Raw genomic sequence first — 270395 nt, forward strand, 5'->3', positions numbered from 1 at the left:
CCCGCTGCCGCAAGAACACACTGGCACGCCGCAAGGGAAGACACATGGGAGTCGGTAAGTTGAAAGTGTCGCGTTTGCCATCTTAATGGAAAGGAATTGACCTGATATTCATGAAGCATGAAGTATTTTATAACTACTCTTGTGGACTCATTGCATTCATTTTGACATTTACTACCTGGATGATGGAGGACTCTTACTTCCTTTTCCCAGGTAAGAGAAAGGGTACAGCCAACGCCCGTATGCCCGAGAAGTTGTCCTGGATGCGCCGCATGAGGATCCTGCGTCGTCTGCTGCGTCGCTACAGGGAGTCCAAGAAGATTGACAGGCACATGTAGGTTGAGGACGTCTGCGCTGGTTGTTTGTGCTCTGACTGATGTGATGTGAGACTGTTTTCGGTGGTCCGGAGGGTTTTTAGATCGCTTTTATACCTGCTTTCTGATAGGTGTGCAGTTTTTTTTTGTACTGGTTGTAGACTTATTTTACACCAACCAAACCTCTGAAGATGTTTGTAAATCTTAACTCAAGCTCAAGACACACAGCCACACTGTAAAGATCTGGTGCCTCTGATGTATTCGGGTGTTATTTTAATGCCTCTCCTCCTCTGCCGTCCCCCAGGTACCACAGCCTCTACCTGAGGGCCAAGGGTAACGTGTTCAAGAATAAGCGCATCCTTATGGAGCACATTCACAAGCTGAAGGCAGACAAGGCTCGCAAGAAGCTCCTGGCGTAAGTCTTCAGTTCACAGAAAGGCCGAAAAAGCCTTAAATTCACATCAACAGGCGTATTTAGATCCTCTGCAGTGTTGATGTGCAGCATGTGGCGTTTGGGCTTTATTGTCAGTTTAGTCTCGAACAGTCAAACCCAGACATTAAAACCAATTCACTGCATTAGGTTTAAGCAGGTTTTCATCAGATGATGCTGAAGTGTGTATTAGAGGTTTACACACCGTGTGAACTCCTGTGTTTGTATCCGTCCTGCAGCGACCAGGCCGAGGCTCGTCGCTCCAAGACGAAGGAGGCCCGCAAGCGCAGAGAGGAGCGTCTCCAGGCCAAGAAGGAGGAGATCATCAAGAACTTGTCCAAGGAGGAGGAGACGACCAAGAAGTAATCTGGCCTCGTCAATCCTGCCTGACCGCCAGCGGTGGAGTGCTGACAATAAAAGTGTACATAAAGACACCGATGGTCTCCTGTACGTTCTTTCCTCATGAAGCAAACGCCTGATTAGCGGAGAAGGATTAGTTTGATGTTAACATCTGGAGGGCTGACACCTCGAGTGAATGAACCAGAACAGATGTTTTGGCCAAACAATGAGTTTAAAGTCACTATAAATCTCCATAACAGTCAGTCAGCTGATAAATCTTTGTATTCATCTCTACAAGTGACCACGTTCACACTATGTCATTATTTTCACCAGTGCTGGAAAGTAAACAAGTACATTTACTGAAGTATTGTACTGGAGTACAATTTTGAGATACTTTTGATACTTTATACTTTTCACTGTTTATCTGAAAGCTGGTTACTAGATTCCAACTAAAGATTTTACAAACATCAGTTTATGAAATGTGGCACTCTGCTATATGTTAACTTATGAAAGTACAGAAAGCAGTGAAGAAGTTAAAGATAACAGTCCAATAAAAGTATATAACAACTCTGAAAGGGAGCATTCTGCCTACAAAGTACTTTAATACTGAACGTGTTTTGCTGGTATATTTCTAGTAAAGTGAAATCTACTTTTAGCAGAGTATTTTTTCAAAGCAGTATTGTTACTTAAAGTACTTCTGAAGTACTTCTCCTCCCCCTGGTTTTCAGTGTCATTCGATGCATTGTTGGTGTACAATGAAAACACCTTCAGCTCTAATATAAGCATCTCTGCTTGTGTGTGGTTGGAGGGTTGTGACCACTCACTCACTCGTTGTTAAAAAAGCTCCTAAGTGGACTTTGAGTGACATTTTCACCATTAAAAAAGTGGCATTGCTGCAAATCAAGAGCAGATAAAAATGCCGATAATGAATGCACAAACACGTCATGGATTGGGAAAGATTTTTGTAATATTAGCTCCAGTCTGAATGCAGTCTTTGTATCATGGCCCTCAGGACAACATGTTTAGTCTCACATTAACGTTTCCTATCAGGCTAATTATCTTCAGATCTCTGACTTCAGTCAGGATTAACTTTATTTTGTGCCCTCAGAGGAAAATCCTTCTGCTGACACTGTGACAAAGACATTTACATGTTAAATCTAAATTGTTTGGAGGTCTGTTGCCATCCAGTGGCTGTAGCTGGTATCAGAAACCTTAAATGTCAGCCGGTGACATCCTGAGCGTTGTGCATTAATCTTAAAGCTTTTGAATGGTGGTCATGTTAAAAAAAAAAAAAAAAGTCAAATAAAGAGTCAAACATCTGGGGCTGTGGTTTCCTGGTCTTGTCTGGATCAGGTCTCGTCAGTATTTTCTTGCTGCTGCCACGTGACCTTCGAGATAGAAACTTACGAAAGAGTCATCTGCTCATCTACTGTAACTGCTGCATTTGAATATCAGACAGGCTTGTTCCGACAAAGAAACTCCCTGAGATGGAGCTGCAGGAAATGACTTTTAACTACCGGTTGCGATCAGAAAACTGTGTTTACTGTGGGTGTCTATCACACACAGTGAGCAGTAATCCACTCTGCTCAGGCCATCAAGGGCTGATGTGTAATTTGTTGGAGCAGACGGTCCCTCGTGTCCATTATAGCCGTGGCAGGATGTGTAAATTATGCATGTGCTCCTCGTGTGTTGCATGCTCAGTGTATTTTAGTGTTTGTGTACTCACATTGTTTGTCAGTTACATGTTTTGTTTGTGCGGGTGCTTATGAGACACGCGGGGGGGGTAACAGGTCAAACAGGCACGAGGGCAGCAGGCCTCACGCTAAGCAGCAGTGGAATGCACAGGGATCAGCTGTTCCTCAGCCACTTGACCCCATTACTGCCCCCCTCAGGCCCACGTCTTCCATCACACCTCCCCGTGGAGCCGCTGGCCAAGTGGAGTGGAAGGTGATGACGATTTGAGAGCCCACAGGTGGAGAAAGCTTCTAGAATGATCCCATCAGGTGACTCAGAGGTTCCGCAGCTCATGATAAGATCCACCGGGACCAGGAGCTGCTGAGAGGAGCTCGCTGCTAAAGATGCACAAACTGGTGCTTTTAAAGTCTAAAGATTTCAGGTTGAGCCACGAGCAGCGGCCATTTGAAGGATTTTTAGAGGCCTGGACAGGTGAACGTCTGCGTGCAGCAAACAATTATTTTCATCTGTCAATCATTTGTTCTAAAAAACAAACAGGCGGCCATCGTAATTACCTAAAGCCCAAAGTGACGTCACCTGAAGATTTTATTTACTGTGACGTTAAACAGAGAAACGCAGCAAACACTCACGTTTGAGAAGCTGGAACCAGAAGATGCTTCTTTCATTTATCAAAATGACTGATGATTCATTTTCAGCAGATCCACTTATCGATCGATTGGCTGATCATTTCAGCTGCATGTTTTCACTTCTCATTATTACAAGAGAAAGGCGAAAACAACAGTGGAAAAACAGAGTTTTCTTTATCTCTGTAATCATCTGGTGACCGCTCAGATGGTGTAGAGCATGTGCAGACGAAAAGATGTCGTGTTTTATATAGCAGTTCCTCATATTCTTGGTTCCAGAGCGCCATTATTTCCCCCCATGTGACCCACGTTCCTGACTCTTTGGTTATTTTGGGAAAATCTTCAAGTGCACAGAGCTGTCACCTTATTTTGCTCTTGTTCTCGCCAGCTCAAAAACATCAACATGTACACTTTGGGTCCTCTTGCGTCATCTGTTTTCGCTGCTCTTTTACAGACAGCCACATTCGTACAGAGAGAAAAGCAGCAACTACATGTTTCCTGGTTAGCAGATCTGCCTCACCTGAGTTCAGTGTGGTCTGACCACAGGTGTCGTCACTGTAGTTTCCGCTGCCAGGTCATGCAACCTGTTATACAGGTTATGAGAGGCAGAGGGTGTGAGTCAGGCCACACATGGAAACAGATATTAAATCTGCTCTGAGGTTTGTGCCAAAGTAGGAAAACAGCTGACAATGACAGGAAGTCTCCGTTCAGTTTGGCCTGTTGGTATTTGTAGCGCACCTGTCCTGTTTTACAGTGACGTTAAAAAATACAACAACGACCATAAACTGACAGGAAGCTCTCTGAGGAACCTGCCTGTTTGTTGAGATGTTGAGATATCGAGCAGCGACTGAGGCGAGCCTGGTTCACATCCTGTCTGTCACAGACGATCAGGGCGGCAGCCTCATCCCTGCTGATGGGGGGGGGGGGGGGTGCCTGAACAAGGTGGAGGTGGAGGAGAGGGAGGGCAGATTTACAGGGGGGCCTTTTTGGGTGACAATGAGACATTTGGACCTCTGCCTGCCTTGTGATAGCGTCACATGCGCCCTTTAGAGGAAGCGCCTCACTCCTCCTCCATCACTACATGCCACCTTGAATCATGCTGTGCCCAGACTTCCTGTCAAGAAGAGCAGCTGGGGGATGGTAAGCTGGGAAGCTCACATGCAAAACTATTGGCCGAGAACTATGCAAATATTATTTCAAACTATGCAAACACAGCAAGCAAAACTGTTTTAGCATTTCACATACACACACGCATCCTCTGCCAAGTCTTAATGCATGCACACACATAAAGAACTTCAAAGAAATTGCAGAATTATGCTGAAATTCTGCAGGATTTTGCGTTGATGCTTCCCTCCTCTGACTAACAGATTCATCACAAAAAAAGCTGGCTCCTAATTACAGATATTATCCATCATGGAGGTAATAATTCCGGCATGATTCATCCATGCCGAGCAAAATAAAAGACGGAGGGCTTCCCACAGGCGCACAAGAGCTGCACAATGCTGAGAAACCCCGTGTTACAAGATTATGAATGTCATCATGAAAAATCACTTCTTTGGCTTTAATGTGGTTAAATAGGTTATGGAGTCTTTGGATGGAAATGGCACTGCCTGTAATAAGCTAATGACCGACTGTTGTGTGTAGGAGGCAGCGGGATGAGAGGTCTGGATATTTGATTTAACAGACCACCAGAGAAGCAAGGTGTTTGCTGCTGTCCCTCATCTGCGATGCACTCCTCCTCTTCTTCTCCTGATGCAGAGGCTCTCTCCTGCTCCGAGCCTTGTTATGATCACAGATTTCTTTACGCCGGAGAAAAACATTTTTCTCCCCCACGTTTCTGTCCACATTCCCGCTCGTGTCTCATGATCCATGAAAGATCATGCACATGTGTATTTTCTCCCAGACCAACTCTTTGATCTAGACACATGATAAACAACTCGTATATGTGTGTACGTGCTGTCATAAATAAAGATAGGAGACATGTGTATCTGTTGTTATTGGAACTGGTGATGCCAGGCACCTGATGCAAGGGCAATAAAGAGAATGGGATTGGTTGAAAGTACCAAGGTGTTTTATGTTACATTGGTCTGATCCGGGTGAGTTCATGAAATGCTGTTCAGAGTTGTTCTAGGACATGGGGTTTTATACGCTATGGAAAGTGGCACCTGTACTATTGTTAGCACTCCATGAGAGGCCTGTAGCTGCTCACTGGAGGTCTGCACACCAGCCCAGGAACCATTACATCAATGTGTTTGAGGTAAAAAGCAGGTTAAGTGGAGATTTTAAACAACCATCTGTCTCCATTGCCACTATTAGCCTGATTTTATTAGTTGCACAACCGTCCTTATTGATCGGGCCCCAGTCCTCTGTCTGGCTGCAGCACAGCAGCCTCAAACCACCCCGGCACGTTTTCTGCAAACCTCTGCCAAAATAAAAAAAATTTCCAAGCGCTCTTTTGTTTTGGGTTCCTGTGCGTGGGGTGGTGGGGTTGCTGTGGCACAGCTCAGCTTACTCAGCATGTACTTGCTAGGCATAATTGTTTTATTGCAAGGAGCCCAGCGTGGAGTTTTCCACTGAAAAGTCAAAGCAGGACGGATAAATACAGGAGGGCTGGGTGTGGCCGTCTGTTTGTGGGTGTTTAATGTGAAATCCATCCCATATGCTCAACCTATTTCCCATAATCCTCCTCCAGCTTTTCAATCATATATTTTATTCCCTTTCCATCGCACAGCTGGCGACGCGGAGCTCCCAAATGAAAGCCAAACAAGCGATGAGTTATGCTCCTTCTGGCCGTCAACTCCTCACCTCTCGCTGCCTTTTCTGCTCCTCTCGTTGTCTTGCTGCAGAGATACTCAGTCACCCTGGTGATCCAGCCGGCGGTGCTGCCATGAGAGAAGCAGGTTCCTATCTCAGCTGAGTGGAGACTTCCCTTCCTCGGGCCCCAACCCCCCCATTTCCCTCCCACCTCTCAAACAGAGAAACACACATGTTTATTGTAAGAGGATATGAGTCGGTACAGCTGGCAAAGTTTGACACTGGAATAAAAGAAGCTTGTGTGTGTGTAGATAGGAGTTTGAGGGGTATTAGGAGTCGCTCTGATTGGATGGGAAGCCTCTGCCCCTCACTGGTTTTGTGTGTTTGCTGGCACACACGCACTCTATCAAGAGGCAAACTGTGGGCTAATTCAGTACGGGGCACTCATGTTACTGCCTCCTTTTTGTGCAAAGGGGAGAGGGGCTTAAGGGGTGTGGGCGGAGGGTGGCCGGGGGAGGGAGGGGAAAGCACAGAGGGAAGGCTGGGGCTCAGGGGTGGGGGCGGAGAGCAGAAGGAACTCCAGCTTTAGGACTACGGTGGACTGTGAGTTTGTCTGAGCACATGAGAAAGAGAGGGAGAGACAGAGGGAAGGAGATGGGTGGACTGAGGAGACATGACAAGGATTAAAGTAGGATGTGGAGCAAAGACACACCGGTTTCCTCTCAGCCGACCCGGACGCGAAGAGGAAGAGAGAAAAGACAAAGTAGAGCAGCACAGGGGACAGAGGACTTGCCTGAACAAGAGAAAGAAAAAGAAGACCTAACAGAGGAGGCGTGCTCTCGCTCACCCAAGGAGGGAGAGAAACACTGAGTCAAACCAGACAGACAGGAAGAGGGTGAGGAGGACGAGGGGGGAGGAGAGGGGGGGCTGAGGTGAAACATAAGAAAGCAGAGAGGCTAAAGATTAACACTCCTGAGAGAGAGAGAGAGTGTGCGAGAGGTTCAGCCGGGGAGAACGAGCCGAGGAGGGGGGGAGGAAACCTGAAAGCAGGAGGTGAAGACAGAAGAACACAAGGTGAAGCCGGAGAGAGGGAGGAGGTGAGGGAGCTAACGGGTGAAGTTAGCAGGAGGAGAGAGGTATGAGGGGACACCTCCTGAAGTCACTCTCCTCTTTGGTGATCACTCTCCTGTTCCTGGGGAGCCTGCTGACCACGCTCATCTGGTACACGTTCGACCACAAGTAAGTGTGTAACGACCACACACACACACACACACACACACACACACACACACACACACACACACACACACACTCTTGTCAGTACAGGTTTGTGCATTTTGGGTGCTGCGGGTGGGGGCTCAAGATGAAGAGACATGCAAGAGTCTGATAAGAAACCACCGGACAACAAAGGTCCTGCAGCCGATGCTGATACGGCAGCTCTTCATCTTTTTTCCACCTTCTTCCCCCTCTTGTTTTTCCTCGTGTGTCATCGTCTTATACCCCTGGAAGGTGTAGTTATCGTGAAATGACTGGTGCGGAGAAGAAGAGGCTGATTTAGCTTTGTTTTTTTTACTCAGATGTGTGTAAATATTTCCCATAAGGCTCCAAAAGCGCTTAAGCAGAGACACTGTGAGACGGCACCGTGAAACTTCCCCAGTTCATTACTTACATTATGACACTTATTTTTTGCTTTACAGGTTTTCTGAATTTATATGTTTAACTATGTGAATGATTCATTGTCTAGTTAAATACGCACCGATTTACATTCATTTTCATTTACACATTTTGGATTTCTCTTTTTATCACTCCATGAATCAGAAAATACTGTTAACAGCCATTAAAAAAAAATCTATTTTTGCCGTCTTTTTAAGAGTAAAACGTTGCACAGATCAGGCTATGAATGACATATGAACAGAGGCCTGAGCTGAAACCTTCAGAAAAAATATAGGAATGAAGCTGGAAAGTTTGGTGGATGTAAGTGCGGCTGAAGTGGAGATTTCTGTCTGCGAATGTGAGAAAAAACTCATTTTGAGAAAACATCCTTGAAATGTTTTAGACAAAAAAATGATTACAGGTGAACATGATAAAGACAGAAACATCTCCTGTTCATTACTTATATTAATACAACTATTTTTAAGGTTGCATCATCTACTTAGTATGCCCTAATCTGCATGTTTCCATAGCAGAAATAATAATGAAAATAAACACTTAAATGTGTATTTTGGATGTTTTCTTTCCACTCGTCTCACAAAGTCTCACAATTCGACACAGATGTTTTCACACAGCGTCTCTCCTCCCTAAGGATGCTAACAGTGAAATGCTAACTTCTTCAACACACAGTGGCAGACAGGATCATGTGCTCCACAGCTCCATTGTTCAGAGGTTGATGCTCTTTTTTAGTGGTGTTTAAACGATGTCGTGCCATCGCAAGTTTCTATTTGAGGAGAATCAAAACTAGTACTGGAGGAAACTCTCACGCTGAAAACTACAGAGTCACTGAAAGCGAAATATGAGAGTCTGCTTCAGCTCAGCAGGAGCAACCACACCAAAACCAACCTGAAATTAAAGGATATTTAGCTGACATTTAATAGCAGTCTGTCACCGGTTGTGGGTTTTTTAGACCCGCAGGTGCACACAGTGTAAGGCTGCCTGAAGACTGGGAGTCAGACTTCAACTGGACTCAATCAGAGATTTGACTTTCCGATTGGAAACTTAAAAACAAGAAAAGAAGAAGACACACGACAGTAAAAGCAACACAGCGCACACCACAGACATTACAAAACAGACACGAAAGAGGCAGAAGTCTCCTGCTGAACTGAGACCAAGTAGCAAAGGTCTCCTCTCGCGAGTTTGTACAATGGTTATTCATTTATGATGTGTGAATTTGACATTTTTATCAATGCTCTGCGGTGACCGAGCTTCACGTTGAAGCTCATAGCTGACGCATGAAAGCGGTTTAGTGGTCAGATGTAATTAAGATTGCTCTATGTACTAAGAGAAATGAGGGCTCAGCTTCTGTATTTCTCTCATCTGTCCTGCCTTCTCTCTCAGCAGCAATGTGGAACCTCGCAAAGCGCCTCCTCAGAAGAGAAGCACCCCACAGCCCTCTGTCCTCTGTAAAGGCTGCAGGTGAGAGCAAACGGCGTCTCTCCTTCAGTCACTCTTTTGGGTTTTTTTAGACCCGCAGGTGCACAGAGTGTAAGGCAGCCTGAAGACTGGGAGTCAGACTTCAACTGGACTCAATCAGAGATTTGACTTCCTGATTGGAAACTTAAAAAAAAGAAAAGAAAAGAAGGAGACACACAGCAGTAAAGGCAACACACCGCACACCACAGACATTACAAAACAGACACGAAGAGGCAGAAGTCTCCTGCTGAACTGAGACCAAGTAGCAAAGGTCTCCTCTCGCGAGTTTGTGCACTGGTTATTCATTTATGATGTGTGAATTTGACATTTTTATCAATGCTCTGCGGTGACCGAGCTTCACGCTGAAGCTCACAGCTGACGCACGACAGCAGTTTAGTGGTCAGATTTAATTAAGATTGCTTTATGTACTAAGAGAAATGAGGGCTCAGCGGCTGTTTTCTCTCATCTGTCCTGCTTCTTTCTCAGCAGCAATGCGGAACCTCGCAAAGTGCCTCCTCAGAAGAAAAGCACCCCTCAGCCCCCTGTCCTCTGTAAAGGCTGCAAGTGAGAGCAAACTTTTTGTTCACGTCTTCATCAGATCGAGTCCCGTCAGCACTGCAGGGGTTTGACTGTGTGTGTGTGTGTGTGTGTGTGTGTCACAGGGAGCTCATCGACAAAGTAACAGCGCGCTACTCTCAAACCTGGAAGAAGCAGGAGGACAAATATCAAGAATTCAGGTAAAAAAATTGTTATGTCTAGTAATCTAGATTTTTTTGTAGGACCCAAAAATGGCAGAACAAAGCTCTCGAACAAAGGGAGCCATGAACAACGAAGGGTTTATTATAATCACAAAAACAAAGATAACAAACACAACCAAACAAAATCAGCCCTAAACTAAACTATCAACTACACCGTGGCGAGCGGGTAGGAAAAACAGAGAACGCTGGGAAAAACTAACTAAGGTAGGAACCGCAAAGGGAACAATACACTAACAAACCAAATCAGAAAACCACCAACAAAGGAAACCTGCACAAGGCGACATGAGCACGAACAAGAGATCAACAGACTAGAGAAAAGATTGGAAAGTGAGGCGAAGCTGCCACGCTGCTTAAGAACAGGTGAAATTAGGGAGACGAGCCTCAGGTGCGCTGTCTGCCTGCAGCACCGCCGGGCCACGCCTCCACTGCCGACACAGGAGGAGAAATCTCAACAAATGTACACTGTGAGTCAGATGAGGAGTACATAATCTCCTCCAAATAATAACAGCACACATATCTTTGCGCCATTTCTTAGAAGAAGAAGGGGAGGTCGACTTCCCATTTCTCAGAATAACCCATGTAGCTATAAGCACACCGCTGATATCCTGCTGCGTCTCATTTGGCAGCTTTCAACCCAAAAGCACAAACACACAGTCTGAATTGATTTGTTTCCCAGGCGCTAAACCGAGTCACTAAAATATTTCCAAGCACAGAAAAAATGAGTGAGGGTCACAAATAGACGAAACTTAAGGATTCGTCGCTTCTTATATGGACATAAAAGAGGAAGTTCAGACAGAGAAGGAGAAGTAGAAATAGAAATGTGGATTAAAGCAGAGGAACTCAGACGCTCTAAATATAACACATGTTGAGGTCTTGTGAGTTATGGTCAAAGAGCGAGACTTCACCTGACTGCTTTCACCCGGTTAATAGCAATAACATGCTCAGATGAAGGAAACTTAGTGTCAGCCCTCCTCACTGTCTTGTATGTTACTTAACAAAGTCCCCGTGGTCCCCCAGATCTCAGCTGAGCAGCAAGTGTCACGGTTTTGACAAGGCCATCATCACCCAGGCCAACACGCCTGTGGGGTCAAAGCTCGTGTACGACGGGGAGAAGAAGAGGACCCTCCAGGTGACCCCGGAGATTTTCAGCACCTTTGCAAAGGTATGCCGTTCGTGGCTTTTTGCCACAAAAATCTGCTGCTTGTTTCTCGAACGTTGTGCTGCAGAGATTATTCCGCTGCTTTGCCCCCTCATGTTCTCCCATAAGTCACATGTCTGCTCACATGTTCGCTGGTTCGCGGGCAAGCCGACACGGCGCGGTTATTTTTGGTGAGGGGTTCAGACTTTAGGCTGGTGGCTGCTGCCTGGACTCTGTGTGTTATTCTGAGCGGAAAGAACGTTTATCTGCCGGGTTTGAGAAGAAAAGCAGGGGGCACCCAGAGTTGAACTGGGGACCTCTTGATCTGCAGTCAAATGCTCTACCACTGAGCTATACCCCCTCTGTAGGGCCCACACAGTGCGACCTCAGTATACATAATCCACTTCAAATGGCATAATTTCTACATTTGCATAAGCAGAATTGTAAGAAATCAGTAAGAAAAATGATTACATTCATATCATTTATTGATAATAACCCAGAATGTGAAGCAACATGTCTAAAAGTGCAATACAACATACGACATCGGCATTGGCAGCAGTATTTTTATGGTCAGTAATATTTTTAGAACCTGTACATAATGTACATATACACAGTTGATTTTTTATTCTGTGTCCTGTATACTTCATATCTTGACTAATTGAATACTTGCCGGCTGTAATGACTTAATCTCCAGGGTGTCGTGTCTTCATAAAGGCAAGCGTGCGACATGGCAGATGCAGAAAAAAAGGAACTGCGAAGCCACAGAGGATTTAACTTTTTTCTTTCTTCCTCTTCACTTCACTCCATCTCATGACCATGTGGTCTAAATTTGTAGACATTTCACTCACTTTCTTATCAATATAAACTGCACAAGTATGTGTTACTCAGAACTCTGCTAAAGTGGAAGTGAGTTGTTTTGTTTTTTTGTTTTTTTTTGCATGTTCAGTCAGAGGAAAGGCAGTACACGACACGCTCGCCGACCACAGCCTCACTGTGATGAAAGACAGTGACTGAGCTCTCGAGTTTTAAGCTGCTGGCAGCATCAGGAAGCTGGAAGAGACTGAATTTATCATAAGTCTGAGAGGATGTGTGCGAGTTTTCATATGTTATGTTCCATAAGGTAAAGGCTTCCCCAGGGGGCACCCAGAGTTGAACTGGGGACCTCTTGATCTGCAGTCAAATGCTCTACCACTGAGCTATACCCCCTCCCCTGCCTCTAGATAAGCACAGAAACTAAGATAACGCATTTAAAAAAAACATATTATCACGGTGTGCTGAGACTTGGACAGCAGATATTAGAGTGAAACACTGCACCGACCATTGAGCCACTGGGTGTTGGCTTGTGTCATAAACAGCTGGGCTAAATATCTGCAGTGTTCAGGCCACAGCTGCCATTTTCATGATCGCCGTGCAAGCTGTCTTACCACTAAAACATAAAATAAAAAAGGTTTTGGAGGTGTTTTATTCTATCTTATTTTATTTGAGGAATCTCATTTCAGCTCTGAAGTCTGCATTCATGTCTAGACCGAATGTGGCTGCAGCCTTCTTTTGCCTAAAGGGCACAGCAGGTTTATCCCGAATGACCATAGAGACAATAAAACACAACTTTATTGGCCAACATGTTCAATAAAGTTGAACTTTGAAAAGTAAAATGAATCTCAGTGTAAACTAAAGAAGCCGTGTTGTATATCAAGCCTCCATATTTGCCAACAGTCAAAAGTTTTGAGTTTTAGACTCTTTAAAACTGCAAAGGATTATAGAAAATCCAAGAATCTGAGTGAAGCAAAGGAAATGAACAAACTGGCACATGTTAGCGTATCATGTGGGTAGCGCAGGGGATCTCCCTCGGGTGAAAAGGAAATTTTTGCCAATGAGGTCTGGCTGTAGACTTCCCTCTCTTAAATGGCTCTTTGTCTTTCACTCAGTGTCATCATCAGCGGAAATGCTGTTGTTTTGTAATGCAGTAATTTTCCGGTGGTGTTGCTTCCAGGAGCGCCCTTTCCCAAATAAAACATGGGACACGTGTGCTGTTGTTGGCAACGGAGGCATCCTGACCAACAGCAGCTGTGGGACGACGATCGACTCGGCTCAGTTTGTCATCAGGTGAGAAACGTGAGGCCTGAAAGGTTTGTGACGGTTTAAACCAGCAGAATTAAACTCATCTCTCTTATCGCCTTTGTTGCCTGCTCAGGTGCAACCTACCTCCTTTGGAAAACGGCTATGAGAAACACGTGGGCATGAAGACTGACCTTGTGACAGCAAACCCGAGCATCTTCTTGGAAAAGTGAGCGGCAGGATGAATCGCACTGCACCGTCACTGTAAAACGTTCCTCTTGTCTTGCTGCTTCATAACTTGTGTTCGTCTTCAGATACGGGGCTCTGATGGCCCGTCGCCGTCCGTTCGTGGAGAGTCTGCGCAAATATGGCAACTCCCTGCTGCTCATTCCTGCCTTCTCCTACGGCCACAACACTCCTGTGTCCCTGCGGGTCTTCTACACCATCGAGGACTTTGAAAGCCCCACCCGACCCATCTTCTTCAACCCTGAGTACCTGCAGAGTCTGGCCCTCTTCTGGCGCTCCCAAGGCCTACGAGCGGTGCGGCTCAGCAGCGGGATAATCATGGCTAGCCTGGCGCTGGAGCTCTGCGCCAACGTGCATCTCTACGGGTTCTGGCCCTTCAGCAATCACCCACACAGCCTCCATGCCTTGACTAACCACTACTACGACGACAGGCAAACTAAAACGAAATTCCACGCCATGCCGGCCGAGTTTGACCTCTTGTTGCGGCTGCACAGTCAGGGGGTGCTCAGGCTTCACCTGGGAGATTGTCAACCAGGTGAACATTAGTTCTCAGACCCAGGAGCAGCTGACAGGACCGCAGCTAAGTGCCTTCTTTGTAGCCTCAGGATGAAGCCAGTCACTCTGGAAGCCTTTCACATGTTTTTAAATGAATGGAGCTAAGACATTTGCACTGAAATGCAACAATCCTAAGACTGTAAGCCCTCTGTAAACTGTCTTGTAGTGTACCCAAAACTATATTTATTACCACAAACGTTCCAGCTGGAGTCTGGAGGGAGTTATTTTGATTTAAATTCGTTGTGAGGCCTTTGTGGGGGTCTACATCGCAGTGCCTTATGTCTATAATTTAACTCAGTAACTGTCAGTTATAGTACTGACCTGAGAGATTTTAAAACAAACTGAATGTATTTTGAAGAAAATCAAATACCTCCTTTAGATGAAGAGAGACTGGATGAAACATTTTATTGAAAACAGCAGTACACTGAATGTGAAGAATCCTTTTAACCACTTTGACAATATTCTGGGAACCGCTGAGAACCAGCAGATAACCGCTGGGAAATGTATGGTACTCACACACTTCAATCAAACACACGCTATAAAAGGCTGGAGCTGGTTGTGGCGGGAGATTCCTGCACTCTTGTTCTCATTCTGCGTCACTGACTCTGCTGGATGCGATGCAGACATGAGGTAAGCCTCAGATCTCAGAGTGCAAACCGTCATGGCTGCCCTCTGTGAGCTGTGGTCATCAGAGGACCCTGTGAAGCGAGGCTCAGAGCCAAGGACTGAGCAGAGACACCGCAGAAAGAAAAGAAATGATAACACCAGTGAACACGGGGGGCTGAACCAATGCAGATTTGACTGACTCCAGTGTGAAGCTGTGTAATGATTGTGAATCGTGCACTTTCTGCACAAATTGTAAGCTTTCGTTTCTAACGTTTGCATGAAGACGTGGGCGGGCCTTATGCTACTGGGGGTATTGCCTTTCATGCTGACACTTAGAAAGTCTTAACAGTGATTTTTGACATCTGGACAAATAACTTAAAAGCTGTAGATGACCACACTTGAGAACTCTTGGTGAGCCAATTTTAAAATCATTTGAGTGTTTGTGATTTTTATTTCTGTGAACAACATGAGGTGACATGGAAAAATGCCGTGAATCAGTGAATAAATATTTATCAGGACAAGTTGTTTGTATGTAATCAGTGGCGGGAGTGGACTTCACTCTTCTGACCGGCAGAGCAGGCCAAAGCGTTTTCCCGGATGTCCCAGCTTGCGTGATTTAGTGCCTTTGAGCCTTAAAGTGCCAAAAGCTGCCAGGATTTGTCATTAGACTGCAGCATTTCTACTTACAAACAGGAGATTTGGCCTGTTTTGGGCCACAGTTTGTGCTCGGCGCTCGTATGATCCACTGATTTAGACCTGCACAGCCCTCTTATATGCATTCTTCTATGGACTCTCCTCGTTTTTTGTTACACCTCACACAGCTGTTTTCAGCCTGATTTATGCCACATGGCAGTGTAGTTTATTTGCAAACGCATGACTCCGAAGTAATATTTCTTACTCTTCTTATTTGGCCTCATGTTCAGTAAAGATGTGATATACGTAGCCTGTACATTCCTTCCATGTTCCATGCTTCTCCTGCGTGTCCTGCTGGAGGGCATCCCACAGTTACTGGCAGGACCAGACATGCAAACATCTGGATGATGCTTCAACAAACTAAAAAAAAAAAACCTAACCAGGCAAGCTTTGGAAAGCACTGGAGCAGCTTCCTGTTTACCCGTCCCCAAATTCATAATAGCGTGTGTACACTGTCTGTAAAATGTCATCTGTGTGGGGTGAGTACACCCGTCCAATTAGGCCATTAATGGGATGAAATGTTTGTTTCTTTTTGGAGAAAACAGCCCGCTGCCACAAGTTGCCATCCCAGACATAGCTCCTGGGATTCCTCTCATATCAGCAGTGACCTCGTTGTACATCCAGCTGCATTACTCTGCTCCCTCTGGCAAATCTGCAGGGAAAGTTTTTTTTTTTTTTTATGTCAGAGAATCACAAAAAACATACTTTCCATTTCCATTTTTGATGTTTATTCTCCAGGCAGTTTGGCTGTGAACTCGCTAATGACAGACACGAAGTGGAAAACTTGGGGGGGGGGAGACAATGAGGACGCTTATTCAACCCTTATGCTCGTATTTTCAGTGTCAAAGAGGCGCTGAACGGTTTCTGCCGGTTGAGTCTGGATTGATTGAAGACGTGATTGTATTATCAAGGACAAACACTGAGCTCATAATGCATTAATGTAATTTAAAGCCTCACAGACTCAGATGTTCTCTCGTCACGAGCTGAAGTTCAGCTCTCACCGAACGAGCTGCCAAAGTGACAAACAAGATGACGCGACTGACATGAGCTGAAGCGACATCACTGCGGTCTCCTGTGTTGTTCCTGCCAGTGACACGACATCAGCCCGTGTGACTGTAATTCTCCTGATAGGACCGCAGAGACCCCCCCCCTGCTCTCCACCAATCAAAATCAGAGCCAGATCTCATACTGACAACAAGAGCAGGGCAATCCTCAACGCTTCAGAAGCGGGGAGCCTTTAATTTACTGTTTTTTTTCTGCCCGAACAAAAGATGCGGAGACTCTATTCAATATGCATTTCTGATTTATTTTTGTAGGAAAATAGGTCTTTTCACATGCAAATCAAATGTCTTCATCAAAGAATATGAAAAAAAGCTTTGCCAGGGGATACCAGAATGGCACTCAAAGAAATGTACATTTTACAAAAGGCATAGAAAAACACACAAACACACAAATGCATGTATGAATCAGAGTTTGTACTGGTAATACCACTGGTTTTATTGTCACATCCCACACGGGTGACTATAAGGAACATGTAGGGAAACAACACGGCCTCACGACGGCCTTTCTTCTGAACACTGACATCGTTTCACAGAGACAGACAGATGCTGAGGGTGGACTTTTGTGGTATCCCTGATGAACAGACCCACAAAAAAACATCATCCGATTGAACTGGTCTGCGCTGACAGTAGAGAGATAAATCACAAAGGAGTAATTGAGCATTGTTCCAACACGTTAACATAATGAACAGCGATTACACCAAACCTGCTGCGATCACACCTGCGGGTTTGAAGAAACACTTCCTCTGTCACATATAATTCCTTCAGCTGCAGGTTCGACGTCTTTCACCTCCAAAGCGTCTCCGCTCTGAGGTGTGAGTGTGCACGACTGCATATTGTTGCTGTCAAGTCAAACATGTCTCAACTTCAGGTGATTTTATGTCATGTTTTTTTTTTTTTTGTGTTTTGCTACCTGGCAAAAGAAAAAAAAGTTGAATTCCTGAAAGGTGTCAGTGCTGCGTTTGTTAGGTTTTAATTGAAAATCCTTAAAGAATCAATCAGAATCAGCTCTGACATGCCTCTCAGTGTACTTACACAAAGAATCAACATCCCTGAAGGAAACCAACAAAGACCTACGAAACTGAGAAAAACCTACATTTATCCCGTAAATGCATTGTCAAAAAGCTCAAAACACGCACTGATACATTTATGTAAGACTGTCAGACTATCAGAACCGGATCAGACGGAGCACTTTAGCCTTGGTTTGCTTTTAGTGCTTCTTTTAAAAAAAGCCCTCGTGACATTTTGGAAATTCACAGCACAGCGACAACATGCAGAGGAGAATAAACCCTAAAAAAGTAGCTTCTGTTCCGTGAGCACACTTTCTTTCACCTAACTCTCTTTCTTTCTCAGCCTCTCAATGGACAAAGGGGGCCACACAAAGACAGAACTGTGCCACGGGGTAATTCTTTTGACCTGGATAGCTGCCCGAATTCCTTACTTTCCCCTAAAAACAGACTGAGCCACACAACCTAGAATAGTTTTGGAGATGTAAGGCCAAGCTGCCAGTCATGCAGACTCTGAGCAGATGGGGTCTTTGAGTACCCCCATGGCATGTCCTCAAAATGCCCCTTCCTGCCTCTCTGAAGTGCTCCCTCCTTTGACAGGAAGTCGCCCTCTAGTGGCCCCAGCTGGCTCTCACTGCTCTCACACTTCAGCTTGTTTCCTTCTCATGAAGGGAAAAAAAAGCATGTTAGTCGAGAAACTTTGCTCACTGAGGAAGACTTTAATGAGGGCTGATTGGCCTCCAGGAGGAGAGACTGACGCTGACTGGGAAACTTCAAATCACCTGTGGCTTATTGGCACCAGAGCGGCGCCAGTGGAGCCAGTGTCAGTCACAGCTCTGAGGAGCGACTGACTGGAGCACTTCTGCAGATTTATGACTGTCTGCTGGCTGAGCAGGCCGGCGGGGAAAGAGCTCTTCCTACGAGCACCCTGTTGTTTTGTACACTGCGTTTCTGCCACAGTGCTCAGCCTCACGACTTCAACACGGGTGGCGGTCTGCTCGGCAAGTTGACTATTTTCTGGGAAAGACTCTGTCATTAAATCAAGAACACGATGTGCCAGTTTTTCAGATTTGCTCCCCCTCCCTTCGCACTGTCATAAAATGAGTAAATGCACGTCTGGAAAGCTACTGTGGGGCAAAGCTCGGAATGGTTCGAATAATTTGGCACTTTACGTCCCTTCCCCGATCGATTCCGTCAGACAGTTTGTCTCCACACACAGCTGTTCAGCAGATCTCAGAACAATGCTGGAAAAGGAGGAACACAGTTTATTAAAACACAGCCCAGAGGGTTGCTACATACATTAAATACTGATACTGTAACATACAAGAAAAAGTCTGGCTTTTTTTTTTTTTTTCTTCACGTCATTAAGTCACCGTAGCCGACATATAAAAATATACTATGTCATATTTCACATTTTTTACAATTGGAAGGCAATTTAAAACACAATAACCAGAAATACCCATACAACTAATTAGGCTTGCTTTCTTTTTCTTTATTTTACAAAAAACTTTCTTGAAAAAAAGAGTGTTTTCATATAAAACACTGGCTTGAACGTAAAAACTCCATGTTCAGAGTTGGCTGTTTTAAATCCCAAAAAGCAATACGCACACCGTGATACAAAAAACAGGCGATTTTTACAAAAGGGTTGGTCTCATGTAGGCATTTTTCCACAACTGGAGTAGCATGGCCACAGTATTCCAAAGCTACAAACAACCAGGCTTCATGGCAGCCTAGTATAAATCTTGGCACTGACACTTGCATCACACAAACAGTGTTTGGTCTCACTATATTATAGTAATGGCTTTAAACCTCTTCCATTACGACGTGGTGATATTGCGGCCTTGTGCATCTAACTCTGAAGGTGTAGCGCTGGGAAGACGACTGACACAAGGCTTGTCAATAGAAAAGGAGCTCGTTAAGGTGTTGCTGGATGCAGGTAGCATTGGCAACTGTTATCTACTCCCTGTAGAAGATACCACCAGGGGGCAGTCAACTACAAGGCAGGTGGAACAGCAGTGGAGTGCTGAGCGGCCTCGCTCAATAGCCATGAAGAGCCAGAATCTGAGAGGTTGAGGAGTAAGGTATAAAAACTGGATTGTTTATGCACCTTGTTAAAAAAAAGAACATTTTCTCTCAGGTAATTTCAGATGTTGGTAAAAACCCACCTGCTGTACTGTAATGTTTTTTTTTCTTTCTTTTCTGAGCAGCAGCTGGTGCGGTAGGCTTATAAAGAAACACAGGAAACACACACAAACACACAGTCGAACGCAAAGTCACAGCGACATGACACTGTGATCGAGACCGGAGAAGCAGACAGAGCATGACTGACAGGACGCAGCCTTCAGGAAGGTGATGCTGTCACGGCATTATGAAGTCACTGCTGTAGGTGCTGCCACTGAATTATGATTCGTTTTATTGCATTTACATTGTTACGATGTTCCTTCATAAAGTCGTAGCTTTAGCTTGCCAGGGCATAGTAATTGGCATCCCTTTGCCTTTGTATTATGATGATACTTCACTTTAATGTCACTGTATTTTGATGTCCCGAGAATTAGGATGCCAATGTGTTAATGGAGACAGCGTCTTTGCAGAGGAGAGGCCAGAAAATGAGCTAAGCCAAATCTGGGATCAATCTGATTTGCGACAGAACTCATTATCATTCAGTAATTTTCCAAAGTTCAAATCCCTACGAAAGGATGAACGGGAAGACATCAGAGGTCAATAATCTGCTTCAGGACTCGAGGAGAACGAGACATGTAAACGACAGACTGAAGCCTATTACAGTTTGTTTGTGTTGGTGTGATGTTTCAAGTTAGACAGTGAGAGCCCAGACAAAACAAATTGTCAGCTGCAACATCACGTTCTTTCACACACCTTCGCACACAAACACACATCTTCTCCAGCTTGCAGGATTCTTTAAGGCACAGCGGTGTTTTAATATCCGAGGAAGATTGCAGCAGCTCGTCATCCAGTCTCTCATATGTACATGGTTTCAATGCATGTCACTGTTTCTGGGGTTAAATCCATACAGAGGGCTTGCCTTCTCCTGACTTGCTGCTGCTGCTGTTGCTGCTGCTGCCTCCTCCACTGCTGCCTCCCTTCCCGTGCTTGAATCTATGCTTGCGCTCTTTCTGAGGCTGTGGCTGCGGTTGGGCCTGGATGATGTTGCTTTGGGGCTTGTCGTCCTGGTTGTCCCCGAGCTGCCCCTCTGCCCGGTGCTGCTGACTGTAGGCCTGGATGGCCGCCTCCAGCTGCTCGTGAGCCTGCTGGATCATGTCTTTGTTCAAAGCCACGCGGGCCTCCCCTCCGGTGGGAAAGTTGTCCTCGTTGCTGCCGAACTGCTGCTGCTCCTCTTGGGCAATGTTCGCCCGGTTCTGCTTGCAGGCCATCTTAGCGTTGCTGAGGTCCGTGTAGGGCATCTGCTCTGGCTTCACCACAATGTTGTAGCCAGGAGGAGCTGACGGGGTGTTCCACGAGAAGGGGTAACCCACGTAATCGGCAGCGCCGTCTCCACCCACTCCTCCCTCAGAACCTGCCTCAGGCCCTGTCCCTGCTACTGAACCCTCCACACCCCCGTTGGTGCCCAGCAAGCCCAACTGGTACTCATCCTCCTGAGGAGGGCAGCGCCGACGGCGAAGAATGTCACAGATTGAACCAATCCCCAAATGGAGCATCTCCCAAACATTGAGCAGGAGACAAAGGACGGTGACGCCATACATGATGCGCAGGAAGATTGTCTTCTCCGTAGGCCGGGACACAAAGCAGTCAACGCTGTGGGGACAAGGTTTCCCCGAGCACACGAACACGGGAGTTACACGGAACCCATACAGCAAATACTGGCCCGCAAGGAAGCCTGCTTCTAGAACTGTGCGGGTCACCAGCTGCAGTACGTAGACCCGCATCAGACCCTCATCTTGGATACGCTTGCGCCCATCATGCCGGACTTTGGGTCTGGGTGTGGGTTGCAGCGGATCCCTTGGCCTTTTCGGAGGCTCGATCTCCGGCACCTCATAGATCATGGGATCATCCTCCTGGTCTTCCTCGGTCTCCTCGATGCCCCGGTGCTGCCGTGCCCCGAAGCAGATTTTCCTGGGCTTCCTGTGTGTGTAGCCCCCTCCTCCTGTTCTAACAGGAGCAGAAGCACCTCCTCCTTTGGCTTCATCTAATCGCGCGATCTTGTTGACTGCGTAGCCCATGTACATGAGAGAAGGCATCGCCACCAAGATAATTTGGAAGACCCAGAAGCGGACGTGAGATAGAGGGGCGAAGGCGTCGTAGCAGACATTCTCGCAGCCCGGCTGTCCCGAGTTGCAGACAAACTTGCTCTGTTCGTCGTAGTAGATGGACTCTCCCCCAACGGCGGTGAGAACGATGCGGAAGACGATGAGCACGGTGAGCCACAGCTTCCCCACGAAGGTGGAGTGGTTGTGGATCTCCTCCAGCAGCCGCGTGAGGAAGCTCCAGCTCATTGTGTCGCTGGACAGTGGGGCAGACAGTGTCCCTCTCTCACCTGCTCACAGACTCTGGAGAAAGGAAAGGAGAAGACAAGAGGGAGAAAGAGGAAGTTCACAATAAATGCAAATCCCAAATGTGATCAAAGCAAGATTTGTGCAGATTTTTCTAGTAAGACTTTCTACCCCGTGGAAACAGTTCTGCAAGTTCAGCGGCAGGATGTGAAAAGGGGTGACATAATAATTGCTTTAATTAAAATAAGTGTTCCTCTGTGAGCTCCTACAGTCAATATACCCTTAATTTGATCTGTTGCTTCTTGCAGCACAAACACACACACACACACCGAATTCGTAGCTCAGTGCCACAGCGAGGTTGCTGTCAAGTTCGGGCTTTTTGGGGAATTAGAACGACCAAACAGAGCGGAAAGAGGATATCGGTATTAAAAAATACCATCAAGCAGCACTGAGAAGGAGGCGAAATAATCCAAATAGGGAATTTGCTATCATCAAATACACACACTTTATTTAACAGCCTATCTCTTTTTGAAGAAATAAATCCTCTTAGTGAGCCTTCTTCTGTGTGAGGTGCAGTTTTCAGGATTGTATTAACTTGACTGGTTTGTTCTGGTTGAGAGGTAAATGGCATTGTGTTGCACGGTGCTTGTGTGCATGCGTGTGTGTGTGCATTTGAGTTTAGGAAGAGGGGCATGTTGCCTTATGTAGGTTAGGTCTGGGCTCCAGGCAGTCCATCCAAACCAGCAGAATCAGCAGGTGGCCGGGCACAAACCGTTGGAGCGGGGAGTCAGACAGCAGACCCACATTAGCTCAGGCAGTGGAGCTGAACCCAAACACTGCTGTCCCTCAGGGCGGCTTTGGGGGATGAGTATGACACCTCCACAGAACCCCTGATGAAGCCGCAATAGCGCATGGCTTATTGTCAGCTAGACTGGGAGGAAAATCCAACCATGAATACTAGCTTAGTTTGGGGTTTAAAGGGCTTCCAGGGACGATATCCTTACCAAGCAGGTTGAGAGCTTATGGCGGAGTGAGCTGGAGCTGCAGCGATGGGGAAAATCTCGCTGGAGGAGACGAGCAGGGGCTCCCGGCCCTCTGCTTTGTGTCTCCAGCAGGGAGCAGAGAGGGCGGGAATGTTTTGAAGAAGGCTTGTGATGAAGCATGTCTCATATCATTCTGACCATATAAGGACATGCTGGGGATACAGGAGGAAGATGTCAGGAATCCTCTGTATGTACACAGACACTCCTGGACGCATATTAGCGACATACAGTAAGAGGCCTGCACTGCATTCAATCCTGGCGTCAGACTGAGCACTGAAGTCCATGTGAGAGCGCGAACTGAGAGCGTCTGTGACCGACATGTATGAGTAAGCAGCAAATGGCCGGAGCGGAGCGAGAGGTTGCCACAAGCACGCAGAGTCATAGCGGTGTCCTTCCGTGGTCGAGCTCTGTCTGACTTTTCCCGCATTACATCATTGAATTACTTTACGTAACTCTTACTGTGCCGCCGCTGTCCTTTAGATTAGAATATCAGACTCACTCGCAGACAAACAAAAGGTTAAACTGCTTTGATTTAATATGATGCTGAAGCTTTTTCGCTGTGTAAAGTTTTGGAAGCAACAAACGGATCACTACTAGCTTCCTTTATTTTCCGTTCTTTCAACTTTTTCTGTCTACTGTATTTCGCTTTTCTGTTATATTTAAGGGGAAATGTATGTGATTTATGTACTTATTGAGTATTTTGTGTTGTTTAATGTGGTAGCAGATTCAAGTGTGTTTGCATACACAGTATATGTCTGTATATTGTCTGCTGTTAAATATATTGACTGTTATTAGATGTCAGGAAGAGCGGTATCGCAGGTCATTCCTCCCTGCAGCTGTCAGATTGTACAATAAAAACAACCCCAAGTAATCAGTGCAATAGTCTGGACAATAAGCTGTGCAATAATACATGTACATAACAATCTGTAAATACGATCTGCAATTTCTTACAATTTTTTTTACAATTTCTTTCTTTTTATTTGTATTTAAATCCTCACTCTCTTGTATATACTGTTTTGTTTCTAATCTGCATTGCACTTCTTATATTAATCTTTACTAATCTTTACTGATGCTGCTGTATTCTGAAATTTCCCCTCGCGGGACAAATAAAGGAATATTGATTGATTGATTGATTGATTAGTTTGTGAATCTTTTCTCTACTCTGACTGTATTCCATTTCGGGGAAAAATCCAGTTTTTCTTTCTTTCTTTTCTCCATTTCTTCCACTCCTTATCACACAGTTCTCTCTCTGTGTGTTCTGTCTATATGTTCCAGCTCTTGCTTGATGCTTACACTCAGTGAAATGTTGAAACCCAGACTGTCATGCTTTGGGTTTCTGCACCACTTCCTCAAATGCAAATATTTTAGATGACTTGTGCTTGATTTTATACACATTTCCTCAAAATTCACATACTTTGGGATCTCCATTAGCAGGCAGAAGCTTGTGGATTTGTGCAATGTTTTGCTGTGCAGCAGGAGTCAGCGATGACTGACCCACTGGGGGTCAGAGGTGTTTTTAATTTCATCATGTTGCTCAAGTAAAACTACTTTTGAAATCATATTTTGAGGTGATTTAACAGGGATTCTACTACACCTGTGCAGCTGAAAACAGTCCTAACACTTAACAAGGCAAAGAGGAACCTGAGCGCGTCCTTTGCTGAAGCTTTGCATTGACTTTGTAGAGCTCCTTGTTGGTTTGTGCACCAGGAACTGTCACGCTCCCACCTGACCAGGAGAGACGCTCCAGCCCAGGCGCACCGCTGCCTGAGTTTAATACTCCTCTGCTACCTCAGCCACATATAACCTGGCATTTTGCTTTCTCATCCAATTTATGTCTGCAGGAGCTAGTGGGGCAGTTAGGGGTAAGAAGCTGACTCTGTGCATTAAGTTACTGGGGTGAGTCAGCCTCCCGAATAGCACTGCACAGACACAGCAGGCAGGCTTTCTGTCCGGTTGCTCTGATATAAACGATGAACAGCAAATTGGTGGAAATCGTGTCACACGTGAAAACGTCAAAAAGCACAACAGACTTTGGTTCTTAAGTCAGAAAAGGAAACAAGACTCCCTTCAGTGTAACGCCACAGTGATTTTATATAATAGGGCACAGCTAATGAGCTCTGAAAGGGAGTAACTTTCAGGATCAATGGCTCAATAACCATCAGCTCAAAAGGTCACGACCGTGTCATCACGGGTCGTCAAACTTTCAGTCTCTCTGATACATCTGAGCCCTTGACATAGCTCACAGCCCTGCCAGAACAGCACAAGGTCAAAGGTCAACAAGATCAGTTCCTCAGGGCTGAACTCTCCACATCACGACACCACACGCCGATTCAAACGGACGCTTACAATTACAGTTAGCGTCAATGGAGGGATCCCCTCGGTCACTGGCTTTCATCCCTCGGGATCCACTCACATCCAGATATAGCACACACAGACAGACTCAGAAACAGGCAGACGCGCACACACGTGCAACAGCCTCAAAAAGCATGCAGAGCAGAGCCACAATGTCCCTGCACACAAATGCACCATGACTATGAGGAACACTGCACTGGGGTTAGCTGAGGCGCTCCTTATTCACTGTAGTGACTCATCATGTGGACACAGCGCTCCAGCTGGAGGGCCTCAGGCTTGGGAGGGACACCAGGGGAATGAGCCCACCACGGGACAAACCCCGACCCGTGCTGGGGACTACTGCAGGTGGACGAGGGTTGTAATTGTGTAACAGGGAGATGTGCTGTAACCGCATGCATCATCGAGGGGAGTTCTGTGCAGCAGCAGGTGAAGGTACATAACAGGTGTGCCAGGTCAGGGTTCCTGTACGGCATGGTGGCGTATTTAAACACATCTGTCTAAAGCAACATTTACTTAATTGGTTTTCAGGAAGAGGAAGAATCAAACTTGAAAGATTTTATGTATCATATGCTAATGCAAATGAAAGGCAGGGTGTCAAACCCAGAAAAAGAATAAGAATTAGAATAAATATAAATATTCAAATGTACAATATTACCAAACATGTGACTTAAACTCTTAAATTTGCGTACGTTTGCTCACTGTGAAGGTCGGCTGGGCAATTTTTCAGCGTATGGAAAAGTGAAACGTACATATGTCAAGGCCAGTTATGCATAAGTGTAAACATGCAGGTCAATGCAAAGGCTTAACAGAGGGCAATGTGACAAGGACAGAGGTCAGAGGACACCACCCCGATGGCCAGAGGGGGCAAAGCTTTTTCTGAGTCGCTCCGAGTCGAACTGTTTGCTGAACTGTTAATAAACTGTTAATAAACTGTAATGATCTGTGTACTCTTCCTGCCTCGAAACTGGTTGTCTACATATTAGACGTTCCCGCTTGGCTTTGATGTATGCAGATCCACACACAACAACACAAAGCATTACTCATAGAAATAAACACGGGCGGAAGGCAGTTTGGATAATGAACATAATGTAAATGGCAGAAAAAAAGCTCTAATGAGTTTATATAAGGGTAATAAATTTATGAGCCTCTGGATTACGTTTAATTAAATGGATGCTCCACTTGACTAAAGTTCCACTGATATGTAAATTTACAGACACATCAAACTGCTCTGGAGATCCTTTATTGCACATAATATCAGTGAAAGTACTGTGTGGTCACAGAGAGTGTTTCCTGGTTATTTTTCAGCATTATTTTGTCTCTTTCACCCTCATGCAGCACTCATTCATGGGCAAACATCTGTACAGATGCGGCACCCATCATTCAGCTCACAGCACAGATGTACTTCTTCGCCTGCAGAGTGTGAACGCTTCCCCAGTCTGCTCCATCATCACACTAATTATCAATTAGATCTCTTTGACTTATTTTTAAAGCGATTGTAAAAGCTCTTAAGGCAGATGCAGTAAAAAAAAAAAAAAAAGTGATCCTGCTGACGTGCTGCCTTCCCAACACTCCTCAGCTTGGCTTTTATGTGATCACGACTGCATCTTCGCTGCTGCTTTACGGGGCTCGTCTGCAACTTTCAATGACTTGGCGGTCTTGAAAATGATCGTCTCCACCATCGCGGTGGCACAAAGCATCCACTTACATGACCGCTGAATGGTATATTAAGCCCTTCAGCATTCAGAAATAACAATCAGGCAACTACAGCAGCTCTGTCCTAAGTGAGCGCGATTATATTAAACTGACTCTCATCTCTTATTCTGCACGTTTTAATTAAATTTCCAGTCGATTCATGAATTTTAAATAGATTTTTTAAACTCTGTGCGGCTGATGTGCCGGTGTTTGTTTTTGAGCAACATGTGCTGCAGAGTGATTTTTTAAAAAGCGTCTGGTTGATGAATTTCCATGCTATGATGTGTCACAACCAGTCTCGTATGCAGCTGTGCCAAACGGCCACATTTTACAACAAGTTTGTTTACGTTTCCGCTTCAGTGCAGCTAAGTTATCTCTCATAGCATCTCAAACAGTGACATGAGCGTCGCACACGAGTCTAGAGCGAGTGATTTGAAAAGCACATTGAGCACACTTTCAATGGATGAATATTAGCTGTAATTTTTGTCAAATGAGCAAAATTGAGAGATGCACGTTCTTCTGGAGCAGAGGAAAGACGTCAGATTTAATTCAGGAAAAATATAAATGTCTAATTTGGATAAACTTGCCACCTGTTAACTCAAAGGTTCTTCATTCACAGAGAAAATCAGAGTTTAGACAATAGTGAACGCATCTGCTGCAGGGTTGAATTATTTCGGCCAAAAGTGAGGCAAAATCAAAAAGTGGAGGTGGCGAGAAAAAGGGAGGAAGGTTAATTACGCTCCCTGTGTGAGGAAGCCACAGTTTTACATTTTCATATTAACTGAAATCCTCAAAGGAAAAATTTAATTGGTGAAGATCCAGACCAAAGCCGGTCCCAAACTGGTGGCGGGAGAGTTCGGAGCCGCCGACAACAAAGCGCCGCAGTGTGTACGAAGATTTAACATGCTGGCTTTGAAAAGCTTAATCACCTTTATTGTGAAAAATGGGCAATGTGTGGAATAATTACTCGGCCTGAGATGGAAAATCTGGCACGATGGGGTCTACAGTCAATCGTTTGTGAGCTTCTTTTGGAGCATAGCCATAAAAAATACATCAGTTAATTAATAGATTCTGATATCAGGGCAACCCCGAGCCCACGAGAGCTCGTTTAACAGTGGAGACAGTCATCAGAAACCCTCCTCATCCTCAGGCTTTCCTCATGCTCCTCTGAGCCTCCACCTTGTCCCAACCACACTGCACAGATCAAAGTAATCTGCCCATGCAGTCACTGGTCAGACATCTGTCCATGATAACCCCCTGGATCGTCACATGTGGGTTAAATAGTGGCTGTTTTGATGCAACAAAAAGGTCACCAGCCTCTGCCGGTGAATTCACGATACGAGCAGAGATAAGAGCGCCGTGTGGAGGGCCGACCGCCGGCATCTGCAAGCTTAAAAAGCACAGGGGGTTTCTCATATTGTGGTTCCCCTTCTCCCACTCTGAAGGCGCTGGATAAGCTCCTTTGTTAGGCAGTCAGAGATATTCAAATCACCAAAAAAAAAAAAAAAAAATCCAGCGGAGCTAAAAATGGATTTCTTATCAACACTTTCTGGTTGTCTGCAACTTTGTTCAAAAGAGTCCTTGAAGTGATTAAAAAACACGCATGCCAAGAGTGAGTTTGCACCGAGTTGAGTTTACCCACACAGAAGGTTATCGGAGCTGCTCATCACATCCATTTCATAGACTAATCTCTGCCAGATTGTGTGATGTATCATGTATTTACACAGACACACACGCAGACATAAAGCTTACTTGCAGAGTGATCAATGCATGCGGCCATGAAACACAAATAAACTATAAATTCCAAAGGGTTGAGTAGACAGTGCAGCCCAATTTGGGCCTCTGACTCATAAAACGTCCAGTGGAAGACATAAAGGCGTTCAAATCAGAAAACCTCACAACTGAGGGGCGAGAATAGGACGTTTAGTTTCGTGGTCAAACGTGAACTTCGGCCTGTGAGAGAGGACCTCCAGACGCGGAAGTCTTTGCTGGGATGGATGAATGAGCTATTCTTCCTCCTTTCGCAGGGGGGAGGTGGGCTCTGAAGGCGCTTTTCTCCCTCTGCCTTCGTGGGAAACTAAAAATTCCCTCATTAACAGTGTCCGAAGGGAAGAAACGCAACGGTAAACCAGTTCCATATGTTACAGGATGAATCTCTGAGGCGGGAGCAGCCTCTCTGTGTGCATCTGTGCCCTTTTTTCAGCTTCACGCTGGGAAAGAATCATGTAAATTATCGTTTTAGTGTGAGCGACATTAATTCTCCAAAAGAGTATGAACAAGCTCAGGAAGACTCTGCACAGCTGCCAGACCTTGTAAATATCTGTCCTTTGGCTTCCTGAGAGCCCTGATCAGTTACAAATAGAAGATAACGTCCTTTCTCGTCACTTAAAGTCACTTTCAAACGCGTAAATGCAAAAAACAAGCACATACAGACAGACAGCAAAGTAAAGTGATGAAGCAGCATACTCACTCTACTCCTCCTCTCCCAGATGCCAGGTACTGCGTCCTTTGTCTCTCAACCTGAGGCCCATCATCTCTGTCTCCTCGTCTCACTTACCCTCCTTTACATACCCCTTAACTTGGGCTGACATCAAACAGCCGTGACCTCAAATCCGCGACGGCATCCCGACAACAAAAAACTCAAAACAAAAACGCGCGTCTCGGCGGCCGCTCCCTCTGAAGAGCCTCAGTGTGTGTGCTTAACCAAGTGTGAGCTCTTCCTGAAAGGGAGAGGAATGAGGGAGGCAGAGCATCTTGCCTCTCTCCCTGTGGTACTCACAATGGTCCTCACTTACCCCCTTATCCCCTCCAAACTGGGTCATGGTTGGGGGTGGGGATGGGTGTGTTTGTATGTGCGGTGATGATGAGGGTGAGGAGGAGGTGGTGGGGTTTTAATACCCCTCGGAGGGCAGCGGGGAGGGGAAGTCTGACAGACAGTGATAGGGTGGGAGGGGAAGTACAAGGTTTTGGTGAAAGATACTCGACTCATTGACTCCGTGAGACCTCTGGGCACCGGAGAGGAGGACGGCAGGACGGGGCTTTCAGGAGAGGTATTTAAAATCTGGGCTTTGTGCTTTCATAACACTGCCGAAGTGCAACTCAGCTGACCGATTTAAAGGTGCTACGTGGAGCCTTTTGAGAGCAGGAGATCCCAAATAAACAACCTGAAGCTTTGCTAAACATTTCTTTTTGAAGTCTTTCTGACTTTGGGCAAAAAGGGAAAGAAAGATGAAGCACGCCGAGTTGACGTAAGTGAGCTCGGATGTGTTTGCAGAAGAGGATTTTAGCGGAAAGAAGCAGCACTGAGACAAATTTCAGCCTCCATTGTTCTACCTGCACAAAGGTAAAGCTTTCAAGCGTGTTTCCCCTTTGCAAGCCCTCACAAGATGAAGCAAATGGCTTTCTGGGAAATCACGTTGGAGCTTTTTGGAGATACATCAGTTTTGCTGTACGTGTCCACCAATCAGAAAAGCAAGCTTAAAAAACAAAGATACCGTGTTTGCACTAGTTTAGAAAGAGTTTGCTGATCGTGAGCATGTTAGCATACTGATGTTAGCATGTAGCCTCTGTCTGACTCTTATTCAGACATAAAATCCTGCTCAGTACACATTTAGTCACAAACTATAAACTAAATCAAAGGTATTTTTATCAGGATAAATGATGTTTTTCTGTTATGTAAAACGTTATTATTTTGCCTCAGTATTGATCAAACTGCTGGCAGTGAGCTTCACGCCGAGTCCAATGTGTCAAAGCATAACAAATAATTGATGGCCAACATGCTGCATGTTATGATGCCAGTGGGTTTCTACGAGAAGGGCAAAGAGCTGCCAGCTAAAAAAAAAAATCCAACAGCGCTCGCTCATCAAGAAAGTTGCTGGTGAAGTCATGAGAGGACGCTGTGAACTCTCTCAGATAACAGTTGGGAAGTGTTCAAATAAAGCCGGCCCTGGCCAGTGCTAAACGTTTCATGTCAACCACACATGCTGCTCGCAGATATACGGACGCTGGGTTATAATCCTCCCCGTCGCTTTCAGCCTCTGCATGCCCTTCTCACTCCATCACTCTGCCTCCTCCCTAATGCCCTCACATGGAGTCATAATCATGCAACGCTACGAACAATAAAAGATGTTGGTTTGATATTGTCCAAATCCACTCACCAGCGGTGGTTTGCTCAAATTAGGACTGCACGCTATCGCAGCCTCTTTTCTTATCTGCGTCTTCTGAGCGGCCCAATCGCTATCACCGAATTTCACAGACCGTGTGCCGAGAAATCAGAGGGCACAAATCCTCTTTGAATTCATACCATGTCGCTCAAAGCCTCTGTTGAATGTGTTTCTCTTTCACGTGCAGCTGTAGCGATTTTCTTTCTCGTAAACGCGAAGCCGACGAGTGGACGTGCCATCCCGGCGAGAACCTTGAATAATCGACGCCCTCGTCTCATTTCGACGTGAGCGGTTTCGTGAGGCACTTCTACAGACAACAGCACAAGATGTGATGACGAAAGCCATCACAGAAAACAAATCATTAACCTGTGCTAAAAGTTGTCGTCGGCCTTGTGAGCAAACAGCTGTGATTTAAGCACGAAAGAGGACTGATGGCAGTTCTTCAGTTCGTCAGAATAAAGGCTTTTCCCTTCGTGGCTGCGCCTGAGTAAAAAGTCTCCAGTGGGCACCCCCTGTGTTCCCACTCCAACCTGTGATTAATCCGCACTAAATCACTATGTAAGTCATTTTTCTTCTGTGTGTGTGTTTGTTTATGCCACAGTCGAGGTCGCCTTTGCAGACTCAGCCAGCGCAGGGCCAGAGATGATGTATTACTCTCGTTTTCTGCTGACGTAGAGAGAAACAGCTCTCTGCTACTGTCACTGCTGATTATGATGGGGGGGTATAGCTCAGTGGTAGAGCATTTGACTGCAGATCAAGAGGTCCCCAGTTCAACTCTGGGTGCCCCCTTTGGAGGAGGACCTTCAGTGCCAAATACAGTAAATTTTAATGTATGATGCCCGACATTTTGGCCACTTGGACAGAAACACTCTGACTTGCTTGAACTCGTCGAAGCAACACATTGTTCAGTTTTCAGGAGCTTGTCGGATGCAGCTCCAGACTCACTGTGTGTCATGTGTTCACACGGGAAAAGAGGCAAAATGAAGTGCACTCAAACTGGATGCATAATGTACAAATGAAATGTAGCTCACAGCTGGGAAAACAGTCAAACTGTAGGCGGCGAAGCAGCTCCAGAGAGATTCTGGAAAACAAAACAAAAAATCTGAAGACTTAAGTCTGATGGACGTCCGGCATCGCACATGTTATATAACTCTCTGTTCCAGTACAAAACAGTTAAATATATAGATTAAGCAGTATGGAATTAGTATGCTGTATGGATTCGGGACACAGATATTGATCTTGAATGCATCAATGCTAATTAGCCAGTTCCACTGCTAAAGCTCATGATTAGCTGACTAACTACTGCACACTCCTCCTGCTGTCATAGCAGTCTACGGCAACTCTTAAGAGACATTTCAGAGATTTTATGATTAGATTAGACCAGCATTTAGTCAGTAAACACCAGGACTACATGACACAGGTCCCATAAAGGCATGCATTAGTTAGATTACATACAGGAAACCAGCACAGGAGCAACAGTTTCACTGCCTGATCTCACACCTCCCGATCAACACTGAGGTCTTGTAAATCTTCCGGCTGAGAAATGTGATACTCGGAGAGCATACGAGGAAGCGTCAGAAAATAAGCACATATCAGCGTGTCATAAAACAGACCGCTCATAGATGGATTGAGGAGATTGGGGTTGCTTAACTCCCATAATCCTTCAGCCTGTCTGGATAAACCAAACTAATTTGGCTCATTTGACAGCGGATCGTCCAAGTAAACATCAAAGCACTTTTAAGAAGAGGCTTGAGTGACAGATTCGTCAGGCGCCATTTTTTTTTTTTTTTTTCTCGCAATACAGTTCCACTCAAGTCATTACAGCAATTTCTCTATTTCCGGTCCTAAACTGACGGGTTGCTGTTAAGCCCGAGGCAGCAGTGGCATTGTGAAACGGGGATTTCATGGAAAGGTTCTGGGAAATATCTAGTATGTTCGAGGGGTCCTTATCAATGAGTGAAGTCGGGAATTTCGAAGTTTGCCAAGAGAAAGTTCAGTCTGAGTGGCAGCTTCCTGGTGGCAAACTTTGAAAGAACTCCAACTACTAAAACTACAACGATTCTTTAAACTCCTCTGAGTCGCATCCCAACAACATCCTTCGAACAGAGGCGTTCGGTACATGTACGAATGGAAGTCTTTACTTTGAATGAAAGAATGAAGTGAAACTATCAGAATCAGCAAAGTGATGTCCACCTCTGGTTCACATCACGAGACTAAAAATACAGTTTAATGGGGGTCACATCTCACAACTGACCCTCTCGACCCTGTTCTGCATATTTCATACACAGTCACGGTCTCACAGACAGTTCAGGACAAACTGTGAAAACACAACAAATCAGCTTTTTGTCATTGGGCCGGCCCCCAGTGCTGAGCCTTAAACAGCTCTTTGTATCGCCGTATTCAAATTCAATACTCATTTAAAAAGCTGTTTATGAAGCCAGAGAAAGACACTTATCACACGGACCCTCTGCCAGGCTCAGAGAAGGCAGCCAGGGAGCTCCAGACTGTTTGGTGTTTGGTTTGGGCGAGCAGCTTCCACTGGAATGACTGTTTAGATATCATTTAGCCTCATTACCTCCACTGGTATAACTCATTGGCTGAGTATTTGATAGCAGGTCAGGAGGTCTCCCGTTCCACTCTGGCTGCCTCTGCTGTCTGCCGTGTTTACACAGTGGCAGCATGGATGTTTTAGTGTGAGCGCATCCATAAACCAGAGCGTGAGCAGACACAGCAGAGTCGGTGAGAAAGCACAGCGTGTTCATTCACCGACTGACGCGAAACAACTTGTATTTGCTTAAAGGTTAAGAGCTTATAATGTTTGTTCATCTCATGTTGCTTTTAGAGTCAAAAAAATTAGATATGAAGTAGTTTCAAAGTGGGCAGGGCTTCAGCATCAGTACGTGCACTTCTTTTTTTTGAAGAAAAATTGAGCCATCGTTGTGATTATCCTCCTTAAATGCTAACATTGGCACCACTTGTTCTAATTATGATAATTTGATAATGTTTTTTAATTGTTTTTAATTACCCACAGCACAGTAAATTGGTTCTTCTGCATGCCTGCGGGGCGACGGCTCGGTGATTAGAGGACGTGCAGTGATGGAGAAGTGCATCAGTAAACTGGCAGTTTAACAGTATAACAATAACTCTGTGAAGTCAAAAAGGTTGTAATGCTCCTTTAAGACTCCTCCACGCCGCTGCTGACCCACATCATTTCATGCTTCGTTTAAAAAGCTCTTACTTGTAGGCAGTCTGCGGTTATAATAAACGAGTCGGTGATATTAAGTCTATGTGAAACTCTTTTATAGATCATTAGAGGCATCTACTGTTTAATCCCACGGGTATATAAACGCACAGCGCCGCAGGTTTAGCAGCATGTTTGCGATCGCTTCCTTTAGCAGCCTGCAACTGCAGCCGCTGATCAGCGCTTCATCCACAGAGGAGGAGTGCATCATCGTTACCTGCAGAGCAGCGTCTGGCTGGGACGGAAACCTGTAGACCTTCACAAGTCCACAGTTTGACAACTGTTGCCGAGACGTTGCGTAATGGTCTGCGTTACATGCCAGCACTTCTCAATCTCAATGTCAAAACTCAGATTCCTGCTAGTTTTGATTTGCAGTGACCCCTTCATTACAGAGAGGACAGTCTATGAATAGAAACGTGTGTACATGAGCTGATCCTATATGACAGATGGATGGATATGGGGTCTAAAAATAGCGTACCATAAACAATGCACATTATAAATAGTCTTGACACTAATGAACAAACCAACCAACCAAGTCGTTTATCCGAATCCTCCTGCTGAGAATCTATTAATGCACACTGGAGGAAAAACAACAAACGATTTTGTCTGTTGACTCACATCTTTGGTAATAAATCCAATAAATCCAAGCTCACTCGTTTCAAAATGCTTAAAATGCCCTTTTTTTTTTGACAAATATTAGCTCTGATTAATTGGCAAATGAGATGTGATGTAAGTTCACTGTGAGGTCATGCGCACCAGTGTTCAAACAGCAGGGGGATGTCAAACCCTTGTTGATTTTGGTCTGTAATTAGCATAGAGCCAGCTAATTAAGACAGGGTGCACAGAGGCTACAGTATCTACAAGGACATATTCATTATCAAACCCGGTGCTGATTCAGAGGTTAATGAGCGACTCCGCAAACTCGATAAATCTGCGATTCCTCCTCGACTTTTTCTGATCTGTGGGTGAAATTAAGCCTTCAACAGAGCTAAAATGACGGCGTTCGCCATGTGTGAGGGGGTCCTGGTGGAGTGTCTGACTGCACATCAACAGACCCCCAGCTCGACTCTGGGTGCCCCTTCTGTTTACAGCTAATGTAAACAGCTCTGTGCTTCGCAGCATGTTGTAGCAGCTCGGTGAAAAAGGCTTCAGTGCAAGCAAACTTCAGCTTTAAACCTCAGAAGAGAGACGCTGCATGTCCTATATATTGATTTGACCTCTGCTTCCTTTTTCTAATGTGTCTTTTAAGTTCAATTGGCGAAAGACTCTGCAAGATAAGAACATACGGCTGCACATACGGAGTCTCTTTTTGAAGTATTAGTACCCCCTGTGTTGATAATCCACATTATATATAATCTTAGCTGTGAGTCCATATGTGGAGAAACTTTAATCTGTGGACACACTGAGCACGTTTTCCTTTACATAGCCTTACATAATTTACATATCATGTACAGACAAGCTGAGAAAACCAGCTGAAAGAGCTGATGTGGTGCACACATATCCAACAAAAGTCGCAAAAATGAGTTGGAATAAAATCACTCTACATGTAAATAGACTACTATAGTTTTATTTCTTGCATTTTTCTGCTGTATTTGTGTGTATCTTGAATTGTTTTGAGTGATTTATTTGTATATTCTTACAGGCACCTTCAGATTTCCGGTACTTTTATGCTCATAGTTGAGTTTGCTATCAGAAGGACGGGAAGTGTGCACAGTTTAAAAGGTGCTAATATGCTAAACCCATATGTCCAACCTCCCTCTGCAGCACTCATTCATGCTGCAGGAGGCATTTGTTGTGGAGCAGTGCTGTTAAAGGTGGGGGTGGGTGTAAAAAAGCAGGTGTAGCTCAGTGGCATTTGACTGCAGATCAAGAGGACTTCAGTTCAACTCTGTTTGCCCTCTCATCTGCAGTGATGGTAATTTGCTGGTGTAATCTTCTTGCTTTTGCACAGACATGATTGATGATTCTGTATAATTGTTGTTTCCTTGCTGAGCATTAGTTTGTGCGTTTCATTTATCTCCCTAACCTTTTCTTTTAAACCCCGTATAATTAGCTGCGGAGCAGAACAGATGACTACATATGTTTGTCGGACTATCAGCATCACATGTGCAGCAGCAAGACTGAGCCACACTTCATTTCATACTTTGACTCATCAGCCTTTAGATTCTCATCTCTAATTAGCAGGGAGGAGACGAGTTAACCTGAGGTGAACGCGTGCCCGGGCGTCTCCGCGAGCATGTGATGTGTACGTTATCGTCCATGATCATGCGATGCCAAGACACACGTGGAAGCACGCAGCTATCGCCTCCTCGGGCTGCGGCTCACCTGCACACTCAGAGACTCATTAGAGGAGGAAGGAGGACGAGCAGGAGGGAGGAAGGCGCTGGGGGAGGGAGGGTTGAAAGAGGAGGAGGATGAGGGTCTGTGTGTGAATGAAGGCAGTTGTTTGTGTGTGGAATGTACTGACTTAGTGAGAGTATGCAATATAGGATGAATTAGACATAAAATCTGTCCCAGTAACCAAGTTAAAGGGCATCGGTGGAGCAGGAGCTCTGGGGGGAAAAGCCGCTGTGTGTGCGTGCATGTGTGTGTGTGCGTGTGTGTGTGTGTGAGTCAGGCTCAGAGTGACTCAGAATTAGATGTTTCTTGTTGTGTCTTCAGGCGGGGTGGAGCATATTCAACGTGTGTGTGTCTACATGTGTAGGTGCATGTGCAGAGCACCTTTGCCTCTGGTGACAGGTTTAGAGGGCAGAGGGAATGTGTGTGTGTGTGTGTGTGTGTGTGTGCGTGTGTGTGTGTGTGTGTGTGTGTGTGTGTGTGTGTGTGTGTGTGTGTGTGTGTGTAATGCGTGCGCTCCCGAACTACTGTACATGTGTGTTATTCTTATTCATATTATTCACATTCTCCAGGGAAGTGGCCAGTCTTTCATTACAGTGCGTGTGTGTTCACTTGTCTGACAGACCTTTTCCTGAGGCGACCGCTGCTGCTAAATATCACACACCTGGATGCACAGCGTGTGCCGCTCCCTCTCGTCCCGTGTCTTCTAAGACCTTATTACCATGCTAATAATATCCAACAAATCATACAGCACATTCACCTTGATGAGTCTTCGTCAGAGGGGCCATATAGCACATACGGGATTAGGGATGACTTCATCTACCGCGGCGTGTCTTTAACGGCGCGGGAGCCGAAAAGCCGGGAAGATGGATGGCGGAGAGGAATGTTTCTTTAAATAGCATCCTAAATATGTATAAATACCATGGCTGTTCCCAAAATATTCATCATCTGCTCTGCTTGTGCTGTGAAATGTATGCTTTTGCCTATGTGTCAGTGTGTGCACATGGGACGTGGAAGCAGGTTTACGTACATTTTTTGGCTTTAATGACACAAACTTGATGATTAAAGAGCAAAATGCACTTAGCAGTGGTCATTTATATATATATACATCATGTATGGAGAACTATTTAACATGGCTACACTCATTAGTGGTGAAAGAGGTACTCAGATCTTTCGCTTTACTTACTTTAACCTAAATGTGGCAATAACATAAACTACTTGATTATAAATAAAAGTTCTGCACTTACAATTTTAACTTAAAGCAGATCATTTTTAACAGCAGTCAAAACGTAGACGTACGCATAAGGCAGAATAATCCATTTAAAAGTAGTGTATTATTTAGTTTATACTGTATATATGGTTAATCCCTAATTTGCCAAGTAAATATCAACAACAGCTGTGAGATAAATGTAAAAAGTACAATACTTTCCTCTGAAATGCAGAAGATTCGAAGAAAAAAGAAATCACTGCATACATGCAAACCATGACAAAATATTAAGTGATAACTGATAATTTATCATTAGTAACACACGACCCCGTCGATGCTCCGATATCAAGGTTGTGTGGGATATAAAATGTTAATCTCATAATTGATATTCTGGAAGCGAAAATGGGTGCACGCTCATTTTGAAATGCTAATTTGGAGTTTAAGCAATTTTAAGCCGCCTGAAAAAGAAAAATGCTAATTTAAGCAGCCTTCACGTAGCTGCAGATCTTTCACGTTCGGTTAATGCATCCGTTAAAGAAACGTGACGTTAGAATAAACGAAGTTGCACTCGCGGTATAGACGCTGCATTCACTGTTCTCGCCTGTGTGTCAGTAAAGGACTTTGGTAACCCACTTATGCAGCTGGATTTGCATTGAGTGAATTGAAGCGAAAGATTTAAATGGCATCAGTCTTGCTATTAAAGCAAAGCAAAACATCAGACAAACAGGGAGGAGCAGCTCTGTGTGTGTGTGTGTGTGTGTGTGTGTGTGCAGGAGCAGGGGGAGTGCTGTCCCTCGCCTCCTCTCAGTGTGTGCAGCAGCTGCAGCTTTCAGCCTGGGTCTGCACTGTAGGGGCCATTCTGCTGTCTGAAAGACTGATAGATACAAAGAGCAGAATGGTGATGAGAGATGACTCAGAGGATAGCGCTGATGGTGCGTTTCAAACACACTCATTCCAGCCTCTGCATGCTGCAATTCAACATGTGTATGATGTGAAAACAAAAACCACCCTCACGGGTCAGGGATTCGGAGCCGGCTCTAAAAACAGGGTCGCACCGTCAGGAGCTGTTTTTGGACGAGGCGATCCCGAGGGTAACGCGGTCATCAAAGCGTGTGTCGATTTCACAACTGGCCCGAGGGTGGGAAAATCTTGACTGAATTTGGAGAGAGCAGTCCACCCCTCCCTCCCCGATATGAGGTCTTATCCTTTGTTGTCCTCTCTGCCCGCAACACAGGAAGGGAAAAAAAAAAAAGAAAAAAAAAACATGGATGCAGATGTTGACCTACGCCTGATGCACACATATGTTACAGAGGCAAACCCTGCAAGCAGAGCGATCCGCTGTCACACGACAGACACACACAGGCATGCGTGGACACATAAACGCAGTCTAATGAGACAAAATCGGTGCATGAATGGAGTCCTGTTTGAGCACATGGCACCGAGCGCCGAGCTGAAACAAAGCTCTCATGCAACATCCCCATTCACAGTCTGGCACTGAGGGCAGAAAATGGAGCTCGCGCGCTAGCCAGCTCACAGAGGTATTATAATATCTACAAGGAGGAGGGGGCTCGGCACAGTAGTGTCCCCTCGGTCCTCACCATCCCCCACCGTCCTCCCTGTGGGCCCTCGCTACCCGCCCCCACAAATCCCAACACACTCTCACCCTTCCGCCAACCTCCCTCGTTCTGCTCTCGCTACTGTTCTCCGTCCCCATCCCCCCCTCTCCAAATTCACCACTTCCTCCTGCTCATCATCATCATCCGTAAGGACAGACACTCTCTCTTTACACATCACATACACCACATGCCGCGGGATGTGAATAATGGCTCATTCCAAGTGGAGCTGGAGGTCACGTACATACAGCGCGGTGCCTGTGGGCCTGGAGCCACCTATAGAAACCGAGCAGACCTCCGGGTGAAAAAGCCTGTTTTCAACGATACCTGGGTACAGATTTGACCTTGATCACGGCACATGTGAAGGGTTATTTTCATTATTGACTCAGGGTTTGAACTGTTAAAAAATAAATCACGTATCAATGCTGTATGATCTTGTAATAAGCCAATAATAAGAGCAATGTTTAAGTCCCAGTGATGCAGAAGCTCTTTGCAAGCTCTGTTCCATCAAAAGTTAAACAGAAATCAGCAACTAATTACCATTTACACTGCCAGCCTCAGGAGTGAAATAAGCTTTTAACGATGTACTAACATTCATAAAGAACTGCATGAGCCTTTATTGATGACTGGCTCACTTTCTTTTAAGCTTCCTATTTATCCTGCTATTGCTTGTGACCCATTAAAATGAAGCTACGTTGTCTTGCGAGCGACTCCTCGTCACATGCTGCTGATGTCGCTAAGAGGCGACATTTTTGGTGTTTTAAGTGCGATTGGAAACTGTAAAGTTATACATCAATGGAAGTCCTGGCTCCCAGGTTGGAAACAGCTGCTCTAGGTCAACCTTATATGAATATGTCTTTAGTCAGGTGAAAAGTTATAGCAATTCAACTGAAAATGCAAATATTATAAAATGAATTATGAATCCTATAGTAAAAGTTCCTGGGTTTTCTCACATTTTATAAGCCAGTTAAAGGTCCTGTGTGCAGGATTTTGGGGGATCATTGCCATAAACGTAATGTAATATTCATAGTTATATCTTCATTAGTGTATAATCACCTGAGAATTAGGATCATTGCGCTTTCGTGACCTTAGAATGAGCTTCAGAGAAAGCAGGTTCTCTTCCAGTCGGCCATATTGCACATCCATGTTTCTACAGTAGTCCAGGATGGATAAACCGAACGCTGGCTTTAAAGAGGAGCTTTTGTATTTTTCATGGCCACAGTCGGAGAAGGTGTGGCCCTAAATCCACACACAAAAAGCATTTTGTTACAAGCACGGAGGGGGTATAGCTCAGTGGTAGAGCATGTGACTGCAGATCAAGAGGTCCCCAGTTCAACTCTAGGTGCCCCCTGCTCCACCGCACTGACATCGACATTCCTTTTCTTCTATGCTACGAGCTGAACTTTCAAACAGTTAAAACGAGGCGTGAAGACGCATCTACCAGCAGCTCGGACGCTTTCCAGTTGGACTCCAGATCCCCCCTGAAAGTGTATACATAAAGCTGAAGTACCACGCACAGCCTCCCAGACCAGAACGTGGAGCTTTGCACTGGGGACGGTGTTTATGTACACAGCTCTGTTTTGAGTGTCCATGGCAGCCACTGGGAAGCAAACAGAGACGAGATAACGGCTGCCAAAACCAAAGACGCGGCTGCGCTGCTTTAAATATAAACCTCCTTTTCGGAAGCGACACATCGTTCAAGATTTTCCTGCACTGTGTTTGTCATCAAGGGACATCCAACACCTGACGAATAACACGATTATGGTCTCCTATTAGACGACGCTCGAAGGGGAACAAAGGCGGCACTTCCCAAAGCGAGGACAGGAAGGGGTTAACGAAGCCTTCAGCTCAGCACAGACACAGTTTAAAGGAAGCAGTAATTAATGTCTACTCGCTGTTAACTTTTCGCTGCAGACAAGTTTTAGACTTTCTTGGAACAAGCCATGGGTTTCTAATGAGGGCAAAATGATGCTGTTTAATTTAAATTCTGACAAGAAAATGGATGTGCGAAGTTTGAAAGTTTGCACGGCTGCAGCCCAGCGCGCACACACGCCATATTTCTCTTGTCCTATGGAGGATTTTGGGTGGTTTCAGTGAGATGCAGCAGTGATGTGAAACACGCTGCTAACAAGCAGTGGAAAGCTGGAATTACCCCCCACAGAGCAAAAGATTTACAGACTTCAACATAAGGGTCAATTACTGCACATACACACACACACCAAAACACACAACTCCTTCACTTATTGATGAGATTGATTGGAGCTGCTCAGAGCTACTCCGCTGCCAGCTGACGGATACAGGAGCTGATTAGAGGGGTGATTTATGACTGGCCATGAATAATGGCTCTCTGAGCTCAGCCAGATTGACCTGAGAGGAGAGACGCTGGGGATGCATGGCGAAAAGATGAATGGGTTAAGCGAGGTAAAGCGCGACGGAGGGAACGAGATGAAGGGGGACATAAGAGCATTAGCCTGCTCCTGTGAGGATGCCTGGCTTCACGGTGGAGCTCATTGTCTCGGGCCAAAGCAGACCTGAGACCTGCCAACTGCGCTCATCCCCCTCCGCCCTGTCAGGGCTGACTCTTTAAACGCTCACCTTTCAGACGACACGCAGACTTAAAGCGACGTATTAATGGAACATAAATCACAAACAGCTCCCTGAGGATGTAACACAATGCAACAACACTAATGAGTGACTGATCAACAGCTGTCCCATTAAGGTCGTCCCTTTCTTAGCACCTGACATTTCACTTTAAAGCAAGTTAATAGCGTAACTTCAAGCCCTCTAGCTAGCGTGAAATTGGCACTTAGAGCATCGTGAGTCGTGGACATCTATTTAGGCTTGTGACAATGAGTCAATCAGCGAGGAGCACGCATGACTTCCTGCTGAAATTAATTAGCATTGTGTAATGAAATGTGGCTTTCGCCCTGCGGCAGTGGGCTGTTTAAATCAGACATCTTAGAGGAGCATCCACAGACTTCAGGATCCAGCTCCGTGTTGCTGCGTCCGATGGCAGCGGCCCCACGCTCGCATGTTGCCAGGAAGGAGAGCACACAGAGGCCAAATGCCACTGTCAGCCGCAGTTGAATTTGTTTACTCCAGATAAGTAGAGACATCCTTGCCATCGCAGTGACTGAACGCTGAGAGGATGATTTTGGCTGAGCGTCTGTGGAGGAAGGGGGGGGGGGGGGGTTTCTGTGTGCTCAGGGCTCACGTTTGGCATGAATGCACGAGCGTTAACACACTCTGCACCCTTACGATGCACAGAGCGACTCCATATTCTCATTAAGGTTTTATTCGGGTTAAGCTGCTGACTTGAACCCTTGATAATCTGCGACCGAGTCTCCCCGTTGACATGGATGATTCACTCAACACCAGCATTCCTGTCCACCTGTGCTGACCGGCCTGCAGCCGGCTGACGCCCCCCCTCTTTGAGCTCCTCTTGTTCATTTTTATATAGATTATACTTTCTTGACTAAAAATACCAGAAAAACGTCAAGAATGAAAGTGCACTGATATCGAATCTGGATTTTAGTTTTGTGGGCTTGAAACATGCTCCTCTGAAATGCATGAGGATCTCACATTTTGTCCTCTAATAACAGCAGTTTGTTCTTTACCTTGAGGGGATAATTAATCCTCTGCTAGGAGCTGGTGGGGGTTAAGCATCTCGCTCAAGGATGCTTCAGTACATCCTTCCAGTAGTGGGACACCCAGTGTGCCAGCAGACACTGACCCTGACCCTGTTCCTTCTGACAAATCCACAGGACATCATTCATATTTATATCCGGCCATGGCTTGGACATGAGTGACGGCGGACAAGGAGCTCCCAAGCTATTATACTTTAATATCTGGGCAGTAAGTCAGTGCCAGTGCAGAGCATTCATCAGCCATCATCCACTTTCATCTGACTGCACCATGGACACTATCACTGCACTGCCGCTGCTCGCCTTAAGGAGCGAAGCAGGCTGACTGAGGACCCCAGCTGCAGGAAGGGCCAAGGTTTATCAAGCCACCATACCGAGAGACAGAGTTGAGACAGAGTTCAGCCTGAATTCATTAAAACGCTTCACAGGGAAACATGAAACACAGACACACGTCACTGTAAATGACAGATTCACAGGTGAGAGTCAAGATGTAAATGGATAACAGTACATAGCTGCCAGGGCATGATGCCGGCATGGGTCTAGACTGGGGTGCCCCAAAGTAGGTGACACTATGCTATAGAGTATATAGGCTACAATACATTTTAGGATTCAGTATTTACAGTATATAGTCTAGAAAAGATCCAGAAAGGCAGGACTGAGAGAACTGAATTATCGATCCATCTGCTACTTCAGCACCACAGACAGCGCCATCGATTTATCAATACACGGCACAGATAGACTACTGATGCTTCAGAGTCATGATCGGGGCCATTGATTCTAACCTGCACAAACCTCAGTCAGGCGAAGGATCAATGAGTCAGGCAGACTAAAATATACAAACCTCTGCCCCTGCACTCTGTCTGCCACCGGAGGATGGAGAGGGGTAACGGGGGGGGGGGGTGCATTTTGGTGATTCTGCTGGGGGGGATAATATTCCCCCTAAAATCACCTACTGGGTGTACGGTTGGCAAGGTCGGTTTGTCAGTCAAACACTTTGGTCTCAACAACTACTGTAAAGATTGTCTTAGCATTTACTTTAAGACATTCACGGTTCCCAGAGGAGGAACCCGAACCCCATGAAAACTGCCATGAAACTGTGATAACTTTTTAATCCGGTCAAGTTCAGTTTGTCAAATCCTCTGAAATACTTACAGAAGTACAGACACTCCCATCAGCCTCAGCGGCACTTTGTGTTTAATGCTACGTTGTTAGCATTCTAACAAGCTAAAATAAGACGTTTAGCATGGTAAACGTTAAACCTGTTAAACAGCATGTTAGCATTGTCACTGTGAGCATGTTAGCATGATGTTAGCAGTTAGCTCAAAGCTCCACTGTGCCTGAGTACAGGCTCACACAGGCTGCAGCCTCTTGTGTTTTTGCCTGATTGCTTTATATTGTATTTATCATTTTGTTCCTATTCGCTCAGAGAAACTGTTTCATGTCGTTTGCAGCAGTCCTCGGTTTTACTCAGAAACACGCCCTGCTCCTCCTGGTCTTCTCTGTGAGCTGTCTTTTGTTAAGAGTCATGGATTGGACTGGTGTTTCGTTAACTGTTCAGAGATCAGAACATACCAGAGACCACAAAAAAAACACAAAGATGAAATGGAGGCTCAAAGAAACAGAGCAGGCGAGTCAATGCAAAGCTGCCAACATTAAGAATTGATTCACAGTTACAGCCAAATTCAGCAGATGGTGAGTGAATGCAAACGGAACTGAGCAATCAAATTTCCTACAAAAACACTTAAAGGATGCAGAGAAGGGGAGGAAAGACAAGACTGAAAAGGCATCAGAGGGCTGGAGGAGCCGAGACGGAAACACACTGAATGTCTGGAGAACAAAAAGAGCCCTTTTGCAGCAATATGTTCTCGCCTACGGTTACACTTGTTCCAATGCAACTTTAATCATGCAATCATGCTTGCCATGTCAAGTGACAGGTCTGGTTGTGCAAAAATGGGATTTTACTCACACTGACATTAAATCTAAAACCCAGAAATGACAGACGCCAGGCTCACACTGTCATCAACACGGCCTGGATGCCGTCCAGCCGCGACGAGAGAAAAAGCATCGCAAAGAGAAGAAGAGGTGCAGAGAGAAAATAAAGGAGGAACAGATTTAAATAGGCACGAGAGCTATTCTGAGGCCAGACGTATAGCAACGTGACGTTTATAAAACCAGACTGCTTTAGAAACCGCACTGGAATACAACCACAGCAGCGCCGTATGAAAAGATGTCTGATTAAGAACTGCCTGAAGAAATAAACCACACGTCCTCTAAGCTGAAAGTACAGAATCCATAAATTGATTGCCGCCTGAGGCGAATCCTTCAGGCCGCCCCACAGCCGAGGCCCCCGCGAGCAAACAACAATCTGACGAAGTGTCCTGCATCACATCACAGACCACACATGTGCTTACATCCGCCTACAAGATATGGACGGAGTGAAGTCAATTTCTATTCAGGGCTTCTGTTATAAGAAGAGATTAAATGTACAGGAAAACATAATGTAAGGTGGAAAACTCATCTCCAAGCTCAGAGCCCAAGCTGCTTTGTATTCATGATACATACATGGAGGGTTTACCTGCTTTCCAGTTGGCCTGTATTATGCTTTAAGCTACAATTCTTTTCATGAAATCCTGCCCCATCTTTGATACAGTTATACATGTATTAACATTCAGTGATTATCTCTCTATATAGCAGCTTCTATCAGAGGCGGACTCCGCCATTCCTGCTATAGATTCAGATGTCTACCTAAGCTCGGTGCATGTAATCCACGGTGATCTTTATCTCAGATACGCTGTGCAAATTTCGCTCTCTTAACTGTGTGTCAGAGCTGCTAATGCTAATGCTAACACAAACGGCGCATCATGCTGCCACTGCTGCACCTTCAAGTAGCGAAACGTAGGTGGTTTTAGCTGTAAAGTAGACACGAGAACCACACCTCCAGCTCCTCAGCAGGGTCACTTCACGTCACGGCATCCTGCTCTTGTGTGGAAAACTACACGTGGAAAAAAAACACAAGTTTGTTTGGCTGCGCTGTAAACAGACACCGGTTGCTGTATTCTGACAAAGCAGCTGCTTTGCAGAGTGTTTGCTGTCGTATTAAAACACGTTGTTATCGCGGTAACTTCAAAGAGAAAGAGGATAAGAATATCTACTGAAAGGAACAAATGCACGAGACAAGTCGGCCGACCTCAGGGGGAAATGTGTGTGTGTCTGCTCTGAGGGTTGGACGGGGAGGTGGGCTGAAGCCGAGGGGTCACGGCTGCCCCTGTGCTCCCGTGCCAAACCAGAGACGTGAGCGGCGATGAGATCCGGAGACAACGGTGCTGCGCCATCCGAGGAAGCTGCTGCTGCTGCTGCTGCTGCTGCTCTCCCCTACGGCCTGCGCATACAATCACTAAGTCATTATCATTCTCAGAACAAACACGTCCTTTATGTAATCTTTATGTAAACGGCCTGTCTTCTTCAGGAGAGAGGCTCCGTTCCCTCGACTCCAAAATGCATTCAAGACGGTCCTGCGCAGCAGAGGCCCGAACCAATAATAAACAGAAAGGAAGGAAAAAACAGAAACAGCACAGAGCTATTTAAAGTGAGGCCTTAAGCGTTTCTGTCAAGTGAATCTCCCCCCCCCCCCTTTTTTTTTTTGTTTCAGACGTAGAGTCTCAAAGTGTTAGCCCGTAAGGCTATCATCAAGGCTACACTAGTAGCACGAGAGCATCTGTGCGCGCCTTTGGGCTTTTTCCTACCCATCACACCATGGTGGGCTATGGCTCAGATAATCCCGAGGCCTTGTGGCAATGGAAACCCATTCATGTATGAATGTTACTTTGTTTAAACATGACTCCAGGAGAAGAGACAGACAGGACAGGGCAGGACAGGACTGTCCTGGGAGACGCATCACGTGTCGGTGATGTAACAGGAAAGAAGCAAAGGGAGGCGCCGCTTTGCTGTTTTGTCGCCCAAAAAATGAGGAGGCAAGACGACGCTGGCAGGTCGTATGCGAGGGACTTTAAATAAAGCATCAGCGCCTGTGTGACGATCAAATCACCCTGTTCTCTGTCCAGACTGAAGCTGTTCGGTTCTTTGGGTTCTCTGTATGTATCTCTACCTTTTCCTCAAACTTTTACCTGAATCTCACACCTCCTCAGGACAAGAAACTTTGATGCTCTTCTCCGTTTCATGTCAATAATTTACACTCTGCAGTGTTTTTACTGTTGGTCAAATAAAATAGAAAATTTACAGCGCGCAGCTTTACAGCTCTGGAAACTCACGGTCTCGTGCAAAGGAATCATCACTAAATAATGTAAGAAATCCCCTTTCAGGGCCCAATGTGATCGTTTCTCATGATATGGCAGAGAAGCTGCATTTCAAAGTAATACATTTTTCAAGATAAACTCGTTTTATTTTGCTTTCTATTATTTTCTTCAGCTCATTTTGGCTATAAAATGTCAATTTTAATTTCTTATCTAACCATTAGTACAAAACCAAAAGTTTATTCTCACATTTGAGAAAGAAAAACATCACATTTGTGACACTGGAATCAGTGAATGTTTGGCTTTTTGCTAATCTGACTATCACAGAGCTGCCGATTAATGACTAATTGATGGACTTGTTGCTTAAATGTTTAAGTATTTTATCGACCAGTGACTTGTTATCCTTTGGAAAGTACCAGTTTGTCTTTCTGGGAAGTTAAAATGATAAAGAACAGCCAGACGTTCTGTTGCACTGAGCCATCTGAGCCCCGCAGCCTATTAGACTTAGGAATATGTCAGAAAATGATCCTTTATTAGAGCGGAAACACCTGTCATGGTTAAAAATCTCATCTAACCTTAATCCAGACTCTGCCTGCAGCATATCCTTAAAACCTACTTTAGTTATTTCCACGGCTCCAGCAAAGCTCCAGATAAATGGAGTCTGAGGTGCTTTCCATAGGAGACTGTATAAACACTGAGCATGACCCCAGTGCATCTCAGTACCTGGAGGAACATGGTGTACATGGAAAAGCGGCTAAAAATAGCCCCGTGCTAGCTTGTTTCTTTCCTGCTTTTTATTAGTGCGACCTCTCGTATTTGCTCAATTGAGTGAGATTATTGTCGAAGACATTTAAAGAGCCAGCGCTCTGCTGGTTCATGAGAACGGGCATGAAACACAGCAGAGCTGGTGGGTTTCAGATGCTAACGTGACTCAATATTTGTATCAGCGAGGATGGAAAATAAAAAAAAAAAAAAAATGCACAGCTGGTTCCTTGTCTCAAAAACAACTGTGAAAAAGCCTTGTGTGCATTTATCTTGAGCTAAATAATTAGCTCTGTGACCCACTAATGGAGGTCATGACTTTTTGCAGAATGGCAAGCAGAGGCAGGGAGGAGAGGGTGGAGAGGGTGGAGGGTGGAGGGTCTACAACAGCTGACACAGCACTGATGAAATGGGAGTAATGTGAGCATTTGGTTAAAAAAACACCCCCAAAAAATGCCTCCTTTCCAGAATTACATTTTCACGTGATCCTCCATGTGTCCTCGACCGCTCAGTGCTCCAGCTTTCCTCACATCCCTGCATGTGTATGTGCGTGTGTGTGTGTGTGTGCGTGTGTGTGTGTGTGTGTGTGTGTGCGTGCGTTCCTGCCTCAGTGTGTGCCGGCCGAGGCGGTGACAGGGTGTCGGCCGCGCTCTGTGAACCTGGCTGCTCCGCTCAGCTCCACCGGTGACAGAGAGCGAGGGGGACATCGCCCGACCGTGGCTGCCCCAGCTGGGCCAATCAGGCGTGAGCGCTCGTGGACGGATCAGCGCCGTGTGCAGCGCCGTGTCACGGATCCCCTTATGGATTGTAATGCGTTCTCCACAGTGTCAGAGGCGCTCTGCTGATCACTCGCGTGTGTGTGTTTTGTTCTGATAATGAAGGTGACTCTGAGTGTTTAATGAAATCCCAGCGCCCTCCGTCGCTGCACCTACGCTGATAGCGTTTCAGAGGATTACAGCGGGTCACGTGGCTCAACACGGCGGGTTTGTGAAAACTTTAAACTCTATGAGTTTCCAAAAGTCGAAACCAGCGACTGCATTTTGGGCCTGAAACTGATTTTTATAGCGCTACCTTAAAAATATCCAAAATAACAGACGCAATAAGAGCTTCTCACAGGAAGTTGTTCTTTCCAGGCTGGAAAAAGTCTGTTCAACATTATTTAAACCCTTAAAACTCAGACTAATAAAGCTTTGACGGGGTTAGCAGCTCTGGCACGTTGACCTGCTGCAAGTGCAGCTATTAAATATCTGAGGTACGTTCAAGCGTGTAAACTGAGGCTGTTAGGAGAAATTAGGTGAACCAATAGCACCTGTGAAGAAAATAAAACGCTGCTGGAGCCTTTATAGATCAGTGAGGTGAAACTAAGAACATTCACTCCTGCACTCAAAGTACAACTTAGTCTTCCAGCACTGTGTATCTTTGGTCTTGAAGGAACCGCCGTCATGAAAGAGACTGAATTTCTACATCGACTTCTTATGTTTTTAGTTTGTTCTACATGATGTAATCAAGTATTTAGTGTAACTTAAGACCCATGAGAGTTACCTCTGACACACTTTGGTGTCGTTCTGCACAGTGAGTGCTTCCTGTTTGTTTTGGACAGGGTGCTGCTACTGTGGCACGTTCAGAGCTTTAAAGTTTTAATCCAAACGTTTAGCTGCATCACATTTCACAGGATGCTAAATGTTTTGCTGCTATCAGTAAAACATGTTTCCAATAAAGCTGAAACGATCATAAGATCTGCAGAAGATTCATCAACAGCTGTCTGATAATTGGACTTTTGTTACATTTTCCAGGTTAAACTATAAAGATTTAATTCTTTTCTTTGTCCTGTATGATAGTTACTTTAAAATCTTTGGGTTTTTGACTGTAGTTTGATTCAAAGAAGATATTTAAATGTTGCTTTGCGCTCGGAGAAATGATGGTTTTTCCAGTATTCTATGACATTATACACAAAACATGAATTAATTCATCAAGGAATCAACTAAATGAGAAAACACAGAGTTGGTTACCATTAAAAAAATGGCTGGTTGCAGCGCAAATTTCCAAATTTCCACCTATAAGTGAAATGAATCAATTACGTATGTGAATATCTCTGTAAATCACATACTCAAAAAAAACCCCCACACGACTGCCAAACTGATATTTTGAAGTTATCCGAATGAGGAGTACAGTTAAGCTACCGTGACAGCAGGAGATGAAGCACGGATAAAAGTGAAACAACAGGTATGAGTCACATGATCACACAGTCAGCTGTGCGGAGCCCGAACGTCACCTCGGCGCTCAGAACGCAGGAGCGCGAGCGGACCGGCGGCGGAGAGGTCGTGTCATTGGAGAGTGACAGCTGAATGAAAGGCACTTCTCTGCCTTCGCCCCTGTCACGTTGTGACTCCGCCCCTGCGCTGACCCGAGGGAAGTGGCATAAGACCTGTCACCCCGAATCACGGCCCGGGCCCCGACAGCCAAGCTCATATGTAAATGTGTCAGCGTGCACGGATTCATGAGTCTGACATATCAGTTTGAATATGCATGCTCAACACTGACTGGAGCGTAAACATCTCTGTACGTGCAGGGCTCGCTACGTCCGTGTGTGTGTGTGTGTGTGTGTGTGTGTGTGTTTCCAGGCCCACAGTGTGTGTGTCTGAGCTGATCCTGGTATGTTATAGTGACATTCCCGGTGGGAAGGAGCATCACGACCGTTTTCATTTGCTAGACTGCCCGTATCCCTTCGTGAGTCCAGGCCGGGTGGAAGTGACATCTGATTTCATCCACGCTCGGTGGGCTCCTCTCTGTCCGTCTCCACCTCCTCCTCGTCACGTCCCTGCTGCTTACACCTCGACCCAGTGAGGATTTGCTGCTTTTATCTGTTTCGTATCATCAGAAATGATTTGTTCTTTTCAGTTTGTTTGACTGTTGGTCAGATAGAAAATGTGCAGTTGCCACTTTGGCGCTCTGATGAGACTTTGTTGTCATTATTTTGGTTAATGAAGAGAAATTATTGCTCGCTTGATAATTAAAATAATCATTAGTGGGAGTCCTTACGCGATCTTTCTACATTATCCACCAAAGTGTATGAATTCATCAAGGTAGACTGATTACTTTGAAAGAATCAATTCATTTGTGTGTTACTTTATGATTAATCTATCAGCTGTTTGATCTCTAAAATGTCTGAAAATAGTAAGAAGTGAATTAAAATGTAATTTATACTCATATAAAACAGAAAATTCTTACATTTCGGAAGCTGAAAGTGGAAAATATTTGGCATTTTTGCTTAATAAATAAGATTAAACGATTCAAACTTTGAGTCCAATTTCAATGTGTACAAACAGAGCAAAAGGAAAATGAAGTGCACGTCTCTGATGCATCATGAATACACTATTCACACGCTGCAGCAGGACGACACGGATGACGCCAGTCACGGCGGTCAGGATTCCCGCTGTCACGACAAAATCCGACATTTCCATTTATTTATTTATTTTTTCACAAACGTAAGACTCAGAGATCTGCTGTGGCGTCACGTGCGCCGGCACAACTGGAAGCACGCCTGTTTGTGAAGGGTCAGGGCCGACTGCGGGGCTCGTTTTCCCGAGGAGTCATCCTGAGTCACGGAGAGCACGACGCAGCCCTCCCCTGCTCCTCCTCAGATCCGGAGTCTCCCCTAAAATGTCAGGCGCTCTGAACACAAAGCATGACAGATCCGTCAATATCACAGACGACTGAATTAAGGGAATACATGAAGGTCCGAATCTTATCGTTCGCGGGTCACGCCATGAAGCTCATAATTCCTAAATTTAACGACAAATTAATTACAAACCAGCTTTAATCTTCGCAATTATCCAAAGACACACGGGCACATCTCAGCAGCCCCGCCAATTATTTTCATACCAATGTTACGGAACAAATTTCACTCCGTTCGCTCAATCTTCAAGATGAAGCTATTCTGCCAGAAAATCACCATTTGCTCGTTCCAGAAATAGTCCCATCACATCACCCAAGTCCATAAATCACATCCGTACTGTACATTCAAATGGCCCCATCTGCACAGCTGAAAGTTCCTCCTTCAAATGCAAGAAAAGAGACACCGAGGGAGCAAAAGTGGGGGCGTTGGATGACCTCTAACACTTCTAATCACCTGGTAATTACACAGAGAGCCGAGCACCTTCACTCTGCTCTTACTTTAATGTCGTTTACTCGAGCTGGCAACCAGGAAATGCAGAGCAGGGTACACAGCGTCAAGCAGAGTGGATCCAGACTAGTTGGCAGGCATAAAGACACAGTTTTCCCTCTGTGTGCTGCACTCTGAGGATTAAGGCTGGCAGCGAGCTCACATCTGCTAAACAAGATATACACATAATACCTTGATATTCCTTGTTGCACAAAGCCAGTTAGGAAAGGCTGCAGTGGAGAAGGATCTCTCACCATCTCTGCGTCCTTCTCAACTCAGCCAGTCGCCAATCACTCGCTTTTTTTTTTTTTTTGAGATGCCAGCAGCGTAACATGTTGACTGCGTCTGTGCTGCAAAACACCTGCTCCTCATAAACAAGTGGGTATGTTTTTGATGTAGTGGCTAAAAGCATAAAATTTACCTCTTACTGTACTGGCTCCACATCACACATTCTGAAGGAAGGAACTGGGAAAAACAGGAAGTGAATTACTCCAATTATTCAAAATAGCTGCCTATAAAGCATGTAATTGACTTAAAACACATCCCGCAGACATTTCACATGGCAATTATGATAATTGTAAACGCCTGATTTAATTGCAAGTGATTAACATAAAAAACATTTAAATAATAGCATAAAGGTAGAGGATTTGGTACACATAATATGCTGGTGATATTAGAGATTAGAGGGTTTTTTGTGATGGAAATGAGGCAATTTAGGACTCAAAATTATCACCTATGGCTGATGCTGGTGATGCTGTTTGTTACTGTACATCTGCAGCAAGTGATGGAGCTCAAGAGATTAGATAGGACAAACACTGCAGCTCGACATGACATTAAACACGTGTATAATTCTGTTTGTATGGCAATAAGAGCAACTTCATTCCCATTTATATGCACTTAAATGAGCAGCCCCGATTCCAAAAGAGACGGGCTGCTGTGCAAAACATTCATTTGCAAATGAACTGTGACACTCTCACCTGTCACCAATGAACCTGTTCACCTGTGGAATCCTCCAAACAGGTGTTTTAAATTGAGTATATGTCAAACAGCATTAGCAAAGGATCACATCCTGTTACGTTTCACACAGCGTCCCGACATTTTTGCGGAGATGAAACCACGATGGTCGAGGCGTTTTGCTCCTGAAAAGTTTCTTAAAGGCTGCAGACAAACCTCCTGCGTTTAATTCCACACACCATTATTGATCACAGCCCCCGGGAGCGTTATTATGGCTTTTAACTGTAGATTGAAAGAGGAACAGAATAATAAATTCTACAACATACGGCAATATCGATTCTCCTGGGCTCATAAGTCATTAAGAATTGAATAGCCTGGTATTTAAGCCATCACAGAGCTCTGTATTGACCGGCGCATCAGGCCTGTGACAACATTTACAGGCTTCCTTCATAATGTGAAATCATGTGATGGAATGTGAGTAAGTGCGTTTACATCTTAAAATACGGCGCACAAGAGATTAAACTATGTAACAGTAAATAAAATTGTTAAAATTAGCTCCATTTTGACAGACTACCAACACGGGGGCCCTTTTTCTGTTGATACTTTAAGTGCATCGTACTACTAATACCTGTGTATTACCTGCCGAAGAGGAGATGCCTTATAAGTGGAGTGGCTCCATTACATTTAAAATGTAAATCTCATCATGCAATTTGTAATCCAAGACACGACCTTGCCGCATAGCTTTGCATGTGTTGCTATTCTCCACTAATCCAGGGCACCTTTTCTTGGACAGACTCTTTCTGGATTACAGAGGAAACACGGCCGCAAATGTTTGTTTATACTATTGGATGTGATATCAATCAAGTGTCGGCCGGCTAACTGGCTATGTAGCATTTCTCTGGCTTTTCTAGGTCGTCCTCTGATCATTTAATAAACATCCATGCACAATTTATCGCCTATATCTGCCAAGTCATGAGTTTGTTTTTTTGGATAGCGGTGTCTCCAAGAGTGTGATAACACAGAAAAATGCTGTTTGTTGTAAATGTACAGCGGACAGGGCCACACTGGTCCTGACACTGAAGCCATGGGGCACTGCCTTGCTGCCACACAGAATCTGCTCCTCATCTCTCTCTCAGTGCTGGAGTGCACAGGGGTCGACTTCCCCTCCTCCCACATTGGTACAAGTTCCTCCTCCAATCCACAAGGAGTGAATTAATGGTCTTGGGGGGGGGGGCGCAGAGGTAACAAGGCTGCAGGGGTAGTGGACGACAGAGATGGACTGCCTCGCAGGAATAATTTCACATATAGGAAATGTTCATTACATCTACAGTATTCAAGGCTGTTAAATGCCAAAACTGCACTTACAGGATGGAAATGAAGAAGAAGGAACGGAGGGCAAATAGAGGTAGATATGCTTATGCTGGCGGCTTACCAACGAATAAAGTCTGAATAAATACATTGCATCCATATGTTATGTGGAAAGCCAGAATCATTCACTACCACTAAGCTCTTTCACTTGGCAATATCCCAATCCATCACAATGACTTTACATATAGCGAAGATTTCTGAAGCACAGGGGAGAAACTCATTACGGAGGCTCATATTTGAGCCCCTGCTGCTGTGGCGTTGACAAATGCTCCACGCAGAAACCACTGTGGCATATTTCAAAGGCACCCCAGCACAATGAAACGGTTTCTCATCACGGTGAATAATGCCGGGCGCTGGCTGCAGCCCAGGTGAAAAGCTCTGAGCGGCGGAGCGCCTCTTTTGATATATTGACTTCAGAAATGACGAGATAATCACTGAATCAGGGAATATGTGCATGGAGGCGCCGTCAGAGCAATAGTTAGCACAGTGTGTTGTCAGAGGTAAAAGGCTTTTAGAGCTAGAGCACCATGGGTAACGGCACAGGTACCATCATGGATAAATTAATCCTGAGAGTGGTTTTACATGCAGAGCTGCACAACATGAGAACATAATGAAGATTTGTTCAATATGCTCTCATGTTGTGCATATTAAAGATATTTTACGCTTTCTGGTGCATTTATTTGTACCTTCAAAGGCAGCTGTTAGAAATGTGGCTTCTTGTCTTCATTTGGCAATAATTTAGTTTCATTTATTAAACAAATAACCTCTTTTATTCTAATAATAAGCACTACTGCTGCAATTAGCACTTTTATCATGCGTGCTTAATTAATTCAGCTCCACAGCTTTTGATAATGGGAGGCTGCACGCTGCATCACAGCACTGTTCAGTACAAATCACGACAATAGCCCTAAAACTACAAACGCATTGTAGGCAAAGCTGCAAATTCTGGTGAAATATATTCACTATTAATTCATCTCACGAGCCTACCAATAAAGTCATTACAAAGTCTGCATGCACTTCCTCTCATTTGAACGGCTCCTGCAGGTTTTAACCAGAAGCCCTGCACCGCCCATCTTCACCATGCTCCTGCTCAAATGGTTTGGGAACAAAAGACTGTGAGACTCTGTGGTTCAGTCTCCAAACTTGCTTAGCGTGGCTTTGTAGGACTGAAACTGCATTTGATTTGAAACTGATGGGCAGGCATATGGACTCCAAATTAGCATCTTATGTCAATTAGACGCGCCGGCTCGCAGCTTCTTCCCAAAAGCACGTTTGTGGGCTACAAAGAAGTTGCTCTCTTGTTGCTCACAGCTTGGCCTTGACGTGTTATACATGCAAAACGTAGAGAAAACCCAGTGCCAGTTAACACATAAATGAGCTGCATAGATGCAGCCGTCGTCTGTGCGTTATGGTGCCAAACGGTGCGTCCATGAGCTCTGACATTCACTCTCACCAGGGCTTCCATTGGTTTGACATGAGCCACATTGAGTACAAAGATGGAAATAAATAGAATCACAATATTGGGAATTAAAAGACAGATTCTTACCGCTATGCGAGTCTGTGAAGATGCTTTAAGATGTAAGATGATCCTTTTTTTTGGGAGGGGAAGGTCGTTTTGGACTTGGTGAGGTCCAAACTTGAATCCCACCGTTGATGATCTGCTCCACTTCTCGGGAGGAACCAGAAGGGTGTTTCACTGATGCCGTTTTTATTCTATCTCATAGCATCACTACGAGATGTGCGAGCAGTCTTTGTCCATGCCCGCCACACGAGTCTGTCTTCGGTCGAGGAACGTCGATTAAACTATGTGGTCTGCTGCGTAAAACCGGTGCCAAAATTCCCGCGGGCCCATTCCGTTACAGCGATGCTAGACAATAGTCTGGTCATTTTGGCACGGACTGAGCCTACTCCGCTGCCAAGAACAGTTACATCGGCTGATTAAAAGCAAATCTTGGGAGCTAACTGGTTCATATCTCTGTGACTGGCTCGAGGATTTGGTAATAAATATCGCTCACATGTGCCAGCTGTCGGTATTGTCTTTCGGGTCCCTCATCTTTCTCCTCTTCGCAGGGGGAGTGGACAGTGGAGTTGCCGATCTGTTGATCACTGGAGGTCCACCTTCATCCAGCGGTGTCTTTGTCTCGTATTTATCGGGACGGCGCGCCTCATTCAGTGTGACACCGGCCGAACGGGGGTCTCGTTGAGTGACAGCTGGATCCTCTGCCTGAGAGCTCGGCGACTCCAGTCTTTGCAGGGGAGCTGGAAAGCAGGATGCTGCGCGTACACGTCTTTGACAGTGCGCGCACCCGACAGGTCACACATCCTGGGTCCACAAACATCTGCCTATAAGAAAAGGCAACGAAGGCTGTTTAAAACCAAACCTTCACTTAGTGTTTGGAGGCTGTGTCCCACGGAAGCCTCTTATGTCTGTGTTCAGAACGGCATCATCACATTTAATGGGGTTTTCAACAGCTACGGTGCCTTTTTAATATCATAATCAGTGTGTTTTTATTGATCCAAAAATGTAGGATTACAATGGGAAGACTGCTTGATGCGTTTTCCCTCAATTAAAAACGTTTCAGCTGGTTCATTTTGCAATATTCAAAAGCTGCAATCAGTAACGAGGCAGTTGTATTTCTGATGCAGCAAAGAAAACGGGGCAGAAACCAAAGAACGCTGATAGAAAAGGCATTAGACGTTACAGAACTGGCTCTGGCCTGGTTTGCTCCGGTCTGATTTGGTTTGTGGCGGCCCCCGAAGATGCAGCACGCGTTAGATGGTCCTGCTTGCACGGACCAAGTGCAGATTTGATGAGTTTAGCTCACAGGAAGGGAAACGAAGTGACACAGTTTGACGAGCCATGACAGAAATGACAGATTTCGCCACCAGGCCCCAAACCATATTCCACGCAGGAACACACAGGATTCCTTCCCTGGATGATGTCTGTGCTTCCAGACAGTCCAAAAAGATTCCTGCTGGGAAATGAGTGGGAATGATCTGGAGCTGCTTTGCCGCTGGTCCCCAGCTCACGTGTGAGGGCCCTCGTCTGGTCTCAATCTGCTTTTGTGGAAGGCCCGGAGCAGGGAAATTGAAACTAATTGAAACTAGTTGCTTTAAATGTGCAGCCTGATTGTTGCTCACAGATCCCCCCCCCCCCCTCCTCTATTCTGCAGCCCTCTCAGGCACCCGTGCATGTGCAGCCTCAATCAGTCTGTGACGGATTGACCTCTGGATCCTCGGATCTCTGCGATTAGAGAATGATTCAGTATTGTTGGTCCTTCAGGTGCCTTAGGGAGCAGGAGTCACACAGTCACGCGGTTGTGGGTTTTTGTGAGTCCGCTCGCAGCTCCGACCTTGCTGGACCTCAAATTGTCACTGACCTGCTGGGCAGTGATGGCGCCCTCCTGTGTTTCTGTAGGATAGGCTCTGTTTGACTATTCAAGAGGGAGCTGTCAGGACATATATGATGCTCTTTGGTGAATGGTGAAGCAACATGGTCACAAACTTTTGAGTGAGGGGGGCCAGACAGGGGGAGGGGAGGTGGCACATCTGCAAAGTGAGTCAAAATGTATTAAGACTCTAATTTAAAGCTCTGGTTCATTGAGTTGTTTTATGTCTCTTTGGGGTCACTTTTGTTTCTTTGTAGTTGTTTTGCATCATTTTGTGGTTAAATTGCGTCACAGTGTGAGCGTTTGGCATCTTTTTGAGGTCATTTTGCATCACTTTGTGTTCATTTTGCATCATTTTGTGTTCATTTTGCATCACTGTTATCCTTTCGTGTCTGTTTGTAGTTGTTTTGCATCATTTTGTGGATATACTGCATCACTGTGTGAGTGTTGAGGTCATTTTGCATCTCGTTGTGATCATTTCACACGTCTTTGTGGTGATTTCATGTAATAAAACAGTCTTTTTATGTCTCCTTGTGGTCTTTTTGTGTCTCCTTGTGGTTGTTTTGCATCATTGTGGTCATTTTGGTTCTTTTTGTGGTTGTTTTGTGTGTGTTTGCAGTTGTTCTGCATCATTTTGTGCTCATTTGCTTATGTTTTTGGTTATTTTATGTCTCCTTGCAATCATTTTGTGTCTATGTGTCTATGGAGGCTTTGTTCTGGTAGGCCGTTTCGGAAATCCATCTAATCCAACTACTGCCTCCTGACTCTGACAGGGGAGCAGCAGGGAGCCGCCCCTGGACACATTCCCACTTTACTTCAAGCTATTCACAACCTGCAGATACTGTTGCAATCATGACAATGTTTGGAGGCTGACTCAACCCTCCTCATCTTCACACAGCCTGTAGATCTATTAATGATTTGTATAACTGGCCACTACTTCGCTACAGACATACTGTTTATATGAAATTGCCTGACTGGTCTCTTCCCTGCCTGTAGCTTCCTACTTTAGGCTGGATGTTCTGGAGGGGAAGGTCTGTTTGTGATGCTAGCAGGAAGAGACAAGTGTGATTGAGTCACAGACACATGACGAGCCAGAGAGGTGTGTCGCTGCAGAGAGACAGGACAAGATGAAGGAGAGGTAAGAGCAGAGGACAGATTCAGGGAAAGGTGACTGATGAGGCGGTTGAGAGCAGATGGAGGTGGAGAGGAAAAAAGGCCTGACTTGCAGGAGGAGGGTGCTCCTATCCGGCCTATGCCGAGGCAGAGTCTTGCTCCCGTCTATATTTAGCACAGGGACCACAGATTGTAAAGAGTGCTCCGGGGCCTTGTGTTCAGACCGGCAAGAACTGCTGCCATCCGTCTCGGCGCCCGGGGCCAAGCACGATCCCGGCTCACGCCAGCGCAAGGGAGGAGTGACGGGACCGTGTTGTCCGAACGCACGTTTACTAAACACATGTCCTGAGCTGATGACATTCCTGTCGGAGCAGCAGATGCCTCCGAAGCAGAGGTGAGAGGACACGAGCCCTGAAAGCTTCTGCGTGTCGATACCTTGATGAGAAGAGTGTCATCGCTGCAATTAGCTCTTCCTAATGGTGCGCTCGTGTTTACAGCAGTTCCTCAGTCTCTTCACTTCTCCTTCCCTTAAGCATTTGAAAAGGGCACAGTACCCCCCCCCCCCCATCACCATCTACCCACGTCTGCTAACATAAAAAATTCTCTTGTCTCTCTGGACAGGATTGACATTCAGTCCAAATGTCAAAGCAGCTCAAGACATATTTGCAAGCCCGTTTTCACCTTCACCAATCTCCACCACCTCCAGGACTGTTCGGGGGATTGTCAGTGGTGACTGATGAAGGGCTGAGCCGTTCGGACACCACAGTCTTCTGAAGGTGTGACAGGACTCACGCGTCTTGCAGTGCAGTTACTAAACGCTGCTCTCTAGAGTGATCGTCCACTCAATATATATACGTCTGAACAATCAAAAACCTGTCACCTGAGGGCTTGAAAGGCTGGTGGTTTCATCCCTCGCAGAGAGCAGCGGCCGCGGTCAGCTTGAAACCATGTCGGTCACGATGCACGCTGATAAGTTTCACAGCAGACGGGACCTCTCGAACCGTCTCCACTGTGGATTCAGACAAAAAGACTTCAGATGAAGTAGACACTCAAACTCACTGTGCAGTTTGCATTGACGCAAACACGTATTTTCTTAAAAATATGTGTGCAACAATTATTGCCTTCACTAAAGACAACAGCTCTGAGTCTTCTTCTATGACCCACGATGAGGTGGGGTTTAGGTCAGGGGGGAGGCAAAACCTTTACTCTGCCTTTGGTGAAGCATTTAATGTAGATTTTGAGATGTGCTTTGGATCATAGTCCTGCTGGAAGGCCCATTTAAAGCTTCCTGGCAGGTTTTCTTTGAATATCTGATGTGACTGGAGTCCATGATATCACGTAACCTACCAGATGTTCAGAGCCTCTGGAAGAAAAACAGCACCAAGACATCAAAGATCCATCACTATGCTTCACCACAGGTATGAGATGTCGACTGTTTTGTGATTTTCTTCTATGTTTTTGAGGAGAATTTGGTCTGTGTCACCTCATATTTATACCCCAGGAAAATAGGAAGTCATGGTTGACCACTTAAAAATGCAAAAATGACATTTGCTTGTGTTCACTAAGGGTGAAAATAACAGTGGAGGGCGCTGTGCAAGGGTACTTTCATTCATACAAACATGACAAATGGCTAAGGTGATTAAGTATATTGGTTTGTATTTCAGCCTCATTTATTGATTGAAAGGTGCCTGATATAGGTGGATGATTAGATTAAGTATCAGACCCTCACAGCCCCATCAGGTTACAGTTTCCCTTCACCATCACCATCCATCATGCTCCCAGTGTCCATTTATCATAACTGTTGATATTATCAGTATATTTTTCATCTTCTGCTGTCAGAGTTTAGGCTCAGTGTGTTTTTGTCAGTCGGTTTCCTTTCATTCGGTCATGTGACCCTAACCTTTGGCTCCTCTCCGCCTGACTCCAACCATCCAACATGTTCATCAGTCACCGCCCTCGCAACGTCCCAAACAGGCACAACAATCACTCAAAGCATCAGCTTCACTCGACTCTCAACCCTCACAGAACTGAGTCCGCTACACTCACACTTCACAACAGACAATTACAAACAAACTCCAACTAAATATCAACTACACACACACACACACACACACCCTCAACAGGACCATCACTGTGACGATGTGGTTTCTTTCTGGTCTGAGAAAGTACGGAACAATCAAACATCTTTTCTTTTTATCACAAACACTTCTTTTATTCAGACTTACACCTGATCAATGACATCCAATTTCCTTTTTTAAAAAGCCGTCTAAATTATCTTATTCTACAAAAACAACTATAATTTGTACATATAAAAAACAAAAACACATGAAGAGAGATGAGACGCAATGAACTTCTGCCATCTTTGACAAATACAGCAGCTCTCCTGTTCCAGCTCGGCCTGTGTGTTTGGTTTCCTTCAGTCTGATGATTCATCCAGGTGATCTCCCGTTTTAAAAATTGATGGTTGGCAGTCTTAATTGGGGACGCAGTAACGGAGCCTCTGGAGATCCAGAACACCCACCGTGCAACCTGAATCTATGGAAACCTTTTGTGGATTCTGTGTTATTGTGGTCAGATCACACCCTAAACATCCTTAAAAGAAGCAGCTGTTGAGTGACTGGTGGAGGTTTTGGTGTCGGCTGCAGGTCTGGCTTGCAGTCAGTGCTGCAGTCTCACATTGGGTAGTTAAGCACCACGTCCTGTTTGGCCAGCTCCAACAACATAGGATCGTCGAAGAACTTGCTGATACTCACATCCTCGCTCAGACCCTGCAGGACAAAAACAGGGCATCGGTGAGGCAAAAAGGGAAGTTTACCAAAATCCAAGTGATTAACAGGAAACTAAAGGCTCACCTTGCGCCTTCGGGTCTTGATCATGAACTCTCTGGCCAGGTGGGGGGCAGGTTGAGGCTCAAGAGGTCTGATCACGATACTCTTGTCCAGAGGGTCACCGGGGACGATCTGGAAGGAAATATAAAACCTCGTTAACCCGGAGAACAGCAGCGGACGTCGGCTACGACCGGCCAACAGAGGAAGCCTCTCCGTTTGTACCCAGCCAAGCACAATCTGCCAACACGAAACACGCATCACAGTCTGAGCATTAACAAACTGAGTGGACACTTCTAATAGTGGCTCCGACCTTTCACCAAATATCTGATTCAGCTGCGAGTCCGTCCCATTGTTACTGAGTCAGGAGCGCGTCCATCAGCAGGACGGAGAGAGCCGTCACTCCGTCAGCTTGTGAGCGACGCAGCAGCGATGCAGCGTTAGCAGGTCGAGTGAGAAGAAGCCGCGAGCGTTCGCAGGCTTTCACAATGACTCACCGAATCCATTTTCTTAAGGAGCTTATAGTACGACCTTCACAAAGAGATCTCACTGTCATGGATATGTGATACATTCACCCTAAATGCAGAGAGAGGAGGAAGAGGAGGAGAGGACTTGCTGGGGATGCTGAATCTGAAATAAGAAGGGTTGAGTGAAGAAGATGCTTCGGGCCTCCGGGGCGGATTGAAACGGGAGGAAAAGGGAAAAAATAATCAATGGAGTGGCTGAAGATCAATCAACAGATGGACGAGAGCTGCTAATGACACCGACTCATCACTGTGCTGTTAGGATGCCAATACTGGCAGTAAATAATAACCCCAATGAGGGAGACACAATATGGCCTCTTGAGTTTAATGGGGCTAACAGCACAGTTCAGAGACGCCTGTGTTATTCGCATTTTCCAGGGCAGTTAGTCTCATTTCTGTCAGTGTTGATTGCATCAGGCGCAAACTCTGCAGCTGCCATTTAGAGAGTAATTGGAAAGATGGCCAAGGTGATTGGTGCTGGAAACCAGGGGGGTGTCTTATGGGAAAAAGGTACATTTTCTCCTTCAGGACTGAGCAATACAGAAATAAATCATCGTAATGACAGGAAGGCCACACAGAATGATCTATTTCAGCTGGATTTCAGGAATAATCCTGAGGGAAATCTGATTTAGCAGCTGCACTGCTTACTATTTAGTGCTAGTTCTACTACAAAGATGGAAAAATGATAAATCAGTGTCCAACATCACAATAAAAATGTGTTAACGCAAGCTCGACAACTGTGTGCTTCTGAAAAATCAAAAAACTGTCAACACTGGTTTTCATTTATTCAGTACGTTCCCAAAGGAAATCTGTTTTGTTTTTTTTTTTGTCCCTGTTTGGACACGCGTGTACATAAATAATTCATGTCTGGTTTCCATTTTCACCTCAGGGGATAACACGTAGGTTAGGAGGATGAAACATCACATATTCGCACTGAGGAAAACCTTTCATTCTTCTGGATGCACCACTTTGCTGTGAAGTAGTAACTGTCCCTAAGTGGAGTTAATTTTCCCTGACACAGCTCTGCAGAGTGCAGACACAATCACGCGTCACACATGGCAGGCGGAGACGGAGACGGCCACATTACGCTTAAAACTTAATGACTCAACACTCCGCTCCGCTCCGCATCAAAAGCAATTCAGCCAAAGTGGCAGACATGCGCACGAGGTCGGTCACTCCGCTGCACAAGCTGCCGCGGCTTCGTGTGCGTCGAGTAAATAAACGTGCGGCAGTATTTGTGCATGTGAGGATGAGTGAGGGTGACGGACGGACACCAAACTTACAGAGACAAGAGTCAGATCAGATCCGCTGCACCTCCAAACATCTGAATGAGCCTTTAAAGGATAACTGATCTTTTTTTTTTCATGTCTGCCTCAAAGCATTACTCCCATGCCAACACAAAAAGAGTTATTATTATTATTGTTATTATTATTATTATTATTATTGCTGTGATCATCCTGCTCCCCTCTCGATGGAAGCGGTGAGGGATGAAATCCTCTTGTTAAGTCAGCTTGAAGCCAACATGAAGCTTCAGCAGCCAGTGAGTCAAACCAAGTGGGTAATATTCTTTAAAGTTTCAGTCTTTCTGGTAAAGAATCCCCCCCGGTGTTCCTTTGCTGAGCTGCATTAGAGGGAAAGCAAAACAAAGAAGGTATTTGCACTTAAAAGACTTTGGAAAATGCCTGCTTGTTCTGTCTGATTTGGAGTCTTTAAGGCTCATTTTAGCTTCAGTTGACTTTTTTTACACAGAGCGAGGACTGTGGATTTTGTTCCTGCCTCACTTCCACTGAAGCTGCACTCGGAGGGGATCTCTTCACAGTCAGTTACAGCGACCAATAACTCTTATAATGCACATATGGTGAGTTAAAATGTGAATACTGTTTAAAGACCTGTGCACCTGTTCTTTCATGCATTTACCTCTAATACTCACATGTGGCAGTGAATGGAAATTCACATTTTATTTTGCCAATTTCCTGTAAATATGGTTGAAATTTGTGCTACATTTGGACAGAAACCTGCCCACTGTTAGGAGTGTCGCTGGCTCGTGTACCTGCCAGTGGTGGAACACGGACAGAGCGAAGGCCTGTCCCTGCGTGTGAGTGCGAAGGTCGGTCTCAAAGCCGAAGGAGTCGATGGCGGGGATGAAAGCCTTAATGGTGTAGAGAGGGGACCCCGGAATGGGTGCATCCTGGGTGACGTGACCCCTGTTAGACGACAAACGGGACCACATTTTTAAAACCTCATGTTTCAAAGACGACTGGTGCATTTGTGTTGAGTCTAAAGACATATCAGGGAATATCAGTGCATTAAATATCAGCCTGGTTTTGATACTAGATACGAGGACAAAGAGAGGACACCAACCTTCTGCGAGCCAGCACTGTGTAGACAGCAGACACACAATCAGCTGGAGCCTGAACCTCCACAAAGTAATAGGGCTCCATCAACCTCGGAGTTGCCTGCGACACATGGGAGCCCACACATCAATGAGGACAAAAGCCTGGACACACAGTGTGGCTGAGCCGTGTACAGCTGACCCACGGATTTATGAGAAGAGCAGTGACAGAGCCAAAGGAGACGAGGAAAGAAGCCAAAATTGTGATAGAGGAATGTTATCACACCACAATTAAAAAGACGGCATGTCAGCAAAATCCCAAACTGTAATCAAGGTAATGGAACATTAAAGAAAGCGAGGATGAAAGGGAAGTCTGGACGAGCTAATGGAAGACGAAGGGAACAATAGGCTTAGAGGGGGGGTCTCACCATGAGGAAAGCAGAGTACACCACTCTCCTGGCTGTCGGGATGACCTGGCCGCCTCCTCTGTGGAGGGGCTCCTGACCGATGACGGCGTCCAGGATCTTAAACTTGACGTTCCTGATGGCTGAGAGCAGCAGAAAGAGCGAGATATGCTAACACTGCTGAGGACAGCACAGCTCAGAGAACACCTGACGCCGACATGTTTGAGAGGTGAGAACTTACGCTCATCACACAGCGGCCCCTCCCTGGTGCCCCACTGGAAGCCCTGAACGATGCTGTCTTTGACCGAGCCGAGCAGCGCTTTGTCCACCTACAGAGGGAGAAGAAGACGTGGAGGGTTAGCGAAACGTTAGCATAAACCTTCCTCCAGACAAACAACCCTGCTTCGACAGAACTCACCTCAGAGGGCAGCGTGTCGTCTACCAGGATGTTCGGTCCCGTGGTGTCCGGCCCGAAGGCCCAGATAGACCTGGCAGCCAGCAGATCCCAGTCGTACTTTGTCTGGAAAAACTCTCCCAGCTTCTTCCTGCCATGACGAACAGCTACCGGTTAAAAGCAGGTCTGCACATGATGTCATGTGGAACATTAAGGAGATTGGTTGATCGGGGGTCAGAGGGGTTAATGGAAGAGGAGGAGCGGAGCGAAGGTTCGCTTTAATGGTGTGTGAAGTATGTCACTTCGCTGGAATTGCTACTGCATGCTGGCACCGCTGGGTCCAGATGGCCTAACAGATGAGCCGGGTACTGACAGGAAGTCGCTCTCGAGCAGAACACACACACACACACACACGCACAGACACACACACACACTCGTGGGGTCACAGGGACGGGAAAATTCATGCATGCTTTTAGTGCATGATTCAATTACTGAGAGTGAACTGATCAATATAGCAAGGAGGGTTTTTAATGAGCACACACACTTGTCAGAGAGTACAGAAGAGCGTCCTTTACTCTGCTGAAATATTCAAATACAGAAACGCTCCGCGGTGCATCGATTCAACAATCCCTGCCCAAAGATACACGAGTAATGAATCTTCAGGACTCCACGCTCACGGCTGCTCTGAATAAGTTCATGTGGGACGTCCAACACTGAAGCTCTGACACTTTTCAAAAGTTGCACAAAGAGGAGAGCTCAATGAAACCTGAATTAAATTAAAGACACACCAGGCGGGTTTAAAGCACCGTTATCAAACTGCAGCACACGGCCGTGACTTCCACGTCCAACCTAATAATCTAAATTGATGGTGGACATCTTGGTCCATGCACGATAACTTGAAGATGAAATAACACTCCAATGAAGCTAAGAGAAATATTACCCACAAATCCACCAGCTGCACTTTTTAATTGAGTGTTTTCAGCCCTGGACGTTTCTATACCTCTCCACCTTCTTCAATGACATCATTTAATTTAAGAACCAATCATCATTCTTCCACGCCGGCTCATTTATCTCTGCACACTGAGTGAATAATGAGAATGAATGATCGGTCAGAGTGGCGCCGAAAAACGGAGAAATTAATCAGGCTACCCCGACATCAGACTGGAAATCTACGGTATGTGTAACATGAAGGCCACATCACATCGTCTCAGTTAATCACTGAAAGTTGTGCAGTGTGACGGTAAAGTCGTCTACATCGTACCTGTTCCATGTGATCTGCACCACTTCGTTCTCGATGTCCTCAGCCAGTCCCTTCTCCAAGGGCTCAGCAATCATGGTGATCTTATTCCTGTCAATCACATCACACAGCTGTCAATCACTCACTCTGGGCTGGGGAGACACTTGACCGGAGGGAAGGACCCACAGTGACAGTGACTCCAAACAGTGCCCAAATTTAACTCCCCGACGGGAAACACAGCAGTCTTAGTAACAGCTCATGATGAGAAACTTTAAGAGAAAATCACTGCAGAGCTGCGAGTTTCCACTTAATAATCAAACAAAGTGAGCTTTCTTGTACTTGCACTCATTCAGAAAAGGTCGAAAATACCGCGTTTGATACACACTTCTTGTTGGGCGTTTCGGCAAAGCACTTGAGTGACGACGTCTCCACAACGGTTTCACAGAAGGTCACGACGGGGTCGGCGACCTGCGGACAAAGACGAGCAAAATGAGGACAAGAAACCGAAGGCTCCACCCCGACACATGAAGCAGCAGTGAGGAAAATTACTTTAATGTCGATCTCGGAGTACATCTTGCGCAGGTCGTGCATGACGCAGTCCAGGTAGAGCTCTCCTGTCCCTAAGATGACATGCTCCCCAGACTCCTCCACCTGAAAGACACACAGACAATTATTATTAACATAATAAAGAGGCAGCAAGTTGGATAGATGTAGCCTGAATCTCAGCTATAAATGGTTATTTAGTAGTTTGTTCAGCCTGTGCTTCAGGGATTTTAATTGACAAGCAAAGCAAAGCAAAGACCTTTTCTGATCTTGCTCTACTGGACCCACTGCTGTACCTTAGTGGTGAGAGACGGATAGCTCTTGTTGACCTTCCTCAGCCCGTCCAGCATCTTGGGCAGCTCTGACGGGTTGACGGGCTCCACGGCGATCTTTATAACCGATGCTGTGTTGAACTTCAGCGGCCTGAAAATCTGAGCCTCTTCGTTCCCTCTGGGCTCTGTGATTGTGGCGGTCTTGACGATCGGCTGATCACAGCCTTCGATTAGAACCCAGTTGCCAGCAGGCACGCGGTTCACTTCAATCTGGTATCTAAAAATGTGGGTGGAACAGTGAGATTTAATGCGAACAATGACCGATTTCTGACTCTACGAACTTGGGGAGCCACGCTCCTGCGGCGCACCTGGCGACTGAAATCCAGAGACGGCCCACAGTGCAGACCTGGGAGTCCTCCTCGTCTTCAAGGGTGTAGTTCTCTCCTAAAACCTTGACCGGCTGGCCTGCCTGAATGGTCCCGCTCAGCACTCTGCCAAAGGCATGGAACTGAACCCCATCCTCTGTGCTGTACATCTTAGTGGTGTGGCACATCAAAGGACCCTGAGGGCGAGAGACATGCGATGGCAGGAAAGAGAGATAAGAGACAGAAAATAGGGCAAGTCAGTCTTACCACTGGAATGTAACGTTTCTTCCTAAAGAAATGTAAGAGAGCTTATGCAAAAGGCAGCAAAGCTTTTAAATGGAACTTGGAAAACTGTGTTCAGTGTCCGGCATTGTCTTACTTTGGCTTATTGAACAGCTCGCTCATTTCAAGCCAATTAAAAGAGCCTGTTGGCTTAATTTGCGAGAGCTGCTGGAATTACACAATTGACGTCTTTGACTTGACGAGGGACAGACTGCAGCTTCTTGCAGTTAACCGGCTTCTCACCAGCCCGTAAACAGAAGACCCCCGCTTTGCCTCCATTATACTCACATCAGGGTCGCACTCTGCCATGGCCTCCCCCAGGTCTGAGTCCAGACCTCCAGTGTATGTGTGCTCTATCTTGTTCCTAGCACCCTCTTGTGGTGAGGGGATGTGTTGCACACACATGTCCACAAAGCCTGCAGGGAAGAGATTCATGCTTGACTGTATGTGTTTACCAAAGACCGATCATTCATCTTCAGATTAAAACAATAACCATCAGCAGATAAAAGGCGTAAAGCCGTAAGTGTCTGTGAGAGTCTCTGCAGGTCTGTTATTACTACTTTATTTATACTAAACCTATAAAAACAAAGTGCTTCATAAACAATGACGAAATCAAAACTAAAACAGTCACACAAACAAAAAGAAGCGGACAGATAAAAAGAAATGACGCCGTACCAGTGAACTCTCCAAAGAAGCGGTTGCAGACCAGCCTCAGCAAAGGTCTAATGTTCAGCTTCAGTTCCTCTTTAGTCAGGTGGATCCCCAGCTCATCCAGAACTCTGGGGAGAGATGTGTCCACATCCCCAACCACCTACACACAAAGAGGATTTGGGTGAGGATTACACACTGAGGTCTGCAACTCAGCCAGAGCCTGATGGGCCTGAAGGTGCTGAGCTAGCCGTGCTGCCTTGCTATACATTTAGACAACCTGTGAGAGAATCTTGTAGAGAGGCTCCAGGACAAATTCCACAAAGCTGCGCTGAGAATTGCTGCTGGGAGCTTTCTTGGTGAACTTGCGGCTGAGCAGAAGAAATTAGAGACAACGTAAGAATGAGCTGAAGGAGAAGGAGGAAATATTAGCATTCTGTTGAAATCCAAATGAGTCACTCACGTTTTGGGATTGAAATAAATGTCTCCCCAAAGCCTCTTGGCAAACTCATTATAGTTGATGTCCCCTGCAAACACAAACAGAGGAGTTAGACGATGACGTATCGACAGCGTCAGGCACGAGATGAGAAAAGGATGTGCCACTCGACTGTTTGGGAGCACGTGCTGAGGAGTCGTCTTACCGTAGGTGTCTGAGTAGATCTTTGCGAAGGACCCCAGGGTGAAACAAATACTGTACTGAGAGCTGGCGAAGCACACATTTCCAAGGAGAGGAGACACCACCAAGTTCTCATCTGTGGAGTACGTGCTGAGAAGGAAGAAAGACAACCATGAAATGTTTACTTCCCATCACATCCCATGAAGTCTTTCATTCTCTAGACACTGTGGACGTTCTGGGTTTCATGTATTACCTGAGCAAACCATTGACCTCATCCACAATGTGGCGAAGTTTATAATAAGCGTCAGTGGGAGGCAATTTGAGCTCCACAATGAGCCGGTCCACCTTGTTGATGCAGATGGTGATGGCCATGCGCTCCTGAACTGCATGTTTGATCAGACGCTCTGTGTTCAGCATCACCTGGGCAGAGATGCACAAAGGTCCGGGTTATACAGAATCCTGATGAATGTGGACACGCATGCAGAGAGAGAGCGGGAGTGGGAGAAGATCAAAAAAAACAAGTGACTCACTCCTTCTGCTGCATCTATGAAGAGGACAACACCGTCTGAGATGCGGATGCTGGATGTGACCTCATCAGAGAAGTTCACATGACCTGTGAGGAGACACGAGGTTTCACATCACGTTCTGCTTTGATACATCAAAACAAACATTCAGGAATCAAAGCATCCAGCTGCCACACAATACCTGGTGTATCCATGATGTTGAAAAGGTAAGATTTGCCTCTGGAGTCTGGCAGGACCATTGTGACGGGGGTACTCTTAATGCCAACTCCTCTCTATGAAAAAGCAGAAGATAGAATTTCACCTATTGGGCAAAACAAACTTAATTCTTTTACTTTCTATCTGCAGTGAAGTGCCATCATGATGCTACAGTTCAACCAAACCACTCACCTCCTGTTCTGTGAAGAGGATGTCTGTGTATCGGAGCTGAAAAGGTCAAAAGCAGTGTTAGTTTCTGCTGTCATATGCAGAAGTGTAATAAATGGCAAAGACATGCTGATAATTACAGCCAAAACTCACATCCACATCATCTCTCTTCCTGATTTCTGGGTGTGTTTGTTCAATCAGGCAGTCCACAAAACAGGTCTGAAGGGAATAAAAACATTCATTAGATCCCCATGAGTCACAGTTGAGACTTAAGTGCACCCATATTATTAGCATATGCTCCAAACATCCTCCATTTTTCATCTAAAGGAACATATGTCCTCTCTGGCTAAATGCCAAACAAGTGCCCTGACTAGTAACATGCAGCTAAAAGAGAAACTGAGCCAGAAGCAGCCTGAAGGCAGGCTCTAACCTTGCCGTGGTGAAGGTGACCACACAGGGTGACGTTACGGATTAGCTCAGGGCCGTCCATCAGATCTGCAAGGAATCTGCAGAGAGAGGAGATGTAAGAGTTTGAAAGACAAACTGCAAACACATGGAAGTAAAAAACATTTGAATAGAGACTGAATGGAGTGCTGTAACTGCACCAGGGGCAATGTGGATGAACGTTTGAATTTTAAGGTGTTTCAGGCAAGACACCAGGACATCATGGATATATTCATGCAGATAACTTACTCCATATCATAAACAGTAGCAGGTAACTCCTGCTCCATCAGGGTGAACTGCTTGTTCTTCACAGGCTTGATGATCGGCTCTGTGGAGAGAAACAAGTGTTTGTGTGTTTACCTTAACTCTCGTTAGCATTCATCACACACATATTCATGTATGTGAGCGCATGTGGATTAGGCAGCCAAATACTACGTGCTTTAATGTAAATCTGCAAATACAGGTTACACTCTTCTTCGTCGCTTACCTGTGAGAGGTTGTGTGTCTTCTTCTTGGACAATAGTTTCGACTTCGGGTCCGTAAACCTCCTCTGCTGTAGGATAGTACTTCTTGTCTTCGTGCAGGACCACCTCCATACCCGGGACGTCGTCATCAGCGTCAGCTGGCTCATCGTCATCATCTTCATCACCCTGCACAAAGAAATTCATTACGATCAAATGTGTGTACATACTGCATAAAGGAACTGAAGTACTACTGGGTAATAACTGTTCCACTGATTGTGAAGAGTACCTCGTCAACATCTCTGTCCTCCGCGTCCAGATCATCTTCGTCATCATCAGAGTCCAGCTCTGGACCGATGTAGTTCCCAAACTCGTCATACAGATCAGCCTCCATCTTGCAGAGAACTGAAAGAGGGATCACGTGTTAATAAATATTCATATTTCAGTGAGTTTCATTTATGGGTAAAGCCAAGATATGATCAGGATCCCACAACTGCAAACAATGTTAACATTTTAGCTGAGAGACAAATGGAGATTTAATATCAAAACAGTCTCTCTCTGAGGTGGAGAGACGATATCATATGAACAATTTCAAATTTTGATTTCAGTTTCTGCTTTGCTGGTTTTTCAGTAACTAGAATTGCTAACAGAAAGTTAACGTTAGCTAACAGCAGTTTTGTAACCAAAACGTTAAGCGTTGCTGTGTGAGTCTGTGTACACCAATAATTTCATTTAATAAAAAAAAAGAAAAAGGAAATTTGCCTTGAAATGTGAATTAGGCTTTGTTTGTTTTGAAATAAGAGTGATGACTGACTAACGTTAGCTAGCCGGTTAACAGTACCACTACAGCCAATGCTTTCCATGTAGCATAACACGCAACACCACCGTTTGGTAAGCTACCTATTTATCAAGGTCACAGGTGCTTCAGTTGGGAAAAAAGAAAATAAAACTCGGCTTAAGTTAGAACTTTTATAAGACTATAAACTCTTTTTCTTGTGGTAGCAATGGTATGAGTGAGCCAAAAACTAGCATGCTAGTCGGCTAACAAGTAAAGCAATGAATGACTCCGAGGCGACGTTTCAGTTACGTTGTTATTTAGCCGTTTAGCTAACGATAGATTACAGCACAAAAGTATAACTTACAGGCTGCAAACCTCACTCACCTGTATTCTGTTACACTGCAGTCAGCAAGTTTAATTTTCAAAGCAAGATAAAAGTGGAGTATTTGTTCAGCAAACAAATTATTTCCCAAATAGCGCCATGCGCACGAGACGCTACTTCCGGATTTCTTCTTCTACTGACGTGAGGGCGGCGAGAATTCTATATACTCACTATCGCCCCCATGGCCGGAGGCAACAATATATTATCGACCTCTCGAACAAAAATATCGCGGCAAAATATACCGGGACCTCACTTCAACACTCCAAAATAACGTTACACAAACGTTTCTCTCTTCGTAATCACAGCGTGGTTCAACACATTTAGTCAAATATGAAGTTTTATTTTTAATGCGGTCACCGGAAGTCTTAGTATACAATGACTCTGCAATTGACGTCCGTGAAGTAGAGGGTTGCCAAGTTTATTTCGAACATCTTTACCAGAAGATCCCAAATATATCACAATGCCTCTCATATAAGCAAGTGATATATGCAATCATTGTGTGAATGCGTGAAACAAATGCATCGACTCCGTTAAGTGTTAAGGCAGACTTAAAAACATACAAGAACTTCCGGTGACACAATAAAATGCTTAAATCGTTACGCACTTTGACCACTGGAGGGCATTGGTCATTCACCCATGATAGTACACCCATAACGTTCAGTTAATCACAAACGAAGCCTCTGTGTGTGTGTGTGTGTGTGTGTGTGTGTGTGTGTGTGTGTGTGTGTGTGTGTGTGTGTGTGTGTATGTATGTATGTGAGATAAGATAAGCGTCTGCCCAAACTAAGCATATATAGACCTATATAACTGATTAAACAGGCATTTGCAATTAATATTTAAGTTAGTTCAGCTAAGTGACCCCAATACGCAACTCCCTAAAACTGACGTACGTTAAATTCAATTAAGAATAACTAATCAGTGTTACATTGTTTTCGAGGCAGAAACTCAGACTTATTGGACTTGATGGCAAATACTAAAGATTTAAAGATTTAAACCCTCAGGAAACTACAGAAACTCAATATGGGGGAAACTTAATGAGCATTACTTAAGGATCATCTCATTTTTTTTATTTTCTTTTATTTTTTTTAAATCTTGTTTAATTAATGTCCCTCTCATATGACTTTAACCCATTGCTGACTTATTTTGGTAATATTTGCTTAAACTTTCAGAAAAGTGGTGCATAGCATGTGAAAAGAACTTCACTCAATTATAAAATATGGCCTTTCTGTAACACAGACACGTGGATGTTATCAGGGAGGGTGTTATCAATTATCCACGTGCATGTTGATGAGGTTTATTGATAAATTCAGACACAGGCAGAGTTTCAGTTGATGGCTTTATTCCTGCTGGTGTGAATATCTTCTTCCGTAGGCCTGGCCTACACAGTAAAGACACAACAGACTGATATACAAATCATACAAACAAACACAGTCATTGTCATATAGTTACACATTTTTGACTTGGTGATAAAAGTCGGTGGTGATAAAAATCTGTTGAAAAGCCCATTGCTATCAGATGGCAGTGTGACTGATTACATTAATTGCGACTATAATTTAATATTTCATACTTTAAAAAAAGTGCAGTTTGTAAGAAAACACACTCATAATTATTGTTCGAGAGCAACCAGTCACTTGATTGACGTAACATTTTAAAATATTGCTATTAAAGTACTCACAGATTTCTCTACTGACCCAGTTTAACACTTAAAAACAACACATGTCCCATCAGAGGATATTTATTATGCAAATGCCCTCAAACTTTAGTTATAATCTCACTTTTATACATGTATATATATTATTACACAAAGCATTGAATTTGCCATTGATTTCCTCTCTTTGGGCGACAGTGGCAGCTCTCCATAATCATTAACCTGCTGATGGTGAACTGGGCCCCTGCTTTCAGAGCGACCTCGGAGCAAAACATGACAAGCTCGACTGAGGCACGTGCTGGCTGGACGTCAGACAGACAGTTTATTTTTACTGACAGTACAAATGATTTTATTGCCTTGAACTTTAGTTTCTGGGACTATTTTACCTGAGAATGTGACTAAAAGTGTCAACTGGCCCCTTAAAACCTCCTCCCTCTCTACTCTGCCACCAGCTTCCTCAGCCGCTGCACCACTTCCTCCGCGCTGACCCACGGGACCGTGACGGCCTTGAACTCCCCGGGCATGGCTTCGTGGATCTCCGTGATCAGCCGGTGCATGGGGAATTCCCGTCGCGGGAAAGCCACGTCCCGGGGTCCGAGGGAGAGCGCCGGGCAGAAGTCGTTGGCTCCGTCCCCGACGTAGAAGACCCTCTGGTACGGGCGGCCCCTCTCCTGCGTCCTGCGGGCCACATAGTCCCTGACGACCACCTGCTTGCACATGTTATCCGGGCACCGAAGGCATTCGTGGGAGTGGAAGGGCCTCATCACCAGCCGGCCGTCTCTGTTGAAGGTGGCCGGGTTGGTGAAGATCCGGTGGAAGAGCTGGCGGGCCCCGACGCGCCGGAGCCAGGACTCGATGAAGAAGGTGTTGGCGTCGGACACGAGCACCACTTCAAAGTCCTGCTGGGGCCGGGTCCGGAGATACTGGAAGAGGGTGAGCATGCCGGGGGTGGCCGGCAGCTTCTCCATGACGTTGCGTATGTCGCTCTCGGTGACGCCCTGCTCCGCCAGGTAGTCCAGTACGCGCTGCATGTACTCGTTGTACCGACCGGGCTGGTAGGTGTCCTTCAGCCAGTCCGGGAGGTGCTGACCCGGGGCGGCCTGCACCACCATGTCGTCGCTGGTTTCATCCACGATGGTCTCATCAAAGTCAAAGAAGATGAGGAAGCGCTTGTCAGGGGAGATGTGGGCTGACTGGGAGGCCATGATCTCTGTGCGTCTGGACCTCGGGGGCTCCCCCTCGCCTGGGGGATGGGGTGGGACATAACAGCAGTTGAAGATTGAATCCCCCATGATTGACTATGCCACTCTTACTGTTGCCAAGTGGCATCAAATCTCCACTCCTGCTCTCCCACTCTGCAGCATCCCACGCAAGGCAGGCCACAGTAAGGTGACGGCTACAGAGGATGGCTTTCTGGGAAACATCAGTGCATACATAGACGAAGAATGAGGGTGAAAACAGAATCAAATATAGATGTAAAATATCATTATAATTTCAAAATCAGCTGAATAAAAACGTAAGAAAAAGACCTATAAAGAGAGCAAAGCAGCCAAGCCAGCAGCCCTGTCAAACCAGAAGCATCCACCAAATCACGGCTCTGAAAAAACATGAAGGATTTTCTACAAAGTCGTGCAGAAGAGGAGGCGGGGGGTCATCCTGCTGCAGCAGAAGTGACCATTCGGCAGGGAGTATGATTATACTCCAATCTGAATGAAAGCATGAGGCCACGTAGCCCCGGGCTCTATGCAGATCCTGCGACAAGCAAGTAAAAAAATTAGGCAACATCACACGAACAAGCGAGTCAGACCCGCGCGCACGGAGCTGCGCGCTGCATACCTTTGAACGGAGGTGATTTCAGCAGTGGATGTCCGCTGTTCTCGTGCGCTTCCCTGATCCCCGCCAGGCGCCTTCAAGCTGGCTTCGTCTGTATGCGGGGGGGAAAAAAAACACAGTGAATGCAAAAACTGCACCACGCAGCTGTGAGTTGCAGCGTCGAGCTTCACAGAGAAGCCGACCCAACACTTGAAAAATCATCATACCAAGGTCAGCTGAGAGCCCTTATAATAACTTCATTAATCCAACAAGAGCAGGCACGAGAAAGACCACTGCTCCTAACGGGAATATTTCCAAATATCAAACCAATTAGTAATTAATTTAGGCGAGAAAACAGCTCAGAGATAAACGTCCAGCACTGTTTAGCAGCAACTTGTCAGCCTGCCAACTCCTGAAACTATAGCCTACTTTCTCATAACAGCAGCAGCAGCAGCAGACAGCCCGCTTGCACCACATCACACTTGAACTCTTTCAGTTTGGATCCAGTTCTTGCAGAAAGCATTACCGTGTCACCGGCGCTGGTTCCGATCCCGGTGTCGGTCCGGTCCGATCCGATCTGACGGAGCGCACAGGCAGAGTTCGGCCGGTCGGCCGGTGGGACGCGCGCTTTTATTTGACAGTCAAAAGCAGCGGAGCCGCTGTGGACGTGACCGCGCCTACAAGTCCGCCCATTTAATAGCGGCCCACTGAGCGCGTTCACGACACTTTCAAGAGAAGAGGGGGGGAACGATGTGGGAGGAAAGGAAGGAAGTAAGAACGACAGACAGTAAAAAATCTGTTTCGTCTATATGTCCTCAGGACTGTGCACGTTGGTCTGGTGAATGTGTCTGTTCTTGCATCACTTCCACAAGTTAATGATCTGTGGCTCTCAGGGCTGATTAAGACCTGCTACAGTTTAGAGAGAATAAACACTTCTGGTTGTAGCTGCTGAGAAAAGACCAAGGTACAATCTGGTACAAACACGGCGCCTGGCAGAAAACTTCAGGCAGTCACAGCAAAGCACCTGAATAATCACCTGAATAATCCCAAATAACGTGATCCGTGCAGCTGGCCTAACGCAGACTTCCTGCTGCTGCAAACAGTCGAATACAGTGAAAAATGTGTTTTGTATGCAGTTTTAAGGGCTTATCACCATCCAGACAAACATAACTGATGGTTAAAAACACTCTCCTCATGCAGGATGTAAGGATTTGGGTCAGTGTGACGGCACAGTGGGAAAACACTCTGCTCTGAAGCTGTGCTCCACCTTTGATGGCTTCTGTAAGGGAAACACAGGTCATCAGGATGAAGCTGCAGCACATCTGAGAGGCCACAAATCTGGTATCAAAAGGAACAAATCATTTGAAATGTGAAACAATGTGGTGTTTCCATTTATTAACGAGAGGGGGAGGCTTGTTTCTCTCCAGAGACAGTGGTGTGGATAAAAGCTCGCAAACACGCAGCCATTAATGAACGGCGCAGCAACTTTCAGAGCAGCGAACGCTCGCCTGAAAAACACGGCGTGAAGCCCTCCTCTCCTTATCTGCCTGCTGACAGACGCCTCCCTCCTCTACACCACAAGGCGTAATGACTAACAGCTGGGGTGGCTGACTATTTTCAAACCCAAATGGGAATGGAGATGTACAGACGGCGTGTTATTATCTCCTCTGCTCGTGAAGTGAGCCTCGGTACCTGACCGCCCACTCACCGTCAGTGAGTCACTCACACTTTTCTCTACCCACCGGCCTGCTCAGCTACCATATAGGACTGTGACTCACTGGTGCGCCACTTAAAACCACCTATGGTGACAGAGGGCACACATTTGAGCATTTTAGGAGGCATTCTAGCAAAGCAAATGTCTTAATGTGCCCTCAGAGGAGGCGCACTCTGTTTACGGATGAATTAAGCCGGTTGAGTTGGAGAAACAGATATCCAGGACGGGAGGACATTCTTCACACAATCCTGCTTTTACTCCTGGGTCTGATATTTAGACACTTTGTCCATATGCAACTGCTCATGTTATGACAAACACAGATGGAAAAACTGAGGCTGTACGTTACCTAACCAGAGACTCCCTGCCTGAGGTCACCGACGGTCAAAGTCGCTGCCAAGTGAATACAATGGAGCCTACTGCACGGCTCTCTCAGGTCATCTGCAAAAATAAACACCAAGTCTGCTGAAGAAGACTCAAACAGAAATGTTTTTGCACCTAGCAGGCCACATGGAAAGAACAGGAAGCGGTCACGAAGAAGAGGACCTAAAACTTCCCTTTGTCAAATAAATGCTTTGAAAAGCAAAGAAGTCTGCGGCTGAACTTGCAGCATCATGTGCAGCCTGTTTGGGTCACGGGCGCTTCGCCAAGAACCCAGTGACCCTAAACTGGTAAAGTAACAGCACTCAAGCTAATAGAGTCTGTGCAGTTGCAACAGTCAGCTGGAATTTCAGCTTTTCAGCGAAGCTTAGTGTGAAAGTTGAAGTGAACCCGCTGACCTGCCATCAGGAGCAAGCCGTGCACAAATATTATTGTTCTACATTCCACGTGCAATCACCTGTCCTTGTGGAGGTAACCAGTTCACAGCGCTTGAAGATAAAAAGAGGCACACAAATATGTGATAATCATGGCTACTTGTTTTTACTTCTCAAAGTTAGCAGTCAGTTAAATGTACATTATCAAAAAAGGCCCAACTTTTTCACTTCTCCCCAATCTCCAGATAACATACAAAAAAAGGACAAACCAGGACATTATAAAGCTGCACATTTTGTACCAGATACAATAATAAAATACGCAATGCTACATTAAGTGGTTAAAAATACAAAGGGGAAAAAGTATATTGATTTTTTTTAAAACATCTTTAAAGAACATACAATGTTATTTTTTCTTAACTAGCCAAGAATTTTAGTAGAAAGTGCATTCTATATAACAAAGAAAGGAGGAGGAGAATCATTCAGCAAACTGAAAGACGGAACAGGACGTGACGGAGAGAAAAGCTCCATGAGCAGACAGAACAGAAGAATGTGTCTCAGACATAACTCGGAGGGGCTAGTGGAAAGTCGCCAAAGCAGGAGGAGCATCGCTTTCACTTTGAGGGGATGCACATATCGGAGAAAAAGTGTATTTCTTTGAAAAAATAAGAAATTAAATGTATGCACATACGAAAAGAAATGTCCTTTGCTTGCTATGGTCCCCTCCACACTACCCGCCTCCACCCGGGATTCTCCTCCTTTCCTTGCCTAAAAACATCCACTCAAAGTAATCACCTCCACCCTTTCCCATGCAGCCATAACTGCACTCTGTTCCACAATGCATTGTCAGTCCCTCCCTTCCCTGCGCCTCACCCACGCAGCAGTAAAGTGCAGAGAATACACACAAATGAAAAGGCTTTTTAAAAAAAAAAAAAAAAAAAAAAAAAAAAAACAAGACAAAGATCCATACTGCAAAATGCTGAAGCACAGCAGTGAACCCGATGGGGGGGCAGGATGATAAGCAAATAATGCAGCCGGCATTAAGACCCACAGAAATGGCAGGATAATTGCAGGTCTCAAATTAAAAAAAAAAAAAAAAAAAAAAAAGGGCATCCTAAACTACAGAGCTTAACCACGTCAGACTAAATTCTGCTTGAGCGGTAGAAAGAGGATCACGGTAAATTTACTGCTATCGTCCATCTCAGGTATCCCCAAATACACATATTGGGGCACACTGTAAAAGCAGCTTTTGGTACAAGAGCACTGGGGACAACCAGACAGACAGACTGGTAGAGACTAATGCATGCACACACACACACACTCTCTCTCTCTCTCACACACACTCACACACAGCTCAATGTTGCTCCTAAGCGCACATCTGATAGCCGCCAGCCTAGGTGAAGGGCTAACAACCAGGCAATTCAAATCCATGCCAAACACTTCCAACCATTTATGCAAATAACATTCACACCATCGGCTATTACATTAACAAATGTAATTCCTCGCGCTGACTCGCTCGCACGTATGCTTATTTATACAAGAATTCCAAGTATTAGAAGTTGTACGACCACTGCCTTTTATCCTGACGTTTCCTATCATGTGCTAACAACAGTATAGCTACACTGCAGAACCATTCATTAGCTTAAAACTGAGCAAATTATCAGAGAACATTTTAAAAAAAAAAACAAAAAAAAAAACACACACACAAATGACTCATCAGCCATCATTCTGCGTAGGCAACATTCAACAGGGTTAGACACGCGTTTGCCTGTGTGGACCAAAGTATGTCAGTACGACGAAAGTCAAAAGACAAACCTTTACATTACAACAACGCCCCACACCAAAACCGTGGAATATAGGCTGAGAGGAATATGCATAATTGCCTGTTAAGAACTGTGATGAAAAAGGTCCCAGGTGTGTATACTGTGTGTGCGCGCACGCGTGTGTGTGTGTGTCAAATGACCTTTAACATGGTGACCCGTATCATTTCGACAGCAGCGAAGGAAGGTGGGGTAAATCCTGATGGGGCCGTGTGTGTGGCCCCTCACAGTGGCAGTATTTGACAGTCGTCTGTTATCTAAAAGCATCTGTTGACCAACAGTATTGAAAGCTGAGGTTGCACTGATCACAGTAAGTACATCAGTGTCCGTATGGTCTTTTGTGTGTGTGTGTGTGTGTGCTTGAGTCAGTGTGAGGGTGTGTGTGTGTGTGTGTGTGTGTGTGTGCCCATGGCATGTCCTGCATAACTTGAGTTTCTTCATCACAAAATATCTCGTCAAACCTCAAATCCATTGTAGAAAAGCCAGGCTGGCATGTTCTATATGACACAATACATCGTTATTCTGCAATATTACACGTCTGAAAATCAAATGGAAAAATCTAAATTAAGAAATATTTTATGTACTGGAATGGAAAGCACCATTTAACCATGATGTGAATCTAGACCATGTTTAGATTCACCTAACCATTTACAAAACCTTTTTTTTTTTTTTTTCTCCAAATGTCCTTTACAAAAATTCCTCCCCGCCTTCTTTCTGTAACCTATGGCACTGCGTCTTTCACTACTGCTGTTGCCCTCCTGACAGAACGCCTCAGCCTTAGGACAAAGACAGGCTCAGTTAGAACCAGTTACAACATTCATTTAACATTTCCGTGGGGGCCAAGGCTCTGCAGTACAACAAGGAGGACAGGCTGAGTATTGCTATGGGGAGGACCCGCGCAGAAAGCAAAAGTCCTGACCGATGTGCAACCGTAAGTCGACTGGACATAAAGAGGAAAATACAATGACACTGATCTTTGAGAAGCCGTGAAGCCCAGGTAATACATATGTTGACTTCCATCAGCAGCTTTCGATGAAAAGGAGATACTTTACACCCATCAATGTACAGATAGAGAACTCACACAGAGATCATTTTCACGTGGATTTCCTAAGAAAATGTCCGAGAAAAAAGTTCTAGAGGTTGTAAAATCTTTCTGACCAGGGGATTTAAGTCGGTCTCACAACCCCGATTCCAAAAGAGCTGGGACGCTGTGTAAAACGCAAAACATAAAAACAGAACGTGATCAGCCGTTTCACCTGTTACCAATGAACCTGTTTACCTGTGGAATGTTCCAAACAGGTGTTTTTGGACCGTTCCACACGTTTCCGGTCTTTTGTTGCTCCTGTCCCAACGTGTTTGAAACGTGTCGCTGCATCAGATTCAGAATAAACAGATATTTGCAAAAACCAGTGAAGCTGATGAGGTCAGACATTAAACATATCGTCTTTGTACTGTTTTCAGTTGAGAACATGTCAGAAAAAGTTACCACATTCTGTTTCATTTGTGTTTAAACAGCGTCTCAACGTTCTTGGAATGGGGGTATTTAAACAGCATGTGTACTGAGGGTGTATCAGTCTAAATCACATACACAGGTGTGCACGCTTAGCTTGACTTATTTCAATCTGTTTGAGAGGAGCAGAGCACCCTTATATCAGGGGCCTGGCAACTGAGAGACTGAGGCAGGACTATGAGAAGAGGAGGAACAAGGCGCGGTTCGGTGTGGGCCTGCAGAGCTGGAGCACAGTTCAGTGGTGCTGTGGGGCTCCGGGGCCCTTGTCAGGGGGAGCCATGTGGTGCAGGTAGCTGCTGTCTTCATGCCCACAGTGGTTTAAGGGCTCACTCTTGAAAAGGGCCGGGGGCGGGGGCAAGTGGGAGACCGGGGGCACGGCCAGGTGGTGATGGGGGTGAGGTGGGGCGTGCTGGGGTGCGTTTGAGAGGTGCTGCTGGGTTGTCTGAGGGTGGGGATGATGGTGAGAGGGGGTCGAGTGGAGCTGCACGTGGGAGAACGTGTGTCCCACGGGGCCTCGCGGAGGCATGGGCCCTCCCGTCGGGCTGAGGCCCAGAGGTGCTGAAGTGGTGGCCGGGGTGGCGGCTGAGGGGCCGGGACCCGACGTGGAGGAAGAGGAGAAGGTGTTGGCAAAGATTCGGACAGGCACAGGCGGGCCGCTGGTCTGCAGAACCACTGGGCTGGTGACCCGGAAACACTTCTCTTTGTGTGCTTTGAGCATGTTGGAGAATCTGAAGCGCTGGCCGCACACCTCGCAGGGGTAGGGCTTCTCCCCGGTGTGGGTGCGGCGGTGGCGCTTCATGTTGGGCCGGCTGGTGAAGCTCTTCCCACAGATCTCACAGATGAAAGGCTTCTCTCCTGCACAGATTCAGGGAGGAAAGAGCCTTTATTACTTAACAAAAAGATTACGGCTTCTCAGGGAAAATATGTTTCATCAGTCGAAATCTTTGTTCTCAAATGTGATGGTGACAAAACCTAAAATAATCAATTGATTAAAGCTCTCCAAAAGGACAAAGTTTTTTTTTTCCTTTCATCATTCCTCGACAACAGCTCTCTTTTAAAAATGCTAATACGTTGCCATCTTGAATTGAGGGTCTTTGCTGTCAACCCACCCACTCCACAGGAAGCTATTACAATTCACACTTTGAGGAGACGAGATGTGAAAGTGAACAACAGCAGCTCCGTCGGAATGCCGCTCTCATTAACCTCCCTCCATGGAGCCACTGAATGTGCCTGCTACCACCCACACAGCCATCGAACAGGCTGCTGAAGGGCTCTGTAAAATGCCTTACTCTGGCATATTATGTGTGAAGCTCCTCCAAACCGACTGAATATCAAAAGGTGGCAGCTAATGTGCTTGTCTTCTATAACTGTTACATTACACTCACAAGAAACGGTCAAAAATCTGCGTGCAGTGAACCAAACTTTGGGAGTTTAACACGTGTGCTGCCTATTACAGGGCAAGGCTGGGTGTGTCTCCTCCTGCAGGATGCTAAATTGGTTGCTAGCGGCAGGGAGAGGAGAGGGTAGCGTAATTACACATCACAAATAGAACTGTGAGGGCCAACAGAGAGCGGTGTGTCCACCCACGACAGGCACGGCTGGAAAAAAACAGTGAAGGACGTGCAGGCTGCGCTGCTCAGTTTGGTCTTGGAAATAGCAATGCAGCAGGGACAGAAAATCAGAGGGGTGCAATACAGCATGTGTCTGGGTAGTCATTATAAGCCGCAATATATGCAAGGCTCTTCTTTGATGTGGAGCGTCCCTCTCATTACAAAAACAGGGCGAAGTCTACCACTATAATGTTCATCTTGGAAGCATCCCATGTCTTTCCTATTTTTGGGAGCATATGGTGACTGGCTGGCTGACTGAGCTCTGGAACATTGTTATTTAGCGAAGTTTCATCTCGAAATATTTCAGAATGTTAAAGAATCTGTATTTAGACTTGGAACAGGGAGGATAAAAACACAGCATCTGATAACGGCTTTAAAAAAAAATGCATGGCCTTCGGACACTTTTTGTATTCTTCTTCACATGTAACCGAAGAACTGAGAAGATCAAGAATAGTAAACTGATAAAAGACTGAAAAAATAAGAAACATTTTGCATGCAGCGCCATAACCACTGAGTCATCGTGTTGTGCTTTGTAATCTACTGTTACACGACTGTGTGATATTATGTGACTGCAGATGGCGGAGAGGAAATGTGCAGAGGTGGAGGAGAGGACTGATGGCAGAGAGGCGAGACGCCTGTCTGTCCCCGGCACAGCAGAGCTCAGCTGAGCGCTGTCTGCGTAGTTTTCTGTTTTGGCCGGTGGAGACCTCAAACTCTTCTTACACCCTCCTTCTCTGTCATCCTGCTCTTTTCCCATATGGAAAAGTTAGCTTCATCCTCACGAGTGATGGCCAGGGCTTACTTGTATTCTGAATCAATTCTGTATACAAGTTGTGTCTCATCTGAGGCTTGTGTTTGACCTTGACGCCCCACCCTGACAGACATGGGCCATTGTAACATACAATCTCTGGAACAGGAACGTCTCAGAGGGCAGGAACAACAGCCCGGGAACTAAATTTAAACCTAGTTGTTAGCAGGTCTTGCAGTCGCAGCATGGGTTAGTTTCCTGCAAAGCGTAGGGAAACATGCTTTAAAACAAGGAGCAGTTTCTGGGGTCAAACAGGGCCACGACTGCAGACCCATTTCTCACCTGTGTGTGTTTTCATGTGCTCATCGAAATACTGTTTCATGTTGAAGTCTTTGCCGCACCATTGGCACATGAACTGCTTGTGTCCGATGTGAATGCTCATGTGGGAGCGCAGCTGGTACTTGTATTGGAACCGCTCGTCGCAGTTCTGCAGAGACAACAGAGGCAATCAGATAACATACACACACCAGGTCAGTACACGAGCACGGACGCGGCAATGTACACGAAACCTGTCAATCATTCACATGCTCCTCTTTCTGTACAACTTGTTGAAAATGGTTTGAAAATTAAATGTTTAGCAGCTTTAAAAACGATCCCTTTGAGCCTTAGATGTTACACAATTCCGAGTTATGTGATCTTTTTCCAGATGCGCTGCTGTCATGTAATGTCTGCACACGGAAAGCTTTTACTTTCTTCATGCACACGAGAAACCAGGTCGCTGGGACAAGTCCAGTTTAGCAGAAAAGAGAGCGTTTTAGTTTCAGTCAGATTCCAATATTGCATTTAATTATTCTGTATATGGAGGGAGCCCAGCCCAGGATAATCATACACATGGAGGAGAAATCCGGTTTCTCTTAATCCTTGATAAAGAAGGAAGGTTTCTCATTTATATGTACATGAAATTAGGTTGCTGCAGCAAGCCAACAATAAACCATTTTTGGCTGCATGTAACCACACTGTGTTTGCATTATGAGGCTTTCTTGGTCGTGTATTTTCCTACAATAAAACATTTATAATCTCAATGGCTCCACCTGGTTAAATAAATATCTATGGGGGGAAAAAATCCAGCAGTTTCCATATGGTGCTATATGTTACATACATCCTTAATAAGAATAATCATATGTTACAGTGCAGGATGACTTCAAACATTTAATTAGAGCAGCTCCACCCAGAGACACATGTTCCCTGTGTGCCGTCCAAGTAGGTGGACGTCAAAAGGTCTCGGGTGGGAGGGAAGCACCCCATCTGTCAAGTCAGGAAAATATGACAATCAACTGTACCTAAGCAGATCCTGACACACACACATCCATCAGAGCCGTCAGTTAAAGCCCCAAAACACTGAACATTTAGTTCTGCACACGTCCTGTGTTCCAGTTTGTTGGTGAACGCTGTGGTCGTGAGGTTTGCTAATATTTGACATGGTCCCACTTTAGCTTCTCTGCGCAGCCCCCCCCCCCCCCCGACATCAACTGGATATAACTGACTATTTTGAGTTGCTCGCAAACCACACGGCACAGATGCCCCTCGGCTCGAACTAATGAGTGAAAACTACCTTGAGGCTGCTTTTGAGGGAAACACAAGGGCAAATTCATCTGGAGTGTAACTTTCAGTCACTCTTTCGGGGCTGAATTCAGCTCAAAACAAACACATCACAAAGGAAAAGCCAGAAAGACGATGACATTTTTGGAGGAACATGTGTTGACAAACAATATAAAACACACCCCTTTACCCCACTATGTCAACATTTTATTGATTCTGACATATTTGTGCAAGGGTGTTTTAAGCAGCCAGGAAAATGAAACCGTGACGCCTGCAGGAAAACTCTTCGTTCAACTATGGAATTTCAGCAGCTTAGAAAATGCATGATGTCTTGTTGGGAACCGTCATGGTGAGAGCTCTAATGTCTTCTATGTTACGTGACTGACTTTTCACATGGCTACACACAGCAGCAGCGGCAGCATGTGAAAGCAAAGAGTAAGAGTGGAAAAAATGACAGAAGACCAGACAAACAACCCTAACCCTGCATGCTCCCCGGCATTCCTGTTCTTCAGCTGCAGGGCCAAATACCAATATTCTGTCTACGCAGCCTGAGCTTGACTTTGAACAGCCTTCTCAATCAATCAATCAATCAATGTCACCAAAAAAGCCAAAATATGATCAGGTGAGATACATTATGATACTGTCTCAACTTGGCGTAGACCCAGCCAGAAAGCTTTATTCTTAACGATCACATAGTATGATACTATTCCTCAGTTACACTGAACGTGTGCACTGGACTGTTGAGATTTTGAGTTAAAAAACAAATAAAAAACTCACTGTTAGCATATAGCTGCTGTAAGCCAAAGGGCACAAATATTATTTCATTATTATTTTCAGCCTTTATTGCATTAGCCTGCATGTAGGCCGACATGTAGTTGACTTAATTAAAAAAATAATCTGATGAATCACTTAACGATGGGGATTTTTTATTAACTTTATCTTTTAGGGTGATGACGTCTTAAAATATGACGACAGAAATTCAAAGCTTCATTTGAGAAGCTCAAAGAAATGACATTCGGCACTTTTCGGTATGACGGATGCGATGCCTGAACGGGGACACAGCGGGTGAATCTTACCTCACACCGGAAGGGCTTCTCTCCAGAATGCTGGAGCGAGTGAACTTTTAAAGACATGCTGCGTTTAAACGACTTCCCACATGTCTCACAGGTAAATGGCATGTCCTTAGTGTGAGCTGGGTTTGAGGGAAAGAGAAGCAGAAAAGAGAGCAAATCTTATTGAACTGAGAGCTGAACGATGCTCACAACCCCAGTGTGGGACATTAGTGGTGCAGCACAACAGGAACTGTGGAAAAAAGGCCCCCACTTACCAACCATGTGCTTACGGACGTGAGCCATAGTGTAGAACTTCTTCTCACAGATCTCACATGAGAACTTCTTTTCTGCATAGCCGTGCACGATCTTAATGTGCTCATGCAGCGACCACAGCTTCTTAAAAGACTTATTGCAGGAGACGCACTAAAGGACACACACAAGCAGAAAAAAAAAGCATTATGTTTAAGGTTGTTGTTGCTGATGAATATCCTGAGTAACAAAACCTGAGGGCCATAAAATGGTTCTCTTTGCCGAACTTGTTTCATTATACTGCAGCTCCCTCTGCTGGGGAGAAATCACAATGGGTCTCGCTTCCTGAATCCCCTCAGGAGATCTTCTGATGACAGCCAACGCACAAAGCAGCTCAGATGCAATTAAAGAAGAATTAATTTCATCAACGCTAATTTGACTTGTTGATGCCATTCCTGATTAAATCATACAGACTTGGACCCGCTTGGACCCTGATCAACAGAGACAGGCTTTAATTTCAAGGTACATTTGCATGAAGTACAAAACAATCGATTCTTCAGATCCTTTCAAGCAGAAGTTAAACTACGCTTTTAAGTCTGTGTGGATCAATCAGTAGCAGCTTTGCACATTTGGGCACTGGTTTTAACAAAGTTTTCTTTGCAAAACAGCACAAGTTGTGTTCTGGTTTAGACCAACTTGGCCACTTTACTTGCCAGCTGTACAGCAGTCTTGCAGACTGCAGGGCCTTCAGCAGACAGGCTTATCCACAGCATCACGCTGCCTCAACAAATAAAACACCAAACCAAAGCATTTAATATGATGGCCAGAAAGCTTAATTTTTGCCTCTACGTGTCAAAGAGACATCCGCTTTGTTTTATGTCTCCCAAATTCCTTCTGGCAAATGTTAGCCAAGTTATCATGTGAGCTTTTTTTCTCCTTTTTTTTTTCTTCAACTGTGTCTTTCTCTTTTCAGCTACCACAAAACTGGTGAAGCAGCAGCGAGACAGCTGTGTGTGTTCACTGTCTCCCATCTCAGCCACAAAACCCGGAGCTCTGTCAGAGCTGCCACGGGCCTGATGGTAGCCTGACTACTGCTTCTATCACACAGATGATTAGTTTTTGACTTCTGCCTATTCAAGACAGGATTTACACTGTGCCATAATTTTTTAATCCTTTTTAAAAGTAACCTCACTGTGCTCTGAGGGACATTCATTTTTATATCCTACCCTTGATTGCTTCTTTTATGATTTGTTTTGGACTGAATCCATAGCTGACATGAAAGCTTTGACCGGGAAACTGACTAACCAGTCAGCAGAACTTCCAGATACAGGTGTGTGGACTCCATTCAACTTACTATGAAGATTTTAATAAAGCAGGTGAAGCACCCGGGAAACAGCTGTGTGTACAATATCTCCCATTTCAGCCACAAACCCTGGAGCTCCATCAGAGCTGCCACAGGCCTGTTGGCGGCCTACACCCGTGATGCGGTGATGGGTTTGGTGCCCCAGAGCTTAAGAGGGTGAATGCTTATGAAATTGGTCATTAAGTTACATTTGCACTACATTTAAATATATCTGATTTTCTTTTTCTACTGATCAGTGTATAAAATCCTTCTCACAGCCACTGTAATTCACTGTTAGTAATAAAATATTAATATGTCCAAGCTGATGATACATTTGAAGGACACTGTATTAATGTAACACTCAGTGTGTCAATAGTAGTTGTCAAAAGGTGAAAACGCTTTTCTCCACAGACTAAAGATGCAAATCAAGTTCAACAAAACAGGAGGCTAAATTAAGCTATTCAAAACAGCCACATGCCCCTTGGGTATAAATAAGCTGAATCACCTTATTGAGTTTTAGAGAAGTAAAACCACACCAAACCCACATATGATGCCATCAAAGACAGCAGACGACAATATATTCTTTAAATATTTTTTCAATATGTTAACAGTTTGAGACGGTCTGTGGAGGCAACGCTCCAGACCACTTTCAATCAGTTAAAACCATTATGTTTTAGGTTTTATATGTCGCCAATAATTCACAGCTGGAAACAAAGAACATTAATAATATCATTAGGTAGGATTTTTAACTTCACAAACTGAAATAAGTAGAACAGGATACAACAGCTATATGCTTGAACACCAGCTTAACTCATCAAAGAACATAACCTCAATCTCAAAGCAAATTGTGCTGTGCAGCTTCTAAAATTATCTAGGCATATAAAGATGTTATCAAACGATGCGGTGAGCCCTGGACATGAAACATTCAGAATAAAATGTAAATTTGCAAGAGCAGTTACACAGATATGACATGAGAGTGCAGAGGTGTGCTTTACCTGGATGTTCTTCTCACAGTCAGTCTGCTGGTGTAAGGCCAGCTCACTCTCCAGGACGAACTTCTTGCCACACTTGTCGCAAATCTGCATCCGCCGGTGTGTGACATTCATGTGCTTCTCCAAGTACCAGCGCGTGTTAAACACTCGGGGGCACTTTTCACACGCCAGCATCTCCTTCTCCTCCACCTCTGATTTCCCTCCTGCCGTCGTGGAGCCGGCAGACGATGGGGCTGACCTGGCTGACCTGCGCTTGCTCTTTGGGGGCTCCATGTGCTTCCGCCGGCCCCTGGTGGTCATTCCAGCGGTGGCGGCGCTCAGAGCCGTTCGGAGGCTTTTCCTCTGCGGCTGGCTGGGAGCTGCTGTGCTACTGGCGGCCCGACGGGCCCTCTTTGACCTCGTCCTTCGACTCTCAATCTCATCTTCCTCGTCGTCTTCCTCCTCTTCTTCATCGGGGCTGTCCTCTTCCTCCTCCTCCTCCTCCTCTTCCTCCTCATCGTCTTCGTCATCGTCGCTGCCTGCTCTCTCAGAGTCATCGGCTGTGGTTCCAGTTTTGTTGTCCCCCTTGGACACGTGAAGCGTCTGGTTGTTCAGATTAACCTCGACAATGATCTGCTCACGCTTGAAGCCCTCCTCCTCCCCGTCCTCCTCCTCCTCTTCCTCTTCATCATCGTCGTCATCATCTTCAGTGTCATCAGAGGTGCCGTCGTTGCCGGCCTGGGACCCCTGCGTCCCCACTTCCTGCCCGGCTCCCCCCTCTCTGAAATACTGCTGATGTTGCTGTGGAGTCACATGTTGAGTGGGCACCTGACCCATGTTCTGATCGCCCATGGATGTCTTGGCTGCCATTTTATTGTCCACTAACACAGAATAAGGCTTACCACCAACCTCCCTCTTATAAAGCTTTCCTGTCAGGTCCAGATCTGGGTTAGGAGAGTGAAAATAAGACTGGGACACCGGCGCCCTACGTCCTTCCTCCTGTGACATCCCGCCAAGGCTGGGGACGGAAACCTCTTCCTTGAGGCTCTTGCAGGATTTCATGAAGCGGGGAAGGGAATGGAGCTGGTGGGAGCACAAGGCAATGGAAAAGAGTAACTGCTATGGCTCTGGGAAGACTAGCCTACTCTACAAGGAAGGGCAGGGGATGCCACACCACTCCCCCACCCTCCTTCTACTGCAGAGACAGGAAGGAGGGGATGAGGTGACTGATAGTCAACCCGATTCAAAAAGAGCATCCATGCTGTCCAAGGTAGGAAATGCAGTTGGAAAGACATACAACCTCTTCCAAGTTTTGTTCCATACGCTTAAAAATCTGACTGCAAAATCAAAGGCTCAGTGTCTTTGATGCTGAACATTTGAAGCTAAATTCCTCTCGAGTTACTATGCGAGGTGCAGGCAGCTGCCAGATTCAGTTTCTCTGAAGGCTGCTGCCCTGCAGGGTGCCAGTGTCTTCAAACTGCAGAGCAGGTAAAGACGAGCTGAATGCCAGAGATGGAACTGCTGTAAGGATTTCTGTGAGCTGCTTGAAGAGCCATTTACAGTGCATTACCTGTGAGGTCAGACAGAGAAGAAACAGCGAGAAACACAGATGAGATTAGAAAGGGCGCTCCGCTGTCTTGTGTCACTAGAGCATCTGAACCGAAACTACAGCCATACTGTCAAGTTTTCAACAGTAAGCGGCACATTTGCCCACAAATGTTTCGGTCTTGTGTGTAGGAGTCGAAACCACAGCCTTCACAAATGAATGCGAGTTCAATTTCAGAAGTTGAGTATTCGAAATATTTCTAGGCCACAACTGACACAACACCTCACTATAAAACACAATGGAGAGACGGTTTGCTTTCTGCAGTGACACGCCATAATATATCTTGTTAATTTAAGTGCATATTTACAACAGAAATACAATAAAACTCAGTCAGATGGGTTAGGCTTGCACAGCACAATATGTATTGCAACAGACATGCAAATATAGATGCCATCACTTTACCTCAGCAGCAATCTATATCTTGAATCTGAAATCATAAATTGCTCCAGTTGAAAGCTTCACTCCATCATAGCTGTGTTTCAGATCTTTCCAGCGTAACATCTGGTACATTCAGTTAACATGATCTTTGCAAATGCACAAGCCCACACCAAACTCGATGGCAAAGCCCTGATTAAATGAAAGATTGTTTTTTAAGCACACACCTCCCATTGACTGTTAGAGAGTATAGTGTAACCACAGCTCAGGAGCTCGTATAGCAAATATAACCACAGGAAACTGTATTTCAACTTTTCACTGAAGCCTAAGCACTGTGCAGTTTACAACCTACAGTAAGATCAAGTTTTTGCAGGTTGAAAGGTGAAAAAGACCAAAAACAAATCAATCTATTTTATCCTTGCTTTTATGTGGTTTATATGTTCTTCTGTCTTGCATACATGTATGCAGGGGCGTCCCTTCCTGACAGTTGGTTGACCTCGAACAACCTTACACCCTAGTCGCCATAATGAGTGTGCACTAGGGCGGTTTGCTCACGAGAAAACCTCCAAGAGCAAGAAACAAAAACACATTTCCTTTCTTGGAGACAGCAAACATCCTCTCCTCTGTGTCTTCACAAATGTCTTAAGCTTTATTTCTTTGAACACAAGACGCTCCACCTTCTACAAAGAAAACATAAAGAGGCCAAGGGGGACTTTCATATTCAGAAACCCCTCCGCCCGACACATGAAGGCTACTTTGTTCTAGTCTTTAATTTATAGTCATGATTAACATGAAGGGTTCGCAAGAGTGCCAGAAAAAGGAGCAAGAGAGTGTGCAAAGAGGGGTGAATCATATGTGACGCAATGAGTGCAGATCGACGCAGGCACGATGGGCCTGTTTTTCTTGATACCTGTGATTGCAATTATTGATCACAATTAGCTAAAAGCATGCTTTTTCTTTCACTTTTTCCAGAGGAATATTTGTCATCTGTAATAAAACCAACTTTCCTCAAGATTTACAAGGATTTCACTGCATCATTTTAAACTTCGCTCACTGATCATTCAATCGCAGTGCTCAGGCTGAACTTAAGTTCTGGTCATATTGATTCTTAATCAATTGTGAGAATCTCTCTTGGTAAACCATGAACCGATTTCCCTGTTGCGCCCACCACTTCATCTTATTGGTCTGTTCTAAAAGGCATGATGGCAGATGTAAATGGTAAAAATGGAAAAATGATGTTTGCTAGGTTTTTATTCAAGTCAAACACAGATGAATATGTTTTACCAGTTTTGCAAGCACGAGCGAAAGCTGTTTAAGTAGAATTTGACTATCCACACGCAGACACACCTGTCTTCCTGTGCATGCTGACTCTGATCCTTTCTGAGAATCGGACAGCAGCTCTGAGAGCATTAAGACCACAGGGGGAGGGCAAGCTCTGCACTGACAGAGCAACTCAACTCACATGGCAGTCTTAGACACAAAGCCTAATAGATTATCCTGCGTCTGGATGACAGAGGAATATAAAGTGCATGAGAAACCGCTGCATGAACTTGACTTAATATGCAATCAGTGGGTTGCATGCTTTTTTTTCAGCACATGAGTGCTTCTACTACTGTATACTATACTGTTTATGGGGCTGAAAGAATATACATCTAACTTGAAGAATGTATTTAATTTGCTAGTCACAATTTAAAACTAATCAAAAATGCTAAATTCAATGCTGAAAACTGTCAAAAAATGCACATGTGCAAATAAACAAACACAGTGTGGTTATGTAACGCATCTTGAGTAAAATCCTTCCACCCGCTTATCATTATCAATGATGAGTCATTTCAGAGTTTCACTCACAGTGAAATAATGCAGTCCTTTGATGTGGGAATCAAGTGGAGCGCAGACTTCTCAATATCACTGGTAATTAGTCTACACAATCACCTTGTCAGATGGGAAGGTCAAACCTATTGGAATGATTATCGTTTGTGACTGCCTTTTTCAGTTTGGACAGCTTTCAAAGATGAACTTTGCACCCTCATGCAAAAAGAGAGAAAAGTGCATACATGAAAGTCTCTCTGACAGCCCATTTAAGTAATCCAAAGCATTGCTAATGCTCAGCGAAACTTGCCCAGAAATCAAAGTTTGTTCGACAATAACCAATTTACAGCCTTCCTCAATCATGCTACAAAGGCATGATGAGAAACCAAAACTGATTTCATATAAGGTAAGCCACAAAGCCAATCACATACCGGATAGATGCTACTGCGGCTTAAGATTTAAATGACACAGGATGGGAGTTTTACTGCAAAGGCACACAACCCTTAAAACAACAACATCAAATGATGCAAATGTTCGCAAGGGCTTGGCTTGTGACAGTAAAGAAGATGAGACCTCTGAAGCAGTCAAAATGCATTACCTCTTATTATACAGCAGTGCGTCTCAAATCCATGCTCTCTCTCTCAAGTCTAGACTTTAATGAGCTTTCCCTTTCACAGCTTGTAGAGGACCTGTGTGAGGGTTCACATTCCTCACTCGGTCCAAACTCATAAGACCTTAACCAGCTCACTGTGTGGTGCGCTGCGGGGGTGCTCCATGCCTCTGTAGGCATTTGGCCCTAAAGCTCATAATCGGGTCATAGAGCCGTACCTTGTGTTTTTGGTTGGGTGTAAATCATCTGAGGTATCATAGAAAAGTGGGAGAGTATTATCTCAGCCCATGCTCTCCCATACTAAGTTTCTTTTTTCTCTTCTCATCACTGCACGGATGGAGACGCTGTGAAGCCTGACAGCAGTCGACTGGTCTGCACTACTGTGATATCTCTGTTCTAAACAGGAAAAGATAACATGGGAACATTCAACGAGTCTCTTCTGATTAAAATCTGACTTGGCATAAACTAAAAAATAAATACTGAAACATTATAGACATACAAATGGTAGGACTGGCTCCAGCAGGCTTACCATTTCTGGCAAACGAGGTTACAAAGTGAGAAACTAATATTATATATACTAATGGGAAGTGACATTATGACGAGATATGGTGCAGCAGGTACTTTGTGCCATATAGAGCTACATCTTGATCATAGCTAGCTTCTCAGATATTTAACTTGGAGTTAACGTTGCAGTGTGTACGAAGTAAAGAAAGGGTTAAAACAAAAAGGCAACACTGTACACCGAACAGCAGTAACACTGTGAAGGCCTGGCCAACTTAGGCTACTTAGCAAGCTAGCATTACTACATAGGCACTAACCTACATACACATGACAAGCTAACTTGGCTACATTAGCTAAAGGTGCAGCCATTACACATTTTAGTGCAGTTAAGGTTACTCAACCTCAAGAACAATCATATTATTCACCACAAGCTATTCCATCTGAAGGCTAGTACCAACTGACGTGCATTAGCTAACAACAGATAGAGGACTTTCACTTTTTTTAACCCAAAACCGCCCAGATTGGGGCTAGTTAGCTTTAAGCTAGCACCAACGTCAGATATTTAGCATAAACGTTACACTTAATTTCGATACTGCACTTTGAAGGGGAAACTGTGACAGCTATCGGACCCACATGAAGCGAGATGAAAAGGCGATGTCATGCTTTGTTATGAATGTATCTTACTTGTCGCGCAGGATGAATAGCACCGCTTTCCTAACAAAACCCCGACTGCTGTACTGACAAACCCACTCAACTCGACACTGTCACAAAGTCAGCGCTAGCTCAGCTCACGGACATTTCTCACTGCAGCTCCGGCCACCGGCTACCGGCGACCTGCGTGTGCTTTCCCCGGCAGCTGCCATGCTTGTCATACGCGTAAGTGCAGAAAATTAAGTTATATAGCAACATTTTCTTATCGCTTTGCTGGCTTACCTCCGTCGAGAGCGACCTCCCTCTTGCGTTCGTGCAATCAGAGTTGCACAGATTCGGGGTTGCACGCGCACTTCTCTCGTTCGCTCCCCCTCTACATTCGCGGATGTGCATTTAGAAAAGGCATTGGCGCCGATCCCTTTGTGCAAAAAATGTGGGAGATTATATGTTGATGTGCGTTGGCTGCGGAGATACCTGCGCACCGGTGTCTTCAGCCCCGCTACGTGGCCCGGCCAAGCTCTCGCGCGTCCCTCCGCCGTCCCGCGCTCATCCCAGGCATTCAGGCCGCTGTCTGGGCAGGCGCGCGGCCGGCAGCGTGTCTGGGTCTGGATGGAGGGTGGATTCTTTTCGTCTCCCCTCCACACCAGACAGGGCACAGCGCGCGCACACGCGCTCCGCTGAAATCCTTGATTGATGAAATAATAATGAGACCCCGAGGACCGTTTAATCCTCTCGAAGGATAAATCCTAAAAGAGTAATGAATTTATCCTATTTGTACCAATAACTCTTACCATTTGAAATGATGATACCACTCCACTCTTATAAAGTTGATGTTGTGTTGTGTTTTGGTCAGGAAACAAGGAGCTCCAGTAAATAATTTTGCGTGTTTCCCAATTTTCTTTCAGTGGAGACTGGCAGAAAAGTGCCTAAATTCCATTTGTAAATGATGTATTTTCTGAAAAAAATGTATAACATCCGCGACAATGCATAGGATAAGGTTTTAAAATTGAGGAATATATATAATTCATATCTAAAATGCAATGAACGTAATCTAAACCATTCGACTTTCTGAAATCAGTTTCATTAAACTGACATTATTTCACAATTTAACAATGCATTTCACTAAGTTGCATTGGTATTTCTTCCCAATAATTCACTTAAACGCTTTCATTCTATCATCAAAGATACCCGTGACAGAGAAAGCGCTTGATCCATTTTGAACCATCATAAAAGAGCGTTTGTCAAGGAAACAAAAATAAACCGTGCAGCTGACTGCTCTTCTTCAGCATTTTTTTTTTAAAGCAATTATGACGCACCCCCCTGTGGTGACTATTATGCTTACACTCAATAGAAAACAGTGCGCCCACGTCTGAGGCCTTAAGCAACAAGCCTGACCACTCAGAGGTAGAAAGACAATTTTATTGTTTTGTTTAGCCATTTCTTAAACACTGGGCTTACAAGTTCTCCGCACAAACAAAGCACACAGCGACAACTGCAAAGAATGAAGGATCATCCTCGACTATCTGACAGGCACATTCCAAATGATTAAATCATCTCTTGTCAGTTATATCAGTGAATCCAGAGCCAAGCCTTTCATCACAGATTTGACTTGACGTAGTTCAGCAATTGGATGAAACTTTGTAGCCTAACAATGACAGAGTAATGGCATTTATCATTCACAATTTATCATCAAATCTTTTACAGGAATCACAAGTGATTTCCCCCTGATGTTAAAATCACTCTGCTGCTTTCCACACATGCAGTGCTCTGAATCACAATGGAGCAAAGACAAATCTTTAGAGAATTTACTGCATTGTCAATTATTTTGAAAAGTACTACATATAGGTTACCCTCCACTTCCTCACACACACGGGTGGACTTCATAAATGTATCTATCGCAGATCTCTCCCTTTGTCTCCCACCGCACTGCTATCAGCAGAGCACTGTCCAGAGTTGGTTAGAGAAAGAGTGGGAGGAATGTGTGAAGTTGAGAGTCCTGTATTGGATCCTCCAACCACCCCTTCAATGACCCTTGTAATGGCTGGTGACAGCGAGAGCGAGGAAGACATGAGGCGAGATGTTATCACTGTGGCAGCTGGAGCAACGTGCCCTGTCCTGAGGGCAGGTAAGTGACGTTGCGAGAACGGGAGAGCTGGAAAGCGATGTCTTCAGCTGCCTCCAGCTTACGTAGCTCTACCAGACCATCGCCAGCCTCCATCAGGGAGTTGGCGATGAGCAAGGCAGCCTGGGAATCTCCCTCTGCTGAGATGATGGCGGCCTGCTTTTGTTGCTCTGCCTAAAAAGGGTAAAAAGAAGATTTTGTGAGCTAACTTAATTCACGTCAACCTTTTCCCCCCACAGAGACTACATCCAAATGTTCTGCATGCATAAGTAGTATAAAGATGACCTGTGTGTTACAAATTATACCTTTTCTACAATGAAGCGGGCCCTCTCAGCCTCCTGCTGAGCCACCTGCTTCATCTCAACGGCCTCTGTGAATTCTTTGCCAAAGGTCAAGTGTGTCTGAAAGAGCACAATACAGTTGTTTCTCCAAGTTAAAATCCAAGTGAAAATATAACGTGGACATTGTTACAAAATTTGCCAGCAGCTTCATACCAGGGAAACGTCATCCAAGATGAGGCCGAAGGTGGCTGCTCTTTCCGTAAGGTCCTCGCTAACCTGCCGAGACACAAGCTCTCTCTGGGTGATGAGCTCACCAGCATCAAATCGAGCCTGTCAAAAAAAAGAGACAGCTTATCAGCTTAGTCATACCAAAAACCTACATCTGTTTATTTGTAATTACTCTTCTTGGCTGATACTCACCACTACAGACTTTAAAACTTCAGTGGTGATGGATGGCAGCACCCTCTCATCATAGTCCTCACCAATACTGGTGAAGATGCGCGGCAGCTGGTTGGTCACCGGCCGGAAGAGGATACGCAATGTGATGTTTACATTCTGCAGATCTGTAGGTTGGAATGATTAAAATGTAACACATTAGCCTTTAAGTGAAACAACATGTTTTGATAGTTCAAAACCTCCTGTGTACCGTACCAGTGATAGTTTCTTAGGTAATGTTTGCACAGTTTGTAGACAAAATGTTAACATATATAGTATTATTACATTTGGATGTTAGCCAAGCTTATTTTTCTCCTCATAAAAGAAACATAACATTTCCAAGAGGCTAGTTGTGTCCTCAGAGAACCCATACACCCACCCGAGTTTTAAGAGATACAGAACATGTATGAACAAAAGTCAGGACAGCATTACAGCAGTTCAGGAGATAACTGATGTACCTTTGCTGCCTGTGATGACAGGCACGTTGCGTGGACGGGAGCGGCAATCAAAGATGATGGGTTTCTGAACCCAGGGAATGAGGAAGTGGGTCCCTTCACCAACAACAGCATCTTGCACTCCTCTGAACCGGTCAAATATCACAGCCTGGTGCCCTGCATCAACTGTAGGGAGGAGGTTAGTGTATAAAGCATACAGGTTTTTAATATCAGTCACACAATCAGAATGTCAAAACTACAATCAACAGAGTTGGTTCCATTGCAAACAGCACAAATGAATGATTAAAGTCCGTTTTCAGTGTCCCCAGAAACTTGTGTTGTCTTGTTGAAGTATTTAAACACTTACAATGTATTTTGTAGAATTTTTCCAAATGCTGCCTATCTGTTGTCACAGTGGTGGAAATATTTTCTTCATTTACTTCTGCTTGTGTGAACATACATGTGTTGCATTATGTTGCAGTACACTGGCAGCTCCCTCACACACTGTATGGCATTTTAAATGTACAGTCCTGTCCTTGGAAACTGCAGTTAAATGTGATGACTTCTACATCTTCAAAACAGCTGTAATAACATAATAATCACTCACTGAGTCAGTTAGTGGTCTTATTTGACACTTCAGGATTGTAATGTCCCTCATAGAGAGTGTATGAATCACTTGTCTGTGAGGTAAAGACTAGGTTGAAATTATCACCACTTCGTGCTGTTAGGTGTCCAGCTGACCAGCACCCACCATTGAAAAGCGCAGAGTTCACAACACCTCCACCAATGGCGAGGGCCAGTCCCAACTTCCCAATAGACTCAAACAGCTTGGCCATGACAGCGATCTATTGGCAGTGAAAACAAGACAAGAGGTTGATACAATTAGTACACACCACTATTAGTCCCAGGCAATGTAAACCTTTTAAGTGTTTGTGAAGGCCCTTGGAAAGCTAGCCTAAATCCCCTTCATCCAGTAAGAGTTAGCCTTGACCTGAGAGATAGCAAGGCTGTGGGTGTTAGCTAACTTAGCTCAAGGGTTAGCATTAGCTTAGCAGCTAGCTGAGACAGCTGGCAAGCCGAGCAGACTAAACCGAACACTGCAGTTTAGAGTTTACAACATGTAAAATACAACATATACATAACTAGAAATACATTCAAATGTAAATAAAGATTGCGTCAGCCATGTCTAAGTGGCACGCCAGGTGACTGTAACGTTACGCATGATGTCTCTCCCTAATGGACATGCATAGCAGTCGCTCGTGTTCGCCTTACTCAACACTTGGGGAATAACGTCATTTACAGATAACAAATAAAAATGCCTTCCGATTACGGTGAAATTATTGCTATGCACACGATTGGCTATACAATTAAGTATTTTCAGAGTCAGGAAACGCACTACATACGATAACTCACCTCAGTTTTGTTCAGATGTCTATGACCTCCACCGGACACGACGTAAAACACATGAAATATCTGCGCCACCGCGCCTGCGCACTACACGTACGAACGTAGCCTCTGATTGGACACAAGACGGAGCTCTTCTTCTCTGGCATTCAATGTAATGACCCGCTAGTGCCACCTACTGTTGGTAGAGTCTGGCTGTACCTCAAATGACTGAAAGATTGATCAGTTAATCGATTGAATGAATAGATAAATAAAATATTGAAATCGTAATCTCCACTTCATATCACACAGTGTAGCATTTAAATTCAAAGAAAGAAAAGAAGTAGCATGTTTACAGACATTACAGAAGGCCTGGAACAGAACTGCAATACCAGATTCTGTGCTCCTCTGCCATAATACAAACATTCTGGATTTATAAGTTCAAGATGGGTCAAATCAATAGTTCTCCGTGGGTTCCTTTGCTGTTGTTATGGCTGTGTATAATCAGTAGATCTTTACTTGTGAGATGCAAAAATGTTCCAGTACAAGTAAAAATACAGCATTCAAGATCATACTTGTGTAAAAGTACACTGCTTAAAGTATCAAAAGTAAAAGTACAGCATTCAACAGAATAATTGCCTGCATTACTGATATATTTCATATGACAATATTAGATTGTTAATACTGATGCAACCATGTGCAAGCATATCCTTTTATGTTTGTAGCTGGCTGAGATGGAGCTAATTTTGGGTACTTTATGTACTATTTAATCCAGTGAGTCCCAATTTGGGGGTCTGCCCCCCCCCAAAAAAAGGGTCACAACATAGATCTGAGGGTTCATGAGATGACTACTGTTGTAGGACAGGCGGGAGAAATTAAAGGTAATTAATGTTTATGAACAACAAAGTATTTCATTTTGTATTTATCATATGTTTTTTTTTTATATAATATCTTATTCTGACAAATAACTAATTAGCTGTCGGGACACTTCTGTCAAATGCAGGCCTGCTTGTTTTGTGCAGGGGGACGGCACTTGGTCGCCCCCTCGCGGAACACGACGAATCACACAACAGATTGTAGTTTCACTTTTCTCCCATGACTTGAAAAGTATGACGGTCTGAGAAGAATAGCGTGCAATCGCCGTGAATTAAGGTCAGTAATCACTACGCCGCGTAAAGCTTTCCGTGATATTGGGTGACAGATAATAACAGCGCCGGGCGCGCACGGAAGATCCGTCGATAGGTGTTGGAGGCAGATTGTCAGTTTAGGTTTGTCCGATTTTTCACTTCCTTGACTCTCAGCTCTGCAATGTGGCTTTCCCTCTCGCGCTTGCATGTCGTTTTTGACATCCCGTACCAATAAATACCCAACATTTTGCGCATATCTTGCCGGATGGCTGCAAATGGCACTAGATGAGTTCAGATCTCAACATAGTTCATGGAAATTGTGCCATAACAATGATCTATTATGTGCGGAATAAGCACCATCGTAATAAAGAAATGCTGTTTTTACCGCATTTTATTCTTTGCCGATTAGTTGCCAACACGATAGCAACAAACTAGTAGGTGGGAAGTGGAAGAAGGGGCGTTAACTTCAACATCTGTCACATGTTATTCACCATTTTTACATTTCTATCCATATTGCACGAGGGGGATTTGAACTAAAAGAGGGCAACACGTCTTTTTAACATTACAGAAAAAAATACACAAAAACGTCATGGCATTACGGTAAGAAAATATAATTTGTCGTCTGCCATCATCTTAGCTTGTCAATAAAGAATCAGCTTTAGAGGAAGGTTTGAAGACACCTCTTTGACAATTATTTGCTCAGATTTTCAACAAAAAAAGTCTCATCTGTGATGCACCTGAAATGGAAATTTTTGAGTTATGCTGATGCAGTGTCCTAGTAACCCCCAATAGAGGGTGTTATATTATCAAATGTGTCTTCCTTCCTCTTTACGAGGGTGGGGTCTTTGAATGGTTGCCTGATAATTTCCATTAACAGCTCCACGAAGTGATGTCTCGTTTCTCATCATCCTGCTGATGTTCACGCTCTCATTTGTGCAGAGTGATGCGATCTTTGTGTTGCTGTCTCGCGGTCAGTCTCAGAAGTTTTCCCTTCACAGCAGTGATTGTGTTTCGTCCAGCAGATGGCGGAGCCGTCCAGGACTGTGAGGGTGAGCGGCCTGCCTGCTGACACTGATGATGACAGGCTGAAAGACAAGCTATATATCCACTTCCTGAGGACCAGGAATGGAGGAGGAGAAATAGATTGTGTCACCATTGTCAAGGCAACGCCTGTCTTTGCCCTCATCACCTTTGAGGACAGCAGAGGTCAGGATGTGTGCATGTCTGTGCATATGAAGTGGAAGGGATCGTTTCATTCTGTTAGAGACATTTTGCTGTGGAAATACTGTTAACTATATCATTATATTAACTGCATTAACACACAGGTCTCACAATACAAAAGCCAATGCTTCTTTAATTTTCACTCTGCAGGCTCCAAACTTTTGTTGTAATAATTTGCAAAGTATTAGTAACATACTGTATTGCACTATGTTGGCTGTCACCAGTGATTTACACTGAGCTGGAATGTTGGCATGCAAGTCAATGGAGTAGCCAATGGTAAAAGAGCTTAGTCAGGATGCTTCCCAGACTGAGATTGATTTCCCTCTGGTGACCCCTCTCACACAGTGGCACAGAGAGTTATTCAACGCAGCCAGCACATTCTGGAAGTGGATGGGAAGAAGTATAGAGTCATTGTAACTGAGCACCAGGAAAGCCTGGACGCGGACAAGGTACTGTATTTTTAGCTAGAATGTTTGGAAATATGTCAACAAATGCTGAATATACAGTAAATCCCATAAATGTCTCATCTGTCATCATAGGTCATCCCGAGTTTATCAGCAACAGTCGACCACAGCCAGCTTCCTGGAGGAGAAATAGCACTGACAAGCCTTCATACGAGCCACCCTGATATCCAGATAAACTACGACACTGTTCGGGAATTGTACATATTGCATGGAGCTTTTTCCAAAGTCCAGGCTGCCTTGGCACAACTGCTTGGCCGTCCTGCGGGTCCACAATCATCAGAAGACTCAGGTCAACCTGCCACCAGTGGCTCCAGGTCTGTTCAGATAGCACAGAAGCCTCACATCCAGGAGTCACAAGATCAGAGCGGGAAACCCAATAAGCAAAGAGAAGAAAGAGAGAAAGTTCAGGCTGCCCGGTCTTCTGATGAGTCCAAATCACGTAGAGACCTGACACCTGGTGGTCACAGCTGGGAAGACACTGGGCAGACAGAGGGCGCAGCTCTGCAGCTTCCTGGGCATCCTAGGACGTCAGAGGAGGACTTCTTAGTAATTGTGGATGCAGATATGTTCCAGTATCTGCAGAAACACTGCCAAAAGGAATACCAGGATATCCTTAGTCAGTATGGGGTTGATGTGGTGGAAATGACAAATCAGGGGTTGACTAGTCTGTTTTTGCAGGTTGCAACACCTGTGGGGGAGGACGGTCAAGATCAGGAGTGCCTGAAGTTGGCAAGAAAGGCAATAAGTAGTTTCTTCCAAGAGAATCAGACGAAGATCTGTAGAGCTCACCTCCCTAAGAGTATCCTGTACCCCAGAGGCGGACTACAAATGGCGAAGGAGAACTTGAGTGTCAGACATCCCAAGCTTCTTCTGACTGAAGATAACCAAAACCTTTACATTATCGGGAGCAGTAGTGACATATCTGAGGCCAAGCAGTTTCTCCTGGACCACAGCGAAGTGAGGGGAAAAAAAGAGGATGTAGCCAGTCTTCTTAGATTTCCTTCATATGATTCAGGTTCATCAAGTCATGCTGATGAGCAGAGAGCCCCCCTCACCACATCCTCCTATGTGGATTCTGTGGATGAGAGGATGGATCAGCTGCTGAGGTCAGAGGAGGACGAGAGGAGAGCTGAAGGGGCCAGAAAGTACAAGCTAGCTGCTCGGTTTAAAGATTCAGGCCTGGCTGCTTTAGGCAGTCGGCCAACTGACTTCAGCTTAAGAGGAGGGCTCTCACCTTCCAGTAGACAAACGCGCCTTGGACCAATGTTAGGGCATGATGTGCTGTCAGAAACAGCAGAGATTCCTGGTGAAAGAGTCTCCAGAGCGTTATTCCAAAACACTGGAGGGGACATCTTGTTTAAGAGTGGAGATGTTTGGCCTTCAACTGCTTCTATTCAAAGTAAAAACCCCTTGAACTCACATTTAAATGATACTCGACCCAAGAGTTTTACATCCCCCCTTAGTGCAACTCAGTCCAGTCTGTCAGGAGGTACTCCGCTCCCACCTGTTGGGTCAGGATCCACCTTGAAGCGAGCCAGTAGTTTCTCAGGAACGCCTCAGCAGAAGGCCCAAGTTGCAGGTCAGAAGAGTCAAGATGACACCAGCAGGTCCACGATCAGAGCCCGGCCCAGATCCTCCAGCTTCAGCAACCAAACAGGGAAGGACAGTCAGGGAGGATATACTGCAGAGGTGACAGTTTCCTTTATGATGTGGGAGCACTTAAAAGAGGCCTACGGCACCCGAGTGGACGACCTGACTTCTGATGTCCAGATGAAAGAGAGGCACTCGGAGGGAAGTCGCGATCTGACTCTCACCTTAAGAGGAGCAAACTCATCCAAAGTGAGCTCATGCCAGCTAGGTCTACAGAAGCTGATCGACTCGGTTAAAGTAGACTTCTCTGTGCAGGAGCTGCGCTTGTCAGAGCTGGGTATCACCGACACAGCAGATGAAACCCTCCAGGCTTGTTGTGCTGAGGTGCGGAGCCGGTTCAAGAAGGTTAGCATCCACATTTCAAAGAAGAGATTACTTCTTCTTGGGCCAGAACAGTTGTGTTCTCAGGTAGGCGCTTCACTGCGGGAGGTGTTTTCTGGAGACTTAGGCCAAATATCTGAGCAGCAGGACTTCTCTGCTTCCAAATGGAATACATCCACGTTCGAACAAATGGGTGAGGACAGTACTGATCTGTACTGTTACAGTAATCCTCAGGTGATGCCAGACGGCCAAATAGGCAAGGCTAATGGGAGTCGTCAGGAAAGGAGAATAAACCACAGAGGTGATGTTCAGGAGTCGGAGCTGGTGAATGGATCCATGAGCCAGCCGGTAGTGAGGAAAGACCCTGTCATTAAAGAGAAAGTGAAAGTTGTAGGTGCTGTGGACATGGATGGACAGAAGACTGACGCATTCGTCAACCGCTCTCAGACAGGAAATGATAAAAGTGCGAGACATGTAAATGGTGTCGGATCAACAACAGCCTCTACTGACAAAGACCTTCATACGAAAGAGAGAACCATGCGTTCTACTCAAAAGAACAGTTCACAGCAAAGACAAACAGAGCTCGAGGACAGCCCAGAGGGATCCAGGTCAGGTCCTGGAGGCCCGGGGTGCTTCTGTGTGTGTGGGGAGACTGAGAAGTTGATGGTAAGAACTAAGTGCGGGGCCACCTTTTGCTCAAAGTGCCTGGACAAGGTGCACATCCACTGCAGAGTTTGCCATGAGTCGACATCACGCGGCATCCAGGGCAAAATGACCTACTCCAAACTACACATCAGCATGCCGGGACACAAGAAAGACTGCGCCATCAAGATCACTTACTGCATTCCTGATGGTATCCAAGAGGTGACGGGCTTATTTTAAACATATTCAACAACAAACAACACATGATGTGGGCAAACAGTGCTTACTTTTTACTGGTTATTGTGCACCAGTTTAAATTAATCATAATGTGTTTTACTTGATAGCACTTCACAGAACATGGTATTATTCTGTGTAAGGCATTTATTGCACATTTCCGCGTTGGGGTTGCCTCCCACAGGATGTCAACAAGCAGTTAGATTAACTTAAGACTTTCCAGAAAGGCCTATTATTATTCAGAGAGCACAGGAAAATACATTGTGACATTGTAGTGTTGCGTAGGACGTTACAAGTTTCTTCTCCACCATGATTGTTTCAAGTCATCAAAACTGACTGCATTTGCAAATTCTGGTCCTCTGTGCAGGTTGTATCACATAGAGTTTAAGACTTAGCTTTTAGCCCATGAGACTTTGTTTACAAATGTGACTTTTGCTTTCTGTCTCACCAGGAGGGTCACCCTGCTCCAGGACAACCATTTCAAGGAGGGGTGTTTGAAGCCTTCCTCCCTGACTGCGAGAAGACGAGGAAGCTGCTCCCCAGGCTGCAGAGAGCCTTCAAGCAGGGACTCACCTTCACAGTGATCGAGAAAGGGGCGGAGGCCAGGGTCACCTGGGACTGCATCCCTCACAAGACCAGCCTGCATGGAGGAAAATCAGGGTGAGTGAGGAAACTCTAACGGAGCTGTGGAATTAAGGCCCGCACTCGTCCATGTAGCTGATGAACGGTCTACTTTTTGTCCTTCTCAGGAACGGTTACCCAGATTCAACTTACCTCACTCGCCTTTCAGAGGTCTTGGCCTCCCATGGGATTGAGGAGACACCAGCCAGGTCTTGAGGATAAAAGCAATCTGAGGGGGAGTTCTTATGTTGTTTATATTTTTAAGTCTTTTTTTTGGGTTAGAGCTATTTGCACTATATTTTTTTATGGTTAGTTCCAGGTTATATTGCTGTATTTGAGCAAATGTACATAGAAATGGAAGACTTTTTCAGATAACGGAGCTCTACATTGCAGCTATTTTTTTAATTCTACAATCTGCCTCACTGTTGCTTTAAGATTGATTTAAACTGTAAATAACAAGTGTGACCAACCACCATTGTCTTAAACTATTTTACATTCCTGAACATTTTCACACAGTTTCAGTTTTATTTAGTAAAAAATGCACACTGCTCTGTATTGTGTGCGTACTACTGTGTAGATAGACATGTTGTACCATCCTGCGTAGGATTTCAGAATGGGCACAGAAATAAAAAAAAACACATCTCCTGACATTTTGTTATGCTTTTTTTATTAGTCCTGGAAAACATGTAAGGCATATGGTAACATTACACACTGAAGCGTTACAAGCTCTAGAGGCCATGTGGACAACATGGCACCACGCAGTAAACCCAGAGTCAAGCACAGAAGCAGCATCAATTCAAAGGGTTTAAAAAACAAAGTCGAGACGAGAAGAGTGTTTGCAATCAGGAAAAAAAAAAAGAAAGAAAAACAACACAAGGAAGGACAGAGTGGAGGAAACTAGCTTAGAAATCAACCTGTTGGGTATGCCTTGTTGACAATTACCAGTGGAGACTGAACTCTACCGGAGGTGTGTAGTGGGATGGGTGTGAAGCGAGTTTCTGACGCATTCCCAGAGATAGGTTAAGGTGTATCAGCCGGCCGTGACGTGCCCATGCTGAAGGTGAGGACAGGAGGTCAGGTGGCACAGGGGGCAGTGGACTGGCTTCAGCTGGCAACTCGACACAACTGGAAGGGCATTCTCCTCCGACACACCACACCACTACATGACGACTAAACTATCGACAGAGAAGGTGAGCTGTACATAAACACATGCCTTATTTTCTGGTCCACTACACATGCATCCTAGTACTGTACATGACAAGCCCAGCCAGGTTGTACTTCCGTAGCAACTCTGCAATGTTTCCGCGATGTTCCTGCATTGCAATGCCTTAAAAATGAATGGAAACGATAGCTGCAGGCAGATGTGGTCGTTCGGGTTCTCAGTGTGGATGAGTGAACGCAGCGGCTCTGATTTTGGACGTAACCCACTGACAGAGCCTCTCCTTTTGACTCTGAATGCTAAAGCTTACATCAAACATGGACGTGTGAAGGAAGGTCGGCGTGACAGTTTGCGCAGTGAACTCAGTGAAACACGGTGAGACAGATCGATGTTTTGTGTGTGTGTGAGTGAGTGTGTGTGTTAGTAAATGCAAAAGTGAAGAAAACTGCTGTTTGGAATGACCTGAGAAACCATATAAAACAGAAAGAAATTCACCTCAAAGCTATACGGTGGGTGCCTGTGAGGGACTTCAGCTATACAAGACAAGACAGACAGAAGAGTAGCTATTGGAAATACTACACTCATTGTCTTAGTGCGTTTTTCAGACCTAAAACTACGAGTGTTAATTAGTAATACCAAATCTAAAACTGCAAATATTCAGACTTTTTTTTTGTTTGTTTTTACTTTGAAACACTGTTCTTCTCCTGTGCATCTCTGAGTTGCTTAGTACTCTTGCATAAGTGTCTGGAATGACTGGGAAACCATTTCAAGATGACATACGCTGCAGTTTCACCACGGTGGAAGTGCTCTCAGGCAGCAGGTCACCCGCCCAACTGATTGAGTTCATCTCAAAGGCATCTTAGCTCAAAAGAAGGAAGGGGAAAATGTTGAAAGAAAGAAAGAGATTATAATCTGTTTTCCACATGCCGATGCATGCAGGCAATTTCAAATTCCAGATGTCAAAGTAATGTTTTATTTGCTATAAATGCGTATGGGGAGAGAGAGAAAGGGGGTGATACGGAGAGGCGTTTTGGCTGGCTGCTGCTGGACTGCGACTGTTGCACCGGCCAAGAGGCTCTGCGGATGCAGCACAGGAAAAGAGGAACGTCTCTCATAATCCTTGAGTGAACTGAGATCAGTTGTAAAGCGGAAATGTTGTGTCTGGTGCAGGCCAGGGCTGAGCTATGATCAGCCAATAAGCTGGGGTTTTGCGCAGCTGTGTTACACTACTGGCATCTCTGCACAGCTGTGTGAGAACATCTGCTCCCTCACTTGCTATACAAGCCGTTTGGAAACAAACTGAAAGAAAATCCATAGAGAGGAATACCATGGAAATTTGGATTTGGAGGGATTATGCAGATTTCGGTGAATCTATATGTCTTTTGGTGTAGTTTTGAACCTTAAATGCACCACGTCCAGTTCCTTTTCACTGTGTTACGAATATTATGGTTGTAAACACTAAGGAGGAATCGACCTGTTGCTGTCGACACAACGTGAGAGCTGGTAAAACACAGTGAAAAGGATATAAATACGGAGGGAGGCGCCTCGGATTGAGGTAAAGTGTGTGCAAGGAGAGAGGCACAGTGCAGGCCTATGCTTGAGCAAGTCTACAACCAATCAAAAACTACAAATTGAGTTAAACCTTTTGTAAACCGCAGCAAAAAATCTGTCAGCACCCATGAGCGTTTGGGATACAAATCAGTCACATTGACGACTTTTCGTTTTTCTGCAAGGTTGATGGAAATGCATCCAAAAACAGAATTTTCTTCATATTTTTTATGCACTGTTAATATTCAAAGCATTGACAGAGGAATACAGTATACATACAATTTGGCACACATGGTTCGGACCAACAGAAAGACTTCATCACATTAAAAGGAGTGCAGGTTGGCAGGTCCCCACATAAAGAGTATGAGCTTTGAACTTTAAACCCTTGGATAACAAAACAAACAAACAAATGGAAATATAAAGGTAAATTAAAATAACATATTAAGTAAAACATCCTTTTTATTTCTTTTTTTTTTTTTTAACTGAAGCGTTTGTTTCTCACATGGCACTCGGAACAGAAGCACCGTCCACAGGTTCACAAAGGGAGCCCAGCAGATTAGAACAGAACACTAACCAGAGGCTGACAGGACACAGTCACTCCCCACACCAGCGTGGCCGTCGCACTCCAGCCCAGTTCACTCCACCCCGCTCCACATTTTCCTTCCCGCAGTCAAGGATGGATGAATGCTTTGATTTCAGCTGCCACCCAGGAGAAGTTGGCCAGGGCAGGGACTGGCAAGCTTAAAATGAGCGGACCTTTACATGAGTGTGTGTTTCTATGTGTGTGTGTGTGTGTGTGTGTGCCACCTGTGCTTTCACTGAGCTTCAGCAGATACACTGGGAGTGGATGATGGGAAACAGGCTGCAAACCTGGGGCAGAACCAAAGCCTGCGTGGGACTGGAGTGCGACTGCCATGCTTGTAAGTGCATTAAGATCAGCGAGCAGAGTGCAAAATACTAATACCAACTGTCCTCGTAACACAGGCCTCTTATCAGACAGGAGGGACAGATAGAGTAAGAAGGGGGGGCCGGGTGGGAGCTACATAATACTGTAGCGGAGTAGTGTGGGGGGGTGGGGGGGGGGGTGTGGCAGGGGTGGGGTGGGTGCTTTTAAAACCTGACAAACGACCTGAGGACACACACATCTTCACACACAATGGCACACCACACACAGCACATGAGGGAGGCCACTCATGCTAACACAACAACTTTTTTCTTCTTCTTCTTCTTCTTCTTTTTTTTTTTTTTTTTTTTCAAACGTTTTGTTTTCGTTTTTTACAAAGTCACTAGTCACCATCTGAGTCTCAACACTGAGGCCGGGCTCACAGACAGGCGGGCAGGCAGGTAAACGTGAGGGGTTTAGAGTCCATTCAGTGGGATTTGGGCGAAATACTGAGGATTACACTTGAATGGCGTTCGGGGGGGGGGTTTCAGCTAAAGCACACATTGTCAATACTTGAATTTCAGGCTGGTTGGAGTAAACTATTTGGTGGTGCAACACTGAAAACCTTGAAAACCGCCCCACTTCTTCTTTTTATCATCTGAAATCCGTAATACATTTTACACCTGTTGAATACTGGTTGACTGCACCGAGCGCTGGCAAATACAGAGTTAGAGAAGGGAGGCGCAGGGAGGGGGAGTCGGAGAAACAGACCACAGCGCCTCCTCTGACAAGCCTGACGCCTGTTGCTATGCCGACCATAGAGAGGGAAATGGAAAGAGGAGGGGGGGGGGAGAGAGAGAGAGAGAGAAGGAGGGGAGGCGAAGTATGGACGCCAGCTTGAACCGAATCCTCCTCTCTCAGGTCGGGGTGATCGACAGGCCAGCGGTCGCCGTGAAAGGAGCAGAATGCCATGGAATGCCTCGAGGAGGATCAGGGAGGGAAAAAGCCCGATCCCGAGGGGAGAGGAGCGGCATTCACCTCCTCAACTCGCTCATTTCAGACGCTTCACTGTCTCAGCATGACAGCGCCTCTTTCATCACATTCAGAGTGTGTATGTTTGTGTGTGCGTGTGTGTGTGTGCTCGAACAGAAACAAATTCTCTCTTAATTGGCACTGCGCGCTTCTTGCCAACAGTTGGTCAGCTAGAAAAATCTGTAACTGAGGAGAAGGAAGCTGAGCAATGATTTCTGCCTCCCTATTCAGCGCCGCACAGAAAGGCTCATTATGAGGGAAATTCATATTCAGGCAAGTGCAAAACTGCAGTCGCTAATATTAACTTCACAGAAATGCGGTGGGAGCACACGCAATACGGAGTTTCATCAGCGCAGATGAAGGCCGATGCGAGCTAAGGCCATATAAATGACGAGCACTGAGAGGCCTCGCAGCATTAACGCCACTGTCTGAGCAGTCAAACATGATCAAAACCAGGATGCAAATATCTCCAGGGAAGGTGGGGCGCATCAGCCAATCACAGGCATCTCTGACTCATCCTCAGTGACATAACTGAGCGCTGGACGCTAAGAGAGCAACGTGTGGGTGGGTGTGGTTCTCCGCGTATCTGCCTGCCTTTGTGCCTATCTGTGGGTCCGGCCCGTAGATGGGATGGAGGCGATGGTGGTGGTGGTGTGGGAGGTGGGAGGGGTGGGGTGGGGTGGGGGGGGTTGGGGGGACTCAGCACAGTGAGGGAGGGGGGGGGGGGGGGGTGGCAGGTGGAAGTCAGAGCAGAACAATTTAGCACAGTGGGAGTTGAGGTGCGGAGGGGCGTGGGGGTCGAGGGTGGGGCCGGAGTGCGAGCGGGGATTACAGTTGTCAAGGAAACAGCAATTTGGCCCAGGCCTGGACCCTACCCACAATCCTTCAGGGCTCTCTTGTCTATATCATTCCCAACAGGAATGATATAGATCGAGAGATGAGCGCGGAGTTTACGAGGTGTAGCACGTGATTGGAAATTTGATTTAGAAATGAAGGCAAAAAACGGGTGGGTGGGTGGGGGGGCAGGTGGGTGGAGTCAGGCCTGAGTAATCGCTGCCATTGAGGGTGAAGCGGAGGGGAGGTGGAAGAGGTGAAAGATCGACAGTGGTGTGATAATATTGTAATCTACCCCCCTAATTCCTTCCCATTCTTGCTTACCCTCCACCCCCACCCTCCCACCCCATCCATGTCCACCCCCCCTGTCCCCCAGCCCCTCCACCCCCCTGCTCCCAGGACACAAACTCCCTGCTGGTCTGCTTGACTATCCATCCCTCCCTCTCACTTCTCCTCCTTCTTGGGCTCTTCCTTCTTCTCCTCCTCTTTCTTCTCCTCCTTCTTGACCTCCTCTTTCTTCTTGTCGTCCTTCTTCTCCTCCTTCTTGGCATCATCCTTCTTCTTGTCGTCCTTCTTCTTGTCGTCCTTCTTCTTGTCCTCCTTCTTGTCCTCCTTCTTAGGCTCTTCCTTCTTCTCCTCCTCGGGCATGGGCTCCGTGGTGAGGATCACTTTGCCGATGTTGTTCCTCTCCTGCATCTTTCTCATGGCATCGCCCACCTGGAGGAGAGACGGAGGGAGAAGGACACTTATATGAGAGGAGATGAATGACTGAAGGGTGAGGGGAGGGCGAGGAGGATTTTAAATACACCTGTCATTGAGAAAAATCTCCTCAGGATAGGAGCCAGCTTCTCCTCCAGCAACACATATCCAACAACAGACTGGAAACGATTTTTACCACCTTGTGCTCCTCAAATATCCCTTTAATCTGCAGAATGGGAGAAACTTCTTGATCTCCACCTTAAAATGTGTACATCATCATGCACTTTAAGTACAGAAACGAGATTTCCTGCAGAGTGAGTGACGGAGAGTAACGTGGGATCGGAAACCTTGGTTCATTCCTGGTCTCGTTCAGGTGTCAAATCTAGCTGAACCCAGAGTTCAATCACGGCTCTAATGTGAATTCTTACGTCATATTTTTGGTGAAATGAAGCTGTGAAGCGGTGACAGAAATAAGGCCAGTAAAATGATTCATTTTCGTTGAATGTGCTCCTTTTCCACTGATGGAAGAGGCAGATGAAACAATCGATAAACCGCTGCTGTCAGACAGCGTTACATCTCCTCATTACAGGACGGGTTCACGCCAAGTCTGTGCTGAAGCAACAGGCCCACATGTGCAAAGACAGACTGTTCGGATGCTGTGCATGAAACTCTGAAAGATTTGTGCAAATCAAAGTGTCATCTAGCAAACAAATAGCTTTGCAGTGTACGTGTAGACATGTGAGTGTTGGAGAAACGTGAACTTTAAAGGTGCTTGTTCAAATTTTCTTTAGCGCTGAACTAAAACACGTTTTGTGAGATAAAAGCTGAATTAAATGGAGTCATCTAGCGGGAACAGACGCTCTCGTGTAATCAGCCAATCAGCCAAAGCCCCATCGAATGATTGGTCGAACAGCTTGCCTGTCAATCAAACAAGGAGAGGAGAATCACAGCCAGACCAACCCCACCCTCCTCTTGACCGCCGAGTTCTGTCCACTGTCTGTTCCTGCCTCCTCCCTCCTCCCTCCTCCCTCCGGTCCCCCTCGTCGTGCGAGGCAGGCAGACCACCTAACGACCAATGCCACGGCAACAGGGCCATCTCCTAGCAACGTAAAGCCCGGCTGAAACGTGGCCCTGACGACTCAGACGCATGGGAAAGAGGGGGAGTGTGGGAGCTCAAAGTGGAGGAGGAGGAGGAGGAGGAGGCGGAGGGAGCAACTGGTGTCCTTCAGACGAGGAACACGCCTCGCCGAAACTGAAAGGGAGGGAGGAGTGAGAATTAAAAGCATCATCTTCAATGTGAATGAAAGTCACAGTGAGAGCGTCTGAGGCTCTCGTGACGACTCCACCCACAGCCTCTCCGGCTCCCAGGCATCTCGGGCCGGCGTGCGGCTGCAGGCGTCATCCTCTCGAGCCGCGGCGCAGGTGAAGATAACCAACCAAGAGACACCGAAGGCTGATTCGCAAATACCATCCAGGAATGTTTATTGATTATTGGAGCAAAAAAAAAGGGTGACGAGTGGAGGAGGGGCTGTGATGGAGGGGGTCAGGGCGTGGCATTTGTACCCAGCTCGACATAATCGATCATTTATCTGATCATCAATCGCCCTGCAGCTTCTTGTACAAGCGTCTGGGTTTGCAGAAACGCGCCTGAAACTTTCCACGCCCGACGAGATACACCTTCCTCTCTCCTTTGTTCGTCCATGTCTCCTTCTCACACATCAGGGCCCCTCCCTAAGACAGACGCACACGCTGACTAAAGGATGTCACCATAGCAACAAGAGAGGAAAAGCAAAAAAAAAAAAAAAAAAAAAAAAAAAAGATGCACCACGAGGAGGGAGAAGGAGAGAATACAGCGAGATGGAGAGAGAGGGAGTCAATAACCTAAAGAGTCGGACATAAAGAGCGGACAGATGGAGGGGCAGAGAAAGAGCGTCAGATGGCGGAGAAAGACAGCGGGTGTCTCTCTCTGGACGCAGTCACACGGGCCAAAACGCTGACCAGCTCCGACTCTGACAACAGAAGATGTCAGCCTCTGACTCCCTCATTCTCTGTGTTTTTCACACTCTCTCTATTCATATCTGTTAGCAGTGTTAATTTTGTCAGCGACAATCTGAGCCTGTCTGGCCGAGCGAGTTACGCCGGAGGAGACACAGAGCGTCTTGTGGACAAACTTGGTCTGCTGATTGTTGAGCCTCACTGAATCCGAGCCACACCCAGCGGCTGCAGATCCAAACCCACCTGGCAGCCGCGTGAATTCTGGGTGAAGGGGCCGCGAGCACATAGCGTAAATATGGACGCCATTCAGGTGCAAATGCACCCATGTCACAGTGAATCACCTGGACATCCACACTGAGGTGCGCAGGGAGGCTTTTAGTCACACTAACAGCCACCCATGAATGGATCTGAAATCCACATACAAAGGCTGTTTAAAGGAAACGCATCTGAGCATGAATTCAACCAGAGACGACATGAAAAATCAGCAGTTTAACAGTCACATACAGATTAGAGAAATGTTTTGAATGATATGTCTGTGTGAGGTATGAGTATTTCTTTATTATGTTTTTGTGTTCTGTTAATTTTACTGGATATTCAAATCCTGAGAGAGTCACTGTTTTGAGGTGATTCTAGCTGTAAAGGTGTAAAGACACAGACCTGCTCAAGGTGCCAGGTGGAGTCGATGCGGGGCTTGACTTTGCCCTCCTTGTAAAGACCCAGGATGGTGTTCATGGCCTGGGTGATGAGCTCCATCTCCCCGTCCAGGTAGCCCAGGTGGAAGCCGCACACCGACTTGTTCCCCTGGATGAGGCTGAGCGTGTGGATGGAGAACTGATGGTACCAGTTCTTGGCCACGGCGAGCAGGTTCTTCTTCTGGCCCGCGAGCATGTTAGCCGCTCCTGGCAGAGAGGGAGGGTGACAGGACAGCGTGTTTTCTGTGTGTTCTCAGGTCTATTTCTATACCCCCCCCACTCCCACTTTGACTTCTTTTAGTGGTGAATAACTGGCAAAATTTTGCTAAGAGATTTATCTTTTAAAAAGCCAAACATGCGCTGCGCAAATTTAAGGATTTGCTACTTGAAATTTTATGGCTTTTCATTGGCCAAAACCTTCCCAGGACTTCATTTCTGGCTGTCCTCTGCATCTCCCTCCTTCACAGCCTCCTGTGCTCTCACTGTCTCTGTGTCTCTCGGGGGAAACAGGGGACACAAAGCGCGCTCTGAGAGAAGAGAGGGACCCAGCCTGCTACATTCAGACACATTCCAGGTTTTCGTGTGGATAGAACGCCCATTGTTCCGCCATGCATACTTCTGATAAGCTGGAAGAGGAGCAGCCAGCACCGAGGGACCGGGAGGGTGGGGTGGGGCTCGGGGGGGGGGGGGGGTTCTGTAGGGGTGAGAGAGGGTGAATGGGCGAGGGTGGGGGGCACCATGCTGGGTAGTGGGTTTTTATGCAGCATGCAAAGGCAAGGCCCTGTTCTCCATGGATGCCGACCCCGCCCACCGTCGCATGCATGCTGGTTCCAGATTGGCATCGTAACAGAGCGAGCGTAAAGGCCGTCCCACGGATGACACACAGCACACTGAGGACATGGACCTCTGCGGAGAGGTCACACTGCCCACCAAGAAGCAGCTTCATTCTGTGGCAAGCGTGGAAACCCACAGCTATTCCATGTTCTGTGTTAATTTGCTTCAACTCCAGCATCTGTGGAGTGGCTGGAAACGACGGTCGCTGCTGCTGCTGTGAAGCGGGGTAATATTTAAAAAGTAAGCTTGCAGATAATAATAATAATAATAATATAAAGCTGATGGGTTTCAGTAAGAGTGAAAGAGAGTTTAGAAATACCCTGCTCATGGGTATTTCTGTCAGCTGCTAGCTTGTGCAGGTAGCTAGCCATGGAGTTAACCTCTGTGCTTCCCACCATGCTGTGCAGCGCTGCCAACGAGCTTAATAAAACACGTTTGGTTTTAGGCATTACATAAGAAGATGTGGTAGATTTAAAAATGGATGATCTGGAGAAGCTTGGTTGGAGAGATTCATGCAGCCTGGGGGCAAGCGCTGCGTGATAGATCTTTTTTTTTTTTGAAGCTCTGCTTTTATTTGACTTTGGCTCAAAAAAAGTGGTTCTGAAAACTTGGTGTTTGGTGAAACCGGCGAGCATTCTGCCAAATTTGAACCGAATCTGTTTGCATTAACTCTCGCTCATTCAGGCTTTCTTGAGTCACGGAGAATTCAAATAGAGCTGCTAAAAACTTGGCTCTGTACTGAAAATAACTGATCTGCACTTGGGTCCTTTTATTACTTACCATAGGTGATAAGTTTGCCCATAGGCTTCAGCAGGTTGTAGGCCTTATGGGTGTCTGATCCTCCAAGCGGGTCCAGTATTATGTCCAGACCTGAAGCAGAGGAGAGAAAAAGGGGACAGTTTATCGCTGGTCTGAATTCAGCGAGAGCAGCCTGCCAAGTCTCCTCAGCAGCCCCCTCCGCATGCCAGAGTTCGCTAGGAGTAGCGAGTGTAGCCAAGTTGTGCCATGTTTACACGAAGAGGAACCCATACGTATGCCAAGAGAGGAGGAGGAGGAGGAGCGCGGGCTGAGCTCCTACTTGTTTTCTCATTCTTGTCGCTGATAAGAGGAATAAAATGTCTCTCTGTCATTGTCTGTTCCATTCCTAAGTGGAGAGATTAACAAACAAACCTCTGAGCAGATGGTAAAGAGCGACCTCGCTATGAAGGTTTCTCTGTGGCTTATTAACGTCTGGCCATGTGGGCTCGCCCTTAATGATGTTCCTTTATGCCGGAGGGGGGTCCTCAAATTGGGCTACCCCTCCTTGCTCCGTTAAACCCTGCTTCTATTGATTGTGGGAGGCTCACAGCGGGACTCTGCCTTGACCACGGCACACATGAATTGACGGAGAGCCGAAGACAGAGGGGAAGGTAGCGAGCAGGGCTGCACATTGATCCGGGCCTCTAATTAGACGCATTCTGTCCAAAGTGTCAGTCCTCGCTCCCTTCATATCTGTCTCTGTTATGTCTATCCGTCCAGCTCCGTGCTACAAAGAACAGAGGCGGGCTGGACAGGAGGCTAAGAAATGAGCCTCCGGCATAATAACAGTCTCCATCCTGCGAGGAGCACAGCAGTAGGCGACAGAAAGAAACAGGAAGTGGACGTGTTGCTGAAAAGCAGCGTTTCGTGCGCTTCCCCACGTAGCGAGTCCGCCTGGCGGGACGAGTTTGCCGTCAGACCAGCGAACGTGGCGGCCAGCCCTGTTGAGAATTGTGTCATGTGTGTGAGAATACATCACGTCTGCTGCTTGTTCAACAGTGGTCATTAAATGTGATCACACAGGTTTGCTTTGTGCCAGCGGCAACAATCGATCCGGCTTTATGAAAAAATCAGCACTGCAAACCTTGATTATGGACAGTTTGGATTCACTGATTTTATAATATCTCCAATCCTTACACACAAACTCCAAATTTAGAGCCGTTTGTCTGAGAGATGGTCACGTTTCTCACCTTTCGGACTGATCTTGCGGACTTCCTCCACATAGTCCTTGGTGCGATAGTCGATGGGATGCGTGACTCCGCCCTCGCTGATAGTCTCGTGCTTGCTGGCCGACGCCGTGCCGAACACAGTCACGTCCTTCACCGTCTTGCACAGCTGAGTGGCAGCGATGCCGACGCCACCTGCGGGAAGAGGAGCAGAGATTTTAGGTCGCGGCTTGTGACGGATTCCTCTGCAAAGACGACTCAGAGAGGGTCTAGCTCAGCCGAATAAGGTTGTTCAAGGCGGAAACTGAACACTGAGCGGTCACTGACGCGTCTGAGAATCCCCATTCCACACGCGTTTCTACGGCAGGTAAATGTGATTTGATTTATTGTCCAAAACAAGCCAAGTCAATAACAGCGTGGATGTTTTGCTCCAGGGTATGTAAAGAACGCATTAAACACAATCACATTAGTCCGACTGGCCTGGGGAGAACAGACACCCACACACAGATGCACACGCACACACATCCAACTGTGGAGAAAGTGGCCATTGTAGCTCAAATGACACATCAAATTTTTTGGTTCCCTTATTCAAGACAACCTGTCTGAAATTCCACAGGAGCAGAAATGCAGCTGGGGTATCTGTTTTGTTAGGAGAGCGGAGCTGGACGGCATTCTATCGCAAATGACATAAACACAGCTCCGTCGAACGGTGCCAGCTGAAAACAAAATGTGTCGCATTGTCCAAGATGGGTTTTACTGATAAAGTGCTGCGAGACCGTGTGCTTCGGTGGATGTTTCATATATCTGTGTTTGTGCTCACTGTATTTGAGAGTGTGTACATAGTTGTGGCAAATGCCTCAGCCAATGTTTGCTAAGGCAGCCAGAGGAAGAAGTAATAGGTTACTGATAAGCAGTGGCTTGTTTGAAATGGAGGCTGGCTTGAGGACCTGAACCGAAAGGCATCCATAAAGGTCATCTATGCATGACCAAGTAAAGAGCACGTCTTATCTGATAGCGCAGATTAAAGCCGCACAAAGCAACACGTGCATTTGCATCCATTTTTAATGACATAGCTGGGCTGCTGGACAGCTTTGGGTGAAGTGAAATCTTGACTTGCTTGCTTAACATGGACGACTGAACCCAAACATTTAATGTGCACGCCGAGTACGATAATCAGGCAGGGCAGGAAGCAGGCACGCTGAATTCGATTAGACTCGTGCAAAAGTAACCAAACAGGAAGATGTTTTTTTAAATCTAGTGTACTTCTTATTATCAGTACAAACCCTTCCTTGTTTATCCTTATGAACTGAGTAAACACATGCAGAAATGACCCACTGTGTCAACTTTTCACGGGCTAAGAAAAGCGGCCCTGTTTTCAGCTGTGTCACAATGCATTTTAGGAAATCCCACTGACTTTTTAAATGGTTTATTTGGCTTAAGCTGAAGGAGAATTTCCTCAGGCCATGATACACTTAATCCTTCAAAATCACCGAAAAAAGTTTTTCCTCGGGCGGCGACGTTCTTCTTCTATAGCTGATTTTGCCTTCTCAGTGTAACTGGACCAGCAGTTGTACAGTTATTTAATTAACTTCTTTTATGGTGTTTGCTCATGCAGGTGTAATAAGATGAATGTCATGTCTTTAAATCTTTAGTAGAACATCATGTCTTCGATGACACTGATGCACCTCTGGTAGCTTCATCTGAATAGGAAAATTATTCCGAGCCAGCGAACCCATTGAACAGCACAATTTCCTCAATGACAAGCTGGCAGTTAGTCTCTGAGACATCACCACATAAAAACAGCACACACTGGCCAAAAAAGATGGAACGATAAGATGAATGCCAAATCACATTAACCTCTTCATTAATTTCTGACAAGCAAACGCACAAGAAGGTTGATTTCAGAGACTTCTGCTTCTCTGGTCCCTTAATAGAAAAAGGCAAGAAAAACAATTTGAGTCACTCCCTTCCCACAATTCAAGTCTGAAGACCAAAAACATCTCTGATCTGCGGTCCTCGTCTGAGAGCTCACGAGAGACGAACAGACCGCTGTGCGTGCTGCGATCGCGCCTGCTGACGCTGAGCGGAGAACTGATGAGAAAACAAAATCCAGGCTGTTGCTGTTGGATGTGAGCGCTGTTGCGGCAGCGTTATAGCAGCACCATCTCTCCTCGTCCTCTGCGAGAAACCCAAGTTTGTGTTGCCAGGGAAACCTCGGCCAAATTGCCGGCAATGACTGAGCAAAGGGAGCCATTTTGTTTCATTGACTGCTCTTCCTTTAGGCATACAGTACGAGAGGTTCACACACCAGAGAGTTTGAGGCTTTAAGGTTTGTCATCGGTTCACATCTGACACGCTGTGCGTATGCGTCAAAGTTTCTGTGTGTTCAGGAGTCATTTACGGGCTAAGAGGCACCGGATTCATGTTATATATGTGATAACCTATCATGCAACTTCCTTACATCGTTTTACACCTTTGAGCAAATGTGCATCTGTTTGCCTTTTGGTGCACGAGCAGCTGCTTATGTGAGCTGGAAAGGAAATTAAGAAAAAAAAAGGTGAGAAAACGCTGAATGTGCATTGTCTGAGTGGGGGTAATTAGACGGCAGTGCCACATAGTAGCAACCCTCCCATACAGGTGCGAACAAGTGTCCAACAGGATGATGCATCCAATAATCCCACGTACACACAGCCAGGCAGTCACATATTAATATTTAACTAACGCTGCTGTCATAAAGGCAGTGATTTCCTCCTGTTCCTGCTTTATTCACTCAGAGAGCAGTGGGAGAAAACATATCCTCCAACTTAACCTCCTTTCCAATCACTTTCTCAAACCTCAGGTGCGTAAAAATGCACTTCCAGTCACAGAAACGCGGTGGGAGGGAGACGGTACCTGCTTCTGAATCCCATGAGAACAAACTCCTGATCTGCCGTCACAAGACCGGCGAGCTGTGCCAAGAACCCCTCGCCTCACACATCCATCCATCCATACATACACACATCACAAAGCGGAGAGCAGAGGGGCTCGAACAGTCCTGCTGGTGGCAGCTAATCTTCACAAATATGCACAGAGATTAAAATATTAATCTTTCATTGACCCAGTGCTTCGGTTCCCGTCGTGTCCTTGCTGTCCTGATTTGCAGCTTCGCCCTGTCTATCTATGTCTTTCGACTTGTTCTCGGTGGACGTTGAGTGTGATTTGAGACCATCCACAAACACTTTACCCGCCGCTCGGGGGGAAGAGAACGCAGCTCGAGCGAATTCTTGCTCCTAATTGCATTTGTTCTCCAGATTAAATTGAATTGTTCACACTTGGAAATTAGGAGACGTCGAAACGCGTCCACCTATCTGTCTCGCTTCTCTCTCTGGAGAAGCAGGATACACAGTGGGGTGTTGTCTTCCCATGAATCCTTACATACTCGCATTTTGGCACAATTCGCACTTGGCTTCCATAACATGACTGTTAGGAGCGAAGAGGAATTTTCCCCAAAACACAGTGGAATCCAGACTGACACTGAGGCCACTGTTATTGCTCCACACCCAGAGTTCAGCAGCAGGGGCGGGTGGGGACATCAGAAATGTTTTTAGGATGTAAAAAAAAATTAACTCGAAGGAGCTTGCTTCACCCTGACTGATACGTCTCTCGTCGACAGCTCCCGCGTCTCGTCTAAATAAAACGGATCTCGCGGCCTTCCTCGGCGTTGTGAGCCAGGCTGTAATCTCAGGTGTTAGTCGGGGGAAGGACGGCGGCCATATGGCTACTGTCAACGCCGCAGAGGATGACTCGCCCCTCGCCTCTGAGCTCCGTGTTGTTTTCTTGTGCCATTTCTTCTGCTTTCATTTCCACATTTCCTCAAGGACTCCGGTCTTTCTTAACCTATCATTAGCCTGCGGTGGCAGCGGCTGACAAAGAATGAAATACAAACGTGGACCCAAGCATCTCTTCTTACCCAAACTCGCTGTGGCTGCGTTACAACATCAACAAGCTGAAGCAAATAAATGAACTTTTTATTGCTGCTCTGCTACAGAGTTCACGTTTGAGTCCTGTAAGGGCGATAGGAGCTGTGGTTGGCTGTTTGTGAACGTGTACTTTTGAGGTACTACTCTGCATTATGTAACCTTGGTGTTTTTCTGGGATGACTGTGTCAATGTGTGTGTGTCTGTGTGTGTGCGCACACTGTGGGCTTGAAGAGCAGTTTAATGTGCTCTCTCTGATGGTGAATTTCTCTCTGTGCAGAGCAGAGGAAGCATATTTTTACTTACTGGGTGAGCAAATTAAAAAAAAAAAAAAAGGCAGACATCCTTTGCTTGTGCTTGAAGGTGGTCTCTGTGATTTCCTGCGTAAAGATTCTCACTCTGCTAACCAACACAAACACGGCGTGCAGACACACACACAAACACCAGCAAGCGCGGACACAAAATATATTTCTAACACAAACCACTTTCTGTCCTCCCATGAAACCAGCAAAATGAAGCACGCGCCGCTGCACGCTCATCCTGTTACGCTCGAGATTCACACGCACAAACAGGTGTCCTGACACAGGTTTCACGTGCACCTGCGACTGCGCGTGTGGTTAGGGTGGGGGTGGATGGGGTCATCTGTCAACGGCTGCAGCGACGGGAGCGCGAGCGAGCGATGCGATTGGCGGGTGAGCTTGGAGGTTGCCCTGGTTTCCCTCTCCTATCAGTGCAGCTGATCTGCCGCCGGCGATGCCAGGCCTGGGGAACACAGAGACGGTTCAACCACGCAGCCCAGACTCCCGCTTAGTGGTCAGACTGAATTAGCATTCTCTAAAGTAGGGTAAGACCTCCCGAGCAGACAGACCGGGAGCAGAGGAGAGGAGAGGAAACCATTTTCGAGGCACATCAGACTTTTATCATGGCTCCCAGGAATAATGGGTCTATAAAAGTGAGAGATGTTACTACACTTGAGCTAATGCTTAAATAGCAAAGGACTAGGGATTAGCTGGTAAAAAATGAATGAGACCAATAATCTGGGAGGGAGTCCTGGGGGAAATAAGACACATAGAAATCAATATTTCTTTCCTTATAGCTCACAGGCTTCTTGCAATCATCCAACCTCCAAAAACATTTTCACTTCTCGTTTTTCAATCCCATCTGCAATCAACGGTGCACTGGGGGCTCACATGCCTGAGGCCCTGCCTGCAGCTCTGACAGCAGTCATGAAGATCTACACCAGGATGAGGTTCTCATTCACCAAGCCCGAGAGATCCAGCCACCTGTTCCGCTGGCTTTAAGCCTTTACAGTACGCTCATAAGGACACTGATTAAGGTAGAGAGATATTTAAAGCCAGAAATTCACCTTCCCTGTCCAGAAGTTAAAGTGTTTGTGTTGGCATAGGCAATGCTTCAGGACGGACAGCCACACTTCAAACGGGTAGGCGGTTCTGCTGGTTGTATAATAGATGAGCAGCTGCATCTTGCTCTTTGATAAAAAGAAGGCTCAAGCTTGTGCACCTAAAAACTTAGAGAGGTGGCTCACCTGTGAATCCCGAGGAGCAGTTCAGTGAGAAACATCCAATCACAGAACTTAAACCTCTGTTGTCTGTGGTGGTGACAGCGAGGCGAAGCTAAAGATCAGCTAAACACAGCAGATCGAATCAATTACCTGTCAGATCATAAATGCAAAGGTGAAGCTACAAATCGACCAAAAGCAAATCATTTCTAAGACACAACATCAAAATACTTCAAACTAATGGCCACAGCTTAAACCTTTGTTGTCAGATTGTGTGGGAGACTCTCAAAGACTTGTGTAAAAATGACTTCCAGAATGAGCAGCTCAACTCGGGAGATCACCATTAACAAGGATTTCACTCAGCTGTGAGCGCTGCCGCCCGTCACCGTTGATGCAGGGTACCCACAGGCAGCTGGACGCCTCTCACATCAGGCGTTTCCACATGATCCTCAGTGCAACCTGGCGGAGCTCTGTCTGCTACTCCAGCAAGAAGCAGCTGCAAAGTGAGGAGGCCGCCATAATTGGCTGGTGGGAAAAATAAAATGTTTAATAACAGCCATCTTAAACAGAGCTGAGGATATGTGGAATCTCACACACAAACCTCAAACACACTGCTGTGGAGCTTTATGAGACGAGGTGATTGATAGCATGTGCTATTTAGTAGACCAAAGCACCTTACAGTGCGTACGCTTTCCTACAGCACGACAAGCTCCAGTTGGACTTAAACCACAGACTCTGGCAGCTTTGGCGCCAAAATGTCACAAAGTCTTGACACATGGGGGGAAGCGGCTGAAGCCAAACCATCAAATAAACTGATGACAACCAACTAATTCATATTATACATTATGCATCTGCAACACAATGTGTGACACTTGACGTTGGCCTGCAGTCACTCGAGAGCTCATAAATAAAACAGAGGTGGACGTCATCACTGGAAGCAGCGGAGCCCCATATGTATGCAGGAATGTGTAGTGTGGGTGTGGTGGCGGGGTGGCTGGCCAGGGTTCATAAACATTAGGACCAGTTCAGGGAGAGGTCAGAGGAAAGGCTGCTGGCCGGGCACAGTGGAAGACCCACGAGATACATCCAAATGTCGCTGAACTTCCCCCGCCCAAGCCCTCCGGGGAAAACAAAAGGGGAAACGTGCGCACGTTCCCCGATGACGGGCGATCGAGCACGGATGTGGAGGGGTCATGGAGAGGGAGCGGAGGTTACGGAGGGCCGGAGGGGGAGGAGGAGAGCGGAGGATGCAGATGTGCGGTACGGTGGAGAAGGGAGGCACGATGGGAGGAAACACAGCAAGCTATTGTTTGGGAGAGAGAGGACAGGAGCGGACCCACGAGAGAGGCAGCTGAGGATTATTCACCGGGGTTTACCAAAACACACACACACACACACACACACACACACACACACACACGAAGGCATGACTGGCTGATGGACTTAGCACCAGTCAGGCGTTCTGCGCTGGTCACCTGGTTGCGATGGGTAAAGGTCACCATACGTTTGAAGAGCTCTTAATGAGTTGACGTGGCATTACCTGCAACCACAGAACAATGGAGGAGCGAGAGGAGGGACGTCCATCATCCCTCTGTGAAGCCCCTCACTGCAGAGCTCAGCTGTCTGTGTTCAGGCTTTTCATCAGCGATTTTTAAGATTCATGATCAGCTGCTGCACAGTTCTGTTCTGCCCAGTCGTTTGTGCGTGGTACGTACAGTGTGTGGCTGGGGTCAGCAGCCAGCTAGCTTAGCTTAGCATAAAGACTGGAATCAGAGGGAAACAGCTAGCCTGGCTCCAGTACCTCTAAATCTTCACTAATTAACACTTCATATCTGATTTGTTTAACCTGCATAAAAACGACAGTGTAAAAAAGACAACTGGATTTTTTATGGGGGGTATGTGCCAGACTATTTCTTGGTCGGGGCCAGTAACTTCCTGGATTGTCTGCTGGTTTCCTGGCACCTGATCCTGGTCTGAGTCAGGCTAGCTGTTTATTACCTGATTATTTATTTGCTGAATATTGAAATTCTGTTTATCTGTTTGTAAATCTACAACTATGACTTCATCTACTCTGTGGATACGACACCTGTTGCACGTCTTTTCACTCCTTTTTTCCCAATTAATTTTTTTTTGTGCCGTTTTTCCTCCCCAGTCTCAGAATAATGGAGTGTTTTGACTTTAAACCGCTCGGCATGTCTTGACAGAACTTCAGTGACAGTTGGAGATGGTGATATTGTACGAATATTATTGAATTTTGTAATCATTTAGAATGAAATATCAATTTAACAGCTAGTTTCAGGGGCTATGGAGATAAAGTAATCTAAAAGTAATTGGAAAGAGGATGATTGTTTTCCCAATGTGATTAAACGAGTGGATTATGTCCTTATCATGAGACCAAACAGGTCAACCAGGACGCAGATCGACTCAGGACGAAGCCCTCAAGCATTTATGAGAAAGACTCATTGATGAAAGGATTTATAGAGTCTGTGGACGCTGTGATAAGAAGCTGCTGAGCTACTACAGCCTTCAATAAAAAAGACACCGGGTTAAATCATAATGACCAAATGTCACCGAGAGCGAAACAGCTGCTGCTCCTCGGTCCAGTTGATCTCATGTAAAAGCTCACCACTTTATCTTTGCACAACATAAACTGATCTAGCAGGAATGCAGCGCTGTGCAGGCATGTCTGGCACACAAACCCACCGCTGTTTAGACAGAAGAACGACTTTATGTGCAATCGTCCTGTGAGACAGTCTGTTGAGATGCAGCAAAGCCATTTAACCACATGCTAATACTGTGTGCGGTTAAACGGGGTGTTCACTGGAGCTGTGGGCAGGGTCGAGTAGTAGCAGAGTACTTGCTAATTACTGTTTCATAATCGAAATACAATACACGCTCTGTAGTCTAATGTGTTACTTTGAATTGATTTTGACTCCGAATCGGAAAGAAGATCAATTCTTGAAAAGATTTAAAGTGAAACGAGGAATGGTGCTCCACATTTTCATGTGACACACGGCAGCCACGCAAATGACTGGATGCATCTGAATGGATTAGCCTGAAGCAAGTAACTGAAGTATTCAGAGTACATTACTGAGGATGGATAACACCTGAGGTCAGCAGTTCCAAACCACGAGGTTTCTGGAGACGATGGGAAAAAAGAAATATGCTACTTTATGGCACATAAAACTGTTTATTCTATTTTATTTTTGTGAAATACTGGAAAGTTTTCCTTCCTCTCGTCAAATCTGTTTGATCCACTCACAGCTCAGACACATGTGGCCTGAGGATGGACTATAAAGAGGCGTCACAGGCAGACATTGCTTCATTTTAAGCCATAACTGGGAACCACATACTTAAATTGCATTACTGCAGGGCTGCAACTAACGCTCATCCTTCTTATTAATTCACTTCAGGTTAATCTGTTAATTGTTTGGGCTGTAAAATGTCAGAAAACAGTGAAGACATTTTCCCAGAGCCGAGGACGATATTGCTAAAAAAAGCCAGTTGCAGTACTGGAATACATTTAGGTGGCACATATGCTGTCCTGTCTGCAATTTCCTTCACAATATTAAAAGATATCAGGCTTCAGTAGACAGACAGATAGGCACTGACACACCCAACCACAATCTCTCTCTCTGGTCACAGCAGATACTTTTGGTCTCTCTCATCAGAGAGCATCAGGAGCAGCTTCTGACAGACTGAGGAGTGGGACCCCACACTCAGCTAGCAGCAGCATGTGAGCCCCTACAACACGAGGAGACGGACGGCGTTAAGAGAAGACGTGCACATCTCTCAACACCTTTTACTATTCACAAAGACAGTGAAAAAGTCTGAATATAGCAGCGCTGTAGAGCTGTGATAATGATCTACACATGCAAAGAATGACAGAGTGCAGTGAAGCAGACTGTTAAGCAAATGTTTTTGTCATAGCCTCAGTAATGTGCTTTTACAATCCTGATGTCCGGACAGCTGGCGAGCCAAGACTGGCAGCCTGCCTCGAGAAACCAGAGACGCCGCCTCGACCAAACCAGCGGGGAAAAGCGTCTTACACCACACTTCCACTGCATTCCTCCTATAGCAAACATACTCCTCGCAGAAAACCTCTGGCAAGACGTGTGTTCACAGGGATGAGTGACATCAGCTGGATGATATGGTGCAAACATTTGGGATTCCTCTGTAGACCACCGGTCCCACAAGTGGGTCTGTTAGCTGTCATTCAGCTCTGGGGAAGCTGCACAGTTTAATGCGAACATTACACATTCAAACATCTCCAGTGCTATTGTGTTAATGCCAAGGGACGCGTCCACCTGGGCTGGCAGTCTCCCAGAGCTCTCTGTCATCTTTTTGTCTCCCAGAGAGAAAACGGGCTCAGGTTTCACGATGCGCTCACTCCTCTTAGCGACCTACACCCACGCACTGTCCCAAATGCAGTGGGATCCCATTTTCGCTCCCTCGGCGCAGAAAGAGTGGGAACGAGAGGTAAGGCGAGAGCTGTGCAGCGTCAGACAGAGAGAGAAATGGGGAGAGAACAATTTCTTTTGGCTGATGCGCTCCCATTCTCTCCAGCTGGCCCGATTGTGTAAACACAGCAAAATCAAATGCTCTCAGGCTCGACGCATCACACCCCAAAACAGGTGCTTTTACTCCCTCAACCCCCTTCTTTCTCCCACCCACTCGCTCTGAACTCTGACCTCACAGTCCAGGTGGCAGGTGCTCCAGTGCTCGTGCAGCCCTGGATGGTGCAAAACACCGAGCCGTATCTCATGCTAATGAACAGCGGGACCTTCTCCAGCAGCCGTTATTCATATAGGAAAGGAATGCATAAACAGGAGGTGTAGAGAAGGAAGACGTCTGCTGTAAACATTCGAGGGCGTTTCCTCAAGCTTTGCATCTTTGTGTTAAGCCTCTGCAGAGGATTTCAAACTTCTTTATGGATCTGCACAAAAGGCTGGTGGTATGATACTGAATTCATTAGTGTGGTTGCTAAAGAGCAGAGTTCAGCGCGGGGCATGACACAGACTGAAATGAAACTGATTAAGTGCGGTTTTCCGTTGCAGGATTACAACATAAATTTATATTAGAACTCTGACGCTGCCATTCTTTTATAGATTCTAGTTTGTGAATGAATTATTGATGAATTTATAATGAATTCAACCATCACTGAAATTAACGACCTTTCACGGAGAGTGATGCATCCATCCATGAAAGGGTTTATGCCTCACCCGATGTGCATGTATGTGTCAGTCTCGGCCTTTTGTCTCCTTACCTGCAGCGGCGTGAATGAGGACGCTCTGGTTGGGCCGCAGGTTGCCGAAGTCAAACAGCATCATATAGGCAGTGATGTAGTTCACGGGGAGGGCCGCCGCCTCCTCAAAGCTCATGCCCTCTGGGATAAGGAAGGTGTGGCTGGCCGGCACCACCGCCACCTCCTGCCACAGCCCGAAGCGGTTCAGCACCATCACCTTGTCACCGACCTGGAACAGGTAAAGCAAAAGGTTTCATGTTTTCAATTACTGAAATCAATGTAACCTAAACTGAAGGAGTGACTCCAAGAAGAATCATGAATCAGGGTCATACTATGATCTGCAAGGACAACGTTGGAGCAATGTAGCAGCCGTTTAAACAGTTATATTAAATTAAGTGAAGTAAAAGTGAAGTTCTGGTATATTTTAATTGATTTATTAAGTTCTTGAGCTTGAACAGGATCCTTTGGCAGTTCAGTACCCCCAGAGGTTTCACTGCTGGAGCCTCAAAATGTCCTGGAGCTTCCTAACATCTGCAGCCTCACGGTTTGTTGGGGGAGAGATGCGAGCCGTGCGGCACGGATAGCGAGAGCAGAGGACTATTGTTTTGCGAACAACAATGGCAGACATGCAAACACGTCCACCAAACCTCAAAGAGTTTGCTCCTGAAGAGCGCCAGCAAACAAGGGAAGCGACAAACCTCAGCAGAGTAAGAGTAGTGACTACGTGGGGAAATAAAGAAGCGGCAAAACAAGGAAGTGGCTTTTTTCGTTTTCTTTTTAACAGGTTAGATGTTTGAGATTGGTGCCAAAGAGCGGCGGCCTTTTTTCTGACTCGTAATGCAGTGGCTGGCAGTGGTTAGCTGTTTGCATCTGGAGGTTTGTTTGATTTTTAATTCTTGAGCTGGAAGATGATGAATGTGTGGCTTCAAGAGGTCTTTCTAAAACATTTGCTCTGATTTTCCTCTTCGCTTCAGTTAATGGAAACGTCAGAACTGCTCTTTGAACGAAAGCAGCTTCTATCTCTCAGAGCTCCGCAGACGTCGTCACCATCTTGTCACTTTCTGCTCCCAAACTTTCCTTATCAAAGCAGGATCCTTCGATTCACGACAGTCCCTTTCCAGAGGGACGAGCCGCGGTGTAAACGCACCCCCGGCGCCTTCACTAACCAATCAGGAGAGCCCACTCGAGGGACACAGGAAACAGAGACGACTGTGGCATTATAACTCTCTTCCTGTTTTCTTCCTCCCTCTTATCCACCGCTCTCGACACAGCTCTCCCTCCCGCCTCGTTTCCATTCTCCTCACTTTTTCTCTTCCCTTCTTTCTCTTTCACTTCCTGACTCCTTTTCCTCTTACAACTTTAGAACATCTTCCTTCCCCTTCTCCAGCCCCTCGTCTCATCCTGTCTGCGTCTCCGTCTCGCCGCCCTCTTTGACGCTCTCTCTTTCCTCCCCGTTTCTTCATCCTTCGCTGTCTCGTTCCGTCTTCGCCGTCCTCTTTCTGCTCTCTTGTGAGGAGCGTCCCGCATCCCCTCTTCCTCATCAGCGAGACAGGACAATGGGGCCCGTCGTCTCCCCTGGCCTCTCTCCACTCATCAGAGTCCCTGCCAGATTCTTCCCCATGGCTGAGCATAAGACAAGCTCTCTCCTCCTGGGAACAAACCCTCTCCACCCGGGCCTCTCTAATGGTCTGGAGGGAGCCATGCGCCTCGCTGTCTATCCGTTCCAATTAGAGAGATCTCCCTCTCCCTTTTTCTTTTCATACCCGCATCTTTCTGTCCGAGGCCATTTGGTTTATTTTCAAACTAGACTTTCACTTTTCCACCATGGGCTACTTATTTTTCCTCCCATTTGCTGACTCTCCAGTCTCCCTTTCAGGTTTTTTTTTTTTTTTTTTTTTTGAGTCCACAAACTCATCAGCCTCGCTGGTTTAATTGGGGGTACAGTGTGGCACAAATCGATAGACGGGGGAGTTCAGGCTCTTACAGGAAACACACACAAATATGACTCATGCATCGCCTTCAAATGCATCTGCAGCTATTCTTCAGCGCCCACGTTAAGCATGTGTGAGTTACTGTCAGTCACACAGAAACTGGGTAGGAACGTTCAAGGCCGGGCGAGCGAGCCTTGTGACTGCTACAACGTCTTCACACAACACAAACACACACACGCACACTTGCATTTCCTGTCTTAGCCTACATGCCACTGCAGCGCATGGACTCACAGCTGGGGTCAAGAGTGCACGGGCGCTGAACAAAGACACTTCCAGTTAACTGTATATGAATGGACTTAATCAGATGGTGATTCAATTTTGGGGTATGCCAGCCTCAAAGTCAGCTGCTTCGCGGCTCAGAGCTTCGATGATCTCAGCAAAAAAATGATCAGAGGACAAAAAAAAACTGATGAACAAAATATCTGAGTGTTCCTGAATCAGGTTGAGTCAAAGGATGAAGGTTAAATGTTAACACCCACACAGCCTGCAAGCCTCCTGCAAATGTAATTAAAAGGAAACATAATATCTCCCTGGTGTCAGTGTAGGTGTTACTGTGCTTCAGCACGGCTGGTACGATGTTAGGATAAAGGCCACGCCCTGCTTGCATACAGCAAAATCTACATGCTGCTTTTTGCACTTGACTGCACCTCTGATTATGCAAATCAGCACATCATGCTAACAGACTAGCATTATTCTTCATCGAGTTTATGCAGCTCGATTAATATCACAAGCCTCATTGCAACTCTTTCAATCTCAGAAAATTCCTGAATTTATCAGGGAACACCACACTGGACAAGCTTGAGGAGAAAAACACAAAGCAGAGACTTTTCCTTTTTGACCCAGCAGTTTATGGCAAAGTGTCAACAGTCCATGTAGAGTATGAAGGCAAGCTGTGATCATGGTGGAACGGACATGTATGATGAAAGGGCAGGGCAGGGAGGAAGGGGTACAGATGTCCTGAAAGGAGAGGAGAGGAGAGAGGATGGCAACATAAAGGGAGGGATTCACTGACCGATCAACTGAGGAATAATCAAGAGATTACACAAAAGAAGGAGAGATAGATGGAGGGGAGGGAAGGAGGGATGGAGGAAATACCAGAATGACAATGTGGGCCAGAGGGAGGTAATTGAGAACATATGGGTCAGATCCTACCAAAACTCACCGAGGGAGAGCATAAAAAACGAAAAGGACAAAAAAAAAAAGCAAGCAGGGAAAAGTGCTGATGTTTGGCGTCAGGGGAGCTCGTGATTTGTGATATTTCCCTTCTTCCCTCGCTTACTCACTGTTACACGTTTCCCCGCACTCCCTCTTAGGTCATTTCGGGTGAGGGCACTGTAGTCTTACTTCATTCAACTCCATTGTCCCCTCGTGGGACGCTTGTTTTGCAGCAGTGATTGAAACACAATGCGAGGCATGCAGCGGATAATTCCGTAAATATGTAGAAAACAGAAGAGACAGAAAGCTGCAAAGCCAAAGACAGAGAGGAAAGAGGGGAACAATGGTGCAAGAGCTGCTTTTATCAACTCTGCACTTGAGGCAGCGAGGAATTCTGATTACATTCAGGGATAGGTGAACCTTTGGTACAATACACCAAAAATCTATACTTTTTTCAATGCTTTGACAAATATAAACCTGTTTTTCTCATTCAGCACAAACACAAATCAGGCCAAAGTTCTCATATATCACTTGTATCTGCGCAGGAGCTCACGTGAGAGAACATAAGGTGCAGCACTGCGTCGAAATGCCAAATAAGAATCAATTCCTCTTTACTTAGCCGCTGATGTTTATGTTGCATTATCTGATTAAATGGCCATGACTGTGTGCACAGCCTGCATGCACTGTATGGGGAGCAAACAATCAGACACACTCCTTATTGTGTGTCTTTGTGTGCATATGTGTGTGTGTGTGGATGTGTATTACTCATGCTGTAAGGTAAAGTTAAGGTAAGTCTCCAAGAAATGAATGTAATGTTCCCAGAAGTGATGGAAGCATGACATCTCTGTGTGTGTGTGTGTGTGTGTGTGTGTGTGTGTGTGTGTGTGTGTGCTGCCAGGCAGACAGCTAGAGCAGCACTGAGCGATGCGCCTCCCAAAAACTCGTTGCCATCAGGGTCAGCACATTCCCAGTGAGTTAGCTGCCAAAAGATCTCAGAGATCTCCATCCATTAGGAAGATTGGCTCTTAATTCTATAACCTAAGGGCCGCGAGGGGATGTGGGAGCGCGAGGCCCTGATGACAAGCCGTGCGTGTGTGTAGCGCGTGACCTTTAAATCCAATCTGCACTACTGACAACGTGGAAAGCAGCTGTAAAGTATTCTAGAAACACAAAGATCTTAACCTTCCGTGATGTCTGGCTGACCTATCGCCGGCCATATTCCCACCGCTCCGCACAGACTCCCCGTCCATGTGGGCTCACGCTTGACAGACATACGTGCCACTCCCAGCCAGACGCACATGCATTACACATGTGATCAGCGTGGTGTCATCCACAGATATTAACGGGCTGATGTGAGGAAAGTGCGGTGCCTTACAACAAAGAGCGTGACTCATCGCTGGCTGATTTGTAACATTTTGGCTTTGTAGTTTAATTGTCTTACAGAGGCGTTAATGTGGTGATGCCATGCAGCCAGGAGACATATAGGCCTGTGACTCATCATGCAATGTAAGAAAGTAAATAATAATCTTTCAATCACCACTTCATTATCCTCGTGGATGAACATTAAAGAAAAGTCTGGGGCGCTTTTATTGTCTAAATGACTTGGCTTCATTGTCTGAGAGCGCGCGGGTTTGAACTTTAATCCCGCGATATTGATGACCGTAAATTGTTCTGCACACAACAGAGGCGACGGGCTGCGAGCTGACAAAGAGGCAGAGGGATCCTGTTTCTCGCATCGCGCTGTCTGATGCGTCGCGCCTCGCCCTTTCCGCTCGGTGAGCCTGTGCGCCACCGTCGCTCCCGTTAACAAAAGGCGTCGGTGACTCTGCTCCCCGCCACCGGAGTCAAGTCAGCCGTATTAAGATGCGTGGCGCTCTGGCCATCGCCTACAAAATAAAGTCCCTCATTAATTAGCATTTTGCAAGCGAAGCAGTGGAGGAACTGGAAGCGAGGTGGCCTTTTATTGCCTCTCATCCAGATTTTTACAGCTGCATTCAGAGCAACTGAGGAGGAGGTGCAACTGCAGACCTGTAGCCTCATATATACGTTAAATAGGCGGCATTTAGTTCAGCACGTTTTACACAGTAACAATTTCTTCTTGATTCATGGTGTCGTGCATATATTAAATCTACGCTTCTTCTGCCTCCATCAAATCAGACATGGAAACTCTGGGGTGAGCGTTTACAGCTTTAATTTTGAAAGGCAGCACACTTTCATTTCCGGTCTCGTTGTGGCTATCTCTGGTTAACTCGACGCAGCTTTGCGCGCCTTGGCACACATGAAAGCGCAGTACAGCGTAGGCGCTGCAAGGGTGGAAAGCATCCCGCGGATTTGCATGTGTTTCTTTGGACTTAAGGCTCAGAACACACAAACATGTTGCGCATGAACAGAGAATCCGTCTCCAGATCAGCAGCTGCGGACTCCTGAAGTTGCTCAATCTAAGTGCGCACGCAGGCAGCGCGATTCGAGAAGCGGGGGAGACCAGAGGGGCGACGCCTGCTGCTGGCTTCATTGTGCTCAACTCGTGTCATTTACGCACTTCGGGTTTCTTCTGCTGAGATGAAATAGAACAGGAGCGCACTAACGGGCTTCTCAGCGCTGTCTCCTTATTACGCACGAGTGGATGAATGGATGAACACCCATGACAGCTCAAACATAAACTATAGGCTAATATCTATTTTAACCTATTATTGTGATAATAACCTGATCGGATAGCTTTTTAAGCATTAAATGCATCAAGTCAGAAAAGAGTTGAATCCATCGCACAGCAGTGCCACCACTCCCCGAGCAGCGAGCACAGCCTGACACGCCCATATCCAGATGTAGCTGCTCAGCACCAAAAACACGAAGCGACACCAACATTCATCACTTAAACAATAAAACACACGCGGTAAAATGAGACTTTAAGGGGGCGAGAATAAAGCTGAAAGCCATGTGTGCTTACTTTTCTGTCCGTCACTTCTTCCCCCACAGCCTCCACCACCCCAGAGCACTCCATTCCCGGGGTGACCGGCGGGGACGGCAGCCGGTCGTACAGCCCCTGCCGAGCCATCAGGTCCGCGAAGTTCAGCCCGCAAGCCTTGACCCGAACCAGGATCTCGCCAGCCTTGAGCGCCGGCTTGCCCTTCTTCACCTGCAGCTTGACTTTGTCATAGCCGCCGTAGCCGGTGAGCACCAGGGCGCGGTAGGTGAACGCCTCCTCTTCGGGGACCTTCTCGGTGGCCGCCGCGGGGGTAGCCGCTGCCTCGGCGGCGGCGGCGGGTGCAGACTCCGTCTTGGGGGGCTCGGCTTTGGGCTCCTCGGCGGGTTTGGTCTCCTGCTTCTGGTCCACGGCGTTTTGCTGCTGGGCAGGTGCGTCCTCTCCAGACATTGTGCAGGGAGCTGTGAGACAGTGATGAGTGTAGAAAATTACTTAGATGCTTCTTGTTTCCCCCACTTCTTGTGCTTCTGTTGCCGTGGACGGGCTTGCTGTTTTTGCTTGCCTTGTAAATAAAAGAAAATGCGAGAGTCAGAGCTCCTTTTTCAGCAGTCTTGGATGGAGACACAAACCCCGACAGAGTGGGCTGCTCAGTGGCCAGTGGCTGTCAGCGCCGCGCTCTGACAGAGAGTGTGAGTGGGACGAGACAGGGGCAGGCTGGAAAACCCGGAGAGCTGATAAAACCCACGGACTGGCTTGCGTGATTGGATGGGTTTGGCTGTTTGGGTAGGGCTATAAGATAAGCCTATATTGCATCAAGCAGGGAGGTGATTTGCAAAAAATGGCCATTGTAGCTAGGAGGCAAATAAAGCTAAAGCCAAACCAGCAAGACCTTCAAATTCTGTTGATTACTGCAAGTCTGCACACACACATTAAAGTTGAAATGTTGTAATGACATTAGAGGTAGCATGCTGAATAAGGAAAGACTCAGGAAGCCACAGATGAATATGATAAGGTTTAATGATACTTTGAGAGACAAACTAAGTCACTGAACTCAACACAGTTTACAGATTTTCTCCTGGCTGAGCTTTAAACATATCTCCAGAACACAGCACACCTCACACGAGATGAAAAAGAAGACATGATTAATGAATTCATCCATTCAGTCAGTTGGTTTTTGCTCCTTCTGGCTGTTTACTGCTGCTTGTTAAACACTGAGGTTTGTGGTGCTGCAGCAGGAGCCAGAGGAAACGTCTGTTTATGCTGCCTATTCTACAGCAGAATTTGCAGGAACTTTGGGCCTGCGTATGGCTCATTGTTGTAACTTCCCTGCACAGGCAGCTCAGAAAAATATGAGTTTGTGTTGAGGGCATGCCAGTTTTTGATTAAACGATACAACCTGCTTTGTGTTATTCAGCTTCAGCACAGGCAGCTGGAGCCACTGGGCAGGCGGACCTCCCTGTGAAAACCACAGGGAAGGGAAATCCTAAAATTCTGAGTATTTCTGCGCCTAATCTCAGCGGCTTGCTGCAACAGAAACAAATAGTTAAACTTTTCTGATCGTAGATGCAACTGCCAGTGTCTCGTATATTTGTCACACAAAGAAACCAGAGTCTGTTCACATTTTCCAGCTCTTCAGAGCTCAGACACCAGCCCAGGGTCCGTTCAGACCACAAGAGGAGTGGTGAGACACCTTGTGGCCGCAAAGTGCCACTCAGCACTCCTGAGGCCAAAGTCAGCAAAGTCCCAATCAATATCCCACAGGGGCTTAATGATGTAGGATGCAGGCGTTATTGATCTGCCGCTTTGACACAGGCATGGCAGTGTTACACAGCACTGTCAGTTCTTCCTCACCAACTACACTGAGCCACTCTGAATATACATCACTGGGTTGTGGGAGCTCGCAGAGTGGCTCTACTCCTCATTAGCTCAGTCAGGAAAATGACTTGGACTGCAGGTTGGAGTCTGAAGAAAAGGAGTGGAAGAGAAGCATAGTGCAAAAGCTTTCTTTTGGTGTTTCGCTGTGAAGCCGAGGAGGGAATTTCAGAACGTGTTCCAGCAGCTAAAAGGGTTTGAAAAGGTATCCATCACAGGAAATGGCTGCGGTTAAAGGAGCACAGGAACAGAGACGTGCTGCCTTGGACACCTGGTGTAGTTTTGGAGACATCCTCCATTGTCTAAGTAGGTTACCGAATGCATAATGTTGCTCAGCGGTGTAATTTGGCCTGGATAAAGTACTGTGTCACCGCTCTGCCAGGCAAATAGACTGAGTCTGCAGGGAGTCTGGACGGTCTCGGAAGATGTGTGTGTTTGAACTACGAACACACACATATTCTTACTTCCATTAGAACTGGGCAAATACTGGGATTTATAACAAATCTAGAAAAATTGAGTTGTGACAAATCATGCAAATCCTGCTGTCTGCAGGAATTATGACTGCAGATTTAAGAAATATTCATGTTCACTGGTGACTTACTTGCTGGTTACTGAAAGTGTTAAGGTGCCTTAATGTATTATTGGTTTATTCAGCCTGGTTACCTTCTTCACACACACAGGTAAATGCTGTTCTTTCATGCATTATCACAGCGTCCTTGAGCAAGATGCTGAATCACTTTCAGTGCTGCTGCTCTGCTAAACCAGCAGTTCCCAGCCGGTTCAGCTATGATCCTCATAAAGAAAGGTCTACTTCAACCTTCTTATGTCTTTGGATTCTGAAAAGTCTAAACAAATTAGATTTTAGATAGTTTTCAGAGGCTTGAAGAAGTAGAATAATGCAGTATTTAGTGCTGAAAAGCACAGAGTGAATACATGCCAGAGAAAAGTGAATATGATTTATAGCAGAAATATGATTACGCACACACTTTGGAGCAGCTGTGTTCAACCTCCGCTCAGACCTCCTCAGCATGATGCAGGAAAAAAGAAATGCTGTCTAGTTACTAAGAGGTATTTGTATGTACCTTAAAGTTCTGGAAGAAGTATCCAGATGCTCAAGTAGTTATTACATTACTCAAGCGACAGCATGTTTCATAAAGCAATTGTATGTTTTTGAATGTAAAATCTTACAGCTGCTGCTCAGCCATAGTCCGCCCACTCATCAGGTGATTCCCAGAGCTCCTCCAAACTCACACCTGAACAGAGGTCGAGTCAGCCCCAGTAACTGAAAACACCTGTGTGGGTGTGCCAAGCTTTTACTTTGATTTACATGTAGTGGAGTACAATACTAATACTATAAATCAGCAAAACATGGAAATACTTCAGTAAAGTATAAGTATCCAAATTGAGCTTAAGGATATGCGCTTTACGGCATTAGACATAAATGGCATATGGTGCAATAAAGACAATCAGTGGATGGTCTCCGAGGGTGAGAAAACATGCAGTATATGCATGCTACAGCCATTTGCAGGTGTTTAATTAAAATGCTGAGTTTGGAAAACTTCATTCATTCCACAGTTAAGTCTTTAGGATCAATCAGTTCTTGCTGGCAGGTTTACAGGAACTAACAGTTACTGCAGCGGCCTCCTGGCTGCTTCCCGATTCAACCTCTGCTCATTTATTTATTCTGATTTCTTTCATTGTTTTGAGTGATCCGGTGCTGGCTTGTCTGCTGTGCTCATGCACAGGTGTAATGTGTTTATTGGTGGAGTAACATATCCATCCAAGCATCTTTAAGCACAAAACCACGTGGCACAGTCGACCTGGCGTACAGGCAGTGGAGTGCAGAGCACTACACCCACCTGCTGGCAGATGCAGTGCTGAATCCTCACAATCAGAGCGAGTGTAATGAACCCACCGCTAACGTTCAGCACTTATGCATGCTTGCTTTTTGTAAATATGTGTAGTAAATGTGTGTGTGTATATATTAGATTTAGCCACTTGAGATTCTTGTGGTCTTTAAGTGTCATTAATTAAAAGTGAAATGGGAAATGTCAAAGAACAAAATGGTGAGTTCCAGCCGGTTCTTATGGAGATCTGTAGAGTTTTGCTCAGTTCACTTATGAAGAGATGATGAAATGTTCGTGTTCCTCAAACTCTGAGGGGTCCTGACCTAAAATACACAAAAGCCCACCTGCTCTGGGAATGAGTGCATACTGCCACCTGCTGTCCTCCTGACAGAGAGCTTGAGTCTTAAAGGGAAGTTCCCCCAAATCAACAGAGACATGCTTCTCTCAGTGGTGGGGACTAACTAAATGCATCTACCTAAGCACTGTGTAGTTTTGAGGTACATCTGCTTACATAGAGTATTTCCATTTTATACCACTTATTCTACATTTCAGGGGCAAATAATGTACATTTTGCTCAAACACAATTATCTGACATTTATAGGCATTTATAGATGTAACCTTATAATATATGATACTCTCCTAATATAATATGCATTGTTGAAGACTGTGTTGCAAAACCGTATAAAGAACCATTATACATGTATAATTGTTTAAATGAACACCACAGCCAGCTGCATTAATACATCACTTTGAACAATCTACACACAGCCATATATCAGTTTCAGGGGCTGTTTTCCTGCAGAACTAATACTTTAATTTTCGATTCTTCTTGTACATTTTGTTGATAATACTTCAGTACTGTTTGAATGTAGGACTTTTTCTTGAAACGGAGTATTTTACATCGCTGTATTAGTACTTTTACATAAGTAAAAGAGCTGAGTCCTTCTTGTTTCACTGAAGGAGGGACAACAATCCATCAATAGAGACTAATGGCTCCTTTGCCACTCTTAGATAAGAAAGGGGTGTGATACCACTTTTGTCCAGAAGGAGACAGTGTCGGTCTTCAGGGGACAAAAGATGACTCAACAGCACTACCTGTCCTGGCACGTGGTGTCGCGTCATTTAATTATCTCATTCACAAAAGCAATAACTCCACAGCAGGACCCTCCCAAGGAGAAGCAGCCGAAGGTAACAGCTCAGTCATCTCCAGCTCCTTCATGTGATGGACCGCTTCCCTGGATCTCCGTTCAGAGGCTGAGTGTTCATACTGCTGCACACATGCAGTAACACAGTAACTGGTTTCAGGATGTACGAAACTGCTCCCGTTTGTTGTTTTGTTTTTGTTGTCTGCACAAACACAAACATCACAGCACACCTACACACAGACATGAGCTTTACATGCAGTCATATTCAATGACTGCTGACCAACAAGCAGACTAATAAACTATGATAAAATAAGATAAAGTGGAATATAAGAGCCATCCATGTGGTTTCAATGGGATCTTGTAGCCTTGTACTGATTTACCTTTTGTAGTATTATTATACTGATATTATGGACCTGATGTTGATATAGGTGGTAAAATATTAAGTGTGCCAAGAAATCTTTATTATGTCACGATCTTACATTTCAAGCTCCAGGAGGCCTTTTATGATATTATTTGCAGGAAGCAGATACGAGCGGATGAAATTCGGATGTTCTCAAGTATAAAGTTTCTAAGCCAGTTTAATAGACACTCAGGAGGCAGAGTCATCTCCATAAACAGCGATTCTCTTGTTTAGTAATATCATTGAGATATTAAAAGGAAACCATCGCAGGCATAAACAAACAGGGTAATGCCCCCATAAACAATTTGTCCGACAGCGCCTTTATTTCCCATAAGAGCAGCCTATTGAGTCAGCTGAGTGATGGGATTCATACGTGAATATTGGGAAGGCGTGGCCAGGAGTCAAAGTACCAGTTTCCAGGGAGGGCTGAGCGCGTCCTTCCTCTGGTTTTGGTAGCAGACCAGTCAGACGAAGTCTGTCAGGGGGACCTGAGAGCTGCGCGCAGGACAGGAGGAGCTGGACAAAGCGCACCGGCTCAGCGCATGTATCTGCTCCTTTTTCTTTCCCGTCTGCGATTCCGCCGCGCCTCGTATCGGATGCTGGATGCAATCCATCCCCGCGTCAAGAACACACCTCAGACGGACAAACCATGGACAGTCTAGGCAGCCGCTGTAAGATTGTGGTGGTCGGGGACACGCAGTGTGGGAAAACGGCGCTCCTGCACGTTTTTGCCAAGGACTGCTATCCAGAGGTGGGTCTGCCAAAAGTCTGAACTTAGTCTTTAATTTGGGGACAAATGAGAGTGGGGAGCGCGTTAGAACGTCAGGCTGAACGGCTCAACTTCAGCACTTGTTCAGCAGGTTTCATCCACCTGCTTAAAGGCAGAAATGTTTAAAGCGCAGAGAGAGAAAGCGCCGGTGGAGAGGGAGCCGGAATGCATGCCTGTAAAATCACGAGAACACTCCCGTGATGTCTGAATGGACTTTAATTGTGTTTGCAGTGACTGCCCATAAAACTTTAAGGCGTTGTCTTCATCTGCTGTAACATGACTGCATTTCTCAGAGGAATTTCCAGTATCAGCTTTGCACTGAAATGTCTTTGTCTGCTGCATCGTTTCAGATCTGATGTTCCCATCAGTCTGAACTCTGTGGCCGTGCAAACACTGGCTCACCTTGTGCCTCCTAATTGGATAACCAAAATACATCCTTTCTTTTCAGAACTACGTTCCCACAGTGTTTGAAAACTACACGGCCAGCTTTGAGATAGACAAGCACCGGATTGAGCTGAATATGTGGGACACGTCAGGTAAGACTTTCACGTCTCTCTCTCTCTGCACCGTCTCTTAAAGGCTGACATCAATCCTCTCCCGGCCCGACCGTGGTGCCTGTCCCTGGCTGCGACCGTGGGAGGACAGCCTCCAACTCCCCTCTCCAACCTCTCGCAGTCATCTCTTTGACAAATTGCTTTGACCTTGCCCACTTCATATGGATGTCTTTTCTTTTGAGTTTTTTTTTTTTTTTTTTTTTTAGCTCAGGGCATCTGCTGTTTGTGCTTTGCTGGAAACTTCGGTGCCAGCCGTGTCTCTTGGTGCCTTGTGATTGCATTCCTCTCTGGGCTGTCCACTGTGTGTGGCTGTCTCTTCCCATGCTCTGGCCTGAGGTCAGGCGACTGTAGGGGGAGAGAGGAGTGCGGGCGTGGATAATTGAGACAGGATGTGCCTGAAGGGAGCTGTAACTGCCCTCACTGTTAAAGTGTTTTCCTCAGAGTTTGACCAGTGTTCTGCTGACATATCGACTGATACTGGGAAGGATATTTGACATGTTGCTGGTCTGACTGAGTTTCCTCCTTTGCCACATTTTCAGCTCTGATATTAAATTGCATTCGCTTTGCAAATTTCATCCAGAAATGTGTTGATGAGTCAATAACATAAAGAGTAATGTTTGCTGAGTTTGCACAGCTGGCCGCCACACCTCCCTCCCTTAACCCTGAAAGAAAATCATTCATCATCTTCATTTCAGATTCAGTCATCAGCTGAAAGTTTTAGTGACTTGCAAACATGTAAACGTTGCTTTAGGAGCGTTTCCGCCCTGAGTAAAGATCTCCAGGCGTTGAAAGTGTCACATTTAAACATGCTGATGTGCTTGCCGGTGACGTCAGCGCTGTGCCATCAGAAGGGGACTTTCTCCGACAACAAATCATCCTCAGTTTGTCTGGTCGATGGCTTTTTATGAGATTTCTTGCTGGGGAAGTCGATTTGGTCACCAGGCAGCCGGTTGCATCAGTGAGACTCCTGCATAGAAAGCCACGCTCTACTTTCATCCCAGTTGTGTCGGAATGGGGGGGATTAGCTTTCCTGAGCTACTCTGAGATCTGGTCTCATCATGGTCATCTCAGGCTCGAGGCGTCTGTCGGCTGCCTGACGAGCGACGTGGCCAGTCAGAGGACTGGACATGGGATCCTCTCGGGGGGGATTCCTTCTTTAACGTAAACATTCCCAAACCTAAAACCATCTTCTGTGAGAGATGATGAGTGTTTTTATGTTGCATGGTCAGTTAGTGAAAGAATGTTGTTTTTCCCTTGGGCCTCATGGTGACCGGGAGAGTAAATCAGCTTGAGCCTGCCAGTCAGGGGTCGGGGTCCCGTGGGGCCCGGGGCCACAACAAGAGTTTCTTATCTCTGGGCTGGAAGAGTCTAATGAGTAGTGGGAATGTTTTGCTTCTGTCCATCTTTTAAACCCTAAACCACCTTTGGCAGTGTTAGCCTTTAATCTTCAGCCAGGAGCCGCCCACCCCACAACAAACATGACGTCACCCAACCCACTGGGTGTGTGTGAGTGTGTGTGTGTGTGTGTGTAAGCATGTGTGTCTCCGTGTGCGTTCAGAGGTCCTTGTGTGGCTGTGCCATTATTCACTGATTCACAGCAAACACAGATGTTCATATTTTCTCTCAACAAGAAAAATAATTGGCTCGCACTTGGATGAAAAAGGCTTTCATCTGAAGAAAATGGCATGTCTCCTCGTTCCTTTTTTAGAATCTGACTTTTTTCGCTGCTTCACCTCTCTCCTCCTTCACCTCCCCTCTTTGAGCTCTGTATTTTTAAATTCTCTCATGAACGCTCGCAGCAGCACCGGTGTAGTGGCCGAGCTTTTTGGCGCGGTCACGCCATCGTTTCATCATTTCTAACAGAGGCATCTCAGACTGAAACCGATTCATTTCAGTGGAATCGCTGCGATCAGTGGATTTGCTGGTGGATGTGAAGGAAACGTGTGACATGCTCAGAATTGAACTTCAGCAAACTTTGACCTGTGAATTCACTCTGCAGGCCACTGGCAAGCCGTCCTGACAGTCCTGACCTTTGAGGCACCTGGAAAGTCCAAAATGGAGGACCTGATTGTGGTGTGCCAAGACAGATTTCCTCTTTGTGCCACTTTACCCTCCACAGAAACAGGCACCACCAGTGTGCGAGTGCCCCGCAGAGCTTTCAGTGCCTTCTGTTTTGGGAAAGCTTGCAAATGAATTCATTTCATTTGGACCTGACATTTGCGTCACTCACTCCTCCGCTTGCTCTTCCGAAGCCACAGCCTCCACCACCCCAAACATACAGCTGTTTTTTAGTTTTTCTTTTTTGACAACCAAGCTTTCAGCCTCTTCACATAAAGTATTGTCTGCCTTTTAATTGCTGGTGAAGTCTGCCCGCTGTGGTCTGGCTGCGTTCACAAAACATTATTGATCGCTATCCGAGGCGAGGCTATTTAAACAGCTTGCGTCTCGCCTGGTTCACGTTGCTCCGGCATGGTTAGATGTGTATTGCCATTAAAATGCTCTCAGCAGTCGTTGTAGCATACAAGTCGACCATTGATTAGTTTGGTCTCATTAATTCTGGTTCTTCCACAGGATCTAGTCCTTGCAGGATGGGTGAGAACAGGAGTGAGGTGTTTGTCTAATTGAGGTCATTACTGGGTGTAAATCTGTACGTGTGGATGTTTGGGTTGCAGCTCTAAATGAATATGGGTATTTTAAGGAGCATTAAACAAAAAAAACATGGAGGTCTGGCGGCTTCTGGCAACCAGAGGGCAACTTTCAGCTGTGCTTTGTATTCTGCCCTGCATTCAGCCCCCGACCATCTGGAGAATTAAATCAATTAGAAAGTGATTGAATGGAATTCCAATGAGGGAAAACACCGTGTCTGTGTACATATGTGTGTATTTATGTTGCGCGAGCGAGCAGCCACATGGCGATGGATGCTGGAGTCTGTTACACCATTGCATGTGTTGCATGCGCGTCTTAATTGACTTTTAAAGCAACCCGAGCTGTAAAGTAGTCAAAATGTCAATGCGGCTTGGTGATAACTTGTCTGAGGGCCATTAGTGATTACCATCAAAGCTCATGGGGCCCATTGGTCGTCAGCCAGTCTGGGTTTTCTTACCAAGCCTGAGGCCTTAATGCACTCTTCCTCTCTTCCCAATATGGCGAGGGTGCCTGGGAAAGATTCCCTCCAGCTTTGGCCTCAGACTAATACCCTACTAAGAGGAGTGCGTGCTGTTTCTTACGAGTCCAAGTCATGACAGGCCGGGTTTCCCCAAACTTCCTACAGCAGTGCACTCACGTCTCTTTCTGTTTCTCTCTCTGCTGCCTCTCTAATGCCTGACCTGATTCTCACATGAAGACTGGAACTCTTACATTCTGTTCAGTCATGCTGGAGTGTGCTTTCAAGTGGCAATCCACAGGAATCTTGTTTTTCTTTCGTCTTTTGCTGACATCTTTGCTGCTAATCGCTCATGCTGCTGCGTTTTTTTTTTCTTTTTTCCCCCACTGTACTTCCCAGAATCTCTTGTCATTCAAAGCGCGCTCTCATCCCGAGAAGTTCTGTCAATGAAAATTTCAGTTTGTGTTGAGTTTTTGGAGCCCGATCGGCGATGCTGGCTATTGCTTCTCATTGCAGCCACCCAATTCTTTCTCTATTTGTTTCCAAACAAAGTGCTGCTGCTGTTGCCGGGAACATGAAACGCATCACTTGCTGTGCAGTGGAGGATTTTTCCTGCAATAGACCTGCCTGACACTGGGTGTTCACAACAACAAATACAAAAGCTTTCATGAACCGTCTACAGTTTGAAGCGCCATTGTGCTGCACAGTCAGTGATGGAGAGCAGAAAAACACGTATTCATCCGAAAATGTCACAGATTCTTAGACCGAATATGCCCTCACGTGAGATTCAGAGCCGTTTCTCTCTAATGAGTCTCCCTCGGTTAAAGTCAGGTTTCGTGTTTACTTAATGGCTCATTTCTCATAACGAGGCCGTCACATGTTTTCACAGTCAGAGGTGTGATTGTTTTTAACTTGAAAGTCGAGACGCTGCGAGTGTGTGACGCCACTCCCAGCGTCGGCGTTCGCTCAGAGTCACAGTCTGGCTGTCTCCCTCCCCTCGCGCCGACTTTCCAACATTCCTGATGCCTTTATGCTCTTTAAACTCCGCATTCTCAGCGCACTGGACCAGTGGGGCATCCAGAGGCCTGTGAAAACACGCTGAGTTCAGTGGGCTTTCTGTTCCTCAACATTTTCCGCTTGATTAATCTTTAATAGAGAATGAGTGAACTACAACCACAACGCAGCGCGGAAATAAAACCAACAGACCCTCCCTCCGCCCTCAGACCTACAGCTCACTGAAGCCAGAGGATGCTCAGGAAGTGCTATCAGACCTGAGTAGCGAGCATGCTGATCACAGGAGATAGCGTCATCTGCTTTTGGCTGTTCTAGTCGTTCTGTTTTCCTCCTTGAATCACTGCTGTAAAGTTAGACTCAATGCTAAATGATTTAAAACAAAAAGACTCTCATGTTCCTTCTCTTTTCTCTCACAGTTCGAGAATGAGATGGAAAGGCAGCTGCGCAACCGCAGACAGCAAATATACTGTACCTTTTGTTTATTTTTGTCAGCATCCTGAAGGGAGGATGACGACATCCTTTCAACTGTTGTTCTCCAGCCCGAATGTATGCAAGGAGCCTAAGCCCTGGAAGTTGTTCCTGCTCTTTGCCTAACCAGCCCAGGGCAATAACTGCCTAAACCAAACCTGTTTTGATGATGCAGAACAGGCTGGAAGGCACTCCCCTGCACTGGGGGAGAACGCCTGCATGACAGTTTTGGGTAATGAGTAAACAGAAGATAGCGCAAGCGTGGTGAAATACTGTAACTTAAAATAACTGTTTGTGCATTCCTAATTAAGCAAACAGATACTAAACTGAAGAAGATTGGAAAGGGCCTCCTTTCCAGCTCACGCTGAAATGTAATGCAAAAGTAATGGTGCTTTCAGTTCATCGGGAAGTCTGTAAAAGGCGAGGAAATAGCGAAAATTGCCAAGCACATCTTCTCAGAGCCCAAGGTGACATCTTTAAATAGCTTTTTTCTTTTACGACCAGCAGTCCAAAACCCAAAAATAATCAGTTGACAATAATATGAAGAAGAAGAAGAAGAAAGCATTTTGGAAGATGGAAACAGACTCGCTTATCAAAAGTGAATCATTTTCTCCTTAATGAATGAATTAATTGTCCCTGCATGTTTTCCTGTGGTTCTTATTTCAGATATTACCTCACCATTATAGCACCACAGAGGACACACGGATGTTTTCCAAAGCATTTCTGTGCCTCCTGTTTCGCATAATTACATTTTTCTGATAGTGACGGAGGCGCTGCCTCTGCTGTTCTTAGCGATATGGCTCCAGAGATGGAGGATCGCTCCGCCGCTTTGAAATATCACAGCTACTGTGTGGATTGCTGTAACGTTTTGCACAGATACTCGTGAACCCTAATGACTTCGGCGACGCTTTGGCTTTTCTTCTAGCGCCATCATCAGGCTGACATTTAGCTCAGAGGGCCGCTGTGCCGTCTCACACCCACCGGCATGGCTGCAGACTCTGACTCATGAAGCATGAACAGGCATGTCAGGTGGAACACGTGTTTGTCAAAGAAACCCGCTGTTCAAATCTAAGGGAAGTTTTCGTTTTCAGCTCAGTGGCTGAGACACAGAGAACAGTCTGTAATAATGTTGTTCGACTTGTGACTGCCGGGTAGGATCTTTGCAAGCGTCGGAAATAAACTTGGGCCTTTGTGCCAGATCTTGCACAGAGGGGTGCCGCTCTGTCCTCTGGGAACAGAAGAATCTGAGAGAATATATTCCAGCTCCTCGTCGACTCTCATCCCCGCCGGCTGCAGGTTTGGGATGAGCCTGCAGCCTCTCTGGCAGCCTGAACCTGATAATCCCAGGGATTACAGTTAATGGTTGGAGCCCACAAAGACGTTTTACATCATAGAAATCAACCGGCGAGCGCTGCGTGCGGTGAAGTGGATGTGCAGTAACGTTTTGTAGCCGAGGATTTTAGCGACCTCTGAACTGATCGCTCCCATCGGGAGCAGTGAGTGTAAAAATGCAGAAATAACTTCCTTTGATTGACTGTAAATATTTGAATTCACTCACTAATACATGCAAATAAATACATTTCATCTCCAAATAAGAAAAAGAAATGTAAATTTAGACACCATTTGCTTTACTTAAAAGGCCACTGAGAGGCTGTTGAGAGCCTTAAATGTTTTTCATTACACAATAGCTAAAATGCATTTTACAGCTCATTAAATAAAATTGCTCCATGGTCACACATGAATGCTTAATATAGCTAAGATTCCATCAGCATGAATGAGGATGCATGCATACCTCATAGTGTAAATAACTATAATTATTTTGGCATTTTAAGAACGAATCCTGCCTGTGCTCCAGTCATTCCCTTCCTGCCTTTTCCCTCTTTGCACACGGTCTCCAGCTCTAAACTTCTTGAATAACGACAGCCTCATGCACAGTGCTGCACTTCATTGCACCCTGCATCTCTTGAGTGGGTTTGTGTGACATTATGGAAACTCTGGAGGGCAGCCGGCAGTCCTGGCTGCCGGGCTGGATGTCTTGGTTCCTGAGCAGGCAAGCAGCTGTGCTCCATCCCTGGAGCTCAGCGCTCCGTGACTCATATTCTTAGACTATTACACAAAAGGTCAACAGGCTGAAGCGGAAATGGCTGCCCATATGTTACAGTAGCTGTAAGAGGAGATGAAGAAACAAAGGGAACTAGAAGAAAAGAATTGTTTAAGTGCAGGAGAACATGATGAATCTTCCCTGGAGGTGCGTTGTCGTTTATCTTTTTTTCTCTGTGATATTTATTTTTTCCCTCTTCTTCCTCTTCCCTCATTGATGTTCTCCATCTCTGATAGCCTATTAGTCAAGGCGGCTGCTGAACCGCGCCACGCTGAGGTCACCAGCAGTCAGGAGCTGTGTTAAGCAGGCGGTGGGCAGAAGTGCTGCATGAAAGCCAGCCAGGCACACTGACAGGAACACACAGGCTGTAATTACCCCGCAGAATATCTGCTCTCCTCAGTAACACAGTGAAACACACACACACTCGTACAGAGGCTTATGCACAGAAGTGTAGGATGCCGCCTGCACCACGCAAGCGTTTAGCCGCCGCTCTGCCTCTTTTTGAATGCATACAAAACGTCCGGACCATCCTACATGTCCATCCGCCCATAAACAATCAAACAAGCACTCCTTGGAGGCCCCAGAGGATACGGCATCCTCCTCCTTCTGATCTCTTATCTCTGTCAGAGGAGCCTGTAAATGTGACCATGGATACGGCGATGAGCGGAAAGCCACCACCCGTTCCTTCACCACATCTCAGCCCCCCAATGCACTGTCAGCTTAATGCTGAGCACCAGGCAAAAGTGTATAATCTCCTTAAATAGCATGTCCACTGCTTAACAGCGCTGCACGCCGCTGATAGGCTGTATATGACTTTTACTTGCGTTAATGTGCCAATGGAAGAATCAAAGTTATTAGGGAATGAACATTAAGTGGACAGAATTAAAAGGAGTCTTTTGGTTCAGTACTTTGTGAAGAAAAAGAGCACTTAAGGCTTTTGATGAGCTCACACTGACTCAGATTACAAGCCCGGTCTTAAGCCTCGCCTGCTAACAGAGGAGGATATTATAAAGACTGACACAGAATAAAAGGATAAAATGAAGATGTAAAACTGTTTTGTTGGCAAGCATGTAAGACGGCGTGAATACAAAGGAGCAGATAGGAGAAGAAATTGTAATTAGCAGTAGGAATGCTCAGCAATGACATTGCTGCCATTATTTAACAGCATCTGATGTAATTACCTGGGTGTTAACCTGACAGATTCCTTCTGAAAGGCTGATTTTAAAATACATCGGAAAGCAGCAAGTGTCACTCAACAGTATACCAAGTGTACATGCAGAAGTTAGCGTGCGTTGTATTCATATGATATCAGCCGTGTTACTGACATACAGGAGGTATTTACACGTATCTCAACTTTAACTAACAGTGAACATAAAGCAACATTCAAAGCTAAAGCTGTTACATTCATTAGCAGTCTCATTGATTAGCAGTGCGTTGATATGTGGCGTTATGTAAACATCTCGCACTAAAGCTTCCTAAAGTTCCTAATTTTGGCGTCTGCAAACTCCCGAGGGAAATTTCTTGCTCTTTAGCTGCTAAATGCTCTGCGATGTTCACCGGCTCATCTCTGACTGTGTTTTTCTGCCGTTTGATGGGTTTTTAGAGTTTATTCGGTGAAAACAGCTGCAGGCTGCGGCCCAAAACGATGCTGTGAGAGAGGTGAGAGTGAACCGACGCTGTGGGTCGGACCACGAAAACAATGAAACTCATTATAAAGCTCTGTGAGGCTGCAGATTCAGGTGATCGCTCTCTGCAGGTTCATCACTACGAGTGACCTCTTCCCCATTCGGCACATTGTTTTCTTCTAACATATTGTTAAGATAAAAACACCGTTTGTCTCTGCTAACAAATTCATCTGATGGATCTTCAGCAGCTACAAGACGGAGCGAAAGAGAGATGGATGCAACAGATAAAAGACAAACATCTATGTATGTGTGTGGGCATGTGTGTGATTGAGGGGGGTTAGTGTATGGGAATTCCAACAGCTCTGACCCCTGACCCCTCCTATTGTTTCTCAGCTGACCAGAGGCGTAATGGGGGCTGTGGAGGGGCGCTGGGGTGGGAGCCGGGGGACAATAAGGCTGGAAAGCGGAGCAGCTGCTTCGACCAATAGGCAGCCAGATTGGGGGAGCGAGAGGCTGAAGCGAGTCAAAGCATGGGAGGCGTGGGGGTGCTGCCCTTAGCGCATGTTATAAGAGCAGCAAGTGTTCGCCGGATTGAAAACTGGGAAAGGGGACAGAAGGAGTAGACAGAAGGAGAAGGGTACATCTGTGCTTTTCCCACCCCCACCCAGCCACCCAGCCACCCCTCCAGGCTTTTTGTTGTGAGGAAGGTTTGTCCGTGGAGCCCCCCGGGACCTGACCCACTCGGGTCCTTGGGGATGCAGACACAAAAACGCCAACTGCAGTGCTCTTGCTACAGGCCAAACACGGGGCTGCGTATGGCGATATGAATAATCCTGCCGACGGTTTAATGTTGTTTGTCTATTGTGTGACGAGCTGCAGGAAGCACGCTTTAATTGTGCGACCGCTGTCTTCATTGACCTGAAGTAACGCGATCTATGGCACGATGTGAAGGAGCAGGAAGTTCTTGATCCTGAGTGGAGTCGCTTCACGGGCACATGGACTCGACCATGAACTGGGAGCTTCCATACTTGAATGTCTAATTTTGCTTGTTTTAACAGACTGAGAGCTAACGACCACCTGTTTGATATTTTCTGCTTTAGTGCTTTGACAGATCCGACCTGGACGCGGCTTCCATGTTCCTGTGGTAGCTTCTTCTAGATTTACCGTCGCTTCATTTACATAATTTAGGGAAGAGGCTCCTGCACAGATGCACACAGGCCAATGAGCCAAAGCAAAATAATTTCCCCTCATAAATATTCAAATAGAAGCAAGCTTCTTCATTGGAAATTCATGAATACACAACAAATGACAACCCTGCTGGAAAACACTTAATTCTCTGTATGAACCTGTTTGCTTCTGTTTGCTGGCTTGTTTAAATTGGCCAGTTAAGCAATAGTGAATCCAGTGATGCTTTATGATACTTGATAGATATTTATGCAGATGTTAATCCAATATGTCGTAATGTGATTCAGATTGAATTAAATGTGTAATGCTGGGAAGAGAAATTTCAGCAGGCCAGTAAATGTGATGTAATCACCAAAAACAAAACATCAGCATAATAATGTGCAGCAGTGGAATCCAACAGAATACATTTACTTAATTACTGGACTTAAGTACAATTTTGGAGTACTTATGCTTGAGTATTTCCATTTTACTCTACTTTATATTTTACTCTGCTACATTTATTTGACAGATTTAGACACTTGTGACTTATACCAATACTTTAACTAATACGTTTTGAGTCAGGTTTTGGATGCAGGACAGTCATTTTACACTGAGGTATTGCTACTTTGTACTTGACTTACAGGTCTGATTACTGGTAATGTGATTACAATAATGCATTATATCACCCTGGCAGTGTTCATGTTTTTAGAACATTGGCTTTAAGAGACGAGACACAAACTAATGCACCCTGGCACTGAACCAGGCATTTGTTCTTATTCATCATCATCAGCAGCAGCCGCCGCCGCAGCAGCAGTGAATGCCTCAGTCATCCAGTCGGACAGGAAACCCACCCAGGGAAGTGTGGCTCTGTGTGTTTTCTCCCAGTCCACTCCCTCTACCCAGTGCCACAGAACCCGCTGCAGCGCCAGCTTTGATCAGCCCACTTCAAACAGCCACGCTGACTGGTTCTGCTGCTCCCAAAGCTAGCGCTCAGTCCCTCTGGCCCCCCACCTCCACAGGAGCAAAACCCTCTCAGCATCCGTCTGCAGCCCATCCGAGCGTAAGGGGATACAGGGAGAGAGGCCTTCTTTCACCTCCATCCGTCAACCCCCCCCGCCACCTGCACCTCCCTCACACACACTCGACAGATCCCATCATTTATGGATGACTTTATTTATAAACAAGATCCAGTGTGCTCTCTTTCTCGCCGCTGCCGCTTTTGTGGAAGTGAAATTGCTCTTGAAGTAGTGCCATGTCTCCCTGTTGGCCTCCCTGGGGGGTAGCAGAGTGGGCTGGGGGATAGATAGCACTGTGATAGGGATGTGTTTGGATGGTTATGCACTTGAGGTGGTGGAGTCGATGGAGCAGAGGATGTCCTTTTCCACTCACAAGTTGTTCTTTCATATGCCTGTGCAGCTGCCGTCTGCATGTTCTCACTTCTCCCTTCATATCAGACGGACAGCTGCGGACAGAGAGGCTGCAGTTTGTGTTATTACAAGTTTTAATGAAAATCTTCGAGCAGGAGGAGAAGTTTCGAAGAGATTGAAAGATGTGTAGGAGTGGAAATAAAGAATGTGATCTCTGCTGTTTTACAGGTGAAAGAGGTGACTTTGAATACTGTGTGTGTGTGTGTGTGTGTGTGTGTGTGTGTGTGTGTGTGTGTTTGGGAGGGGATGATGGTTTTTGAGGAGGGCTTCAGAGTGGGTGTCTAACGTTGGCAGGAAACGTTTTGGCATGTTTTCAGACTGTCCAAAATGCTGCTGCAAAGCAAAAACAATGCTCAAAGCGGCTTGAGGTTGTTGTTTTTTTTTTTTTTAAATAATTTTTATGTAATTGAAATGCTGTTAATAAGCTCAGAAAATCAGTTTTAGCTGCACCACCGTGTTTGGTTAATTGAGAAATGATTATAGCAACTACGTGCAGGAGAATGTTTTGCTCTGGCACCACCTATAGGTGGCTTTGGGAATGACACAGCGGCAAACAGGAGTGTGCACCCGCTCATGTTCGTGCATAATCAGCAGACTTGTGTGCTCGCTTGCGTGCGTTTGTCCAGCACAGTATAGTTGATGTTGCGTTGCATTGTGGCAAAAGTTGAACGAACCCTCTGCGTCATCGCGCTGGACACTGAAATGAGTGAGGGGGGTGTGATTTTTCCCACAGGTCTGACGTCGGTGCAAAGATGGCCTTATGCACTCAGAATAATTAGGAAGACGCGATGCTCGTATAAAAGTCTGCACAAAGTAACTTTAAATGTGGTGCTTGATTTTGGTCAGAAAATCACCATTTTGCCTGTGCAAGCGAGTTAATGATTGATTTGAATGTGTTTGGTTAATGCTGCCAATAAGGCCACCCAGGCCTGCTTTCAGAGTCCTGAAAGCCAATCTGATCAACTTTGAAGGAGTGAAACTGGATATTCCAACCAGCCTCCTTTCTTTAAAGATTGCCCCCTCCTCCTCTAAAATCTTCTGTTTTATGTGTTCGAGTTGAGCAACCAAACAAAAAAATAATAAAGAAAAAAGACTCAGAGTCTGTGCTGGACAGATCGGAACCAGCTGGGGTCAAACACAGACTGGTTTGAGCGGTGAAAGAGGTTGTGCAAAGAGCAAATAATCTTCAAGCCGGCATCTGGCGCTCTTTAACTAGCCCCTGTCTGTTTTTTTTAAACTGTGTTATTTGGTGGATCTTGTCCAAACAGTCTGCTGCTGCTGCTGCTGCTGCTTTGACGAGACTGAATGGTTCTGGTGTGAGAGGCTCAGAGCTTGAGGAAACACAGAAACGGATAAAAAAAATAGGTTGTGCGTGTGCTCCCTGTGCACAGCCAGCAGTCGCTCACAGCTACTCGACTCCCTCACACAAACAAACGCTGGGTTGTGTTTGTGTTGTAACGTCTAAACACATGAACCTCTCCAAGGAATTAAGAGTGTCACTGAGGGGTGTGCTAATGCAGACTGCCAAATCTCAAACATTTCCAAGGAAAGTAGAGACACGATTGATGTTTCTTTTTTTTTTTTTTTAAGTGAGAATACGTAGCTCGACACAGGAAGTGAACGACAAAAGAAGCGTTGTCATCTTTATAAGCAAAGCGCTGCACGATCAGAGCCAGATCAAACAACAGGAGATGAAATGCATCGCTGTATCTCTGGCGGATCCAGAGCGTGTCTGTGTGTGAGATCATAAAAGAGGGGCTGGGGGTGAGGAGGACCCCAGAGCGGACGCACTACATCTCCATACCCCTGGGGCGAGCGGGAGGCAGACAGTAATGCTGCTCTGGACCCTGCCTGTGCTGTCGGCGAGGTGGCCAGCTCTGCTTTTCAACCTGTGATTGGACAGCAGACACAGGCATTAACTCCTTGGCAGCTGAGCTCAGAGCAGATCAGTGGAAGGTGCTCGACGCCCTTCAAAGGCTGCACTTCCTCCGGAGGGAGAGCGCAGGGGCTTTGATCAATATCCCTTGTGAGAAGGCTGCAGACATGGAAGGTTAATGGCCATTTAACCCAGTGTCACCTCCACTGTCCCGGCTGTGTGCTAATGCCTTTGAAAACTTGACACAGCCATCTCTATTACAGATCAACAGCTTTGTCAGTCTGTCTCTGTGTGTGTGGTATATGCACTCGTGTAGCCTATAGGTCAAACAGCAGGAGCAACCAAAGATAGACGCCCCCATCCAGAGAGTGGGCCAGCAGAGGCTGCGTCATCACAGCCTTCTGAGTGATTTTTCACTTCATTGCCTCAAGCTTCTTATTTAAGGCTGATGCAAGTTGCACAAAATCTGGCTTTCCTTCCAGAAGTAAACAAAAGCAAAAGCAAAAGCTAATGCTAATGCTTAAAGTTAAACTCTAATTTGGAGGGTGATTGAGATGCTGATTATTGTCTTCTTAGAGCCTCATGCACACTGCATCAACGTGTAGAGATGTGCCGGTGCCTAGTTTCAGTTGCTAAGCTCTGATTGGACAGTTGCTGTTGGGAGGATGGGTTTAGCAAAGGATCACTTGCACTGATCACCTCCCAGGTTCAATATTGCAGCACAAAGTATATATCATTGCTAGACATTTAGAAGTTACATCACAAAAGAAGTAAATACCAACAAACCATCCTCTGAACATAATTTTTCTTCAGAAGATTGAAAAATATTTGATCTCAAGAAGTACTTTCACGAGAGCATGAATATGAAAGACAATAACATATAAAAATCCATAACACTCCACTGAAGCCAAGTCTATATTTGCAATATCAAGTGATTCACTCCTCACTATCTTCTCAGAAAAATTAGAGAGACCCCTGCTGTGTTTCATGCATCAAGATTTAACATTTGTGTCTGAGATGCTCTCGATTGTCCTTTGAGTCACTTACTGGGAAGCTTTGCACATCGTGCTTGCAGTTACGCTGTGTGGAGATGTGCTGAACACACACCACACTTCTAAAATTACAATGTGTTGTTTTTCGTATGGATTAAACAAGATGGATATGATGTGTTCATTACTGAGCTTTGGAGGAGCCACGCTAGCTTCTTCTCTAACTCTCAGCAAGAAAGCAAATTAGGAAACCGCATTACAACACAATGATGTTATAAAACTGAGCAAAATGAATGCGGATCTTAATCTCTCAAACAGATTAAACGTCTCAAGGAATTAACTGATTTTCGTATCATGTGGAAATCAAAGGAAACCAGCGGCTGGAACGGTGTGAAAACTGAATCCAGAACTCTAAAACTGTAGAGCTTGCTTTTGAAAACGGTCAGCAAAAACATCAAGTGTGGATTGTTTGGAGCTGAAACACACTGGTGCGATCCTCCTCAATATGCAGTCCTTGACAGCCATCTGACGTGGCTCTGACTCCTCATGAGGAACACCAGTGTTACGCCAAACTTCCAGGAGGAAGGTCAGCTGGTCCATACATAGTAAACTGTATTAGATTGTGGACGCAGGACCGTAAAAGAAGGTTTTATTTCAACCTTATATTCACATAGTGAAACGCACGCAGGCTTGGTCAGATGAGCGGAACACTGGGTCAAAGTAACTCCACCTCCTCTCGAAGGGTGTCTTGGCAGCCGTGTCTGTTTATCTCTGTTTGAGTAGGAGCCCTGATTGAGGAGAAGCCATAACAGTTCACAACACAGACTGGACCGTCAGCCATGAAAAGTCTGCTCAACCTCTGAAAGGATGGAGCACCAACACTCTTCTTCTCTGCTTTGAGTCACCTCTAATCATCAATGCTCCGGAGTCATTAGCCTCCACGATCCCCTCGCTCTCTTGCTCACTTCTTCCTTACTTCCTTTCAGGGCCTCACAATGGAGCCATTTGCATCCCTCCAGGTTGCTACGATACTCGGCCACCCCGACTTGAAATGTTTTGGCTTTGCTTTGAAGGTGGATTTCAAGAGGAAAACAGCTGCGGGAGAAGAAAAAGGACGCAGTGTGTGTGGTGCTGACTGTGTTGTGTTTCTAAGGTTGCGGCTAACTAAATCACACTAACTGCTTTCGTTTATTTGGTGGTATTTGAGAGGGTGTTTGCTTCCTGATACCCTGCCTTCATTTGTGTGCATGGGTGTTTTTCAGAGTGCCTATATGGCCTAATGAGGCTGTTAGTTGCTGCTGACTCCACGCCATATGTGCTTTCCCCCCCTCACTCATAATGGTTTGCTTTTTAGCTGCATCTGCAACGAGCGTGCAGCAAACAGACAGAGAAAGAGAAAATTCCTGCTGCGAAGGTTCAGATTAATGCACTGAAGGCGGGAGGGCTTTGTTAGATGCTGATGCACACTCAATTTCACGGGCTTCCTGAAGAATCTTCTCCATCAAACTGCACCATTTGTGTTTTATTCGTGCGTTTACTTCATTGTTTGTCCTCACGAAATGGAGATTCCTGCAGAAGGGAATGAGCAGATAGAGAGCTGCTGCGTCTCAGACAGATTGTCCCAACGGGGTAGTCCAAGTGTCACGGGACAGGAGGCTTAAATGAAGTCATACCACAAACCCTGAAGCCTTATTACTGTACATTAGCGCTCCACTAAGTTCCTGTCCGCCTCAACATCCTCTGAGATATTCCTGGCCTTTGATGAAGCTCGAGTGACGGTTGGTGAGGAATGCTTTCCTCCCACCTCTGTCACCTCTGCTCAGAGGAGCCTCCTGCTGCAGCGTGGCTTAGCGCTAATTAGCCCTGTGGAAATAAAGACAGAAATCCACTTTCTGCTGTGAGAGATCACCGCTGCTAAATCAGGCTAATGCTAATGCTTGAGGAGGAGGCTTTTTTTTTTTCGAGGTGTGCTTTATGCGTGTCCTTGGCACGGCGTGGCAGGGTCCCGCTCCTTGCCAGGCATGATGGTTTTTAGCGGTTTCTGCCAGGCTCCCCTCCCTCACCCTCCTGCCCCATCCATCTCGTCCTGCCTCCGTCTGAAATTCAATTGACCTTTTGTTCCACCTCACAGTGAATGGGCACAGGCCACCTCCACCAATAGCCAACCCAGAGCTCTCATACCTCTTTATTTGATCTGTCCAGCCGCATCCAGTGCTTTCATTACCTGCCCAAACACCCACTGCACACCCACTCTCCTGCACTCCTCTACAGCTACATCCTCTTTTATCTCTGGTCATGTCTCTTTGCTGGAAGGAGGAGGGGGGTAAGTGCATTTCAGGCAATGGAGGTGATATATTTTACAATGAGGAGGAAACTTTTTCCGCCTGCCCCTCATGTTCTTGATCGTTATGGTGATTGGCTTTTATTTGCGCCTGCTCGGCTTGTTTTATACAGCACTTTTTCTCCGCTTCTCCCCCTCAGAGGACTTTTTTCTGACTTTGTAAAAGTGCTGAGGCAGCTTCCCTGTCGCTCAGGGCAGAAGAGCTCTGAACTGCTGCACTGTGACAAGGCCTGTTCTGACCGTGACCTGCCAATCATTTTGATCATTGGGATTGACAAATTGGTCCCAACGGCCTCGTTCCGGCCCCTAATTACACCTTAAGTCAAACAAGCACCATTGTCTCAACTTTCCTTCATCTGACATCTCTTCCCCTTCATCTGGATTCTGCTTTAATTCCCCGGTTGCTTCTCTCATCATTGCATGCTGCTGCACCTTGCCCTCTCCCCCGCGTCAAAGTCATTAAATCTTTTCTGTCCCCTCTCCACCCCCACATGCTCCGTCTCTTTTCTTCTTCAGCTCTAACCTCGGTACAGGTCTGCTGCACTGTGATACATACTAAAGACCAACTTCAGCAGCTACAGCACCTCATGTGTGACCACTACCAATCAGAGCTCGCTGTCGTACAATGTGTGCTTTGCTGACTGTTGGACTTGGCATCCGTGTGATTGGGCTTTTTTCGGTGTGTGTGTGTGTGTGTGTGTGTGTGTGATAGTCCTGCTCTCTCGGCAGTACAAAACAGCAGCAATTTTGTGTTAATAAGACAAGGAGGGGACTATGAATTCCTGATAACGTCCTGTAAGGTGAAGGCTAAAATAACATTTATTTTTTCCTTCTGTCTTCTGCAGTATATTACACTAAAAATGTGATTGCACTGTATTTTTAAAGGCAGAGAAACAAGGTTATCAAAAGTATCACAGATTTAGCTAAACTGCCTTTAGGCTTCTGCAGAGTTTAAAGGCACCACCTTGTGAAATTTCTGACTATGAGAGCCACATTTTGTTGCGGGGGTCCTTGTATTGTTTTCACATGCATCAAGCCCCCCTGTAGCAGTGCCAGGCTGTGCAGTAATTTTGCAGTAGTTATTACAGTTGAAAGAGGAAGATGTGACACACAGGGTCCCAGAAACACTTTCCCCCTGACCGGCCATTATGAATGGATCTGCTGTTTGAGCCATTAGGGCCAATAAAAATGCAAAAAAGTCCCAAAAATGCAGACAAGACTGAAGAACTTGCGATATATGCAGCGAGCAGCTTTCATTAGAATTAATAGAGCCCCGTTTTATAAGATGCTATTCAGTTATCTTAGCTCATCCTTGTAATGCATATCGACAGCGTTATCAATGCCGCAATGAAAGGAGAGAAGAAGAAGACTGCAAGCCGACATTAGCGATGCATGATTCCAAACAGTGTTTATAAAGTCTTATGAGACTAGACAGGTCTTCAGAATATTTGTAAGCGCTTAATGGCGTTTTGGTGAGAAACAGAATGTAAACAAAACCGTTCCTCTGACTTGGAGGCGCAAAAAGCATCAATTTTTAATGCGCAGCCTGTTGCATTGTTCTCCGCGGGGAGGGAGCAGGTCACCGTAGGACAGCTAGCTGAATGATGGGGGCTACAGGCCGCGTGCAGCCATTGTCATAGTCTCATTCCATCATTAACAAAGAGAACATAGTGATGCTAAAACAGGCTGTAGGACCATTGTGCAGACTCCATTTACCCTGCCAGACAAAAGCACGCTGCGTTTTACCCGGCTGACTGCCTATTGTGTCCGGTCTGGTATGAAGTGCGATAGCAGCAAGCTTAAAGATAATGCATAATTATCAGAATCAGTTTGTGTGACCTCAAGGGATTGGATGCAATATTGAGATGTTTTTACATCCATCCACGAAAGTGATTCACAGATTTATGCAAATTTCTAGCAGCTGTAAATGTAAAAAGAGACGATTTGTGACCAAAACTTCAGTGTCCTTGACAATGAATTTGTGCAGTCAGGGTGCGGTTCCTATCGAACTGTAAGAGTTCAGGTCTGTACCAGCTCCCAGGGGGGGCAGGAGGGAGGGAGCCACAACCACAGCCACATTTCCCAGAAAGCCCAGATATTTTTACAAGCCTCCTAATGAGAGCTGCGCGAGAGCAGGACCGTGTAACTGAGCGGCTTGTGAAAGTACAGAGGCACCACTCTGCCTTCAAATTTGATCAAGGTACAGAAATGAAAAGCGAGAGTGGGAAGAGGCGTGTGAGTGCATGTGAATCTCACACAGTCGGAAAAAAAAAAAGGAAGATTTTAAAACGAGGGCCATTTGAAGGAGAGACGGGAAGAGGGATGAGTCGAGAGAATTAAGGGGTTCAACCTTTAGTTTGGCCTTTGTGCTGGCATTCGCTGTTGTTTCAAGATGATAATGGATTGTGTGCGCAAGTCCTAAGGTCCTCAACCCACTATAATTCACTTTTGAGAGTGTGTGTGCGCGTGTGTGTGCGCTTCTCTGAGTAACTCCTCGACATTCCTTGTGAAGCACTGTGATTAAGGGAGGCTGTAACTGTGTGGAAGACCGAGAGACAGAGATACTCAAATATGAGCACACAACTGTTATGATCATGACTCATTTGCATCTGCAGGGTGCATTCAAGCTGCAGCGCGTCACAAGTTCGTGTCACATCCTCCGCTTTAATGGGTTAGCCGTGTATTAATGACCTCTGGGTCACCTTCCAGGGATGTGCAGTACTTTCTAACTGACACAGCATGCCATATGGTTGGGATGAAGAACCTCATGGGGTTAAGTCGGTTATAAACAAATACACACAGGAATTTTTCAGAAGACACCGTGACCTTATGCCATATGTTATTGTGTTTCCACAGGTTCCTCTTATTACGATAATGTGAGGCCGCTGGCGTATCCTGATTCAGATGCGGTTCTCATCTGTTTCGACATCAGCCGCCCGGAGACTTTGGACAGTGTCATAAAGAAGGTCAGTGTTCTTTATTTCATCTCCTCCTCTCACTGCTTCGGATCAGCATTTAATATCTGCTGTGACACTGAGGAGCTAAGCGGAAAAAATTCAGTTTTTCCTGATCAGCATCTTGTATCCGCTCACATTTCTGTGCCAGCAGCTTGCATTTTCACGGCTCAACAATGGAGCAAATCAGCAAGGAGGTTAGAGCCTCTCGTTCCTTTTTCTCATCGAAACGTCCGTGGCTACTTGACCCCCAGCCCTTTGAGGAATGGAAGGTCAGAATGAAGAATGAGAGGAGAGGTTTTCAGGCCGGGTGGGTTTGAGAGGAATATCAGATACGCAAATTAGCCACACCAGCCATATCAAAGGAGCCGTTGCAGAGCCTGTTCAAGAGCACTAGATTTGCTTTTCTGCAGGCATTTGGAATTTAAAATCTGAGTTTTATGCAGAGCAGTCGGCTTGATGGTGGCAGTTAACGTTTGCAAGGCGGCCTTAGTTCAGATGTTGGGGTGGCGGCTAACGTGTGGTAGCGGCCAGGCGGGGCTGCGGTCATGGATGTGTTTTTACAGTCGGTGGCAATACCTAGACACCCAGCATAATGGGTTTGTTTGCGTGCATGTGTGTCATGTAAAACAGGCATGTGCCTTTTAGTGCTCCCTCATCTTGAGGCCATGTGTGTGTGTTTGCCTTTGAACTGCACTCCTTGTGGGCTGCAGACGGTTCCCACGGCCGGCCTGTTGACGCGTTTAGTGGTCTGAGGGGAGCTGCTTAAATGCCCCGGCAGACTTTGTAGATCTAACCCGAGACACCTTTTTTCACCCACAAATATCTCACAAGCCTCGCTGCACTCTGTCAACAGGGGGAAGCAGAGGCGCCGTCAGGCTTCTGGGTTTCCCATGAATCCCCTGGCAGGGGGTTGCCGTGACCCCTGACCCCTAGCTGTCACCCGGGTAATCTCTGAAACTCAGAGGCACATGGAAAACCTGTTACACAATCACCATCCCAAATTAGACTCTTGACCTCCAGAAGCAAGCGGGTCACAAAGGTTTCTGGACGACAGCTGGGGGAAGAGAGAGGGTTAACCAATCAAAGCTTTTGATTGGATGTTAACGGCAGAATAGGGACGGCCTCGAAAGGTCAAAGGTTGCTTTCAACGAGAGGGACGAATGGACACCCTGACATTCTGCACACGGCATGTGGGATATTTCAGGGCTGTCGGCCGCTGTTGTGCGTTTGCGTCGCAGGGAGGAGAGGCTGTTGGTTCAGCTGAGGAGTGACGCTTCATCTCAGGGTGATTTTAGAAGGAAGACTGCTCAACCTTCTCTGCACAGAACCTGAAATAGATTTGTTGACGAGGTCTGTGGGAGGAAGGTATAACTCACATCAGGTACGAGCCCCGACCAAGCTGGCGTGTGTGAATTTGTCGTATTTTCACACGGAGCTTGCGTCCGTGGTGCTTAGAGCTGGAATTATTAAAACAGTTAATCGACAGTGACAAACATTCGCTTCTTCCAGCTTTGTTGTTTTCTCTTCGCCTTATGTGAAAGTAAATTCAATATCTTTTAGTATTAGTCAGACAAAAGAAACAGTGTGAAGGAATTTGGGAATTATGTGCATGTTTCTGTTCGCTGCAGCCCTGTTGTTAATATAGATGGATGAGTACGTTTTACAGGACTGCCACCATTTACTTCACTTTTAATTAATTCATTCATCGTTGAGTCGATAAAATGACAGAACTTAATGGAAATGTCTATCACAACTTCCCAGAGCCCAAGGGGATGTCTTCACGTTGTTTTGCTCAAACAAAAACCAAAACATATTCGATTTACATGAGAAAAAAACAGCAAGTGCTCCTCAATTTTTGCCTGATAATGACTTAAGCAATGACTGTATTATCAAAACTTTGATTGAGAAGTGGACTTAATGCCTCGGCGCTAATGTTTTATATTCCAAAATATGGAGGAATTGACCTCAGCTGCTCCATTAATCTCACAGTACAGTCAAAGTAGTAAAAAAAGCACTTACAGACATTTTACTTTCCCTTTGACTCCTTCGCCGAACAAATGTCTTTTATTGAGAGAGCATTATTCTCCCTCGAGCTCAGGTGTCCAGAATCAAAAAGCCAAAGGTCGTAGCTCATCCGTCGGCACAGACAGCTCTGCTCTCATATTTGGCGGTGAGTCAGTGATGTATGTCTGTGTCTCTCTGTCCATTCGTGTCTCAACAGTGGCAAGGGGAGACGCAGGAGTTCTGTCCCAACGCCAAAGTGGTGCTGGTGGGCTGTAAGCTGGACATGAGGACAGATGTCAACACCCTGAGGGAGCTGTCCAAGCAGCGCCTCATCCCTGTCACCCACGAGCAGGTAAGAGCGAGCAGATGATGGATACGTGAGGGGAAAGGAGTGGGGCAGAACGAGAGGAAGGCAGCTTTGAAAACAACAACGGATGCAGAAAAGAAATCAGAAAGCAATGCGGCGACTGTGTGTGTTTACTCCATGTTGGATCAGCGGTGGAGCTGCCTCTCTGGTGAGGTCCCACGGAAAGGAAGCGTGAGAGGGGGCTCATGCAACACAATCAACCACCACAGAATAAGAGCTGTGTGAAAGCCCTCGGGGACACGTTGCTGGCGCTGGCGTTTTGACTGAAATTTTGCTGACAGGCGATACAGAGTAAGGTTTCTTATGGCGAGGGCTGAGGAAGAGGCACAGGCGGTTAGCGGGGTTTATGTCGAGGGACACAATTTTTCGCCTGAAATGAAATATTCATGCAGATTTAGGGATTTTCAAAACGCAGGATGAATAGAAAAATGGACATTGATAAATGAGGGAGCCCTTTTATCGCATGCCGCCATGACCTCTAAGCCAAGGGGATGGGGAGGAGAGGGAGGGGATGATAAACTGTTCTGTAAATCTGCGAATTTTAATCAGCTTTCAGCGTGTTCATTTTGTGCTCTCCCGTGTTGGACATACAAAAAAAAAAGTGGAGGGGCTTTTTCACCGCCACACAAAAGCCCTCAGAACAAAGGACCCTTTTTTTTTTTCCACCGCTGTCTGAGAGCTCGCTGGAGGCTAAAAGCACGCCGGCTCCAAAAAATCAGCAGCTGAAAAAAAAAACAAAACACACAGTTCATGTAAATAAGATACATAAACAAAAGGCGGAGTGGCAAACCGCGGAGCTAATGTAAAATAGCTGGGGACCATTTGTGGCCAGGCCTACATTAGGCCATTGTTTCGCTGCTTCTCAGTTTTCATGTGAGGGAACTACTGTTTGTCCCCCTGACGTGCCTGGAAACTGTGTGCCATGCAGCGGACGCCAAAGCCGTGCACAATAAACATTTTGGTGCTCTAATCCAATATCCTGTGTTGTTATCCTGCTGTTGATCTTAAATTGAATTCCAACACAGCCGAGGAGTCGCTGGCGAAAGTGACCACGGGGGTGAACTCCAGACATTTCCGCGCTAATCTGTCTGAGATCCGATCGAGCTTTTCCGCTTGTCACGGCGATCTCTACCTCGGACCCCCTCCCGCCGCCGCCGCCGCCCCCCTGAATCCCGCCATTCCACCTAATGAGGACTTCATTGCTTCTTAAATGTGGCTCAGCGCACGGCCGTGATAACAATCAAACAACAAAGCGCTCTGTGTTGGAGAGTGTGCGATGTGAGGGTCACGGGAAACGCAGTCCCGTCTCATCTGGAGCAACCTTTGCACATGTTGACGCTGCGTGAACGTGGGTATAAAGTGAAAAGAGGAGACGAGGCTGGACTGTGGCGGAGAGAGAGGCCGAGGGACTTTGAAATTAAATTTGCTTCTGATTTGATCTCAAGAAAACAATTTACAGTCTTAATTAACTGGGTGTATTGTAACATCACACAGGGGTAAGCTCCAGTGATGGAGGACTTCAGCCTCTTCTCTTTAAATAGCTGCATAGAGCATGTCAACATGGACCCAGTGGGCTCTGTGGCCACTCTGCTCCCACTCTCTTACTACACTGAGACTGAGGACTCAGAGCATCTACATTATTCATGCCTCAGATGGAGGAGCTTCATTTGTCTCCAGACATGTTTAGACCGCTGACATTCAGCCTACGGCTTAGATCGGACTCTTTGTCTCAGATCTGCCTCTTTCAGGGACTTTAGTCTTCCGCTGTTGACATGCGGTGCCTGCTTATGCAAAGGTACAGTGAGGCGCGGTGGGATGAATATTGCGAAATCTCGTTTCCTTTGTGAGGCGCGGCACCTTGATATGAAGCAAAGTCGTGTCTAACACCTCTGAAAATCAGAGGAAACAAGAGAAAAGACACAGTTTTGTCACGGTCATGAATTCAGCTGGAACAGAAGCAGAAGAGTAAGCTACTGAAAGGAGAAAAAGCTCAACAGAAGGTGCCACAGAGTCACACAAGGTGGAATTTGTGGCGCTGCAGATGAAGTGGTTTATTCTTCCTGTAAAGCATTTTGTTGCTGCGCGCTTGCTAACTGTCTCCCGCTTTGCTCGTCTCCACCTTCCAGGGCAGCGCGATAGCTCGACAGATTGGGGCGGTGGCCTACGTGGAGTGCACCTCCAAGGTTTCGGAGAACAGCGTCCGGGACGTGTTCCACATCACCACGGTGGCGTCGGTGCGGCGGCCGTTCAAGCCGCAGCTGAAACGCAGCAGTTCCCGCAGAGGCCTGAAGCGAGTCTCACAGCTCCCGTTGCCTCCCCTGCCGGGTCGGACTGAGCAAATGGACCAAGCCCCGGCCATGAGGAAGGACCGGGCCAAGAGCTGCGTGCTCATGTAGAGACCCAGTACTATAGATATATATATGTATATACATAAACACAGAAGTATATAACAGAGGAAGTCTATTTATTGTTTTTTGTTGTTTTCCTCGTATCTTCATTTTTTGCACTGCAGAGGAGTGAGGAAAAAAGAAACACTGCGCTGTGGAAAGAAATGCTTTGGATTTTTTTCTTTTTTTTATTGCGTGTGTGCATATTTTCTAAGCTGTTTACATATTTGTGTTGTTTTGAAATGATGACAAATTGGACTAACCCTCTGGATATGAGGGAGCTGTGATAGTGGAAGTGCCGTCTAGTCCTGGGTATTAAAGGGGAATTAATTTCCTGAAAGCGCTCTAATAAGAGGATGGCACCGCGGCGGTGGTGAGAGTGAAGAGCATGTGAGGAGAGCCATGTTGAAGCAGGACATCTGGGGATGAAGATTGTTGTTTTCAAAGACAGGGCCGCTCAGCGAACATCAAGACTAATTGTCTCGCTGCGCCGTCTCAGGTTGCTTCCTGTTGCCATATTTGAGAGGAACACGAGTATGTACAGCGATGCTGAAAAGGGATTCTAGTGATACGATGAATGACGGCTCGAACCAAACGTTAGGAGCTAAAAATGACATTTTGTAACGCTGAAATATCGTGAAGGTGTGTGTGAGCATTGCTGCCACAAGTGCATTTTAGAGAAGTCACACCATATCTGATTTTATTTTGCTCATTTAACTCACTGTTTTTCTCATCAGCTCCGTCTGTGTTAGTTTGATTCACTGACGTTCATGCTGTTGTCACTATTTTAAAGGTGTTTCTTTGTGGAAAATTAAGTGGTAACATGTTAGGGCTATTTTGTTGTACTTTCACTGAAGTCTAAAATAAACTGACTGAGTAGGGAAAGGACAGAAAGTTTCATTCCTTCTTTTTCATTAAAAAGCATCAAGGACACAGATCATCTGATTACTACAAACTGTAAGCGTCTCATTACTGCGAGCTCAGACGGAGCGAGTCAGTCGCTCACAATGCTCGGTCTTTTCTCAGCACCTTCCCATCCACCCGCTTTCCTCGGCCAGCCTTCAGAGCCATGTCTGTAAATAGCAACCGTCCATTTCCTGTTTTAATGTCATCTCTGCGCTCTCGTGTTGCCCTGCACGTCAAACGGGAGTGCAGCCCGAGGAGCGAGTCAGTCTTTCAAGGTAATGTGCTCTCTGTGCAGACCTCTCAGCTGGCAAAAACAAAATTGAACTGCAATGCAGCAGCACCGGAGGACTAATGTGGTGTTTTTAAATGACTGACTCCATACTGTTACAGGAGCTCAAGTCTATTCTGCACGACAGATGACTTGACATGTGAGCTCTTTCATCCGCAGAGAACAATTTGGCCGTCCAGTTGATCCTGAAACTCCAGCCCTTTCAAAGTTGTTTTTCCCTGAGCTGCTTCTGTAAAACAGTCCATTGGTCAGACTCAGTGTAGACAGTTTCTCCGAGGGAGCAGGACTTTCTGTCAGGAGTGTTTCTGCAGCTGGCGAGCTGCTGTATCCTGACAGCGTTTAGGTGGAGGTGATAGTGGACGGGCCCGTCTACTGTAAGTCAAAACACTCTGACAGCAACTGAAAGCTTTACCTTTCTAACTGTCAGCGTTGTCAGGCAACTTAACTGTTGTTACACCCCTGCTAGACATTAAACGATGACAGGACGCGCACAAATGATGGATGAAATGTCAGAGAAACTGGGATTGATGAAGAGAGAAACAAATAAAAGGGGAAGTGAAAGTGGTTGTGTGTGTGTGTGTGTGGGGACGTTTTAAAAGAATATCCACCAAAAATACAGTATATCACCCGAGTATCAAATACTCGCCTCCTGTAGGCTTCAAAAGTGGCTCTGAAAGGCTTCCAGCTTCGTGCAGGACAGAAGCTGTAGACTGGATTTAATTTACAGCTGTCACAAAGGATTCACAGCGGAGTTATGGCTGAAAAAGGGAAGCAAAATGTACTAAAATGTCTCTGGAAACTTCTGAACTTCTCATCCTTCATCGATCCATACGCTCTAGAGCAGCGGTTCCCGTGAGGTTTGTGACCTGCGAAGGATCACAGACCTCATGGGAGCTGAGGGGTCAATCAATGGAAGGACGGGGAGAAACGTTTCAGCTACACAAAAAGGTATCTGGCTTTTCTCTTTTTCAGTGAAACACAGGAAAGGTTTGCTTCTTCACACCTCGAAGAAGCGGTTGGTTTAACTGCTCACAGCTCAGGAAACCTGCGATGAGCAGTCAAAGCAAAACGGTTGAGAGCTTGTGTTCCAGATAACTGTCGCTTTGCAGACAAATCACTAAATTACTTCTGTTCTTGTGGAGGCAACAGCGAGCCATACTGTATCTCCGCTGTGGTGAAACTATGCGTTTGAAATAAACCAAAGCTTGGGGTCGATGATGGAGACGTGGAGAAGGCTGCAGGAGTGGATTAAGAAGTTACTATGAATGTTTTCTTACTCCGTTTTTCATTCTAATCTAATGCAACTGCTGTGCAAATCCAAGCTACTACGCTATTTTGCAAAGGAGCAAGTTACAAGCTTTGGGAGCAAGCTTTTAAGCCTACAAGGATGTGAGTATTTGACGACATCCCACTGAAAATCTTACTTAAGGCAGAAGAAGGAGGCGGGACATTTCGCGGATGAACACAGGAGTCACAGACGAGCTGTAGGAAGGTGTTGCCCAGGGCAGGAAATGAGCAGTGGAAATGAGGCCAGCACCCACAGCGGGGGCACAAGACCTGCTGTGCCCCTACAGTTCAGACTGACACTTAAAGAGGATTAGTATTGTGGTGCCAGGATGTGTGTGTGCGTGTGTTTGTGCATTTAACAGAAGGGGCAGTGGGCAGCATGGACTCTGTTGCAGTGGCCTGCATTCCCCCCTCAGCCTGCATATCCATCAAATGAAGCAGTCAGCCAGACGCTGAAACAGACATGTGCATCTCGCCAAGATGAAGACAAATCAGCTGCCGCCTTGCTTGTAAAATTAAACCGGCATCAGAGTTTATCTCGACAATCTACTCCCACTCACGGGCAGGTTTATTACTGCAGGATGTCTAGCCTCGATTTCAGCAATCTGATCAGCCGTTTGCCCTTTACCGCTGAGACGCCGGGAGGATTAGAAGTACCTTTGTGGGTTCACGCTCTGATTCTGCATTCTTGAATTTCCCTTCGATTCTCTGCTAGTCCAAGTGGCACGCACAGACGGCCAGACCAGAGCTGACGTCACCCGCCCAGGAAGCGCACCATCGCAGACGTTCTTGGCTAATTACTAGAATTTGCGGATGGGGTTGCGTCCCCAGAAAAGGCAGAGACTCACTGAGGAGGGCTGACGGACGGAGAGAGAGAGGGTGAGAGACAGCACTTGGCCTGCCTGCTGACAAAAGGCTACAGAGCAGAGCCACAAATTGCATACAGTCATGAGAGGATTTGTAATGAGAAGCAGTATGTGACCAAGCTGAACCCTCACACACATAAACACACACACGCACACGCACGCACGCAGGAAGCCAGCAGAGATTGTTGGCATTCCACATTCACAGAGCAGAAATTGACCGTCGGTGTGCAGCACAAGCAAATGCCTTCAACAGCATATTAATCTGACGACCTTTCCCCTGTTACCTCTTTAGGTTTTCAACTTTATTGTTTCCTGCTTCCCAGCAGATGAGCTCACCAAAGGAGAGACCAACCCGGGCCCCTCCCCGAGGTGGTTTAGCAGCGAAAACACAGACTGTGGAGATTAATTATCCCACGGTTTAGTGCTTTCTGCACTAAAGTGCTGCTAATTAAAATGTGTGAGTGTGTGCTTTGATATTATTTGATGGCGTTTGCGTGTGTGTGTGTGTGTATGTCTTTATCTGTATTCGTCTGCATGTCTGAAGGGCCAGCGTCTTATTACAGAGAAAATATTCTTCATGCATTTGAACATCAAAAACAGAGCAGGGAGAGATTGACTGATGGGAAGAGTTATTGATATTTTAGAAAGCAGTGTTTTCTCCATTATGTGTTTTCAGGTGAATGCACACGTGAAGTATTTCCCTGAGGGATGAGAGGTTGTGTATGAGTCGAGTGACTGAGATGTGCAAGGGGAGGTCTGTTAAGACGGGAAAGATGGAGCGGTGTTGAGTATCCAGCGCTGGAGTTTTAAAAGTGGAGTCTTGGAGGGCGTCCAAGGAAAATAAACCGGATTTATCTGCGATTATGAGGAGCAGATTTTGAGTATTTATCAAAGGTTGCATCGCTGTGGACAAAAAAAAAAAGCAAGCTAGAATTTCACCTGATACGTTGTGGTTAACCAGTTCACCTTTAATGGCATTTGATGGCAATGATGGTTTGCCGCTGCGACGACTTAAATATGTGGACAATTAACTGTTGTGCAGACTTTGATGGACCCTGGAAGACGTATTGATCCCTCACCATTGTGGTGATTCTCTGACTCCAGCATGTTTACTGTTTGTTTATGACCAAATACATATTGCTAATTAGCAAAGCCTACCACTATAATTATGAACATGGCAAACATAATACCTGCTTAACATCAGCACGTTAGCATTGAGACTGTGAGCATGTCAGCACGCTACAGCAATGCTAGTTTTTATCTTGGGGCCCCGTTGCTTTAGCTTGCAGCAGCTACAGAGTTTACTGTATGATAAACTGCACATTTACATACACGCCTGCAAGAACTGGCTCAACCTGGTATTTGTTTTCAGCCTATTTGATCAAGCCGGGAATCCAACCACCTGTCGGCAGCTATTTATGTGCTGCACAATGGCAGCAGCAGCTAGCTGCAGCTCAAATACTTTGTCACCTTGCGAACAGACGTTCAGTGTTGAGCAGACTGCTCGGGGTGTCTTGTTGATGTCAGTCAAAATCAAGGACTAGAGGTCATCAATCTGCCACACCGCCTGCTGTATAACATCGCCATGGAAACTGAATCAGCTGATACGACTGCTGTGTTTATGTGGCTCCTTATAGTCTGACAAATAAATAATAATGAGGTAAAGTGCTTGTTATTTCTGGACTGCAATGAGGCAAAGAAAATCAGACAGTTGGAAAGAATACAAAAATAAAACACCCAACCCCTCAGCCACTCGAGTCTCATACCAGCTTGCATATTTGCTTCAGGGCATCTCCCATTTACATAGTCACACATTAGGGAGATACCCTTTTAGCTGTTCGCTGTTTGGCCACCGAGCAGCTCGACTGGAGCAGTTGGGGGTTTAGTGCCTTAATAAAGGGCACGTCACTGTCAACCACAGAGGGAGGAGAGAGCATTATCTATTCACCGCTGCCAAAAGAGTGAGATAATTTCCCCTCTCGCTGTCACAGTGTGACCTGTTGTGAGAACTCCTTTTAAAATGAGCGTTCAAAGAAAATTCATATCTTGAAATGTGTCAGGGAGCTAAGGTAAATGTCATTTGGTTAAAAACAGATTCCGTTTATTTCCATTAGAAACATGAAATGATTAACTTTGAAGAAAAAAAAAGATTAAAAACAGCTTCTTTTTTTTTTTTTTTTTTTTTTTTTTTAAAGCATTGCCTTTTCTGTTGCCAGCTGGCTTGCAGGCTTCACTCCATTTATTCTCACCTATTGATTGTCATAAGAAGAACTTTCAAATAATTGCCTAAATTTTCAGCTTTAATCCATCGCATTGCGGAGTTATTTTGCGGTTCATAGACAGGGTTGCTGACTTTTTTGCTTTTTTTTTTTTTTTTTACTTCCAATTAAGTGGTTTGGATGATTTGGTTAAACTGATTTAAACACTTGTCTGATCAATAACGGTGTCGTCACATCCCTGTATCTCTGCCATGGAGGGAGTCAATGAAATGTAATTATGTTAGAAAGTGGCAATCATGTCGGAGGGGGAGAGGAGGAGGGAGAAAATCTCACACTGTTGTTCTCTATAGCAGCAAGAGGCAATTGATTTTCTATTCAAGGTACAACAAAGATGGCTGATCATTAAGGGCTGACAACTTCTCAGCTTCAACTTTCAGGTATAACAATCTCTAAGATCTCTCTTTGGAGGACCTGTGGCAATAAGCAGTAATTTCAGGTTGGTTTTTGGACCAGCTGAAATCTGATTGGCCCCTGAAGTGCCCCTGTTGTGTCACTCCTTGTTAAATACAATTGTATTCATGAGCCGGTGCTGCTAATTCTGATGCGACCTGAACGCAGCATGAGACTGCACCTGAAGAGAGCTGAAGGTAAAGGTGGCGCGCAGCATTTCATCCCCCACCGAAACTTCATGATGAGTTACTATTCAACACATTATTTGGTGTTAAAAGAGCGTTTCTGTGCTGCTGTCGCCGTTCTGAGGGCCCGCCCGCGGTCGCTGTAGGAGCATTTCTTGTTGTTTATTTCCTGTCTACTCACGCAAATGCTACATTTACGTTTATACTCATATCATACACCGTTAGAAAGCTAAGCAGCAGCAGACAAACAGCCATTTTTAAAATTGAGGTAACATTGAGGCAACTCACCGATGACGTCTCTCAGTGATCCACAGGTCGATAACACTCCGACAAAAACAGGCTGGTAACATCCACAAAGGTCCAGAAGTTCCACTGCAGCCAAAATATTTAGTCCAAAACGTGATAGTAATCCACAGAAAGTTGTTTTCTCCTTTCAAATTATCAAAAATGTGCCCGTCTTCCGCTTGTCTTCTGTGTTTTCCTGTTACAACTTACAACAATGTATACAGACGGCGGCCATCTTGTCTACAGGTACTCTAATGGAGTCTCAGGCTTCAAATGACACCTCACCAGACCAATCACAATGACAGCCTGGGAGGGGCCTCCTTCTCCTTCCTCTGTGTGAAGATTGAGCCAATCACAGCCAGCTTTGCAGTTGACTGACGCTTCAAATGACCAATGAAATTGTGAACATGGCGATATGCTGTTTCAGTGGGTTTTTTACATCTCCAGACACAAACGGGGGATATTACACATAATTTGAAGTGATAATTATAGTAAATAGCCTCAATATAAAGATATACAGCCAAAACATAAATACACATACCTTAAATATGAATGTAGATAGCCAAAATTTAGATTTAGAATGTAAATATGGATATTTATGAAGATAAATATAAAACAAGTTGCCTTCTTTTGGAGAATGCCTACATATACGGTCAGAGAAAACATGAAAATATCCAGTTTCTGTGGTGTTGTTATCAGTTTTTATTGAACTTGGACTCGGGTAAGGCTTCATGCTGTGGTCCCATTGTGTTTTCTATTTGCAAAAAAACATTCAGGCAGAAAAACTGACTTCAGTGTGTTCAAACTGGTATTACTCAGTAGTGCTTACAGTGATTGTGACTGCCGGGGATACCACCATGCATACACTCCAAACGCTTCAAGAACAGCTATCAATTTACTTTGCCTTGGATGGGTGTTTTTTTTTAATTTCCACTGGTCTGGTAAGGGGTTTTAAAATGCAATAAATATGAAAACTGTTTTTAACTCTTTTTATTTTCTCTGCTGTTTTGAATCCAAATTTGCTAAATATATTCAACGATGTGTGTCTTTGCTCAAACGTTGTGGAGACACTGGCAAACAAAGAATGAAATGAAATGTACACCTCACTGAGTAAGGACATCTGCATGGATGTTAGACATGTACTTAGCCCCTCTGTGACCCTTTATGGCCTCTCATTTAGAAAAATCCTGGATCTGCCCTCTCTGGCAGACCACTTGCTGATGATTTCTTCCTGGTAATGTCACCACAGATGTAATTATACTGTGAATGCAAGCTTTCATCAGTGGGCCATAGGCTCAATCTCAACTGTGTTTCATCATTCAGCAACAGACGGTGACTCTGTGTGTAAGTTATGGTCAGAATTTTAGTTTAAAGCCTTCAGAAAATGGACTGACATTATCGACAATGTGAAGAAGTAACACTTCTGTCAGAGATGTCTTATGCATTGTGTTGCAGATACTGTAGCTGCAGAAGTTAGCGTGCTAACCAGATAAATCCTCAGTAATTGTTGTATGCTGTAGTGACGCAATTAAAATGGCAGATTTTACACAACTGGATCTTTAACGACATTATTGGTAGTTGCCAGTTTTAACACTCAATAACGCAGATGAATAAAATGACCGTATTTTTATTTAGATACAGATTTCAGTTTCAAGAAACGGCAGTTGACATAATCGGGGCCTTTAAACAATAAGCAGCTTATTATGTTGCTCTGTGTAATGCAATCCCTCAGCTTGATATTGAAAATCTGTCATTTCTTCTATATAATATCGTGTAGCATGTGCACGAGGACGGCACTTTAGATAATTAGAATCTTGCTCCACCGCTGGATATGAGAATAAGCAACCCAGACTGTCCAAACATAATGTCAGGGAGGAGACAGGCTCATCATCCATCGTCTCTCTGGGGAGGACAGTGTCTCAGCCTCTCGCCGGCTCAGTCGAGGTGATCATAGAGTAATAAAACCCATGTCCACTTGTGTACTGCGGAGCAGGTTTGCCAGGCTGGCTAATCTGATGCTGAAATCCTCCCCGTGCTCACATGAGCTAGCAGGCTTTCTGACACAATATGAGTCTGCCTTGGACAATTAAACGCACATTAGAGAGGCAGTCAGGTGTTTTGTCACCTCTCACTGCTGCTGGATGTTTTCTCCCCTGCTTGTGCCCTGCAGGCGTTTCAGACTATTTATCATCAGCAGCACAGAACAACAATGCTGATTGAGAAATCTGGTTATTACGACAACAGAAGGAAATATCCAAAGTGTGCTCTCTTACAAGCTGACGGCGTGAGTAGTAACATGACTGAAGCAGAGCGTGAGTCTGACCCTGATCCTCGAGTGGGTTTCCACAGAGACGCTGACGTCATGGCAGCTGTGGCAGTGATGCCTCAGCATGTTAATGAGCTCGCTGATGTCTAAGACATGTTGTCAGTCACCTGGTGGAGGCGAGTCACCCAGAAGCACTCTGAGCACCGCCGCGGCAGCAAAAAACACAAAGTACAGCGTGATGGGAGGACACGGCCGAAGAGCTGGACGGAGAAAAACAGGAGAGAGAGGGAGGAAGTGTGGACATGGGTGGTTTATTGGTACGGAAAAAGCCACTGAGCCGTTCCTAATCAGACCTGTGTAGCCCTGAGCACACACTCCGCCATGAAGCAAAGGGTGGAGAGTGTTTAGCTGGCTGCCCACCTCCTCTCCCCTCATCCTGCTTTGTCTGGCTCTGCATTATGAAAGGTCACTAATGTCATCCGGACCTGTTACTCAGGACACTGTGCAGCCATGATTCACCCACCACAACTCCCCAGACTTAGAAAACTTCTTTCAATCAGGCTGAGACGCGACAAGGCGCTGAGACTAGTCTTTGTGAATGTGTGTGCGCGCTCTTGGCCACACGCGTATGCCTACAGCACACACATATTGCACTTGTTTCTGTGTATTATATTGAACTTTGCATTGGCTTCGCAAGCACAGCTGTGTATTATTCTGTGAGCATGTGTAGTTTATAAGAGGGGGGATGTATTGGCTGCAGTCCAGTCCCAGCTAAGCCATCGTTGCCAGTTTTGGATGGCATAACACCAAGTTGGCAGCAACTGCTTTCAGACTCAGAGGCCGGAGCAAGAAACAGAATGGCAACTTTGTTACGTGAACTGCTGCTGCAGAGTCGGCGCTTGTATGTTGCCTCTGCAGTTAAATGGCAGCGCGATAAAGCTGAGTGGCGCTGACTTCGCAATTGGTAATTCAGAGGAGCGGAGCGAGGGAGAGATTGACACCTCGAGACCATGACCGCAAATTTATGCATGTCGTTCATGTATGTTATCATGCTCTTACATGCGTAAAGACAACGCTGTTGTTTTTGCAGTGCTGCTCCGCTTTGTTATGAACAACAGTTGCATTCATCAGTCTGTGCCTTTCCGATAAGATAAGGAACACAGACCTCATTAATTCAAAAGAAACATATTGTTGAGGAACAATCGGTTAATAAATAAAAACTGATTAGTGTTTCTCCTGCCAGCACACTGCATATAGGTTTGTTAATCGTCGTAAACTGGGAGGGCATTTCTGTTTGCCTGCGCGACTGTGTTTAAATATGCTTATTTACAGTGTGATCTGGTTTGTTTGCATCGTGTGTGTGTATGTGCGTGTCGTCTATGCCTTCGCTCGTGTGCATGTGTGTGTCCATGTTTATTTATGCTCCGTGGCAATGCATACATTTCTTGCTGGGCAAAGAGGAACAGATGAGCAAACAGCGAGTGAAGGAGGGCCGGCCTGCGGGCTTTTGTGTGTGTGTGTGTTTGTGTGCCACAGAGTGAGAGGTAATAACAAAAGCTTACTTTATGTCCTGTTTCGGTCCACCTTCCTAGAGTTTGCTTTGTGGTTTTTGGGTGGACATAACTCCTCTTGATGGCTGAGTTGTGTCAGCAAGATGTGTAGCCTCCCTCCTGCATGACATATAAATCACTGCCTCCCCCACTGAGTGACTTCACACCACACAAACCCATCACCCAGAAACAGTGCCAGCCGCAGCAAAGAAACTCACAGCAAAGTATTTCCTCGTCCAAACTTTTGCATACTTCTTTGGGAGCAATAACAGAATACATATTCACAAAACATACAATAGCTACTGCAGGCAATTTCTAACGCAGTGGGGGAAAACGCAATCATCCCACAGAGTATTAGAGCTCTCTGAGGACAGATGATAGCCTTATACCCCTTATTAGGTACTTAAAATTGTGCGTGTTTAGGTATTTACAATCTGTTTCACACCCTTATACAATAGTAAGTATACATCCCATTCATGGCTCAGCTCTTTGACGTTCTCTCCTCCCTTCTGTTGAACCACAGAGGCCACACACCCCTTCCTCCGTTCACATTCCTGCAACATGCAAAGCTGCAGCTGGTGGCTTTTCAAATGAAATTTTCAGACGAGTCAGAAACCGAGCGAGCGGGTTATGAAGAGGCATCCAACACCAGAATGTCATCCTGGCTTATAAATGAGTCCCGCACCCCCAGGGCAGGCCTGGAGCCAGGGTCAGGGTCTGGCACACTGGAGGAAAGTTAGCTCGGCAGAGTCAGAGGAGCGCTCAGAGCTGGCCGCTGCAGCCACGCAAGCGTAAAGGCATCTCTCAGCGGGGAGGTTTCCTGCGGCAAAAACAAGTGCGCGTTCAGGTTTGTTGACTTAGCTGAAGCTGGCACGAGGATGTGTGATTTTGTTAGAGTGCAGGTATACAGCTGACAGCTGGTTGGCTGAAAGAAATACTCATGATTTTTTAACTTAGTGGTTTATTTCCCTTGCTGCGCTCCTGTTTTCCATTTTCCACAAGCCATTTCTCTGTGTATGGCTCTATTGCACGGGCTCGGGCTTTTTGTTAAATAATATTTAACACAGTCCCGGAAAATCTACTGCTAAATGTTTTGCACTTGATAAATGAAAGTGTGCAGTCATCACTTCCAGCATGAGCAGCATTTTTCCTCATTTTCTTCAAACACATTTTGATCAAATGTTTGCCAACCGGCAGCTACGCGTTCGGCTTGTTTTCAGAAAAAATAAACAGGAGAGTGAATTTTAATAAATAAAGCAGACACTTCATGGTGATGGATAGGGCTTATCTTTGAATACCTGCAGTGGTTTGGCATCTGCATATGCTAAGATGTATAACCTGACTGGATGTGAGGATGAAGAAAAAGGACAGAGATAACAGAGACATAAAAAAAAAACAGGTTGTTATTCTGAACTGAAATCTGAGTAAAAAGTCACTTTGAGCCTCCCAGAAGCAGAACAACACAGAGGCAACAAGGCTTTTAGTTTCTCAAGTGCAGATGTTACCATGATTGACATAGCTTCACGAGGACATTACAGTGACGCTTTAGTGCTTCCAGCTCTCCTCAGTGTCTGAGCGAGACGGCAGCGAAGAAGGAGCTCTCTTACCTCGGCACATAAAGCGCTCGCCAGGGGAAATGGCAGTATTTAAAAATGGATTGCCTGTTTAAACAGCATGTAAAATTAACCGGATTATAGATGTATACATCCAGCGCTTGCATTCACAAAGGCCCTCTCTCTTCCTCTCCACCAGTCTCCGTCCTCTCCACCTCTCTTTTGTGTCATATTCTCTTCTACTGTAATTCAGTCTTTATCTCTCTTGCCCTGATTACTTCTTTTGCCAAGACAATGACACAGGCTCGCTCTAAATGGCCAGTTATGAGGAGAGATGTGTTCACCGTGCCATCACCAAGGAAATTAGCCTGTGTTTGTGATTTCATTTCAGATTTTCAGACTTAATTGCTTGCGTGCATGCGTGTGTGTGTTGCTGGATGTGTGCTTGTGTGTTTGTATGCGACCCAGCAGCACTTGCTCACATATGATCTAAGTGGAGAAGAAGAAGATTATGTGGAGTGACGCGAGTATAGTTCACGCGTGGGCACCTGTAATGATGGCACTGTAAGATGAAGGTAATTATTTAAAACAGCTTGACATAGGTCTGTCTCCTGGAGACAAGAAATGAGAGCTTTTGTGTTCCTGGAATCAACGTGGTATTAACAAAATTACGTATCTTCGAAATGTGAATCTGGGTTTAAAGTGGAAGAAAGATGTGACTGACAACTCTGAATAGAGGAGAAGATGAGCAGCCATTATAACGGAATAGATAATGAAAAACTGAGATTCTGAGGTGAACCTCGTCATTGTGGGACCAGGCAGGTGTAAGTACGTGACCTCCTGGAGTCGAAAGTTGTCAATCCATCTTTTCCATACTTAAGCTTTGACCTAACCTCATCACCAGAGGCGAATATTGATTGGGACGATTCTCCAAAACCGGGGATTATATTCAATGACGAGTCTCTCTGGATTCCCGCTCCACTCCTGTACTCCTTCAAATCTGTTTTTTGAGGGGTTAAACTTCAACTCCACTCCTTTCTCTTCCTTTGTGTAAAGTTTTAGATTATTGCAACTGATTGTGCAGATGACTCATTCTGAAAATGAGGGTAATGCGTCAGTGGGTAATTTAGTAATTTGAGCATTCAGCGCAAAAAGGGATATTATACAAGGTTTGAAATGATAAATATAATAAATAGCCTCATAATAACAATATATTGCCTAAATGTAAGTATACATACCAAAATATAAATATAGTTGCCTTAAATAGCCTGATTATGAACAGAGATATGTATCTGAACACCTGAACACCTGGACATACCGCTAAAAAAACATGTAAAATATTCATTTTCTGTGATTTTGTCATCAGTTTTGGACTAACATAAGGCTTCGCACTGTGGTCCCATTGTGTTTTCCAGCTTAAAAGACCCAGATACAAACATCTGGAGGCATCTCTTTGCAAAAAAATTCAAATATTCAATATGAAATCCTTCTACTTCAGTGTGATCAAACTTCTATGACTCACTGCCAGAAGCGCTTAGAGTGATCAAACTTCAGCGTCGCACATTTCAAAAGGGACCAAAACCATGCACGCAAAGAGCAGCTTTCAATTTACTTTGGGTATGCCTCGGATAGGCGCTTTAGGCTAATTTTGCAGGAATGGGAATTAAAACATCTGGCTGAAGACTGTTAGTGGTTACGGTTAATAAAAAGGCAAACGTTAACTGCAGGCTCGAGGAGGGATGCACACTCCAGCCGTGCTGCATGAGGGAGGACGTTGCTTCCTGCGTTCTCAATGAATATTGGCATTGGGCGTAAATCGTGAGTTGGACTCAGTGGACTAAGAAATGTACATGCAAGAGCGCTTATACTACGTAAACACTATCCTGAGCGGTTACCAAGGTCAGAATGTTTAATGCCTTCCACATGAGGGCTTTAACGTTGGTTTGCTTTGAATCTGCATTGAAATGAATGAAGTATCCATTTATATTATTCAAGTTTTCAGATTTTAGCATCTGGTGGCAAATGGTAGAACCACTCCTGAGAGATGAGTACACACACACACACACACACACACACACACACACACACACACACAGACACACACACACACACACACACACACACACACACACAGACAGTCTCTCCGTGTCATTCACAGCATCTACACTAATTATTTACAGAGGTGAGTGATGGACACGGTGCTGAGCACACGGCTGTCCTTCTGCCATCTGTTCAAGGGCTCAACAGCACACACGCACACACACACACACACACACACACACACACACACACACACACACACACACACACACACACAAACATGTGTACTCCTCCAGAATGAGGACTGGGTCACTGAGTTCCACAGAGGAGGTCACAGCAGCAGCAGCGGGTCTCTTGGTGACACTGAGGATTGTCTTGAGCGACATGTGAGTGTTTTACACCAAACACTACGAGGCCGAGCTCATTCTGTTGCCATGCAAAGTGATAATAACAAAGAAAATCCTGATCCGTTCAGCTCCACTGCAGATAAATGTGAAACCTGATGTAAAGTGCATTTTGTTAAGTTTTCCCAAAACAATCCTCTGACGTCAGTCCAAGAAAAGCAAAGACGCACACACACAAAGAAAAAACACACACACGCACACACCTTCAACATCACTATTCAGAGAGTGAGAGAAAGATGACAAAGCAGTAACGATACAAGTGAGCCGAGAGCTCAACATCAATATCTCTTATTGATTTCCCTTTTGTCTTGACACAGAAAAATGAACAATTTCAGAATAATAGACCGTCCCATTCAGTCCTCTGTTCGCTCGCCTGCTCTTATCTCTCTTCATTTTCCTCCACAGGCTTTTATTGCAGAGGCTGGATATAATGACATAATAGCTCTAGTTTTTCTTTGTGGGCTGCAGATCGGGGTCAGTGACAGTCAGAGGTGGGGGGTTTCCATTTCCTGTGGGTAATTCCATCTTCCTGGGTCACAGCCCTCTGGAGTCAGTGGTCATTCAGGGTCAAGGAGAAAAATCCGAGAGAAGAGGACCAAGGAGGAGACAGGACCTCGGCTGTCGATCGAGTCAGTTATCTCCGGTTGAATGGATAAACATCTCTCCCTTAAAGACAACTTCATAACTCTTGGATGAATGCTAATGAGAGACTAATCTCGCCGTGACCTCGAGCACGTGCATGTGGCTGTTCCTCGAAAACCCATTTAGCATCTTGCAGGAGTTTTTCAAAAAGGTCCAGAGTATCAGGACCATTAAATATACATTGGCTTTTTTTGACAAATGAGGCTAGCTCTGGTGTTTTGACAACAGCTTTGCAGTTATATCCTCATCCTTTATTTACTTCTACCAACACACAGTATATGGGCAGCAGCAGCAGTCGGACTCTGTGCCCAGATGGCTCTGATGGCTTACAAGTATACACTCGAAAGACACAAGATGAGGAGGCGGACGCTCTTGGCTCGGGGTTTGATGAGTGTTTAGTTGGTGCTGGTGGGTGTTTGATTGGTATTCTAATTGCAAAGAAGCTGAACACTGACCGGCCACCCCTGGAGAGATGAGAGATGTGAGAATAGAATCAAATTAGCTGAAAAACAAAGAGACATCCGCTGAAAAGCAGCCACGTCTATGGCGACTGGCAAGCAGACAAAAGCCACTCCCACCGCCTCTCGTGAGAGGAAGAGCCGGGCCTCCACTCCCCATGTGGTCACAACACAAACAAGCCAGAACCGAGGACTTCAAAGCAGCCACACACAAACGCCACACACAGGGGCTGTCTGAGACATCTCCGGTCATGTGACTCGGGGCCAGGTGCACTCAGACTGGGTCCTTGGCAAAGTAACGTGGTCGCTGCCCCTGTCAGTTTCCATCGGCAGCCAATCAGAGGCTCTCCGTCCTTTGATTTGGCCATTTTGGGGGCTCAGGCCACCTCCCAGATTGGCTGAGCACCTGCTGCTCTCCAATATGCCCACCCACTCCCCACAGTGTCACAACAGGCCTCTCATTCACACTCCTTCAGCCCCCCCACCCCCCCCCACCCCCCTCTATCTCCCCCTGCCAGGTGGGAGCAAACACATGCCCGCTGTCTCATAAACACGAAGATGTGCCAGCGTTGCCCGGTTAGCTGCGAGGAGTCCTGAGAGACATCCAACTATCACGCAGGCTTGTGGTGGAGCCAAACGGTTCAGGGAGGAACCAGACAGGCAATAAACAGAACAAATCCCACAAAAACTTAAAAACACGGCAGCACGGAAGCAGCTGACACACAAGCAGCGCGCACACACATTCAAAATTAATCAGACAATAGCAAGAACAAGGCGACAAAAGTGAGGAAAGACAGAAATCATCACAAAGCGAAGGCATAATAAAAGATTTTCAGCATGAATAAACACAATATAGCAAATCTCCACACTGCATTTATAGGAGGGAAGAAGGAAACGGAGGCCAAATAAGAAATCGCCTTCCCACCTTCTGTTTGTTCATTTCCCGCAAAGAGCCTATAATGACCAATATGGCTGGCCATCAAACCACAGCACCGTCCTGCAGATAGCCATGTAATGTAGGCAGGAGGTGCATTAAGAGCTGCAGCCGAGCTCCTGGTCGGCTGATGGAGCCAGACCTGCTCCCCAATGATGACAGACACACAGGGGAAATCAAGCCAATCACTCACTTCCTCCTCACACATCCACATGCTCGTCTCCTCCCTTTACCTCTAAATAACCGCACTCCTGCTCTTTTCTTTTCTCTCTGCCCATATCGCTCTCTCAGCCTCCTCTGCCGTTGATCTATTAACCCGTCCCTCTCAGCAGAGGAACCGGGGCAATCTCAGTCTGGCAAAAACCAATTCAGCAGACAGTGTAATGCTCTCCACTTCAGCTAAGCTCCAATTGGAGCTCTTGAACTGGAAATTACATTTTCACAGCTTGCTAACACTGAATTAATGCCAATTATTATGGGTGTTTGAGATGAAGATGCAGTGAAAACAGCAGCTACATTTTAAGCCAAAGGAGCGTCTTTGTCTGAGCCAAATGTTTATATCACTCGGCTTTATTTCTTGACAGCTGCAATTTGTATTCAAAGCAATGGACAACACCTGCAGCATTTTCCTCATTCTTCTTTTTAACACTCTCACCTTTCTCTCTCTCTCTCTCTCTCTCTCTCCCTCTGTCCTCTCTTCTGAAGTGGTGTTAGATATCGTTAGAAAGGCAGCCTACAGTAATGGAGATTAGGGCAACGGCAACATTACCTGCATCCTGCACAAATGAGGGAGTTTAAACAGCGAGGAGAGAGGAATGGGGAAGACAGAGGAACAGTGAGACAAAGTGCTCTAGTGTCTAGAAGAGAGAGAGGGAGTAATGGAGAGAGAATGATGGCACTTGGGAGGGAAGTTAATAGTGATAAAGTACTCTGCTGAAAGAAAGTCCTCTCAAATCCATATAGCTGTAGCTGCTCAAATGCCACCAAGAGATGCGAATCCAAACGGTTATTTTTGCCAGAGTTGACAGACTTGCAGAGTTTTTGAAAACGCCCCATGGTGAGCGTTTGGAGGCATATACTGAGTCACATACACAAAGTATTTCGAAGACAATAAACCACTGTCAGACTTAATGCTTTGAACCCAGCCTCAGTGTTTCCTCCTGTGACTGTTTGAAACTATAAAAGGAAAATTCAGAGACAGTATAAGCGCCCGCACACAATGGAGCATTTACGTGCTATTCAATAAAAGCACTTGCAGCATTTGTTCTCTGGTGTAATTAAGAGGAAAAACAGCATTCAAGCATTCAGATGTGAAATTCTACTGACATCACAGTGTCCTACAGGACGTATGGAAGCCTAAAGTTGCCAATATTTTCTGTTTGTGTGCACATAATGTATGAAAAATCTAAATCAGGTTTGAAAAGGCAGTGCAGCCAAAATAAATGTTTCCTCCATAGCATAACGATGCCACATTGACTATAACATTAAATTTAAATTTCATTTTCACACTAGCAGACAATGTGTAGCCTAAAATGCAACATAGCTCCTTTACAGTGAAAATTAATTCATTAAGTTTTTCATGGTCACAGGCTTCTTTTGTGAAATCTGTCAACCATCAATGATTTGCAGCAATTAATTTTAGAATTTAATGGATTAAATTGAGTATTTTAAAATAGATTTGTAGAAAGCTGACTGCCTTTAAGTCCTGCCTTTACGAAATCAAATTTGCCAACTCAAACAAGCTTTAAATCAGATTATTTTCAGTCTACCGGCAGTCAGATATTGGCTCTCTGCTAAGTTACGATGCTCCTGTCGATTTCAAAAGCCATCGATGCTCAAGGCGCTCTTCTTGTGGTCTGACGTGTAGCTGAAATTAGAGCTGAAATATCACACATTGTGCAGTCAGAGTATCACAAGTGTAGCGTAATTCCCAATGATGATCACACCTGTCACTGACACCATCTGGAGCTTCGGCGTTATGCTCTCAGATGCAGCGCTTGCTCTCATTCCTCTTTGCTTGCATCTCTCTGTGTCCACAACCGTTACCTAGGCTGGTTGTGTGTGCTTTTGATAAATCATTTATCAGTCGAGTCAAGCAGGTCATGCATCACAGCCTTCTCTGATGATGGAGACGCTGCATATTTCGCCTGCAAAATATCCAGCCGGTGTATGCTGATCGAATGGCAATGGAGCAGATATGGAGTTGCTGTGCAGCTCTGAGGTTGCTCTTAATGATATGTTTGTATAAAAAAACAGGCAATCAGCAAATAATGCCTGACAGAGCAACATTAATTTCAGATAGCAAATTTACAAAAAAAGCGTTGTTTTATTTAAACACATTACCAGCGCATTAGAGGATGCTGGAGAAAATGAGCCTTGTTGTGTGATGGCTCATCTCTGGAGGCCATGCTGTGGATATACACAGCTCATTAAAATGAGCAGCGATAATGGGAACAAGCTTGATTATCTAGCTAATGACATGTTGTCTCATAAAGAAACTGGGAAACTACAGCACAGGGATTAACTAGTGTACAACACTGTGTAGCCCAAAATATTTCAGATTCAGTGAGATCACAAGTGTTTCACGGAGGGCAGATGACCGGTGCTAATATACTGTTGTGTAAACAAAAGCCAAATATTTGCATTTTTCTAGATATTAAGTTACGACGTCCGACTTCATCCCTTAACCAACAAAACCCACGGAGAAAGGAACATGAATATGCACTTTTAGCTAACTTATTAGCTACAAAGCTAATATGTTAGACTTGGCTTTGAACCAAAATCAAATGGAGACTTAGCATTGTGCTGTAAATGCTTGTGTGAGAGCCCTTTATAGAGCTATATCATCATCAGCTCTGCTCTCCACTGCTGTTCATTTAGGAGGCTTGTTATTGATTTCCCCAAAATGTCAAATAACAGCAAGATTTCTAAGGTGTCAGCAGGTTGGAACAGTTTTCATTGATGTTGAAAGTAAATGCTTTTCACGACCACTCGACTGAAAGCAGCGACTGCTTGAGTCTCTCCACAGTAACTCAGGACTTGCTTGAGACTTGTTTGTGTCTTAATCCCACCTCTGATCACAACTCAACAGCTGAGGCTGATGGGAATGCAATAAGTTTTGCAGGTATTTGGTCATTATCCAAAGACAGCGCGAGAGGAAGAGTGAGGGAATCACCAGAATCAACAGGCTTCATCCTGGTGAAAATTTCATGGCAGTTTATGGAACATTGCTGAGATAGCGTGACTAAAAACTGTGAATCTTTCCGGAAACAATGTCCTGGCCGCTGTGGACAGTCACCTGCTGATTTCACGTTGCGTGAAAATTGCTGATTCAAATTGGGGTTATTTTTGGTAATTCGGTCCAACGTGAAAAACAAAACAGAACACAGAATCACAGGGTTGTATCTCACGCAACCTTTGGCTAATTGTTGAATTTTGCTCGGGCCTCCGTGGCTCAGTAACAGGTTTCTGCAGCAGGTTCCTGTTGGAGGAAGCACAATGCACATCTATTGAGTGAGAGGCTGCAGTGGGCCAGTGGCCGTCTGCCCAGGAGCAGAGGGATGTTTTTGTGTGTGTGCGCCCATTTGCTCTTCCCCTCACACAGAACCTCTATTGTGATGTTTCTGGCGCTCTGCAGTAACATTTGACTGGGGGCCTGTGCCAGTTCCCCCGTCTGGCTCTCTCTCAGGACCTAAAGAAGAAAGACAGGTGAAAAACCCTGAATTATTTTTCCTACAAAGAGTGTGAATCACAATGGTATTCTTGGGAGGGCAAAATGTCAAAAAAAAAAAAAAAAAAGTAAGGATTCGCGTTTAGTATATTCATGGAAATCAGATTTTTCCCCCATTTGCGCAGCTTACAAGCCTTCTGCATTTAAAGGCATTGGGTCATTTCCGATGTGATTATAGATGGCACCTTATCTGAAAGTCTCCAAATGCCTTTTAAATGTCAGATTATTCCACTTGCTTTTGAAGTGTAGCATCAGTAGCAGAAGTATAAGGTCTCATCATCATCATCACATCAGCGGTGCGATAGAGCTGTTGACATTTGGGATGTTTCAGCCGTCAGACTATTTTGTTTGGAGAGCGCTGAGCTGTGGGATCAAGTGTCAGGCCAGGTGACTGCCTCCCCTCTCCTCACAGTGGCTCGCCCATCTCCCGCCCTACACAGGAGCCCTCCTCACCTGCCAGTCATCCTCCTTCACGCTGAGTGACGGCTCTGTCGGCTAGTGGGGAGTGAGGGGAGACTGAGCGAGTCCAGTCACATCTGTTGTTTTACAGGCAGCCTGCGTTCAGCCCCGGGGATCTCATTATAACCCATCCTGTCGAGAGAATCGCTCATGAAGCACTCAGCCACACAATGATACACACACGCTAACGGGACTGAAGGCTTGCAGACAGGAAAATGCAGGCATATGTTGCTCATGTTCGCTCAACACAGGCATGTAAGTTTAACCAGCCTGCCCAGCCACACATTCTGCAGAGAGGGTCACGATGCTTCAGTGAGCGACACTCTCTGGATTCACTGCGGTCAATCTCAGATTAAAGTTTGCCCGCAAACTGACACCAAAGGTGAGCAAACGCAGCGTTCAAAGTCAAAGAGGCAGCAGTCACGAGGCAGCGAGGTGCTGCTTTCGACTGCCCACTGGCTCAGTGTCGCTTCTTGATGAGACAAAGTAGGCTGATTTGCGTCACATTACTGATTCTCACCGGCATGACGGGCACAGTGCTCCATGCAAATCGTTTGTGTGTGTGTGTGTGTGTGTGTGTGTGTGTGTGAGAGAGAGAGGAAAGAGAGCGAGCTAAGAGTGAACGAGCGAGGAGGGAGTGGGAAAAGGAGGGAGTGTGAGGGATAGCATGGATAAAAACAGCGTGCATGCTGGGATATGTATGTTGATGCAAGCCATTGTGTCACTGTGATTCTCTGTGAAGGCAGGTTGCCCATTTACTCCCCACTGTTAGTTACATCCTCGCACACACACACACACGCACACACACGCACATACTGCATGCAAATTAAATGTCCTATCAGCAGCTGTGTCCTTCATTCAAATAAGTGCTTGGTTGCTTTTCCATTTAACAAAATAATAAATTAACAGATATATCCTGTTTCTTTCATTCCAGGCGTATTTGCTCTGTTTCCCCATCATCTCTGCTGGTTATTACAACACTGCACACACCAAGGTTAATCGCAGAGATTTGGGAACATGGCAGCATCACCACACTTTATTTGGAGGTAAATCCAAGTGTGATTGATGTGATCTCCATTGCACATAAACATTACATGTGCACAGCTACAGCGGGTCAAAGATGAAGCTGCATTTCCTTTTGATCTGTGCCACTGAACTGGTGACTGCATCCTTGTTATAATGGCAAAAATCCGAATCTGAGTTTTAATAAATGACAAGTATCCTCAGAGTTAAGTGGAGGGGAACGTGTGCTTTGTAAACCAGCAGCCTCAATTGTCTCTGAGTTCTGACTCCATCCGTATTCAACGCTCTCCCTCTCAATGTCCATTAAATAACTGAGCGTGCGCCTCGCTTTTAGTGAACACCACCGACCCATGCTCCCAAGTGTCTGCTTTATGGGGACGCCGCGCACGTGCTTTCAAAGTACGCCCGTGTGTTTTTGTAGCCTTTGAGACTTTCAATCCAGCCTGTGGGTCAAGATCAGGAGTGGACATTAAAATTCATAAAGGCACGCTTTAAATCCGGAGGCACGTCAGCAGCCGAGAGGGGAGATGAGATGATAAACACGCGAGCCTCGGGTCGACATGCACAGACAACAGGCCCGGGGTCGAAGCGAGGCCGCTGGCTTCTCAGCCAACCCACCTGGGCTCGCCAGGGGCACTAACATCCACACAGACTAGTCGACCTGTCTTGCAGAAGACTTAGCTGCTACATCTCACAGCAGTCAGGCTGTCGTGGATGTTCAGGATGACACTGACAGCGGCAGGTCTGCCGTCCTCCCTCACGAAGGCGCAGAGCTGATGGCTGTTGTGCTCCAGCTGCAACAGATTAACCTGCTTGTCCAAGTGGAGAGGAAGAGAAACTTCGAACGGACCAAAATCCTACTTTAAAAGAATTTTAATCCGGAAACTATCTTAATAGTGTACGGGCTGAGACTGTCCTTGATCTGATGCATAGCTGCGAGGCGAGCTGCGCCACAGTCTCCTATTTATAATATAATCTCTCGCCAAAGGCTACACACCAGCTTAGACAATCCTTTTTAACCAGCGTCTTATCCAGCTTCTTGTCCACCCCGCAACAGTCATTTCAACGCTCTCTCCTTATTCTTCTCATGAGAAATTTTCTGTATTTTTGTTGGCTGATCACTTGCCTGTAGGGACAATATTACTCGCGTTTACAGGGACAGAGACGAACACGATGCGCGCAGAATCCAAGATTTGGTCAGGAGAAATAAATGGATTAGGGTGGGAAATTAGGGATGTCTGTCAGGAAAAAGGGGGTTTTGTAACAGAGTGTAGAAAATACTGTAGTGGATCAGCTAAAAACACACATCTAACAGTTCAAACTTGGCCTCAGTATACTGGTCCAAAGAGGGTACGCACAGACATGATCTGCATGTAAATATGTGCTGTGTGCATCTTATCACATACATTCAAATTAAAGATGTAGATAAAATGTACATGGTTTCCACATTTGGATACGAGCTCTCGCTGGCTGTTCAAAAAAGTCCAGGTGGGAGAGGCAGATTCCATAAAATGTGTCGGTGTGTGCGCTGATGTGTGGTATCATTATCTCAGTTGCAATCGACTGTGCAAGAAGAAATGGAGCAACGCACAGGAAGTGAAACATATGTATATTAAAAGGTGTGCGTATGTACACTTATAAGTCGGAAACGCAGTGCGGGCACAGTCAAGAGCGTGAAAGTGTGTGCAGAGGCAGAGAATATTATGTGCTGAAGTGTTTCTGTGGAGATGACTGTGAAATGCCTGATCAGTTCGATTTATATTCACATTCATAGTCTAACATTTTCAAACAGGGGGGCCAGGAGCCCTCAAAAACGCCCATCAGCCGCACTAAACAAGCTATTTGATTGAAAATTTCTACTTCATTCAGACCCTAAAGTAAAGCCTTCACCTTTCTCTTTCACAGTCTTCTTTTGAAAGTTTTAATGGCTCCTGAATCGATACCTCCTGCGTTTTTGAAACAAATTGAACAGTGGAGGAGGATAAAATAAGTTGAGAAATAAGCCTGCTACTTTGGCGCCACATGAGGCAGGACTGTGGAGAAATTACCTTTATTAAGTCTACAACGACCCTATTGATTTTCTGTTGTGTGTCTGCCATAATAATAAAGATGGCGGATGTCAGTGCGGTCACAGTGTAATCAGTGTGCGCTCTGACAGCCTTCCTCCGGGTGATGAAGAGGAGAGAGGCCAAGCTGTGGCGTGCAGCCGCCCGGCAGGCCTGCGAGATTACGACTGATTCGACCACTGAGTGATATGAAATGAGCTTTTAATGTGGAAATACAGATCAAGATGCACATTTTAACAAATACGCAGTGAGAGTGGGGGCAATAAATAAAATAATGATGCAATTTTCTGCAATTTGACATATAAGCGCGTTCAAAAACGTTGGTGTTGATGATTTTAAGCTTCAGTAAATCAGTTTTTGCAGCTCAGTCTTCTCCGACTTTATATTAGGGTAGATCTGGATATTTATTTAGAGATTTTCATGTCAATTTTTCATGCTGTTATGGTTATTGAAAATGGCCCTCAGTTACTCACTCGCCTCTATATGAGCTTATACTCTGCTGCCACTTTCCTTTAAAAGGAGCTAAATCCTATCTGCCTCACCCAAACGTATTAAATTCACATAAAAAGACTATATCCACAATGCAAATTAATTTAGAGAACATAGATCATGAAGACACAGATGAAAGGAACCTGCCAACGTGGTAATGGCTGTATTTTCAGACACAATGCATCGGAGGCAGCATGAGCGCAGATGAGGCTGTGTTCACATCAAATAGCAGTGTCTGCTCCACAGCCAATAAAAGCGACGACTGAGCAGTATAGTAACCAATTTTCCAAATTGCTCAGCCTCCTTGAAAGATCCATCATCACCACTGGTAGTACATATAACCTGTAAGCACACCGACACTCACTGATGTAACGAGAGAGGGGGGAAAGTGCTGAGAGCCAAGTGTAGGATTTTCGTGCCTTCCTTTAACGTCTGTCTGTAACACTCCAAAAGGAATCTCCATCTCTCTTCAAGTTCACTTCCTGGGTCCTCTGTGCATCGTCCGCAAAGACCTCGACCATCGAACACAAATCACTTGCAAAGCAAACTATGCATATACTTCACAAATTTAGGGTATTTAGCGACTTTCAGTTCTTCCACAACGTCGGCTGTGGAGGCATACAGAGCCAAGTCCCACATCACCACATCACTTAGCTAATGCTAAGCTAACTTAGTTTGTTACCGCTAGGACGAGGAATAACGTGCATTTTTCCTGTCTGTAACTTCACCGGCAGAGGTGGAAAAAAAAGTGATGGAGTGAGAGAAGTAGCCATCTTTTCTCCTCCGTGCCCCGACAGCACTGCTCAGACACAAACATTCAGAGGCAGGCGAGTGTCAGGCAGACACAGATACATGCCCACACAATCCCAAACTGTGGACTCAGATGTGATTCCTCACACATTCATATCTGGGTCCATTTCTATGTAAATTCACAGCTCTTCTGCATCCCTTGACATTGTCATTCACTGCTCCGGCAACAGTAGCCACAGGACAAATTTTAAAGCGGCCGAGGAGACTTTGATCCTGCTGAATACAAATGATGACACGGCTCAACAAAGAGGCCTTTCACACGCACTCCTCCGTCACGCCAGGCCGTTGCCTTGAAGGCACGCGGTGGTCAGATTAGCCACACTTGAACCTGCTAAACCACTAAGAGATGGTCGACCACGCAAAGATTGGCAGAGCACATGAAGACGCTGCAGCACTGTTTAAGGTCCGATCAGTCAATAAAATGAATCTGACTGAATTTAATCAACCAAAGTTTTGTAGTACTCAGTGTGACTTATTAATCATGCAAAAACTGAAACGTTTGCGTGTGCCATGTTCTCCAGCGTGAGGATTTGACGCTCTCTTCAATCTAAAATCACTGTAAATTGAGTGTGCTTTGCTTTTGTGCTTTTGATCAAGCAATCTGTGCCGGCTGTGACGTTATTTTCTGGGAAATTGTGAAGTTTTTGTGCTTTTTTTAAAACTATTTTCTGAGAAGAAGATTAATCGTGAACAGATTAATCAGCGACTGACAAATTTCAAATAATGAAAATAATCATCAGTTGCAGTCCTTCGTGTCTGAAGCTTTGCTGTTTTCTCAGTAACAGATGGAAGAGCGCTAACGCTTACAAGAAAGATTAAAAATAGTGCTGCTCATAGACAGGGGAAGGGTCTCGTGCATCATGTTTAAACGTAATCGACAGGGCACTCTCTGCTTTTGTCTCAAAGTTCCTTGAAGATAAGGGATGAGGAGAATACAAGCAGACACACAGAGGCCTGTTGGACCCAGCGTGTGAGGGTTCAGAGAGGGGTGATATATATTCACAGAGATGTTGGCTCTGTGTAACTTATTGCTCCTCTAAAGCTTTTTTATGTAGCGAGAAATCTTCATGTCTTCTACCTTGATGTGCAAAGTGCCGGCTCTCTGGGAGATGATGGACAGTCGGTCTGTGAACTACAGGCAGTCCTCTCTGTTCTGTCTCAGCTTCTCGGTTTCGTTATTCCACTCTCTGGTCTCTGCAAGAGGGAAGCAACATTGCCTTTCATTGTTACCTCCCTCGCCGGATCCAGCTGAGCATGTAGGACGTTTTAGGGGTTTTTTTTTGTGTGTGTGTTCCCAGTTTGAGCATTCAGAAATTCACATTTGTTTGCTTAAATTGTAATTATGCACTATTTCCGTTACCTTTCGTCCAAATAGTGGGTACATTTCTGGGCAGATTACAAGCTTGTTGCATGGTTACACCTCTTATATCGCTGGATGTTAAACTTGCAGTAACAGGACTGAGCAGCTGAAACAGGCTGTGAGCACTTACAGATTATCACCATTTAAGTTGAAATATTGAAATACTATTTGCACATTCAGTAGATATGGAGCAGCATTATCGTTCATTTGCAGTTGTTTTTCTGTCCACCTGATGAATGTAATTCCAATATTCGCTCTCCTTTTGGCTCTGTTTCGGTGTCCACCATCTCCTGAGAGAAATATCTGCCTCTAAAGCAGCTGAATGCTTCCACTTCCTTCATCAGCGAGCCTCTGACTTTTTCCTGTTTGCCATTTGATGCTGGGAAGGTAGCATGCAGTCCATTTTTAGAGCTGAGTCGCTGAAAACTTGTGCTATGAGAGCCGCGGGAATGAAGCAAAAAAGTCAAGCTCCAGGCTGGAAGACCGAGTTTGCAGCCCCTTCACGTCATGTGATCTATTAAAACTTTGAGTAGTGCAGCTTCGGAAGACCAATAATCTCTGTCAGTTTCTGCCAATTAATCATCCAGTCAAGCAACAGAAATATCACTGATAAAAGTTTAATTGATTTGGTGATTTAAAATTATCTACTAAGAGTGAAATGATGGGCTGTGTAGCTTCACCGTAAGAACACCTGCGTGCTTTTCATTGTTCCGTAATACTTTGATGATGCTCACTTTGGGCTTTGGGAAATTGTGATCAGTAAAAAAAAACTTAATGGCTTCATTGGTAATAAAAAAAATCCAGGATAAGTTATTGTAATCAATAATGAAAACAGTTGCTACAGATGGATCTTAGCGGGTCGTATTTCCACACACACTGAGCCATTATGCAACGTGAGCGTGTTGTTCACCCGTGAGAGGACACCTCCTGAAGCTAATCTGCTGTCAGATCATAACTGGATAACTTTGTACCAGTAAATAACTTTAATCACCACCAACACCACCAGTATCCCTCATTTCTCCACCTCCTCTCACTCACTCTCCTCTCCACTTCATGGCCCAGCCCACCCCTCGCTCTCAGACAGAGAAACTCATTATAGCTAAGGATTAGATCGATCAGTATGAGGGGGGAGATGCCCAGTGGAGAGGCAGCATGCCTGGGCCAAGCAATTTATGCCAACAATAGAGCTCATCTCTGCATATCCTGACTGCTTCACCGAGGAAAACACTCAGCAGCAAACCACTGGCTGAAAACACACACACACACACCCATCCGCAGAAGGACACAAATCATAGGTGCACATTCACTTTAACTCAGCTTATTTCGAGTAAATTTCCTTAAAATATACCTAATAGCAGAAATAGCAGAAGGCTGCTGATGGTTGTGGCTTCATGTCTTGCTTTAAGGCTGGTCAATAAGGAGATCAAGCCTAGAAACTCTCTTGTTTCATGCAGCTAATTTGAAAACACACACACACACACACACACACACACACACACACACACACACACACAGTTACATTCAGAGAAATTCGCTGCACAAAGAGAAAAAGCTCCCAGTAGTGCAACATTTTCCCCCCTCACAACAATTTATTTTCAAGGCTGAAATTTTCTCCTCTAAGTGGGTCTGCTTCTACCGGGAAGGCAGAGTCTCCTGCCATTGCCCTGGAAACAAGCGAGAGTAAATACAAGTGGGATTGGGTTGATGCTCTGCTGCGTGTCTTCACAGTAGCCTCATCTCGCTCCTTCTGCACCCTTGGCCTATCTTTATTTCCCAGAGGGGTAGCATTGGCTCCAGTGCCTGGTTCCCCTGACTCAGGGATCCTCAGCTACTCAAGGTGTGTGTGCATGAGAAAGTGCGTGTGCACATGCATGTTCCAGTGTGTATGCTTAATGTTGCGGGGGTTAATAACGGATTAAGCATCAAAGCGGCGAGCATTTGAGCAGCTGAGCTTTCCATAAATTAACTTCACCTTTTGTCTCTATTTCTTCCTTATTTGTACCTTCTTATTATTATTTTGGGGTGGAAATCCATGCAAATGAGGATGTGTCTAATCCTGTCCCTGGTTAGGGTTGATAATGGAGCCTTTTGTTGTTTACAGTAAGGAATTATCATCAGGCAGGTGGAGGAGTGGGCACCTTGTGAAGACCCTGTCACTGCTATTTCGCTTCACTTCTGGTCTTGGCTGCAGCACAGGGGTGCTCCTGCTGAAGGCTAAAAATGTTGAGCAAATATCATCTCAGGGGCATAAAATGGGAATAAAAATGAGGCAGCAACAATCTTTTTTTTCTAAGTTTTTTTTGGGGGGGGCATTTCTGCTTTATATTGGTGACAGCTGAGGGAGAGGCCTTGGCTGGAATTGAACCTGAGCCACTGCAGTGAGGACTCAACCTTAATACTGTGCATGCAGGCGCTCCATTACTACCAGGGCGTCCCGAGATATCAGCAATCTGAACATGCTGGATACAAAATGAGGGTTGTTATTCTGTGAGACACTTCCCTTATCGATTCATCATCTGGACATAAAAGGGTTTGCTTTTTAAATTAGCGCAAACTGTGCAGACCCTAATTAGACCCAGTAAGGATGCTAATTACATACTTGAGAAATGGCCAACAAATAAGACAACCAAGTGCACATCCCAGCTTCCCCAAAGGCAGAGACTGGGCACAGTGTTCCCATAATCCCTTTCACCACACGGATGCTGTCCTTGGCCTGAGAAAGAGCAGCATCCTGCAGGCGAAGACATGTTCTCATCTGCACAGAGGAGATAACTGCACCACACCCAGCCTCCAGTCCTCCACGCCCGGGCCCCCTCCGCCACCACCAACCTGCCTCTGCACACCATCCATCCTCCTGGCCCTGCAAGTTTTCCCTCTTACAGCTGTCCATCGCACACACGCACGCACACACACACACACACACACACACACACACACACGCGCGCTCAGACTGAAACACAATGCCACTGCAAACTCACTAAAGATGAGGAGGGAGAAGAAAGACGGGAGTTAAAATGAGTTTGGACAGCAAAGTGAGAGCAAAGCTTTTTTTTTCCCCTCCTCCTGCTCTGGCGTAGGCACTCCGCTGATACAGTCACTGTGAAGCGTGCAGCCTTTGATTTGGACAAAGATTAGGGAATCTGATCCCCATTTTAAAGAAGCTGGCACACAGGGGCTGTTTTCATGGCCATAAAAAATCATTTTGACTAAAAATCAATGGCCGATTCCAGATGGGGCCTTCTGGAATTGGCTGGGAGTGAAGTGCATCTCTGGGTATGTCAGTGTGTCTGCAAAGTGTTTATCAGGCAACCCGCTGGCAAAGGAGATTATTATATTGACTCCGCGCTCACAGTTCAGAGGGGTTCACCAATGACAAGCATCTAGCCGCGACAACAGGTGGATAGAGAGCTGTCATACTGCATGATGACACACCAGAAGCAATCTCAGCCAAGAGCTCTTACCACTGCAGATAACAGGGACAGGGACATCAACGTCTCTGCGGTGCCTCCACGTAAAGTGAAGCAGGTGCAGCGCAAGCCTGCTGCAACCACTTAAAAGCATAATATTAGAACTGCTCCCCTCGTGGAGGAGTCTCGGTGTTCAGATGGATTAGAGGTTCAGTTCAGCCAAATCACACCACGAGGAGTTTTTTTTTTTTTTTATATCTGTCACTGAGATTTTAAGTCACCTCAGGACTGTTTGTTTGCTGGGAGGGTGTTCAGGTGAAAACTCTTCACAGCAAATAACTAGAACATTTGCTTTTCCAAATTCTGCAACGCTCCGAGCTCCAGACACCAAATTCCATTCAGCGCTCTTTGGATAGAGCTGCGCAATGATGAGATTCATTTGTCAACAGAGACTCTGCTATAAAGTTTATGCTGAGAAAGCTATCATTTTAAAATCTCTTGTTCCGTTCGGCCATTGTGAGCAATGCTGGAAATCAATGAGCAGGACTGACTTACAGCAATATTGGATTTAAAAGAATATTTCATCTATGTGATGAATTGCCTTGACATTGCAGGGAGATAATTCACTAAATTAGCCAAAAAGAGACCTCCCCATCTGGTTATTTATCGAGCCTGTTTCTCAATTGAATCTCCATGAAAATGGTGCACTGTAAATCAATATTGAGGAAGACATAAAGACGTGCAGTGTGAAGGAATATTGCCAAGCCATCAGGGTGGCAGCACCAATTTCAAAGATAAATAACTTGAAACCCCTGCACATTCAGGTTAAACCAAAACTCTCTGCAGGGCTAGATTTACCCCGAGGAGCCAGCATAAGTCCAAAATGGAAGCGACTTGTTTCCTCTTTTCTTGAAAGACTGAATAAGACTCATCATGAGGTCGGACCTCTTTCTCTATTTATGGTCACAAAGATGATGGCTGATTAGTACTCGACGCATGATGCCAGCCTGAGCAGCAACAGGACAAATCACGCAGAGTGACAAGTACCTGAAAACCAACACCTGGAGGTAAAGATCACATCTATGCCCGCCTGCTTTACTGGAACTGCACTGTGTCGCATCGTGGACCTTAATCAGAACACATTGTTTTGTAAATGGGAGCTAAATGAAGGCGCCATGTCTGCACGAGCTATTTGCTGATAAACTGCAGAGATGCCATTTTGGACAAGAAGCATTAAATGCAATAAATTCTAGAAGCCAACAGTAATTCTGAGTGCGGAGCAAGTTTGTATTAGGCAGCTTCTTTTCAAAGGAGCCCGTTCCACTGCTGGCGTTCACAGGGAAGAGAGCATGATCCTGCTCCCTTCATAACTCTCTTTCTGAATTCACCTTTTTCCTCCCCTCCTCTTCTCTCTCTTGTTCTCGGTGTCTCGCTCTCTGTCTCTCTCCTCCATTGCCAGTCCAACAGCTGCTTCTCCTTTGGCCAGCCTCCAAATGGATGACTGAGGAGAGTGAATGGGTTTTTAATTTCACTTGTTAACACCGCTTTCTCTCTGCTTTCCCTCCCTCAACCTGCAGTGTCAACACAGCCAGAGAGGAAGAAACCTTAGAGTGGGAGGGGGGGGGGGGGGGGATAAACAGCAGTTTGAGAACAACGCAAGAGCAGGATCTGAACACCAGACCTTCAAATTAAGAGGACATTGATCAGGCATGAGCTGAGCCATTTGAAGAGTTTCATTCTCCTTTCTCTCCTGCGCGGTGGGTTAATGAATCGTGAACGGTTTTACTCAAGTAGAGGCAGGAGGAATGACGCGATATTGTTCTGTTACTCGCAGAGCAGAGACCTCTGCAGACGCTGCCTGTCTTTAAACTCTGAAACCCCAGACAGGTGCACTCAGGATGCCTCAGGCAAGATGGCTGCTGCTCCAGCTACGGCTGCTGTGCACGTGCAGAGAGAGACGCCCACAGACCACCGTGAGATCCACCTCATGATCCGACCCTTGTCACCTCACACTTGTGCATTACCCACATGTGCTCTCAGTGAGCATCAATGCATCTTCGAATGTGCAAATAAGGAAAAAAAAGCCAAAAGCTTCTGCTAGTAAAGAATTCTAATGAACTCAAGTCATTAAAATGAAAAGTAGGCGGCAGAACGGCTGCAAAGAAACATCAAGGTGGAGAGTTCAGATCTGCTCTGATGAAAGGTGATGGAGATGGGCAATACTGTAACACACACACACACACACACACACACACACACATACAGTATCAAACTGTATATAACACTTTGAATTTCCTTCAGTTGTTGCCAGGGAAACATTTCAATTAAATGAGTTTCTCAGCCATTGTTGTACTTTGGAGGGCAGCTGAAATATTCAGGTTAGCGAGCTTCACGATAAATATTGAGGACAACAAAGTTACAACGCAGGCAAGGATAAATACGACACGACGAGTATTTAGAGCTCAGGTAGCAGCTATGGCGTGCAAATGAGGTGAAAGGTAGAGGCGTTAAACACGGCGAGAGCTGAGTCTGAAATCCAACAGAAAGCTGTGTTGTTTAAAGAGTGAGCAAAAGTTCCTGAAGGATAGTTTCCACACACCAGAGACGCATTAAGAACGACAGGCGACGGGGCTGCGAAACTTAAAAACAACTGCTGGAGTACATAACCCCTGGATGCTTTCAACCGAGCGCCTGCGGCTTGCAGTTGGATGAGTTGTGACATCCATCCTAAGTGAGATGGATTACAGAGAGCCAGTTTGATCTGAATAATGAGCAATTTACTGGTTCGGGTGTGACGCTGCAGAGGTGCAGGTCTCTGGCACGAAGAGGCCACAGGCTCCCATTACACCAGGTGCTGGCTTTGAAGCATCCACTCGTCTCCGTGTTGGTCTACCTGTTTGAACATACTCCAGCTGGGGGATAGAGGGGGTGGAGAGTGGCTTGCAGCTGCTGCTCTTACTCTTGCTAACAACCCCAGCAGCATGTTATCCGGCGAAATCGCACATTATATGCATAAAACTGTATACGTAATTGAAGTCACAAAGCAACAGAAATCCTGCAGTTGAACACGACAGGGAACTGGTAGTTGTGGGCTAGTGGTGTGCCTCTGGAGACATGATGCAACAGAAAACACACTGTGACCTGGGCAGTGAGAGACAAACGGTCAAGTAGACTCAAACGTTGAAATGAAGGTAAGGTGTGCCCTCTTGTGGAAGAACATCAACATCGCAGCTCACAGTTTCCGCATCAGTTCCTTCATTAATTTCCCAGCTCAGCGGCTTTTAAGCTCACAGCAGGGAAAAACCTTCCGAAAGGTCGCAAACGAGCAGACGTTAGAGCATAAACAGGTGACAATTTCACATGACAACTCGCAATAAAAATAACCGTGAAAGCAGAAGCTCTGAGAACATAGACTTTATTCATTTCATATAAAAATGACACAAAAACTTTCAAAAAAAAAAGTTGAACAGGTGCTTCAGGTAATCTTCACAGGGACAAGAGCCAGCATGCATCGCTAACGCGACCCAGCGAGGGTCGTCGCACCTTCACATCATCGCCTCAGTCAGTTCACATCTACTGCATATAAAGACAAACCTGTACAGTGAACCACCAGCAGAGGCCGGGGTAAGCCTGGGACAGACCACTGCACCCTTCACACTCCTCCTCCCCTGCCCTCCTCTCTTCCTACATCCCCGACTCCTCCTCACGCCTCCCCCCTTTCCCCCCTTTTCCCCTTCGTCTAGTTTTTCTTTTTTCAGTCTTCTTTCTGACCCTTCATGTCCCTGAGCCCTCCTTCTCTGATTGGTTCCAGACGTGCCACTGAGCTCTTCTTGCCGACTCAACATTCCACAGCTGGAGACTGCACACACACACTCTCTCTCTCTCTCTCTCTCTCTCTCTCACACACACACACACACACACACACACATGCAGACACTTCAACTCACTCCCTCTCCTCCCCCCTTCCCCCTCTATCTTAGTCCAACTCACGGAGCTGCTGTTTTTTTTTTTTCACAGCAGCTCAGTAAAACACCAAAAGCCTCAGACTGAAAAGGCTCCAAAGCATTCCTCCGAGCAAGAAGACAGAAATGCACTCAGAGGCAAGAGCTGAGGGCAAAAGAAAAATGCTCGAGGAGGCGAAAGAGCTCTGAAAAATGCGGTCATTACGCGGCGCAAACGTGAAATCTTGTAAATGAACAGAAAGAGGTCCCATCGTGTAGTGAATTCACTTTTAAGACATTCTTTGGCTCACATATATACAACGGTGTCATTCACATGAGGGATGTTTTTCTTTGTGGGGCAATGAGAGGTTCAAGTCTTGGCAATTATCCCATAAAAGTAGGAAAGTTTCCAAACATCTTTACCAGCTGTATTTAAGTCAAAACGCGTAGTGAAACCTGCATCATTTAAAGTCAAATATCCGAGCGAGAAAATGATACAAAAAATACAGAAAAGTGAACTGCGGCCCATAAACACGATGAGTCAGACAAATATCAAATTGCAAACCCCTTTTTTCTTGGTGCACACAAAGAGAATTAGGCTACCGTACTTTAAAATTGCTGAAACAGCTCCAGATGGTGGCACGAAGAGCCAAAATAAACAAAAGTGTGGAATCACAGAGCAGCAACCGACTAAAAGGCAATGACTAATATTGAATTAGTACAAGATAATAGCAGAAAGTGCCTAAATGTACACAGGGCCGTGGACGCTGAAAGTCTGATCATTTGATGACAACCTTCAGTCCTGCAGTACCAAAAAGACAATGTGGTCCGTTTAAAGACCAGCGTTCAATACCGAGTTCTCTGCAGAACTCAGTATTAGTAATGTGCACAGTTCTAGTGTACTGCCCTCAGACGGTTTGAGGTCACCACTAATAATGGTCCCTGTCACCTTCCACACATTCACATTTGGGCTTCCTCCTCCTCTGCCTCCCTGACAGCTGGTGCTGACGTGTCAGATCAGAGAGGAGGAGAGAGGCAGGCTCACAAAAAAACCACACATGCATCATCAGTAACAGTTCTCTACAGCTGCACAGATGACGACAAATCAACGGGAAGGACACGAACACGAGGAAACGACGGAAACACACCGAGTTCAGGTAAATACTGTCATGGCAAAAAAAAAAAAAAAGAAATAAAACTTGCAATTAAAACATTTGGTCCTGAAGAAGACGGTGAGGACAGAGACAAATGGTTTCAGTTAAGAGCTGATCTGTGGCTGCGATGGTACTTTTTTTTTTTTTTTTGGTTTCTTTCAATCAAAATGGGAACAAGAAAGGAAATATACACCAGGCAAAAATTTACTCTGGCACCAAGGAAGACAGCGAGGAGTCATTTCATAAAACCGACTTTATGTTGAACTCTTCCAGCTGCGATAAAACTAAACTCCCAGTAGATCCATTTATGGCCTTCATGAAGCTTTTGGGGAAAAGCTGAACGTACGGAAGGATCTGATTCGTCTGCAGAGAAACTGCTTGAACTGCTAAGTCTTGGCAAAAGAGGATTGAGAAGGCGGGGATTCAATTGAAAAACTAAACATCTGCTGTGCTCTACACAGCCCTTCAGCACTTTGAAAATCTTTTTTTCTTCTTTTTTTTTTTGGTTTCAAAAATCATAAATGCCACAATGTGTGTCAGAGTCAACGCACTGAAATCAGCCTCTCTTGTGTCAGCTTGGGTCCAGTCCTGGTTTGGCCCGTCCGGAGCGGCTCTGCTACTCTGGCTGCTCGTTCAGCTCCATGTCAGACACCAGGATGTTCTTCTCAGTCTGCTCCGCCAGGCTGGAGTTGGTGCGGCTGTAGCGCGCCCCCTCGTAGGACCCCCGCGAGCCCACAGCTCGCCGGCGGTACAGGTAGATCACGCCGACGATCAGCACCACCAGCACCAGGCCCGTCACAATGACGACAATCAGGGTGGAGAGGTGCTCGCCATCCGCTAGGTGGAGGCAGATGGAAGTCAGGGTTAGTCCGAATAATTCGCTTTTTGATGTGATTGTAAGGGATCAGAATAACGTGGCAGCAGATCACACTTACATGTTACAGCTGAGGTTTCAGTACCTGCAGAAGGAAAAGGGGACAGCTGGTAAAAATTCAGTATTTGGCAGTTGCACTTGATCCTACCTACTGGGTCACTTCTCAGGCTGTTGCTTTTTTCCCTGAGGTTAAATGCAAAACGATTTAATTTGCTCTGATCTGCTGGCTCAGCTTAGACCTGGTCCTGGGCTGAAGCGCTCTTGTGTGTGCTTACTGCGAGGCTGCTTGCAGATGACTCCATGCGTGCGATTTCTGCAGGAGCCCGGCTTCCACAGGCCGCTGTTGCTCTGGATCCAGAAGCAGGAGTTCGGAGACAGGACGGAGAAGGCCACGTCGTGCGCCTCCCAGTTGCTGTAAGTCATTTCCGTGTCCTCGCTCCACACGAGACCTCTACCTGCAGCACACACACACACACACACTCAGAGAGGCTTCAGACACACTCAAGCAGAGCTGCTTGTTTAGTTTTATCTTAAGGAGAGCTAATTTGTTATATCATGCCCTGCCTGACATCTCTGTTCAGTCAGAGGTTTCCAATATTGGATTCCGTTCACTCCATTAGCTTAGCAAGCACATTATTTCACTCAAATTATCAAATTGCACTGACAGATAATAATGCATGTTTAAATAAATTAACTTTCCCGAGATAATGCACCTTAATTTTTCATGAGAGAAAGTGTCTTAATCAGGTTTCCTCGACTTAATGAAATGCTTCATAACGACTCTCAAAAAGAATTCATAATCAATTAAAAACAAAACTTGTTAAATTAGGAAACTTAGCAAGCAGAGCAAGATAATTTGACTAATAGCAGCCTAAACTTAATAAGCCTGGAGTTTAAAAATCTGAAGGTTAAGAAGTCTGCTGCTGCACAGAGAGATGGAAGAAGAGACTGTCTGAAGCGACGTTACTGGACCTCTCACGCTGATGCCCAGCCAAGCTCCATGTGCCTGTTCTGCCCTGCTCTGGATGTGTTCCCATACAAATCCGTTCTCTGTCTCATCCAAGATAGAGAGAAGCTCCGCTCCCACTAGAAGAGAGAGAAAAATGACAGAAATACACAGAGATTGAACAAGAGAGACACGGGAATTGATCATGGAGGGAGATTCCACGTCGGTGCAGCCGGCTCAGTGAATGACACGTCTAAATTTAGCCGTATTGATGCATTTTGTCAATTATGTTTGCAGAGGGGAAGGTCAGAGCAGTTGCATTTAATTGGCTTTCAATTCAGCATCATGAGCTGCTCAGTATGGGCAGCACAGCAGGCGGCTGAGCAGAATGGTGGAGGGGTGTGAGGACGCTTCTGAAGCTCTTGCCTACTTTTTTTACAGGACACGCGAGCGTCCTGCTGCAGTTTCAGGCTTTGCAGGTTGAAGGCGTAACAGTGGTTTCTGAAAGGCACCCACGCCCAATCTCCCAGAGAGTGGGGGCAATGGCCGGGGTAGATCCATTGGTGAGTCACAGGCTCGTCTGGAAAAGGAGGAAAACAATGCCAATTAATTTTAATTTACAGTTACCGAATGCTGATTAATTACTGCGAAATAACAGGTGAGACGGTGATTTGTTTGTGCATTTGTGCCACATTACACACACACACACACACACACACACACCACTGATTTGACAGATAGCAGCCTCCAGTTTAGCATCACAGGGAGTCATAGTCCACTGCCCGGTAGTGGTCATGTGACCGCATCCAGCCATCTGAACAGGCTCCCCGTCTTTCCAGTTTGAATATGAAACTTCTTCTTCACCCAGCCAGGTGAAGCTCCGCCCCTGAGGATGAAAAAAAAAAAGTTGCATTTCACTGCAGTTTCCACCAGTTTGGCTGAACTGGTGCGACTGTATTCATGAGTTATAATGTGATAGACTGTGAGTTCATGGGCTCACTCCGTAGTTGTAGAGAGAGATCCAGGCGGGCCGGCGCAGGCTGTTGATCAGCAGCGTGAGGTAAGCCTGCTGGTAGGGATTCTTCACCGTGGCCAGGGTCCCATTCAAAGATTCACAGAGGTGCAGAGCGCCCGTCCAGTCCAGACGCTTCTCCACCACCCGGTACGTCACTCCACCCAGCTCCACGGGCTTTGACAGGGAGGCGGGGATAAGAGCCGGGGCCGGAGGGAGACCCGAATCTGAAGGAACGACAAAATTGCGCAAGGTGACTTGAGTCGACACACTTCTGCTGATGATGCAGATATTTTCTGCACTTTTAAAGCACATTGTTGTGATTATTATTCAATGTCACACCTTGTTGCCTTTGACAGATGAAGCCGTTATTTTCCATCTCACAGGCCCGGGAAGCCCACATGCCGGCGTTCTTCTGTGGGTTCCCATGAATCATCACCACACAGTTTCCCTGAGAGGCGACAGTGAAATGCTCAGAACAGGAACACATCCAGGACAAAAACCATGACGTGTGTGCCGATGGGTGTGTTGTGAGTACCGGGGTCTTGTTGTGGTGGGGTCCGCTGTTGTCGAGCGGCTCCCCGGGAGCCCAGTTTGTGTAGCTGAGCAGGCCAGCCTTGGCCCACTGGAAATGACCTTTAGAGTCCGAGGTCAGACCCACCCAAAGGTTAACACTGGCATTGTAAAGCAGGGTGGTGACAAAGGCTGTGAGGGGGAGAATCGATTGGAGAGTTAAATAAGGAGAATACAGGTGATAACTCATTCATCGACATTCAAGTAGAGAGGTAAGTTCATTAACTTCAATCAATCGCCACCTCCTTGATTCTAACTTTATGGCGGCCGTGTCCCGCTGTAATTACCTTGTTCCAAATGATTGGACACCACTGCCAGCACACCTCCTTGAGTTTCACATTTCAGCTTGGCAGCAGACCACGTGACCCGGTACGTCTGATCAAAGACTCTGAAACACTGCAGAAACACCAGCTGTCATTGCTCAGGGTAAAGAAAAAAAGATTGTGGTAAACTTACTTGATGCCTTCTAGACATCCTGCGTCCTTCACTTGCATAATGCTGAACTCCCGGTGTGTTGTGGCTCTACCTTGTGCTGATAGGAGGACCATCCGTCAGGACAGCCTGCGGGTGGGTGGGGGGTTGACGGAGTTGGAGGAATGGTGCCCGTGACATTTACTCTCTTACAGATGTAGGGCAGGTCAGAGTGGCACTTCTGATCGGCCCAATCCGCTGTCGGGGGGGGCGGAAAACACAAGCTCGTGTGTGTGCATTTGATTTAGCCTCTCTCTCTCTCTCTCTCTCTCTCTCTCTCTCTCTCTCTCTCTCTCTCTCTCTCTCTCTCTCTCTCTCTCTCTCTCTCTCTCTCTGGCTGTTCTTACCTTTGCTGGCAGACAAATAAACACATTTGCGGTCACGGCTCAGTGGGTGTGGCCTCCCAAGAGCCCAGGACACGTAATTGAGCACAGAGTGGTCAGACCAGCGGAGACGGCCGTCATTTTCGTAGGTGTGAAGCCCCAGCCACCAGTTGTCACCCTCCACCTTCGCCATCTGAAGGCGAGAGAGAAACTGTGAGAAGGCGTGTCGCGGCCACAGTCGGAGACTTTTAATCATGCAGGGCTTTCCTGCAGAATTCAGACACCGCAATTACACAGGTTTGTACTTGTTAGGTATCTGTGACGGCTTTGCCCTCATAAAGCTAGACTGTCTGATAAAGTGTGAGCAGTTGAATGCATATTTTGATTAAATATAAAAACGATAAAGTGATAAAGCGAGCAGTGCCTTGCGTAAAGTGTTGGCCAGGAAAGCTTCTTCCTCAGCCGAGTGGACGGAGGCTAGGGAGGAATCAAACCAGGAGCAAATCCTCTGGGCCTGGTCCCAAGTGGTTCGGTGGTCGAAAAACTTATACTCGGCCTCCTGGAAGCCAATCCACTCCGGTGAACTGGTGCCTGACAGATGAGGGAAGAGAGAGGAAGGAGTGACAGTCATGAGACAGAATAGGGAGGTTTTGAAATAAGGCCCCAAGGAAGTAATTTCAGGACGCTGAGAGAAGTTCAAAGCTAAGAAAATATGACTGACCTTCAGAGACTTCTGGTTCCTTCTCAACACTACCTAAAAACACACACACACACACACATACAAGGGAAAAGTGTATTCATGACATACAAAATGTCAGAAGCCCAAAAGGCAATGAATAACAAGGGAAGGAATCTGGAGACATTCAAATCAGAGAGCGATGCCCTGACATTAGGAGCCGGAGGTGGAAAAAGGATTCCTACAGGAACGGAAAATGTGCGACATGAAATAGAAAAGAGAAGGGCCGGTGCTGCCGTACCTCTGGGGATCTTGCAGATCCAGTCTAACTCGGAGTCACAGTGCATGGCCAACCAGGTCATAGTGCCCAAGTCCGCCGCAGCGCACTGTCGGATGTTGTAGTAGTAGCGGCCGAAGTTCTGGTACGTGAACTGAGACACAAGCAAAGAGGCAACAGATTGCGTTTCAAGCATTTTTCTGCACAGGCAACAGTTGGCACACAGCTCGGATGCATCATGTCATTACTCACAGCGAGTCCGTCGCTCCACTTCCAGCTGCCGTTGTCCATGGGGTTCCTGCGGTTCAGTCCGATCCAAAACCAGTGCTGCTCGTGGTCCTCTGACTCCCTGTGGGCCACATCATCATCGTCACCGTCAGCACTATCATCACATCACATCACATGTCACCCGGTCAGAGCTGCACACCCACCCAAAGGCCTCGTGGAGGACCTGCAGAACGAAGTGCTCCTCCTCAGGGCTGCCGACGCTCAGCAGGTTGGCTCCGTGTCTCCGGCAGAACAGGTGAGCCTGCAGCCAGCTCAGCTTCTGCTCCAGCTGGGAGGAATGAAACACCTGCACACAGGTGATAAAGGTGTGATTACAGTTCAATTAAAAACACATTACCGGTGTCAAATGAGTGTCAGTAGTACTGCAGGTACTATTGGGAAATATCACTCACACTAAATACTTGGTGCAGTCTTCTTAGTTCTTGTTAGAAACTACACAAATTTCATTTATAATTTTGCTGATTCTACATTACGGATGCATTGTAAATATGTCGCTTTTTGTTCAGTTAAAGGTATTGTTTTGGTATTGGCACCGAAACTCACTTATCATACTGTCAATACACATTTAAATACTGTAAAATTAATAGATAGAATTAATATATGTCCACTATATGAGCTTTCAGAAATGCCAAACTGTCATCCTTCTAAAAAGTGATCATGTGAACATCTGCAAGGGCACATACACAGTCACACACTCAGATGCCTCGGCACTGAAATGAGAGAAAAGTTAATTAAATTTTCAAATGTTAGCCAAAGTCATTTTAGTCCAAGACTGAATGACTCAGTAAATGAAAACCGGGGTGTGACTGACATGAGGAGACACTTCCAGCAGAGCTCAGACGGCGTGAAGGCAGTGAAACCGCCGGGACGAACCTTGTAACAGTAGCGCAGGTTGCTGTTGCTCTTCCAGCCGCTGGGACACGAGCCGCTGAGGCTCGGGGTGGGCTGAGGGGCCGGGGGCTCGGGGCTCAGAGACGTGTCCTGGTTCTGGCGGCAGATGAATTTCGCCTTTGATGACGCGCACTCCCTCACCTCCCACAGACCTGTTGCGAAGCCTGTCGCCATGGAAACGCAGCCGCCGCCGTGGACGGTGACTGAAATAGATGCAGGGTGAAACGTAGGTGAGTGCAGGGAGAGAGAGAGAGAGAGAGAGAGAGAGAGAGAGAGACGCTACACTGATGAAACGAGTGGAAACAGAGGGATGACGTGGGGAAAAATAATGCGTGGAAAATGTGATTATACATGTCTTATGAGACGGTTATGAGTGTTGAATCCTGCATTAAACTTTTCTCAAAGCAAGGACAACATCTCCTGTAATCCCCCCGTCTGGGCTCTCTTTCTCTAATCTCCCTTAAGGAGCTTCCTTATGGATCATACGCTGGCCTATATGCGGTGGCACTGTTCTATTTCATCATACTGAAATCTAAAAAACATTATAAATCACATGAAATGCTGCATGCAGGAGCTTCAAAGCCTTTCAACCTGCTTATATGATCTGTTTTGTTTTCATATATGAATGTATGCACAGCATTAAACAGGTCTGTGTCGTGCTCCCTTTGCTTTCCGCCTACAGATGAAGTTCAACAGTGTCAGAAAAGTCCTTTAACCAGCCAAACCTCATAAGGCGACAAACTGCAGCTTCAGTCTGTGGAGAGGTCAGACAGTTCCTATCTTTGGACTCTAAAGCCACAGGACTCCAACACGCCTGTTTTTTTGTGTCTGCAGGTCTGATTTAGAAGCTCTAAAGCGGAGATGAATCTGACTTTTACAAGGAGAATTCTGCCGTTTGCTTTGGTGTGAAATGATGCAAACGCAGTTTAAAATCTGATTTTGATGCATTGAATTTAAATCGGAGCGCAGTCCTGGCGGCTGGTTTGGCTGATGCTGGTAATGGCCGTAGCCTGTCCGCTAATCAAAGCTACTTTACAGCCACATCAGGATGCAGTTCTGAATGTGAAGAATAAAAAGTTTCCTCTTTGTAGATTAGATTCAAAGTTGACTCAGGTCGAGAACAGACTTTATGTGTTCGGCTGTTGAAACTCTCCAGCTATTGATTAGATGCACATTGGATGATCCCCTCAGGGAAGTGAACTCAACACAGCAAGAAGTAAATCAATCTGCAACTATTTTGAAAACTGATTAATCATTTCAGCCATCTTTCAAACTAAATCCTCAGTAATTCTGTGTTTCCGGCTTCTCAGATTTGAAGATTTGCTGCTTTTCTTTCTTTCATATCTTCATAAATTGAACTGAACATTTGTTTATACAAAACATAAACAACTTCTACAGGTTGTTAGAGGATAAAGAAGGAACTTGTTTTTTACATTAATATGTACAGAATGTAGCAAAAACATGCAAGTATGCATCATGAGGTGTTTACAGGTAAAATAAATCTACCTGGAATTAATGCATCGTTTAGTGCCATGAAATCTGATTTCCCTTGAACATCACATCATCCTGATTTACTTGAATCTCTGCTGCCACGAGCATGATTACAGTCTCTTTTTGACCAGAAAGATATGATCCGAGGTGATCCAGAAATCAGTCACACACTCAGTCAAACATGACGCATGCGACCCACCTGGCTGGTCTCGGTTCCAGTTGGTGTAGGACACTTCATCCCCACTGAGCCAGTGGAAAGAGTCGGGGCTGCCCTGGTCGTTGAGGCCGATCCAGAAGGAATCGTCAGAGCGACCGAACACCAGGCTGTTGGCGAAGGCCTGCTCGAACCTTCATGGATTTAAAGGGACTTTTAGAAAACGACAAAACACGCTGTGATGTCTTCACGTGTGTCTCAGAATATGTGTGTGTTACCTATTGGTGATGGTGACGAGGGCGGCTCCGTGGTCCTCACAGGACTTCCTGGCCTCGTCAAAGGTTTGCAGATCTTCTCCAACCCAGTAACAAGCTGGACTGTGCCACTTCCAGCCCTGAGAGGACGGGAGAGGAGAGGAAAGAGATCCCATCCAATCGTTTCAAATCTGAATCTGGACGTGCATTAAAATCCACAGAGTCAATCAGCCGTGCAGATTTATGCGTAATGTCAGTGTTGGTGCGTTGTGCGGGGAAGGATAGCGCAATATTTCAAGCGTCAGAAAAGCATTTTAGCATTCAAAACAGAAGTGACTCCACTTATAGCAGTCAACTGTATCCCAAATGCAGAATAAAAAGAACAAGTCTCGGCACGCAGAAATAACTTTTCCCTGGCCTCAATCCCTCCTGCCAGCTCATGTACTGTAGTCGTGGACGTGTACAGACGCAGAGTGCAGCCAACACGCAGAAGGTCAAAAGAGGTGACATTTTGCATGAGATTGATAGTGAGAGACAGTTTGTATACAGCTCTGTGTGAATAAGCTCAACCTCAGGCTTTTTGCACAACCACGTTTGGCATCTAGACAAAAGCCTCAAAGATTATAACTGCCAGAGAGGTTTGATCTGCTCAAACTCACGTCTCCTCGGCACTCTTTCCTGTCCTCCTTCTCCCTGTCTTATACAACATGTTCCCGAAAACACGTAACGCTAACGAGGCGTACTTCAGAATCAACTCATATGAAGCAATATCCTGAAACACTGCACATGATTTCACCCATTACGCATCACGGCTTTTTAATCTCCCCTGTAAATTACACAGACGCTGAACATTATGTTCAACCACGTGTCCTTGATTTTTTTAAAAAAGCAGTGTACTGCATTTTTTGTAGGTGGAAAAAATCCCAGTAATTTGACTTTTTTTATGCAAAACACTGAAAAAACAAAGGACAGATTTTTTTGCAGCTCTAAGCAGCAAAACAGTAATGTCTTTCTTATGTAAAGTATTATAATTTTAATTACTTTTAACTCTGTTTTTGGTCTCTACCATCTTCTGATGGAAATTTATTGCTCTTTAGCTGCTAAATGAGTTCACCAGCTACTCGCTGACCGTGTCTCTGTGGTCTGTTTGGTGCACGGTGCGTTTTTAGAGCTGTTTCGCTGAAAACAGCAGCTATGAGAGCAGCGACAGTGAACCGAAACAGTTAACAGCAAATAATGAGCTGAAACTTGTCCTGAAGCTCAGTAAAGCCGAGGGGAGCTGCAGATTCAGGTGATGGCTCTTTGTCACATGGTTTCACATTCTCATTTAATACTTTGTTATTGTAAAAATATCAATTATCATCTCAGTGAGGGAGATCGTTTGATTTTGCCGTTGTGCCTCCAGGAACTATAAATTATTAATCGCAAAAACAATTAGAGCTCCCGTTTTCAGTTACTGTAGGGGCCCCCTGGTGACTGAGGGGCCTCCAGCAGCTGCTCACTCCCGTCTGACTTTCTCATCTCTTTGTTTATTCACACATGAGATTAAATACTAGCGTAACCAGTGACTGCTCCAGCCATAAAGTAAAATGACGGCATCAGAGCAACGAGCGGTCCATGCCTCGCTGTGAGTAATGGGCCCCGCGCCGGATGGGCTCATGGTTTGGAGATCATGTGGCGAAATGCTGCTGAAGCGGTCAGCAGGCTTTCTGTCATTGTTGTTTCACATGTTGCCCGAAGTGAGCTCATCTGCTCGAGACGAAAACCGCACCACCGCGGGGCCCCGCGGCGTGTGCCATGCCAAATGACCCCCGACACATTACCACCCGTGCTGGCTGGGCCCCCCGGGGAGAGGGGTAACGATTCACTGCACCAAACAAATAGTCCGGCCACAGAAAGATCTTTGTCGAAGGTAGCAGCTGAGGAACAGCGCGGCCCTCAACTTCGGATCGTTTACATCATCAATCAACGCTCGGCAGAAATATAACATAGCTGACGGGCGAAGACACACAAACACACACTTTCGTTTCTCGTCACACATTGGTCAGGTAGGAACACGTCAGGTATGAGGAGCCTAAAGTCGCAAAATCTATCCTCCAGAAGGTGTTTAATTCAGCATGTGGGTACGGGGGGGGGGGGGCATTTCTGCTGTTTTCAACTGTATACACTTGGTGAATAAAGATACAAACAGCATGTCCCACTTTCCATGCCTTTTTTTTTTCTTATCTATTTTGCGTTTTGTTTTGGTTTTTTTGGGCCAATGGAAAAGTACAGTATGTGTTAAGTCAAGGGAAGAGAGTGTGTGTGTGTGTGTGTGTGTGTGTGTGTGTCGAGGCTTTAGTTTGGTAAACTTCCCAGTCTTAACAGAGTGATTTATATTACAGTTACAGACTGGGGGCGGACTGGTGGATTAGTGGAAGGGTGAGAGGTGGAGGGGAGCTCTGGGAAAAGGGGTCAAAGGTGAAGGAAGGGCTGAAATCTTTAGAATGATAATCATGCTCCAAGCAGCCGGAATAAAAGCACCGAAACGCTGCAGGAGATCTGAATATGGAGCAAAACTGCGAGATATAGGAGAGACAACAAACAAAAAGTTCACATCCAGCACAGAACCGGAAAAAAAGTCACAAACTGTAAATGTCAAGAGGAAAATCAAAATGTGTAGCGCTGAATACAGAGAGAGGGAGAAAAGGAGTAATACTTGTTTGCAGTCTTGGTGCTGCGGCTTCCCATCACTCTTTGTTCCCAGTTTCTTACAGATGGAGGGCAGAGTCAGATTACAGGGGCTGTCGTCCCAGCGGCCCTCCTGCACACGCAAGCGAGACACAAACACAGAGCGAGAACACAGCTGTTCAGTATATACAAGCGGAGGAGACTCGGTGACAGCGAGAGGCCATTTCTGTGAGGCGATTAAGGCCCCAGACTTTGGGGGTCAGCACGAGGGTGCGGGGGCGGGGGGGGTCACTCACCGCTCCCCAGATGGAGACGCAATCTTCTTGCGTGTTGCGGAAGTTGTTGGGTTCAAAGGGGTGCCAGTAGGTGAAGATGACGGGCGTGTGGTCGGTCCATTGGAAGTCCATTTGCATATCAGTGTCATGGAGCCCAATCCACAGCTGGTCGACGTCTGACGGAGGACGCAGGCCAGCAGCCGGGTTACCAAGACAATTAGGGAACACAGACGCAGGGTTAAAATAAGATTGCGGCTCCAACTACGACTTTAATATGAAGCTGTCAAACTTTTCCATGAGGTTCAATAAAGACTGGAGCAACTCCATGACCTGAAATTATAATTCCTCTATTCATGTGCTGTTTTTCAGCTCAGGGAAAGAAACCGACGGCCTGGTTTCCACTACATTTGCTCCGGAGAAGTGGGCATAAAATGAAGGAAAACAGCTAGAAAATACCAGTGAAAGGAGTAAATATTTTACCTTTTGTAAAGCTATTTATTTATTTATTCTTTTCAGATTGCAAGCCGAGGGAGGCACGGGGGAAACGTCAGTGCATTTTGCCCCACTGCGCTTAAAATAGACACTGAAGAATAGAATTTAAAAAGCATTCAGATGGATCGGTGTGTGAACTCTTTGTGAACCCACTGCACTTCGACATTAGTTACACCTCCTTTTCTTTCTGCTTCCAGTTCAGAGGAGAAAGCGTAATACGCTAAAAAACAGACAAGTCACCTCTCTTCAGGTTGCGCATGATGAACTCCAGCTCAGGTAGGGTGTGGATGCTGACCAGGTTGGCCTCCATCTTCTGACAGGTTTTCTGTGCCGCATCCCAGTCGCTCTTCTCTGAAGTCAGCTTGTAGCAGCCAGCCTGGAAGGCCTGCCAGCCCACATCACACTCATATTTCTCATCATCTGCCCACGAGTCTGTGGGAGCGGAGCATTAAAACCCATTCAATGGCTGCAACTGCTCTATTTCACTTTGATGGGAATACAATAGTTCCGATGCCTTTCCGCTCACCTGTCGTGAAGGGGTCCAGGGTGGCGTTGGGCCTCTTCTTACACACATACGGCAGAGCGACAGAACAATCGCGGTTTTGCCAACGGCCTGAAGACTCGGTCCTGATCACGGCGCAGTTCTCCTCCTCAGCGTGGTTTGGCTGTTCTGAAGGTTGAGATGAAGAAAAAAAAAAAAGCCTCTTCAGAGCATCTCTAACGCCAAGGTGCCCTTGTTCAAAGCATTTCACCTCCAAATACTCCAGCGGTCAACACTAAAAGGCTGCGGTTGCACAGGAATGCCGCCGTGTGTGTGTGTTTGAGCTCAGAGCAATGTGTTGCTAAAAATGAGCAAGCCGGCTCATTCAGCCTCCTGTGGGAAATGCATGTTTATAAAAAGATCACAGGTACTTCAAGCTTTTAAAAAAGACACAAGAGGTGTTCACAGTCTAACCTGTCTCCCAGTTGAGATATTTGAGCGGAGAAGCGTCGGCCCACTGCCAGCCTCCGTGGATGTCCAGGTCATTGAGGCCGATCCACAGAGCAGCACTGTAACCTGTCAGTAAGCCTGAAACAGCACGACAACACGGCAAAGGCCTGTAATCTGTGTGTGCTCACTGAAAACACAGAATAATGCGCTTCCGCTTAGTCCAGTTAGCCTCGATTTTAACTGTCAGCGCTCGATTGGGTAGATGACAGAGCTGTTATGTAAGAAAAGCACAAGTGTGGCCTGATATCCACACCGGGGTCATGCCCAAAAATCAATGCTCCCGGTTGAGAGAGTGAATGCACAAACAACAATGATGCTGCACAGCTAATTTCACTGCCCTAACTCACCAGAGTCTATTTATATTTGAGGGTTTTTTTAATGTTTGTCACAGCGAAGAGACAAAGGCCTGACAAGAATTCAGAAATCATGGTAATTTGGGCAAATCCTGAAATTCCAAATTATCTTTGATTTTATTTTTGATGTGCAGGGATGAAAATCAGTAGTTAATTGTCTGTTTGCTCAGTGTTGATTTATTTGAGCTTGCTGCAGGTTTTATTGCTGACATGTTGTGTTCAGACAAACTGCTGTTTTCAGTGAACAAGCATTTCATTGATGCACAGTGATAATGTATAATGTCATACATACAGCCAGATTTAATATGGGTTTAGGCTTTTTGAGCTACACTGCTGTGTCACAGAGGCTGGTGTAAATGTCACAGCAGCATGAGTGGATGCCTCTGCACACACGCGTGCACACTGACCGTACCGTTGATGTACGTCTGCTCATGCAGCTTGGTGATGCTCAGCAGGTCTGCCCCCTGCTGCTGGCAACTGATCCGGGCCTCGCTCCATGACAGCGTGGCCTGGAAGTTAAACTGGTAGCAGCTGTCTGTCAGTGGGTCAGTATCCCAGAATGTCTCACAGCCGCTGCCTGACAGTGAGGGAAGGAGATATGGAGTCCGTTAGACCAGGGGAGGAAGCGGGGGGATGTGACCATGCAGTGAACAGTTGGGGAAGAGGAAGTTGTGGTGAGGTTTGCCGAGTTTCTGTCACCAGAATGAGCGGAAAGATTTAAGAACACGGTCCTGAACACGCAGGGCCATAACTCACTCTTGACAGGACAGAAGCCCCAGCGCTCATCCTTGCCGTAGTCGTAGGTGGTGGCACACCAGAGGTGGCCGTCCTCGCGCCCGATACTCGTGCAGTTGTGGAACCACTGGCCATCGTACAGGAAGGGCAGATAGCAGGGGCGGCCGTGAGAGTTCCCCTGGATGGTGTAGATCTCTGGGGAGCAGAGAGGGCAGAGACTTCAAATCCCCCGCATATGGCAGGAGAGACGGCCATGCTTGCGCCGCCTCATGTTGTGGCTGTGAGCTGCGCTGAACCGAAATATCTTATGTGTTTTCTCAGCCACTTGTATCATCAAACACATGGCCCAAACAGAGGATGATGTTACAGTCAAAACAGCAAAGTCAAACAGTGGTCAGCAGAAGGAAGAGCAAATTGGCAGGTTATTAGGCAAACTAAGCAGCTTTTATCATAAACTTGAACTATGAACTCAGAAAAAAGGTTCAAGCTAAATATTCATATTCCAAAGCAGGATCTTTAAGGCATTACATGCAATTTTTCCAGCTAGTTTAACTAAAAGGTTGCTGTTGTCTACATTCCACCGTGGTGGGAAGAAAAGGGCAGCAGAGAGTGAGGGCTGGATCTGCGGTGTTACCAAAACAAGTTAGGCCAACGGAAAGTAGGGCAGACATGTTAAGCGAGGGAGGAAAGATTTCTGACGCTCCCTCCCTGACGTCCCTCTCTGCTCCACCGCCGGCTGGCTGCACTGCAGTCGCTTCTCGGCTGACTAATGTCAGAGGCATTCCTCTCCGGCTGCGCGTCGACTTCACAAAGAAACTCGTGAAGATCGGCACTTGAAAGTTAAAAATGTCAATGCAGCCGATTCACTCGCCACAAAAAAGTGAAAGAGATTTAAGAGAGGAAGGATGAAAAGAAGTGAGGGGAGGTTTTCTGGTCTTCCGTTTATGGCAGATCTGGTTTTAATTGCAGTCAAGCAGAGCCTGTTAACTGCAGACTCGCACTATAGCTTGTCAGTGAACAACAGTGACATTTGATATCGGGAAGAACGGCGCTGACAACGGAAATGAGGCTTAGCTGTGAACCACCGTGGTTAAATTCAATCTGGACTGAAACCTATATATAAATACAAATATACTGGAGTGCAAGGACAACTCTGTGTGTTTACTGGAGTTTACAAACACCAGCAGTGTTTTCCTTGGCTTTCTGACTGGCAGACAGCCACTTGTTCTCGAAGATTCCCTAAAAGCAACATCTCGCTGTATCCGTTTGATCAGATACAGCTGTGGTATTCACATCAGTAAGTCTGCCCCACAGAGGCATCGCAGCACACAGCGATGGAGCAGCTCATCGGGTCACAGCTGGAGAAACGACGGCCTACGCTCCTCGAGAGGGTGCAACATGTGTAATCCCATTTCTGTTTTCCTTTGTTCGAATTTCAATAAAAAATAATCCAGAAAAAATCATTTACAGACTCAATTATCCATGCAGATTAGGTTAAGTGTCTGTGTCTTCTGTCTATTATGTTTCTGAGGATTAATGGTTTTAAAAATGAACGTATTTTAAATGGGATCTGGAAGTGTAATTATTTAGCTCAGGTTTAACACTGACATCAGTCTGAAGAATCATTGCTATTGCTGATGATGCTTACGCTGATATGTTTTCGAGCACGGGTCCTGCACGCCACCATGCAGCCTCCATTTGAGCGTCGAAGGAGAGGAGGTTGAGGAGGAGGAGTTCCAAAGTGAGGGTGAGGGAAGGTAGTTGTTGAGGTTCTCCAACACCTGGCCACAGTTCCAGGTCCAGCGCACTCTGGGGGGCTCGCGGTCGCAGGTGTACACACCCAGAGGAGACCTGTCCCATTTGGAGGTGAGGTTACCAGTGGTCACGCCCAGGCACAGTGAAGAGCCCAGGTTGAACAGGCGACCCCGGGTCACCCACTTCCAACGCTGGTTGGCTGCCTCACAGGAGGCCGACAGGACCAGGGAGTGATCCCGCACCCCCAGGCACCCCTGGGCACCCTCATGGAAGAACGCAAACTCATCCGAGTCCAGCGGCGCTGTGCAGAGAGAGGGACACAACGGCATCGGTCAATAATGCTGATGAAAACAGGACTCCATGTTAGCAGCTAATGTGACAAGAGAACGGGTCAGAGGCCGGATCGATATCTCCATTAATGGATGCAGTGCCGGGTTAGAACGAGCTTGAGCTGAGGCCTCTGATACCCCCGCATTACACACTCCAGTGTTATTAATCCTCTAAACATCCTGTCATAACCCTAAAATCCTGTAAACACATTATGTGACAGCGCTCTCAGCAGGAAGTAATTGCAGAAATGTCATGCAACAAACCCCGAGAAGTGGTTGCACATGTTCGTAATGCAACGTGAGCAATCGCAGTCTGAAGTGTGTCGACGTGCACCAGGTCTCATTCACCCAATTCCCAAAGAATTTGGCCTGGAATTACATCTCCTTCTCTATATTTTGTGGTGTCTATTTCTGTTGGGTTTGACTATGAGAAGAGCAGCAGCTGGTGGTTTTGGGGGGATAAACATATATGGATCTTTAGCGTGAGAAGATGTAGGGTGACTCTCACACGTCTGACTCAAATAACTGAGCGTTTTAACAGGTCAGAATTTGATTACTTTGATGAAACTGTAATGATCCTCAGGGGTGAAACGGGTAGCTGCTTCAAGTCAGCCTTCTCACGGCTGCATGCTGATGCCTTTATTGGCATTACTTCAGTGTGATTGAGCTATGGCTGCCTGCAAGGTGTTACCCACAGAGCTCTGCAGTGTTCTCACACGCACTTAAATCATATGAGGTTATCAAAAATATCATAATGACAAAAGAATTACTCGAAAAAGCGTCGAATTTAATACATTCAGAGCGGCTGCCAGCCTCAGTGAGTGGAATTTCAGGAACAAAACCCAACAACCTTTCTCGAAAAACAAATGTGGTTTTCCTTCATTCCTTTTTTTTTTCTTTTCTATTTTTTCTTTAAGGATTCAGAGATTGGAAGCCATGAAGCCGGGACTGTGAATATAACAGCGTGCGGTTGCGAGTCTGTGTGAAGGAGGGAGAAAGAAAGGCAAAGAAATACAAGTCAGGAGTGTAGGAGTGAGTCTAAATTAAGGTCCTGGTGAAATTACTTTAAAAAAAAAAAATGGATCCCAAAAACATGCATAAACCCTCTTCTCTCAGATCTGAGACTCAGAGGAGAAAAAGTGAGACCCACAGCATTCCTACTCGGCGGGCTCCTGTGAGAGGCCAGGAAGTGGGGTAGCTGGGAAAAGATCACCGGGCATTTGGCTGGAAAACACAGCTCTCCTGTGTGGATACTTGAGGCTGCAACGATCCCTCGTTTCCTACCTCTCAGCTAAAACCCTCCTGCTCTGCTTTAACACAGACGGAGACAATGGAGCCTCATCAAGAGCTCCATAAACATCCCTGTAATCTGGAGAAGATGACCGACACGCCCCGGGTCTCGCACTCGGGCTTGCGGTGGTGTTTCTCAGAAGCAGTGTTAGCTTGTTTGGTCGGCAGCAAACACAGTTGCAGAGCGTGGCGGCAGGCTGGTTCGGCGTTAGTTTGAAAAGGCTCTGCACGGTGCAATCAGCTGTAATCACCACCCTGCTCCTCTTCCAAAGCCACGCATCTTACAGTAACACCCAGCTGTTAGACTTGCTGACTGCCACTCCATTGTTTTAAACATGAAAGATTGAAATCAGAAAGTGTGTTTCCTGACAGGGATGCAAAAACTCTTAAATCTTCCCACAAAAAGAAATGATAAACTCATATCCAAACACTGCTCCAAGTAACACAAAACACCTCAGTTACTTTGGCACGAGACAGTCTTTCCATGAAGCTGTTATTCTAGTCAGTCCCATTAATGCAACATAATCCGGAGCTGGATCAATTGTAAAAGAAACGCCAGCAAAGACCTGCTTCTTCTGGAAAGTCACTGTCTGGCAGATCCATTGAGTCTCGTATTAAAGGGGGAAAAACATCAGTGACTTCTGTCAGCTCTTAACCTGCTGATTATTTTCTTGATGAATTGATTAATCGCTTGGCCTGAACAACATAAGAAAATAGTGAAAAACGTCCAAAATCGCAATTTTCCAAGGCCAATGGGTAAATATTCACATTTGTGAAGATAGGACTGGTGAATTCTTGGATCTTCAGCTTGAAAAAATGAAAGCTTAATCGAGTCAGTCGTAAAAATCATACAGAATATTTCGTGAGGAGAGCTCATATAAAAGCCTCCACGACAGACTCGTCCTCAGCTCTCTGTTGTAATTTAACTTCTCTGCAATTTCAGTGTGACGTCCACCACAACAGACAATAAAATGGCGCTACGCTATAATCTTAGCTCAGGATTTAGTAACACTTGTCAGTGCAAATCAAACCCTTTAGGACACTCAAGGAGCCGGACTTACACAACGCTGAGTTGTTAACCAGGCGAGACACACGTCTATAAATCAGTCTGATGCCATTTTGTCATTTTCACAATGGGAATTGAAGCCATTTATATAAATAGACCACAGCTGCAGTGTTGCCTGTGAGAAGATTTTCACACCAGAACCCAGCCCAGTGAAAACCAGCACTACATCACGTTCTGAATTCACTCCTGTGTGTGAATATAAGCCCACAATGACAATATGAGACGTTCCTGGCGAAAGCTTTTGAAGCAGCAGACAACCTGAAGCTGAAGTTCCAGACAGCGAATTCAAAAAGAAGTTTTAATTCCAGTCTGGAGGGGACACAACTGGATGTTTGATGTGAGAAAACTCCCGGGCAATCAGAGAGAGTGCAGAATTCCAGATTAACTTTAAGCCATTGAGCCCTGTGAACGCTAAGCCACAACAGCTCTCCTGCTGTGATCTCATCCTCTTCTTTGCCCTGTCACCCCTTTTTTTTTTTTTTTTTGCAGCGCTGAAGACAGTTTCCCCGCTGAAGAGAGAGGCTGAAACCCAGGGCCAAGAACAACCGGCAACGCTCGCCAAGAGAGGCAGATATTCCCAGAACCTCCACCTCCTCAGTACGGTCATCTGTTGGACCAGGTTTGAGGACAATACTTTGAAACGTGGGTGAGGAATGAGCAGCAAGTCTCGGCTTGAGACTGTGAGTTCAGCGAACTTCTTCATCTCACACTTTTTGGTGAAGCGTGCGTGTGACTCATTGATGCTGCCGGATAATTAAGACTAAGAGGATTGTTTTTTTCCTCCCCCCCATTCAGTTATTTACTTATAACTAATCTGGACTTTGAGCAAAATTCTCCTGTAACCTTTCTTTATTTTGACAGATGGCCGAGATTAGAAAAACAGGCCTTAACTGGTCAGTGTGATAAAATGGCAACTAACAAACAGACAGGAAATTCCAGCCTGTTGTGTTTGTTTCTTTGGTGTTTTATGGTGGTCTGGCCTCTGAAGCAACCGAAGCTGTGGATAGGCTTTACCTCATCTGAGAGGCACAGGAGGGCAGAGAGAGAGAGGGGCTGCCGAGAGAGAGAGGAGCATGTTTGCATTTTGCAGCCACATTCAGAAACAGAGCTGACAGGAGCCTCTTTGACAGCGCGTATCGAGTTCAGGAACCAAAGCGGGAATGAGCGCACGAAGCTCTTCATCATTCCAACACTTACGCGCTGCATAATGGGATAACGACTTGTCACAGTTTGAGAGATGTCCAACTACGTAAAAAATCATCTTGATAGGTGTTTTGTGTGAGATCAAGCTTGGCACCAGAGAACACCACAGAGCCGGAGCCGTCCCCATCCGTGATAAATGACGAACGTAGTTTGAAACCCCACACCGTGTCAGCGGGAGCTTTCATGCCCAAATAAACTGCTGCCTTGCAGTTCTGCCAGTCATAAATCAGGGAAAATTATCCATCATCTAGCGTACATTATCACAGTGCACGGAGGTTCCTGACAGGCCGAGCTGTTCTTCATCAAAGACATTTTCAGTGTTAAACTCTGGTGGCTGGGAACTGCAAAACAATTCATATAACAAATCCAAAGTGACAACATTTCATAAAGCGAATCAACAGCGCTTATTTTCCCCTCAGATCCCTCTGCAGCTCGTGCATTTGGTCCAAAAGTGACTGACAAGGGATTCCCAACTGTTGGCAACAGGGGAATATGATGGCAGATGGGTGCAAGTCACTTTAAAATTAAGGAACTAAGCCTCGCCAAAAAGAGCGGCAGATTATTGAGGATGTGTGTCTCGCAGAGGAAAGAGTGGGAGCGTAAACCCACATAATCTCAGCATTTTAATCTATCTTCAAGATCAAACATAAAGATAAATGAACGCGTTAAGGAGCAGTATGATGGCACCATGATACCAGAAAATCCCGTGTGGTGACTTTAAACTCTTCTGTGGATTAAATGAAAGTGATCTGAAACCGTGTGGTTACTCATTTTCGTCATGGCTGACCAGAGATGACGGCCTATAGTTTACTCAGATTCACAGTATTTACACTTCAATTACTTGATCATGACAGCACGTTCCTTTCTCTCGAGGCCAAAATCCTTTTCTGAGCCAAAAAAGAGATCCTGCTGCAGTCCACTTCACCGCCTCTATCACCTCGCTGTGCAACAGAAAAGCCACTCAGTACAGTCAAACTGGTAAATTCAGATTTCCTGCTGCAGAAACACTTGAAACAGTAACGATGAGCTCATAATTCATGAATCATAAAACAAAAATGCTGCAAACATCCAGCCTTCAACAGCAAACCGTTCAGGTGGGTCGTGGCATCCCATAACATGTAATGGTGTAGTAGCTGTTCAGGACTGGACTGAGTGTTAATTGCAGCCTGTAACAGGATGTAAAGGTCACATCTGCCCGCAGGGTGCCAAATGAAGCGTTACTCCGCGTCAGCTTTACAACGCAGCCTAAAAAAAAAACCTTCCGCTACAATAACGGCGCAAAAAAAGTCAGAGAAAAGGTGCGACCCTCTGCAGCTTTAAAGAAACTTAACACATAAATAGAAATCACAATAGAGACAGTGAGCCAGCAGCCCCTTCCCTCCTCCCCCCTCGTTTTCCTCCACATCTGGTTCCACTCACAGCTCGGACTTTTGGTTCGTGGCATACCGAAGCACCAAATCCAGAATACACAGAAAACATCTCTCAGAAGCGGCTTTAACGCACATTTTCTGCCTGGAAGTCGCTTTCACAACACCCGCATGCACGATCGCTCACACGTCTGCCCGCTTTTTCGACTTTTACGTGCATGAAATCAAGCGAAAGTTGGGATTTTTTTTTTTTCCTCACCCGTGACGCTTCTCTTCAGTTCCAGACTAAAGATGAATAAATATAAAGTGCATTTGTAAAATAGAAGTTGCCGATTTGTCCATGTTCTCCTGGACTCCTTGTTTCGGTGACGGCCGTTGCCTTGCATGCTCACAACACACGCACACACACACACGCTGCAAGAGAGGAGAAAAAAAAAAAAAAAAAAAAAAGCACCAAACGGGAAAAAAAAGTGAAGCCGGAGCAACAACTGCCCCAGCGCGCGCGCTCCTCCGAGGACGGATGATGCAGATTTGACCGCTAGAGCTCCGTCTGCCTCTCAGTCAGATGAGACTGAAATGAATGGAGCGGCGTCAACAGTATGTGTGTGTGTGTGTGTGTGTGTGTGTGTGTGTGTGTGTGTGTGTGTGTGTGTGTGTGTGTGTGTGTGTGTTTTTATGGTTCCCAACATGAGGTCCGGGGACCTCCAAGAGCCTGATAGAGAGCCCCCAGCAGCAGCAGTCTATGGAGGGCTGGAGCAGCTAAAACAAAATAAGAAATCTGAGGATAAAAAAAATACAAAAGAGAACAAAAATAGATTTTAAACTGCAGTTTTCTTTTCTTTTCTTTTCTGTTGCTGCTGTCATTGTTTCTTTCACAGGTTTGTCTTGTGACCACAGATCACACAGTTCAGTAAGTGACCTCCAGGCTGACATGGCAGAGCTTTAGTCTAACTTTTAAAATCTTCTTATATTCCTGTAATATTTCAGTAGAGTTTTATGCCTTTATGGTAATCTGATTATCATTATTCACCTTTAATGGTTTCCTTTAACAGCCATGTGGAGGCTTGAAGGTTAGCAGTGATCTGATTTAATTTCACTTCAATTGCAAAGACGCATTTTGACAGATAAATAAATAAATAAATAAATTAATTAATTAATAAAATACATACTTGATCCATGGAGCTGACTCCTGTTTCCAGGGATGCCTCTGGGTGGCTCCTGGAAAGGATGCTGCTGAGATCCTATAGGTGGGAAAAGACACCTGGAAGGGGGTAAGTGAGAGAGACGTCTTGCCAGATCTGGACCTTAACTGAGCTTTGCCATCGGACCTTCTAGTCACGGACCGGTCAAACAAACACACTGTTTGAGCAGAGGGAAGTTCATAAGTGACCTGCTACTAGAAAACCTTACACCAAAGATGGAGGGTTGACTTCAGGGCTGTATCACCAGGTCTGAAGCTGTAAACTCATCACCACCTGGTGGTGACTTGGATCAGATGGTTGTTGGGCTCAGGATCTCAAGGAGAGGAGCGTTCAGTCGATCTTCGCAGATAGTTCTGACGACTTCATCGGACTGTGACCTTCAGGATAAACTGGGGTGGTTTGCAGTTGGATATGAGGAGGACAGGATGAGAGTCACCAGCCCAAAGGTGACAGGATAAGGAGGGTCGAGACAGGACAAGGAGCTCTGCCGTCTGGAGAGAGGAGCTGCTGCTGCTGCTGCTGCTGCTGTTCCACGTCAAACAGAGCCAGCTGAGGTAGTTTGGGCATCTGATCAGGATGCCTCCTGGCTGCCTTCCATTGGGAGTTTTCTTGGCACGTCCAACAGGAAGGAGACACCGGGGCAGACTCAAAACATACTGGAGGGTTTATACATGTCATCTCAGTTGGGAATGCCTGTCGATTCCCCAGAAGGAGCCAGAAAACAGCGGAGGAGTCGTCGTTGTTGTTGTTGTTTAGCCTACTGCCACTGCGACCCAGGCCTGGATGAGCAGCAGAAAACGGACGGATGGACGCCACTGCCAGATGCTGATGTACCACATTCCATACACACTTACAGCATGCGTCAAGTGACAGCAGCTCGGCGTCTATATAGATTACATTCAATTCGTGGCCTCTTATGCCAGTATAACATTTTCAACATGCCACCACAGAGCAAGAGGACAAATGAGAACGTGGCTTTTTGTCCCTCACTTCCTGACAGGAGCGTGAGGACAGCAGTCTGGAGTCATGAATGAGAGGCATCATTCATCACGATGCCTTACTGACTGACTGCTGCGCTACAATAACATTTGGATTATTACAGACACATCGCTCACGAGCGTCAGGTCAGCTGATGTCGTTCCTTCAAAGACAGCAGTGACGGTAAACCCAGTCAGACAGAAGCCCAAAACGACAAACACATTTTAACCAATAGTATTTAATGGTTTATGCAACTCTCTGCTAAGGCCCAACCTCCCCCCAACAGTACTATTAGGCAGACCAGTCCCTTGCATTTTATTGGCCAAAAATAAATTCAAACATACCTAAATAAATATGTGTTTATGGTAGGGGGGTCAATCAAAACAATAACAGTTCTAATTAAAGGCAACTTGAAAAACACAACAGTTTTCTCCATAAAACTGGTTAAATTGAAAAGTTTTTCTTAAAAAATGTAAAAGGGGTCATTTCTCACCAGCTTCCACTCCATATCAAGTAGCACGACTCGAAAACCATTCATTATAAAAACTGAGGTGGAACACTGCCACCAGCTGGAAGTTATAAGCTTTGGTCACTGGAGTTTGACGAGGAGATGGGAGGGGGTGGGGGGGGGTCGGTAGTAGCGTCTGTCCCTCCTCGTCACAAACTATCTGGGTGTGGAATTGAAGCGGGGCGGGGGATCCCAGAACAGCGGGTTGGATGGCGTAGTGCCATAGATATTAGGGTTCAATACAATAACAGGCCAGACTGGTTGTCTCAGTAAGGTTCAAGGAGATGAGAACAAACAAAATGTTTGCAGTGGGGAGTTCAGACTACCTCGGACCAGAATGGCTCATGCATGGGTGTGTGTGTGTGTGTGTGTGTGTGAGTGTGTATGGGTATGAGGCCTTCTGCAGTCCTTTCCGTCTGGCCAAGCTGAAGCAGTTCTATACTTCTTTTTATTTTCTCTTTTTTAAGCAGAAAAGAAAATCCCAAACACTGAACCCCACTTTTCACCATCACAGTGCCAAACCTCGCCCTTTGCGGAGTCGTCCAGGGCTTTGACCCCCAGAACAGTGCCACCCTTCTGAGAAAGGACAGGTGGGCTGGGGTGGGTGGGCATGAGAGGGATGAAAGGTGACGTGGGTCTTCCTTCCCAACCGATCCATGACTTCTCACCCACCCCTTGCCGCCGTTTGACCGGTTTCTCTTGGGTTCTTCATGGCAAGGTGGGGTGGTGTCGGGAGGGGGGACACAGTATGGCGTCGCCCACACCCCCCTCTTTCAAATGGTTCAGTCAGTTAAGGGGCGTGGGCTCAGTTTGAGGCGCTGCTGTTGGAGGAGCTGGACGTGGAGGCCACGGCCATGCCCGAGGTGCCCGAGGAGGCCACCGACTTGCGGATGTGGGGCATAAGGAAGGGGTCACTGGCCAGCTGGTGCACGTCGATGCGGTCCTCCTTACGGTAGACTAGACAGCGCCTTATAAAGGCCTGGAGAGAGACAGAATAAGAGTAAGAGAGAATAAGGAGAAGGATTTTTGATGCAAACATTAGATAAACAAAACAACAGCAGTGAGGTGAGACGGTCCAGTACCTTAGCTTCAGGTGTGACTACTGGTTTAGGGGGAAACTGCACATCTGTTGCCTTCAGTATGGTGTTCTCCTGCAGGATGTCCTGCTGGGACTGGTTGTGGCCGAAGGGCTAGCGAGCAAAGAGAAGAAGCGTCACACAACAAAACACAAACCAAATTAGGAGGAAGTAAGGATGAGTGTGCTGGTGCTCAGTGCTCAGTCCATCATAAAGTCACTTTATCTTCTTTTGTGTGAAAATCAAATTTTCATTCAACATTGAAACAGTCAGAGTCACGTAGCTGACTAATTACCCTTGATTAGCTTCTCCGGAAAAAGCTTTTTTTTAATAGCAAGTGTTCATGTATCAGTAGAAGGAATTTTTCACATGTATACACAAAACTGCACCAAATCCTTAATTATGTTACATACAATTAAAATCATATTCAGTTAACTAAGGGAAGGTATCCCGATTGTACTTTATAACACAACAGCAGCTTAAATGTATTGTTCTAACGTGTTTTTTTCAGAGTGACGCCTACCTTGCGGCCATACAAACACTGGTAGAAAATGACTCCCACAGACCACACGTCCACCTTGTTGGAGATTTTGGGTGGTTCCTTCCCAACCACAAAGCACTCAGGGGGCAGGTACCTAAAGGGGAAAAGGGGGGGCCATGTTAAAATGAATCAGCTTCAACAGATGAGATTATACTGCCCGCTATCGATGTGCATTTAGTGCTCTAAGAATAAACATGATCGCAGCTCTCTGTCCCTGCATACAGTACCAAGGAGTAACATTACAGTAATATTAGTCAACACTGTGCACAAGGTGGTCCTCAATAAGTACACGTGTCTATCAGGCGGCGTGGTAGAAGTTACGCAAGCACTGACTGAATGGAAGCTGGAGCTTTGTGCACCCGCATACCAAGACATACCTCAGTAATACTATAACTACTGAGTAAAGCAGCATACGACACAAAGATCTTGCGGAGTAATGCCTTTTAGTCTTTTAGTCCCAACAGCACTTTGCTGTTGACAGGTAGAGTACAGTCAATGTTGGTTCACTCATGCATAAACCCCCCACCGCCCCCCCCAACCTCGACATAAGCACTGTGTGCGTACAGTGACACTAACACTGAATCTATTTAAGAGCGCTGAGATATGCAGTGTTGTATAATTATGGTTTGATCACACCTTTTCTGTTTAATATCCACCTATGTGTTAATAAGTGAAGCCTGCAACTTGGATGTTCTTTGCATTATTTTGTGAAATGACACGCACTCTCCTCTTTGCCATAAACTTATCATCTCTTCCACTGCTGCTGAAATGAATCCGCCGTGTGCGAACCCTCAGACTGTTCAGCCTGGAGTGCTGCGTCTGGTAAACTACAGTCAATCCAATGTGCTGTCAGAAGTGTAAAAGTCACAGCTGCAGTATTTTCCAAGTGATTAGAAGGGAAGGCACTAACTTGCATACAGATACGTATAACACAGCTAGCTTGGCACCGTGTGGTGACATTACACAGCCTTCAGCTGGGAGGGAGGGTTGCATGTAACAGTACGACATTTTCACAGCACAAGAACCGTCTCAGAAAATATCACATAATTACTATTATTCTAATCAGTTTCAATGACCCTTACAGGAATGAAAACAGGTTTTTTTGGTTGAACACAAGCTTTATGTAAACTTGAAATATTTGTAATAACACTATTATGGTAGAATTCAATACTGTAGACAAGCAAATACACAGAGTAACCCTCAATTTTCATACCACCATATACCGTGAAACTTTTCTACTGCTGCAACCGCATGAGGTTTGTTATTCAGCACAGTACATATAATTTTTTTTTACGTTATAAGCATTTCTGTATTGCTCTCTGGATGGATTTTCTCACACTCCCTTGTTGCCTCCAACAATGCTTATTGCTCTCACAGCTTCATGTTTCCTTGCAAAACGATTCTACAGAAGTTTAGATGAAGCTTGAGGTATTCTGCCTTTGAAAACACATCTGCACACTTTAGATTCTGCCATTCTGGGTTTCCCTCTATGGCATAAAATGTGTCCACACAGCAAAATGATGACTTTTACTTCCCAGCGCACTGTGTCGTGTGAAACCACTCAGGCATGGAGAAATATCGTATTTCAGGACCGACTACCTGACATAAAGTTGGCCCTCGAGGACCAAGGCTCAGTGGTAAAAATAAACAGCACAATTTATTATATCACACGTGGTGGCACCCCTGTGGCAGCGTGTCATCTTCCAGCATAAATCGTACCAGTATGTCCCTGCGCCCTGTGACGTCAGCTCCATCCCGTCCACTGAGTTGTAGCTGTCATCATCCATGATCTTCGACAGGCCAAAATCTGTGATCTTGATCTCCCCGCAGGCGGTGCCGTTCACCAGGAGGATATTACCTGAGCAGGAGGAGGACAGGTTTAACAGGCATCAAAGAAAATGTCAGCGTAGCTCAGATTTCTATTGACATTTTGAATAAAAATGACAGCCATGCTCTGAATGGCTCAGTCCTGTTGATTGTTTTCTTATGTTAACATTAAACACTCAAATTAATCTTGATAGAATAACGGGCAACCAAACCATCTAAATGCTCAAAATCTAGAATTTTATATTTTTACTGTCAACAACAACATGGCCAGATTTTAATAGACTCAGTCCACATCATAACTATAATCAGCCCATCGATCACATTGTGTGTCCGTCCAGTAAGCTTCTTGTGAACAACCAGTGTGAACCAGAATAAAAACTCCTTATCAGCACCATAATAGCTGCAGCAGCACTTCAAGTGGTTAATTAAATGACAGTTTAACTGCTAATTTAATTTCAAGTAGAGCAGTGCCAAGAAATTTGAAACAACACCATGAGAGCTCTGTGTAAGAGCCACTGTGGTGCGGAGACCCACCGGGCTTAAGGTCGTAGTGGATAATGGGCGGTCTGATCTCATTGAGGTACTTGAGGGCGTTAACAATCTGCATGATGATGGAGCGGCCCTCTTTCTCTGACATGAGCTTGTGCTGCTTCAGGTAGAAGTCCAAGTCGTTGCCCTCGCAGTACTCCAGCACTGTGCAGAACCTGCTCCAAAGCAAGGGAGAGGTATATCAGCACCTCAGCGGGATGTGGCACGTCGAATCAAGACAAGATTAAGACTTAACACAATTTGCATTAACATGAGTATATACATGCTGAAAGAAACACATGGCTTACGAGTCAGTGTCAAGCGAAAAGTAGTCGTAGAGTTTAACTATTCGTGGGTGGTCCAGCTCTTTATGGATTCTATATTCTCTGCACGCATGTCTGAAACAAAGAGCATTGTCAACATTTATGCCAGTATTTCAAATGTGAATATCACACACACACAGTCAAATCTGAAGGGATAATGAACAATAATCAGAGCATCATTCATGGCCATATTGCGGTAGAAACGGCGCGTCACTCACTTGTGATAATTTTCCTTCTTCTCGTCCCTCCAGTTCTTGTTTAACTGGTGGATTTTGACCGCAACATACCTTTGCTCTGTTAAGTCAAAGGCCTGGAAAATAAATGCCCCGTGTTAGTTAAGAACTGCATTTGGCATTATTTTGTTTTAGCTGGAGAGACTCTTGCTTCGCATTAAAAGGCTATGTTCATTCATCATTTTTACAGTGATGACAGCAGATTCTTGGAACAACTCACATTCTGGCACAATCGTTTCCTTCGAAATGCTGATGATGTCAGCTTAGTGTAATGTAATGAAACACGCATCCTCAAATATTTTCCAAAGTATGCGCAGCACAGCCACTGCAGTCGCATTATGATATGAGTATGTTAGTGTTCACCAGTGCAACACCACAAGCTCTGACCCCAAAAAAGACCACAACTTCGAATCAAAAGCTCAAAAACAAAAACTAAGCAGCAGGACACTGGGACTCCTTGCAAGGCTACTGCGCCCTATAAGATTGCACCAAATTGTGCATATCTTTATGAAACAGGATGTTTGGGCAGAGGTCTTCATTGAATTAATTAGAGGTTCAGGGCAAACAGGGCAAGATTAAGTTTCTCTCACCTTGTAAACTTCACTGAAACCTCCCCTTCCAAGTAAATGGAGTAGCAGGTATCGGTCATTTAGCGTAGGGTGATCTTTGAATCTGTACAGGGTGAGAAACAATTCAGGTTGTTTAATTCAAAAAGAGCAGAGTCACATCTTTAGGCTAACCAGGAAAGGGCCGTATAAGGAGAGATCGTACTGAGAATTATCCTCATTGTGGATCCTTTTCAGCTCGCGAATGTGAAGGTTCCGCACTCGCTCCAACCTCTCCAGCTCCGCCTGGATCTCTGCCTCCTCCTGCAAAGGGCATCAAAACAATATCAAGACCTGTGCTATTAACAAAACAATGAAAGGCCGCAGTAAGCCCGCTTCCAACTAAAAAAAAACATCACCGTTACCTTCTTAAGATGGCCTAGTCTTAGCTTAAAGATTTCCTCTTGCTCGTGATACTCTGCCTGCGATAACCTGCGGGGACACAGAAGCGACGTTAAGCGACTCTAAATATGCATGCAAGGAAAAACACGGGTGGTATAAAAGAGAAGATAAACAGCAAAGAAGAGCAACGTACGCTTCACTTTCCGTCCCATTGGTCTTGCTTTTGCGTTTGTTTTGCTCCAGGCTCGGAGGTGGAGTCTGGGCCATGGAGGGCGGCTTGCGTTTGGCTAGCAGCTTCCTCTGTCTTTCAATGTCCTCTCGCTGGGAATTGATTCTTTCTTGTTGTCTGAAAGCAGACGACAAATTGCAATGACATATCAACCTCAGGCATTAATCAGCTTGTGTCGGCCTCTGGCTCCCTGGTTAAGATGCTACCTTCACCTCTTCTGTGGAGGATGTGCTCATGTTAAATCAATGACAAACACACGGTTTCACGCTGTGCATTCACAAATATAAATGTATATATATGCTTAAAAATGATGCTAAAAGTATGAAAGGAGAAGATTAAAGTTAAGACATGAAAGTCCTCACTTGATAAGGTTTTGGAAGGCATATCCATCCGTCCACTGCTCAGTGAAAGACGCTCCATGTCTCACTGTGGTGAAGTGACCCAGTCGAAGCCTGTCCTGCATGCTTTTGTCCCGGCACGCCATCTTCTCTTGTTTAGACTGGAGGAAGGGCAGAGAAACACAGGCATCAAACCAGTGCTGGTGATTCCATGTGGCTTAAATCTGGGAGCTCACGTCAAGAACGCACAATGATCGACTGACTGCTGAAAGTACAAGCTGACAATAAGTCACAGTGAACATACTTTTTCAATTAGCAGCTTCTTGGACATGGTGACACACTTATTTAAGCGTTCCTTGTATCGTTCCAGCATCCTCTGCTGTTCATCAATCTGTCTCCTCAGATCACAGTTGGCCTGGAGCCGAAAAAACAAACACGCAGGAAGAGGGTCAGGCAAAAAGCATTAACAGAATTTAAATTTGTTTATACATTACACAAAGGAGGAATGTGTCAACATCTAACATGCCTTGACTGAAAAACCAAGAAGGAGAACATGATATTCTCTAAACCACTGGAAATGGCAAGCAGAGTAGCAGGGATGAAATGTAATGAGATTAGTACCCGCAGCAAATCGTCTATTCGGCCCTCCTTCTTCTCCAGGTCAGAGTTCTTGTTGTTCTCCATTGCTGTTAGTTTCTCTATAGTAAGGTCAGACTACGGGGTACAGTGAGCACAAAAAACAGTGTTTATGTTAATGGTGGATCATTCGGACGCAGTGAAAAACTGCAGTACAACAAGGAGTCCACACTAACAAACTCTTCCAGTTGCTGACGATTCCTGAAAGTTACTGTTTATGCACCAACGTAACAAATACCTTTAAGAGTAATACGTCATATAATGAAGCCGGCTCTGATGCCATGTCAAGTACCTGTGTGGCTTTGTGGAGCATGTGAAGAGAAGCAGGCTTCAGCGAACACGTTGAGTGCTCGGTGTTGGCCGAGCTGACGGAGGAGGGGCTTCCCTGCTGCACCTGTGAGGCAGAAACATCCATCCAATAAAAACTTTGCACATACAGAGGGTGTCTTAATGTGTGAACGTCATCACACTGAAGAGTTTATTGGGACCTGCTGCTGCCAGTCGTGATAAAACATGAGACCAATGCGGCAAAAGAAGTTTGCACGAAAATGAAGGACCCGAAACTGTAGACACTGGAGTGAAGTCATACTCAGAAGTACGTGAGACTGGGTTAAATTCTCACCGAAAAAGCACTTTAGAACTCTCATTATTTCAAGGCTTTTGAGTGATTTGTTTCATTTGAGAAGATGTAAGGCCTCCAGTTCACAAAAAAGTATCAAAACACCAAAAGGCGTGTGCAGGCTCGTTGAAAGACTTCTGTCATTTGATGGCAATATGTGTGTAATGTGGGTCCATTTGCATTTTTATCAGTTTTCATTCCTGCATCATGCTCCCTGTCATTATTGCTTTCCTTGGTTTCTGCTTTTCGAGGAACTGTGGCTGATAATGACAGATGTAAACACACTTTATGACTACACATGGTTACACACTGATTCTGTACAAAGAGTGTTTACAGACCACATCAGATTCGTCACACCTGTAAACAAACTTGACCTATTTATGTTAATAACAAGCGTGAAAGAGAGAATGGCAGGAAAGAGTGTTAGGAGATAAGAAAGCATGAGAAAGACCATAGAGCAAACATGCTCACCGTGACAGGGGGGTTGGAGAGGGAGTGCTGTGGGGAAGAGCGGACCACTGGTGGAATTCCCCTGGCAGGGCTGGTACCAGGACCGCTACCTCCCGCAAACTGACAGACACGTAAAGAGAGGAGAAGAGGAAAGCAGTTCAATGGAAAGACCAAGATGGACAAAAAAAGGGGTTAGAAAGTAAGTTTGAAAAGTTACTGAAGCATTTTTAGAGGATGTGAGGTCTGCTGGACACACGATCACTACGACAAAGAAGCTATCTTCTGCCACTCACCTCGAAATAATCGCTAATTTTATGTCCCCTTGCTCCTGCTTTGCCTAGAAGAGAGAGAGGCAGGGAGTTCAGAGAGAGGCTGATGTGTGGGGATACATGATGAGAGGATCACAGCGGTGGGACAGTCCTACCTTGGCTGCTGTCAAAATGGTCTGCTTTCCGTTTTCTCACTCTCTGGTCGCTTGCTTTCTTCTCAGGAGTCTGTCAGGGAGGTAGAGCGAATCAACTGCATGTGTAATAAAGTAACACAGAGATGGCTGACTTTAAAAATCCTGTTCATTTGTGACAGAGACTAACCTCTAGCTCCTTGTCACTGAGCGAGCCCACGCTGCATAGACTCTGATTGGATGACTCATTTTGGTTCTGACCTGAGCCCTGTTAAATGAGGCAAAAAAAACCCAAAGCACAAGGAGCAATTAAATACAAAAATGCATAAAAGATGAAAGAGATATGTGTGCGGAAAACTGTATTTGCAAAATGTGTAAACATGCACTTGTTGTGTATGCGTGCTCATGTGAGAGACAGCACACGCAGAGTTAGTAAAAGGGGTGAGAAACTAAGGGAAAGGATGGCGATTTGTGGCTAAATACTGTCACCGTTAACTTCCCACTGAATCTAGACCCGCATCATGTCCAAATGCCCGTTCCCTAGGTGATGCCTGTCAGTCAAATGAATCACATCAGAATTCAGGAGGCACTGTCCAATCAGGGAGAGATACTTAGTCATTCAGAGCACACTGGAGCTCTCTCACTGAACCCTCCTAAAATGGCTGAACATTAGGCATGCTGCTGAGGAAGTATTCCTCCCTCTGTCTGTCACCTTTAGATAATGTCATCCATTTTTCTCCTGTTCACCACGGTCTTAACTGTTCTTCTCTTCCCTCTCTGGAGAAAGCCAGTGAAAGATGCTTTTCTTGATCAAAGAATGACAGCTTGTTTTTACTCCCCCTTCGAACAGAAAGATATCTCGGTTGTTTGATCAGACTTGTTCAAAAGGAAACGCATTTTCCAAAAATTTGGGTAGGCACCTCCCTGTTCCATTACCAAAAGGTGTCCTAGTTGTTCGACCTTAGGAAAACAATTTTCCTCTTTTCTTTCATATCACCTCTGAGATGACAGACAGAGCAGCAGTGCCACGGGGCTGTTCAAGGTCAAGAAAAAAAAAAGCCTAAGCTGCTCTATGACACTGAAGGGCTTTTAGACCACCAACCCATATTTCTTCGTAGCATTTTGTTGACACACTTCTCTCTCACTTCCCCCCTACACACATTGCATCCCTTGTCATACAGGGTGGCTGTGGCATAATGCCTTGCCGAGAGCCGCCATTTTCTCTGCGGCAGCAGCCATGCCATGCTCTGGGCTCAGCTCTGCCTATGGCTGGCACAGGGCCCACTCCTGGCGCTGACTCTCGCTCCCTAACTGTTCCAAGATCACCTTCCACAAAGACAGCTCCATCCGTGTAGCAAGCGAGAGGGTGGACGGCTAAATGCTGCCTCCACTCACACCTGGTCAAGAACTATTTCTGCATTCCTCCTCTGCCTTCACTCCTCCTCCCCATACCACCCCTGTCCTGTCTGTGGCCTTCTTGGCAAGCATCGCCACTTGCACATACAGCCACTACATCATGAGCCAGGGAGCGATGCCATATCACACCAGCCAAAAAACACAGACATAGCTCAACCTTCTCCAGAGACAGACAAAGAAAAGGAGCGGGGCCAAGCTTGTCCAGGCCAAACAGAAGAATGATACTGAGGCAGGGTGAGACAAAGAAAGGAAGAGATTCACAAAAATGTGTTATCGAGAAAATCTGTGATTATAAGCACTTTGACAGGAGAGAGTCCTCATACTCCACCTCAGCGACATTTGCTGTAACACAAACCTTAGCCACGCCGACCCCTGTGAAGCGAGCCTCCAACAGCTCCTGCCGTCGGGGGTCCAGGCTATGCAGTTCTTCCATCATGGCTGCAGAGACAAGAGCACAGATTAAGGAAGGCGTTGTGGGGTCTGGTATATTCAAGTGGGAGTGACGGATCACTGTTTCAAAAGCATTGGTTGTGATGAGTCATGGCTGTTTTTAGCTATATGGATGTGGAAAATTCCTGTTATGAGTCATCAATAAGCCTGACAATAATGTTTTCCACTATCATGTGTGTTCAACAAGCACCAGCCATGAAACTTGAGTACTCAAGGTAAATACTCAGAGTCCTAAAATGTACAATGTGGCCCAAAATATAGCCAATAGGAGATATCAAATATGCATCAAAGACGTAGGCCAGATGTGTAGAGTCATTGTCTAGAAAATTATAGCATCATGTGATAACACCCTGGCATTATAGGCCTAAGCTGCATGGCGCTGGAGTTATGAAAGGTCACTAATGGAGGGGCTGCCAAGTATACTCACAGCAATGGAAAAGGCCACTACAGACCATAAGTGTTCAGCTTGCTAGCTTGTGTAAAAGGTTAACGTTTAAGTTACACGCCCAACGCTGACAGCTATGTCTGTCTGTTATCTATGGCTTGCATACATTAAATGAACACTGTCAAAAGCAGCATTCGTGTCCATTTAGGGATACATTCTAGTACTTATTCCTGGGTAACTTTACTCAGGATTGGTTTGCTGGCTCAGTTATCAATATAACGACCAGCATAACGATTTGATACAACATCAGTGAATGATCGGCTAAAGCTAACGTTGGATAAATGAGCTAGCAAGCTTCCCGATGTTGGCCATCACTTAGCATTGCAATCTCAGAGCTAACGTTAACGGTTGATGTTAGCTAGTGACATTAGATTTCATTCTGTGAAGTAACGTCTCAAAACAAGCCAAATGGTAACTGACGCTGGCACAGTCACAGTTTTCTACTCACATAGCGACTCAGAACACCACAACTGCTGTCCGCGACAGTAAATTATCTCGCAAACACACGCAGGATAGCTAGCGTTAGGTAGCCAGCAGGCTAACGTTCACTCGTCTGTCAAAAAGAAGCATCTTCTCGGTTCTGTTGTCAGGTGCTCGCGCCACGACGCCTGGACTCACTCACACAACATACCTGTCCAGATAAGCCCTTTTGTTCGACAACCTAACGGAATACTTACTGCAATTCAATATTTCCTCGCTCCTGCGGAGGGCCTGTTGTTAGCCCTGAAACCGTCCCCGTTGTTTCCCCGGTGCTCGGCAGACCCTCCCAGGCTAGGCCGCATCAACAGCCGCGTCCCTCGCGTGCTGATTGTTAACGATCAAGACACGGGAACGTGCGGTGTTGCTCAAGGTAGACGACGGAGGATTCCCTCGGAGGCCTCGACGACTCCGGGTATCCCAAACCCGCCTTGCTGTACTCCTTAGGCGGGGATCCCCATCGCATCCCTCTCTCCAAGGACCATACCGTGCTGTGTCGGGTATCTCGTTCCACACAATGGCGACTCTCGAGATTCTGCGTTTTTCACCAGGTATAAATTCTGTCTTTGGGTTAGCGTTAGTTACCCCTATCTTTTTCTCCCCCGGTGGTGAGATGAATTTCGGGTCCTTGCTTTCAGCTCGATCAAAACAAAGTTCGGCTCCAGTCGCCTTCCTCGCCGCAGGGGAGAGACCAATCTGTTTCGGAAGTTGTGCTGTTGGCGAGCGTTTCAGTTGAATCCGGATCGATTCGGTTCGGTTCTCATGTTTTTGCAATGTAAACAATAATCAGTAAAATCTCATATTTTCTCGTGAGATTGTTCAAGTATTTTCACCTTCGTTCAGTCCACGCCTGCCCCAAATCTCTTGTCTGGACCAATGGCAAATCCCTCTGTACACAATACAATTTAACAGCGCCCACCCACACCACCACCTAAATGATCATTTATCAGAAAGTGGCCATTACCATGATGTTCACACCCACATGCTGCACTTATATAATACCAATAAATTACAAAATTAATGCTTTTTTTCCCCAAAGTAGCCAATTAATTAATTAATTAATCATCCAAGAGCCTGTGACAGAGAGGACCAACAACACAAATCAGTGATTCCTTTCTTTAACAAAACACTTCTGGACGCAGCTTTGAAATGCCGACAGAAACAACAGCTTTACAATTCAGTTTTTTTATTCGTTTTGCATATAGAAAAGTGTCATGAAGTTATCTAAAATCATGCCATTTATCCCAAAACATCAGCTCATTAAAAACAGCATCTGGCAGAATACATTTACACAGGGGTAACCAGCCCTTTCTCAGATTACTGAACTCATCAGCACAAAATGAGAAATCGTGACTCTTGCAGCCAGAATTGCGGCAACATCAGGAACGCCAGCCGTAAAACGAGTCCATCAACATTATGGCAGCTGAGATGGTGTAAGGCCTTCCAGCCAGCACCGCCTGGGTTTGAGCTTCTGGTTTCAGTCGTGGTCGGAGGTCGACCCAGACGGGGTCTCTCCCGTGTCTCGGTCCTGCGTCTCATGTGACTGAACGAGAGCTTTGCGGTACTTGCACTGGATCCACACCCGGTACATGGTGAGCTGCTTGCCCCTGTTGACCTGGAGCCGTCTGTCCACGAGGTTCTGCACTTTCTCAAGCCCTGCCTCAGTGAACATCTCATGGAGCTCATCTAAAATCAAAAGCAGCACATAAACATGACCGCAGAACGAAAGAATCCCAATAAACGTTCACCAATGTGGCTTTATTTTTACCTTGAGTAAAGAAATACACTCTTGTTCCATCACCTCGGACGTAAAAGTTTTCAGACAGACACCTCCCTGAGAGAAATAAAAGGACATCTCCAGCAAATTACAGACAGAAGTGAAGAATAATTGACCTTTCTGAATCTGGACTTCATGAACAGCTACTTGGAGAGGAGGCTCTCTGGGCTTCAGCCTGACTCACCTTTCTTGAAGCGAAGCTGTGCCATATCATAGCGTCCGTAGTCCCTGAGCAGCATCACTCCCCCGGGCTTCATCAGCCGTGCTAATCGACTGATGGATGCCTGCATCCTGAGACAGGGTGAAACTTTAAGTAAACCAGAGCTTTACTCAGTGACTCGCACTGAGTGAAAGCCAAAGAGGAGAAGAAAGGCACAAAGGAGTTCTTACTTGTTGGGATGCAACGCTGATAACACAAAGATTAGCACTATAACATCAAGGGTTCCATCGGGGACGGGGTAATTGGCTTCCACATCACTCAAGTCATGAACAAAGGCGAAGCAGCGCCCAGGGTCATATTCTGGATTAGTCTGATTACAAGAAGGCAATGTTAATTCATCAGTCAGCCCACAGCCCCAGAGACGAACACAGCTATCAACACAACACGCTTTCATTGTTTCCATCGTCTCACCTTGACTAACTCCACAGCAGTGCTGGAGAAATCGCAGCAGTAAACAAAGAGTCCCGGGTCGCTGCGAAAAGCAACGCTGCAGTTATAATTTTAAGTGCTCAACGTTAGACAGACGCAGAGAACATTATCTGCCGAGAAATGGCTTGAAACCACACGCACAAGCCTCGACTGCACTTACTTGTTGGTCTTCAGGATTGGAAAAACTGTATTGCCCACACCACAGCCAACCTGTGCGACAGACATCAAATCAAACTGCAATTATTTGGTTTGATCAAATGTTTACTCAATGTAAAACACTAACACACATAGCAGCAAAGCTTGCTACAAGCCAATGAAGTCTGACTAAAAAAAGCTCAAACTGTGAGCTTTCATTTGTGTTGCAGCCATCCGACAACGTGCTTTCAACCGACTCTCACCTCCAGAATGCGATATGTGGCAGAGGAGCCGGGGACGTCACCGTCAGCGTGAGGCGCAGCTGCGACCTCCCTTCTTCGCTCCTGGTCCGGACCGTCCTGCCGACTCTCGTCTGTGCCGCAGGCCTCGGGATGGGACTCGTGGTTCAGGCTACACTGCGGGGCCAACTCTGGGAACTCTGTGAAGAGCCAGTGGCGGTCTTTGAAGAAGCGGTTCTCGTGGATCGTGTAAAAATCGTTCCAGTACTCGTTCGCCCGGCAGTCGTACTCCTCTGCAAAACAGGTAAGACGGCAAAGCCAGGCGTTAGAGTGGTAATCTAACACATCTTACCATGATTACAAATCACAGCATAAGCAAAGCATAAAATTGATTATGGGCAATATTACTTAAGTGGAAGTCATCACTTATCATTTTAGTGGTTTGTCTAAAGCCAATTATCAAAGACAACTGTCAAAAATCAATTACAGCCTCAACTTTATGAGCCAATTTGTGCACACCATTAATATAAACATTCTGCAGCAATAACAAGGTCAGTCTCTGCATGTTTTCACACTGATCACATAAAGCTTTAATGAAAATGAGTGCATGCGCTAAACTGATCCTCGATGTCAGTCATCCTGTTTATGTGCACGAGTCTTAACGGCAACGCCACCTTGTTTCTCTGAAGGCAGTGGCTGACTGTTTTCTAGGACTTTCTTCTTGGCAGATGCTTCTTGTTCCTCAGTCCACTCCACATTGTCCCTGTTGACGACAGAACACGATTATCCAGAAGTGATGCAGAGGATAACAGGACAGAAACACATCCTGAGATAATATTCAGAGCGGACGGGGGAAATAGGATGAAAGCACATCAAGTAAATAAACAGTTTAATTAAATTAACCAAAATCCTTCAACAGAAAGAAGGAAGAACCCGCAGGTACATTGTTAATTTAGACAATAAGATGGAGTACGACTACTAGATATCATCATTTTACCAAAATATTGTTCATTAAATGTGATTATATTATTATTTAATGTTAAGTTCTATGATCAAATGATACCATATGACTTAAGAATATATCATATTTGCCAAATATGATAGAAATACAATGAAAATTGCCTGAAAATAATAAGACCTGTCCTTTGGTAAACCCCTTCAAAACAACAACAACAACAACAAACAACAACAACAACAGACTGTAAATCAGCCAATCAGTGACAAGCTATCGCTACAAAATAAAAGCATTGCATTTGCTTATCATTGTCTACAATCAATCAGCAAAAGCAGGTTTATCAAACTATTCCAGCAGTCATGTAAGTGATGATAATGTCCCAGTCAGGAGACACTGGCTCTGACAGAGATGCACGCGAACATCTGTCTGTCCTTTTGGGTTTCTGCTTCAAGTTACCGACCATGCGTTGTGCTGGAAGACCTGCCGCGGGTCTGTGAGGAACCGGGTCCCGAACTGAGGTCTCTTCGCATCTCCGGTGCCTGATTCTGCCACAATCAGCTCTGTTTCGCTGCTGCCTCCCTCCACTCCGGCCACGGCATGGGGCGCCGCCATGTTCGGACTGACGCGACGGAAGCCGTGAGTCCAATCGTGCTGCGTTCAAGGACTATCGGACCTATTTAGATCAAGGCTAATAGTATAGATTAAACTTGGTAAATCGTAAAATAGACTGCTCCTCTTCCTCCCAGTGGCTGAAGAGCACGCTGCATCACAAAGCACAGTATGCTAGCATAGGTCTAATTAGTTGTAATCAGTAAATTTGCCATGGTCTGCGGAGCACGTGAAGGAGACACGCTTCTTTGTCCAGATCTCAATGGACGCAAGTGACATCATAAGAGTGCACTCTCAGTCAGACGATCATCCAGCTCTGTACACGGGTCTACAGGCTGCCTGACGATAAAACGATCTGCACAGAACTTTCAGGCTGCCTCTCTGCAGTCGAGCTGCAGAGTTGCAGTGTTTGTACACTAGAGGGAGACACATGCCAAGACTGTCTTAGCTGTGACCTGTTGGCGTCAGTCTGACACGCATGGATGACGCGGGTGTCTGGACTGACGTTGCACAGGTCAACCGTGAACTCATGAGTTGAGTTTGTGTACACTAATGTGTTTTACCAGCTGAGAAACAGCGGTTTGCCCCATGTAACTTGTGCAGAGAGGTTAAATGTTGAAATTAAATCTGACGTTGAGGTCGTTATGCACTTGTAGATGGATTTTTTGTGGCCTCCTACAGTAAGTTTTCTGATTCACAAGTGCATGGATGCTGTGCTGGGGTGGAGCCTAGCACAGCAGCACTCTGGAAGTCTTTGTACAAAAAAAAAGAAAAAAAAAAAAGCAGCTACTTTAACAAATAATGTCTTTAGCCAGCAGGAGGAGATTTACTGATAAATGCTTTAGACTTTCAAGATGCATTGTGTGAAGGTTCACAGTGTTGTATTTATCTTCTTTATCTGGAAGGAAATAAGGTTCTCCTACGCTCGTTGGCACATGTCAAATTGTGACTTTTGCACTGTGCAAAATTGAGATCGAGAACAATGATTAGCTGACCTGGTTGTTGTGACGAGTTTCATGTCAGGAGGAAGTCAACATCTGAAATGAGCTATTAGATTTACAAAGACCCCCTTCTGCTACTGCAAGCAGACAGACTCATTGGTTAGAATAATAATGTACGAAGAAAGCAGAGCTGCTGCACACCAGTGATCAAACATGTTACATGTTTACATCACAGCACTGTGCCGACAATCTGTATAGGAAACACTGTCTGATGCTGTGCACACTAACAGGACTATTAGGCTGGAGTGAGCAGATGTGGTGACAGAGATGTGTGGTGTTGTTTCAACAGGAAATAACTTAATATAGCCGATGGCAGTTTGTGGTCATCTTGACACTGAATTTTATTAGTATTTGTGAAGCGTCCACATCATTGAATGTAAGGTCTTCATTGTTCCTTTGATACTTCATGAAATTCATGAATCAAAGGAGACCTAAATTCCTGCATTCACATCTCTCCTGCTCACCTGCTGCGGACGGCCCTGCATCCTTCTGATGCATTTTCAGAATATATTTCTCTCTCTGCTTTGTTTAATGATTTTCAGTACTTACATAAAGATATTTTCAGAGCTTTTCTCCGAGTTTGTTTAATAACTTGTGTCTTAGTCTGAACAAAGCTGAGAGGCACAACGAAAGACTCGGCTTCTCACTGAAATCACGCAGAGAAGGCATCAGTGATATTTATTATAATGTTGATCCAACATGTGACGCCAGCCAACGGTGCACAGAGTGAATACAGAAAGATTTTAACAACTTATTGCCATGGATCTGACTCTCAAATAACTTGCCTTTCAGGCTTTCATAAGTCTGACTTTAATAAAGAGTAAAACCATCTTAGAAGGAACCCAAATGTCAAGCATCACACAAAAATTGGGTATTAAAAGTCAGGTATGATTTACCTTTATGCATTCCCTCTGTGTAACAACCTACAGTGAAACTCCAAGCGTCTTTAAAACCGTGCATAAAAACATACATTTATGCAATGAGCTTGCAGGCTGTGTCCTGAGAGAGAATCAGAGCTGCACAACCACAGTGCACCTCACATTGTACTCATTTCTCCCATATAGAGGTTACAAAAGAGCAAGAGCAAGTTCATTTGTTCTTCCCATCACAGATGTGCAATAAAATCTGCTCATGTGCCGTACGCAAACAAAGAATCAGGCATGTCAGTGTAACACAGTGCAGGTCAGTAGAAAATCGAAATAAATCCAACAGCAGTGGCAGGAGAGGTCACAAGTTTTTCATACAATTTTACAAATAGAACAAACAATACAAAAGTCCAACAAACACAAAAAACAGGTGATAATGCAGGGAGCAAGAAATCAGTCAAAGCAGGTGTAAAGTTAATGTTGCTGATATGCATTTAAAAAAAAACCACACAGACCATGAACATCACTGTAAACAAAGTCAGCCCAGAGGCTGCAGTTCAGGCTTTTTAGAGTAAACTGTAACCACACAGAGCGCTGCATTCACGTCTAAACCATCACCACAAACATGTCTGTGTTTGAAGAAAGGGAAGTATGTACATGAAAACCCTTCAAGCATCTTTTAATAATTCATCAAAATTCTACAGCACACAGTTTACGTGCACTGATCAACTCTGCTGTGATTCGTTTGCTCTTTTCTTTAAAATAGGCTGCAGCTGCACTCTGAAAGAGCTTTCAAAAGACAAAGCTTTGGTGTAAATAATACATCAAACATGGTGGAAGACACTGTTCATTAATGTTCAGTTCTATATCAACTTAATACAATCAGGTCCTGGTGATTCCTAATTCTGTTTTAAAATGTGAGCAAAAGAGTAAAACTGAAAAACAATAAATATTGTAATGGTGGAAGAGTGAAAGTGAAAGAGTTCCCCTTACTGTAAACTGACCGTATAGCTGTTTATGTTGATGAACTCCTATCTGATTGCATGTAATCTACAGTACAACAAAGTGGTGAACCTCGCTCCATCCTCGCTCGTGAACGACTGAGCCTTTCCAGGATGTCTCTGTCAAACCCAATCATGAGACTATCACCTGTTGCCAATGAGCCTGTTTACCTGTGGAATGTTCCAAACAGGTGTTTTTGGAGCATTATTTACAAAAATCAATAAAGCTGATGAGGGCAAACATGAAATATATTGTCTTTGGACTGTTTTCATTTGAGTGTAAGTCAAACAGGATTAGTAAATGATCACATTACACAGTGTCTAAACCATTTTGTTGTCTGTTTGCAGTGTGCTTGGAGAACTCTACATGTGTGAAACCATGTGTGACTTACATTAACAGTGATTTTTACAATATGTACAATTATTACATCATGTTGTTGACAGCAGTAACTACTTTTCAGCTACAGTGGCCGCTCGCTAGACAGTGTAAAGGATCTTCTTCTCATTCATTTCTCTGCTTCTACATTCCACGTCTGTCGCTGACCCCTGAGTTTGTCTCGTTGCATTCATTCGTCAGTTGCCTCGGTACGCTACGTTGGTGAAGGTGGAGGTGGCTCCTTTATACAAGGGATTGTTCGCCTGCGAAATGAAAACAGAGATAAAGCTGCTTAAGTCAGTCTCTCACTTGATATCCAAATTTTTGAAGGACAGTTTAGACTTCCCCCTCTCGAGGCTGGCAGCCACGTTCTGCTGCTGCATTTGAAGTACTCCGTCAATCCCTCAATGAAAAGCTGTAAATGCTTAAATTATTATTATTCCTCACCGTATCCCATTTGGCCTTTGCTCTCTCCTCCTCAAACTTGGCGAACTCTCTGCGGTCGTGGATGGTGACCAGCAGCTTCCAGATGAGCAGGCCGACAAGGCCCAGTAGCAGAATGGCTCCGGCCACCGCCAAGAGCACCACCAAGATGTCTGCACCTTCAGGACACTCTGAGAGGCGAGAGACAGGAAGGGGGGCAGAGAGAGGGAAAGAGCTCATTTCCAGTGTTCCGTGATGTTTGTTAGGAGGTATGAAGTTAAGCAACCAGTGCAGTCCAGTGTCAGACACTCTGCTGCTCAGCCATTCAGCACATCATCTCTATGTATCTGACTCTGGTTGATGAACGATGATGTGTTCTTTTCCAAAGAACACATCACTGGATTCTCTGCTCCCCTGCGGCTGTAACCTGCCAGAAACAGGCCGACCTAATAATGTACCTCAATTATAATGCTCAGTGCTCTGGCAGTTTAAATGTCTCATACATGCACACAAACTCTCACAGTACCTGGCTCTTTTACCACAAACAGAATGGATTTGCCACTTTCATCTTCGTAATACTGGAAGTGCTCCACGCAGTCATTCTCATCTTTGTATGAGCAGTTCACTGCATTGCGATCGTGGAAGCCTGCAGGATGAAGATGATAAGATCTAAGATGCAATATATCCTATTTATCAGTGCATAATATTGTTGGATCACAATGCATGTATCAATGCTGCTTTCAAGGACATTTTGCTCATGATCAGCAGCTGGAAAACAACAGTAAACAATATCACGACAGGTTAAAATCGAAGTATGCAGTAAGGAGGTTAAAGATGGAAGAGTTCTCACCCAGTTCATCCACTACTTTAATTTCATCTTTGCAGATTCTATTGCAGCTGTTGTCTTCAGTGTACTGTCCTCTCTTGAAGTGCTGACACTCAACGCAGTGCCTGCAAGCAGAGTCCCATACCTTAATCCAGTACACAGTGTGTTTACCATTAATGCTGTTTGATAGCAGTGCATGGCTGAATTTGATATGCAAAGGGTGGATAAACTAGTAGAAACTCCTCACAGTACAGCTCCATTAAGATGAACCTGTGAAGGGTGGATATCTGCTCACTGCTGTGGCTTTGAGAGAAGTTTGACCTTTCTCAGCTGTGCATGAAACCACACCTGAGTTTGTCTGAAATGTGTGTGGGAGCAGTTTGTTGAAATCCTGGAATGTGGGAATGTTATGATGGAACGATGTTTGCACTGCAGAGTGCAGCCAGCCAACTTAGTCTCAAATTCTTTGCCGAAGACTGTTTTCCCTGCTCGGGGCCTCGGCATGGCGAAGTCAGTTGTTGACCTCAGTTTGGTCAGGTGACTAGTTAAGTGGTCAACACTCAGCAGATACTGACCAATTTGCCATAAAATCTCCCATTGCTCTTGGCGACCCTCTCTGAAGAATCAACATCTAGTGGACATGAAATGTACCCTCCTCTTTTGTCAGTACAAACACAAACTTAGGAACTCACTTTTTAATAGTGCAGGAATCGGGACAGGTGGGGCATTTCTCACAGGTAGCTCCGTAGGCGCCGGGCTGAGTGCACTGACAAACCCCACACTCGCAGTTCCCCCGGCCGCTGCACAGCAGGCCGATGCTGGACATGCAGGTGTCCGTGCGTGTGGAGCAGTTGCAGTTTTCTCCTTGCCAGCCAGCATCGCACTGGCAGAGCCCACAGCTACACTTCCCATGATCTGAAAGAACCAAGTATGAGGAGCTAAATGCGGTCATAGTCCTTCAAAATATACATATTCTTTCATTGCCAAACCTGTATTTTCATTTAAAACACGTTGGATGCTTCTGGATATGATTGTAGATTCTGCAACCATGTTATTACTAATATTAGGTGTAATGTGTTACGAATGTGTACTTATTTATTTAATACCTTTAAAATTAGTGTTGATGGATTAACTGGTTTATTTAAAGAGAATCAAAGCACTAGCCATTTCGAGTAGGTCATGTATGAGTGAACTCTGAGCTTTTGCTGCTCTGTTTGCTCACATGACAAACCTCTTTAAAACAATTCGAGTACCACAATAACTTGGTAGCTAATTGCTCTTAAATCTAATCTTACTCAGAAAGAGACATTACGCATATCTCTTAATCATCCCTGCTCTGACAAAGGCAGGAAATGTCCTGGGAAAGTATGCACTAATGATTCTCCATCTCCTCACGGGCACTACAGGCGCACTTCCTCAGTCTCTGCTGAAGTTTAGAAAGCGCAGAGGCCCGGTCGTTCTAGGAACAGGGTTACAGTGATGTAACCATTTACTGACAGAATCCGGAGGCGAGGCGTTCTCCCTGGATTACAGAGAGACACCTCACATCAGCACAATAAGCTACCTCAGAAACAAAGGCAGAGCCCCAGAGACTGCAGCGTTCTTAGCAGGAAAGCAAACAGGATTTGGCACTGGATGACTAAGAGCCAAGTGAATGAGTCACAGCCCAGCTGGGTCAGACTGGGGGAGGGACTGGTCATGAAATATCACAGAGGGTTCAAGGGTCCCTAATTCCAGAGCTCAAAACAAATCATCCGCTGTTGTAAACTTGAGAAAACAATTCCCCAGACTTCGCCCTGTCTACCTCGGCTTCACTGTTAGATTGTATTTATAGCTGTGATGTGATCAGATGCTGTCACTGCCGGTGTTGTCACTTGTTAATGACTAATAGAGTCACGTATAACGCTTAGCAATGCAATCACTGAGTGATCTTTCTTACTTTGGCAACAAGTTAACAAAAACTTTGAAAGCAAGAAAAATCTATGATGCTTTTTTCCCCAAAAACATTGTAAGATGACATTACCATTGTAAGAATGCGTACTTTTTGCAGTGTGGTGCAGTTGCCTTGTTCCTATTAGCTGTAAAGTTGATTCACACACATAAAAGGGAGTTTACATCATCCCACTCTCTCTGTGAGACTACACAGTAATTCTGCCCATTAATCACATGTCTGGGCTTTACAGAAGGTCAACATGACCATGATAAAAGGACAAACACAGGGGAAAGGCAGAGCACTTAAAACAGAACATTATACTGTTAGAAGAGAGGGAACAGAATCGAGTGCAGCGAGGGAAGAGACACACTGGTGAAAACAGACGTCGGGCAAATTGCCAGCAGAGGAATGCAAACTTTCCTGTTCTCTCTTCCCTCATATTTATGGGCCCTGGAGCTGTGCTTGTTGAGTCCTGCTTCCTGGTCCTGCACAGAACCCACAGCCTCTCGGCAGAGGAAGAAATACAGAGCCACAGGGAATATCACAGACACAGAGCTGTGTGGAGCCCTGGGTCAAGGCAGCTCCGATTGAGCTGGGGCCGAGGGACGCTGTCTCTTTAAAGACAGTAACGTCACGGCTCTGTTGGGACACAGAAACTTAGCGGTCCTGAGTTGAGCTCTGTGGACTGTCTTACACCAGTTATGGCTTAATGCGTGTAGGTGTGTGGGTTTGGTGGGTTGGTGAGTGGGTGTCGGAAAAACATCCTCCTTGAGAAATGATTCCAAACTCCTCCCTGTTGATGTAAATGTCATAAACTCCAGGAAAGTTTCAGCCTGATATTGCACTCATGACCCTCCATCTTCTTCTTAGGCCTTGGTGCACCCGCAGGCGGCCCAGAGTACATTTTGTTTAGCTTTGGATTGTTAAACTATGAGGCCATCCATGCATGTTTACCTTGTTAACATTAGCATGTCAGCATGCTAACATTTGCTAGTTAGAACCAGAGGTGTTGGACTTGAGTCTTGAGTTACATGACTTGACTTGAACTTGACTCTGCCTCTGGTTCTAACTACTAACTTTAAAGACTTGTTTAAATTAAATACATGCATTTTTCTATATATTTAGAAGTTTCATTTGTTTTTGAAACATGACAGCAAACCTGGCGACCTACTGAGACATGGCAGACCAGCACACGAGGCAGCAAGTGTGGAGGGGCTAGTCCAAAAATAATAACTTCTGGAATCAAGGATTAATCTACGATGACTGCAGTAAGACGAGAACAGAGGTGTGCAAGGTCTGCAGCTCAGAAATCACTGTCTTTTTTGTGAACCAGCTGGTCAAACTCTAGAAAACACACTATACTCACAGGCGTGAGTTGTGGCCCAATTTGGTGGAGAAAACATGAGCTCTATTTATTATTTCCATTTGAATCAGATTTAGCATGCATAGATAACATTTGCTCTACTTAATGTACATAAATATAAGAGAGCAGTTTCATATTTCCGCTGTTGCTCAGCCCCCCTCCCTACAGGCACAGGCCCAAACTGCTGTTACATGAAATTACCCAATGACAAAGGCTATTAAAGTTTTATCGCTGTGATTGAGTAACTGTGCACTGAACTGTGCAGACTTGTAAAAGGGAGTGATAGCGCATCATGCTGCACTGCTGTGAGCGGTAAGACCACCAATCAAACAGTGCTCGCACCAAGTTTACAGGCCCGACAGAGGACTGGTCATTTGTAAGCATTCCTGTTTATGTCTAGCAGCTTGATTATGCAATTATTTACCCGTCCTTTACAAGCAAGCAAAGATTTAGAGACTAAAGACTAGTAAATGGAGCTGGGTTTTGAAAAGGCTGAGAATTCTTGATTTGTCAAGCTAAGTATCAGAGCACTATGTAAACCGACGGAGGTGTTTACAGACTGAAAGTGACTGGAAACAACCACGTTCCAGCGGAGCCAGATGAAGCATAAGAGCAGGGAAAAGGAAGGGAAGGGCAACTATATCTTTCCTGCTAATGCGGATATAAAGGCTTGCTTCACCCAAATTTAAGAAAGGGGTAAAAATCTAGCCATGCAGAGCGTTTTGAGACTTCTGCCACCATCTGAATCAGCTGAGGTAAACGGTGTTTAGTGTGTGGTGCTCACAGTAATGAAGATTGCACTTAATTCACTTGAGTGTGTGATTGTTTGACCCTGAGGATGATTGGTGTGTTGTGCATCAGGAGCGCCTGTTTCTTAGCAAGATGTTATACTGGTGTTGTTGAACTTCAGAGAGAACCAGCACCAATCAAAAACACGTACTCACCGGAACACAGCGCCCCTTTGAAGCGCAAGCAGTTGAAGTCGTCACATTCGCAGTATTTGCCCCACACCTGACCGAACTCATTTGCATGGCAGGAGCACTGTCCGCACAAACAGTCGCCTCTGCCGCTGCAGATCGGGCTCCCGGGCTTCGGGATGCAGTTGACATCATCAGACGGACTGTAGTCCTCCACTGAGCACTCACATCGCGGGCCCAGGCGACCCGGGTGACACTGGCACACGCCGCACTCGTAGGTCCCGTTGCCGTTGCTGCAGACGGAGCTGTTGGCTTCAGCTTTCGCTTCACAGTCGCAGCCACAGGCGAAGTCCACCGTGACCTCCAGCGAATCCTTGAAGCCTCGAGGTTTGATGGTAAAAGTGCGGCTCTTCTCTTTGGGGCAGCCACGCAACTGAGCCTCCACGCTGAATGACACCTGAAGAGGATGAGATGTCTGTGACAGTCTGCGCGTTTGGATGCCACATGTGCATATCAGCACCTCAACTGATACGTACTGTGTCTCCAATCTTGAGGCCAGAGCAGGACTTAAGTCCAAGGATGACTTCTCCATTTGTGCAGGTGGCATTGAAGGAGAGATTCAACTCGTCTGGGACTCCCAGGAGCTCCAGCTCCACTTTAGAGCGGATTCTCTGCTCAACATGAAGTTATTTATCGGAGGTTCATAAGTTAAATGGGGTCACTTTTTTTCAGATGAAACAGATTACAACAATTTGCATGTTTGGCTTATTGTCCTAAATTTAGACATCCCTTACCGCATACGCCTCCTCAATCAGCTGAATAACATTCCCAGAGTCATCGGACAGCGTTCCCACAGTTGTGCCTGGAATGAGCTGACTGTACTCCTGGAAGACAGACATGGCAGCAAGATGACGACCCAGTTTTGTTTGTTTGTTTTTTTATATGAGGAACTTAAATAAACTCATGCGCTGGCACAAGCAGTGCAGTTTGTTTACCTTGTAGAGCGGCAACACGTAGCTGGTGACGGCAAAAACTAAATTTATATTGTTTTCAGACATTTTCTCCGTCATGAGCGCCAACGAGGGGTAGTCCTGGAAGACACCGGAAGGAAATTGTTTTCAATGGAAGCAGGTTTTTTTCCAACTAAACCAGAGGGAATTACTTGTGTACTTAAATTTCTGCTTTTACCAGGACTGTAGATTTGTTGTAAATGTTGCTATCATCAAGGTGACATAGTCCATCATTGGGCTGGACAATTCCAGCTATACGTCCATCCAGAGCGATGTGAGTTTTGGCATCGGTGGTGAATACCAAAAGGTGTGAGGCATCCGCCCGCCAGCCAATCCTATCCTAATGGTGATGGAGACAGAGTTAAATAAGTGAAGGAAAGACTAATCTGTGTGTGCGGACACACTCAGCTTTGCAAATCGGCGAGCATGTGTATGTGTATCTGTGTGTAAGTACATTTTCGTACCTTGCACACCACAGCCTGCATGATAGCATCAAATCCACCCTCTGGAGCATCTCTGTTTCTAGACACCTGCTGTTTCTTCACCTCCTCGGTGAAGCGAGCTACCTTCTCCGTCAGTGACAGCACATGCTTGAACCCGAACTGAGCCTGGCAATTCTCATTAATTCTGTGTGAACAGACGAATGTGGAATAGGAAATCAACGAAGGAGAAAATTAATTTTAAGTTGTTAAACACAACTGGACGGACCTTTTTAGGAGATTAGAAAGTCTCCACCTCAGCTCCGTCGCCTCAAATGTGACACCAACAATAACCTCGCTCCTTACCCAAAGCAAGGGTTTGCCACTGCCTCCGGAGGGTAGGTGTACATGTAAGGGGACGTGGTCTTGTCCACAAAGGCTCCGAAGCCCATGCGCAGTTTGCTTGTGGTGCGGCCCATGGTGGCGGCGAGCTCGTTGCCCAGGGTGAGAAGGCGAGCCAAGTCATCCTTCATTGAAAAGGAGAGATCCATCAGATAGTAGAGGTCCACCGGGTAATCCTCCACCTGTTTCACTGACACGGTGAACTGCTTGGTATCACCTGGGAGGGAAAGAGTGGAGGGCCACAGAGAAGGACAGGTGCATCGTAGACTGAATTAGATCAATTGGTGCACATTTCCTGTCTTTCAAGTTAAAAAGATTACATATTAAATGACAATAAAATATAGAAATCATGCTGGAGATGTGCATCCAGCTCTGGTGTGGCTATCAGTGCATGCACAACAGCAATGGTCCTTGGTGTCTGTTCTCTTAAGGGTACCAGTGCGTGATGTCTGGTTGAGTGTAAAAGTACCTGGTCTGAGTACCATGTGGAGTTTCTGAGGCTTTATCTGAGTGACATCGTCAGCAGTCCCAGAGGCCCTATCGCTAAGCGGCTCGTCCTCATTAATAGTCAGGGTGCTGGAGGGAAACTCCACGGCCGCATCACTGCACCCCACATTCAGCAGATTGTCCTTCAGGTCGCAGCGGGACACGCTGGATCCCCCCTTCCCAAACTCCTGGAACAACCACACCCAACCTGTTAGGCACTCAGTGATAACAGATAAAATCAGTTAAAGAAAGGGACTGTTAGGCTTGAATTTAGGAGATGATGCTGATGCCCAAGTATGGGAGCCCAGCGGGCAACAAGTTTTCCTCTTCTTTTAATCTCACCTAATCAGAGGCTTCAGTGTTACACTGTTGCATGTTGAGAACAACCATCAGAGAATGACAACAGGAAGAATGCAGTTGGGAAACTGGGCTTCTGTTCTGACTTGCTACATTGAGTAATTAATGGGAGGAGCGACCAGGTGCTGTGTGTATGTATATGGTGTTTTTACCTCCTGAGAGCACCACGCACAGCTCGGGTGAACAGCCAGGCACTGTTGACAAGTGGTGACTCCTTGTGACGTGCAGATGTTGGAATCTGTGACGACCACAAAGAGAGAAGTGTAACACAAAACAGATTTCCTCACTGAGGAAGTGGCACAGGTAGATCTTACTGCTGACCGCATGTGAAGAAGAAATGAATCAACTGTGCCATGCAGCTCTCCACAAACTGTTGATGAAGATGAGTAATGCAGGTGTAAAGACATTGTAGAGCATTAAGCTCTGTATACAGTGCTTAACGCTACACATGTGCTGATGTGCTGTATATGTGTTGTTTGTGTGTTTCCATGTGTTGCTATGTTTTGACACAGTTTCAGAATAGTCTTTCACAAGAGAAGCCTGACGAGTAAATATTTAGTACTTGATCACGTCCGGGTGCAGTTTGCCCATAACAGTAGCGATGCTAATCCTCAGCGTGTTTTCTGATAGTAATTTTTCCATATTCGTTATCTTGCATGGCCTGTGCTCTGGGTGTGGTGGCTCACTAGAGTTACACACAGACGCACAGTCACCGATGTTAACTTACCTCTGTAAAAAGTGCCAAATCTGAGCAAAGAACAAAGCAATCTGACAGAATATATAGAAAAAGATTTAATTTGACTCTTGAAGAAGTGCCTTAAATCACGTCAACTTCCAAATGAGCTGTGAAATGGAAGGCTTCTGAAGTAGACCTACAGTCAATACACACATCTGATGGGTTTGATCAGGAGGAGTTGAACGCAGCACTCAGTGTGAGGCTGTTCAGATGGTGCAGACTTTTCAGAAAACTATGTCACAGTGTTTTGGTTAGTTTTTGAGTTTACTGAGGAAAAGTAAAGCCAGAGATGATACACTCTGCATTGTTTGCTGGTAATGAAGCTGTCGTTGATGAAGCTGGGGGGGCCCGGGGAGCCTGTGGAGGACCCCCGGTCATCTCACGGGAAACACACCCCGACTCCTTTCACTCCCTTATAAGGAAAGGCGGCGAAAGCTCCGGCGGAGCAGCAAAACTCCAACCAACTACACCCCAATCGCTCCATTCAAGTCAGCTAAGAGTGAATTATTCTGTGTTCCGTTTGAGGGCATTACGATGAATAAGTGTGATCATCAGCACCTAAACTGTTCGTACCTTCAAAGATGCGGAAACACCCCCGATCGCCTGAGCAGGTGAAACTTTTCAAAGTGAATAAAAATCATCTTACCGACAACGTTTGATGCCGATGATAAGAGGAGAAACAGAATGATTAGGCGCTCTGAAAAGGCTCCCATGGCTGCAGAGGGACGGAGCCGGCTCCTCGTGAGTCGTGTGAGCTCCCTGCGGACTGGTTCACTTCCAAACTTGAACGCCTTTCCTCATTCGTGACTTGACTAAACGCATGTTGGGTCATACAGCTTTGCCTCATTCACCAAACTCTCCATCCTGCTCATGTGTGATGTGTCAGGGAACGGCTACGTTTATGGCGTGCTGACACTCGTTTCTTCCTTAATAACATTTGATCAGCTGAGGGGGAAAACTCAGTGTGCAGTAACTGGAGTCAGTGACAGCACATTTAAAGTCTCAACTCCTGTAAACTGACAGTCAGATCAGTCCAGGCGGAAAAATAAGCTGGAACACATTTTTTTTTGGAAAAGATCTGAATCTCAAAACAAGCCAGCAGTGTGTTTGACTTGTAACTCTGAAAGTACATAATGCGAACAACTTGGCAGTTCACCATTTTGGCATTGGTTTGCAAGATTTTAATGTGTTTTAGGCAAACAAACAGAAACTTTTGCACACCTTGTCACAATAAAAAAAAAACTTAATTATAGTATATATTTTCTTTATCTCCTGCAGGGTCATTAGACCATTTATAGCACTGCATTAACACATTCTCACCTTTTTTCAGCCCTGCAGCTCCTCCTCTTTCATCCTGTGTTGCACGGTGGAAAAAATAGTATCCATCAACACTAAAGGGCATTCAAGTATATTATTTGGTTATTTATAAGCACAAACCTCTTAAAAACTCAAATATGGTTAGAATGAGTGCAGAAGTGGACCTGTAGTGGAAGAAAAATTGAACTTGATTTAATGGTCAGATTGGAGACACCTGCATACTCTGCACAAGTGATTGGCTGCTTTGCATGTATTTCATATTACATACACAGTTTACTGATATCGTGCTCCTCTCACTACACACAGACATTATTTAATCAAGAAATTAAAAAATAGCTTATAGAGTTGCATAAAATCCTTTGCATGTTAACCTGATATAATGTGCTGGAACCCCGGCCTCAAAACGAATGAGTCACCTGAAAGACTTGAAGTACAGCCAGCAACATGTGGCAGAAGGACCCCTAGTGGGAAAATATGTAAAAGAATACAGAGTTCATCCAGGTGATCGCAATCAGCCGTCATTTCTTATTGTTTGAGGGTCAGGAAGCACTGACTTTGCCACGAGCTGTTGCTGTGAAACTCTTCCTCTCTAAATGTATGAATCTGATAAGTGCCTGCCACAGAAAACCTCTTCCCATTCCACCCAATGATGGAGCATGCGGGCATTTGCCAACTTCTAAAACAAGAAAAAAGGAAATAAAAAGAAAATGAGGCAGAAAATGGGATAAAAGCTAAGATTGCCCTCCAGAAATGAATTTTGGGAGGCATGTGGTGGTGGTGGTGGCGGTGTGTGTCGGGGTTTGTAGAAGCAGACAATGCTTCTTATCTCTGCACTTGTCCATTTATTGAATCTTTATCCATGTGCCCTGCTCTTATTCTTCGCCTGGTTGCTAAGTTACTGCCACCCGTGTCCAAGAATTGCCGCTAGACGAAATGACAGAAATAGAGAAATAAGTAGAAAAGCTATAATAGTCAACTGTTCTGCTGGCATTAAGCTCTCAGTGTGGGCGGATGGTGCAGGTAATACACTGTGGGCAATCAAACCCCATCTCCACTATTGACTGATTTAGATCTATTGGCAGCAAAGCCTTCTGAGGCGCACTCCCCCACATATGAATGGTATTTTGGGAAGAGCACAGCGCTCGTTGTCCTTAGTAAAAAGCCAGAGACCGGGTCAGATGGCAGCCAATTAAGACTGAACAAGAGGAAAGGAGGGGGGCTAGAGGAGGATGACAGGGTCCTGACCTGTGTTACAGATCTATCTGAGGCTCTTTAAGCTTCTCTCTGAGTCTGAGAACGCCGTCACAGAGAGCCAATATCAAAAAATGCAATCGCTTTCAGACAAATCAGTGTTTGGTTAAGTACAACAGGCTTAGCCTTTCCTGCTTCGCTCGCTTAACTGGCGAGAAGGAAGGTCAAGTGGGGGGATATGAGTTTTTCTCAGGTGAATGGCCGACCGGCTTATGAAATGTGACCTGGAGTCGCTGACAAGGGACAATGTGTGTTTGTGTTGTGATGCTTTGCTATCTGATCTGCCTCCGCCTCCTTTAGTCCCTCTGGATCCGCAGCTTACGTTTCCCTCTCGCAGGACGGCAGCTTATATGTGGAGGAAGTGAAAATAAATAAACGACTAAACGAGGACATATGAGAGGAAAGAGTGCACGATGGCGTTTCTCTTCTTGTGTTTTTTGCGTCCAGACTTCACAACTGTGGGAAGTCTAATGCAGCCCGCTGGTAAATATGAGAGAGGCAGCTGGAAAGAAAGACGCTGAAGGAACAAAGAAGACAAACTGGCTGAATGTGGCAAATGAAGGGACGCGAAAGACAGACTCATCACGGTAGCCTGCACTACTGAGGTGTTGAGATGTCTAAATGGAAATGAGGTTAATGGGTAGCGGCTGGTGGAGTGCATGAGATGTCTGCACTGGAGAGACAGAGCAGGGATTTCTTCAATTAGATTCATGAAATCTGCTATCTGCTTCTCAAACAAACAGATTCTCACCAGCCTTTCAAACACACTCAGGCTGCAGTAGGTGCACTAAGAACACACACATACACACACACACACACACACACACACACACACTGTCTAATATCCCCCTGCAAATCAAAGCAATGAAGTCATTATCTCCTTAAAATAACTTCAGTGACTGATGGTTGCTTAGTGTGGGGTTGATGTGGGGCACCAATCTGCTGTAGCACTGCGTCCCTGCAATCTGTATCAGGGTGTAATTAATGACTGTATTTACCTCTGCGTGATTAAGAGTCCCGAAGGTGGCAAACCCTGTAAGATCAAAACATGACCTCAAACGCTTCCCTGGCTCTTGTGGTACCTGGTCTCTCCATATTTAATCCCCCAAACCCACTTTTTAATGCGTACTCTACTCGCCGTAGTGTTTGCTGGCATTTAATTGTGCACACACTCACCCTCCAGCACACACAGGGAGGCGGCGGCGGTGGCGGCGGTGGCAGCGGCGGCGGTGGCAGCGGCGGCGGCTTCCTCGTAGCCCTGTGTGTGCTTTGATCAGCTAATAAAGGGGCATCATAGGAGGAATCTGTCGATGAGGCTGCTCCCCCCGGGGCGGAGGGGCTCGGGCGTGTCCACCCTGAGTCCTGAGTCATGTCAGGCCCTGTGGCAGCACCACAAAAGAAAGATGATGTAGGGGTAAGGAGGAGAGGCGAGGTGGGTGGGGTCAAACACCACCTCCTTGTTGCTAGGGATGTCTTCACTTAGTTTGTGTTGCTAGGCTGCCAATTCCCTCATGTTAAGTGGAAACGTCCCCCCCCTCTCCTCCGTCCAGGCACCTCATGGCTCCCTCCCTCTCCTTCTCCTCTAAACCAAAATAACTTCACCAACCATCTGTCACTGGGCTCACAGGTCTACTGTTGCTTAGGAACAAGTCAGACACTCACATTCATGTCTATATGCATCCTCATATGAATATATCATCATATGCAGTCATATAACAATAACCACTAGTTAGAAACATGTCTCTGCCTGCGACCGGTGCGTCAGTGAAGTCTGCAGCGTTCACGGCAAACCCTCAACCTGATGCTCCAAAGAGAGCGAAGCGGTAAATCAGCAACAGGTTCTTCAGTTCATGAAGCTTTCAGAGGGCAAAACTTCTTGAAAGACATTTAATAGTGATAATTGCTTCGAAAGGGCAACGCGTCCATTGAAGTGTCCTCCTCCTTGACTCGGCAAAAACTTTCTTCTCATTTGTAAATTCTTTGAAGTTTTTGCGGTTTAAAGCCTCAAAGAGGCATTGTTAGGTTTCAGCTGTAGCGGAGGATTTACATATTGACAGAGAGATGAAGTGTAAGTACAGGCTGCAGCACTTTCCATAATCACACTGCAATGAATAATAGAACAGAATCAAATTGCGCAGCCCTGATTTACATGCTGCCAATTAATTTGCAGCAACCAAATCCAACGACTAATGAGATTGTTTGAACTTATTGTACACATAAAACACTCCTTGTTCTTCCGTTATCAGCCATTAATAAATTATCAGAAAGTAAACCACCTCCAGGCTTACGAAAGGTATTTGTGGATGGAGCTAATCGTTGTTTGTACACATGCTTGTCACTCGGCGGCTGAAAGCTGCTTAGACAGACATCAGGAGCATCCCAAATTGAATTTCATGGCCTTTGTTTTTAGACAAACAGCAGATTAATTTGACGGGCTCGGCAGACAAGACCGGAGGAGTTGTTTCAAAAATGTTTGAGGCAGTTATTTATTAACCTGTTGAAGTTCATCACTCCAAATCTTCCATTTCACATCAGCAGTGGAAAGAGAGGTTTTCTTATAAAACAGGACGGACTGCTTCTCTGCCGTCTCTTGTAAAGAACATTTGAGTCATGAGTCATGAGTTCATACACAATATAATTATATTAGCAGTTTGGGGCAGTTACAGCAGCTGTAATCCTAAAGGGATGTGATTAGATAATAAATATTAAATTGGTACACAGTCAGCCAAGAAGTCTCCTTTAAGTCTCCTTAAAAATCTGCACAGGTATTTTCCTAAATTTAATAATAAATATCTACTTAGATTCATCAGAAAAAAAGGAGAATCTTCCAAACTTGGCATTTCTGTGTATGAAAATGAAAAAATAACTTAAATTATTTTAGATTACAGGTAGAAAGACAGTAGGACTAATTAACTGCTGACCTTAAAGAGAGGGAATTATTTTCTGAGCAATTAACCCAAAACTCACTGTTGTTTCTTTAAAGTCTAATTATTCGTTGGTACGGGAGATGACACCGGGCAGACTATCAAACCAAAATAAAATAGAAAGTAACTCAAAGGGGAATACCATACTGTGGCACTATGGATTTATTGCAGCCTGTCAATACAGTGTTGACCTCATACAATGAAACCTCACATTATGGATGCAGAGGGAGGTGAGTAAAGGGAAAGAATAACTTAACCCCCTCTAGATCGAAGAATACTCTGTTATTGTAACAACAATCAGTAATGATTTCAAACTTCAATTTTCATTTAATGCAGCAAATGTTATATCTGCACACAAACATGCTCAGTTCTTTACGGATCAGGTTGCTGGACTCTCACCTCCACCTTAGCAAGCTGGTGTCCCAGGCAGCTGCACTGGTTGCACACAACACTCGAGTGATTTTTGGAGAATATTTTCCACAGAAACGCGCAGAGCTATCTGCACTTCAGGGGTTTTAGTTCAGCTGCTGCCAAGGAAAGGAAACAGCAGGCACAGCGAAAGCAGGGAGCCAATATTAGCCAATGTTCAATCATAGTTTACTAATTTATGTCTTCATTTTGAAGTTATAGCTGGCTGTGCCCATTGGTCTCTCTGCCCAGGCCCCTAAGATACAGTTCTGGTTTTTAAATGATTTTCAAGCCTTCAAAATGTATGTATGAATCAACACTGGTGAGACTTTATGTTGACTTCAGAAGTGCATTCATCAAAATATCCATGTTTATGAGTCATTATCCTCACTGAGACCAACAGGAAGTACCACTTGTTTGAAATAGATTCACTTGTTCACAGGTTTTTAAGAAACATCTTGCTTCAAGGCAAATATAAAAAGAAATTTGGGAGAGTAAAATGGTAATTCCATATTCCATTCCATGTTAAATTTTTATCAGACGGATCTAACTTTACTCCAGTAGAAGTTATTCGTAAATGTCAGATAAAAGTAATAAGTAGACGAAATGCCACATTAAAAGTAGTTCAAATTGATCTTTTTCTCTCTCTTTCTTTCTTTATTTACCGTTTTTGTACATCGGAGGAGCATCGTATTATCTGAGGCCATCTGACTACCTCCCCTGGTGAGGAGTGGTGGTGTGGTCCACGGGGAACTCATCATCACTTTAAAACGCGCCAGAGACTTGGCACAAAAGAAGCGCTCGCAGGCGAGCACAGGCGCAAAGGGACTGTCTCTTATTACACCGACGGGAAACACGTTTCGCACCTTGCACACTGTCTGAGAAGACTCCATTAAAGTCAGAAAAACGTGGACTTTGAGTTGAAGAAACTTACTTTGGCTGCACCAGATGCGACGCTCTTTGGCCGCAGCAACAGTCCGGTGATGTGGATGTGGTCATTACGCACGAACTCGATGTTTACCTGTAGATCTGGACTTTAACGAGCGCGTTGCTTTTTGTTTTATTCCCTTTATTTTTGTCTTAACAGTCACATGACGCAAACTGTTGCTGGTGGACCTGATTTTGTGGTGAGACTGTGTGCCTGCCAAGTGGAGTCGCGTGTCTATTTGCCTATAACCCGCAAGGAAACATGAACGTATCCTTTTTCGACGTGACCCAGGGCGCGCTGTTTAACGGGAGTCAGACCTTCGCTGGAACTCTGGCCACATACTCCGGCAATGGCACAGACAACGTGGTGACCGGCGACGGCGGAGGGTCCCTGGTGCTGGTGCAAGACGAGCGCAAGCTCTTCGTTATGCGTGTGGTGCAAATCGCGGTGCTGTGCGTGTTGTCGCTCACCGTCGTGTTTGGTATATTTTTTCTTGGGTGCAACTTGATGATCAAATCCGAGAGCATGATTAACTTCCTGGTGAAGGACAGGAGACCCTCGAAAGACGTGGAGACGGTCATGATCGGGCTCAGCTAGAGAGCTAGACATGGCACTGTGGAGAGCTGGCGCGGAGATCCGGTATGAGGATCCGGTACGCGTTTCCTAACGCAGGTCAAGATCAGCATCTGCATGTACTTTTCAAAGACGCTGTCTCTGTGTGTCCTAGTGAGGAAAGATATGCAAAAACTTCACATTTCCTTCCGAAACATGACTACAGGAAAGTAGTCCTACGACCAATGTTTGTGCGTAAAGTTTGTGCGTAAAACACGGGCAATTGTTTACACGTGGGCCGATCTGTTGAATCTTTGGAGTGAATTTAATGTTGCCAAATTGAACAAAGTGACGAAAATGTTTACAAGCTGTTACCTCATTTTTTCTTGTTTCTTTTCTTCTTTTCTTTCTTTTTGTAAATTTGAAATGTTAGTGAATATTTTCCAAAAGCATGATTGTGAATTCTTATAGTTCCACCTCTGCCAGTGTATGTGGACGTGGTGGATATGTGGGTATTCTCTATACAAATTTTTCTTGGTCTTGTTTGGTAAATATGAATATGAATACTGAAATCTTGCACGTTTTTCAACGAACTCCGTCACAGCTTTATGGAGTGATTCCTGTTGGCATGCTCGCTAATTGATCTGTAAAGTGATTTTTGGACCCGTTTTGCACTTTTGAAATCACTGATGCTGCATGAATTATTTTGTACCTGGAAAAAAAAGGAAACTTGAAATTGCAGCATGCAATTAAAACACTGAAATGTCCATATTAAGCTTTGTCATCTGTTAATTAACACCATACATATCATGTTAACAAGTGCTGCATATTTAGTTTTTTTTATGGATTAAGTTTCAGAAAAATATATTTGCACATGTATTTTTCTTCCAATATTTTCTTTCAGCTGAGAACTGAATAATACCAATCTCTGAAATAACGTGATCCATATCTCCCTCCACATATAATCTTCTTTACTTATGCACAAGATGCAACCATTCGATGAACACATTAACACGCTAGGTGCACTCATTAATTTAATAACTTTTGTATTCATTACGACAAAAGTACACAGAAAATTGTACTTTGCATCGTTTTGCGATGTTAAAGTTAAGATAAACATTTTGAAGCAGTAAGAGAGAGGCGATGCGAGGCCAGGCTGAGTGATCCATCTTGCAGACAGCAGGCTGAGCTCATATAGGCTTCATAGCATTTAATCTCTGAACAGTGACCAGCTGCCATCAAGAAACATTCAGAGTCACCGTGACTACTTAACTCCCCAGTAGCTCCCACTGCATCTTAAGAGTTTAAGTATGGCAGCCAGAGAGGGTCATGTTCAGAACGTGTGTAAAAGAGAGCGTAAATGTGAAGAGGCTAACAGTGACGGAAGCTCGGTGCAGCTTTAGAAGGACTTCACACGAAGGGGACATGTAGGGACATCCAGCTGTCATTGTGCTTTAAGATATCATTACTCTTCCTGCCTCTGAGTGTTTGCACATCTCACACACCTGTTTCCTCTCTCAGAAAAATAAACTTTACTATTTCTCTCCCAGACAGACAGAAAACCCACAGACAGCTTCATTGAAGGTGTCTGACATTAGGTTTCCTTTGTATCGAGCTCAGCATTTTGGTTCAATTTCACTTCTATTTCTTCTCTATTTTGGTCTGCACCCCCTCCTCCTTCCTCTCATGTGCCCCACTCAGAAGCAACCAATGTTCTCATTATTATTTCAGTACTTGTTAGGAGAGCTGGGGTAGATGAATCCTTACAAACACACCCATGCATCCACACATGTGCCCATTCACCGTGCACACATTGGACACTGATGTGCAACAGACCAGCAAATTCTGACCTCAACCAAGAGTATCTCACAAAAACAGCATGAATAAATAAAACTTATTTGATAATTAGACTTTAACGACTGGGAACAACTCTACAGTCTGTCTCAGGTACAACACATTGTACTGCATAGCGTGTGTGCATATGAAAAATACTTGAAACATGGAATATGCTGACATAGGAACATCTACTACCCATCAAGTGTAATGCTTTTGCTTTACAGAGCACGACAAAGAGCGGTTCAAATCAAAGCATAAATAATTATTCACACTTCCATAAATGAATATTTAAAGCCTGAATATCATATTTTCTTTTGAAGCAGGATGCTTTAAGCACTTGTTTAAACACTAAGTCTGTGATTTCAATTGAATATAAACAGTGTATATCAGATTTTATGGGGAAGAGGTCAAGAGGTCAGGCTAAATTATCTCCTGCAGTATATGCAGCCATTCTGATGAAGAGAACTGCGCTTAAGAACATTTGTAATAGGTCTGTACGAGCCTATTTTTCTTCCAAAGCCTATAATAAAAAAAATAAATGCATTTGTTCTGGTAGTGTTCCCAAGCACCAGAGAGTGCTTATTGGGCACGAGGAAGCATGCATGCTATTTTTAGAGTTAATTGTTCGGTTATTAACTTGTTACACTGAAACTTATTGGATAGGCAGGCATTGCCTCATATGCAAGCTTAGACACTGTGCTGAGAAAGCAGGGCTGCAGATGGGGGGGTGGGGGGGGGCTGAATAATTCGGAGGGCTGACAGAGGCCCTGGAACGTGGCAGATGTGTAGATGTGTGTTGTTTTGCTGTTATCATGGGGCCCAAAGTTTCTAGCAGCACCTCTGCCTGAAGTTTACCTTGTTCCAGACCTCTGAATTGGTGCACACAGATAGATCCGGTGTTGTCCTCATCGAGGCCTGTTTCTCGGGTAGGGAACAGCAACGGAGGCAGACAGAGCTTTGTAGGCGGGGATGTCAGAATATAAGAGCGGGGACATGATCTCTCTGTGCTCGAACCAAAACAATAGCAACAGAAAAATGTCCAGAAAGATGAAGCGTGGATGAGATCAACACAGCTCTAAAAGTTGTTGTAAGGTGACTTACAGACAAAACTTGTAAAAATGCACAAGTCTTTGATCAACATGATAAGTTAAGCAGCGGCTTAAACTGATTTGTATCGACTGAAAATGACGTCGGTGGGACAGATTTGTCACTCACTGACATTTCAGCAAGAACGCAACCATAGAAACATAGCAGCTAGCATCCATCAATAGCATTCTCTATAGCAGAACAGTGGCTACATCAGTGTAAACAAATCTGGTAAGATTGATATTTAGCCTTTAACAAGCACTCAAACACATCTCCAAAGTTCCTGAAGTAAAACTATAGAGTCTCTGTAAAGTCAGTGCTTGTCTGCAGAAGCCAAAGTTTGACTATGACCTGATTCACACGAAGGGTCTCTGCACAGTTAGTACGTCACACAATGTACAATCAGGCATTAGCTTTCCATGAGCTGCATGTGAAAGAACCAACTTGCAATTTAGTTTGCATGAACTACATATGAGACACAAACACATCCCTTTGAGGCAAAAGGCAGATATGCAAGACTATCACACCCTTATTTCACTAAGCAAACATTACACAACCATTATCAGCACTGGCACTGCACAGAAACCTGCTTCTTTATGAGCTGGTTCAAGCAGGAGAATGCATTGAGCAATTCAAAGGACCTAATTTTTCTCTGATTGTGTAAGACCACATTCTCACACAAAGGTCTCCTCTCTTGACTTGGCTGAAATTCAGCTCAAATTACTCACCATCTTGCCTCAGATCCACTTAATGTACTTATTTTCTCACCTCGGAGGCACTATGAGTCGCCCACTACCACAAAGCATATGCTAAAGAGTTAGCATGGCGCACCGTCCGTGTGCACACAACAGATTGTGGACACATGAAATATTATGATGCTTCTCTTCTCCGACTGAACGCTCTGAAACAATCATTTCGACAAGGATGCATGTGCTGTTGGACTGCTTGACGAGGAGTCACTGTTATAATGAGTCAGTTTGCACCAGCAAAGGTTGTGATGTAGTTAATTATAACAAGTGCATGAAGAGGATATTAATAAGCTAATTTTGCACCGGCAGTGCCGGAACAACACATTAACATGTTAACCCTTCACCCCAATCAACATGTGTGCGGTTGTGCAGGTTTGGTGCGTTTCAGGCTCTCTCTCCATAAAGCCACTGTACGTTTTCTTGTCAGGAAGCGTCACCGCTGACCTTTTACAACAGAGACCTCACAGAAAATAACGAACCATGCACTGGCCATGAAATCATGACAGAAATAATGGTGATTAAACTAGCAGTGGCATTCGGCACTTAACTGCAATAAAGATAGCTCTGCCAGGAAGCTTGGCTTTGAGTGAAAATGCCTAATAAATCAGAGTCAAGGTCTCTTGTGCTTCTTCACTTCTCACCAGAAAAGTTTGACACAGTACAGATTTGTCAGCGTAGGCGACACTGTGGGGAAAGCCATTTTTAATTCCCTCTGTAGGTTTGATTAGAGGGCAAGATACACAAAAGATCTGTTTTCTATGCAGGCGCAGATCCCGCAAGGATGAAGTGGCCTTTCTCAGCCCCATTCAATCTGTTTCTAATGGGATGTGTTGCATTCAAAGGAGGAAGCAATAACAATGCCTGCAATGACGGTGAGGAATGGAAATGGTATCTCATATCTAACACAGGTGAGCGGTTGTAGGTACTTTCAGTCGTCACTACACACACACACACACACACACACACACACACACATACACAGTGTAACCCTAACCCTAACCCTAACCCTGACCCTAACCCTAAGCCTAAACTCTTACCTGAAGTCTTTCCTCCAAAATTTGAAAAAGCAAATTAAGGTTGACTTGGGATTTGTCCCCATTGGGAAAGGGTTGTGTCCACACATCATGAGGAATACACAGCCCCCCCCCCCCACACACACACACACGCACACACACAGATGCACAATAAAAAGTGGTATAACTTGGCAGTCATTTTAAACAGTATCACCGATGCCGCCACCTGCACTCAAAGTGAAGCATATATTTTGTTTTCATTTCACTTGAACACAACCTGTTAAAGTTGCTTCACTTATCTTGCAGCTAAAACAACAATATTCACCGAAATGCATTAGTTTCTTAAAGCAATTATATTAATTAGATTAATTCTTGTAGTTGTTGTGAGGCCCCTCCACTGGTTTGAAACGGGTGTGAATTTCTGAAAAACACTTAAAGTGAAATTTCTAGACATGCAGGCAGAACGCACAGAGCTCACACACACACATACACACATACAGCCAGGCACGCACCTTCCTCCACGTCCCCCCAAGGCGAACTGTGCCGCATCCAATTCAGCAGGGAACCAATAGTCCTTGCATTCAAACTCATGAAATTTTAAATAAATCTATTATGTGCAGGCAAATGAACAACAAACAACAAAATTGCCTCATTCTTTCCATTACCCACAACACCATGAAGTTGAAAAGTTGGCGATTATGCACACACACGAATACACACACACACACACACTTAACTCAATTAATGCATTTCAAACCATCCACAAAATGATACACCTACATCATTTCACACTCACAAATGTGTTTGTGCTGCACATATTCTCTGCGTGAATGTGAGCATCATTTGCCAACGTGGCTGTTGTTGATTTCATAATAACGCTGTGCTGTCAGCTATGACCCTCAAGGCATTTTCAGTCTTTCGGTGATGTGATGTGTCGCTGTGCTTCTTTACCTACCCAGTCCTGAACTTTGCCTGCCAATGTGTCAGAGTGTTCTCACTCCAGCAGCTCTGTCCTTCCCTTCCCTAATCCTCTCTGCCCGTCTGCACTCGGAGAAATGCCTCGTTCTCAGACAAAAGCCGTTGAACTCATACAAACACATGTTGTCGTGTAATAACGGATGAAACGAGGAGATGATAAAGAAGGACAGGAGGGTGGCGGCGATAATACCCCAGTGTTTGTTCTAAAAATAAATTAAATGAAAATGTGGCTGTGGGACACCAAAGGAAAGGGAATTTGCCGCTGAAAAGAGGGAACAACAAAAGCTTTATAGTTAAAAGAAATTAATTATCCTCCTTCTTATTAACTTCTTCTTTTAACTTCTTCTTCTTCTTCTTCTTCTTCTTCTTCTTCTTCTTCTCATGAGGACACTTATTTTATTGGCGTGTACATTTTTAAAAGCAAAACATTAAGTCCTGCCATAATCTCACTGAAGTATTGTTTTTTATTTTTTACGTTTAAAAGGTGGTGCTCCGGTCCATTTTGCATGAGTCATTACAAACAATATGCAAATCAACGCTTAGTATTCACAGGTTTGGCTCTCACATGTGTTATTTTGTGAAAAAAAAAAGCTTAATCATATTCAGAAGGAACAGATGCCTGCAATAAAATGAAACAAACAGGGAGGAAGCCAGTGGTAGTGTGATCCTTAACAGCACAGGCGGCCCCACAATCTGATTCTGCTCTGCAGCTTTTACGCACTGAGAGGAAAAAAGAGGCAGAGCAGGTACATCAGTCTGTGACTCACTCTTATTGAATATGACATGTACTTTCTCCTGTGCCCAATCTCTCATGGAGGAAATCATAAACTATTTTAAATTAGATTATCTAATGAGCCTCCAACCCAAAGGAAAGTTTTAGATGGAGCATAATACCGCAAAGGCTCATTGTCTGTGCAGGCCTTCGGCAGTAAGGTTAAATCTAATTCTCGTGAGGGATGGCGAGTCATACGCCGCACCAAACCATCTTTCATTTCGCTTTTACCCGCGGATCACGTCCAGGTCAATCCTGCATCTGGATACACGCACGTACCCCGGCGAGGGCCAGGAGACAGCTCGGCACTGGGGATGTCAGATCAAAACAGAAGAAGGGAGCTTGGCACAGGTTTTGTCTGATTAAGTCGGCGTTCAGAGAAGGAGCGCCGGAGAGAGCGAGCTGAGACACAATGACACCAGCTTGACTGCCTTAGGTGGAGACAGTCATCGTGGGACTAATCAAGCCCACAATAAACACAAAGCAAACAGTCAACACAATCAGAGCTTATTCCGTTTAAGGCGGGTGGCATTAATATGCTTTTCTCTAATGACCGTGTCCTCTCAAGGGGCTGCTGGGTGTCTCATCTCATTGATTTCCACCGAAAATCACTTGTATTGACCATAAACTGGTGTACTGTTCTGCAGCATCATTACAAACCCTCCCCATCGCCTACAACACACCTCCCCCAACCACTTACATTTAAATGGCCAAATGCAAGATAATTAGTGTCCGTGCCAAACTAGTTTATTATGTATTAATAAACTCAGAGTGTGCACAGAGACGTGTTAATTGGCTCGAGTTGGTGGTAGGCACCATACAAAGCTTGTCCACAGCAGAGGGGGGGGGGGGGCGTCTGTCAGTCAGCCCTCCTCCTTAGGGAGAGGAGAAAAAGGAGAGTGAGAGGAGATATATTCAAAGCCTTATCTCACATTGGCTCTCTGTCTACCTCATCCTTACATGGCAGGCAGCGGACCGCCACAGAGAGAATAACATCCACCCTCTCTGGCCCGTCCTTCACTCTGCCTCGGCTATGTCATGTCATCATCTCTAGATATCACCTCTTTTCATCCCTTCTCTTTTGATTCGCCATTACAGAACATTGCTATTGCGGAGGAGCCAAACTTCTGCTCCCCTGAAGGGGTCGAGGTGACATTGGATGGCCCCCGATGAGAGCGCGCCGCGTCTCTCTGACTGTCCGGTTGCTCTCATCAGAGGCTAATCACATGCCGCAGAGATCAATCAGACAGAGTTACAGCACAGCCGGGAACTTATTACAAACCCACGAACATACGCTGGACGGCAACATGTGAGCAGCCAGTCCCCAAAACTTTGCGCGTGTGTGCTGATTGTTGTCTTTGTTGCGGCTGGAAGCAGCGCGCGTTCATCAGCGACAGGCGACGTGAAACCTTAAAAAAAAAAAAAAAAATGATTGCGTCCTCGCTGACATTATCTAAACAAACGTCAGCGAGCTGCGCACATGCACACACACCCGCACGTGAGCGTGGACACACACACTGCTACCGCCACACGAGGGCTGCAGGGTGGTGTTGCCATAGGAACGGGGAAAGGTAATGGCCATGTTCTTGAGCTGATGCCGCGGGGGGTGAGGGGCAAAAGAGGGGTGTGTGTGTGTGTGAGAGAGAGAGTGTGTGTGAGTGGAGGGACTGCTGGGGGTGTTGGCTTGTGAGTCGGAGTCATGATAAGAGCTTTAATTTCAAATCCGGCATCTTACCGTCGCCATCCCTGGACCAACAGGGGCGACGGCTCCAGAGAGCCCCGCGTGCCAACATGTGAAGAAGGACAGTAAGTTCCGTGCAGCAGCGATGCATGGCCGCTTGTTTTTAATGCCCTCAGCAGAACATCCAGCAAGTAGTTAATGCCGTCAGAGCTGATGGGCAGTGGCCTTTCCTCTCCACCGCTGGGTTATGAATAAATGATCTCTAATGCAATGAGGTAACCCTTTAACCAACACTGATGACCATTTCTGTGGGAGATTAAATATTACTGAGAAGTGCAAATAATTTAATCATACCTCAGCAGTCCGGTCCCTATAGAGAGCTGCTTAAGTGTCACCAAGCTCCAGGCTCTCATTCATATTTGACATATGCATATGGCTGCTGAGATGGTCTAATAATAACCTGAAGATGCTCAGAGTGAGTTCCCATCATGACCTCGCGTCACCTCGCTGTGCTTCATTTCAGGTCTGGGCGATATGGTTTAAATCAATATCATTATAAGAATAATGAGGCCTGTGTCAACAGTGGTGGGATGTGACTCAGTACATTTGCTTTAAGTGCTGTACTTAAGCTCAATTTTGACTTATTTATGATTTCCTTGTACTCATATTTTCATTATATGCTCCTTGTATAAACTTCTAGTTCATGTCATAGAAAAGATTGATTGAATGAACGTTATGCACTGATATAGATTAAACCAACAGCATATTAAGGAGTTAAAATTAACTTCACATTGACCAACTTCAACATTAAAGTACTGCTTAGATATTAATACATCAACAATAATGATCCCATAATGATTTAACACACTCAAACAATAAACAATGCTTCAATATTAATAAAAAAAAAACAAAAAACAGTGTGCTGATAACAATTTTATAGCTTTCAGCTTCAATTAACTTGATGTCGTTGAAGTTTTCCAGGGATGATTTTATTTAAGTATTTCTTAGAGTCACATGAGTATCTGATGGCATCTCTGCGTTGGTATTCGTGAAGCACTTTTCTCACTTTTTGCTCCTATAAAAAAACAATCTGTTATTCCAAAGGCGTTGATGCGAGGCGTGTGGGCCGCTCTGGATAACAGGATGAGAATTATCTTTTGGCCACTCTGCCAATTAAACATAGTTTCTTCGTCTCCTCATCTCCCTCAGAGTTGGTCATCACCTGCGGTTGTTCCCATCTCCCCCCTCTTCCTCCATCTCCTCCTCCTCCTCCTCTCTCACTGCTTGGTGCCTCCCTTTGTGTCACTTTACCCGCATGATGACAGGGAGCTTTTAAAAATAGAGACGATCCACCCCGATTACAGCGTTTTAATTACAGAGCTGGAGATGCGATGGGGGTGTAGAGGCCCCTTCCTCTGACAGTGAGTGGGGAGGGATGAGGAGGGAAGGAGAGGAGAGGAGGTGGTACAGTGAATGTAAACTGTGTGCTAATTAGTGTCGTCTGCCATAGTGAAGCTCAGGCTGTAAGCTTGTATTATCCATGCATTGTTGGCTGTGTCGCATGCGGAGCGCTCCATGAACGCACACCTGTGGCCACATCACAGTCACTGGAAATATTAAGACTAAATAAATCACTTTTAGGGAGACTGGGGGCAGTTTGAACAAGGCAACTGCACCACTCTCAGCTCCTACAGTCAGGGGAAAAGGAGAGTGAGGGGACCGATCCTGCATTTTATCCGAGCAGCATAAATCCCCACAATTTCTTACCGCAGCTGTTAAGTCTGCAAAGTATTCATCAAAGTAATTACTGATTATTATTAAAGCATTTAAAGTAATTACACATACATCTTTGTAAGTAGGTTTAAAGTAGATTATAATGCCCTGACGTAGGCTGCTCTTCAAAAAGTATGAAGAACATGTGATACTGTATCATCAAGCCGTCATTAACTTTTTATGCAGCAGTAATGGGTGGCCTACAGGAGGAGCAACAGTTTTTAACAAATACAAACACACTCATATGAACCAATTACGTGCTGCGAGCCTCGTGCTAACTGTGTGTGCACTGCTAGTAAATGCTAAACAGTAAATGGGGGCTAAGAATTAAACGCTGGCCAGTTTAGATGTAATCTAAACGGGTCTGTGGAATCTCTAAGCTATTGATTATTAAGGATGTAGTCGCTGTTATCACCTGTTGTAATGTTGTAGCCATGAGGAAGCACATGAATATTTTATTATGTAACTGAGCCACATTTTGACTCACATTTTGAGTGTGTGTGTGTGTGTGTGTGTGTGTGTGTGTGTGTGTGTGTGTGTGTGTGTGTATTTTGATGCACGCTATTGTCCCAAATGTAAACGACACCCCACAGTGGGAAAACTTGTGTGCAGTGGTGCAACAACTTCACAGACAGATCACGACACAAAGACAGAGACCATAAATCTAACCTGTCAGAATACTGCACTGTCAACATACAGCAGTACAAGTGTGTGTACGGCATAGTACTAGCGAGGAAATCAGCCAAAGAAATCATCAACAAAAAAAAATTGAGGCGGATAAATAATGTAATTTAACTTAAAAGCAAACCAGTGCGTGATACACATACATGTACTGCATGTACTGCATGTACCACATATCAACAGAAGTGTTAATACTCATATCTATTTAAAATAGATGAGGCATCTCAGGCCAGTTCTCTTGCATGTTAAGTGGAAGCAATCTGGGTAAACATCTCATTAGCACAATAATTACGGGTATTTTTTAACTGGCTGTTATTAGTTGTTGACTCATACATTTGAGTATTTCAGCCTGTTAGATTTTCTTAAAATTAGAAACACATTCCTCCATCCTGAGTTCACTTTACTTCACTAAGTAGCAGAAACCAGGAACCCATTAGAACGAAAAGGCGCCTCTTAAGTGCGCGGATTGTGCTACCTCACTGTTTATGTCACAGCAATGAGCCAGAAATGCTGCAGCATGCGTCAGTAGGTTTTATTGTTTCGCATTTTTGCACAGACTCGTTTCAAGTGCACAAGGTTATTCCAGTTATGCGATTAAAACTATACAAATTCATTATACATGCTTGTGTAGGATAGCGTCATATACAGAAATACAGCAGTGCTAGTCAACCTTGTCTTGTGCATTTGTGCAGGCTTCACACCTGATGTCCTCTCTTGATGTCTCATCCCTGGCAATCTAATGCACATACGTCCACCCGTCCAGCGTTCGTTCCATCCAAGACGTCACAAACTTTCTGCAAGAACTGAGGAATTTAGAGTGAGGTGAAAGTGTCCAGAACGTTTTGGATTTTGCCTCATTTGCATCCTTTCATAACCCGGAAAATAGGCACTGAGTCACAATAAGGAGCTCGTACTTTTTTCTCAATTTCATGTCATATGAAGATGAAGCACGATGCAGAAAATTACCGTCCAATTTTCCTGAATTTTTGCGAGACTTCTTTTGTGCTGAATGTATGAAGAGTCTCGAAAAAGTGGACTCAGAAATGTGCTGCCCATGGTAAAAAGACCCCTGTGATATCTGAAGTTGTAGGTGTTTTTTGCTTTGACATTTAAGAAAGAGACTTTTTGATCCGCATCATAAAAAACTAATTGCTCCCAATGAGATTCAGCAGTAAAACATGAAAAGTCCAGTGTGGGTGGATCCTTTTAGGAGCAATCTAATATCATTTAGTTCTTTTAGTTTCCAGCTGCTCCGCTTTGGCTTCCAAAGTGAGCTTAATTACACAAAGAGCATGCATGCTGTAGGTCAATCACAGATGGAGGGAGTGTGTGTTTGTTTGCTTTGGTGTGTGCGTGTGTGTATGTGTTGTGTGGGTGAGCATGTGTGCATAGGCGTGTGCAGACTGTTGCTTGTGTTTTGGCACCTTGGCAACCTGCTACTGTGTCCCTCCGCATTTGAGCGAACAGGTTACGATCGCATACTGAATATGTTGTAAATAATATCAGCTGAAGCCCTCACATATGGCGCGGACAGAAGATATTTATCCACACTTGGAGCCGTACGATCCACATGCTTTTCAGATATTTCCTGTAAGTGTGAATTATTTTAACACGTTCTCTTCTGTGGTTATCAGACTGTCAGCTGAAGCTCACAGTCCAGCCCACTGCTCTCTGTACATCTCCAGCACAAACTCTCATTCAAGAAGTTTTTAATATGGTTTGCGTACGGGGAGATAACCCTTCGATATGTCCCTTCCTGTGGAGTGGAGCTTCGCCTCCTTTATAGGTATCTGCTGCAGTTTATTCTCAGCCACTGTGCCTCCAGGCAGAGAGCCTCATTACAGCCCCATCTCTCCTCCCCAGGCTCCCCAGCAGCCCCCCGCCGTCGTGCAGCAGCTCCCAGTGACCACAATGCCTCCTGGCTCCTCTGCTTCCATTAGACCCGGCGGTCACGTCAAGGAGGGTATGGCAGACTGTCACCGCACACAAACTAAATCTCTTGATTTCACACTCACAGCTGTTCTTGCCTGTCTGTCACATTAGCAGCTTGCTAGCAAGCACTCAGATACATTATTTATGGTCTCCCCTTGAGCTTGGACAATTGGATAAAATATATGTGCGTG

At 45.5% G+C, this 270395-nt stretch overlaps 15 protein-coding genes and 4 non-coding genes across 25 annotated transcripts in view; 7 read left to right on the forward strand and 12 right to left on the reverse strand.

The window, feature by feature from the left end:
* Positions 1-1176, forward strand: part of rpl19 (ribosomal protein L19) — a 2210-nt gene extending 1034 nt beyond the window's left edge. The window contains exons 3-6 of the mRNA XM_076751482.1: positions 1-54; positions 211-331; positions 616-726; positions 981-1176. The exon at positions 1-54 is cut by the window's left edge and continues 69 nt beyond it. Of these exons, the coding sequence (XP_076607597.1) occupies positions 1-54; positions 211-331; positions 616-726; positions 981-1107 (413 nt within the window). The 3' untranslated portion in view covers positions 1108-1176. The remainder of the gene's footprint in view (positions 55-210; positions 332-615; positions 727-980) is intronic.
* Positions 1177-6675: 5499 nt separating this feature from the next.
* Positions 6676-15153, forward strand: st8sia6 (ST8 alpha-N-acetyl-neuraminide alpha-2,8-sialyltransferase 6). 3 transcript variants are annotated; one of them, XM_076751500.1, is made up of 8 exons: positions 6676-7391; positions 9204-9281; positions 9765-9842; positions 9941-10015; positions 11054-11198; positions 13165-13277; positions 13366-13458; positions 13544-15153. In XM_076751500.1, the coding sequence occupies exons 1-8, from the start codon at positions 7291-7293 to the stop codon at positions 14019-14021; spliced, it is 1161 nt and encodes a 386-aa protein (XP_076607615.1). In that variant the 5' UTR covers positions 6676-7290; the 3' UTR covers positions 14022-15153. The 3 variants fall into 3 exon arrangements, with proteins under 3 accessions (XP_076607615.1, XP_076607616.1, XP_076607617.1); XM_076751501.1 differs by having other exon boundaries at positions 7118-7391; positions 9768-9842; XM_076751502.1 differs by having other exon boundaries at positions 7165-7391; positions 9207-9281; positions 13544-15147.
* On the reverse strand, positions 11464-11535 carry trnac-gca (transfer RNA cysteine (anticodon GCA)). Its single transcript has one exon. It is a non-coding gene; the product is annotated as a tRNA-Cys (tRNA).
* On the reverse strand, positions 12309-12380 carry trnac-gca (transfer RNA cysteine (anticodon GCA)). The gene has a single exon. It is a non-coding gene; the product is annotated as a tRNA-Cys (tRNA).
* Positions 15154-19593: 4440 nt separating the features above from the next.
* On the reverse strand, positions 19594-56921 carry gjc1 (gap junction protein gamma 1). Of its 2 annotated transcripts, none has more exons than XM_076753437.1 (2): positions 56195-56921; positions 19594-21917 (listed from the first exon to the last, which is right to left on the reverse strand). In XM_076753437.1, exon 2 carries the CDS (start codon positions 21861-21863, stop codon positions 20412-20414), a length of 1452 nt encoding a protein of 483 aa, XP_076609552.1. In that variant the 5' UTR covers positions 21864-21917; positions 56195-56921; the 3' UTR covers positions 19594-20411. The 2 variants fall into 2 exon arrangements, with proteins under 2 accessions (XP_076609552.1, XP_076609553.1); XM_076753438.1 differs by lacking the exon at positions 56195-56921 and adding an exon at positions 29418-29555.
* trnac-gca (transfer RNA cysteine (anticodon GCA)) lies at positions 31828-31899 on the forward strand. Its single transcript has one exon. It is a non-coding gene; the product is annotated as a tRNA-Cys (tRNA).
* On the forward strand, positions 40788-40859 carry trnac-gca (transfer RNA cysteine (anticodon GCA)). The gene has a single exon. It is a non-coding gene; the product is annotated as a tRNA-Cys (tRNA).
* A 4424-nt stretch (positions 56922-61345) lies between the features above and the next one.
* Positions 61346-72682, reverse strand: eftud2 (elongation factor Tu GTP binding domain containing 2). The gene is made up of 27 exons (XM_076752682.1): positions 72547-72682; positions 71674-71789; positions 71411-71573; positions 71173-71251; positions 70910-70985; positions 70633-70698; positions 70504-70539; positions 70298-70388; positions 70123-70205; positions 69846-70012; positions 69618-69742; positions 69440-69503; positions 69257-69347; positions 69004-69139; positions 68617-68744; positions 68050-68243; positions 67706-67958; positions 67416-67517; positions 67252-67334; positions 66891-66977; positions 65654-65780; positions 65477-65564; positions 65260-65378; positions 64861-64955; positions 64550-64703; positions 62003-62110; positions 61346-61918 (listed from the first exon to the last, which is right to left on the reverse strand). Exons 2-27 carry the CDS (start codon positions 71776-71778, stop codon positions 61823-61825), a joined length of 2916 nt encoding a protein of 971 aa, XP_076608797.1. The 5' UTR covers positions 71779-71789; positions 72547-72682; the 3' UTR covers positions 61346-61822.
* Positions 72683-73869: 1187 nt separating this feature from the next.
* On the reverse strand, positions 73870-76655 carry phospho1 (phosphoethanolamine/phosphocholine phosphatase 1). Of its 2 annotated transcripts, none has more exons than XM_076752220.1 (3): positions 76531-76655; positions 76029-76116; positions 73870-75435 (listed from the first exon to the last, which is right to left on the reverse strand). In XM_076752220.1, the coding sequence occupies exon 3, from the start codon at positions 75395-75397 to the stop codon at positions 74630-74632; it is 768 nt and encodes a 255-aa protein (XP_076608335.1). In that variant the 5' UTR covers positions 75398-75435; positions 76029-76116; positions 76531-76655; the 3' UTR covers positions 73870-74629. The 2 variants fall into 2 exon arrangements, with proteins under 2 accessions (XP_076608335.1, XP_076608333.1); XM_076752218.1 differs by having other exon boundaries at positions 73870-75605.
* Positions 76656-81056: 4401 nt separating this feature from the next.
* znf652 (zinc finger protein 652) lies at positions 81057-95514 on the reverse strand. 2 transcript variants are annotated; one of them, XM_076752217.1, is made up of 6 exons: positions 95395-95514; positions 89393-90938; positions 87082-87229; positions 86831-86946; positions 84498-84642; positions 81057-82652 (listed from the first exon to the last, which is right to left on the reverse strand). In XM_076752217.1, the coding sequence occupies exons 2-6, from the start codon at positions 90428-90430 to the stop codon at positions 82033-82035; spliced, it is 2067 nt and encodes a 688-aa protein (XP_076608332.1). In that variant the 5' UTR covers positions 90431-90938; positions 95395-95514; the 3' UTR covers positions 81057-82032. The 2 variants fall into 2 exon arrangements, with proteins under 2 accessions (XP_076608332.1, XP_076608331.1); XM_076752216.1 differs by having other exon boundaries at positions 95203-95493.
* Positions 95515-96325: 811 nt separating this feature from the next.
* phb (prohibitin) lies at positions 96326-99697 on the reverse strand. The gene is made up of 7 exons (XM_076753582.1): positions 99606-99697; positions 98944-99037; positions 98217-98378; positions 97744-97886; positions 97537-97653; positions 97348-97443; positions 96326-97216 (listed from the first exon to the last, which is right to left on the reverse strand). Exons 2-7 carry the CDS (start codon positions 99026-99028, stop codon positions 97004-97006), a joined length of 816 nt encoding a protein of 271 aa, XP_076609697.1. The 5' UTR covers positions 99029-99037; positions 99606-99697; the 3' UTR covers positions 96326-97003.
* A 979-nt stretch (positions 99698-100676) lies between these two features.
* Positions 100677-106502, forward strand: LOC143334620 (uncharacterized). The gene is made up of 6 exons (XM_076753480.1): positions 100677-100727; positions 101725-101908; positions 102269-102372; positions 102463-105222; positions 105686-105894; positions 105984-106502. Exons 2-6 carry the CDS (start codon positions 101725-101727, stop codon positions 106069-106071), a joined length of 3345 nt encoding a protein of 1114 aa, XP_076609595.1. The 5' UTR covers positions 100677-100727; the 3' UTR covers positions 106072-106502.
* On the reverse strand, positions 106501-134965 carry vat1 (vesicle amine transport 1). The gene is made up of 6 exons (XM_076753481.1): positions 134306-134965; positions 128237-128444; positions 117520-117690; positions 116312-116401; positions 114663-114904; positions 106501-112028 (listed from the first exon to the last, which is right to left on the reverse strand). Exons 1-6 carry the CDS (start codon positions 134729-134731, stop codon positions 111756-111758), a joined length of 1410 nt encoding a protein of 469 aa, XP_076609596.1. The 5' UTR covers positions 134732-134965; the 3' UTR covers positions 106501-111755.
* Positions 134966-139877: 4912 nt separating this feature from the next.
* On the forward strand, positions 139878-165582 carry rnd2 (Rho family GTPase 2). Its single transcript, XM_076753322.1, has 5 exons — positions 139878-140296; positions 140763-140850; positions 159833-159942; positions 162155-162289; positions 164431-165582. Exons 1-5 carry the CDS (start codon positions 140195-140197, stop codon positions 164698-164700), a joined length of 705 nt encoding a protein of 234 aa, XP_076609437.1. The 5' UTR covers positions 139878-140194; the 3' UTR covers positions 164701-165582.
* A 32185-nt stretch (positions 165583-197767) lies between these two features.
* mrc2 (mannose receptor, C-type 2) lies at positions 197768-220769 on the reverse strand. Its single transcript, XM_076753134.1, has 29 exons — positions 220480-220769; positions 214859-215266; positions 213232-213405; positions 212888-213052; positions 212087-212200; positions 211658-211801; positions 211372-211563; positions 210661-210815; positions 210393-210497; positions 207719-207834; positions 207486-207634; positions 205778-205998; positions 205048-205190; positions 204869-204965; positions 204641-204770; positions 204385-204417; positions 204088-204254; positions 203688-203856; positions 203396-203538; positions 203157-203265; positions 202835-203001; positions 202639-202747; positions 202285-202523; positions 202008-202170; positions 201715-201864; positions 201311-201424; positions 200614-200793; positions 200400-200423; positions 197768-200301 (listed from the first exon to the last, which is right to left on the reverse strand). Exons 1-29 carry the CDS (start codon positions 220604-220606, stop codon positions 200081-200083), a joined length of 4428 nt encoding a protein of 1475 aa, XP_076609249.1. The 5' UTR covers positions 220607-220769; the 3' UTR covers positions 197768-200080.
* Positions 220770-222618: 1849 nt separating this feature from the next.
* Positions 222619-234724, reverse strand: tlk2 (tousled-like kinase 2). 2 transcript variants are annotated; one of them, XM_076751855.1, is made up of 21 exons: positions 234044-234724; positions 232827-232909; positions 231246-231323; positions 231080-231149; positions 230949-230992; positions 230677-230775; positions 229879-229980; positions 229572-229664; positions 229255-229365; positions 228975-229111; positions 228577-228729; positions 228407-228473; positions 228208-228305; positions 228027-228108; positions 227422-227513; positions 227189-227278; positions 226887-227056; positions 226245-226383; positions 224508-224619; positions 223991-224098; positions 222619-223887 (listed from the first exon to the last, which is right to left on the reverse strand). In XM_076751855.1, the coding sequence occupies exons 2-21, from the start codon at positions 232905-232907 to the stop codon at positions 223714-223716; spliced, it is 2100 nt and encodes a 699-aa protein (XP_076607970.1). In that variant the 5' UTR covers positions 232908-232909; positions 234044-234724; the 3' UTR covers positions 222619-223713. The 2 variants fall into 2 exon arrangements, with proteins under 2 accessions (XP_076607970.1, XP_076607971.1); XM_076751856.1 differs by lacking the exon at positions 230677-230775 and having other exon boundaries at positions 234044-234698.
* Positions 234725-234989: 265 nt separating this feature from the next.
* On the reverse strand, positions 234990-238618 carry mettl2a (methyltransferase 2A, methylcytidine). The gene is made up of 9 exons (XM_076751857.1): positions 238059-238618; positions 237318-237406; positions 236668-236936; positions 236430-236479; positions 236252-236312; positions 236011-236150; positions 235805-235911; positions 235612-235677; positions 234990-235529 (listed from the first exon to the last, which is right to left on the reverse strand). Exons 1-9 carry the CDS (start codon positions 238208-238210, stop codon positions 235321-235323), a joined length of 1143 nt encoding a protein of 380 aa, XP_076607972.1. The 5' UTR covers positions 238211-238618; the 3' UTR covers positions 234990-235320.
* A 1251-nt stretch (positions 238619-239869) lies between these two features.
* itgb3a (integrin beta 3a) lies at positions 239870-251231 on the reverse strand. The gene is made up of 15 exons (XM_076751853.1): positions 250970-251231; positions 249740-249825; positions 249214-249418; positions 248709-248961; positions 248388-248550; positions 248102-248263; positions 247909-248004; positions 247708-247797; positions 247450-247584; positions 246941-247370; positions 243393-243615; positions 242725-242825; positions 242401-242520; positions 241899-242065; positions 239870-241714 (listed from the first exon to the last, which is right to left on the reverse strand). Exons 1-15 carry the CDS (start codon positions 251034-251036, stop codon positions 241649-241651), a joined length of 2364 nt encoding a protein of 787 aa, XP_076607968.1. The 5' UTR covers positions 251037-251231; the 3' UTR covers positions 239870-241648.
* A 5714-nt stretch (positions 251232-256945) lies between these two features.
* rprml (reprimo-like) lies at positions 256946-258464 on the forward strand. Its single transcript, XM_076752876.1, has one exon. It carries the CDS (start codon positions 257413-257415, stop codon positions 257746-257748), a length of 336 nt encoding a protein of 111 aa, XP_076608991.1. The 5' UTR covers positions 256946-257412; the 3' UTR covers positions 257749-258464.
* Positions 258465-270395: the final 11931 nt, after the last annotated feature.

This window comes from Chaetodon auriga, chromosome 16 (assembly GCF_051107435.1).
Source record: "Chaetodon auriga isolate fChaAug3 chromosome 16, fChaAug3.hap1, whole genome shotgun sequence".
Lineage (NCBI taxonomy): Eukaryota > Metazoa > Chordata > Actinopteri > Chaetodontiformes > Chaetodontidae > Chaetodon > Chaetodon auriga.

Bases quoted from the DNA above. Each gene is read 5' to 3' on its own strand.
- znf652 (XM_076752217.1), bottom strand. From the start codon at position 90,430: ATGAAATCCTGCAAGAGCCTCAAGGAAGAGGTTTCCGTCCCCAGCCTT. The intron at 87,230-89,392 runs GTAAAGCACACC...TGTGTCCTTTAG, and splicing joins ACTGTGAGAAGAACATCCAG to TGCGTCTCCTGCAATAAGTC. The intron at 82,653-84,497 runs GTGAGAAATGGG...GAATCTGTGCAG, and splicing joins GCACATGAAAACACACACAG to GAGAGAAGCCTTTCATCTGT.
- rnd2 (XM_076753322.1), top strand. From the start codon at position 140,195: ATGGACAGTCTAGGCAGCCGCTGTAAGATTGTGGTGGTCGGGGACACG. The intron at 140,297-140,762 runs GTGGGTCTGCCA...CTTTCTTTTCAG, and splicing joins CCAAGGACTGCTATCCAGAG to AACTACGTTCCCACAGTGTT. The intron at 140,851-159,832 runs GTAAGACTTTCA...GTGTTTCCACAG, and splicing joins GAATATGTGGGACACGTCAG to GTTCCTCTTATTACGATAAT.
- LOC143334620 (XM_076753480.1), top strand. From the start codon at position 101,725: ATGGCGGAGCCGTCCAGGACTGTGAGGGTGAGCGGCCTGCCTGCTGAC. The intron at 101,909-102,268 runs GTCAGGATGTGT...CCTCTCACACAG, and splicing joins CACCTTTGAGGACAGCAGAG to TGGCACAGAGAGTTATTCAA. The intron at 102,373-102,462 runs GTACTGTATTTT...CTGTCATCATAG, and splicing joins AAAGCCTGGACGCGGACAAG to GTCATCCCGAGTTTATCAGC.
- tlk2 (XM_076751855.1), bottom strand. From the start codon at position 232,907: ATGATGGAAGAACTGCATAGCCTGGACCCCCGACGGCAGGAGCTGTTG. The intron at 229,366-229,571 runs GTACTAATCTCA...TTTCGGCTCCAG, and splicing joins GAATAGACGATTTGCTGCGG to GCCAACTGTGATCTGAGGAG. The intron at 228,474-228,576 runs GTACGTTGCTCT...GTGTCCCCGCAG, and splicing joins AATGGGACGGAAAGTGAAGC to GTTATCGCAGGCAGAGTATC.
- vat1 (XM_076753481.1), bottom strand. From the start codon at position 134,731: ATGTCTGGAGAGGACGCACCTGCCCAGCAGCAAAACGCCGTGGACCAG. The intron at 128,445-134,305 runs GTAAGCACACAT...TACCTGTTCCAG, and splicing joins AAGAAGTGACGGACAGAAAA to GTCGGTGACAAGGTGATGGT. The intron at 117,691-128,236 runs GTAAGGAGACAA...CTCTTCCCGCAG, and splicing joins CCTCATTCACGCCGCTGCAG to GTGGCGTCGGCATCGCTGCC.
- mrc2 (XM_076753134.1), bottom strand. From the start codon at position 220,606: ATGCAAGGCAACGGCCGTCACCGAAACAAGGAGTCCAGGAGAACATGG. The intron at 203,857-204,087 runs GCACTGCTCGCT...TCTCGCCTTCAG, and splicing joins TGGCCAACACTTTACGCAAG to ATGGCGAAGGTGGAGGGTGA. The intron at 203,539-203,687 runs GTAAGAACAGCC...CCCCCCCGACAG, and splicing joins TTATTTGTCTGCCAGCAAAG to CGGATTGGGCCGATCAGAAG.
- st8sia6 (XM_076751500.1), top strand. From the start codon at position 7,291: ATGAGGGGACACCTCCTGAAGTCACTCTCCTCTTTGGTGATCACTCTC. The intron at 10,016-11,053 runs GTAAAAAAATTG...GTGGTCCCCCAG, and splicing joins GACAAATATCAAGAATTCAG to ATCTCAGCTGAGCAGCAAGT. The intron at 13,459-13,543 runs GTGAGCGGCAGG...GTTCGTCTTCAG, and splicing joins CCGAGCATCTTCTTGGAAAA to ATACGGGGCTCTGATGGCCC.
- phb (XM_076753582.1), bottom strand. From the start codon at position 99,028: ATGGCCAAGCTGTTTGAGTCTATTGGGAAGTTGGGACTGGCCCTCGCC. The intron at 97,654-97,743 runs GTGAGTATCAGC...TTTTTTTGACAG, and splicing joins AAGTTTTAAAGTCTGTAGTG to GCTCGATTTGATGCTGGTGA. The intron at 97,217-97,347 runs GTATAATTTGTA...TACCCTTTTTAG, and splicing joins CCCGCTTCATTGTAGAAAAG to GCAGAGCAACAAAAGCAGGC.
- phospho1 (XM_076752218.1), bottom strand. From the start codon at position 75,484: ATGGGGGATTCAATCTTCAACTGCTGTTATGTCCCACCCCATCCCCCA.
- rprml (XM_076752876.1), top strand. From the start codon at position 257,413: ATGAACGTATCCTTTTTCGACGTGACCCAGGGCGCGCTGTTTAACGGG.
- mettl2a (XM_076751857.1), bottom strand. From the start codon at position 238,210: ATGGCGGCGCCCCATGCCGTGGCCGGAGTGGAGGGAGGCAGCAGCGAA. The intron at 237,407-238,058 runs GTCGGTAACTTG...TGTCGTCAACAG, and splicing joins GTCTTCCAGCACAACGCATG to GGACAATGTGGAGTGGACTG. The intron at 236,480-236,667 runs GTGAGAGTCGGT...TCTGTCGCACAG, and splicing joins CCACATATCGCATTCTGGAG to GTTGGCTGTGGTGTGGGCAA.
- gjc1 (XM_076753437.1), bottom strand. From the start codon at position 21,863: ATGAGCTGGAGCTTCCTCACGCGGCTGCTGGAGGAGATCCACAACCAC.
- itgb3a (XM_076751853.1), bottom strand. From the start codon at position 251,036: ATGGGAGCCTTTTCAGAGCGCCTAATCATTCTGTTTCTCCTCTTATCA. The intron at 248,264-248,387 runs GTACGAAAATGT...CATCACCATTAG, and splicing joins TGCAGGCTGTGGTGTGCAAG to GATAGGATTGGCTGGCGGGC. The intron at 247,371-247,449 runs GTACGTATCAGT...CATCCTCTTCAG, and splicing joins GCCTCAAGATTGGAGACACA to GTGTCATTCAGCGTGGAGGC.
- eftud2 (XM_076752682.1), bottom strand. From the start codon at position 71,778: ATGGAGGCTGATCTGTATGACGAGTTTGGGAACTACATCGGTCCAGAG. The intron at 70,699-70,909 runs GTTAGAGCCTGC...TATTCCCTTCAG, and splicing joins GTCACCTTCACCACGGCAAG to ACCTGTTTTGTGGACTGCCT. The intron at 68,244-68,616 runs GTGAGTATAATG...TCTCGCCCTCAG, and splicing joins TGGCAGAGTGCGACCCTGAT to GGTCCTTTGATGTGCCACAC.